The 266,722-nt window shown below is 39.5% G+C and overlaps 4 protein-coding genes across 8 annotated transcripts; 3 read left to right on the top strand and 1 right to left on the bottom strand.

Moving 5' to 3' along the window:
• LOC110396816 (sulfotransferase 6B1-like) lies at positions 29,936-37,021 on the top strand. Its single transcript, XM_021392685.1, has 7 exons — positions 29,936-30,137; positions 31,478-31,617; positions 32,290-32,379; positions 32,981-33,107; positions 34,251-34,345; positions 35,928-36,084; positions 36,874-37,021. Exons 1-7 carry the CDS (start codon positions 29,936-29,938, stop codon positions 37,002-37,004), a joined length of 942 nt encoding a protein of 313 aa, XP_021248360.1. The 3' UTR covers positions 37,005-37,021.
• LOC110397135 (sulfotransferase 6B1-like) lies at positions 41,746-49,477 on the top strand. Its single transcript, XM_021393119.1, has 7 exons — positions 41,746-42,638; positions 44,221-44,366; positions 44,809-44,898; positions 45,597-45,723; positions 46,132-46,226; positions 46,610-46,766; positions 48,447-49,477. Exons 1-7 carry the CDS (start codon positions 42,437-42,439, stop codon positions 48,575-48,577), a joined length of 948 nt encoding a protein of 315 aa, XP_021248794.1. The 5' UTR covers positions 41,746-42,436; the 3' UTR covers positions 48,578-49,477.
• LOC110396828 lies at positions 52,002-57,835 on the bottom strand. The gene is made up of 7 exons (XM_021392697.1): positions 57,702-57,835; positions 57,189-57,341; positions 56,763-57,068; positions 55,411-55,620; positions 54,686-54,909; positions 53,934-54,058; positions 52,002-53,640 (listed from the first exon to the last, which is right to left on the bottom strand). Exons 3-7 carry the CDS (start codon positions 56,916-56,918, stop codon positions 53,576-53,578), a joined length of 780 nt encoding a protein of 259 aa, XP_021248372.1. The 5' UTR covers positions 56,919-57,068; positions 57,189-57,341; positions 57,702-57,835; the 3' UTR covers positions 52,002-53,575.
• Positions 86,061-225,741, top strand: SMOC2 (SPARC related modular calcium binding 2). Of its 5 annotated transcripts, none has more exons than XM_021392109.1 (13): positions 86,061-86,577; positions 132,558-132,729; positions 146,013-146,119; positions 147,245-147,344; positions 153,684-153,731; positions 157,791-157,874; positions 158,658-158,732; positions 185,844-186,030; positions 190,834-190,916; positions 219,391-219,493; positions 220,401-220,675; positions 221,290-221,330; positions 224,141-225,741. In XM_021392109.1, the coding sequence occupies exons 1-13, from the start codon at positions 86,503-86,505 to the stop codon at positions 224,162-224,164; spliced, it is 1,374 nt and encodes a 457-aa protein (XP_021247784.1). In that variant the 5' UTR covers positions 86,061-86,502; the 3' UTR covers positions 224,165-225,741. The 5 variants fall into 5 exon arrangements, with proteins under 5 accessions (XP_021247784.1, XP_021247785.1, XP_021247783.1 ...); XM_021392110.1 differs by having other exon boundaries at positions 86,062-86,577; positions 220,401-220,648; positions 221,287-221,330; XM_021392108.1 differs by having other exon boundaries at positions 86,063-86,577; positions 221,287-221,330.

Genomic DNA, 266,722 nt, shown 5'->3' with positions numbered 1-266,722 from the left:
AGTGTACAGAAGATGCAGTGGTAATACAAAACAGCTTCAAGAGTGAAACTACAGATTGTTTTCCACATTTGCTTATGCTTTGTTGTGAAAAGTCATTCAGAATCTTTTTAGTATTACCACCTTGTGGAGAGGTAAGTCTCCCCTCTATAGACTACAGCCTGTGTATCTCTTAGCTGTGATTTTAGCCTGTACTGACATCAGCATGCGTAGCATTAACCGAGGGAGAAACTCCTCCCATGCTATTTAGGACTACGTGTTGACATGACAGGAACTCCTTGAGTTCACCATCATCCTCATTTCACCATCCTGCCTCCTTATCCCCTGAACTTTCCTGTTGCTCCTGGGAGCTCCACGAGCCTCTTGCCATTGATTCTGCTGAAGGTCTCGTGCTGAGGTACTGCCTAAAGGAATCTTCTGAGCCGTTAGCGTCTGGCAGATGTGTACGAGGTTATTTGGAGGATGCTGAACAGTCAGATGTGGATTGAGTTAAGCATAACACAAACCATTATCCTACTTGTGATAATCCAAAGTGCAGTTCTTGTACCTTTCATTGTTGTTCATTTCATGTCCAAGAAGGCCTGTGCTGAACATATCATTTAATGGAGAAGGCTGAGGCACCACTTAGAGGTGTAGGGTTTGCCTAGGAAGTGGGATGGAGCCTTTTGTTATTTTCAGGAAATGTTAACTTCAGCAATTAAGAATATTCTGAAAGTTGATTAAACCCTTATGTTGCCCACACTGCGCAGTGCTAGTTCTGTGCTAGTGCTGTTTGCCAGAGAATGCACAGTATTGTGTGTCCCTCTGAGAGGTGACTGTAAGCATATTGCATTCATCCAGGCATTGTGCCTAATTAGCAGAGCAGCTGCTTTTGAAACATTCTTCTTAAGGAATGATGTCTCAAGGATTACTTTATTTAATTAGAAAGAAACAAATCACTGGTGAGATGGTCTCTTTCCAGAGGTCAGAGAATTCAATTTGAATTGAAACAAGTGACTTTTTGAACTATAGCTTACATGGTAATTGATAGAGGAAAAGAAGTGAGAATGCAGCTGACATACAGCTTCTGCTACAAAAACAGAGTTGATGGCAATCTTTAGAAAGAAGAATCTTCTAAAAACAGCTACAAGGGATTAGGAGATGTCCATCTGTTTTTGTGATTATTTCTGTTTATTTTTTTTGCAAGTCTGCAGATTGATTCTGTCTTGTCCCTCCCAGCAGAGTGGTGGGAGTTGTACGGATGGGAGGAGGGACAAGGTTTCCCTCAGGACTTTTACATGTTATCATGAAAGTGTTCATTCTCGCCTCTCTCCAGCTTGTGCCTTCCAACTGAAACCTGCCTGTCTGAAAGGCCTTGTTTTGAATCGTGTAAGGATGTGTACCTGTTCATAAATCTGTTGACAGATGCGCAAACTATAGAACAGGAACAACCGTTAACACAGATGGGGACTCAGAAAGTGCAAAATATGCAAGAGAAAAGAGAAAATGGTGGGCACTAGAAATCCAGGGAGGCAAAAAGAGTGGTACAGAATAACTAGGATGAGCCTGAGGACAGAGGCTTGAGAATTAAGCTGGAAAAGAAGGGACACAATTATGTGTGGCTATAATGGCTTCTTGGCAGGAATCTTGAAAGCACTGCCATCCTCATTTGGGCTGAGAAGAAGCTGAAGCACCAAGAAATCATTTGAACTGCAAAGGTCTAAGTTTATAACAGATTATAACCAGAGGTGCCCAAGGGGAACTTGTGGTGAGTACAGTCAGTCTGAGGCCACCGCTCAGACAGTCACTGTACCTCCACCTGCTCATGTGACTGAACACAAAACAGCTATTAAGAATCTTTGGAATAAGTGAAAGACTTAATTTGGCTTCTGTAAGGATGATAACTTCTTTTACACCAATTGCTCTCTCTCATTGGCATCTCAATGAGAATTCAGAACTGACTGCAAGTCAGTCCTGGCGTTATCATCAAAGACTTTGACACGGTCCCTTACCACGTCCTTCTCTCTAAATTGGAGAGATGTGGATTTGAAGGATGGACTGTTTGGTGGATTAAGAACTGGTTGGCTGGACGCAGCCAAAGGGTTGTGATCAATGGTTCTGTGTCAGGGTGGAGGCTAGTCATGAGTGGTGTCCTGCAGGGGTCGACCTTGGGACCGGTGCTCTTCAACATCTTAATCAGTGACATAGACGATGGCATCAAGTGCACCCTCAGCAAGTTTGCAGATGACACCAAGCCGAGCGGTGCAGTCAATACAGTAGGGGGAAGGGAAGCCATCTAGAGGGACCTGGACAGGCTGGAGAAGTGGACCCATGAGAACCTAATGAGGTTTGACAAGGCCAAATGCAAGGTGCTGCACTTGGGCCGGGGCAATCTCAGGTGTTTATACAGACTGGGGGAAGATCTACTTGAGAGTAGCCCTGTGGAGAAGACTTGGGGGTCCTGGTGGATGAGAAGATGGACATGGGCCAGCAGTGTGCGCCTGCAGCCTGGAAGGCCAACTATGTTCTGGGCTGCATTAAAAGAGGAGTGGCCAGCAGGGTGAGGGAGGTGATTGTCCCCCTCTGCTCGGCTCTTGTGAGGCCCCATCTGGAGTACTCTGTCAGGCCTGGGGCCCCCAGCACAAGAAAGACACAGAGCTCTTAGAGTGGGTCCGGAGGAGGGCCACTAAGATGATCAGAGGGCTGGAGCACCTCTCCTATGAAGAAAGGTTGAGGGAACTGGGCTTCTTTATCTTGAAGGAGACAATTCTCCCAGGAGACCTCATTGTGGCCTTCCAATATTTAAAGGGAGCATATAAACAAGAGGGGGTATAACTGTTTACGAGGGTAGATAGTGATAGGACAAGGGGGAATGGTTTTAAACTAAAAAACAGGGAAGGTTTAGGTTAGATATTAGGAGGAAGTTTTTAACACAGAGGGTGGTGACGCACTGGAACAGGTTGCCCGAGGAAGCTGTGGATGTCCCATCCATGGAGGCATTCAAGGCCAGGCTGGATGTGGCTCTGGGCAGTCTGGTCTAGTGGTTGGTGACCCTGCACATAGCAGGGGTGTTGAAACGATATGGTTGTTATGGTCCTTTTCAACCCAGGCCATTCTGTGATTCTATGATTATTACCTATTCTCGCTCCCAGTTTCCCTCTTTCCCGCATTTTCTCCCAACAGCTATAGTTTTCATTTTTTCCCCAACATAATCTCATTTTCTTCTCATCTTCCTGACTTTGGTAGGCCCTGCAGCACTATTTTTATGCCCGCATTAGCATTCATAATGCTTAGCATTTTCCTATCACCTGGAGATTTCGTTAAATTATTGTTTAAAATCTCTTCCTGATCATTAATGTTAAATGATAATTCCAGCTATTAGTTGTACAGTTCCAGGCACTTCTTTTAGTTCAGTCTTTGCTCTTAATTATTGCTTTTCCTTTACTTCATTACCCTTCAACAGCTTTTCAATATAAGTAATTATGTTTGCATATCCAAGCTACCATTTTTTCAGTTTGCATAAGAGATTACTGCAAGTGACTTGTGGTCCATCATTTGGTGGTCTGCTCTCATTCTTACATGCTTAATCTATTTTTACTTTTGGGCCTTTTTGCTAATATTTGAAGTACTTCTGGCTTGCAAACCTGTTTTCTAAAAATATTTGGAATCACAGTCTATGCTGTTATGTTGATTTAATCATTCATTATTCTCATTTCTTCTAAACCAAGGAATCCCAACTTTCTCCTTTCACTTGTTCAGCGTAAAGAGTAGATGGAACCATCATAACCTCTAAAGTTACACCAATTGGAGGATGGTGTCCCATTGCTTCGTATTTCACACTGGATACATCATGTCAGAGTCTTAACTAGCATTTGCATATGGATCTGTCTTTTCACTCTTCTGTGTGTGTGTGTGATCTATGATCTCGATATTTTCAAAATTCCGTACTTCTCTGAAAAACAAAGCAAAAGCAACTGTGTACAATATCTTAAGCCTACTTCTTTGAAAAAGGCATGTATTTCCAACAGGAAAAACTAAACATCAGCGTGTGATTCTTCAGTATAAAGTTTCCCTTCTACGCTACTTCAAGATTCCTCTAGTTAGTTCTGAAGTCCTATAAAGGAAAGGCACTACCACTTTTCAGGACAGATGAAATTTAAAGCTTAGTTATCGCAAAATAATCCCAAATAGCTTTTCCATGAAGAATAAAACTTAATACTGTGCTCTTTCATAGTGACATACTGACAAACTTAGTTAAAGATGGCAAAAAATTTCAAGACAAGTGGTTAGAAAGCTCCAAGGCACCTATTCAGCAGGATATTTAAATACTCGCTTGCTTCAGAATAGGTGACTGGTCCTGCTGAAGTCAATAGCGCTACTTCTGTGCTTAAAGTCAGGCACGCACTTTAATATCTTGCTGAACTGAAGCCTATGGCCCACTTATTTTAATCTTGCAAAATACTTCTGCACATTCTGGATAAGAGCACTCAGAATGAAATGTCTTTTGTTAAAAATAGATCCGTTACCTTAAAGATATCCAGGAGGAACATGTAAAGAAAGAGGAATTCCTCTTAGAGTCTTACAGAATGCTGATTCAGCTGACATTCCTGTTTATTTGCATTGGAGATCTGTGCAGGTAATGGGGGTTAGACTGCAATGCAGAGGATGGCATTTATTGACTAACAGGCATTAAATGCATTCAGATAATGCACTTTTAGCTTGCTGGATGCTAAGAGGACTGCTACTCTTGGATTCTTTCTCTAAAAATAACCCACCACCACTACCAACAAAAAATATCCAAGTCAACAACTTACTGACTTTTGAGGACTGCAGATATTATTGGGCTTGCTTTGAAATGCTTTCTCTTTTCCAGTAAAGATAAAATGGGACAGATACAATCTGCTTCACTGGCATGTATAGATAGTGGGAATATTTTTGTGAGTTTTGTGAGGTAATAAGATTTATATGATTGTGTGTAAAAAGTTATGCTGAGCGCTGTGGTTACTGGTTAATGTTTTCACTTGAATGACTCCCATTAGAAAATGCAGATCTATGTATGCCTGTAGAAGGGCATCAATGTCAGCAACATTTGAGAAGGGAGAAAAGACAAATTCCTTGTTTCATTCTAATAGTGTTAAAATCTAATTCCACTAGGATGGAACTGTATGGAAACACGCATACTCAGTCCTGTGTTCCAACCATTACTTTACCCCTGTGTATAAGCACACCCCTGTGCAAAACATGCCTTGGGGAGCGCGTTTTCCTGCAGAGTCTACACTGAAAGAGTTATTCACAGAGCCTCCACTGTTTCTTCACTTTCCAGTAGGTGGGTCAGTGGTAAAACCATAGCAGAAATTGCCTCAGCATTGTAGACTGGCAAAAGTTACTGGTGTCCACCACACCACTGCAGTATTGCTGAATGCATCAGTGGAACAATACTATAGCAAACTTTTCTCATCAACAAAGAAAGCCTTTGCTCCACTTTTCATCTCTAAAAAGAAGAGTGGCAAACTAAAATAATGGTATTTATTGCTCCTTCACTTTTTTTTATTTCCTCTGAAGGTTAACTAAACCTAACTACTGAATAAAATTGAATTACTTTACAGACAGTGGTTCTTTGCTCTCAGGCATACTGCAGCTCCTGTCATTTGAAGAATAGTTGTGCTGGCAGGAAGATGGTTCTTACTGTGCAAAACTATTTTTTCAGCATGCCCTGCAACATGAGCAGGTTTGTAAAACTGCTTTGACGCGTCAGTACCGGCAGCATCTTTTGTGCTTTGCTGTTCATATGTAGGGTCTGCTAAATTCATCATTTGCAGCAGGATGGTATGGGGGGGGGGTTGTAAGTCATTAGTGAACTGTGAAAAACAAATTGAAAACTTACATGCATGCTGAGATAGTGGCTGTGTGCTCAGCAATGGGATGGGCTAAAGCACATATTGCACATTCCAGGACAGAGATGAAGAATGGGAGACACATAGCTGATTTCTAATTCCTCTGCTACTGAGGCTATGGAGTTTGCACTTTGTTTAACATTGCTGTTCACAAATTTTTGTGTGAATAGGCAGTGAACAAACACACACGCATGCATACATTTATCTACGCCTTCTGACTTTGCTGTGTCATCCTTACTTCAACTTATTCCCCTTCAGCAAATTTACATTTATTGTCACTTATTGTGCCTGAGAAGATTCCTTGTTTATGTCGTAGAATCATGAAATTGCATTTTTGTTAGACTTGGTCGACTACAAAGTGCATTGCCATATGAATAACTGGGAAAGATAAGAGACAGGAAATTACAACTAGAGCATTTTATAAAATACTAGGTTCCTAAAATCACTTGTATTATGTGTGAATATCAGCAACTCATGTCCAAATGATCCTTAATCAAATGATTTGCTTGCAAAGAGACATATAATGCAGTACCAGTTAATTGTGCCTGAGATTATTTGGTATTATATGAAATATATACTACAGTACAGCATGTTCTCCCTTAACACAGGAGACTCATGTGACCTTACCACATGCCTTTCTGGAGTAAGAATGTGAGCATACATGGCATCTCGTATTTCTCTTACTGTCCTTTTGGCTGCAGTGATAACAGATACTCCTTCTTCCCACCTGTGCCAAGCTACAAAATAAGCATCTTCAGTTTTACCTGCTGCTAAATATTCTTATAGTCAGTTTAAGAGGTATTGTGCAGGACTTGTTTGAGAGGACAGGTATTGAAGAGCTTACAAAAACTGAAGGGGGCCTTTGTGAAGAAGGTGTCAGGTTAAACTTGCATGAAGATTGAGAAAGCAGAGAAATTTTCCCAAAAGATGCCACTCTCTAAATCCTGGAGAAGCACAAGTAATGCTAGAGTGCACTCCAGTCATAGCAATATTAGAAAATTTTGCATGGTAAATACTCAGTACTTCCTACATATGAACTGTCTGTTCAAGCTATTAATCCAGGTTGACTGTGAGCATAGCTGAATCTTTCTTGAAAAGTGTCCAGGTAATTAAGTAGCTCTGAACTTGCCTGTCAGTCTGTTTCCTCTGACTGATACCAGGTTTTTGGGACAACAGACTTGCTGCTACGGAGAGAGAGTAGCACAATTGCGGGAGTTCCTACGGCTCTTCTGTTGACCTAGGTAATTATGATTTGATGCAATGGGCACAGGTATCTTCTAAAATGCCAGTGCCAAAGACATGGCAAAGGAATTTCAGAGGGGCATCTACCCCTCACTCAGGGACTTGTATTATGTTAATATGATTTTTTTTGGCCTTGCACATCCACAATACTGAGTATTGGCATATGAACCAGAAAAAACCTGACTCTGTTGTAAGATAAACATGACTTTTAGGTGTGCAGGGGATGGGCGTTTCTGGATCTTGGTCAAAGCTTTACCTCAGTGCTTGCCCCACTACATTAATTAAACCTGGAACTTGAGGAAGGGTTTGAAGATGCAGTATCTGAAAGTGTTTCCACAGCTTGATATTTAAGAAGAATTATACCAAAAATTCAACACCACCATCAGAAACCTCGAGTGTCATAGAGAGAAGTAGAGAAAATCAGAAGTCACTTAAGGGTTTAACGGAACCTCAGAAATTATTCAGGTCTTGCCTGGATTTGATGGCTTGTCTTTCTATCCATACACATTTCCTCTTTGTCTTTCAGATCTGATACTTGTCACTCTGTGGAGAGCCTTCTGGCCTTACTGACCACAGAAGTACTGCTCCATTTTGGAGATTGGGTGTGAGGTGCCACATCAATGCCATTGAATGCAGGCACGCTTTCTCAGGTTCTGTCAGGACTGTATAAATGTCATTGTGATGGTTTTCAGAAGCTTTTTTGTGTCTCAGCACAGTTCTGGCCCAACCATGTTGTTTATAATTATGGTGCTAGCTCATGGCATCACACCATGGCTTGGGCATCCCCTGAATTCATTGTGCAAGCTTGCCTGGCAGAAACTATAGCTTTCTCACGTCTATGAATTCTGCTTCAGCTTTAGAGTAATGTAAGATCAGGAGGTACAGACTCTTTTTATCACTTTTGCTGAGCTGAAATTATCCATCTGTTGTTTCCATTCCTGTTTCTCATATTTCTCTTCCCTGCAGCGCTGACAAGTTTCCTCTCTTTTCTGTAAAGACAATTTTAAAAGCTCTTAGCAGAGCAGGAGAAAATGATCTCAATGCAGTAATCTTTATCCAGAATTTGCCTTGCAAAGTTGGAGAAATTAGTGCCAAGACCCACGTTAACAGCATGGTGGATTTCTCTTTTGCCCTATTCCTCTGACCTTAAGTGAGACATACTAGAGCTTTTAAAAAACAAACAAAAAAAACAACAACAAAACAAACAAAAACCTGACTAGAAAAGCTAGAAGCCTTAAGACCAACCCTCTGTCCACGAATCAGTGAGAAGCAAGTTTTTTCCACTGTCTTCCAAAACTGAGGCAGCTGCTGTCCTCATTGTTACAATGAAGAACATCTGTCATCTCTTATCAGGAGTCTGAAACCTTAGCTGGCAGCTACCCTGCTGGATGTTTTTAATACCTGTAAAATAACACTGATCTACCAGCTGCAGTACAGATTAAGGACAAACACAGAAACATTTGCAAAAAAACAAAGCATCTCCACATGTGTGGGCACCCAGAAATATATTTCATCTTCACAGAACGGGATGTTTTAAATTAGATGCTTAAATCGCCTTTCCTGCAAGCAAATTCTTGTGTAAATCCTGTAAAGCTGTACCCAGAGAAAATTTGGAACACTAGATTTGTTTTGTGTACATTTTCTGTTTGCTAATAAGCATATTCCATTGCAAATCCATCCTGGCTAGGAAATGGTAATCCACATCTCCCAGGACATCAAATTAAGGTAGCAACAGGCAGTTTTTGTCTTTATATTTGTCTGGAAGTAATGTTGAAATGAATGGCATTGTCTGTGCTCTCCACCACGTAAGCTGATACACAGATATGGTAGCCGTTGTTTTGCAGTGCTATGACAGAGACTGGGACCCAGTTCTGGTTGTTCTTTGGATAAATGTGGGAAACTGAGGAAAGAAGATGAGACTGATGAGGATATAATGGAGAAAGAGATACTTACCTTTCTAACATTGCTGAAGAGAGGGAAGGTAGGACAAAAAGACAACATTCTTTTTGCAGGCTGAGAAGAGAGATACTTCAGATAAACCCCCAGAGTCTTCAAGGATTCCAGCTGAATCATACAGCACTTTTTCTGGAGAGCAGTTGTGGTGTAACTTCAGCCATCCTTTTTCCAGAGTGTAGAGCAGCAACATTCCCCTTGTAATGGTGAAAGTAGTGGTAACAATCAGAAGCTGAAAGGTATTGGTATCCCACTGGAAAATAGGCCCCCTCAGTTAGAAATCCCACAGCTTTACTCCTTACTTCAGAGTACACTTCTCATGTGATGCTGGTTTCAGGTCAGTATATTCATGCCAGACTGGACTTGGCCACTCTTCAGTATTTTTCTCAGCTGTGCTGTATCCTTGGTGTTTGTGGTCATGTTTGCCACTTTCATCTTCCTCAGGTGTATTGGGAGCCTCCTAGAACAACCATGTGATGTGACACACAGGAGCTTGTGATCTGTGTATGGACCTCTGGAAGAGGGATAAGAAGAGTTGCTTCTCTGTGGTTTCTGAACTATGTTCTCCAATGAAGGCTGTCATTTCTAGTGTGTGAGCTCTCAGTTTGACAGTGCTGTGCTTCTCACTTACTTACACAGCTGTCAGCGCTCATACCCAAAACCTCTGTTCTTTGGGTTTGCCACCTGTGTGTGTAGTGTGGTTTCTTAGAGGTTATGATGCTTCTGCTACCAGAAAGAAGAGCCTCTTGATTTTTATAATTCTCTCTTCATTTTAAATTAATCTAGCCTGTCTTGCTTAGACATAATGGTGATCTGCCTAAAAAGATATAAATGTGTTTAGATTATGAAGTACTCAAAAGATGCCCCAATGCTTGTGAACTACCTAACATTAGTGGAAGTATGTGGCTTAGGGCAAAAGTCCTATCCCAAGCAGAACTTCTCCCTTTGGCTTAAATTCCAGGATGCGTCAGAAACACCACAGCTGTTGCGTGCAACACAGTCATGTCAGTAGGAATTCTGAGAACTGTTTGAATTTGTCCTGTTTTGATGTGGCAGCTGTGCATAAAATGCTGTGATGCCCTTAGACAAGAGAGCTGGGAATGTAACAAGTGCCACAAGGGCAGTAAGACTCTGATCCTTCTGGCAGAAGAAGTCAATGTGTGCATTCGTGGGTTTCTCTGGATTTCAGCTTCAGTAGAATCCACCCCACACAAATGGGAGTGCTTTACCTTGCCATCACTATCTCTCCTCTAAGATCAAAGTTACAACAACTCCCCACTTCCCCTGAGGGATTAGCAACAAACTGATGAACCACTTAGCTGGGAATAATTCAGTCAGGATAAAACAGCAAACAAACTAACCAAAAAGACTAAAGGAAGATGATCTCATAAGAAGCAATGTAAGAACAGCGCAGTTAATCAGTTGGCTTCAGATCCAACCTAGCAAACATCCCATTTACCAGACCATTTGCTCAGACACCATGCTTGGCATTGCCTCCCAGAGGCACCATGCAGCTGTGTTTTTTCATAATTTTCTACCTGTATGTAATTGACAACTGTGGCCCTTAGAAATTGTTCCTGTTTGAAATTAAAGGAGCACAGGGCCAAATTTGTGCTAGGTGAACCCTGACTGGCTTTTCAGTATGTGCTGTTTTCTCAGCACTGCCAGTATCCATAGAGGAACATGAAGATGGAGCTGAAGGTGTATGTACTGGAGAGAGTACACGGATAAGGTGCAGCCTTAGAAGATTTCTGAAACTGATGTTATTTTAGCTGGTGATGCTAGCTCGTGCGTTGGTCTTTTTTTGCGTGGTCCAGAGTGACATCTACTGGCACAGCAACAGATAGCACCACATCTGAGGAGAGGTAAGTGGGCAGAAAACAGTTGCCAATCATTTACCTAGTGACAAGGGCAAGGTAAATTTAGTGAGGGATGAAAAAAATAGTCTGCATTAAAATAAGCTATAATGTTCCATTTGAAGCCATACTTCAATATGCATTAACTTAATAAAGTTGGTAAGCTGTCTAAAGTTAGAAAGTGCCAGAATTAAGTTGCCTGTAAGAACGGATTTCAAATGTTAGCTTAATGAACTATCAGTAAGTTTAAACAACATGAAAGGAAGAAGTAAGGGCAGTACTCCAGAAATGAGTCAATCCCAAATATTCTGAGTAAATTTTTCATGCAGATCAGCTTTTATCAAAATCAGCAAAGTGCTACAAAACAGGTTTTTTTTTTTTTTTTTTTTTTTTTTTTTAAGGAAAACAGCATATTCTAATAAAAGAACCTCTATCAAATATTTTCAGCCAATCAATGCTGTGTTGTAGCTGTTTTGAACTATGAAAATTGTAGATCTGTCCAGTGTTCCCAACATAAAAATAAATTTACATATGCTGTATGAGTTCCCTTTTAGGTACCAATAAAGGCAATTTTGCATTATTAATTAATAGTGCAAGAAAAATACTTTATATGTTGCATTCAAATGAGGGATGCGTGAGTTTAAAATACACAATCCCAAATAAAGGATAACAATAGCAAGAGAAGCTTTGGAATTATTAGGGCTATCTTTTTAGGGAAATAGCACTTTCCCTGTTTACCTTCGATGGTAAACTGATCTTTATTTGCAGTACTGAGTATTGAATGATATTGCATTTAGAATGGTTTCAGAACTGAAGGATTAAAAGGAAAAATCGAACTGTATTATATCTATATGCATATAGACAGCACCACATTTTATCTATATGCATATGCTGGAGCACATCCAGAGGAGGGCCCCAGAAATGATCCAAGAGATGGAACACTTCTATGAAGACAGGCTGAAAGAGCTGAGGCTGTTCAGCCTGGAGAAGGCTGAGAAGGCTGTGAGGTGACCTGCTACTGGCCTTTCAGTATCTAAATGGGAGCTGTAGGAAAGAAGGGAACAGACTCTTTAGCAGGGTCTGTGGTGACAGAACAAGAGGAACTGGTTTCAGACTTAAAGAGAGGAGATTTAGGTTGGATATAAAGAAGTCTTTTACAGTGAGGGTGGTGAGGCACAGGAGCAGGTTGCCCAGAGAGGTGGATGCCCTGTCCCTGGAGATGTTCAAGGTCAGACTGAAGTGGGCTCTGAGCAACTTGATCTAACCTGTAGGTGTCCCTGTTCATTGCAGGGGAGTTGTTCTAGATGACCTTTACAGGTCCCTTCCAACTCTAAGGATTCTATGATATACAGATATATGCTTATATGTGTGTATATTGATATATAAAACAAAGTCGCTTGTGCATAGTACACTTAAAAAGTATCAATGCCTTAAAGGCATTAGAGCGCACACATTTTAAACTAAGTTTTCAACTCTGGCATGAATCCATAAAGCAAAGCCTCACCTACAAGTACTTAAGACATGTGCATAGCTATTCACTTTGGTTCCATCCTTGAAAAAGCTGAGCAGCATATAGGAGAAGGTGGCCTTAGAGTGTTTTCCATCTGTTTAATCATGACCTGCTGGTAATGTGTTCCTCCTGTATTCCTTCAGACTTGTGAATTCATCATAAAAGAATGAGTTTTTGCCTTTTGCCTTAGCACTAAAAAGCATTTATATTATTTTCAGACGATCATTTTCTTTATGAGTTTCTACATAAGGAAGCTGAGTTTCTAGCTACCTTTCTGCCTAGAAGACTTTAGAAGGGGATTGAAATACTATCATGCTCATCATAGTACATTGTTCTCTGACTGCATCATTTCATGCTTTTTCCCTTAGCATCCAGAATTAGTTATGATTGGGAATGCATTTTAGATAGTTGCAGTGTTGCTGTCTAACCATATGGCTGTTATAATGGCTTTTTTTCCTCCAAAAAGGTATTTTTTTTTTAGTTGAAATATCATGTATATTATTTCAAACTGGAATAGCACTTTTTTTTTTTTTTGTATCTTAAACTAAGTACAAATGGGCTCTAGTTTTAAAGTTAAGTGAGGTGCCAGTATGGGCACGCCACTTTAACCTCATATCGAATGTCTTAGATGATAATTAAAGAGGCAAATCTGGAAATGTAATGTTTTTGGTAGCCTTAGGCTTCCCTTTGCAGTGTATTCATTGTGCTCAGAATGGACTTTCAGCTGAACATCTCTAGCCTTCAGGCAAGGAGCCTTTCTATCACAAAGCATTTGGTATCCAGCAGCTGGAGGTCTATAGTTTTAGACACTGGTTCTTTCTTCAGCTCTGGGGAAGGTGTTTAATTATACATAATTTCATGTCCAGGAAGTAGCCTGGGAATGCTACTCTTCTCTCCTCCTACAAAGCACTCTTTGTAGGCTCTCTTTGTGGAAAGACAAAGTGTTATTTTTTTTCATTGTGTTTTCTTCCTGAAGACCTCTTTCCATCTCAGAGAAAAAACAGAATGCAATCTGGGGATACAAAACATTAGAAACAAGGCATAGTTTTTTGAAACCGGGACAATTAAGTATTGGAGCATTTTAAAACCAATGGGAGGTGACTTATTAAAGGGCAGAAGGTAATTCTGAGAAATTCTGAATAGTCTGTGACCTATTGGAGGTCAGTCTGACTGACAACAATCCCTTCTATCAGCTGAAAGGAAAAAAAAACAACAGCAAAATGGGTGAGTTGGGAATCTTAGCTGACTATTACCTTTCAGAAACAGAGCCATGCAATTATGATCATTTCTATAAAAACATCCGATCAGCAGCAAGCTGCTAAGATTTGTAGAAGACAGTAGATGGCGCAAAGGTGTAAGAAAACATCTTGGGTTTTCTTTCAGGTTAGGGATAAGACTAAATAATTTTAGGGTGAGCATGTCAAGAGCAAAAGATTCTAATAGGTGTGTCTCAAATTAATAAATCTCAAAATCCAACAAGGATTGTGCGTGGGAAGAAATGAAAGTAGTGCAATCTGTACTGGTGCTGCACATAGCAACTCAGAAGTGGGTTGTCTTCAAATGCAATCTGCTAAAATGCTTTGCTTACAGTCCACTTCCACCTAGATCTTTGTAGTTTTTTTCCAGTGTGATTTTTTAAAAATCTGTTGTGTTCTTCAAGTTTGGACTTTTGCTGCTCTACTTTGGCATGAAGCAAAGCCATCAGAGCCTTCCAGAAAAATCAATAAAACACCATGCAGTACTACCCCACACCTGGGCTATCGAAAAGGCTATTTTTAGCACCTTTGTTTCTAATTGCTCCTGTATCCTTATTCCAGGCTCTGTATCGTGGATGCTCTTGCTATTATCCTGTTCAAGGTAGACTGGTCTCTATTCATTCTGGAGCTGAGAAACTTTTCCTAATAAAAAGTATGTGTGAACATTTTACTGGAGCGAGTCCTTATGAAAACTGATGTCAATCCAGCATTTGCCTACAACATCTCTCCTGACAGGTTTCCGAGCAGTGTGGCATTGCCCTGCTTTTGTGGGATGTGGGAGTTGGCATTCCAGCTCACCTCCAGCCCCTGGCACTATCATCATGGAGCTGTGGGTAAAACAGCCCAAATGAAAAGTAATAGATTATTTTTTTGTTGGAGATCGAAACATTTTAGAATTTTTCTGCTGTAAGACAAAATACTGTCCCCAGATGGATCTGGTCACTTTATTTTTTGTGCTCTGTAATCTCTTAGAATCATAGAATGGTTTGGGTTGGAAAGGACCTCCAAGATCATCTAGTTGCAACCCCCTCTGCTACAGGCAGGGACACCTCCCTCTAGACTAGGTTGCTCACAGCCCCATCCAGCCTGGCCTTGAATGCTTCCAGGGAGGGGGCATCCACAACCTCACTGGGCAACCTGTTCCAGTGTCTCACCACTCTCACAGTAAAGAATTTTTTCCTAATATCTCATCTAAACGTATCCTCTTCCAGTTTAAAACCATTTTCCCTTGTCTTGTTGGTACGTGCCCTTCTAAAAAGTCTCTCCCCAGCTTTCCTGCAGGCTCCCTTCAGGTACTGGAAGGCTGCTATAAGGTCTCCCTGGAGCCTTCTCTAGGCTAAGAGCCCCAACTCGCTAGCATTCTCTACTCTGAGAGGTTGGCAGCAGCTCCTGCTCCAGAGCAAGAGGCTCTCAGCAAAGCCTAGGGAGGTATCTGTTGCACTCTGTGACGGGTGTTTCTGGGGTTCAGGAGAGGGTTAGAGAAAAGGATGGTGAGTGGTGGAAATCAGGGACAAAATTCTCCCTGTATGCATGGGACCAGGAGGAGAGAAAAGGTTTGCTTCTTTAGAGAGCCAAGAGCAGGTAGTGTCTCAGAGGTGGAGAGAAGTGCTTCCAGAAAATATACCTGCAGAGACTAGAGTGCTCAGCATTGGACAGGATAGAGAGCAGACAAAGATATAGCTTGAAAGAGCTGGAAAGACAGGTTTCCTACAGGGGAAGATCTTGGCAGGAGATAGTAGTTGTGGAAGAATGACTAGGTGTGCTTGGATGTTGTTTGCACACTGTAGATGCCTTTTAAGGTGAGTGGCAGCTTAAAAGGAGAGAGCTAGTGAGAGCCACTACAAGGGCAACTATGCATGAGGATCAAGCTGGGCATGAGACAACAAGCTTCAAGGATCTTGGATGGAACAGGCTCTGGACAGGCATGAAAAGGAGAAGGGTTTGAAGAAACAGGTGCCTGTCTGGTGCACTGAGAGAGGAGCTTGGTATCTGCTGGAAGCAATCAGATTGTTTGATGAAATAAATTTAATTTGAAAATAACTTTTTCAAAGGAAACATTTTCTAATAATGTGCTGGCTTCAAGAAACTTCTGATAAATGAAGGTGGCTTCTTTCTAGCCTACCTAGAGGCGAACTCGAACTTCTGGAAGTTGTGGCTGTCTGACAACTCTGCTATCCAGATTCTTCCAGGGTTTTTAGGCTCCTCCTTAGCATACTCACAATAACCCATTTCTCGATTCCTGCCTCATTTATATTGAGTAAAGGACTCTGTGGAAAGACACAATAACTAGCGCTAACCCAAGCAGGTACATCCGCCTGGTGCAGCGTGATCTGCAGAGACAGAAGACTGTCAAAATCATTAATCCAGGGTCATCTCTGAGGTGATAAATCCTCTCTTTGGTTCTCACGCTTATGCAGCTGGTCAGGGAATCACTGCACACCACTTCATTGTATGAGGTGGGTCTCTTGCTCAGCATTTGCTGACAGCTGATTGCACTGCTGCAGTAGAACCATACAACCAGTATAAGGTAGGAAGTTGTGTCATTGCCAGCACTCCTGCTTCAGAGGTCAAAATCAAATTAATTTGTTGCAAGCTGTCAGAATTATATGTAAATATGCAAAAAAAAAAAAAAAAAAAAAAAGAAGTTGTTGACATGCCCAACGCAGTCTTCAGCTGGCCTCCATACCTGCACGTTTGTTTATGGTACTCGGTGGCATTTTCCTGTTACAGTGCATTTATTATAGTCCACCTAGCTCTTCTACTGCAGTGGAGAGCTCAGGATTGGAGGAGGTGTGAAGTGCATGTCCGCTGCTGTTGGCTGTGAGCATAGGGAACTAAGCTGTTAACTTGAAACAGTTATTTTCTCATGGTTTGTGTCAGAGGTCCTCACAGGGATTTCATTATTTAGTGGTCAGAAGTGAATAAGTTAATTTGCCAAATGTAGACTCAGATAAGGAATATAGAAGCCTTTTCATGGCATTGCTTTTAACAGAGTATTTTACTCTGTTCTTTTTTTTTTTCCATTGGAAGCTTTTTTTTTTTTTTTTTTTTTTTTTGTAATAGAACTTGCCTTTAGTTCTTTGAAACAATTAGAAGGAAATGTGAATAATTTAGCTTTTTGCACCTGACAGTTTCATTAATGTTAAAACTGGGAGCTTAAAAACTGGAAAGCATACAGAAGTACAAGTACTTTTATTATAGGTATGTGCATAGTCAGAGAATCAGCTACTGCTCCCTCTCAAGTACTGGCACAGAACTGCCAAATAAGGAACAAGAGTAGCTAAAGTCCAGCAGAGTGAAGTCCAGCAGTGACTCGTGCAAACTGCACCTTGGTGAAAGAAAATTAGAGAAGTAGGTGACTGCTGCTGCAAGTCCAGTCCACAGCAAGCTGCTGATCTTCACACAGGGAACTGTGTAACAGTCTCCGGTCTCTGCTAGTGATCAGATGAGATCTTTAATTGTTCCTTTTGGATTTCAAAATAAATGCGTGGATTTTGTATACTATTGGGACTAGATTCATTGTGGAAAAAGCCTTCTGTAGAAGATGGGTGGAAAAGAGGGAATCTCCATAGAAATAAACAGACTCAAAAAGGACTAGGAGAAATAATATGTTTGTAAGGAAATTAAGGGCATGAGTACACTAAATACAGTCCGGATGATGGAATTTACTGAGCGGTTTATGTACCCATGCATATGGACATACCTTACAACTGAATTTTGAATTGTGGACCTAAAGGCTTAAACTCCATGGATGCAAGTTTGTCTGCCCTGTGATCTGCACTGAAGACTTATGCTTGAAGAATTTCCCAGCATTTTCCTACTCACTGACCCCTGCTAGTTTTCCTGTGGTAAGGCATAGTCTACTTACATATTTGAACAATTTTAGGTATGATTCAGCTGAGTTCTGTGCATCTTTGGATTGGAGTACAGTGGTGCCCTGGTTTCATCTGGGACAGAGCTGATTTTCTTCCTAGTGTCTGGTATGATGCTACGTTTTGGCTTTAGGAGAAAAACAATGTTGATAATGCACTGATGTTTTAGCTGTTGCTGAGCAGTGCTGTACAGAGCGAAGGACCTTTCAGTTCTTCACTTCTCATACTGTCCAGCCTGTGAGGAGCTGGAGGAGGGCACAAGGAGCTGGGAGGGGGCAGAACCAGGACAGATTGCCTAAATCAGCCAAAGGGATATTAATTACCATATGACATCATGTAAGAAAACACAAAACTGAGGGGAGTTAGCTAGGGGGGTGATGCTGCTCAGGCACTGACTGGGTGGTGAGCAATTGCTTTGTGTATCACTTGTTTTGTGTGTATGTATATGTGATTTTATCATTTAATGATAATATAACTTTGTCATGCAGGTATTCAGTTTGACATAAAACTGGAAAGACAACGTGTTTTAAAACAAAGCACTGAGAAAGCCATGTAGCCAATCAGATATACATTTTTATATATTTTTTTTCCTTCCCACCCTTACAAGAGAAAAAAAAAAAAAGCTTTGGTAGCATAATGCTGTGATTAAGAATTTGTGCACCTAAAGGGGTTGAGGAAGGAATGGGAGAGTCCTACAGTAAAAACAGTAAAATAACTCTCATTATATGATGTTTGCATAAGCGAAGAATGTTACGTAGTACAAAAAATGAGGTATCTATGTGTTTCACACATCTTTTACAGAGGTTTTCCACTCTACTTTGAGCTTTTCAAAAATCTTTTTTGCTGGGGTTCTGCATTTAGTAGTTTCAGTAGTTGAGGATCAGGTCCTCATTTTCAGGTCTAATGCCAAGCCTCTTGGCTTGATAACTGTCTTCCAAAATGAGCGATAAATGAGGTAACTAATAACAGTGGTTTTAGGGTTTTTCCCATTACCACATGGAGAGGAATGGGTGTGCTCATTATAAAAACGAACAAAAAAAAACAAAGACAAAAAAAAAAAACCCACAACAGTTTGCTTAAATCACAGTGCACATATGAACATCAAAATAACAGCCCACAGATATTTGGCTGGTGTCTGTATGTGAAGTTGGAAAAAAAAAAAAGGCTTTGTATTCCAGGCTTGAATGAGAGCTTTGAGATATTAAGGGCAGGAGTTGGGGGATAATGGAAGTGTAACAGTCAGTCTTAGATCTTTGAGACACTTAGTGATGGGCAACTTGTACTGTAAATAAGAGTATGGAACATACAAACATATCACTGGAAATCTATCTTACTATTTTGAGTGGTTGTTTTTAAAAATAATTTTTACATTTGAAGATCCTGCTCTTCATGAGTACCAGAGCACTGCATCTGAACCTGCTTTAGCAAGGCTTGTCTAAAGGGGGAAGGACAAGGTACAGTTCTCCACCAGTGGCAGCAGCAGATGCAGAAATGTGGTGTTAGCCAGGGCACTGTATCACAGTGTAGGCAGAAATTCAGAAGAATGAGATGGGAAATACTATTGTAGAATAATAATGAAAAAATTGGTAACTTTAATGTATGACATTGTGTTCTAAGACAGTATATATTTGAGAAAATATTTGGCATATTTTAAAATGTCTGCAGTCATGGTCTCTTCTATCATATAGAGACATCAATGTTTGAAATGAAAAATTCAGTTTCCCTGTGTGTTCAGTACATTGTGAAAAGTTCACTGATAGGAAGTTGATTAATACAGGAAAAAAAAAAAAACAGTGCTCTCATCATGTACTGACATGTAGCTGTGCTCCACAGCAGGAAGGAACTTTCTCTCAGCAGACACAAGTATCATAGATTAAATGACCAATCTATAAGCTTGACAGTGCAAGGGCTCAGAATCTATTCCAGGCTCCCTCTCCCTTTCCTCCCATTCCCTCCCCTCCACTCCTCTCCCCTCTTCCAATGATATGATCTGTAATAAGTTCTGAACAAAGGAAAGCTGAGAATATTATTTGAAACTATAATGCAATATTTAATGTTATTTAAATAACTTATTTACCTCCCCACAGCAGGGGAGAGGAAACTAGATGATCTTTGAGGTCCCTTCCAACCCATTCTATGATTTAAATTTCTCTTCCATTTTGCTTTACATGTCATCAAGTATTTTCAAAGGAGATCCTCTTCACAGTGCTTCCCTCACACAGACATCTACAAACGGAATTTTGGAAAAGCTATTCATGTTGAGATAGATGAGACCCCAGCAACTTTTCTGTGAATGACTCCTTCCATATTCATAGACTAAGAAGGGGGACAATATTGATTACTGCTAGACAACAAGATTATATTGATGTAAAGATGCATTTAGACTGAGACATAATTTTTATGTCAATGCATGGCCTGTCAGGTGGCGTTGACTGAGTTTCGGGGCAACAGAGGTTTGGAGTTGTAATGTATACTGACCTTCTTTCACTACTTAGACTAGATGTAAATGGTAAAATCACATTGGTTGCACAGTCCTTGGCTTGTGTGAATAACCAAGGCACAGGCCATCATGTGGCCTGCATCCCCTGAATGCAGTCATACTATGCTGGTATTGCTGCTCCCCACCTCTGCTATTTTAGCACCTTGTACTCATCTTCACGTTCCCACGTAGATTTAATCTGGGAGATAACGAAGATAAAACTGGTTCAGGTCTGATGGTCCTAACCTCTGGAATGGAAAGGTTGATTCCCCAGCCTTCAGTTAGCATCACTGAAGTATAAGCAGGTATTTCCATGTATAACCTACAACGTTACTTCTACTGCTATATCACTGAAAGTAATGTGATTTCTTTTTTCCTTTCTCCTCTTCAAGGCAGTTTGCTATAGAAAGATAGATTTGTGTTTTCAAGAAAACTTTTGGTTTCAGTGAATCGCCATTTTTTACTGAAAATTTTATCTTTGAAAAATTCAAAACCTATTTTAGCCTTGAAGATACTTCTAAAGAGTGGTTATTTTCAAACCTTATTTAGATTTCCTGTGTTGCCATCATCAGAAAGAAATTTTGGCTTGCATAACAACTTATTTGACCACTTTCCTCAAACTTTTTCACGTGCTGCTTAAAATAATTATGGGAAATTAAAGAACTATAGACTTATTAGCTATGCGAAACTAGGTTTTCTATTTATTTGGATGTTTGTTTATTGTTTGGAGGGATGGGAAGTATACGTTCCAAGTAGCAAAAACCAAGATCATTCTTTTTTTCCAAGAGTTTTGTATTTTTTCTTTTCTCTTTTGGCTTCAGGGCAAAAATGATGAAAAGTAACAAAGGAAAAACTAGAACCCCAGCAGCCTTTTACAGCTTTTTTTTTTTTTTAAGTTAATGATAGATCAGTTTTTAAAGACAAAGTGCCTGAAACTTTCTCTAACCTCATAGTCTTCTCTATGAAGGACAGAGGGCAAATAGATCTGCTCTTTCAGAACTCATATGTGGTCCATAGTCTTTTTTTTTCCCTTTTTTGTTTTTCTTTCCGGTGTCTGTAGTACAGCTGATGAGAATTTTTCCTGTAAGTCACGTTTTCTTAAAAGATATGTCCATTATTTAATAACCAGGTTCATGATAGGAGATCTTACTTCTGAGTGCATTGCAACTCTGCCCAGAATTACCAGTAGGCAGGGCTCAGCTCTTCTGCTCCTGTCTGCTTCCATGCTCTGTAGTGGTCTGTACTTTTATGATGGCAAAGAATGAGGTCAAGTTTCTACTCCTTGCCCCACTGGTGTACTTTATCTCAACTACATACATAGGTAAGGCAATAGCAGGCTGGAGGCTGCTACAGTTTCCATTCTGATAATTTTTTTTATATTTATACAACAAGTAAAAAAATAAGCAATGGTGCTATTTATTGTAGAGGAAAACTTTTTTATTATCTTATTCTTCTGAGTATCAAGAAGAAAATGCAACTGGACAAAACTCCTGTGGTTTATACCATACCTATTGAAGCTCTAACCAGGGCAAGTCTTGAGTCATGACTACAGTTCTGAATACCTAATCATAATGGCCATATTAAGGAGGGAAGAAACTATTTTCCTAACCATTTTTTCTCATACTCGAAAGTGGCAAGATTCATTTTCACATGAATTCCCATAAAAATATAGCCTTTGGCAACAAGTCAAATTCTTAGCCTGGAAGTCTTTGGGGTGATTGACAGTATTGACATGGTTTATTCTCTGTAAAATAATATGAAACCATACTCACAGACCCTACAAGTACATTCATTGATATGTATGGCTAAAATCCTCTATTTTTAAGTATATTTTTCAGCTAAGCAAACAGAACCATGAAATAAAAGCTGAAAACCAATCCTTTTACAAACTGCAACCTGAGAAGGCGCTTAACTACACACTTTAAACAAACATTACCTAATATAACTTATACTGAAGTTCTAGCCATGTTTTAGATCAGATGTTGTATTTGTCCATTACATGATAAATATTGACTCTGGCCAGAGTCCTGTGACAGGAATCCAAGTTAAAAATGAAGTCTTTAAAGAATATCGGATCCTAGTGTCTCATCCTGGAACAGACCAAAGGTACATTTAACTGTGTCCTATGTACAGAAGTGGACAAGAGAATATAATGAGGGAATATTCAATGTATAAAAATAATTCCTCAAAACAGTTTCCATGTCCCCAACAGTCTGTGACCTAAGGACATCTTGAATCTGGAAGTACTTGTATTTAACAGTCTCCTCATAATTTCTCTTCCATAAAGCTTGTTTTTGCCCTCTGAAAGCTCCTCAGCTTTCACTACCACAGCATCATGCAACAGGGATTTGCTTGAGCTGGTTAAATATTTTTAAGATGACACTAGAATTAAGCTACTCTTGCTTATAGCATGGAACATCTTCCTTTGTGTAACGTCTGGAACAGCAGAATTATTAGCTCTCTATTTTAAAAAGTTCTTTATGGACCATTGTTTACACAAAGTAAACATTTTCTTTTATCTTTGGGATCAAAGTACTGCTGAAGTACTTAGCCCATCCTTATATATCAAACCTGCCAGTATGTTTCCATGCCTTGCTGAGACCCTAAGCGGCAATAAAATGTTGACTAGTTGTTCTAGCTCATTTTATTTTTCATGGAAAAGAGGATGTCTGAAAAAGCACAGATGTACACTCTTCTTAGAGCCCATTGATCTGCTTCCTCCATCACACTGAGCCCATTGATCTGAACCTCAGTGACGCTGAAATGTACTCAGGCTATCTGCTATCAGATGAAGTTGCTCTCAGATTGGCTAAGCTAATCCCAATTCTGAGGACCTCTTGCAGTTCATCCAGCTCAGCTGGGTAGTGAAGGCATACTTTTGGGAAAACTCTGGATTTTGTAAAAGAGCCTTCCCTACTCACCGTAGCTTTTAGCTGTTTAAGGGCATGTGCTCATTATTTTCAAATGTGAAAGTAATACTGACATTTAATAATACCATGTTTAAGGATAATCATAGAACAGAATCACAGAATATTCTGAGTTGGAAATGACCCGCAAGGATCACCTTTGTGCTGTTGTACAGAGGAGCAGCTTCGAATCTATGAAGAACTCTAAGGCAACCATGAGGCATTTGGTGGTGTTCTCTTACATAAAGGTGAATTTTCAGCCATTTTAAAGACACTATTCTCAGCATTCCTGTCAGAAACAAGAGAGGAGAAATTTAATTTTTGTTTCATAAATATTAGCTGAATATTCACAGTGTACAATGATGAAAAATCCAATAGACTTTCTAACTTGAAGAGTTAATTCATAACTGTCTTGCAACTGGCTTAGCACACAGCTTTCTGGATGCCTTTGCTCTTTTGAAACTTTGTGCATCAGATTCACCAAACTCAGCTCACCTGAGACAGAGTGAACCAGAGAGCTGGTGATAGGGCAGTGATTCCTTTCCTCCTCTGCAGCTAAGAGGAAACAGGATCTTGTCCTGGTGAAGCAACAGCAGATAGAATATCAGGCATGTCAAACCTGCGGCCTGCAGGCTGCATGCAGCCTGGCACAGCTGGTGGTGTGGCCCAGCTGCTGCCCCATGCCATCTGCCCCTGCTGCCACTGCAGCTCTGCCCCAGGAGCATACCCACCGCTCAGCAGCAGCCAAACAACAGCACACTGTTAATGCTGTCTGAGCTGCAACAAGGGCATGGGGAGAGCGCAGTGCAGTGCGGAGTCAAGTTATAGCAAATAATTGTATGCATTTTGATTTGTTGGCTAAACACTCCCTTGTGAGCAGAAAAAAATATGAAGCCATGCTTTTCATTTTGATAAAAGAATTTGAGAACAGGTTTCAAGATTGCCCAATTTTTTTTTATATATTTGCGACTCCATTTTCAGTTGACATAAATACGTGACCTGCACATTTTCAAATGGAGTGTATAGAGTTGCAATTGGACATTCAACTCAAAATTCTGATTGTACCTCTTTACATTTTATAAGCTGTATCGTAGCAGAGAGAAATATCCCTCACTTCACAGTCATGCCTCATTAATGACACTGCTTTTTGGCAGTACGTACATTTTTGAAGAAATATTTTCAAGGATGAAGAACAAGAGGAGTAAAATTTAATCAAAAATTTCGGATGGAACACATTGAGAACTCACTAAGAATTGCAGCCACTGCCATCAAACCAGAGTGATGCATTAGTTTCACGGAAATGGAGTCACGTATCCCAGTAGTTCTGTGTTTTTGTTGCTCTTTTTTAAAAATAAAAATATTAAATATTAAAATAAGTTTTATTACTTATACATATTAACAATATTATATATTTTATGAGGGCTGCTCTGAAAGTAATGCCTGCTATTTTATTATGTTGGCCCATGGTGTCATAGACGAATGTTAGTGGTATGGCAGTAGAGGCTGAACCTTCCCACCAATACCCCCTTACATTTTGTTGCTGTGTGACAGATGGCAGCAGAGGAACAGTCTTACAAAATAGTGTCTGGCACGGAAGTGCTGATGAAACGAAGGTGTGTCACTGAATTCCTCCATGCAGAAAAAATGACACCCACTGACATTCATTGACACTTGTGAACATTTATGGAAACTGAACAGTGGACATGAGCACAGTGAGGCGATCAGTGGTGCATTTCAGCAGTCGTGACAACAACAGTGGGTCACCTTCACTGGTGTGGGTTTTTATGAGCACAACATGAAGGCTCTTGTTCATCTCTGGTGAAAATGCACAGAGGCGTGCATGTGGCGACTATGTTGAAAATTGGTGTTTTGTAGCTGAGATTTTGCTCTATCAAATAATGTTATTTTGCTCTTTGTATCAGTTGTAGTTTCCATGGAAATAAATATGAGGCATTACTTTCGGAGCAACCTTGTGTATGAAGCCTATGACAATTCGTGTTCACTCAGGCAAGCCAAAAGGTTGGACACCCATGTACTAGATGACATCTGGAAGCCTTTTTCTCCGAAGTGTCACTGCTGTCTTATACTAAAGTAAATCTAGAGCTACAGACTTTATGGCAGGAATAAGTAGCAAGTTGGTAAAGAGCTCCTGAAGTACAACTACTGTCCAACTAAGTGTATTAAGGTGACCAAAAAGCAGGCTAGTCAACTTTATTTCATCCTTATCATAACCCAGGAGTTATCCATGCCCCAAGCCTGGCACCACCTGCTGGATAAGTGAAGCAGAAAGCTGATGAGACTCACCTCACTGAGGGGCCCCCTGCAGTCTGTTAGAATTGCAGGGGCTTGAAAAGAAATCACATCCACTAATAATTTAAAACAAGGAAAAACATCTGTCTTGTCAAAAAAAACCTCACCTCACTTGTCACGTAGAGAGATATAAATGATGTTTCCTATGAAAATATCGATATTGAATAGTAAAACTGGTATCGATACTGCTTCTTTTACACAGTGCTAGTGACTATGGGAATCTTTTAAAGGAGAAGCATATATTGTAAATTGACAAATGGTTAATGGACTATTTACAGCAACCACTTTTGGAGCAAGGTTAAAATATGATGTGTATTGCAAAGCCTGAAGACAAACAGAGCTGTTAAAGCAATCAATTCTTGAACTCTGATCAGGATTGCTGCTGCATGATACTTCAGAGAAAAGTCAGTGTTGCAGACAGCTGTAATAGTACTCAGACTACAATGTTTACTGTGTGTACCAGATTTTAATGCTAAACATAGTGCTTATCAGTGTGTTCATTTACTGGGAAGTATTTTGATTAATCACATACAGAGGAATCTAATGGCCATGCTTCACTATATTCCATGTTAAAGAAATATCTTGTTTCTTCTTTTATTGTCAGATTCTCTTGCATGTCTCTAGAAGGCTAAGGGGCATGTGACACCTGGAAACCCTCATAAAGACTGTAACAATTCAGACCACTTCTTAGCAGAATGTTGTCTGCCATAATTAAATTCTGACTGAAGTATGATTCAAATCGATGGATTTTTTTTTCACTGACTTCTGATCAGGAAAGAAAAAAGCCCTTAACATGTCAGTAGTTCTATTTGGCTAATGTATAATTATCTTTATATGGTCAGAATATTAGATTCTGTCTCTGTAGCTTTGGGTACTAGGAAATGCAGCACAAATATTTGGAGAAGCCCTGCTTGCAGACATCTCATGTTTTCTCAGGATTTGTTAGGTGTGACACTTCCAAAAAGAGTTATGCTGGTAAAATCACCCTTGAAGTGCCAAAAAAGTATTTATCACTAAATGATGTATTTGAGCTTTTAACTGTTACTCTTACACTATCTACCATTAATCTTAATAACCATTAGTCTGGCTAAAATGACATAGATAATTGTGAAGAGAGTATTTCTACAGAAGTGATACCCAAATTATTGTTTCCCTTGCTGTTCCCTTACGTCAACTTCTCACACCTGTACCCTCATCTCTATGAGGAAAGGAGTCTATGGATGCATATAGATACCAGTCCATTTCCCAACCTCTCTTCCCGCAGTATACCACAGCCCTCATCCTCCTCCAGAACACACAACATAGAGTGCAGTCAGCTCAGTCCTTAGAGGGCAAAGAAAGGATAAAGAAAATGGTAGAGCGTGGGCCAAGAGTAAATAGGATGAACTATCAGCAAAGCCCAAGTTGTCCTGGTAGCAAGATATTCAGCGTTTGGATTAGCTTACAGACTGGCACTTCCTCTTAAACTTTCTGAAGGATTAATTTACAGTGGCAAAACTGTCTGCAGGATTAATTTACAGTATCATGACTGGGACTCAGCAAAATCTATAGTGAAATATGTTCTGAAACAAATCAGAGAAAAATGCTCTGCAGTTCATTTTGCTTGACTTTTTGTTCTAATGCTGCTACAATATTTGAAGAAAACTAAATGTCTTTGATAAGTTAAGTAAAAAATAAAACAACACACCCAAACAGTTAAAATATGATATTTGGACAAAGAATTATCTCTGTGAAAACATAAAATTTTGACTTCATGTTTAAGACCCAAACTGCATACTTCCAGCTCCCATAGGGATATATACGCTTATATCTCATATGCTCCAATGAGCATATTATGTTTGCTTTAACATCCCAATTTGTGTATCAGAGTTCATATACTGGAAATTAAAACTGTGTTTTCTTTTCTTTTTTTTTTTCCAAAGAATGTGGCAGTTCTATTTTTTTGTGTGCATTTGAGTATCCTGTTTCAAGATAACATCCTTAATCGGCTTTACTTAACATCTATTAAATTTGCATTATACATTCAGCCTCATTTGTATTGACACATTGTATGACATAATTACTTCTATACTAAAGACCCTGGAAGTCTGACTATTTCAGAGGTGTAGACCATAGAGGGATTAATGAAAGTTTGCAGGAAACAGGACATTTAGTGCATTAGCAAAAATCAGAAAATCCTCCAAAACATCATGGAATGCTTTGTAAGGCTCTAACATTCTTCTTTGTCCCTTCTTTCCCATTTCTTCCCCTTCCTCTTTTACTTTTAAGGTCAGGTTGTACTGATACACAATGATGCAACAAGTTACTTTTTGACCAACACTGTGAACTGGGTCATTTACCTGTCTCCCATGTCTACACATTTATGTGGTAACAAAGTTCTAGTTAACGTTCTCCTATTTTTTTAAGTTCACTTCACCAATATTTGTGGAGAAGATCAGACAAAACAAACAAAATAAGTCTCTTTTGGTGATGATTTGAGAAGTCTGTTAACATACAGCTTACATGTTTAGTACAAGAAGACAATTTCCCCAGAACAGTGTGACATGCAATTCTCTGTATTTGCTGGTGTGTTCTTTCTTATTACTTAGTGGAGCATTAACAGGAGGGAGAAGGCAAGTTAAATTTTGCATCTGTCCTCTGGCAACTAGTTAGTGCATTAATAAGGATGATGGAAGTTGTGGAAAATTACTTATTTCCTACCTTGTTCCAGAGAGGGGATTAAGAGAGCGTAAATTCTTCAGACAAAGCTGAGGCTGAAAAAAAGCTGTGAAAGTTTAGATGGGACACATGGGAAAGACAGAGCTGGGTATTAATTTACAGACTAGGGATGGTCATCTAACCTGATGATGGGACCAGCTTTGTTCTGGTTAGGGGAGGCGACTGTCATAAAGGAGACTCTACAGTTCAGGAGTAAAGCAAAAGATGAAGGAGGATCATAGATAATTTTAGAGAGGATTACACCCCAGCTCAAACAGCTTTTAGAGCAGCGAAGAATATGAACCTGGAACCTGTACTGAGGATTTTTTTTTCATCTCTCTGTCAATATTACATATATATTTAGAGTTCCATAATTAATGGATCAAGATCCATTTTCCATCACTTTGGAAAGCTGGTTTATTGAAGCCTTTACCAGAGTCTTAATGAGATAAATGCAGATCACAGAGATAGTTATGGAAACCTATCCTTTCTCATATACCATCTGAGGGTAACTCAGTTCTGAGGGTATGTTTGGGATTGTTTTGTTGTTTCATTTAACTGGGAATGTCTCTTCATAAGTCAATCAGCTCATCAGGTAATTGACAGCTGGCAGTGTCCTGTAGCTGTCACAGCAAAGTCACCAGCCTCTTTCTGCAAAGTTCCACAACCAGGAAAGACCAGGTCTGACAAGTATGGGAAGTCAGAAACCTTTAGAGGCATACTGGTGGCTTGAACAACAAACACCATTAATCTGGAGATTACCAAATCCTTTAATCTGTTTTTAATCTCTATGTTTTTAAAGCTGCTTCTTTGAAACTTTAAACCAACTGATGTTTTCCATCAGTCTCCTGATTCAGCATTTGGCAGGATCAGAGGGTCTTTCTTATGCAACACATACAGTGCAAAGTTCACTCCTCCTGTCTCAGCTATAGTGTCACGGTTGGTGGCTATATCAAAAGCTCACATTACTAAATCTTAATCCTGATTTATTTTTTATGCCAAGAAATTAAATTCTCCTCAAAATCCCTCCACATGACTTATTTCTTCTAATTAGTTTTTCTTCAGTACCACTGTTTTTCTGGTTTCTAAGGATAATGCATATCTCCAGGGAAAAATTGGCCTAACTGCTTTCTCTGGCAAAAATACATTGGAGATCCAATGGATTTTCTCTCTCAAAATTTCTCCAGACAATTCTTTGGGGAGTGACTGGTCTGTGTTTCTATCATGGAAACCCTAGTCCAACAATGCTATTGGCTTGAGTGGATGAATCATTTGTATACCCTTTTTTTCCTTACTTAGGAAATACCTACTCGCCCAACCCTTCTCTAGCCAGCAAGTAAATATCTCAATTAAACACATTTCCTTAGCATTAGTTCATGATAATTTCATAACATTGGAAAGTAAAGAAAAAAAATAAGACCAGCTGCTGATGCATTCACTAATATAATGAACATTTTCTCCCCAATCCTAATACATTTAATCCCATTTCTGTGGAAAAAAAGGAAAAAAAAAGTGTTATGTAAGAAAATATCCCAGAGTGAATAATGAAAAGAGCAGAACATATATAAATAATATGCTTGTGCCATTGAAACTGCAGTCTGTAATTTATGTCCTTCTTGAATTTTGATGTACTTTGTTTATAAACTCTGTGCTGTAATTACTTGCATATTTTTGGCATATGATGTTTTCAAGTTAGATAAACACTTTAACCTAGGCTGCATCTACGTTTTCCTGTTATTCAATTACGTCCAATTTTTGTTGATATTGAGAAGTTCAGATGACTTAAGGTCTTCGTCTGGAGTTATGTATTTTTTTTTACAATTTCAGAGAGAGTAGTAAATTATTGCTTACAGTGTCCCACCCCTTTCCGCCCTCTCCACAGAGAAAATAAAAAGAAAAGAAAAACCGTGTAACGTGGTGACCGGTGTCTCTCTGTCTGTGTAGCATTTCACATTGTGACAGAGATTGTGTGAGAGAGAGAAGAATGGAAAAGTCTAGGAAGAAATTTATTGATGTGATAGATAAGGCAATAGTTGCTGGTAATACAATGGATCGTGAAGAACTGCTTTTTTCTTACAAGGGGATTCTCTACCCTGTTGCTCTTTGTAGTCTTGAAGTGTTCAGAGCCATGGAGTCCTTTGAAGCCAGAAGTGATGATGTCATTTTGGCAGGATACCCTAAATCTGGTGAATACTGTTTGCTTTCTTCATAGATTAATTCATGTAATGACAAATAAGTAGATTGTATTTACAATTTTCAGAAAATTTTCTAGAACTAATTTTTTCCTCAAACATATACAACAAAGCTAATTATGAGAACATTATATAGGAAGTTTTGCAAGTGACTGAGAAAGTTATCTGATTTTCTTAGCTATAGAGTGATAAATCTTTGTTATCTTTAACTTTTATAGTTATGAATGTAAATGCACAAATTGGAAAGAATCAAAATGCAATTCTCAAGCCTGAGATAACTAGGTATCTTGATACTGCAGGGTTTGCTCTTGCAGTTATGTAAAATCTTTGGTAATAGCTTTGTGTTTCTTTATATAATGGACTTATTGGTGCCTTCACATGCAATGATGCATATATTTTACTTTTTCATATACATGTCAAGAATTTCTGAAATCCACTGTTATAAAAAAGATATTTTTGTAAACACTTGAATTGGTCACGCTGATCTTCATTGGGAGATCAAGAGATCTTTGCTGGGGTTGCTGCTTCTGCCTGTAAGTACCCTACATAGGCTCTTGGATGTGCCACACATCCATTTTAATATAGTTATTTTTATCCTTCAGCAGTAAGATTCACAATATCTTACAGAAGATAGTCACAGTTTACAGGTTTGTAAAGATTTTGTGCTTTTTTAAACATATTTTCTTTTTGAAGAAATGATATCAAAATGCACTTATTAGGACTGTAATGACAAAGACGTAGGAACCAGTGTCCACAGGTCAGGAAATGGTTAACTAATGTTACAAGTTCTCTGCAGGATCTACTTTATGCTATGAATAAGAATAAATATATATATATATGAAATAATTTAGAGGTTTTTTGGATAAAACATTGTGTATTGGTAAAGAAAATGAACATACATGGCACAATTTCAGATCTGGTACTGCACATGTGCTGAAGTTCTGTGACCATCCTTCCACCCAAGATAAAACTGCAGCACATCAGAAAACATATATAATGCACTGGCTTTTGAGTTACAGGTTTACATCTCTACCCATCTTATATTTATTACTTAGATCAATAGTTCTTCTCCTTTCTTAGTTAATTTACAATACATAAGCTAGTTCATTATGTACTTAGCCATTTAAGTTGGAGAAATAAATGTATTGTTACATAACAACAAAGGTATGGCCCTGAAGGTTGATTCTCCAGATAGTCAGCTGACACGGTAAAGAAGACCAGACAACTCATGAGATAGTACCAATTACCTCTTGGCTGTCCTGGCATATTCATTTCTGTTTTTTTTTTTTTTTCTCAAGGCTTTACATGAAATTCTGTATTTTCTCCCCTTTCAGGTACAAACTGGGTAGGTCAGATCTTAAGTGATCTGGTGGCTACATTTGAAAAGAAAAGTCTTGATGAAGGAAAAAGTGGTAATGATGAAGATCTAGAAGAATTTCCGTATCTTGAAATTGGAGATACTGAGAAATATGAGGTGGGTGCAGAAAAATTATTAAAGATGTGAGAATGTGGTTCTTCAAACATTGAATATATGGTTTGTGAAATACTCCACTCTCTGATGGGAGCTATCCCATTTCTATGCAGGATGCATCTGGCCAGATTGAATCTCATCTGCATCACCAAATGGTGAAGGATAAATAGTTACTCTAGAGGGCCTGAGCGGAGCACATAGTCATTAGAAATACAATCACTGCAGAAATTCAGTGCAGCATTTTTCTGTGCTTAAGAAGAGTTTCATGAAAAGTTAAATATTGAAATAATAAGTTTTGTCTCTTCTACTAGCATTTCTTTATTACCTCTTCTCTCTTCTTAGGATCCTTTAGCTTTATCACATCTCCAGCTAGATTTTGCATATTACCTTTAGGTTTTATACCTTGTCTAACAGAACATATTACATTCCTTAATACTAAAGAGAATGAGCAGTGGATAATCTTCTTTCGAAATATTCATCCTCATGGTCTTTTGAAGGTTATCGCTGAGAGAAGTCCACTAAAATCCTAGGATAACAGTCAAAAAGCGTAAGTGCTTCTGATCTGCCAAAAACTGTCGACAAATTTAGCCAAATAGTATTTTATCACAGGCCAATGGAGAAGAATACTTGTAATAATTGCACTGTCTACTTTCCTCCTTTCAATTCTTAATGTAGCGAATGAAGAAGTTACGTTCTCGAAGAGTTATATTTACTCATCTTGCTCCTGGCAATCTTCCAAAGTCTATCTTCAAAAATAAAGCCAAGGTGAGTGCTGATTTGAATGTCATGTAAGGAAGCACACAAATAGATGTTTTTGAAAGTCACATTAGTACATTTCTGCCAAATTTAAAAATGATTTTTATACTTAGGTAGTATGCTGTCTATTTGTACATAACTAATAACTGCCATTCACCTCAATAAACCTCAATTCATCCTTATTGATATCTTTGTGTCAGTCTCAGCAAGGCAAATGTGGAGGAAAACAAACTTTCCAGCAGTAAAACATTATGTTTACAAAATTTCTATGAGTGGCTTTCTACAATGTTGTTGCAAGTGTTAAGTTTTAGAAAGAATTTGTATTTGTGTGTGTTCCTCTAAATGATTAATGCTATTTGTACTCTGCATGATTACTTTGATTAATCTGGAAAATATATTTTAATAACTATATGAAATCAACTTCACAAGATACTGAAGCGAAGTGAAATACTTCTCTTTCTGGATTTAGAAAAAAAATGTTACTTCTGCAAGTAGTGGATGACATACTAGAAATTGCCCAACTTGAAAATCTGAAGATTATTGAGTTTTTTGTCATGCTATGGTTTGAAATTTTTTCCCTGTAGAAATAAAATATTTGATTTTTTTTTAGATATTGCTGCTGATTCGCAATCCGAAAGATGTAGCTACATCATTTTTCCATTTTTCCAATGCCTTATCTGCTATACCCTCCTATGAGACCTGGGACGACTTCTTCGTAGCTTTCATGACAGAGAAAAGTACAGTATATTCTTCTATGTTACTTATTCCATTCTTTGACTGTCTAAAATCTTTGCATTTTATAAATCAGATTCACTAGGATTTTTTGGTTTACAGCAAAAAAAAAAAAAAAAGCAGAGATTAAAGAGAGAAGGTTAGAAAGGTGAAGTAAATTTCACAGTATTTGTCTTACTGACTGAAGTTAGACATTCATCAGAACTGTTCTTTCATAAACTGCTTTAATTTGCACAAAGTGATATTTTCACTGGAAGAAGCAGTTCCTCCTGATCTTCCTCTTGGGTCCCCTTCACCCCTCCTCTCCATTGTCCATCATCTTGTGTCCACATAGACGTTTGAATATCTACATACCAAATTGGACTGGAGAAATGTTTTGGGCTATGTCTAAGTGCATTACAAAAGGCAACAAAACAACAGAAAACTAATCTCATTATCTTAAAATTGCATAAATTCTCCAGGTTGCCATATCACATGGCCAGCAGAAGGGAGGGTTAAACAAGGCTTTAGGATTAAGGTTTTAGGATTAAGGGAGTTTCCATGCTGGTTTGAGTATTGATAGCACTTCAGCAGACTCACATCTGACTTGAAATACTGACTAGTTTCACCTTGTCAACATACAAATTGCATCATATCTCTGAGATGTGTTCATGTAGAGCCAGCTACGCTGGGCTTCTGTGGACTTTTCCTTGGCTTCTTTGTTTTTATTGCTGTGGATACTGGCCATAGCCAGCCTTTGATCCCAGTAATGTACTCCTGCCCCGCTGTTGCCCTCAGCTTGTTCCAGCATGACTATTTGTGAGGGTGTGCAGTGGGCCAGCTAGGGAGCTGATATGGCCTAAAAAAAGGTCCCATAATACAGGTGAAAAAGGGATTGGACGTCATAGTTTTTGCAGCACAACTGGAGGTAGCAGGCAGATCCTTCAGAGCCACATTGAGCTGGGGAGAGAACTTACCCTGCTGGCTCTAGACTGTGTGTGTTGCAAAGCCCCATAAATCCTCCAGAATGGGTTAAACTCTGGCAGAGCCATGATGACTAATGGCCATGGCTTGGGGATCAACTTACGGAGTAAAAATTGATTAATATAATAAGGAGCTTTTCCTATGTTCATTTATTCTCCATCTTAGGATTATTTTGTTTTATTTAGTGCCCTGGGGATCCTACTTCCATTACCTTTCTGAATGGAACAAGTATGCTGATGATGAAAATGTTATGACAATAACTTATGAAGAACTAAAAGAGGTAAGGTTACCAATGGTAAGAAATGTAGAATCATACAATCATTATGGTTGGAAAAGATCTCCAAGACTGTCAAGTCCATCCATCCACCTACCACTAATATTTTCCCACTAAATCATGTCCCTTACTACAATCTCTAAATGCTTCTTGAACACCTCCAGGGAGAGTGACTCCACCACCCCCCTGGGCAGCCTGTTCCAACATCTGACCGCTTCTTCTGAAAAGAAATTTTTCCTAACGTCCAACCTGAACCTCCCTAGACACAACTTGAGGCCATTCCCTCTAGCCCTACCATTAGTTATGTGGGAGAAGAGGCCAACCCCCACCTTACCACAACCTCCTTTCAGGGAGTTGTAGAGAGTAATAAGGTCTCCCCTGAGCCTTCTCTTCTCCAGTCTGAACAATCCCAGTTCCCTCAGCCACTCCTCATAAGACTTGTTCTCCAGACCCCTCACAGCTTTGTTGCCCTTCTCTGGACATGCTCAAGGGCCTCAAAGTCTTTCTTGTAGTGAGGGATCCAAAACTGAACACAGTACTAGAGGTACGGCCTCACCAGTGCTGAGTACAGGGGGACGATTACCTCCCTGCTCCTGCTGGCTACACTATTTCTGATATAAGCCAGGATGCCATTGGCCTTCTTGGCAACCTGGGCACACTGCTGGCTCACGTTTAGCTGAGCATCAGCCAACACTCCCAAATCCTTTTCCTTCATGCAGCTTTCCAGCCACTCTACTCCAAGCCTGTAACATTGCCTGGGGTTGTTGTGGTTAAAATGTGGGACCTGGCACTTGGTCTTGTTGAACTTCATGCCGTTGGTCTCATCCCATCGATCCAGCCTGTCCAGATCCCTCTGTAGGGCCTTCCTACCTGCAGGCAGATGGACACTTCCTCCCAGCTTGATGTCATCTGCAAACTTACTGAGGGTGCACTCAATTCCCTTATCCACATCATCAATAAAGATATTAAACAGGGTGGGCCCTAATACTGATCCTGGGAGGAACAGCACTTGTGACTGGTCACCAGCTAGATTTAACTCCATTCACCATATTTTACGCTTCCATATTTTACACTTCAAAAAGCAATTGTTTCTAAACCAATAAACCATTACACGCACGTAGTGTATTAAAACTGCATGATAAATGTATGAGTCAGATTGTTGTTTTAGAGGACAGCAAGATGAAATTCCAGCTTAAAAGCCTTTGTGTGTGTGTGTGTGTGTGTGTGTGCATGTGTGCGTGTGTATGTGTAAAAATGATTCTTGTTTTCTCTCCAGCTGCAGTATAAGCTCAAGTCATTTTAAATCAAAATCCCCAGTAATTCTTTTTTGGAGCTTTTGTATATTCAGCAGCGTAAATTTGGCTCAACTGTAAATCATATGCAATTTTCTGTGATATACAGGAAGACAGATGATGTCTTCTTTGGAACAATAACAAAGAGAAACAATACATGCCGCTCCAGTCCTGCTGAACTCTGAAAACTCTAAATATGCAGCCAACTGAGAAATGCTGGGCCTTGAAAGAACCTTGGTAAGAAAGCAGTGTAATTTGTTTGAATGTCATGTGGTATGTTACATTCCTCTTCTCAGAATCGAGCTCTGGGAGTGAAAAACATTGCTTCTTTCTTTGGGATTTCCCTGACTGGGGAAGAGCTTCAGGGTGTGGTGGAGAGGAGCAGTTTCCAGTCCATGAAGGAGAACTCACTGAAGACCCATGGGGCTCTGGGCAGCATGCTCTTTCGCAAAGGTAGGGAGCTTCCAGAGGTCCAGAGGCAGAAACATGATGCTCTCAAGAACCTAAGACATTCATCACTGGCTTATTTTTTGCACATATATTATAAAGTGTTACACATTAGTATCAAGCGTTTATCATTGCTCTGCTTGAGAAGACTAGTAAAGGAGCACTGGGGAGGAATCATAGAATCATTAAGGTTGGAAAAGTCTTCCAAGATCATCAAGTCCAACCATCTACCTACCACCAATATTTTCCCACTAAATCATGTCCCTTACTACAATCTCTAAATGTTTCTTGAACACCTCCAGGGAGAGTGACTCCACCACCCCCCTGGGCAGCCTGTTCCAACATCTGACCACTCTTTCTGAGAAGAAATTTTTCCTAATGTCCAACCTGAACCTCCCTAGACACAACTTGAGGCCATTCCCTCTAGCCCTACCACTAGTTACGCATTTTACATGAAAGAAGTCACTGTATAAAAACACAAGTTGACAAGCAAGCAGAAACCCAGTTCTGGCTCCAGACAGATGATTCTTAATACAACCTCCATGAAATTCCATCTTGTCAATCATAATTGACACTGGAGTAAAGAGCTGCAGGGAAATAAGACTTTGTGTTCTTTTCTATTTTAGCAGTTTCACAGCTGTAACTCCAGTGACTTCACAAAATTACAGTGAAGAAAGGAATTAAGTTTTATCTTGAAAATATGAATCAACTCCACTTAATGAATAAGAGAATATATATATGTATATAACTGAAAAATACAATTTCTTGTTTTAAGAGTTTATTTGCTTCTTGAAGGTGGTGTAAGTGACTGGAAGAATCTTTTCACTGAAGAGCAGAATGAGAAAATGGACAAAGAATTTGAAGAACGTATAGCAAGAACAAAACTAGGAACAAAGTTAAAGTATGAAGTGTACTGCAAAGCCTGAAGAGTAATAAAATGTGGTTAGACCAATAGCTTTCCACTATGCTCTTTGATCATCTGAATGATATACAATATAAAACTAGATGTGAAACAATCAAAGCAGGTTGGAATCATTGTAAAACTCACATTGCAGGAACCTTTACAGTGACAACGATGAATAGTTTGCTTTTGTTTTAAATGTGAGATCTTGCTTTGGCTGCATTCATTTGCTGAATATGATGGTAACTAACCACATTCAGATAAACTTGACAGGCTTGTTTCAGTAGCTACCACCTGGAAGGAGATGGCCTTTTTCTCTTTCCTGGCAAACTCAAGTCATTCTAGGCAATTTACACAGGGTTATTTAGCATGTGGAGATCTTTTTTTTTCCAAAAATGCCTCACATCAGGTGACATCTCCATAATTAAGATCACTATGAAAATATGGATCTGACACAACCTTAATTAATGACAAAGAATATTTTCTCTGTGACTTCAGCACAAACTGGATAAGCTAGCACCACAAGCTAGAGGGAGGAGAATGCCAGGGAATGGAAATCATCATTTTTAAGGACTTTAATCTCTCCGAATATGGAATTTCAAGCTGAAATTCAGATTACAGATTGATATTAACAGCCAAGATCCATTGAGAAGCACCATTTTTATGTATAATAATTCTCTTTGTGGATCACAACAAAAATCCCAAATTAATTTTCTTTCTAATATCATGTAATTTTTCTCTTGCTCCACTGAAAACAATGTTTCTACCTGCATAAAAGTTAGTAAAAAGTAAAACCATGGAGCCAATATTTTTTTCTTGCATTTAAAGATACTCTTTAATTTATACACCTATGTACTTCTAAGAACTGCTGTTGTTTTCCCTGCTACAGACAACAATACAGTAAAAAGGTAGAGAATATAGACCCAAAGATTATGTTTCTTGCCATTAATGCCAGTGGAGTGCTCTTACCACAGAACTATACTTAGCATTCCCTTTGTTCATTCCTGATTTAGCAACGGGTCTACATTTAAGCTTTAATTTAAATTAATATCTATGCATTGAAGTAGACTAATTTTCATAACTGAAAATTCTCTGAAAATGCCAAAATACTTTGCAAGTGGCTCTAATAAGCATATGGGATTGTTCCTGGTGATGGTGGAAGACATTAGAATATTCAGTTATTTTGTGTCATCACTGATATTTGACACTGTGAACACAGTATTTCAGACCTGCTGAAGGTCCAACTACACTTCAGCGACCAGTTCTGTGAAAAGAAAAAAAAAAGGCAAAAGAAGGTTCTTTAAGAATAGTTGAAATTAAAAAAAAAAAAAGAGGAGACCCTAACAATTTATAGATTCATCACCTAAGAAGAAGTAAAAATTAGAGCTGCAAAAGGAAGGAATAACACGTTCAATGACATTTTGCTTTATTCTTCTAAAGACAGTCAAGTCTGCCCACACAAGTAGTAATGCAGAGTTTTGCAAAGGCACAGGAATTATAGCAATAATACTTTAAAATACTTTGTTCAGGAGACTAGTAGGGAGGGTCCCGTGGGATTCAGTCTTGGAGGGTAAAGGGGTCCAGGAAGGCTGCTTGCTCCTCAAAAAGGATTTCTTAAAGTTGCAGGAGCAGGCTATCCCCCTGAGCTGCAAGATGAGCCGGCGGGGAAGGAGACCGGCGGGGATGAACAGGGAGCTCTTCCTGAGGCTCCAGGAGAAAAAGAGAATCTACCTCCTGTGGAAGAAGGGACGGGCAACTCGGAGAGAGTACAAAGAGGTTGTTAGGATGTGCAGGGAGAAAATTAGAAAGGCAAATGACCAGTTTGAACGCAACTTGGCTGCTGGGGTAAAAGGGAACAAGAAACTCTTTTACAAATATATTAACAGTAAGAGGAGGTCCAAGGAGAATCCATTCTTTACTGGACCCGGCTGGGAATGTGGCCACTGAAGACAATGAAAAGGCTGAGGTTCTCAATGCCTTTTTTACATCTGTCTTTAAAAGTCAGACCAGTTATCCTCAGAGTACTTTACTCTCTGACCTGGAAGTCTTGGATGGGGAGAGGAATAGACCCCCCAATGATTTGGGAGGAAACTGTCAGAGACCTAGTATTCCACCTGGACTGCCACAAGTCCATGGGGCTGGATGAGATCCATCTGAGAGTTCTGAGGGAGCTGGCGGAAGAGATAGCCAAGCCTCTTTCCATCATCTATCAGCGTTCCTGGTCAACTGGAGAGGTCCCAGAAGACTGGAGACTTGCCAATGTGACTCCCATCTACAAGAAGGGTCGTAAGGAGGATCCGGGGAACTGCAGGCCTGCCAGCCTGACCTCAGTGCCAGGGAAGGTTATGGAGCAGATTGTCCTGAGGGAGATTGCACAGTATGTGCGGGACAACCCGGGGATCAGGCCTAGCCAGCATGGGTTCATGAAGGGCAGGTCCTGCTTGACCAACCTGATCTCCCTCTATGACTGAGTGACCCACCTGGTGGATGAGGGAAAGGCTGTTGATGTGGTCTACCTAGACTTCAGCAAAGCCTTTGACACTGTCTCCCACAGTATTCTCCTGGGGAAGCTGGCAGCCCATGGCTTAGACAGGTAAACTCTTTCTGGGTAAGGAGCCGGCCGGAGTGCCGGGCCCAGAGAGTGGTGGTGAATGGAGTTAAATCCAGCTGGCGACCAGTCACGAGTGGTGTTCCCCAGGGGTCGGTGCTGGGGTCTGTCCTTTTCAATATCTTTATTGATGACCTGGATGAGGGCATTGAGAGCACCCTCAGTAAGTTTGCAGACGACACCAAGCTGGCAGGAAGTGTCAATCTGCCTGCGGGTAGGAAGGCCCTACAGAGGGATCTGGACAGGCTGGATCACTGGGCTGAATCCAGCGGGATGAAGTTCAACAAGACTAAGTGCCAGGTCCTGCACTTTAACCACAACAACCCCAGGCAATGTTACAGGCTTGGAGTAGAGTGGCTGGAAGGTTGTGTACGGGAAACGGACCTAGGGGTATTGGTCAATGTTCAGCTGAACATGAGCCAGCAGTGTGCCCAGGTGGCCAAGGCCAATGGCATCCTGGCTTGTATCAGTAATAGCACAGCCAGCAGGAGCAGGGAGGTGATTGTCCCCTGTACTCAGCACTGGTGAGGCCACATCTTGAGTACTGTGTTCAGTTTTGGACCCCTCACTGCAGGAAAGACATTGAGGCCCTGGAGCATGTCCAGAGAAGAGCAATGAACCTGGTGAGGAGTCTGGAGCACAGGCCTTATGAGGAGTGGCTGAGGGAGCTGGGATTGTTCAGTCTGGAGAAGAGGAAGCTCAGGGGAGACCTTATCACTCTATAACTACCTGAAGGGAGGTTGTAGTGAGCTGGGGGTCAGCCTCTTCTCTCATGTAACTAGTGATATGACTAGCGGGAATGGCCTCAAGTTGCGCCAGGGGAGATTCAGGCTGGACGTTAGGAAATACTGCTTTTCTGAAAGAGTGGTCAGGTGCTGGAATGGGCTGCCCGGGGGGGTGGTGGAGTCACTCTCCCTGGAGGTGTTCAAGGAACATTTAGACATTGTGTTGAGGGACATGGTTTAGTGAGAACTATTGGTGATAGGTGGACGGTTGGCCTGGATGATCTTGTAGGTCTTTTCCAACGTTGGTGATTCTATGATTCTATGAAAAATATTCAGATAAACTGCATGCATTCAAAAGCAAAGCATCTGAAAGGCCTGACACAAACCATCTCTGAACAACTAGACGTTGTCTGTAAGAACCATAAAATGTTCCAGATACCTGAAGGAAGACATACATGATATCTGTGTTTAAAAGGGGAGAAAGAAGAATCAAATTAGATAAAAATTAAAGTTTAACTCACTGACAAGTAGTCAGTAAATATCTCTTGATCTAAAAGAATGCATTTGAAAGGCGACCCTGCCTAAAGTGAAATCACTGTCATGCAGCCTGCTGCTTCAACAATGTGGGCTCAAATTAGGATTTCTCTAACTGCTATAAAGTGATTAATTTGCAACCAAAGCTAGAATTATTATTATATTGCTCTTGACCTCTAATGTAGTTTGTTATCTCCCCTGAGGGATTTCAGTGGTCACCTGTTCTAGTGCTGTGCCTCCTTTTGTTTGCAGTCATGGCTGTGCACCCACCTGGTGCTTTATTATTAAGGAGTTGTCCCGTTCAAGGAATGACCACATCAAGGCCTACTGTGTTCATAAGCCTGAGCAAGACTTATGTCAAGTGCAGAAGTTGAGTACATCCATCACAGATAGTAATTTACAAATGGGGTTATAGTATTAAAGTACTGAGAGTAAATTTGGGAACCTAGAAACAGTGATAAGCCTCCAGAACCAGGGCATCAGCAGCAATATTTGCAGGTACATCCACTTGTTTACATGGCTGTTATGAAGTTAGTTGCAACAGTGTGTTCAAGGTCCAGTTGTGTGTTCTGGATCAGGGCAAAGTTGGGATGAGAATTAAAGCAATATCATGTATTGGAAATTCCTGGTTATATTCAACATTATTTTTAACATTCTAGCGGACAAACTAGTATGTGTATAATATATGATTTTAACTTATTTAACTTCTAAATCTGGAGACCAGGGCAGAGAACTGAAAGTACCAGGAAAACAATTAATAAGAACTTGTGGAGGTATATATTTCTCCATCTTATTACTCCTTATATTCTGAAAAGGCATCAGCCAGAATTCAAATAACTTCCCCCCATGTAAGAACAATTTCACCCAAACATTAAATTATGGACAGGTGTAGAAAGAAATAGAATTGATGTCATACAGGTGAATTTGATTAATGTAAACGTAGAACCTAAGTATTTGAGTTTCACATGAAAGCAATCCTCCTGTAGGAAATGGTGAAGTGAAAGGTCTCAAATGTGATTATTTAATCATGAGAAGTGTGACTTAGGTGGTACTTGTCCTTAGCTCTGAATATATCACGTAAAGTGATGATGTCAGAATGATTGACGGAAGATAGAGCCAGCACCTGGAAGAAAGTTGCACTCATCAGTGGAGTAAATAGCAAATCAGATTGAGATCTACTATCTTCATAACCACTATATGCTGGTCATCCTGTTCACAAATCACATTGTGTGGCTCAGCTGTTAAAAATATTTTAAGCAGTATTTTACAGCCTTTGTAGGTCTTTCCTTTCATTCAATGTTTTGAATGCTACTAGTGTTGCTTGTTGCTTCCCTAGTAGCAATGCTTTGTAGAGAATGGACTACTCTTGCTATTTTTAGTCATGGCAGAGACTCCATGTCACTGCTATTTGTCTCCTATCCCGTAATTCTGAAAGGAGATAACAGTTCAAATTGAGTTAATCAGTGATGTGTATCTTCATTTCTGAGTGAATGCCCTTTCTGATTTCCTAACACGCTGTATAAAGTTCTCCTGCACTGTGAAAAGACAGCTTGCATCTCTGCTTGAGAAAAGTATCACAGGGTTATAAGCATGAGCAGAAATAGGGAAAGAGTCATTGAAGTCGTAGAAAATTGTTTTTCAGAGAATGAAAAGACTTCCCCAGAAGATCTGCTGTTTTCCTATGACAGTATTCTGTATCCTGCTGTATTTAGCAGCCCAGAAACTTTGGAAGCTCTGAAATCCTTTGAAACCAGGAGCGATGATGTGATTCTAGCAGGCTACCCTAAAACAGGTGAGTGTTGTTTGCTTGATAAATAGTCAAATGTACAACGCTGTCATCCTGGAGTGTGTGCCATCATTTAACAATAGCAATAATACCTAAGAAAAGCTTATGGTGGCATCACTTTCCATATGATCATGAGATTAAGTTGTAAAGCATCTTTGGAGGTCATCTAATCTAATCTCCTGTGCAAAGCCAGGGAAAGACCTAGAATCCAAATTTAGGTGTGGGTACTCCAGATTTTATCCAGAAGTTTTAAAACACTGAGGGTGGAGATCTACCTCCTCTTTGGAAAACTATTGTGGAGTTCTCCCACTATAGTGTTTTGTTTTGTTTTATGTAACTTTTGAGCAGTCAGACATCCCCTTGTGATTTTGAAATTTACCAGTTGTCTTAGCCTATTCTCACAAGAGTTAGCTCCGAATTCACTATTACCTCTGCTAGAGGAAGACTGTAGTAAGATGCGTTTCATTCACTTCAGGTCCCAATGATTTCAGCGGCTTTAAGCAGGCTCCACCCCAGATCCTTAAAATCTCTCATACTTCAATGCATGACTGCACATTGTATACAAGTGGTGAAATTACCAGTGTTGGATTAAAGCAGAATAATCACGTTTCTTCATTTTCTAACTTGCTAATACAGTCTTGCTAATACAGGACAGTATCTTGTTACCCTGCTTGCTACAAAGCCAATGCAGGGACTGTTTTCTAGAAATGAAGGTAGAACAACTGTTGTTTCCATAGACCTACTGCATTACAGAATGCAAGTGATTCCCATGTATCTAACTGCATGGAAAGGCATAAATGCTACTAGGATTCTTTAATTTTTTCTTCTCCCCTTCGCATAGGCATTTTGGATTTCTTTCTGTTTGTTCTTAATCACTTCACAGAGATATCTTAACAAGTCAAATGCAGAAAGAAGAGTTGGTGATGTTTATAACATTCTCTTTGTGTGCAGCTTGTAGAGCTGAAAAACGAAATATAAATGAAAACTGAGACTTGGATCTTCAAGCCTAGTGCATGCTTCATATACCACCTGTGCCAGATTGCAGAAGTCAAGACAGCTGAGCCTAGTGCAAAGACAATGACAGACCTTGGTGGTCTTTTGATTTGGTTGATGAATCCTTCTCCTACCTTCCCCTCCTATTTGGAGACTGGGAATGAGGCCAAAATTTGTTGGCCATGAAGAAACTGAAAACTGAAGCTAGTCAGGAGGAAGGAACAGGGTGCTCTCAAAGGCAGTGCTGTGGAAGGAGTACAGCCCTATGCTGGGAACAACACTGCTGTTATTTTCCTTAGGAATATTCTGAGATGACAAGACTGTCAGAGCTGGAAATAGCTATAGAGGTCTGCTTCTGTTACCTCTGAGGGATGAGATGTGTTTCTGAAGTGAGCAGGGCAGCACTCCACATTTGGCTGAAAGTTCTGTTCCTCTTGGATCTTGGCATGTCCTGATTATTACTGCCCATATATTGAAAGGACAAGTTGCACAAATGTGAACCAGTTTGACAGGATATCCTGCCACCCAATTGACAGGAAAAAGTGCAGATGTGCAGCCCAGAATGCATTTACTATTGGAGTCTTTATTGTTTCAGGAACCAACTGGCTTGAACAAATGGTGAGAGAGATGGAATCAACAGATGCTAAATATACAGAAGAAGAAATGAAAGAGAGAATAAATGCTGAAAAGGAGCTACAGATGTTTCCACGTCTAGAGTTTGGAGATCCTGGAGTATTTGAGGTGAGCAGCTGCTGAAAAAATATTGGCAATATTCTTTCTACAGGTAGTAATAGTTGAAAAACAATGGCCTTATCTCAGAAGCAATAGACAGCTTTAGAGCAGTAACAAGTGTTAAGGTCAGCACAGCCAGCATGTCCTATTGCCCCTAGTGTCCCAGTGCAAATGCTTCAGAGGACCGGCAAGCTTGAGGATACACAAGGGGATCCAGCTCTGGAACCACTAGGTTTAATCAGTAAGATCTTTCTCATGGATGTCGTACCGTCAGGCCTGTCTCATGTGAAATGGTGCTCTGTGGCAGAGGCTAGCAGAAGCTGACACCATCAGTGTATCCCTGGGATTTCCCAAGGACAAAGACACTTCTCTGGTCTCCCCTTTACTTACTACCCATGATTCCTGAGTAAGTTACTTCTATTCTGTCCCATTTCTCCCACTTGCTTTAAAGAGGATGAAGAAACTGCCTTCCCGAAGAATCATACTAACCCATCTGCCACCTCATCTCCTGCCCCCATCTCTTCTCCAAGGGAAGGCTAAGGTGAGTCTTTTCTTTGCATCACACTGCAAAAGTATTTCCACCTCAAGTTAGTTTTCCTCTGCCTAGATGAGATGTGTTTTTTTGCACTTTCACCTAGGCTGGTTCGTGCATAGGTGCATTTCCAGCAATGAAGAGGGAGAGTGCATGTGTTGAGGCCGTGAATAAAAATGCTCTCCCAAAACTAGTAGCTCTGCTGACTCAAGTAGTTTCTGCCAGTGGGTTTGCAGCTCAATGTTACTGCCCCTAAGATCTCAGAAAGAAGCTTCCAAATTTCTATCAGGAAACTGACCATGGCAAGTACTTATCCCATCCACTTTAACTTGCCTGTAAGATATGGGTACCTGTGGAAAGCCCAGCAGGGGCTCAGGCTAAGATGATCTTTGATGACAACTGCTGCAGAGAAAAGCATGGGTGCACCCACAACTTGCTTGTGTGTCTCCTGGTGTGGAGACCTTGAGCTCATTTCTTTGGATCCGAGCTAGTTCAAAGCTGAGTCCCAAGGGCATCACTAAAAAGCTATTTCTTTTCATCTTTAAGCTCCCAACTTGTCTGCAAAGGCTCTGATTTCTTATTAAACAAGAGGAAATAGACTGGCCTGTCATTGCCTGGTGCATGGTTGTGAACATGTGATGTGCTGAGTTGAGTGTGTCTTGGCCAGTCACCAAATCACAGCCAAATCATGTGTTTTTCTCCTGCAGATCCTTCTGCTGGTTCGGAATCCCAAAGACACGGCTGTCTCCTATTACCACTTTTACAACAACATGCCAGTGCTGCCCTCCTTTGCCACCTGGGATGAATACTTTGCAGCTTTCATGAATGGGAAATGTACTTCGCCTTGCACCCTCTGGAATTCCTCTCCCTCAGGGGCATACATAAACCCGTGGGCTTGGGAATCCTATTCCAACAGACTTTCCCAAGACACTCTTAGGAAAAGAGGATAGGTTCATGTTATGGCTGAAAAGGGGTATACCAGATAATTTGAATTTCTTTTGTGACTGATTCAGAATGGAAAGATTGTGACAAAGACTGAGTCTGATCTTTCCATTCTTGCAATAAAGCTGGAGGTTCAGTGCTATCTAGTGGCCATAGCTGGAGGATCCCGCATTGACCTCAACAGATGTTACCCAGTCCCCATTTCACCATCCTGGTGCCACGCTTAGATAGCTGTCTAGATAGCTGTCACCTGTTTTGGTGACTATCCTGCACAGATATGCCTCTTTTCTTTATCTGCAGTGGCTTGGGGGTCCTACTTTGACCACTTAATGGAATGGAACCGATACATCGATCATGAGAGGATGATGATGATTAGCTATGAGGAACTGAAAGAGGTGCGGCATCTAAGCCAGCTCTCCTTCATGGGCACGCTGTGTGACTTTCCTGAAATGTGTAGGGACTATGGGGAAGAAGAAACTATTGAATCAATCCTGTCTGAGCCTGTAGAAGAGCATAGTTTTCTGAGCTACTCACACTCCTGAGGAGGCCCATGAAAGGTTTGCTTACATGTGGAAGGAATCACATCTGAATCAGTTGCTTTTGGGAGAGAAGAAAAGGCCTTGAACCTGAGGCCACCATGAGTGGGTTCTCCCTCTGTGAGAGCTTTCAGAATCCCATGGTGACACTGTGGGAGCAAGTCTTCCTCTGATGGCTTTATAACCCAGCCACAGAGACAAAGCCTTTTGACTTCACCTCTTTGCAATGTTCCTTTATCTAGAACCCGGTACTGGGAATGAAGAAGATCGCTGCTTTCTTTGGATTCTCCCTGAGTGAGGAAGAGTTTTCCAGAATTGCCAAGAAGACCAGTTTCCAAGCTATGAAAGAGAAATCCAAGGAAACCCATGGTAAATTTGGGGACATCCTCTTCCGTAAAGGTAAGTGAGTCTTTGCAAAAGGAGGATCTCTCTTCTAGAGTTACCTTCTGAGTGGTCACTTAGCCATGAGTTTGCTGGGCTGGCTGGGAAGGGCAGATGTGGATGAGGTCTCTCCTGTGGCATCTTGTACAACAAGCTTCTGCCATCATGGGGTCATTTGTGAGTAGCGTACTGAAGTGCCTCAGCTATCCACACTTAAGGCTCTCAACCATTGCTTCCATGTTGCTCTCTTTCTCTGTGGCAACAATACCAGTTAGTTAGGCAAGCAAGATGTGCAGGTGGAGGCTAACAGTGGAGTAGGTTATGTCAGCAATTATGCACCAAATCTGCTTGGGTCCAATGGTTCCTCTACGGATAGATGCTGGTGTGGCCTTTGCCTATGACTTGTGCGATAAGGCTGATTGTTGATCTGAAGAGGAAGAAGAGTGGATTGATGTGATGTGTGGAGAAAGGATCCCTGACCATTTCTATCTTCAGAGTAGGGCTGCAAGCAGACTTCCAGACTTTTCTGACTGTACATGTCACTTCATGAAAATCCTTTTTTGGAGAAGGTGTGCTAGTGCAGCAAGGATCTCTTGAACTTCATGTTCACTGCTCTGTTGGCCTCCTGGGCATCATATTGTAACATTCTCAGTGAGAGCTGAGAAATAGTCTCAGTATGGCTTCTCTCAGTGGATGGACCAGTGGTGATTGCAGGGATGTTTACTTAGACGTGAGGCCAGGGCTGGAGCTCTGGCAGCCCAGCTGCTCCCCACTGCTCAAGAGTCTCTGATTTCTGACTGCTGTGGGCATGGGCTCGCTTTAGCCCCTTTCCTTCACTCTCCCTCTTTACTGTTGTCAACGGTTTACGGGCGTTCAGCCCAGTTCCGTGACAAATGGGACGGGGGACTCATGGGCCCACGCCCCAGGAAAAGGGAAAAGGGGAAAAGGGTAAGGAGATAGCCCTGAGAGCAAAGAACAGCGGCAACAATCTGAGGAGAAACAAACTAATTTACTAAATAAGATATCGGAATGTAAAACAACACACTATAATACAATATGATTACAACTTAAGCTGATAAATCCAATAGAGAGAGAGAGAATGTCCCAAAATCAAGGTAGGCCTTAATCTACTACTGAAGATAAGATGGCTGGAGAGCGAGGTGCTGCCAGGACGAGAGACGGGCAGGAAAAAAAGGGACAAGGTCTCGTGATCTGCAAGCTTTTATCTTTTCCCTCTGGACAAAAATGGTAACAGAGGAGCAAAGTACTTTGGGGAATGCAGTAGTCCTTCTCTTCCAAGAACCAGGTACATTCACTACATGATGTTATGATGTGGAATACCAATAACTGAAAATCATAAAACCATGACAACCGTCTACCTTACTGCCCCAAATAACTTGCCCCTTCAGAGGGAAGCATTTGCAAATGAGCTCTCACTTAATGACAAAAAACAGGCTCCTCTTTCTTCAGTGTGAACACTGCATGAAACCACCTTGGAAAACCCCTCTGGCAGTCTGGCACCAATGCTCTCTATGGCCTGGCTGCATCCTTTACTTCTTATCTTTGCTACTTTGCTCTCCAAGGCAATCAGACTCATCCAACTCCACGTGTGCTGAAAGTCTGCCCTGCTGCTGCCTATATACTGTTTTCTCTCAAGAGCAGTCACCTTCAGTCCTTGTTATTTCTTGTTGCACACAGGGGTTGTTGGAAGCTGGAGAGGCCTCTTCTCTGAAGTTCAGAATGAAGAAATGGACCAAAAATTTGAAGAATGCATAGGGGGAACAATTGTGGCAATGAAGATTAAATACAATGTATACTGCAAGACCTGAAAATGAGCAGAGGATCAGTACTGCAGCAAGTTGTTCCCCAAAGATAATTCACCAATAAGCACCTCTAAGTGTTTGGGCTACGATTCTTAGACGTGTGCTGGGCCTGGGGCCTTGCTTGATGTAACCAAATAAAATGTTTGCATTCATTCACCAAGCACATGACATCCTTCCAGAACAGAGATGGAGCACAGGCTTCGTAAGACCTAAGATGGTGTCCTTGTGGCTGCATCATGTCCTGAAACAGAAAGCACATGTTGCCTCTGGAAGTATGCCTGTGTTTTGGGCTGCAGGCAGAAAGATTGTCTAACACCATAAGGCTATGGCCACAGGCAAGGGCCCAAGAGGTGATTCCGCATGGTACAGGCTCTCTGTCATCTTGACTTTCAAAACCCATACGCTCTCTCTTGCATCTCAGCTGAGTTCATACTGAAATACCTGGTAGGCCTGAAATCCTTTGCTGATCAGCAGCATCTCTGCCCTTACTGCTCACCATGTCAAAAGGAGTTACCTGCCTTTTCTCACTCAGACTTCTCTTACATACAAGGGCCAATCCTGAAAATCTGTCCCTTGCTTATCTCTTAACATCCCTTCTTCACATGACTCTGCCTGATACACTGCCCTAGGGAATGTAAATCATGTGATGTGAAGGTTCTACAGAACTGTAACGCCCCTTTTTAGTTCATTGAGACAGCCTCTGCATAAGGATATGAGTGCTGGAATGAATTATATTGTTAGATGAGGCGTGAGGAAGGTGGCAGGTATCAAAGGGAAGCTTTGAAAAGAAGGGAGAATTATAACCCTGAATTGAAATTCTATATTTGCAGTTGTAGTGCAGCAAAGTAATTACCTTGAACAAACATTTGCAATTGTTGTTGGAGGGACAACAGAGCCTCCTGGATAAGAGATTCAAGAGGTTCCTGGAATACACTGATTTTCTCCTGCAAGTGATACAGGAGCGCTGCAGATGGAATCTACACACTTTACTTTCTGTGAACACTGCTGGTTCATGTCCAGCTTGCCATCTGGCAGTACCCCCAAGTCCTTTTTGGCAGAGCTATGCCCTGTCCTTCCACCCCCCCATCTTGTATTGATAGCGGGGGATTCTGCAACCCAGATGCAAGACCTTGCACCTGGCTTTGCTGGACCCCATGAGGTTCTCCTTGGCCCACTGCTCAAGTGTGTCTCGGTCTCTCTGGATGGCATCCTATCCCTCAGATGAGTCAGAAGCACCACGCAGCTTGGTGTCATCTGCAAGCTTGCTGAAGGTACACTCAATCCTACTGTCAATGACATTAATGAAGATATTGAAAAGCATCAGTCCCAGTACAGACTTGTTGAGGGACACCACTGATCTCCATCTGGACATTGAGCCACTGACCACTACTCTGGGTATAATCTTGCAACCAGTTTCTCATCCATCAAACTCATCAAATCCATATCTTTCCAATTTGGAGAGAAGGATGTTGTGGGGAACCACGTCAAAGGCCTTACTGAAGTCCTGACAGCTGACATCAGTGGCTCTTCCCTTGTCCATTGAGGCAGTTATGCTATCATAGAAGACCACTAGGTTGGTCAGGCAGGACTTGCCCTTGGTGAAGCCATGCTGGCTGTCTCATTTCACTGCCCTGTCTTCCATGTGTGTTAGCACAGCTTCCAGGAAGATCTGTTCCATGATCTTCCCCAGTACAGAGGTGAGGCTGGCAGGTTGGTAGTTCCTTGGGTTGTCCTTTCTACATTTCTTAAAAATGGGTGCAACATTGCCGATTTTCAGGTCAACAGGGACTTCATCCCTCTGCCATCTCAAACATATTTGACAGTGGCTTGGTGACTACCCCAGTCAATTCTCTAAGGACTCTGGGATGCACAGACTTATTCAGGTTACTGAGGTGGTCGTGAACCTGATCTTTGCTTACAACTGGAGAGACACTGCTCACCTAACTCTCCACCTTCCAACCTATCTACTCGAGGAGTGTGTGAAGAGCAGTTGTTAGTGAAGACTGAGGCAAAAAAAAGTTGAGTACTTCAGCCTTCTCCTTGTCTGTTGTTACCAGCCTGCCTGTACTGCTCACTAGGGTTACGCGCTCTTGGACTTAGTTCTTCTGGTTGATGTACCCGCAGAAGCCTTCTTCTTCTTTGCACCCCTTGCCAAGTCCAGTTCCAGTTGGGCCTTGGCATTTCTGACCCTACACAGCCTAGCATAGCAAACACAAACGTCTTCACTGGAGCATTCCTCATCACCTCTTCCTGATATCTCGTCCTGTAGGCCATCCCCAGATCCTGATCCAAGAAGCTCAGGCTCAGCTTACTGATGAGCAGTTTAAAGTAGTAGTCCTTCACAAGGCTGTCCTCTTTAACCACATCCACAAAGTGGGCATCTGTCTTTTCTCTGATGTTTTTGAACCTCAAAGGGAGGAGATCCAGACTCAATCCCCATCATCTTCCCTTCTCTTGCAACATTTCATAAAGCGAGGTTTGACTGTTGCTCAGCTTTTCTTCCTATGGAGGACTCAAAAGTCCATTCTGAGTCTTTGGACTATGTCCTCCTGGAGCCTTCGTACCATTCATCCTGACAACCATTTTGGATAGCTCCTTTGTCTATGCTGACATCGCAGTGGGGAACAAGGATGGTACTACATGAAGGGCAAGGCTTTGGCTTTTCCATGTGTTTGAGAGCCTTTGTGGAGTCAGCAGTGTTCTCAGCTAAGGGTGCTGCCTGCATCCTGGCTCCATCCCCAGCCTCCAAGCTGGGAAACAAGGCTTGTGAACAGCTGCAGTGGGATTCCTTCCCCTTCTGACCAGATATCACATAGGTCTTCAAACCTGTTAACTGGTCAGCCACCATGCTCTGACCGACCTGCTCCATCACCTTGACATCCTCCATTTTGTAATGATCGTCCAAATATTTTGCAGTAGCTTCCGAAATATGGACTTTCCAGGCCACCCCTAGCTGCTCCATCAGATTGGCCAAGTTGACATAGTTGGACCACACGTCGAACTTGAACCTCCTCATTCCCAGGATGCCTCACAGCAACGTCCTGGTGTGGATGCTGACTCTCATGTTGACCATTTCTTTTTTCTCCTGGCAAAACTGCTCAACGGCTTTGATCATGCCCAAGCCCATCTCGAAGCAGCAGTAAGTGTGGTCCGCCCGTGGCTCCGGGTAGGCAGCCACGCAGTAGTAGCAGTCCTCCAGTGTGCTGATTTCTCGCATTTAGTGTCCTCGCACGGGCGGTCGAAGCGCCCAAAGAAATCGTTGAGGAGCCCCACCCGCACGTGGGCCACCCGCTGAGCGCGGCGGAGGAGCCGCGGGGACCCCGCCAGGAGGGCCGCGCTTCTCCACGTCGGCCGCCGTGCGGGCAGCGCTCGCCTCGCGGTAGGGCCGGCCCCCCGCCGCGCCGCTTCCGCCCGCCGCCCGGCCCGGCCGGCCGCTTCCCCCCCCGCCGCAGGGCCTCGGGCCCCGCAGCCACGCGTTCCTGGCGCGCGGGCGCATCATCCCTACGCTCTCCCAGGTTACCTGTCCCTGCTTTCATTGCCTGTGAATTTTCTTCTTGCTCTCCGGTTTGACCAGCAGGCCCCAGTTCAGGCATGTTGTTTTCTTGCTTTCCTTCCCTGACTTCCTCCAGCGCGGATGGCTCTTGTGCCATACGGACAGCTTCCTTAAAGATCTGCCAGCTCTGCCGCCCTCCCTTGTCCTTGAGAACAGATTCTCAGGGGGTTTTGTTGATTAACTCCCCGAAGAGCTGGAAGTTGGCTTTCTTAAAATTTAGCACCCTGATTTTACTCTTTGTCTGTCCCATATCCCTCAGGATCAAAACTGCACCGTTGCATGGTCACTACAGCGCAGAGAGATCAGAGCGTGCACATGCCTCCATTTGTTGCTTTCCTTTGAGTTCTTGCCTTCAGCCTGGCAGTGAGAGGATACAGGCTGCCTTGGATCTTGTGTTTTCTCTTGGGGTAAAACCTGTCTGTAGGAGGGCAGTGTGGGGTTCCTCTGCTCCTTCTCTTTTTTGCCCCCCATGACACTTTCAAACCCATTTATTTCATCATGTAACCTTGCAAGCAGGCTGAGCAGATCATCCACCTGCTCGCACCTCACACAGCTCTCCTTGCTGCTGCCACAGGATGCAAATGAAAGGCTCAGGCATTCTGTGCAGAGGCTCGAGCAGCCACGTGTCTGCCTTGGAATTCAGTCTGTGTTTCTGCATCCTTCCTGATGGGTTCAGATGCCCTAGCTCACCATGGGGTAGGTATTGTTAGTGGGGTCTCTGCTCTGGGAGGACGACAATCCTGGACTTAGAGGATGGTGACCCTGAACACAGTGGGCGATAATCACCTACTGAATTTACCTCTCTAGCTTGCAGGGTGCTCGCCTCCCTGATCCGGCTGCCGTGCCAACTGCCACACCATGCCCTGTGTACCAGTAATGGTTGCTTGTGCTATTTACAGGCTGCCTTTGAATGCGCAGGGAGATTACGCTGTCCCTTTTGGCTCTGCCCACGTTGCATCAGAGCCAACTCTAGTCAGGGACTGGCCAGTATGGTGGCCGCTATCTGTCTTAGTGAGGCCTTGAGTGTAACCAGTCCTGTGCTCATTATATGCCAGAAGGCAGCCTTGAGTGTAACAGCCAGGCAAGAAGAGGAAGGTGGGGGGGTGGAAACACACTGTCACAAGGAGCTACCAAGGAGAGGAGCTATGCTCCACCTCATTCCCGAGGAAACATCTTCATGGGAATGTGGCTGAGACTACAGTCGGAACAACCAGCAACCAAGAAGGTAACTACTAAAACTAAGGAATTATCAGTTATTCTAAAAATGAAGTTTTGGACCCTGAAATGGGACTGCATCTTTCAAATGAAACCTTGACCCCTCAGCATGGAGGGTTGTGGCTTAAAAATGAGAAAACCCCTTTCACAATCTGTCATATGTATTTATTTCAGTTTAAAAATTTTTGCTTAAGGCATTGTCATATGGCTGCGTGGCCTTGCATTCCGGAATTCATTCATTTTTGTTTCATTTTCATTTCTGAGGAGGTTGCAGCAGGCCTGGTTTCACGATCACCAGTGACTGTGAGAGAAAACGTGAGAACTGATTAGTTAGTTGTACAGCAGAGGGAGCACAAAGAACCAACGGAAAACTATAGGGTGTGATAGGAGGGTGCAAAGATCTGTAGAGATTTGAAGCCAGCAATGTGGAAACAAGGGAAGACAGGGACACAGACAAAGCAAGATCTTTCATGTTTGACTACCAGGCAGCTAGCTTTCTGAAGGTGGCAAAGGAAATTCCACAGCCTACACACGGGGAATAATCCCATCTCTGAAAGACCTGGCCACTGAAGAACAGAAGGTAAAGCTGCTTACATGCATGTAATGCAGGTCTGTTTTTTCTTGGTGTTGCTCCGAGTTGTTGGCCACGCAACAGAGAAGTTTCTTTGTGGGTCTTCCTGAGGCCTTTGTCCTTGCCCACTGGTAGCATCTCATTGGGTCTGGGAAAAAGGCAAAAGCATGCAAGAACTGCGGTTGCTCACACGGGTGTGCTGCGGTCACAGGGCTGTTCTCCAGGTCTTCGGCTACAGTAGCAGGCTAGTAGGGTCATAGATTTAGGGAAGTAGGCATCTTAGTTAGCCAGATGCTCTGCTTCTCATGCTTCCAAACTGTGTTGTTCTTATAGGACTTTTCTCACAAAGTAAGAACACAGGACTATTTCTCTCCTCCCAGTGAAAACTCAAACCGAAGAGGCACTGTCATGACAGAGGCTGAATGAATTATTTCTGTCTCATAGTAATAATTCTTCTTTTCTACTAGAGGTAGGGGAAGAGGAGATTACCGATAATTCTTGCATGAAAACTAATTTTTTTTCTGTAACTTCAAAGTCAGAAAGGGAAAAGAAAACTGTCCTCAGGAATAAGAGGGATCAAAGTGTGCTCTTGTGAGAAGTATTCTGTCTTGAATGGGCATCCACTGTGTGGACAGGAACCAAGACAAGGTTGTTGGATGGAACAGCCGTGACACAAAGAGGAATAGTGTATTATTTGAGAGAAAAACAAACAAACAAACAAACAAATGACAGCAACCTCCACCACCACCAAAGGGAACAAAATGCTTGCACTTACTTGTCTGATATCTTTGCAAGGCCTCTTCTAATGTTCTCATCCATTGGGAATGGTTTTTCTGACAGGTCTAGTTCTTCTCCACAGTCTGCTATTTGCCGCCTTGCCTGATGCGTGCTTTGGGTTCTGTCCATTTCTGATGTCAGAGCTGCAGTTCGCTGCTCCTGCTGCTTTCTAAGCATTGCTTCTTTGGCATTGGTCTCCTCTAGTCTGCTTTGAGAAGCTGCCTGCATCAGAGGAAGACAACGCAACTTGAAGAAACAGGAAGAGGCAGACAGTGCCACCTCCGTGCACCCACACAGCCAGTTCCCATACCCAGTGGAAACGGGACAGCCCTGCTCAGTGAAGGAACCATGCCTCCTCCGTACCAGCAACACTCATGAGAGAAGTCAGAAACGCCTAAATGTCTTTCCTTTACTTTTGCCTCAGAAAAAAGCATACCTGCTCTGTCTGCTGTTTTTACATGAAAGCTAGTAGTGAGCCACCTCTAACTCTGTGTGGAAGGGGATGAGGAAAAGGCTGCCTATTTCTTATGCGCAAAGATCACACGACACACACAGAGGCACTTTCGCACATCTCTCTTCAGCTCTCCAGCTTCCCTACGAGGAAGCCAGGGGCACTGCACTAACAATGAGAACTAAATGTCTAACAGAAAATACCTAAAAGCAATGACCACAGCAACAAATGAACGCGGTGTGGATACAGATAGAAATGGCACATCAATTTACTGGAAAAGGGAGGCCGGGCCCTTGCTTCTGTCCCATTTCTTTTTGGGCTCGCTCTTCGTGCCATCTTCCATTCTGTGAGAATGGGCTATAACCTGCTGCAGTGGTCTGTGGGCGACACTGGAGAAACAGCTCTCGCAGCTCCTGATTTGCCCCTTCTAGCCGCAGGGACTTTTGGCGTTCCACCTCCAGCTGTGCGGAAAGCTCAAGCACCTGTATGCAGTGGAAAAAAAAAACATCTCCCTTAATCAGAGCTCTCTAAAATCTCCACATTCTGGGGAACTCATTCAGATGTGTTGATGGAGGTTCGAAATGTAATCCACACAAGCTGTATTTGTGCCAGGAAAAGACACGTGTTTTTTCTAAAGTAAGCACGACTTTCAAATCCTTGCTGGGAAGACTGCTACTGGCAGTCTTCAGCCTTCCCTTCTTTCCAGAATGGCCCCATGGCAAAGGCACTCGACTCCTTCAACAGAATTATGCAACTCCTGTGCCCGTGAAATAATGCTCCCGCCACAGACCTCCCTGGAGACAGCTAGTAGGAAAGGCAGGTAACAGGTTGCGTCCCAGCAACAGTCATGCAAGTGGTTTGCATGTTACTCATCTCCTGAGCTGAACTTGTTTCCAGGGGAGGAAGACAGCAGGCGCTGGTATTTTCATCCTGAATTACGGTGGCCCCAGCGGGAGGTGGACAAGAGGAGTGCTCCTGTTCTCTGCCAGCGCTTTCATCGCAAACTTGGTTGGCCCCTTTCCTTCTCATCTGCACACACCTCTGCTAGCGTCCCCCCAGTGTGGACGCCACTAACAGGGAACAAAGATCTCATTTTTGTGCCGACATTGAGAGAAGTTGCAAATAGAGCAGCTGAGCTCTGAGACACTTTGTGGGGCGTGCCTTGCGTTGTCACAGAATGGCCACAACATCAGGAAGGGCATCAGAACAGCAGTGAGTCTCGAAGGAGGACAAGCTGCTGCGTTCTTACTTCCCTGGATGCTGCTCCCAACCCACTGCTTTGCCCCTCATCCTCAAAATGAGCTCCCTGAGAGCTGCTTGTGTTCTGTGAGGTGAAAGGGGAGGAGGCAAGGAGAGTAATGTACTCTAGGGCCTGAGTAAGAGCTTCCGCTGCTGCTCTGCAGCACGGGATTGCCTCTTACTTGTGACTGAAAGCAGCTGGCTTTGTTGATATTTCAGATCAGATCATGCTCAAGTCTGGAAAGCCATCATTAACGATGATGTAACTTTTACTGCCTTCAGACAAATGTGTCCTCCACTTGTTTTCAGATTATTTCTTCTCTTGCACTGTTTAGTGGAAAAGAACAGCTTAACCTATGCCAACATGCTCACAGGCATTGCATACCTTGGCATTAGGCTTGTCCGAGTCTTCATTCAGTATCAAGATGCCATTCTCCAGGTAACAGCAGTAATCTTCAGAGTGCTTCAGAGATGTTTCTGAATTCTGCTGCTTTCTGAAACTCTTGGCAAGTTCCTCTTGCGTTTTTCCTTGATGCTGCATTTCACTCTGCACCAATGCGTTATAATCTGCCACTGCAGCCTCCAAGCGATGCTGGAGAACAGCCACCTTCACTTTTAGCCCCTTATTTGCCCTTTCTTGCAGCAGCGACTTTGAGAGTTCCACCTCCAGCCGTGCAGAAAGGTCACGCACCTGTACGCAGTGGAAAAACAACACTGTCCTGTATTTGTTCTCAGATTACTTCTTCTCTAGCGCTAGTTGGAGGAAACAAGCAGGCTGACCCATATTAATGTGTTCACAGCTGTTGCATACCTTGGCATTAGCCTTGTCCAAGTCCTGTTGCAATTTGGAGTTTTCTTTCTTCAGTGTGTCGCAGAAGTCGGCGTAAGTTTTCAGGGATGCTTCTGCAAGCTGCTGCTTTCCGACAGCCTCAGCAAGTTCTCGTTGCAGCTGTCCGGCTGTTCTCTGGTGAAACAATGGTGCAGGAGTGTGAAGAAAAAGGTAAAAAACTAAAGCCAGCATTTTTATTTTTGCTTATCAGTTCCTATACTTAGATCATTTTTCTGAGTGAACTGCAAGGGGAAGAAACGTGATAGAGGAGAAGTGCCCCATCCTCACTGGGGTGTAGAGCTGGGATACGCCACTTGCCAAATGACAGCAGAAAGGGAACAAAACAGAGCCAACCCGAGGGATGGCCTCCCACGCGGGTAGCTCCTAGCCAGTAAATTCTAGAAGCACCAGATGACTTTGGGAGCTGCGCTACAACAGTGTCCACCTGACCTTTTCTTCTTCTTTGTCTGTCTCGCGTTTAAAGACATCACTCACCAGTCTTTCCTGAGTGGTCTTCTGCACGCCTTCCAGCTTCTGACGGAGTGAAAGGTTTTCACTTTGGAGCTGGGCCACTTGTTCCTGCAGAACCTCCTTCTCTGCATGAGAAATCTCAGGATTTCTTCTCTTGGTTCACTTCTTGCAAGGTGTGGAGCACAACGTTCCTTTGCCTGCCTTTGGGCCTGGGAAAGAGCTTTTTCGATGGTTTCTAAAGCCAATGTCTTCTCCTGGAGCATTTCTTTCAATTGCTGCAGTTCTCTCTCTTGCCTTTGAGCTTTTCTTTTGCCTTTCTCCTGCTTCTGAGACAACAGTTCTTGCTGCCTTCTTTGCAACTCAGAGAAGTCCCCAAAGAGCTTTTCTAGCAAAGAAAGCTGTCGCTCAAGTTGTCTCATGACCCTTTGCTCAGCACCGCTTGCTGATCTTTGGTGACTTTGAAAGGTCTCAGAGAGACCGAGCGGGGCAAAAGTGTCCACTGCTACTCCATCTGCACTGGAGAGACCGAGCGGGGCAGAAGTTTCCACTCCTACTCCATCTGCATTGGAGAGACCGAGCGGGGCAAAAGTGTCCGCTGCTACTCCATCTGTGTTGGAGAGACCGAGCGGGGCAGAAATGGCCGCTGCTACTCCATCTGTGTTGGAGAGACCGAGCGGCGCAGAAGTTGCCCCTGCTACTCCATCTGTGCTGTCCTCTGCCTGTTCAAAGTTAAAGAATACGAATTGTCAGCAGTTAAGCAAATCAGCTCAAAAGAGGATGCAATGGCAAGCATTTTATAAAACCAGAAGAAGACCATCACCTGCTTGACTTCAGATTCCAAAGGAGCTTCTTGATTTTCCTGCTCCGTGCACTCCACGAGATGCACTCGAGCCCTGCACCTAGACAGACAGAAGGCACGTTCAGTTGCGCACACTGCCTATTGCACTCCTAATGGCCCTTTCTTGGCCACCCATTCCAGACTGACAGCAAACTGGGAGAGAGCAGCACACACTTGCTAGTATATACTTCAATGTTGTTTTCCTGTACGCTACGGTTTACTAGCAAGCTCTTCCTCAAAGCAAGACTGCTACAAAAGATGCAGCACGCTTTACTCTCCGAGGTGCTGACAGCCCACAGTAACCCCAGGCAGCCTTTCTTCCTGCTTCCAGCTGATACTGGCCAGCGGAGGCAGGAGATGGTGGGGGTGACCGGAGGGGAAGAAATGATGTCCAGAACGGGTGTCCAGCTTTCCGAAGGTGGCACCCCACAGCCCTGTCCACCGAGCTGGGTCCACCTGCAGGAGCACATCCTGGTCCACCCTTGAATCCCCCTCCCACTTTGCCTCTTCGCGGATCACACCCAGACCGGGGTGGTACAAGTCTGGTACCTTCTTCGGACTCTCTGGTCCGGGGTCTAAAGGGTCACTGTCCTTGTAATACAGCCCAACAGATTCATCGCAGGCGTTTGCAGTGATCCCCACCACAGGAGGAGCGGTGGGCTCTATCGGTGCGGTGGATCCTGCATATTTCTTTATGGACTCTAAAACCCATCTCCAGGGCCCCAGAAGGTCTTTATCCACCGGGTCAGAGCATGCAGCTGCGTCCCACAGCCTCTCTCCCTCTTTGTCCCATATTTCTGCGTCACAGATTGTAGCCCCATCTACTCCCTCTACGCTACGAGAGACCCACACCAAAAGTCTCCTTAAATCAAAGCCTTCCACTTTAGTGTGGTGCTTGCAAAATTGCATCCATTATTTTGCAAACTGCCTCCTGTTCCTTTGTTACGTTTGATCCCATTGTTCTCCGTTGCTCACCTCCGTCCTGCAGAAATGAAAATGGCTGCCTGGTCCCGCTTTCTTCCAGCAGCCTCTCCTGGGTCCCACTTCCTTCCAGCGGCCCTGGGTTATGCTTGCTTCCGGCACCCCTGACTCCTGCTTCCTTCTAGCGGTTTCTGGGTCCTGTTTCCTTCCAGCGGCCCTTATTCCTTCCCACTGGCAGCTTGATAGCTGATTCTTTCCCAAGGCTGACACTGATACAGGATCCCTGTTCGGGTGCCATTTGTGGCAATCAAGGCACGGACTCAGTTGCTGGTGCAGAACGAAGACCTTTATTGTATGTGCTTACAACCTTTTATACCCGCGTAGCAACCCCTTGGTCACATGTCCCAAGGTCTTTTGTTAGTCAAAGTGAGGGATTAGTCTTTGTTTTCCCACAGTTTTGAGTTGCAGAAATTTGAAGGGGATTGTCATTCCAAAACCCAACAGAATTGGAGGAAATGGCATCCACATATTGCGGATAACATTACATTGAAATTGTGTTTCCATTCAGGAGGGATGGGCACAGCTTGGTGAGGTAAATGCCTGCAGTCCTGATGGGAAAAGACAGTGCCCTGACGAGTGACTTGCTCATCTCAAGCAAAACAAAACAAAGCAGAACAAAAACTTGATATGGGATCTCTGTGACTGTATGGTTTTGCATACAGGCTACAGTTCTCCAGTCTTACTTGTCTTTAGGATACCAGCTGTCTGTGAACACCAGGACGTGAATGTATCAAGCTGTCAGGAGCTCATGGTTTTGTTTGTGGCAGTGTTTGGAAGAAAAACAAAAACGTAGCCACTTTTTGCCCACTCTGAGCATATTCGTGGTGGAATTGCAAAGCATTGTGGGGTGACACCATGGGCCCTGCACAAGCAGGCAGAAGGGAAACTGCAGAAGCATGTGTTGCAATGTCAGCAGTGCTTGCCTGTTACAGAGATAGAAGATAGAGTAGACCAGCTGCTTAGCTGGTCCCCCCTACCCACAGGACTGCCAGAACAGAGACCTTCACACAAAGGTTAGCATTAAAGGAAGTCCAAAAACACTATAGATATTGTGGTGCGACTATATTAGCAATCTTGGCACCATGATTTGGTATTGTGTAATAATAAGAAAATACTGAAGATCCATCAAAGCCACAGGCTATTCTTGCTCTGAGGATATGAACACTAGGTGTCAGTGCAATCCAAGGGAAAGGCATTGCGAAGGCCCCAGGAATTGCCAGGAAAATGTCAATTTTTTTTTTTTCCATTGGAGAAAAAGTAGTTTTTGATGATGTCAGAGAACTTAAAGGAAAAGACAATCATGTTATAAACATAGGTGTATTTATAAATATAAACATAAATCTAGAAATTGTTTGTGGACAGCATATTTTATTGGAAAGGAAATGGATGATGCAAACTACAAACTGCATTATAGGATGATCTTTTTAGCATGTAGCAGCAGAGCCCCATCTTGTTTAAGCTGAAAACCCTCATCTTGAAAAGTGTTGCTGTACTGAAACTGTTCAGTGCTACTTCCCTACTTAGCAGCAATTTTAGGTATCTGATATGCACATTTCACACAATTCAAGATGAGAGGGGTATTAAGGAACACTGATATGTAAGTACAGAGCATACTAACATACAAACAAGCCCAGTAAGAAACCAACCATATCTCTTCAGCACCTCAAATTTCCTTGTTCATTTATCTTTCTTAAGCTTTTAAAATCTTCCCTCCTTACTCTTTTCCCTCTGTATCCTAAATATCCTTATTTCCTCTACTCCTTCCATCTTAATATCTCTGAAATAACTGAAAACACTGAGAAATTCAAGTAAGAAATAGGAATTTATGCTCAGAGCCAGTTAGTCCTTGTGTCTCTTCATGTCTGGATTTCATCATTTGCTGATTTGTAATGTAGAAGAGCAGTGTGAATGAGAAACCAAATTCTGGCAATGTGCTGTTTTTAATCTTTTTATCCTGTCTTTTGACAAATGACGACTTCTGTCAAAATAACCTCCCATAAAAACTTATATACCTCCCTTTTGAGTTCTTCCTATGCCGATTAAGTTCCAGTGAAATGTAGCAGCTTTTTATTTACTTTTTATTTATTAAATGTGTCCAGACAGCCTCTGGCTACCATTAGAAATTTGCAGATAAAACAGAGGTCTTGTTGATCCGTGTCAACTGAGTGCAGAGTCCCCTCCACCATAAACTAGACCTGTTCACCACCATGTCTTCAGGCAGGAGCCTGAGAAAACAGATGAGCCACACGTCCTGCCCAAAAAATCAGCAGTCTGGGATACTGGCAAACCAATCAAGGAAATGAAATGCACAGGTAGACAGAGTTCCTACCAATGAACTCCTGACAGTCATGATGAAACACTGCTGCTAAGAACGACAGGTAAAAGAATATCTCTGCTGTCTTCCTGCAAAGAGAGAGAGGTAGCTCTGGAGATAATTGGGTATGTGCCATATCTTCTGCCAGCAGTGGGCTCCAGGCTGAGTTCAATCACCCACTGACAGGACTACTTTTCACAGAAATGTGTGGATTATATACATCCACAAAGGTTACTGGCAGAGGTGAAGCTCAAAGGACTGGGCTGTAGATTTTGCAGTTTCAAGGAAAGGATACAGATTTAAAGACTTGAGAAAGCTGCTTTTGACTGTGCTTTGAGCAGGGGGGCTTGATTATAGATACCCAGAGGTCTCTTCCCATCACAACTATGCTATGATCCAGAAAGGCTTGTCCATTTCTAACTTCTAGGTTCGTAGGTTATGTTACAGAGAAAAGACAGAGTAGTTGTGATTCTGCTTTATTCTTTTGCAGAGGAGAGAAAACTGTGAGTTCAGAAACGCTGTAGTAGGATCAAAGCACTCTAAGGAAAGAACGTGACCTCATGGTGGTCTTCTAAATATGCTCTAGTTTTGTTTAGAAACATCACCTATTTTCACCCAGTTAGTTCAAGTGCAGTGTTATCCTATTAAGAATGAGTGTTAGCATGTTAAAGAGCTGCAGACTGAGAAATTTAGATCTCAGTCCAACCTGATGAGAGGCAGTTACATGTCACATGGGCTGCCAGCAGGACAGTCTACCAACTCTCTAAGTGTCCAGATCATAACTGAGGGAAGCTGGTAGATGACTGTATGGACACACTGCTTTCTTCTGACAAACCCACTGATGCAAGGTTTACTGTTTCTACTTAAATCTTCATGGCCTTGGTACATTTGCAATCATCCCATCATCTTTCTTTCTTCTTCTAGTTTCTGTCCTGTACTTCCTCTCATCTCAGCTTATTCTCTATCTTCTGGTCACATTCATGTATTATCCATGAATTTCACAGGCTTTTTTGATTTTTCAACTGTCCTAAGACACAAATTCTCTTTCACCAGGGCCAACTCTGTAAATGTCTGAGTCTTTCTGAATCTCTCATTGGCATCACTCAGACATCTCTCAAACAAAACTATTCCAAATTGTACAGTGGCACATCATGAGAGCCAAAGAAAGAGCTTAAAGAGAAACACAACCATCACTCAACATGCCCAGCAAAACACCAACATGTGATGTAATTCCATAACAGCAGTTATGGAACTACATATATATATATATATGTATATATATGTATAACTTGCTGTACATGTATAACTTGCTGTTATTTTGTCCTGATTTTTCCCAAACACTGATACTAGACTAGCAACTTCATGAGAAACATTCATTTAATAGCAGCTATACAAGCCTGAGAGTCTGAGCTAACAGCTTTAGAAAGGCAGAAGCTGTGGTTTGCTTTCCACCCAGCCAGCTTGCAAGCCAATGTCAGAAGAACTCTACTGTGTCAAAGGTCCAGGCAAACACAGGACATAGGAAAGTAATTTCACAAGAGGAACTGAGATTTTATGTTTAGTAACCAAAGGGTGAATAGCAAAGACTAAAGAGAGCATATGGAAAGACAATGCCTACATCTCTTCCAGGATAAGATGGAAAATATTTGCCTTCTTTCCCTGAGCTTGGAGTTCAACAGAATTTTCTCTTTTTTATTAGGTAGGGGAGTCACGTGGCAAATCAAAATTTGAAGCTTGGTTTTGGCCATAAGGTAGTAATCCAGATGTTATTTTTAAAAGAACATTCTCTTTCTAGCCCTCAGCTATAAGCTGAGGGCTAGAAAGAGCTGAGGACTTGAGCACTGTCATACACTGTATACCATAGGGTATTTTACCTAATGCCTTTTCAACAACATCTAGTGCAGCAGCTAAGAAAAGACATAGCTAAAGTGGAATGATATGGACAAGGTTTTCTGTTGGCTTCTCCTCTTAAAGAATAAATGAGCAGAGCCTGTCATGCAAATTTTCCCAAGAATAAAAGAGGCTGTCATCACTATTATCCACTTGAGCATTCAGGGGCACTGAAATGGCAAACTCTACACATTCTTCTCTATGGCTTTCTATAATGGAGAGGTACTTGAGAGCCCCCTGAGATCCAAAAAACATCAAACTCTTGCACACACATGTACCATCTCTCTAGTAACTGTATGACAGGTGACATCTTTCAGATGCATCCCTGCCTCTTTGTTCTCTACCCATCAAGTCACCAGACCTATATCTTTGTCTTGTTTTTTTGGATCAATTTTCAGCAACACATAGCCAATTTCTTCTGAGGAGCCTGGTCAATAGAGGAAGTCCAAGTAAGACCCATATAATAAAAATATGACAGGAAGTGTTTAGCTCCACCATCTTCAGCAAATCCTGATTCTTCCTGAGAGCCTCCAAGGCTTTATTTGTTGTACATGCCATTAGGCTTCCTCTGCTTTTGGTCATTCAAATTTTGTCTTCTGTCTTGCTTTGTGAGGACAGCTGCAGAGAGAGGTTAAGAATGTGCACCAACCCCATGCCTCTGACAGGGCTGAACTTGATATTCCCAGTGTTTATAATATATTGAAACTACAGTGACAGTAGGGTTTGCACATGTGCCTCAGGCATGCATGTGTATGCATGGTGGGAGGGCTCAGAAAAAAATTCTTTTGCTTCCTTTGCTACTTGTTTTGAAATCCTTGCTAACAATTCAAGACATAAAGTATCTATTGCTATGAACATCATCAAAAACTCCATTAAACCAAAAAAAAAAAAAAAAAATCGAAGTCTTCACAACGATACTTTCCCCTGAATATACTTCAAATTTTTTTATTCCATAAATTGCCTTCCTGCAGAATTTGAGCTTGTCTGAAACAGACTTGTGGTATCATATGCTATCATTTCTGCTGTCTGTGCTTGATAAACAGGAAAGCATTTCCTGCAAGAATTGTCACACGTGCATTTTTTGTAATAGGCTTGAGGGAGAATATTCAGCCAACTGTACTAATTCCTTCTCTCTGGGCATTCATGCCACTGAAATACGATCTCTTCAATATTTAAAGAAAGACTGAAACATTGAATGATAATAGACAATAGTATAAGCATATATATTTCCTTGAAGTTATAGAAGATTCTTGGATTATTTTTCCAGTTCTGATCTTCTAGAATTTTAAATAGATTCATGGATTTATATATGCCCACAAAGAACACAATTTCATTTTAATTGCTCACAGAAATGTAATTTATCCTCAGATATTTCATTTGAGATTCATACTTAGGTTGTCAGCGCTGGAATCTGTGCGGAAGAAACAGGAACATCATAACCTCTAAAATGACTGATTTTCTGTTAGTTCTCTAGACACACAGAGGAACAAACATCTCTGCATTTTGACCACAATTTTGCATTATATCTTAGAATCACAAGGTTGGAAAGGACCTACAAGATCATCTAGTCCAACTATCCTCCTGTCACCATTACTACCCACTGAGCTACTAAATCATATCTTCTAGCACCTCATCCAGACATCTCTTGAATACTGCCAGGGACAGTGACTCCAACACCTCCCTGGGCAGGCCATTCCAGGGCCTGACCACTCTTTGAGAGAAAAAGTTTTTCCATATATCTAATCTAAATCTCCCCTGGAGTAACTTCTGGCCATTTCCTCGGGCCCTATTTGTTGTCTGGGAGAAGAGGCCGACCCTCTCCTCATCCCAACCTCCCTTCAGGAAGTTGTAGAGTGTGATGAGGTCTCCCCTGAGCCTCCTCTTCTCCAGACTAAACAAACCCAGATCCCTCAGCTACTCCTTGTAAGACTTGTGCTCCCGATCCCTCACCAGTTTTGCTGCCCTTCTCTGGACATGTTCCAGGGCCTCAATGTGTTTCTTGTAGTGAGGGGCCCAAAAGTGATCACAGTACTCAAGGTGCGGCCTCACTAGTGCTGAATACAGGGGGATAATTACCTCCCTGCTCCTGCTGGCTACACTACTTCTAATGCAGGCCAGGAGGGCATTGGCCCTCTTGGACACTTGGGCACGCTGTCGGCTCACATTCAGCCAGGCATCAACCAACATCCCCAGGTCCTTTTCCTCTTCACAATCACCTAGCCACTCTGCCCCAAGCCTGTAGCTTTGCATGGGGTTATTGTGGCCATAGTGCAGGACCTGGCACTTGGCCTTGTTGAACCTCATCCCATTCGCCTCAGCCCAGCAATCCAGCCTGTCCAGATCCCTGTGAAGGGCCTCCCTCCCCTCAGGCAGATCAACACTACCTCCCAGCTTGGTGTCATCTGCAAACTTACTGAGGGTACACTCAGTCCCCTCATCTAGGTCATCAATAAAGATATTAAACAATATGGGCCCCAGTACCGACCCCTGGGGGACACCACTTGTAACAGGACGTCAGCTGGACTTATCTCCATTAACTACTACCCGCTGGGCACAGTCCTCTGGCCAGTTCTTTACCCAGCGAAGAGTATACCTGTCCAGGCCACTGGCAGCCAGTTTCCCCAGGAGAATACTGTGGGAGACAGTGTCGAAGGCTTTGCTGAAGTCTAGGTAGACTACATCAGCAGCCTTTCCATCATCTACCAGTCTGGTTACACAGTCATAGAATGAGATTAGGTTGGACAAGCACGACCTGCCTTTCATGAACCCATGCTGGCTGGGCCTGATCCCCTGGATGCCATGCATGTGTCATGTGATCTCACCCAAGATTATTTGCTCTGTAACCTTCCCTGGCACCAAGGTCAGGCTCACAGGCCTGTAGTTCCACGGATCCTACATATGGCCCTTCTTGTTGATGGGAGTCACATTGGCAAGCCTCTAATCCTCTGGGACCTCTCCAGATAACCGGGAATGCTGACAGATGGTGGAAAGCAGCTTGGCAATCACCTCCCCCAGCTCCCTCAGCACCCTAGGGTGGAGCCAGTCTGGTCCCATGGACCTGTGACAGTCCAGATGGAGGAGCAGCTCTCTAACTGTCTCTACCTGAATCACCAGGGGTGTATTCTGCGTTCCATCCCAGACTTCCAGGTTGGGGCATAAAGTGCCCTGAGAATAACTGATCCAACTATTAAAGGCAGGTATAAAGAAGGCATTGAGTACCTCAGCCTGTTCCTTATCCACAGTGATCACATTCTCTGCTGCATCAAGTAAAGGATGGAAATTCTCCTTGGTTCTTCTCTTACTGTTAATATATTTGTAAAAGGATTTCTTGTTCTTTCTTACTGCAGTGGCCAATCTGAGTTCAAGCTGGGCTTTTGCCTTTCCAACTTCCTCCCTGCATATCTTATCAACTTCTTTGTAGTCCCTCCAAGTAGCCTATCCCATCTTCCAGAGGACATAGACTCTCTTTTTCTCCCGGAGTCTCAGTAGAAGTTCCCCGGTTCATCCACACCGGTCTTCTTCCCCTCCGGCTCGCCTTAGGGCACTCAGTAACAGCCTACTCTTGTGCCTTTAAGATTTCCGTCTTGAGGAGCGTCCAGGCTTCCTGGACCCCTTAGCCCTTCAGGAGTGACTCTCAAGGGACCCCTGCAACAAGTGTCCTGAACAGGTCAAAGTCCGCCCTCTGGAAGTTCAAGACAGCAGTTTTGCTTGTCATCCTTATGACATCCCCAAGAATAGACAACTCTATAATTTCATGGTCACTCTGCCCAAGACAGTCCCCAGCCTTCACATGTTCCACCAGCCCTTCTCTGTTAGTGAAGAGCAGGTCTAGCAGGGCACCACCCCTGGTAGGCTCTCATACCAACTCTGTCAGGAACCTATCTTCCACACACTCTAGAAACCTCCTGGACTGCTTCCTCTGCGCTGTATTATATTTCCCTCTCCGCCCAACAGGTTCTGGGCAGGGGGTCCACCACCGATTGAAGGATATCTCCCCGGCACCTCTCCCTCTGGCACACCAGGGAGCTACTCTACCAGTCGATCTCCTGCTCACAGCCCCTGATGTGGAGGTCTTACAACCTCCTGTTTCAGCTCTGCCACCATGCTAAGCAGATCATCCACCTGCTCACACCTCACACAGGTGGAATTCTTGCCGCTTTTCCCTAGCAGCAGCAGGCTGAGGCACTCCCTGCAACCAGAAACCTGGACAGCAACATCTCTAGGCAGGCTCTCTGTCTGGGTCACCACAGTTTTCTTCAGGCAACCTCTCTGTCTGGTGTAGAATATGGTTAACCATCCTGGTGCCCAGCAACCAACAGCACCCTTTGTTTGCTCTGTGTTTGCCCTGGGCGCCCTGTGTGGAAGACAGCTTCCACCGTCCCCGAGCCCGCTTGTAACCTGGAGGCCTAATCAAGTTCAAGGACAAGCCCACATCTCTGTATTTTAACCACAATTTTGCATTATATCATTGCATCAATTCAATTTTTTACATCCTTTTCATTCTAGAGGCCAAATCAGCATTTTCTTTCCATTCAAGTAGCTTTTAAGAGAATCATACTTCTCATTGTAACTTTTTAAAAGACATCCATAGAAAGAATTACAATGATAATAAATATATATGTTAAAGGTTCACTGGAATTTGACAGACATTTTACATTCTAAACTCTTTTAGTGTTGTCAGTTCACAAGATTTAAGCTTTAAGATTTCTAAAGCAGGTGTTCTGCTTTGAAGCTTGAAGTTAGCCTGTCTGTAGTTTTTAGAGTAAAATATCACCATCATGTTGGGAAGTGTCCCCTATGTGCATGTGTGCAAATTAAACAATTTCTTCAGGGATACAAATCACCCACTCGAGAGTGAAAATGATACCAGATGACTCAGTTTTGAACCAAAGTAACCCAAAAGTGAGCATTTACAAATTCCTAAATAGAGAACATTTGGTATGTTAGCTTTGAAAGCAGAAGTGTTAAAATCTCTTGGTAGAGCAGTTGCCATAAGCATGGAAGGCTGTTGCATAAAAGAGTTAAAAAATCTCTCAGACATAATTTATTCAGAAAAATGTGTGTGAGATGTATCTCTTTTTCCTGCAAATCAAATTGAAGGAAAGAGGGAAGTTAGCAATTCTTTAGTATGAAGACAGCCATCTCTCCTGTAGATGGTCCATTACTAGAGCAAGACATCAGCTAATGCACCTATACATTGGACATTGTGTTATTAATGATCCTGCTAATAGCTGGTGACAGTGAGAGAGTGAATTTCCACAGTTCACAGCCCTTTGTAAGACTTCTTCTGGAACATTTCTCTCTACTATCATCACCCTGACTCCCCCTCTGACCTCTTTATCAGTCAGTGAGTGGTACCAGAGGCTTAAGACACATAATCACAGCAGTGTGTGCCATATGTGCTCTGCAGAGCAGCACAATGCAGAAGGAAAAAAAAGGGCATAAAAAAGGATTACTTTAAATAATACAAGTTCCTGTTAATATTTCATGCAACAATGATAACATAATTTAGTTTCGCCTTCTCCTTTTGCGTTTACTAACTTCACATGAATTTCTATGCTTAAACTTCAAGTGAATCTTCATTTTTATAGGTATGCAAGCTGATCTAAAATTCTCCATGGTGAAAGTGCTGCCATTGACTTCAGTGGACTTTGGATCAAGTCTGTATCTACCTTAGAGCTCTGTCTCCCTTGGCTCCTAGCCATGAAACCAGAGGCTGAACCTGGCTTACTACACACATAGTTAAGGAATTTTAAAGTAAACTAAAAAGAAACACTATTGTGTTTGCTTCCACTTCTGCCTCACTTTGAAGTGAAATAGCTGGTTATTTTGCTGCATCCACAATTAAAGGTAAAATCAACAACTGCAGGTTATTTTATTTCAAACATGCTTTGTCCTCAGCAAAACATAGAAATTGGAAAACCAATGGAAAACAGTCTTCTCACAGGCCAAGTGTCTGAGTGAATCCCAGTTGTTTGGTACAAATAATGTTGCACAGATGTTTTTGAAGCACAGTAATGGATCTTGGACTGCACTGGTGTCTTCAGGAGCACCTGGAATCTTCCAGGGCCTCCAAAATTTTGCACTTGGCCTTCCAGATAAATGTATGTGAACATTGTGATGCTACTGTTGGCTGTATCAAGAAGGGTGCTTCTAACACTCTGCTCCATGTGAGACAGCAGAGGCATAAAAACCTGTTGTGCTGTCTCTTGAAATTGCCAAAGCTTCTTCTTTGAGACACTTCAGTTACCATTTGCAGAATTTGTGGTTATTGTCCTGGCAGAACTATCCTTCTCCCAAAGAAGGAACGATGAAAGAACAGTATTAAGTACTAGACTGTCCATTTTTTTTCTTCCAGAAACAGCAGGGTTCTGTATTTCATATCAGTTTCCATAATTTAAAAGTCAGTGATGCTATTTTCAAGTGTACTCTACAGGAGAAGTAACTGCAATCTTCCTGTTATTCTTCTTTGTGTTTTTCACCTTGCTAGGAGAGCACTTGAACATATCTCTTTGGATACGTTCAACATTTTAAATAGGAACTTAAATAAACCTTTCAGTTGGTTTGTTTCCCTAAAACAAAATATGTATATTTCAAACTCAGAAAATCTGTTCAATTAGAACAATGCAAAGAACTACCCCAGTTTGCACAGTATTTCCATGGGCTGCTGGTAACATGAAAAGAACTTTACCCTTTATATTCTTTTGATTTTGCTTTGAAACCAGCAGTACTTTTTGAAAATCTCTGACTATAGGTTATTGGCTTGACTACTCACTTAACCATTCTACAGTCATGATTTTAGGCAGAATTACGCCTTTTGTAAGGAGGTGTATGGAGTGCTTGTTGGGATGTTCCTCTGGGTTCTTTTCCTATGCTTGTTGTGTAGTTCTACACAGCCTATATACAACACTTACAGGACACTGGAAAGGTATAACCTTACTAACCCCAAAGCACATCCCTCTCAGGCCATTATTCTCCCTGGTGTCTAGAATAGGGCTGTACCATTATTTGTCTTTTTACTCTGAGATGTTAAATGAACAAGCATGCATACTCTCAGCCTTAGGCTCAGACATACCGCTCCACACCTTTCATAGATCTTGGTCTTTTCTTGCTAACTTAGGATATTGAGAAGGTAACATTTTTTTTAGTTTTTTCCACAACTCCCAGTTCTTAGAATCAGATCCATATAGACACTGAAATTAAAGGCACACAGGACCTGGAAATCATTTTGGAAACACTACGGCTAATACTGCCTGGCTGCATGTCTCATGACTGAAGATGCTTCAGAGATTGCGGCAGCTGGAGGATCCTTTGGACCTTTCTCTTTCTCAGCATGTCCTTCTGGCCATCTACTTTAATGAAATTTGGAGGGCCTTAATTTTCTTGGAGATGGCTATTCCTCTATGAAATTTACCAGTGGATTCAGAACGGAGAGGCAGGAGAAGTGGTGAGACATAATCCAGATATATGCAGATCATGACAAATGTCTCATTTCTTTAGGAAATCACAGAGGAAATCAGCTATCATCATTTTATATTCTAAAATTTCTGCAAGTTTCTTACAGGTAGCATACAGCTCCCTGAGCTGGGCCAGACTGGCAGGCAGAGGCCGAAGTTGGACAGGGGTTTTCAAGCCCATGGAAGTGTCCTCAGCAGCTGCATGGGAAGACACAGAGAGCTGCTCTGTTCTGGACCCTCCTTTGCCCAGGACTAGACCTTTCCAGGTGCTGCACATGCTGGCCCCACTCCAGCAAAGCACTTAAGCACATGCTTAACTTTCAACACATCAATTACTCATGGATAAGTGAGAGAAGCTCACCAGCCTGGAGAAGCTGCTGCTGCAGAGATAGCAGTGAAAAGGAAGTGGGGAGGTGGTGACCTTATTGCCTCTCTTTCCCAATGGGCCTGTCTGCAGACATCATTCAGGGTCTGAGGTAAAATGATCGCAGAGGTTAATAGGTCAGTGACCCGCTACTCTGTCGTTGGCCTAGCCCCAACTTTTGCAAAAGAGGAGGAAGGGAGATGGGGAAGTCTGTACAGTTTGTCAGATGTTATCACACTTGATAAGACAAAAATTCACTTTCAGGAATTTTTCTTTCCTAGTTGCTCTGAACAAAGTTGTTGATCCAGAGGTCTGTGGTGGCAGAGAGGAAACTCATAACCTTTTGTTCTTGCTCTGCCGCTTACATCTGTGACAGGTTTCCTTTCTCCCTTAAGCTGTTCCAATTTTTAGCTCTGCGTGCATGAAAATAAGTTTCTAAAGCAAATCACAAATGCATGGAGTAGTTAGAGCTGTCATACTGATGTCAGGAGAAAACACTCCCCAAGAAGAGCTATGCCTTTTGCTCAACAGTGTTTTGTAATGATGATGAAGAATTTGAAATTCGTCTAATTTTTTTTTTCTTTTGGGGGATGAGATAAATGAAAAAGAGAAGAATTGCTTTATGCTGCTGCCATGCCTGTCCTTCTGTGTTTCCAAAAATTCTTGGAAAATGCTGCCAAGAGTTAGACAACTGTGCATAACCACAAAAACACACAGAAGTGACCCTAGGGTCACCTCTTCAGAAACGTGGGCATTTAGCTGAATTTAAAGAAAACTTTAAGTATATATTCAAAAAAAAAAAAATTATTCAGAAAGAAAAAAAAAGAAAGAAGCACAGGAAATTGAAAGATAAGATCCGTTCCTTTAGCTATACAGCAACTGAATAACTTTTTCTAAATGTTTGGAGGAATAGCTTAAAAAAGTACAGTGACAGCCAGACACGCAGCTCAGATCCCCACTCATCCAGAGAGACCCTCAGGGACACACATGAAGCTCCCTTCACAAGACTGCCGCAATAATGACATTCTCACCAGGAGTCTACTCTAAACAGTTTTCTCAGTTTGTTTTTAACAAGAGCATTTTATAGTAGTGGCAACATATACGGAGATAATTATTACAAAGGCTCCTTCTTTTCCTTGTGGGACTTTAAGTGCTTACAAAAATGAATTACTTTCCAAGCAAACTGCCCTAGTTTAGTTTCTGAACTCCTGTGCCATACACAACCCACTGATCTTTGTAGAATTACAGATTGCTGCCCTGTCCTCACTAGGATACCTCAGTAAAAGGAAATTTCAATCAGAACTGTGTCAAAGGTATGTTTTAGATGTAGAGGGAGTGAAAATAGTTGGACAGCTATCTCAAATGGATACTGCAGGATAGGAAGAAAAATGGGCTTTCTAATTGAGACAGAGGACACTTGTAATTAGATCTGCTCTCTAACTACTGTCTGATCCACTTTTGGTGTGTCATTTGCTCTCAGTGTCTCTGGGTCCCCAGATCTGCAGAGGGAATTACTATGATTCCTTTCTCCCATCTTTCAGACATTTTTTGCAATCTGGCATTTTCTTAGCATGCAGGGAGCTACTACTGAGAACCACTTAAAACAGAGAGGGGGCTCATTTGAGGTGCAGTTTAGTGATGTGGTTTGCTGGTAACATCAGTTTAAGGATTCCTGCCTATCCCATCTGCTTGTCCCTGTCTGTGTACTGCAATTCACTGCCCTGTCAGTTGTCCCATTACAAAATTTTTCTGGGAGATGCTGAAACCAGAGCAGGAAACTTATCTAACTAAAATGAAGACTCGCCTGACCAACATCATTTCTCATTTAGGTCAACATACTGATAAGTACAGTGTGGTCCCATCAACAGATCCTAGCACAGGCAGGCAGACTGTGAGACATAGCTCAGGGGTGGGAACAAAGACTTTGAGATTTCTCAAGCCAGTTTAACCAGCATTTAATTTCACTGCAGTCCGAGTAAAACATTTTGGGCTGGAGAAACATTGAGTATGGTTATATGAGTATCTGCTGTAACTCCATTATGAAACGCTGCCCCTCTGCAGGATTTCTATTAAAGTACCACAGCAGCTCTTTGCAAACATTAAGCGCTGTGTTCCTACAACACACCTGGCAGGCAGATACACTATCTTCTTATGTGATGGGCAAAATGAGCTGCACAGTGATGACTACTGGCTTACCCATGCAGCAGAAGCTAATGCGAGAGGCAGCAAGAACCAGAACATCCTAATTGTTGGACTGGTGCTTTAAGTCCCAGGCTTCTGCTGGAAACCAGTGGCCACTGACAGAAATTGCCAGAAGAAAGATGCTTCAAGCAGCAATAAGAACGCGGTGAGGAGTAACAATGATATGACTTGCAGATGGCTTTCATTAAATGGAGTTTTTATTGGATTAAAGACACAATCTGGAGTCTCCAGTAGAACTGCTTGAAATACTTTCATCTAATCTTAAGGAGGCTTTTTGACCAAATCAAACATTTTGCTGGGAATTTTTCAACTCCCCTGAAATTTCCTGGGGGATTCTTGGTTTGAAACAACAACAGCAACAACAAAAGCCATCTCAAAACATTTATATTTTTTAGTTTTATCACTAAATATGACATGTACTTTATAGAAAATATATGTTTTTACTGCTGAGAATAATTGTTATTTTTGCCAGCTCTTGCTAGGAGAAGCTTTGTTGTGGATTATCATAAGTGATGGACTAGGCCACAAATATGGTAAAAAGTGATACTCTTCTATGTGTTAAAGTAGTAACATGAAAGTACTTCATCCAAGGATGAATTCAGTGATGAAAGATGCTCAGAGAAAGCTTCCTTCTTGTTATACTCAGTGTTTATCTGCAACCTCTAGAAAATGTCCTTGCTTTCTTAATAAAAACTATTATCTTGTGACATTATTTTGGCTTAGGGGTTATGTGATCAGGGGCTTAGCAAAGGATAATTACATTTAGCCAAATGTTACCATTTTCATATACAATCATATCCTAACAAAACCCCACGAAGGTACAAATTATCTTGATTTGCAATGTACAGTTCAAATAGAATTATACAGATGCTCACAGCTCTATATCCTGCTACATTCTAGGCTGTTAACATAAAAACTTTCCTTAGCTTTTCTTTTCCTGGGCAAATCCACAGAGGTAACCTCATGGACAGACACTGAAGGTATGAGTGAACAAAACTAAGCAAAAGTTTGAGTGCTCTGAGCAGTCAAAGGAAGAAGCAGCTCTGCCATAGCAGGGTTTTGAGCCTATCTATGATTGCTTCAAAAATCAAACCAACTGAAACTTCAGCTGCACTTTCCTTCTAATTTTCAACTGTTCAAAATTAGCTGTGGACCTCAGGCTCCAGTACAAACAGAGCCCCAGACCCCACCTAGGTTGACTTGTCAAATGCCAGATAAATCCTTTCTGATTATGGTACATAAAAAGAAAAATGTTTATAAGCATGGAGAATAATATCCATATTTTCATAAATAATGAGAACAAGCAGTGAGGGAGGATAAGGGAAGGCATACGGCTTGCAATTCTAAACTAAAGGAACAAAACCCAAAGCAAGTAACCCCCTGAAAGATTCAGAAGTCCGGTCAGACCAAAACCAAATGTTTTCAGAATCTGCAAAAACCTTCTGGTGTGAAATAACGTTGAGTCTCAATGAGACTGTGGTTAGCAACAAACTGTAAATCACTGCAAGGAGAGGTTTCTAACTGGCAAGTGGCAAACACATGAAGCCTGTTTCTCCATACTAATGGCTTATGTGAAGACAATTTTTTTAGGCTGTTCATAAGGAAACAAGATTTATCTGCTACCACTGTATTCCTCAGTCCTTTCAAACTCTTCTGAGCCCCGCTGGCTAACTCCAGCCCAAACTGACTGAAAGCTAGAGGCTTGAAGTTATTGTTGTCGTTTTAGGACACCATGTCACCAGACAGGTACTCAAGAGAGGTTCAAAGGGAGGCACAAAACAGCTGTGGCAGGAGTTCAACTGCATCAGCAGACACTAGAGACAGTAAAGAGGTGAGACCTGTGGTGAATGTACTGACAGCAGGGACAGCTGTGGTTGGAGCTCACAGACATGGGGTATTTCAGCTGCAGAACTGGAGCCAGAAGCAAACAAGTTCTGCTGCTCATTTAACAGCTTCAGTGTCTTGCCAGTGGCAATATCTGCGGAAAGAACCTCCACTCTGACTCAGTTCTCTTTTACTGGTTTCATAACTTTGCTCTCTTTTAGCTGCATACTGAGAGAAAAGTTAAAGAACAACCACTGAACAAAGGCCCCTGAGTACACAGGGTTTTGGGCAGCCAGCTTGCTTTCTGTCACCTGATGTATCTCTTTCTCCTTCATCCTCCAGAAATTCTTTATGCCACAGTGTTTCCACCCACCAGGTATAAAATCAAATGTATTCCTAGTTTCTGTAGCACTCACTGCTCCAACAGTATCGTGTGAACCTCTGGTAAGGCTGAACTCCAGCACAAGAGTCAGGGGCTCCTCCTGAGGACCATAAGCGTCCTGAGAAAATGCTCTTCATAATTTTCTTCTCTCCTAGTCTTCTGTGATAACATTTCAGTTGCAGGGAGGAAAAGATTTGTCTTACAGCAGTGGATCCGTACTTGGCAGTGGGAGGAATGAAGATAGCTGGATGCATGAGGAACAGTAATTATCTGCAATATATGAGCCTCTAAGCAAAGAAGTCTTCCTTCAGAGCCTGTGAAAGACCAAGTTCTTCTGTAATACCTAGTGACACAACTTGCACATCTATGTCAGTGACACACCAGATTAAAGTTATTTTAGTTGCCACCTACTGCATGGCACGGACAAGACAGCATTCAGCATTGGCTAGCCACCTGAGTGTTGAACAGCTTGTCGGCAGGTTTTCCTAATTTTATGCCTTTTTTTTTTTTTTTTTCAAATTTACCAGCAATATATAGCCAGTCAGAACTATCAGGAGCCTGAAATCTCACTGCCACATGCTGTGGGTGACATGACTCTGCTGCTTGTGGGCAAGCATGGAAAAGCCCAAGAGACTGAACCTTGCCTGGTTCAGCCCACAGTGACCTTAGCAGGCTATTCAGAAATGGTCTTTATTTTTTTGGAAAGGGAATTAGCTGCACAGAGAAAAAAATCTGTGTGCATTGAAGGCAGAATTAAATGAGAGCAAAGAGACCAGCAAGAGAGAATGGATACTCCCCAAGAGCATTCAACTGGAGTTCTGTATTGGGGGACAGAAAAGAAATGAGCCAGTTGAACTTGATGTTTGAGAACGAATGTGATTTGTCTTTTATTAATAAAAGAGGTCTCCCCACAAAGGAAATTCCCATCTTAGCCTGGTGATGTAGCACTAAGTGGTAATTGATACATGAAACGCCAAAGCCCATAGATCTCTAGTTACACTGGAGTAGATCCTCTTTGGGGCTTGTAATTGCAGGGAGTTGGCAGACATACAAATTTCATCTTTAAGAGAGAAAAGGACAATCCTCATTCCTGCCAGCTGGGACGACTAAGTTCAGTTCCAAGCTGGGCATACCTTTCAGAGCATTTGTAAAGCAACGTTCAGCTGTACTTAAAATTCTTTCACTCTCTGGGTTTCTGAATATGAACTAATAAAATATTTTTAATGGCACCTGTAGCAGTGAGGCATCTTGGAGAGAAAAGCCAAGTCCTGCCTCCTCACTAGAGGAAGGCACAGTAGAGAAAAGGCAATAGCTCAGAGCTGTATAGGAGGGAAACAGGAACAGCTTCATAGTGGGGCACAATGATGGCTCAAGGACTGCTGATATTCCTACTGCCCTGGCTGCACGCAGAAACCTGCTCTCTGGTGCTGTCCTAATGTTGTGGATTAGGCACTGATGCATCAAACCATGGGACAAACATGGTTTTTCAGGCACTCCACTGGAGGCAAGCTGCCCAGGGGACATTTGCAGAGTCCAGACATATTGTAATGACCCCTGGAATGGCAGACCTGCTTTCTGTTGCTCGGCATATTTTTTCTCTGATTTGCAGTGCTGAGATAAATCACATCAAATCTGGCCTTGGGATCTATGCTGATTGCCATGGTAGCAGCTGATCAGCTATCTGATATTTAGTCGGACATCTCCATATGAAATATGTAAAACCTGTGAGCAAAAGAGCAGTGATAATATTTTTTGGCTAAATTCAGATCCACAAGAGGAATGCAACTGAAGTCAATGCAATTTACAGGAATTAGGGGCATAGGGGCAATACTTCTTTTTTTTTTCTTTTTTCTTTTTTTGCAGTTAATAGGGCTGGCCACCACCAAGTCTCAAAGAAAAGTAACACTGTTGTTTATTTGCTTTTCTTCTCTAATTCTAGTGTCAGCCCCACTCTAACAAAGCACCCTATAATATTTGCTTAGGCACAGAAGTTGTTAGCCAACTTATTTTTACTGTTTCTGTAAAAATGTGCAAAAAACAAAATTGTTAATGCCAAATGTTCTCAGATGCTTTTTTTTTCTTTTTTTTTTTTTTTTTTTAACAGGCGTAGTGTACGTGAGGAAGAGTTTGTAAATACGGCTGTGCTGGAATTTTTATATCAATAATCCCCAGAGGAGTGGTGCAACTCCCTCCCAGCAGTGCACTGCTTCCAAGGATGAAATAACACATCCTGGCAACACACGTGGGTTTTGCCAACACCGCTGCAAGGCTTTTGTTGTTGTTGTTGTTGTTGTTGAGATAGAATACCAGAAAAAAAGCTTTACCTGAGAAATTAAGCGGGGCCTCCACATTAGGCAGCTGCTTGGGACATTCACCTGGCATAAACATTTCCCCAGTCCTGGCACCACTGGCTGCCAAAAGCTCTCTCTGTCCCTCTATGCTCATCCATCAGAGCTGCTTCAGGACAGCTCAATAAACTGGTGGTTAGGACGGAAGGTGGAAGAGCTGGGTTTCAGTCAGGCAAAGCAGGAACTGGAAGCAGGCTCTCCTGTGTTCAGAAAGCAGCCTTTTTGCTAGCATCAGAGGCAGAACTTTACCTGCTTTTCAGCAGAAGCACATTTCAGCCCAAGTCTTTCCCAAGGAAAATGATGTTGCAGCTGATATGCCTCTATGAAGAACACAGCTTTTGCATACTGGCTGTTTTCTGACAGAAGCACTTGCAAAGTTGTATTTCACACAAGAATTTCTGATCAGCTGTTGTCATGAGCTCAGGGAAAGCCATATGACCTAAAGGTTACAAGGTGCCAGTTACAGATAGTGTTTCACATTCTTTCTTGGAAAAATAGTTATGAAACTGGATTTTTTTTTCCTGCTTTTTTCTGTATCTCTTCCAATGCAAAGTACTTTATTCTCCCAGTTGAAACCAATCATTTACTAAATATTTAGTGTAATTCATATCTCTGTCTCTCAAGTGGGCCAGTGTTTACACTTCAAAAGCAAGAATCTTTCTTCTCATTCCACAGTCACTCCACAGAAATAAATACAAACCACAGAACCCACACAGATCTTTGCTAAGGCACAAAATTTTAAACACCTTATAGATTAATGTTTATGGAGCCTGTCAGAGATTTAAAACCACAGCGAGAAAGAAAAGGTTTCTTCAGCTCTGAGAAATGAACTTTTTGCCTCATGTCAGCCCCACACTGAAAAACCCTGGGCAGGTTGTTTGTCTAAGCAGACAGCCCTTATTCAGTTGTTCATGATGTCTTTCTACTTAGTGCTTGCTGTAAATTTGTCTCTTTGCCACCTCCTTTATGCTTTACTTCCATGTGCCTCAGAGATACAGGCAGCCAGCAGCTTACCACTAACTCAGCCTAAGGGGAAATGCTAGCAACAAAGACCAGTCTGCCAAAACCCATAAAACGTTCTGCTTTTTGCCTTGCTTTAAAACAAAAAAATAATATTGTCCTTTCTCTAAAGTGGTAAAGCAACACATGCCCAACTGAGTTCTTGACATTACGCTACAGAATTTTTTAAGGATTTTGAAGCGACCTTGGCAGTTACCAACATGTTCTCCAAAATGTGTGATTGTTAATTAGCTTAGTAGTCAGCAAAAGTAACAAAAGTGGTGGTAGGAGGTGCAGCCAGTAGCTTTTCGTATGGCAAATGAGAAGCCCATGAAAACCACAGCCTCTACAGTACCGAGTAAATCCACAAGGAAAGAACTGGTTAAAAGCAGAAATGGAGCCACATTCACTGCTGACACTATATCTGTGGAAATTTACCTGTTTTTACCAGCTGGGAAAAAAACAACCAAAGAATATCATAAAAAAAGAGAAACAAGTATTTTTGACAAATTGGAGTATTTTTCTTGAAGGTTTAACTAAGCTTCTTTCAGTTTTTTCCTCTTTCTGAAGGTAAGGAAAAGAGATGACTCTCAGTGGACTAAAAGCCACTGCTATCTACTTCAAAGCAGAACCCGGTTAGGTGAAGGATGGCCACTCTTGCTGATAGTGCCACTTTCTCACCAGAAGTGCCTGCCCCTCTGCCTGCCCTCTGAAGGCAACCAAGGCCTGGCTGAGGCCTGCTGGGGTATGAAAGAGGAGGAGATGGGCAGAGGAGCAACTAGCCTCAGCCTCTTTGCTTCCTACTTCCTATCTTTTTAAAAAGCATTAGTCTTTGAGCAAGGTTCCACAGGAGTGGCCCTGGAGACTAAAGCCTGTGTTTATGTACAGATAGGCGGGTGCAGGAGAATCAAGGGAAGCTTCCTGGTGCTCTCTGGTGGCTTCGCCTCCCCCCTGTCCTGAGCTGCTCTCTGCTAGTGGCGATGGTGTGGCTCTGGCACCAGGCCCAGTTAGGCTTTGGCTCCTGGGCTGAGGCTGCTCGGTGCGGTGAATGCCGAGCCCAGGAGCCAAATACCTTCACAAACACCTTGTGCCCACAGGAGACCAGCCTGGCACCACAAGCTTACTGTACACTGGGCTGAGGGAGAAGCATGTGAACATAACGATTTATTCGTTACTATGGGTTTACAAATCTGAAATAGCAAGATGGTACACAATGCAACTGTCAATGCTGGGGTCTGGAAATAAGAAATATTTGTTCCCTTAACCTCGCTTTTTATTCCACATTTGGAACCATATGATATTTCCACTCAAATACCACACTTTTCCTGTGAAAGCATTTCCATCCAACCCCACCAAAATCTTCTTCCTGCTCTTTGGAGAAGTAGCACATTTGGGATGGTGAAGTAGCACGTCTCTGACAGCTGTCCAGGATCATCCTGATAAGAAGATCTCATTCAAACCGTTCACTCCCTTCATTTTCTATCTGCAGATGGAAAGATCTTTCTCTGCAAAGTGATGAGCCATACAACAAACAGGTAATGAGAGCAGAAGAAATCTGGTCAAGGAGGGGAAAAAATATGAGGCAAGCACATTTTACTTGTGTGCTGTGCCCAATGATTTCAAAGCTATTTTATGACTTAAACATTCTGCTGTTATTTTATATTCTGACTTTCTCCTGCATCCTGTGTTGCTTCAGCTACTCTGCTAAGCACTCAGGAAAACATGTTACCGTCAATATTTCATGTCATGTAATAGCCAATTTTATGTAAGATTTTCAGTGTTGGTGTAAATCTAGCAAATCTAGCACTGGGGATAAATACATCCTTCTCCAGACTGGGCTCCTCCCACTATCTGTCTCCAGATTATGGTTTGTTTCCATGGCTCTGAGAATCATACAGAGTCCTGTCTTTGTTTCCAGAGAGCAGACTAAGTTTGTCAGCAACATTTTCCAAAAGGCTATTTTTTTTTCTTTCTTCCCTCTATCAGTGCTCACACCCTTTTTGTCATCCCAGGCATTCATTTAACAGAGGAGTGGGCTGGTTTTTCAGGGTTTGCTTTTGATCCCAATTGCACTGTTCCAAGGTCTACATTTGGGTGGAAGGGGCCACAAAACTGTGAGGGATGTTTTAATGTGAGTAAGTCAGCAGCAATGCCTCTCCCTGCATTACAACAACCAACAGAACTGTGGCTCTAACAGATGGGGAATGTGCTAGCTCTCACCCTACGAGATGCGAAGCAGTGTGTGTGTGTGTGTGTGTGTGTGTGTGTGGTGGTGGTGTTGTCATTGGCCTGACGGATTAAGTCTTTTCCTTAGTCTAGGCTGACTGTTCATTAAAGTGTGATAAAACTCCAAATCGTAAGCTTTAATCATGATAAATGCAACATGCTAATACTGGAAGATCTCACCCAAGGATGACATTTTTCGAAGCTAACTGCGTTTCCCAAGGAAAACCAGCTACACATGGGTCTGTTCCTCCTAAGCAGTCTCAACTTTTGCTTTATTTCTACATTCTGCCCCCTTTCTAAAAGGCTGGCTTTATTACTTTATTTTTAATGATCAAATAATATGTGGGCCTTGGTGTTTTGGGAGTAAGATTTGGCTCACCTGTGTGGCTCTCAAAAACAGGATCTCAGCTCCTGGTTCCTGTAAACACTTTCAGAAATTCCACTCTACATTTCATGTGGCACAGAGCATGGCTCAGTCACCAGCTGTTTGCTCATGGCTGTGTTAAAACAAACTGCACATTTGAGAAGTTTACAAAGACCACTTTCTACTTAAAAAAAAAAAAAGAAAATTAAATGAATAAGTCATTTTTATTTTTTTATTTTTTGATTAAGAAGACTTGCAACCTCCTACTCATCTCTGGGATGCCATCTTCCATACTACACACAAATAACTAAGGAAGCAGAGAGTTTTATTGTTCCTTTAAATTAAACATACCCATCTTTTTTTTTTTTTTAAAAACAATCATATGTCACATACTGTGAATAGTACTGTGAATAGACTGTAATGATGCCACAGATACAGTAGGGCTAGATTCTCGAATTGCCATCTGGGCTTTTCACTCATATCCATATTAAAGCCATGGGAGACTTTCTACTGATGTCAGTTGGTTTTGATTTAGTACTTTCATCTATAAGAAGCTATACTGATAATGTTTTAACTTTTTTTAAAGTATTATTTGCTCCATTTTTTAATTTGTACTTCTGCTGATCCTGTCAGTCTCTGTCACTTTGTGATGCTCAACAATGTGGAAACCTAGAAGAGAAAGTTACGTCCTAGACATACGACATAGAAATAATTGTTCTGTGCTTGTTTGTACAACTATAGGTGCCTGTATATTCTCTAAGTATTACAAGAACAACTTCTTTGAATTTTGATATTATTTTCCATTAATACTCCAAGATTTTGCCTAGCAATTCTTTCAAAGCGGGTGTCAGGAAACCATAGGAGAAAAAGAATCTTTTCCTAAGAATTGTATTATCTTCTGCCAACCAAGTGATCCAGCAATGAGAAGCAGACTCCTGAATCCTTACATACCTCAGCCAAATAACACAGCTCCTTTTGGACTTAGCGGTCCATCCCTATGCATACAGCGCTGCAGTGAAACTTAAAGAGGATTTACTTTCTGTAGTCTTGATACTTAGGAGCCAGACAATTCTTCCCTTCTCAGTTAGAATTTCCAACATTCTTACTGGAACAATCCTGATGAATTTAATACAGAATGGTCAGCTGTCTGCGGGATTTTAAAGTTGCCTGAACAACTCTACAGACAAGATATAATTTCCTCTTCCATTTTCTGACCTAATTAAAGATAGGAAAGGGAGGTTGTCATGCTCCAGTAAATTGCACCGAGTATTTCCTGTATATTTGGATCCATTGCTGTTAAACTGTGCAGGATTGCTCTGTAAGGCTCATTCATTTAAGCAACTTGAATTGCTTTCTACAACCTCCTGAGCACACAGTTCTGGAAAGTCTGGGGGAAAGGGAGATAACGTGGGTCTCATTGTGCAAGAACCCACATAGGACCTCAGAAACCTTACATACAATTCCTAATGCAGCACAGATCGAGTCTGGCCATGGTCCTGGCATGGATGAGGAGGTGGCTGGGTCAAAATTTACCGTGACATGACTCAGAACACATCAGGCTGTGGGGGAGTGCTCTCTCTGGATAAAACCAGCACTCAAACTAAAGCAAGAAAGAGAAAACTAAGTTTTCCTTCAGTGGCATCTATGCAAAGTGACCTCTTGGAAATTTCCCCATTTCTTAAATGAGAGATCAACACCTGTGAAGAATCGTGACATGACTCTCTCATAGTTCTTCCCCCACCTATAACAAGGAATAACATTTACTTCCCTTATTATAGCCTCATCTAATCAGACTGTAAGTTCTCAGAAGAAGTAGTTTTCTTACCACCACGATGGTGACTGGTAGCTCTGCCTGTTACAATCCCTTTGCCTTTTACATTACAAAACACTATTTTCATTTGCTTAGTCCTTGCCAGTATTTTTATCACTTGGTCTCACATTTTCATTAAAAAATATTTTCTTTAGGCTGAGTTATCTTCTGGGATGGGAGGCAAAGAAAGGGAAGAAAAATTTTAGGTAGAATAGTCAAATCTCTTTGGAGAAAGAAGCTGGGAAAATGACAGTAGACAAAATAATAATGTATATTTTGGCAGTGGGTTTTTATTTTGAAACCACAATGCCACCAGTTTCTGGACTCCAGAGTTCCCTCTTTGGCCTTTTGGCTATTGCCAACTCTGGAAATTCACTGAAATTTGATGAAGTTATAAACCCTCAAAAACCTGCGGCTTATTTTTATTAGATAAATTTCTCATCTATTCTGAGCTTGCATTTTTCCTGCAATGTCAAACCCAAACTGCCATGCCGTTTAGTAGAGGGACTGTCTGCTGCGCATTGCATTTGCCCAGCTGAATGGCACCAGTGCTCAGAACACTGAGCCAATGGTGAAAGGGCCATGGGGTGAGCAAGCTACAAAGGGTGTGGCAGATGGGAAAGCAGCCACAGGGCTGCAGGGCTGTGTGGTGATGAGGAGGCCTGGAATGAGACAGGGAGACAGACTGAGATGGACTGGCAGAGAAAGAAGAGAACTGTGATGATGATGACTGTGTTGGCAAGGCAACGGGAATGAGAAGCTTGATGTGGGACTAGGTCCACATGAAGGGTAACTGATGTATGAAAGAGGTAACACAAGGAAGAACTTCTTTACTGTGGGAGTGATGGAGCACTGGAACAGGCGGCTCAGAGAGGTTGTGGAGTTTCCTTCTCTGGAGATATTCCAAATCCACCTGGATGTTTTCCTGTGCTACTGCAGGGAACCTGCTTTAGCAGGTGGTTGGACTGTGTGATCTCCAGAGGTCCCTTCCAGCTCCTATGGTTCTGTGATTCTGTGTGATTCTGTGAACACTTGGACGGGGCCTAGTTGGAAGGGACATGAGCATGGATGGCTGGAAGCAAGGTCACAAGAATAAACACTCCTTCTGGCTCTGACAGAAACAATATCACAAGGTTTTGCCACCTCCCAGCTGTGAGGAAACAGCTGGAAAAAAAGTCCTGCTCTGCTTAGTGCAGCAAATGGCAATCTGCTATCCCTGCTATCCCCACTAGCATCTGCTAGGTGCTGCTAGAGGGAGACTGATGGGGGTCTGCATGGTGGAGGGAAGGGTCCTAAGCCAGCTCTGACCTGGGCAATGCCATATGATGATTTCGTTATCTTTCCTTTTTCTCATTTAAAAAGTCCAGGAGGTATTATGAACATACATAGGCATATGTATAGACATAGTTCGTGTTATCATGTTGTTTAAAATCAAACTTATGAAAAGGAAAACTCCATTTTTTTGCTGCTCTAGGTGCCCAGCTGAGATCTGGCAAAATGGTGACCGCATTGCTGGCTGCATGCTCTGAACATCACAGGATCTGGAAGAGCCAGCAGCGGCTGTCCCAGGCAGGGCACCCAAATCTGTCTTCAATTAATTTCCACTTCTCTCTGCCTCGGTTCACTGTGCGTGAGGCTACTGCTCCATCCCCGGGAGGCATGACAAGCCAGCGAGGTCAGGTCTGGACGCCTGGGGGAAACGTCGCTCGTGTGCTGCGTGTGCGCCACTTTGCAGCCTCCCCAAGATGAGCGCACCCGAAGAAGAAAGAATCGCTGAACCACGGGGATCGCTGCGGGCTGGCGGAGAGCCGCGGGTCTCGGGAGGAGCGGGAGACTCCTTCATTGACAAAAATGCAGTAAAAACGGTTTGTTTCAGGAAGCCAGGGAGAGGAGATCCTCTGACTGTTCAAAGTAAGGAAATAAGAAAATCTCTCAATGATGTGCTTCCCAAAAGACAAGAGAGAAAAGCGCAAAACTGCCAGGAGGGAGCTTTCACCTGGCGTGCGGAGCAACCTGCAGCTCCTCGGGGTGCTCCGCTCCGTGCGAGCAGCGCCCACTGCCCTCCGTGCGTGCATGTGTGTGTGCGTGCGCGTGTGCGTGTGTCACCCCCGGGGGCCCCGCGCACTCTCACGGGCCCCGCTGCCGGGTGTCCCGGGCAGGGGCTGGGGCTCAGCCCCCCGTCCCGCGCTGCCCGGATTTGTGCGTGGTGCTGCAGGAGGACGCGGTGGAGAACGAGCCCCGCTGAGGGAGGAGGGGGGTAAGCCGGCGGCCCCCGGAGCATCGGGGAGGGTTAACCCGCGAGGTCTGGGAGGAGAAAGCGGAGGCCGGGCTGGGCAGGGGGAGGATAAGAGGAAAAGGGAGCGAGCGTTTCGGCGAGGTCGCACACCGCCAGCCCCGGCGCAGCGGCACTGCCTTCCCCTCGCAGGCGGCGGACAGCGGTGGGGAGGTGTGGAGGGTCCAGCCTTCCCCACCCCCCGCTTTACCTCCTCTTTCCCCGCCGCGGGGTGGATGCGCCCAGAGGGGAGAAAGGGCGACCTCAGGGCTATAGGCAGCGGCCGGGCCGAGGCGGGGGAGGCGCGGAGCCCCGGGGGGTGGAGGAGGCGGGGGAGCATCTCCGAGCCGCCGCTCCCTGCCCGGCAGACGCGGAGAGAGGGGGAAAGTGTCGGCTGCGCGCCCGGCCCCGAGCTTCAAGGGGTGGGGGTTAAACACTAAAAGAGGACCTGAGCGGGGACCCCCCAGCAGGAGAGCGGGCGTCGGGGGGAGCGACATCCCGGGGAGAGTCCCCCTCCTCCGCTTCCCGGAGCCGCTGCCCGCCGCCGCTCCAGGATGTGGGTGCCGCTGCTGCTGCTGCTGCCCGAGCTGCTCCCCGCCGTGCCGGCCCAGAAGCTCTCCGCCCTCACGGTAAGGCCGCCCGCCACTCCGGCCCCGGGGCGCACCTGAGCCGGCGGCCGCCGCTGCCCCGGCCCGGAGGGACCCATCCGCCCCGCCCGGCCCCGCTCTCTGCAGTGGGCACCGCGCTTCTGCCGGGGGAGCGCGGCCGTGGGAGCCGAGTGGAAGTTTCCTGTGGGTCTCCGCAGAGCTTCGGGCCAAAGTTAATGCCCTTGGTGCCGCTTCTCTTTCTCCAGAGGGGAAGAGCGCTGCAGCGAGGTCTGCTTGCGGACTGCCTTTGGTTGACCGATTTCATTTTATTTTTACTTATAAAGCGGCTCGAAACAGCCCTCGTTGGCTATTCCAGACTCCATGATGCTAAACATGGAACTCTGCGTGGAGATGGGTGAGCCAATTCATTAGGCTTGCTAAATAAGCCATAACCACTTCTCCAGCCAAGACCTGAGGTTTGCAGCTAATAGCTCAGTGCAGCCTTCTTGTAGGGCTCACAGTGTTTGCAAAGCTATAATTAATGCAATCTGTAGAAATAAAAACATTTTCCTTAAATGTTTTTAAACAAGTGCTTGAGTAAACATAACGGGCAAGGAGTATCCCTTGGAAGCTGTTTTCTAAGTGTTTTGGTGAGGGCTGTGCCCCTTGGAGTTTATTATGCTGAAGTCACAGGCAGTTGCAAAGTGAAATAGACCCTATTTCTGTCTCAGTCTTTCAGAAAAAAAACCTCTGTAAAATACTGAGAGCTGTTTTCTTTTTATCTTTCTTTTCATTGGGGAGGGGGGCGGACAGGGAAAGCTCAAGGAGAAGCTGGAATTGGGGAGGGGGAAGCTGAGCTGTTCATACCTGAAATTCTTCAGAGGAAGTTTTGCCTTCTCATCTTGGTGGATTGCTTTTTTTTTTTTTTTTTTCTTTTTTGACATGATTTGGAGATTAGAATCTGGCAGTGGAAAACCTTAAAGGAATGAGTTTGCTACATGGATTTTATAGTGTGTGACATTTCCGAGTGCGGGACAGAGAAAATGCAGTGATTTTTTTTCTCTTTTCAAGAACCTCATTTGAAGCACCCATGGGCCATCAGGTCCATACAGGTGGTACTATATTCCAGTTAACAGGGTAACACTGTAATCTTAATTCCAAGTTCACTTTCACAAATATCTGAAAGGAGTTTACAAGAGACTACATGTTATATTATTTATAAAATACGTTACAAAAGTTCTAAATGTTAGCACAGAAGTAAACTAGAAATGCCGAATTCGTCCAAATGTAAAATAGGAGTGATGGTGGCTGTTACATCATTTTAAAATGATCCCTTAATCAAATGACACCAAAGCCTCTCCATGTGTGTCTGTAAGGCACACTGGGTAGCTGCCTGTCTCCCTAAAGCTAAAGGAATAAAAATTTGGCAGAGGGCACTTAGGAAAACCCTGTAAAAATTAAATGGCATAAACTCGTGTGGATGCATCTGACTTCAGCTGATGCAGAGATGTCTGCATCCTCTCCGTTCCCCCTCTCACCTGGCCAGAGTGTGCACTGTTCATTTCTGCACCTCACAGTAGTGTGCATCATTATGAACCGTGATCAGAGAAGTCAGTACTGGTGGAATCCCCACCCTCTGCTACCGAAGAGGCATTGACGCTGGAGGCTTTAAGCTTTCAGTCTGAGCAAAACCCAAACATTTTGGTAGGGGTAGCTGGACGTGTTGCTGTTGGGCTATAGTGAGCCTCTGCTGATCTTCCTGCTGCCTATGCTCTTCTTACAGAGATGGCCAGCATATACGAGTAGCAGTGTATGTTATTAATCCTACTGTAAAACAGGTAATGAGCCGTCAGACACCCGTGGTAAGAAAACAATATACACACTTATGCACACATTACTCCACTCTTCTTCTTGCAAGACTAAACTTTGACTTCTGGTGGCATGAGGCAGGTTTACTTTCTGCTTTGTGTGTACTTCCCTATTTAAACAAAACCAAACCAACAACACTGTAACAGCAACAAATACCATCACACTAAATCATTCTTTGCTCCCACAGTCGTTTTGCTTATAGCTCACAGACTGCATAACCCCTTCCCACACATTTCTCAGGTATTCATGAGTGATATCTGCACAATTATAATGAAAACCAAACCCAGGCTGTGTAGGAACAACAGGAAAGTGTGTGACTTCCTTTTCACCTGCTGTGCTCTTACATAGTGACAGAGAACTACTGTTCTTTTCTATGCATCAGATGAAGTTTTCCCCTTTATTTGTGGTTGGAAGAATAAGAAAGAAAAATAACCAGATGCCATGGGGACAGAACATTTCCCCATGTCTTGTCCATTCTCTCTGAATGAGAGTTTCGTGAAAACTGCAGGATGATCATAGGGAGTGTTGTACCCATCCCCAGTGATAGTATGCTGTCGGGTATATACAGCTTCCTAGGTGGTAACAATAACAGCAGAGGCACAGTCTCCTTAACCACAGGGTAAATATGCCATAAGATGAACCGTAGCAACCTTGTGATAGTACAGTTCATGTTTCCTCTAGCAAGAGTTACTTTAATGAGGCTCCTGGCATCAGTGTCATTCTTTCAGAAGTTGGCTGTATGAATCAGATTTTTTTTTTTATTGCCTACAATTTGAACAGCTCTAGGTTCTGAGAGACAAATTGGGTGGTGGCTGGGCAGGGAGGGGGCACCAGCACCTGTCTTTATGTTTTTAATCTGGCAAAACAAATTTCCGAGCTGTTTTAGCTTGATGTCCTTGCTAGCCCCAGAAGTGGAGCAAGTATGACTTTCAGACAGTACTTTCAGCAGTTTATATACCTTTACCTTTGTTTAATTAGGAATAATGTTTTTGTATTAGATTTCCCTCAAGCAGAAAAAGAGGTCACATGAGAATGCAGGTCTGCAGAAAATGAGCATATGCCTTCCTACAACCTTGATAATAGCCATCAGGTCAGCATTTGGCAGACAGATGTAGCCAAGTAGCCAGCAGGTAGCTGAGATGCATCAGTCTGTCTAGAATATGGTCCTCAGGTCCTCATGGCTACATCTAAAATGACTGAATGAGTGTTCTAACTTGTTCCTCTCTGTCCAAACTGTGAACTCAAACAGAACATGCTTGGGTCCTCATCTCTGTGCCAGAGCAGAGGAGAAGCATGAAGGAAGAGCTGGATCGTTTTTGGGAAGCCAAGATGTGCACCAGGGTCCAAGAGTTTTTAAGTTTTTGTGGATTCACTGGCTAAGACATAGCCCAAAGCTACTTTAAATTTGTAGCAATCTTGGCTTCTTGTGGTCAAAAATTACTCTTTGCTAAAGTTGCTCCTGGACTTGTCTCCTGTGTAGAAGCATATTGCAGAAATAGGCACAGTGGGGGGAAACATGATATTCCAATTTTGAATTACTAACTGAGCCACAGGGATGGATGGCAGAGGAGAGCATTATTTAGTATTCTACTTATTGTTATTTCAAATAAACAAACATTGGCAACAGAACAATGGCTTTCATTTTGGGAAGGTAGACTGGGAGCTGTCTCGTAAGAAACTGTGAGATTTGGAGAGACTGTAGTCAGTTTGGCTGCTCCTGTTTTTTCCTCCCCTTGTGTCAAATAATAATGTAAAACATTCTTAATTTCCACAAAATATCTTCAGTGTTACTTTGTTTATGGAAAGTCAGGTAATAGTCTGGAATTCTTGTAGCACATTGTTGGAATGCTTTTTCAATGCTGTTGTTATTCTGCTCTGCGATATGCACCCGTTCTTTCAGGGTGTAGAAAACTGGTGATAGCTGAGCCTTATTGGCATATTGTACCAGGGGAATAGCTGTATCTTGAGGTTATAGGTACTTTTTTTGAAATGCAGTGTTTTGAAGAAAGCTCAGCCTGTTCCTATAGTAAGTAAGTTTTAAGATCACTATGCTTATCTCCACACTTAGTTTGGCATTGTTTTGCCGTATTTTTGGAAACATCGGCTTAGCTTTTATCTCAGTTGCAGTGTTGTGTGTGTGCATGTGCTAGTACAAACAATAGGACACAAGTGTTTCTTATTTTAAAATCTTGATGACTTGTAACGTACTGCAAACTACTAGATTTTATGCTTTCAAAGCCTTGCTGAACTACGTGTCTTTATATAATATTGATCTTAGATATTACAAAGGAAGAAAGTTTACTTGAAATCACTTCTCAAAATGACCACCTCTGCCTGTTAAAAGTTTCTTTCATCAGAGGCTGAATATTTCAGGGAACAATTGTTTCCTTTTTCTCCCTTGGCACATGCTTTGTGAGTATTCAATAGTATTTAATGCCCTGGATAGCTTCCACAACACTCACCAGTATAGGATGGACCACTAAGGTAGTTCGTAAAGGGAAGCTAAACACAATCAAAGCTTTCCAAGTTAAAGACCCATTTGGATGGTGCCTGCAAACCCAAACAGTTGGAAAAATTACTCTAATTTTGACTCAAAAACCAAGACCATAAATAACACCGTAAGTGGCTCCAGATCCTAATAGCATTGTTACTGCAAATGGGCATTGGAACAGTCAAGGGTACATCAGCTCTGAAAATAAAACACTTTCAACAATGCCTCCTTGATATAAATTCTCTCTCAAGACACTTCTCATTAAAGAAACAAAACCAAAACCTGTGAGGATTTATTACTGAAAGAGTCAGCAAAACCTTTGATCAGAAGTTAAAAGTAATATTTCTGCATGCAGCCAACATAAGCCGTTGCTAATTATATAAAATATACAATGGAGATGGCAAGTCAAGCTCACACCCGGAAGATTTTAAAGCTAGAAGCAAAAAGCGGAAGTGACTATCAGTGGGGAAGGAAGAGCAGGACAGAGGAAACAGAGAGTGGTAAATCACTCATGCTCTGGTCAGTTGTGATATTTTCATCCTTCTGCTGTTGCCCACTGAATACCTTGAAGAACAGCCATGATTATTCCTTGAAAGTTGGTAAAGCCCAGGGTTTGGTTCACTTTGAGAAGCCTCCGAAGGTTTAGCTGCTATCCAAAACTTATCTGAACTGTGTTGGTTTGGAAATCAGGCTACAAGACTTTTGAAGATCTGGCTTGGTCAGGAGTTTGCTAGTGTTTCCACTTCTTCAGCCAGACCAGACTTACCACAGGCACAGCCATTTTCACAGTATTTTGGTACTTCCATTTCCTGTCAGGCCTGAGACCAGGAAGTGCAGAGGCGCCTGAAAATTAAAAACTGAGTAAGAAAGGTTTGAGTTTGGTTCAAGAGTGGCATTTTTATCTGAACAAATTCCTACAATTTTTGGGGAGCTGTGTAGTGGAGTTAGATTTTGCTAAGGACCCAGAGATTTCCAAATGTTTTTTATTTACTTCAGGATCAAACTCCATGTGTTTCTAAATTTTCTGTGAAGGAAATACTTCAGGTTGATTCAGTGTTATGTTTGGAGGTAGAGTTTTAGAATGTTCAGATGCTAGATTGACAATGCTGGCCATGTCACGGTGCAAAGCTGGAAAGCTTTCTCCAGAATGAATACCAAAATTGTTTTTGACTGTACAAGTACTGCCCTCCCCTCCTCTTCCTCTCTGCTATGTTCTACAGTCAAATTCTGGTGACACTGGTTGTTTTGATCTCGATGGCCCCACATATTCTCATGGGGGTATGCTTGTGTTGATATTTCTCTGTCAAATTCTGGTTATTAATCAATATATGCTGCCTTCATTTTCATCTACTGTGGTAGATAAGACACTTTCCAGTGTAACTCTGTCTGGAAACCTGAAAAGAGGAATTGCATCAGGAAAAAGAATGCAGTTTACAGTGTGCTGATGTTACAGAAAATAATTGATACCAAAGGAAAATTAAGGGTAATTTAAGATGTAGGAAAAAAATTGGCCATAGGCAATGCTTGGTAATTGCCTTCAGGAAAAGAAAGTTGACCGAGCAGAGAAGAGCTGGTGTAGCATAAATAACTGTGCAGTTCTTCTTGCACTTTTTCAATTTTTGTCTAGTTGCCTTATCTACACAGGGAATTGTTCTGAATTACAATCATTGGTGTAGCACAGTGGTGTGCATAGAGAGCAAGAACTTTGGTTACGGGAAGGTGAAAGCTACCCAAGAGTGTATTGACTGGGATTTCAGCTGATGAGGTAACATTTGGTAGCAGATGGTTTCTTAATATTACTGTATTAAATTATGAATTGTCTTCAAAAAAGCAACATTAACACATTTTCATGCCCTAACACGAACCCAGGGAAATAAGTTTATGTGGAGTCAGTTTTGCAGACTGAAGTTTTAGCCAGTCTTGGCAGAAGAAATTGCCTTGATGAGTTAGTAACTGCCCTTCAGTGATTTTTTTTCCCCTTTCTAATTTATTAGCTTTCAGAAATGACCAGTAAGCATTTCATCAGCTGCTGAAAAATCCAGGCTAATAGAGAATACATCCTAGGCTTCTTGTCAGGACAGAGAGAGAAAACATTTCCTGAAGGCGATTCATTCCAGCGCTCTCCCTGGCTTTCTCAATATACTGCTAGAAAACTCGCTCAAGAATGTTTACCTCAAACCTATCCAAACCTCGCCTTTTTTTTTCTTCATTAACTTCAGACTGCTTACTCTGTCATCTTCTGAGACACCAAGTAAAGATCCTTTCTTCTTTTGTGTTACCTTAAATTTGTTCTGGGGATGTAATAATATACTTGCCTGTCTTTAGGTGTTCATTTTCAAACTGCATACAAATTAGCTGTCATACATATGCCATAAATCTTCAACTCTATCCTAGAGCACCTAAAGAGTACTTATGTGAAAACAAAGAAGAATTCCACTGCTCTGGAATGCTCTTTATTTATGTCAAGCCTGCCTCTGTATTTTACAGATTCTTAGGATACAATTACTGCTATAAAGTGCTCGGAGACTTTTGTTGAGGCTACATTTCTCATACATTTATCACTATTCTGACTTGTGTTCAGTATTAAAGCGAGATACTGTCAGTGAATAAGCACATAAATAGTCAGGAGAGGTTGGTACATTTTTCAAAATGAAAGTAATGGCAGATAAAGAATCATTTTAATGATAATCAGGATGGACTCACTGTGATCCACATTGCAAGCTGTGGTGCAGAGAAAACCTACAGATTGTGGGCATGTGTGGTTGTCAGGGAGGGAAGGCAATGACTCAGTTTCATTATCTTTCTCCTTCTCTTATCCAGAGTAAAGCAGAGGAGTGGTGGAGTTTAATCTGAGTAAAAGAGTCTGCCATTGAGTCTCATTAGTTCTTTGAAGCAGTGGGAGAAGGAAGGGTGACATTCTGGTGGATACACAAGCTATTTAACCATATTTTAACCATAATTTGACTATATGAACAGAAATGCTATTAAACCAGACCATGTGATCTACAGTATTGGAGAGCAGAAAGTGTGTGATCTGCCTGGGATCTAGATCATGTGATCTAGAGAATTAATTCCCAAACCTTTCTCTTTGCCAGGTGATGCTATTTACAATGGCAGGAGGTATTGCCATTGGCAGTGACATCTTTCAGTTGATGGAAGAGGTTAGACTCGGGGACTCCTTTTTGGAGAATACGGGGGGGAGAAGGAGGTGGCAGCACACCAGAAAGGTGGTGCTGTTAAAACGAGAGAATCTCATTTCACTGCAGCTACTGGACACATGAAGTGCTGCCTGCCATGCACTTGCCTTTCTCCCAACTTTGTACAGGCATACAAAACACACTGGATTCATATTTGGAACTGGGAGGTGGACTTGGTGCTCTTAAAATAGAGTAACCATTGGAGATGGGCATTGTAAGCACACGAGGAACCCAGCTTCCGCAGTGACTGGATCAGTTGGCCCAGTTAATGTATGTATCTTTGTGGCCATCTTCTTAGGTGAGGAATTACTCAATGCATGTAATCGCAATGTTTTAAACATTTCTCATTCCCTTTAGCATCCACAGGAATGCCACTTAGTTCAGCCAAAGTGAAGGCTCTGCAGGGTTGCATTTGTCAAGTTCTGCTGTCATTGTGGGCCGCTTTTTAACAGCAGTAGTGCTGTCTAGCACTGCTCAGGGGAAGCTATCACGTGGACTGATGTGTCTGTTAGAGTGAAAAATCACTGTGACATGCTGTCTTTTGAAGTCACAGTTGCTATCAAAGCAAATAAATGAAACTTGGTACCAAGTATACTACTTTGTAGCTGAGGATAGCACAAATTCTAAAGATGCCTTTATCCCCACATTAGGATAAAGGTAAGAAAAAGACTGCCAGCAAAGAAACTACAGAAGACTAATTTCACTTACATTGATTTGTTTAGTAAATTGACTCCGGTCTGCTGGATGGATGACATTCTGGAAGAAGCCATCAAAGATCTGAGAGGCTTTAGACAGAAAGGAGAGAGTGAATTTGTTCACACCTTTCTCCATTTCTTCTCCTGTCCATTCCATTGCAAATACAGCGCAGTGGCATTGTTTTTGCAGAGTTTGGCAGAGGCAGGGAGGTCACCTGTCTTCTTCTGTGGCACTTTTGGAATCCACCACCGGAGGGAGTGCAAGAGCAGCACGGTCTCCTCCGTCCCTACTGGGAAGGGATGAAGGAAGTAGAAACACTTATTTCAAGCCAGCTGCCTATGTCTGCAAGCAGCTTACAATCTGGTAATCTTTATTTTTGTCAACACTTGTCACTCAGGTAGCTGTCAGGCAGGACCTCAAATGAGACAAATCTCCACAAAAGATATTAAAAGGTAGAATTCAGATCTACGAAAAGAAAGTGTTTTTAGTGTCATGCCTTGTCTTGACATTAGTTACTCATTAGCTTTGGTGGGAGCTCAAAATAGGCAGGTGTGAACAAGAGGGGAAACATGGTCTAACATACGTGCTGCTCTCGACTCCAGGTAGGTTTCAGCCTATAGAAAGTGTATGCCTTGTTCATTTCGTTGCATGTACCTATATGATTTCTTCTTGCAGTGTTTACCTACAAGAGTTCTGATAAGCAAGATAAAATAAAGTGGAAAACTTTTTTCCATGTTGTATTTAATAGGGTTAAGTTTCAGAGTCCATCCTCCTGGGAAAGCAGTTTTCAAGCACGTCAGATTTTTGATGGATTTCAGCCTGAGTGGATTTAATTGCAAATCTGAACTTTGTACAGGAGGTTTTATCTTTCCATCTTGTTTCCTCCTTGAAAGGCTTCATAAATTACATTTTTGAGAGAAAGGGAAAGAATTTTTGAAAAGGGGTGTTCATTTGGCAAATTGCTCTTCTGTTTAAGCTTCCTCTTTCCAGGTGCTGAACAACTCCCAGTGCATAAGTTCTGTCAGTGCTTGGTAATGGAATTTCATTAGTTTGCAATAAAATTACACGGCAGGATTCATGCACTGATAATTGATCTATTTGTGAAGGGAAGAAGGCAAAAATCAAAGGAGTCAAATATTTATTTGTGTGCTTACTGCTGTAATTTTCTCCATTGCAAAATGGGTATACAGTGCTGCAGTTCTGAAATGTCAGCATTTTACCTTCACTAAATACAAAACTCGGAAAGATATAAGGCAGTGAGAGAGCCAAATTAGAGTATTTCCTACTAGATGCCCAAATCAGATATGACACTGAGATGAAGTGGCATTTATGATATTGATAGAGATTGCTTTATGCATCCAGGTGGCTGGTGAGAAGCCCGCAGAAGCACAGCAAACTGCAGTGCTGGTTTGTTAAAGTGGTCATGGCCAAAGGGGATCTGCAGTGTGCAAAGGGCCAAGTGTCATCTACATGGTATTTCCTGACTTGTGAGAACTTAGTGTTTCATCCTTATCATTGCCCTAAAGCTGGGGTTCTAAAGCTGTGATATGTATTTCCTTCCATGGTGCAATGCTCTTTCTCCCCTAAAGGAAAAAAAGACCCTAACCAATGCAGCCTGATCTTTCCTGCAAAGAATAAAGGGAGTGTTTGGGTGCCTCTTCCTATTTGCTTAATTAGCTCAGCGTGGAGTTGGGATTCATTGCCTCTTTCTACCTTCTCTTGAGAGAGGAAAGAAGATGGGGCTTGCACAAGATGCTTCCATCCTGTGGACCCAGACCAAAGAGCTGAGAGCTGTTCTTGCTGCCACTCCAGTTAGTGACTGTGTTCTCTTCTATAAGCAGTAGCATCAAGAATTCTTGATGGGAAACCTCAGAGAAGTGTCAAGTGTTATCAAGGAGCACAGATCTTCTGCAGGATACCTGCGGCTTCAAAATATTTTCCATCCACTGCAATAAATGCCCTAGGTTGCAGTCTCCTATCTTAAAGACTACCCATGTCAGTCGTATACATGAATGGAGGTGTGCTCTATATATACTCCTGTAAAATGCTTTTCTTCCTTTTGTTTTCCATGGGTGACTGGAAAGCCCCAGTAAGGATCTAAAGCTACAGTGGGATAAATAACCAGAAATTCCCTGAAGTTTATTAATTTGATCTGAACGATTTGATCTGATACTTTTTTGTTTGTTTGTTTTGGTCTAAGAAAGGGGAAGATGCTTAGAAGTTTAGTGTTAACTTTCATTGGACAAGACTTCTCAGTTGTTAGGTTTTGACTGTGTTGGAGATGCTGAAGTTCACTTGTGTTTGGTAGCTTATAAATATGTGGAGTTATTTGAAAACTGGAAAGAACACCATCTGCCTTCAAATTTCATATCAGGTCCACTTCAGGATTTGCCTCAGGCAATCTTTGGTTTTATTTTGGTAGCTCTCTTGTCTATCATCCTGAACTAGGTGAGAACAGAGAGAGCTTTTTTTTCTGCTTGAATTTCTAATTATTACAGGTGCAATAAAAAGTTGCTCTTTCTTCTTGACACCAAAGTAAATTATTTCTTTAAAAAAACTATCCTGAATCTTTCCTCACACCTGGGGCTGAAGAAACTCCAAAGTGAGATTCATTTTAGAACTGTATCAGGAAATCACAAGTAAGACAAGTAAGAAGCAACCAGAAGTGTTCACTGAAATTAGGTGGTTACAAATAAGACTATCTGCGTGTAAAAACTCATTATTTCCAGCTGACAGCAATTAAACCAGTGTCAGAGATGGAATGAAATTCCCTCAAGGGAGCTTTGTATAAATGAGACAGTTAAGCATTAGAAAGAGTGTGTATGACAGATGGAAAAGCTTGAGAGAAATGACAAGTCTATCAAAGCTGAAGGGGGTCACAGTTCATATTCTACAGCTATTTTGTGGTATGCAGGATGTCTCTCAAGAAGAGCCCTCCAGCTCTCCGCTGTCAGCAACAGCAAAGCAGGTGTGCATGTGTGTCTGAGAGAGGCAGAAATAGATGCTTTCTGTTTTGCATGCCTGATCTTTCTTTTTTTTGAATATACACCAACACCTTTTAAAACTTTGCCTTTTTTTGTTTGCCACTTCTTGTTTTGCTAGAATTCTGCAGTTTAGGGGAGTGCCATTTAGAAGTTGTTAACAAAGTAGAATTGCAACTGATTATTTAATTTCATATCGGTCCTTTGTGTAAAATAGCCTGGGGGCTGTGTGTGTCATATGCACACATTCTGAGTCCTGCCCTTTTACCAACCTTTGTTTAAAAAAAGTGATGGGATGCATGCCAGGTGTCTGCAAAACAGTTCAAGCAGTGGAGAAGTGCAGATGAAGGGAAATGAGACAGTTTGCCCCTGGTATGCCATTTTGAGCGAATTTGAGAAATGATTCTGCCTCATTGTGCTGCAGTCCTTCACAGTTAAGAGGGGGTCTCAGTTGCAGCTTCTGTCCTGACCCTCAGGAATCTCAGTTTGCTCTCGTACACCCTCGCATGACTTGAAAAGCAGCAGTATCTGAGACAGGCTCTTGATAGAAGTTAGGAGTTCTCTGATCATGTCATACATGTCATAGATAGAGGAGCTGCAGGTGCAGCTGTACGAGTGCCAGAGAGTTTGCACGATAACAATTCAAATATTCCAAAATCCTAATAGAGGACACAGCCAAACTTCTCCTCTAGATCCTCCTAAGTCCAATGGGAGTTTGAGCTGGGCAAAGTTGGACTTGTGCTTGTCCTCTTAACTCTGTAAGAAGGGAAACTCCTGAAAGAAATGGGGGAGAATAAACTTGACTATGGGTCTCCCATACAAGGACAGTGGAAAGTGGAGATGGTTGCAATACCTGAAACTGATGCTATCAATGAGCATGTTTGGATGTGAAACCTCAAAGCTGTGATAAAATCTGTTGGTACATATCTGGGTAGTGGGACTGTTCATACCCACATCCCTTGAAGAAAACAGGAACATGTTTTCAGCTTTCTGTATGTACAGGTAGAAGAGTGATCAGCAGAAGGATACAACTGGAAATAAACTGTACAGAGAGGTGGCACAAAATCACCTCTCCTGACTCTCTGTTGCTGGTATCCAACTACTGGTGTTTAGTCTGTCAAGTCAGTTTTGTTGTAATAACTTTAAACTTAAAGCACTGGAATGGGCTCCCCAGGGAGGTGTCTGAGTCACCATCCCTGAATGTGTGTAAAAACCATTTGGATGTGGTGCTCAGACACATGATTTAGCGGTGGGTTGTTAGAGTTAGGGTAGTATGGTTAGGTTGCGCTTGGACTTGATGATCTTGAAGGTCTTTTCCAACCTGAGCAATTCTGTGATTTTGTGATTCCATGAACTATGCTTCTTACATTTTTTACAACTGCACATGACCGTAGAACTTACTGCTGAAGCAGCAAAAAGGCACTAATTTTTGAGATGTAACTTCTTACAATATTGTCTGCTTTTCACTGTGTAGTGCAAATATAGCTCAATCTCTTGATAAGGAGTTGATAAAGTGGGGCTAAATCCCACATCCAACAAAACCATGATTAGAGTGCCTGTTGAATGTTTATGATGAAAATCACAGTTTTGATCTTGGCAGCAAGGGAGAATCTTTTTGGAGACACGATGATTCTTAAATTTTAGTACAACATGCTGTATCACTGCTCCAAAAACTGTTCTGGGGGTCAAAGATTGGAAATACCTGAAGTTGGTGCTGGCAGCAGTTCAAGTGAAGTAGAACAAGTGAGCAGAACCTGGAAGAGGCAGTAATTGGGGTCAGCAGAATGGGAAGCTGTACTCATTGCAAACGGTTGGGAAGAAAAAAGCTCAGACCTTGCTTGTTCCTAAATAAAGTGGATTTGTCTTTATAAAGCTTTTTCCTAACAAGCAAACTAGAAGATTATCTCTGATGGTTTCCTATTACCTCAGAGTCACTTGTATTACCTGCACATGGAACTCTGTTAAGCTAGAGCTGAGGCAACTTATGCGTATTGTTCATCAACACAATCATTAATAAAAGTTCAGGGAAAGTTTGCAGTGCTAAGGTACCTGCTGTTAATTCTGACTACATTATGCTGGCAAGCAGATTTGGGATGCAGTGGTTTCACAGTGCACTTTGTTTTCAAATCTCTCACCTCTATCAGCCCTAAGTCCTGCTCTCCCATGGCCTGAAATCCTACCTGAGCTTGATTAAGGTACAAAAATGAGGCTCCTCTTAAGCAGGGGTATTCACCTGATTCTACCTTAGCTGAGAATCTGCCTTATTATCCAGAAGTGTTTGTACATTGTGGTAGAACAACTACTGTAGATTGTATATGAAAGCGTGCAACATGGGAGTTTGTATTTTCAACAGCCAGCTTCTGTCTTATTAACTGTATGATGCATGAAACTGGTTAATGCTGTTATTTCAGTTAATGTGACCAATATTCTCTCATGTCCATTAACTTGAAGCTGCAAATGGTGCTCTAAAATGAAGGGATGGTCATTCAGTGTGTGAGTAACTTGCATTGTTGTTACAGTACATTGATCAAGATTTTAGGCTTTCTCAAGCTCAGAGATCTCTGCTGCTCACTGTTTCGCTTTCTCGAACAGCTGTTGACTGTGTGCTGTCTCCCAGATAGGCTTTTTTCTTCATCACACTTCTCATGTCAAAGGTGAACACCATTGCACTATTGGTATTTCATTTTCCAAATTACATTAGGACCTGGGCTGTGGGAATCCATTTAACTGTTATGGCATTGTTCATATACACTGTAACTTGAACAGTTGGCAGATTTAGCTTGATGGGCTGTGAATCCAGATGTTATCCTTCTCCTGCTCATCACCCAATAAAATACGTATCCAGGACTTTGTTACCCTGGGGATAATTTGTCAGCTTAATTATGGCGCCTTCCCTTACCCTGAGGTGAATTGTTGATCTTTCCAGTGGAGAAGTGAAGTTCCACAGTATATAGTAGGTCATTTGGGAATTTCTCTGGAGACCATTTGTCCTAGAAAGTGTATATTAGGGCTAAATATTAGCTCTGATAATAGACACATTGGTGACAGCATGCTTACAATGCACCTCAGAACTGAAGGAGACAGGTCTGGTTCTGAAAAATACAGCCAAATATTTCTGCTCTATTCCTTGGTGACTGGTAAGTCACTGGTGAGTTGTTGTTTGTTGTCTGAGTGTAAGAACAAGCTCACACATGAGTTGTCCACTTGCCTCTGTTCATTTATCATTATCTTGAGGAATTTACTTTCCATGGAAGAATGGCCTCAAGTTGTGCCAGGGGAGCTTCAGGTTGGGCGTTAGAAAATACTTCTCCGAGGGAGTGGTCAGGTGCTGGAATGGGCTGCCCAGGGAGGTAGGGCAGTCACTGTCCCTAGGGGAGTTCAAGAAATGTTTAGATGTGCTGAGAGATATGGTTTAGTGGGAAATATTGGTGATAGGTGGATGCTTGGACTGGATGGTCTTAGAGGTCTCTTCCAACCTTTGTGATTCTATGATTCTATGATCTCTGCAATGTATAATTCTTAAGAAGCCAATCAAAGGCCAAAAACACATCAGCTATAAGATGGGTTGAGAAAGTAGGGAGAGTCACATATATTCAAATATAGGTGTGTTTATATTCAAAGGATCAAAAAAGCAAAGCACAAGAGAAGAATGTTTTAATAAATACCACATACCAGATAGCTGTCTAGTTCTAGGCAGTCTGGAGAAAATGCTCCCCTCTGGCCCAGGTCATATATATGCGTGCACAATCTGTCTCTTTTTAAAAAATAAAAAATAAAAAAACCGAAAAAAAAAACCAACAACCCACTCTATTCCTTCTTTTCTGAATAGATGAGATTTAAAAATAATTGTTATCAGTAATAAAACAAGTGAAACCTTCGCTAGCCAATCTGATAAGCTGAATGGCTGCTTTCTTTCATGATAAGAATTGTGTAAGCAAAGCTACAAGTGATTAAAAGCAATATTGGCATAAAAAAGGACTGAACAGATAAATTTGGGCAATTTTTTATGAGTTTTTTTAAAAGACAATTTGTCTGTGAAACTGCATTTTTAAAGAGAATGTTTCTTAACAAACAGCTCTTCTGTTTGAAAGTTTTCTATAAACTTTGTGGATGTTATTCACATAATGGGTTTATAGCATTCTTAAATAGCTGGAGAAGCAGTCATTGTAATGTAGTCTAGAAATGTATAGTAATGCAAAGAAGTCTTGAAGGAGCTTCCAGAAGATAAAAATGCAGGAAATCTAGTCATTTACAAGTAGAAGAGGTTTCAGGTCCTGTGTTCATCAGTCTGTAGCCTCCAATACAGAGTGACAGTAAACTCCAGGGATTTTTCAGATTTTGCAGAATATTTTTCAGCCTGGAAATAGCCTATAAATCTAGACTCCATGAAATGTGTACAGGTGTAATAAATATTGCTTAATTATGGTAGCTAATGTACAACAAAATTTTATCGGAAAGGCCCATGTGGGAAGATATCTCAAGTACATCTGAAGTTTGGGCAAAACTGACCTGTGAATATAACAATCATCAGAGACAATCCCTTATGGATTAAAATCATGCTCACAGTTTTTTTTTTGTTTTTTTTTTTTAATCTGTTCCATACTCACAGTCTTCTTTTCATAGCAGATAAGATCATGTATAAGAGTTCAAGGATGTGATTTTGGTGATGTCTCCAAATATCCATTCTTCAAACATGCCTTTGAAAAATCCCAAGCTATTTCATTTATGTATTTTTAAAGCTATCTTTAGTATTATAGATAAAATTACTTTTCAGATTATTTCATTGATTAAAAAATAGTTTATTTAGAATTTTTATCACTTGCACCATCTTAGTGTCACAGTGACCTTACTGATATAAAAATCTTTAATGTCAAAATAGTACGATTTTACAACTGTCTTCTCTAACTATCCTAAATAGTGTCAAAACATCCCAATAACCCAGTCAAAACACATTTGAGTCCAAAAAATTAACACATGCAAGGCTTTTTTCTCATATTATTCAATTAAAAATGAATTCCCCTTCCCCAGTCCAAAGCAAATCATTACACATCACTCTCAGAGGACCAATTCCTTTCTACTTGCACCAGTACAGCTGCCAGAAATCTCTTAATATGGTAAAAAATGTGATTTAAAAGGCAAGCAGTCTTCAAGCGTGAAGCACTGTGAGGACCAGGGAGCAGGAGCAATGAGGGCTCCCTATGGACAGCCAGGGCCTGTCCCACTGCACTGGCCAGAAGCAGAGAGCTGGGGGTACCAGGACACCCAAGCTGCAGGCACCAGTACCTCCCTGGGGATGGGCTGATGTCAAGCTGGGAAGTCACAGGAACCCAAGCAGACCAACCTTAATGAGGAGCATGCTCTTAGGGCCCTTTCACTGAGCCCTTCACCAGCTTTTCACCAGCTTTTCACCAACAAAGCCTTTCACCAGCTTGGGCACGTTGTCAGTGAAGAAGCGCTGGCGGAACATGATGCGCACGTTGGCGTGGCAGCCTTTGTGCAGCACGTCTGGAGACTCAGCCATGAGCAAGGAGAAGCCATACGTGCTGCCCTAAAAAATAACTGCCATCTCTGAAGTAGCTTTTCCAATGAAAAATCCCAGCAACCAAGGCTTCTGATCTGGAAAGGGTGACAGAAACCAACTTAGGGCAAGCAGATGCCAAGCTGTTGTTTGCAGTTTTGCACGACAGACGCTAAGCACTGACAGAAATTGGTCAGCGGCAGCATAAGAACCCCAATGTACCACTTCAGCATTCTAGTTGGTGTTGTATAGCATTGTACATTTCAGGTTTTGTAGCTTTAAATCACTATGAAATACACAAGCAGCTGAGACACTAAACCTCTGATCTGATCATATAAGTTATGCTGGAGTTGCTTTGTTACTCATGAGTGAAGAAGAAAGTTAGAGAAGGAGAATCACAAGCAAGAAGATAGCAGAATACAAACCTAAGGATCTCAGCATCTCATAGGTCATGAAAATAGAGTCTAGAATGATGGGAGAACCTGGGGAAATGAATCCCTACAATGTGAGTGTAGGAAGCTGTAAAAAAAGGCAATCATCTGCATGGAGGACTGTCTTGGAGAGACTGTGCATCCAGCGGTTTTACAGCTAATCCACCCGGATGTCTAGAGAGATCTAGTCTTTCTAGGTTCCCACATCACATTGACTGTTTTTCACAAGACAGCAATTACTAGACTATTGAGTGCTCACATTAATGTATGTGACATGATAGCATGCAGACACAGTTTCCCCATCCACGATTTCCTCTGGTGTGTGCTGGAGTAAGCTACAACAGGAAATGAATAAATTGCTTTCCACGTTGCTTTCTCTGCTTTCCACACCATATAAACTGTAAAGTGCAAGCCTGTGAAAGCATAGATGGGTGTGTGCGCATGCCTGAGTATGTGTATGAATATGAAGGAATAGGGTGGATGATTTGTGAGTGCTTCCACGCTGCAGAGCTGAGTATTGTGCCAATGCTCCTGGCTGGTAAATAACCATGTAACTCAGCATGAGTGTGCTATCATGGCACGGTGCCCAAGCTGTTATGGTTTTCAGAGCCATGCAACACTGAGTAAAGATACCTGCCTACATCATCACTAATGTGGGAATACAGTTCTTCACTGGGCAGCGCAGAGATGCCATAGGTTACTATGCTGATAATCATCACATAGAATTTCCAGTGTTTTCAAGACTAAATGGAATAAGCAATTTGTGGGTGTCTAACAGCCATATGACCTGCCTTCTAATGTTTATCCCAGAAATGCCTTTGTGAGATCACTTTCAATGAGGGCTGCTCCAAAAGTAATGCCTCCTATTTTATTATGTTGGCCCACAACGTCAAAGGCGAATGGTGGTGGTACGGCAGTAGATCAGGCATGTCCAATCTGTGGCCCACTGACCGCTTGAAGATGCCCCTTGCCCCCATGCCATCATGGAGGTGGCTCCTCTCTGCTGAGCAGCCCAGCCCAGCCCTATGCGTGCATCCATCACTCAGCAACGAGACATCAGTGTGTTAGATGCTGTCTGGGCTGAAGCCAGGGCACAGGGACAAAGCACTGCAGTGCTGAAGTTATGGCAAATTATTTTATGCATTTTGATACATTAGCTAAACACAGTCCTGTGAACAGTGAAAAATACACAGCTGTGCTTTCAATTTTGATAAAGGAATTTGAGAACAGGTTTCAAGATTGCTGAAAAAATCATTTTTTTGGTATGCTTGCGACTCCATTGTCAGCATAAATACATGACCTGCAATTTTTCATATAGAATCTACAGAATTGCAATTAGACATTCAACTCAAAGATTTGATAAGGTCTCTTTACCAGACTTCTATAAGCCCTGTCTTAGGAGAGAGAAATAGCCTGCACTTCATGGTTGTACCTCATTCATGTCACTGCTTTTTGGCAGTATGTACATTTGTGAGCAAATGTTTTCAAGGAAGAAGCACAGGAAAAATAAAATTTCATCAAAAATCTCTCATTAACACCTTGAGAACTCACTGAGAATTGCAGCCACTGCCATCAAACCAGGCTGATGTGTTCGTTTCACAAAAACAAGGTCTCATATCCCACTAGTTTTAGGGTTTTGTTGCTCTTTTTTCTATTTTTTTTGTGTTTCAATAAAAAATACGGAAAAATAAATTTTGTTGTGTATACACATTAACTAATGTTGAGGCTGCTCTGAAAGCAATGCCTGCTATTTTATTATGTTGGCCCACAACATCAGAGGCTGTTGGTGGTATGGCAGTAGAGCTTATATCTTCCCACCAGCAGAGGGGCAGTCTGACAAAATGGTGTCTGACACAGAAGTACATATGAAGCAAAGGGGCTCAGTTTCAGGATTTGATGAACATTTTCTATTCCTAGTTCATCTTTCACCTGACTTGAATGAACTTAAAACTGGTTTAAAACAGTGGGAAAAAAATCTCACAATTGTCATAGGAATTGTCATTTCTAGCTAGCAAATTTTTTTTGTGTATAAGATCTAATGGATTTCTTTTAGTGTATTTCTCTGGGATAGGCGTTAGCTCATGAAATGATTAAAACCTTCAAACAGGAGCTACTTGGTAGTAATCTACATGGAAAAGCACATCAGTAAGTCCTATCTGCCTTCACAATAAATGCATTAAACTTAAGTGATCCAACCAGTTCCTCGCTGAGATTCTCTTGGGTACAGAATTTGTCACCTCATTTCAACAGTCTTGCTTTTTAACATAGCCTACTTAAGATACTTCTTTTTATCAGCACACGCTTTCGGGTAACACATTGAGTAAAGTGATGATATGGATTTCCGGAAGGAAGGAAGGAATGAAACTTGTCCCCACTCGCAGCAGTTCCATTTGAAGGAGATCTGCTGCAGCTGTGCAACAGGCCAGCCCTCTCCTTGGTCTCCTTACAACAGGTGGTGCTGGGAATGAGTCTGATATGTAAGTCTGGGAGGGAGGTAGGAGAGCTAAGGGTAGAGATGATGTATGGGGAGGAGGCTAATTTTTCTGTGTCTGTTTAAATATGGTGTTGAATCTTGATTTTTGGTTGCTGCTTATTAGTGCTGCTGACAGAGACTGCTCAGGGTGCCAGCTCATGAGGTGAGAAGCATCTTGCTGTGTGGCTCCTTCTTGGTGTCCTGTTACCTTCTTTGATTTCTGGGGATCTATCAAAAGTCACCTGTGTTGCTGGTGGTAGCCTGTAATCTCAGTTCTATGCTCTGCAGAAGCTTTGGTGCTGCTAATGCTAAAACGTAGCTCTTCCTCCTAGCATGCGTTCCACAAGAATGTTATTGCTCTAGTTATTTGTTTGTTGTGAACCAGCTTGATGTGTGCTTTATTCTGCTTTCCTGGGAATGTGTGAAAGTATATCTCTTGAGGAAGCTGTGAGGTTGGCTTTACTGAGTGTTGATGGCTTTATTCCCTCCATGAAAGGAGCCTGTCTTCTTTCTGCTCTCCAGAGATGGAAGCAATCTGGGTACTGGAGTTCTGAATAGGAGTAGTCTCTTCTTACTGTATATTGTATGCCTTCTGTGGGTGCTGCGTTTACTCTGTTGTATGACACTAGCAAGCTATTATTCTAGAAACAGTTCTAGGTTATCTCACTACGGCAATAAGCAGGGAATTGTGAGGATCAAAGAAGTGTGAAATATGTATCTCACAGGAGCCTTGTAAATACAGGCTGATGTCCTGGCTGCCTAATTCAACTCTTCCTTCTTGTGATGCCATCCAGTGTCTTTCTGGTTATTTACTGAGCAGTGGTCTCCTTGAGGAGAGTGTCAGTTTTGGTGGCCTCTGTCCTTCTCAGCTGTAAATTTACAAGTATCTTTTAGCTACTGGAGCATGTGGCTATAGCCTTAACTATTTTGCCTTTTTGTTTTTACCTGAAGGCCTCCCTTGCAGTGAACCCTATTTTGAGGTAGGGGTACTAAACCAGCATCTCACCTGTGCTTTTGCAGAGATGTGAGGGGGGAGCTGCTGGGCAACCCTCTCAGGAGTCCTGTTGCCATTACTTTTCTGCCCTGCCTTGTTCACATCTAACATCTTCACCAAGGTCTTTGCTCTGTATGTGTGTGAGATAAGAACTTAGTTGTGAGGCAGTGAAACAAGCTCCTGGTAGTTGTTGTGAAGCTTCACACAGCAGGGAAGGTATCAGGGTGATGGTCAGTTCTGTTGCTTGATCTTGCATAACCAGTTAGAGGGAGATACTGAAATGCTGCTAAAAGGATGTGGAGAAGAGAGAAATTACTTAAAGAGAATAGTTGAGAAATGCATGTCTTCTAAGCAACTGCCTCTCTCAAGCTGTTTCTGCCTAGAGGAAGCAGAAACCTGTGGCTATCTGGCAGGAACAACTGTGCATTTCTCAATGTCTTCTAGAGAAAATTGAAATTCTTCAACCTCTTTCTGTTTAGATGATCAGAGGAAAAAGCTCTGTTGCCCATGGTAGTCTTCCACTGGGGGTAAGATGAAATGGAGAAGATAATTTACTCGGCAAAACAACTCTTAAATTATTACTGTGAGCAACCACTAGAAAATCTTGCCTCTGTGAGGTGAAAAAGGCTCTAGAGCAGGACTTTGGAATGAACTTGGTGCCATCTTGGATGCTGTAATATAAATTTGGCCCTCAAAGCTTTGCTGATGCACTCAGAAGGGAGAGTTTTCCCGTGCTAGTGTTGTGTAAGATTTGTACTACCACTTTGTGATTGAAGGACTAAATCTTGGCCTCCTTTCTGGGGATAATGGGGAGATGAGCATGTGGAGAATATTGAAAAGATGTTCCCTAAAGCCACAGAACAGAAACAATGAAAAAGGGGGGCTATATCTTGGGCTGTTATATCCCCTGTATATGTTTACTGTGAGTTCACTTGAAATTCCTAGCTGAAGCTACTGCTGTGTACTTAAGTCACATAGTCCTTGTTCAACACTGGAGTGTTCTGTATCAATGAACTTACAGCACGTTTTTCCAAAAAGAAACTGAGTAAATCTGCTGATTGTTTTTCCTCCAGCCTTGCTTTTTGTCTCTTGTGATTAAAAGCTGCTGTATATGTACATTAGGTAATACTGAGAAAATCATTCCATGTACAGCAGTGAATCTTTATTCAAATTGAAGGAGCTGCACTGCTGCAACCCAAAGTAATTTGACCTAAGATATTTATGGATGGGCTCACAGTGATGGCTTTGACTTCTGTTTACTTTGCTTTCTGTGAGATGCTACTTTTTTCAGGGATGATAGGCAGAATTTCCTCAGTGATTCTCTGCATCCACACCATACAACAGTAGGTGAACTGTTCAGCTGCAAGGATGAAAAAACAATTTAAACACCCTAGAAAATCCTGTATTGATTAGGCATCTTAACTGTAAGAAGAATGTATAATATTCTAAGGAGTCTGAGGATGAAACATGTGCATCTCTTGAAAGATAGAGGTCTTCAAGCAAGATAACACTTTCTGATTTGCTTATTTTAGGATTATGGGAGTAAATGCTTCTGAAGGTTTTATTAAAAGTGGATCCTTGGAAATGTTCATCAGCCTCTTGAGTTTTCTTGTCTGTTAGTAACAGATGATATCCACATCCAACTGGCCCCTGAATGTATGAAGCTCTTACCTGGTGGAGAACAAAGGCACTATTGTTAGCAGCACTTCACTGACTCTTGGACCGAGTTCACCAGTTCAGAAAAACACTAAGACTGTGTCCATGGAGCTTTTCTATTAATAGACTCTAAAGAGGGTAAAACACAGGATAAAGTAGTAAATTGTTTCTTAGTAGATAGAAAAATTCTTGAAGCTGAATGTTTTCAGTGCAATTTCTTCTTGTCCTGAACCATACTAACTGGAGTGCCGTAACATAAATAATTTGCAACTTCCCTGGGTAGGCTTACAGTTCAGAAAATAAATAAAAATTTGTAGTGATGCTGGCTTTTAGAAATAGAAAATTGCAACGTAAAAACAATGAGTTGCATGCAAGAAGTACGGGTAGAGGCATCCTCACCTACTTGATATTTCTGAGAGTTGAATTTACATTTCAGGGAAGGCTTCAGTCATGAAGTGAGGTGATGTGTAATTCATTGTACTCTACGATGGTTTTCAGTGGGTGCAGTGAGTGTTGCTAAGGCTTTTCCCTGTAAAGTGTAACCAGCAGCTATTGGTTGGGTCACAAAACCTGGGATGCTGATCTTGCCTGGACACTTACAGCTTCTGATTTTTGGAAGGAAATGTTCTTGAGTTATCAAGTCCTGAGAAAGGGATGTTTATTTATCTTTATAGTCATTAACGTGTCTTGTAAATACACTGATCAGTCTAGCTAACAGTTCATTGACTTGAGTGAGTCAAATGAATTTAAACCGCAAGCTGCAAATCTCGCTACCTGTATCTGTTAGGTAGTTATTTCCACTGAAATAATAGCACAGTTAAGGGAAGATTGTTAACTTACTGGGGTAAAATGCTCAGATCTACAGTGTTACTTCCAGCATTGCTGAATAAAAGTACTGCCGCTAATGAACTCCTTCTAGGAGTCTGTCCATATACTCTTAAGATACAGCTGAGGTGGCAAAGAGTTACATGGCCTTCTTGGAAACTGCTGACATTTTTCCACTTAGTTTTGTTGTGAAGCTTTTAATCCTGCTGAGTGTTAACTGCAGCTTTGAGTGAAATATAGATGAATTTTCCTACTCCTGTTTAATGGAAATAAAGTTGCCTCCAATACTCTCTCCATCAGGAGAAAGGTACTGATAGTCAAATCAGTAAACAGAATTATCCAGGTAAAACCATACCTAAAGTTCCTGCCTGCATAATATATCTGTTCTATACTGGAACTGAAGAACAGCAAACTTAAGCCACCAAAACAATCTTTTTATTTTTCTTGTAAATCTGATGGTGTACTTTTCTTGGCTTTGGTATAAGAATCAGAATATGAGTAGGTAGTAAAACAAATTTCCGGGGTACTTCCTTGCTAATTTGACCTTGAATCAGATACCCTGTAACTAAACTTACTCAGTTATCAAATCTTTCAGAGTTCTTTGGTAAACTGCTTAAAAAGGAGGTTGTAGAAGGGCGTAGAAGTTGTATAAAAATACCTTCTCAGTTCATGCTAATTCTGAAAAGGTAGAAACATACGCAGTATACACAAATTGATGCATCAAACTCCTTTTTTTTTTTTAAAAAAAAAGTCTTTCCAACTTGTGAAAGCATTGCATTCACTGCTGGAAGAACAAATGGCATCTGAATGTGACAAGTGTTGCAGTATAGATCAGCAAATCCCTCGTGTTTTCTAACAATTTTGAATGTTTGTAAACACATACAACTTTAGTGGGTTTCACAGAATATAGAATCACCCAGGTTGGAGAAGACTGTGAAGATCATCTAGTCCAACTGTCTACCTACCACCACCATTTTCCCACTACACCATGTCCTTCAGTACAACATCTAAATGTTTCTTGAACACCACGGGAGCTGGTGACTCAATCACCTTCCTGAGCAGCCTGTTCTGGTGCCTGACCACTCTTTTAGAGAATAAATTTTTCCTAGTATCAGTTCTTCTAATGAATGATGCCACTGCTGATGTGGGGACTCAAGAAGCCATATTTGCCTCATTTTATTTGTTTAATGCTCAGATGACAATGCAAAGTAGGGTACTATTTGCCCTTGATTAAAATACATTGCTTTGCACAGATTTTCCAACATGATCTGTTGAAATCTGTTCACATTTTAGTGCATGCTTCTGTTTTTCTGGCTGACATGAGGACAGAGACTGGAGGTCTGCTTGGGTGTGTAGCTGTACTCAATGCAGTGTTCTTTTTGCTACTCCAGGGAAGCCTATGGAAATAGTGTAAGAGGTTGAGTGGGAGCAGGTGGGCAGGATATTCTTAAATTGGGAAAAGAGGAATTACTGATTAGATGTGAAAATGTGTGGTAGAGACTGGCATCTTGTAACTGTAAGTGCTACCACTGAGTGTAGAGCTTGAATTTTGCATTTTTATGTCCATTTTTTTCAGTGTCCAGTTCTGGGCTTCCCAGTACAAGAGAGACATTGACATACGTGAAGGAGTCCAATGAAAGGCCAGGAAAATGATTGAGACAGAAGCATCTCTTCAGTGAGAAAAGGAAGAGAGAGCTGGAACTACTCAGCCTAGAGAAGAAGAGCCTTAGGGGTTGATCTCATCAATGTCTATAATAGCTGAAGGGAGAGTGCAGAGAGGATGGAGCTGGGCTCTTTCCAGTTGTTCTCTGTTCCACGATGAGAGACAGTGAGCACAGACTGCAGCACAAGAGATTGTCTAAATATCAGGAAGCACTTCTTGAATGTGCAGGTGACTGGTTTAGGCTGCCCGCAGAGGCTGTACAGCCTCCTCCTTGGAGATCTTCAAAAGCTGCCTGGATGTGGTTCTGGACACCCTACACTGGGTGTCTCTGCCTTGAGCAGGAAGGGTGGACCTCCAGAGGTCCCTTACAACCTCAGCCATTCTGAGATTCTTTTGAACTGTTTGCTGAAGAACAGAATCCTAAGTTGCATGACTACAGTGCTGTGAAGGGTCTTTGAATGACTGGATTATCACATCTCAGAGTGAAAGGGGAAATGAAGGCTTATCTTGCATGGTCCTGATACTTCTGAATTGTCAATTTGATTGGCAGCATATACCACCACTAAGAGAAAACATCTATGATTTTATGATCTGTGTCTAGAGTCAGTAAACCTTTAACTTAATTGGAAAGCACTTTCTCAAACATGGGGTTCCTACTCTAGACTGTAGGAAAGAAACCTCTTTCCCACAGCTAACTGCTGGAATATTTTGGTTTGGACAGCGATTCTCAAGAGTGAGAAGATAAGTTAATTTTATGGCTGGGTTAAGTCTTATAGAGCTAGTTTCAGTATATGCATGTAAAAATGCATACTTTCAATTTCAGGAATATTTTAGGATAATAGAGAAGAGTATTAAATATGTCCATATTCATAGATGAGTACCTCTTGATCTCATCAAGAGGTAAATCTCTGATTAACTCTGGTTTTTACAAGCTGAGTAATTTCTGGTTTGAGTTTTTCTAACTTCACCCTCAGGTTATTAGATGTTTACCTTTGCTGGATGTTAAGGCAACCATGTTGAATGGAAAAGGTATTTTTGCTTAATATTTTATGTGAAGTTTGTTTGCATTAAAAGTTTTTCCAGAATAGACAAGTTCTGTGTTCTACTGTTTAAGTGATCAGTGACTTATCCTATGGAAAGAAATGAGGTTGGTAATGTCATCAATGTTAGTAAAGTTCAGTGTCATTCAGCACCCCTCCCCTCCCCCAGATATTTGAGCAGGAAAACAGCTGAGGGATTGATGGATAATCTTCATACAAATAGAGCTCTAACTTCAAGCAGAAAATGTTTTTGGAGCCATAACATTTTTTTTCCATGCTGGAAATTGATCGGTTCTGTTGTAGCTGTTCTTACTGCTCTATTTTGGAGTAAGTTCTGATTATCACATATTTGCTGATATAGCAAGTTACTGTTCACATCTGAATCATGGACAATGGAAGTTATTATTTCAATGGAATATCACGTTGGGACTTGCCTGGTAATGTGTTTATTTTCCATGTTTCTCTTTTGTTCTAGACCAGTACTCATTACTGTTCATGTTCCACAACTTAATTTACCAGTTGCCATGATGTCTGTAAAATCCAAAGCAGGTGCTGATCTGTTTAGTATGATATATTAGTTTAAATCACACCAAATTATGAATTGCTACAATTTATATAGACAGGAGTCTGAATCAAAATTTTGGATCTAAAACACCCCAAGCATGAAGAGGATTTGGATTCAGATCTAAACTCTGTGGTTTGGGTTTTTCTTTAATCACATGCTGTTGCTAACCTCTATTTCATGTGTCTAAACTGTCCCAGCTGTGCAGAGTATTTCCACAAACATTTTGGACTTGTTTTTACACAGATGTAAATCAGGAGTAACTTAGCTGAAGTCAGTGCAACTGATGCCAGTAGATGTGTGAGAAAACATATAGGCTTTCTATACTATGTCTTTGTATGCTAGTAGTATAAAAGGGGCATATATTATTTGCATCATCTTTAGGGAATACTTGTCTGCAAGTCTTTGCATGTATGTAGGCATCTTGCAGATACGCTAGAAAGTGAAAAAATGTTATGGAGTAAGAATGGAAGCTCTCTACAATAGTCATTTGCAATCTTTTTTTTAAAGGTTGGTCTCACTGCCATTGTTGTATTCTCCTTGCTATCTTTTCCACACCTCACTGATCTCTTCCATGCTCTCATACCGTCTTCACGCTTCCTATAACCATGCCGTGGGGCACCTTACTGATTGACCTAGGTTTGTCACTTTGCTTTTTACTCCACTTTTAAGACTGCCACTTATCAGCAATTAGGAACCAGCATTCGAAGAGTGTTTCAGGTAGAGAGCTGAATCAAGTGTTTATTGTCAATCCGGCTTTTCCTATTGAATTACATAAAAGTTTCAACAGAACTTGAGCTGTGAAGAAACCCAAGCTCTCTCTAGGTTGGATAGAGCTTGCAAAAGTCTTGTGGTTTTTGTTATCCCCTTCCCTCCTTGTACCCCCCTTTCATTATTCTTGTATCCATATCCCTTTCTGGATTGAAATGTAACTGTCCCTGTGGTATTTCTTGTCCTGGCCAGAAGCAGGAACTCCTGGAAGCATTGTTTCAAAATTTGTCTTTTATCAAATGTTCCTGACTTGTTGAACTTAATCTTTGTGTGTTTTCAGATTCACACTGGATGAAAATGAATTACTGTTCCTTTACTTTTGTCTTTACTTCGATGCAATTGCTGTTTTCCTCCCTCATCAAAGGAGGGTGCTTGTCATACCTGTTCTAGTAGAAGTGGTCTGACTTGCAGTATATCATACTGGCAAGGAGAAACTGCCTCACAGATTTTCGTTTTTCCAAAGACGGTATGTGGTCTCTGCACAGCTGCAATTCCCCTGGAGGAACATGGTCAGACTTCTCATTAGGGGTTGTTCATTCTTGCCTCTTCTAGCCAAGAACAATATAAAACAGGGTGAATCAAGGGTAGGATCTGTGCAGTTACCAGACAGTGTTCAATAACACTTAGCATGAAAGTATAAGCTGCTAAGGGAGCAAGAGTGAAAACAATGAGGCCCGTGGAGCTTCATGTTGCATGCTGTATGGCATAGAAGAAACTGGTAATTCAGATAGCTCTAGGACAGTAATAAAATAGTGGAAAAAATATATTATTAGATCTACAAGCCCTTCTTTGGTATTGTGCCTTGGCTAATACACCTTGGGCATAAGGAGTTTATCAAGGTGTATGTCCTTATAAGTTGCCATTAGGTTTTTCATGGAGAAGCTGGCTGCCCATGGTTTGGGTGGTCATACGCTCTGCTGGGTGAAATTCTGGCTGGATGGTTGTGGTCAGTGGAGTTAAATCCAGCTGGTGGCCAGTCACGAGTGGCGTCCCCTAGGGTTCGGTACTGGGGACACTCCTATTCAACATCTTTATCACTGATCTTGATGAGGGGATTGAGTGCACCCTCAGTAAGTTTGCAGATAACACCAAGTTGGGAGGGAGTGCTGATCTGCCACAGGGTAGAAAGGCACTACAGAGGGATCTGGATAGACTGGATTGATGGGCCAAGGTCAACTTTATGAGTTCTAATAGGGCCAAGTGCTGGGCCCTGCTCTTTGGTCACAGCAACCCCAGGCAACCCTACAGGCTTGGGGAGGAGTGGCTAGAAAGCTGTCTGATGGAAAGGAACCTTGGTGTACTGATGGACAGTTGGCTGAGTATGAGCCAGCAGTGTGCCCAGGTGGCCAAGAAGGCCAGCGGCATCCTGGCTTGTATCAGGAATGATGTGGTGAGTAGGACTAGGGAAGTCATCCTGCCCCTGTACTCGGCACTGGTGAGGTCCCACCTCGAGTACTGTGTTCAGTCCGGAGCACCTCAATACAGAAGGGACATTGAGGTGCTGGAGCAGGTCCAAAGAAGGGCAACAAGGCTTGTGAAGGGCTTGGAGAATAGTCTCTTCGAGGAGAGACTGAAGGTACTGGGGCTGTTTAGTGTGGGGAAGAGGAGGCTGAGGGGAAACCTCATTGCTCTCTTCAAATACCTGAAAGGTGATTGCAGTGAGAACGGGGTTGGTATCTTCTCAGTGCTGACAGGTGACAGGACAATGGGAAATGGCCTCAAGTTGTGCCAGGGGAGGTTTAGGTTGGATATCAGGAAAAACTTCTTTACAGAAAGGGCTGTTAAGCACTAGAACAGGCTCCCCAGGGAGGTGGTTGAGTCACCATCCCTGAATGTATTTAAAAACTGTCTGGATGTGGTGCTCAGGGACATGATTTAGCAGTGGGTTGTTAGAGTTAGGGTAGCATGGTTAGGTTGCGGTTGGACTTGATGATCTTGAAGGTCTTTTCCATCCTGAGCAATTCTATGATTCTATGTAAATTTGAGACAGGCAGTGGTGAATAGTCATAGACTGTTTCCTCTTGAGACTGACAGTATTTCTACACTTTCAGAAGAGTGAATCCTGTGAGGAACATGTGGGCTCTTGTTGCTGTGTCCATAAAACACAAGACTGCTTAATGCCTTTTGAGAACATGGGGAAGCTTTCTAGCAGTTATCAGCTGTAGCTGCAATCTCATAAGAGAGGCTTAAAAAGATACAGAAAAAACAAGTCTGCTTTGGCTCTAGTGTTTTCATTATATGTCATATATGGTTCACCAGGGACTGGGCGTATTCAAATGATTATCAGTTTGGATTTTTGGAACACAAGTTCAAATGAAGTGTTCAGCTAACTTATTAAACAAAATGAGATCTGAACTGGGGAAAATTCAAAGGTGAAAGGAAACCTACTGGGGAGACTTATGGTGCCCTTAAAGCTTTAGGATAGGCACTTTTATAGTGGCTGGATAATGGTGTATTTTCCCCCACACTGATAACTGAGGCAATTTAAGTTAGGACTTGAAGGTTTAAAGTAAAAGACTGCTCATTGTTGAGAACCATGTTTCCCCAACTTTTATCGCTAACTTTCTCTACTGGAATTCTATGAATGCTTAAGCACAGATAACTCCCAAATCTATTCCCTTCATATTGGAGTCACCAGATCACCTGCTTCTTCATCTGTAGTTCAAAATTCATCTTAAAAGCTCTCATTTTCTTGTACTACTTCTGCAGGGACTATTAGATGTAGTCTTAGAATTCACTGATTACATATTTTATAGCATCTTTCTGTATTTTAAATAGTCCTCTGTCACTTCCAGGTGTTTAAGTTCTAATGCTTCCTGGTTGTGACTTCACTATGGCCAAAGACAGGATCTTCATTTGATTCTTGTACAGAGTTATGTGACAGAACTTAGAGTATCTCTTGACTGCCAAGATTTTGAGGCTGAGAGATGCATGGAAGTAAGGAGGTTTAGTAATGGGCAGTAACAGTTTATGAATCAGTTTATCTAATAAAGCTACCATGTGGAAAAGTAGTGCATTGGTCTCTTACTCCTTTGAGTGTTCTGTACCTGTGAGAACACATTTCCATCTGTACAAAACTATTCTGCATTTGACCTGGGAGGTAGAAAATTTCATGTATTGTACAATTCCTGTGAGTCTGTATTTGCTTTTTCTCAAAGATTAGGGCTGAAACACTATTGCAAGAACCAGAGTTTTGACTGAACTTACTTAAGCAGTAGGAATGAGCTGTTCTTTATCATATTAATTTCAGCTGACTCATGTCATTTCACCTCCCCAAACCAATGATGGTTGGCTAAATTATATCCAAACCAGTCATAAATTACCAATGAATCAGTAACAGAATATTTTGGACTGGTATACAAAAACAGTTCTTGCTCCATATTTAGTTAGTTTGGATCCTTGTGTGGTTCAACAGTATTTTACAGAAACAAAACATTTCCAACTTCAAGCAGAGTCTAGTTTCCTTAATAAAATTTTTAGAGTATGGATGGCAAAGAGTTTGGCCAGTTTATAGCTGCATCCCTACTAAAGCAGCTAACAAAGGCACATATTTTCAATATTCCATGTTCAGAACTTTCCGCTGTCATTTATTTAGTTTATCTGGTAGATGTCCTGATACTAAATGCATGGTATGCAGTGGATAAATCATGATCTCAACTATGTGCTGTGATAATCCTTGCTGCCTTTCCAACTGGGAGAAGAAAAGATTAAAATATTTGGATGTAGAAGCCATGTGAAGGAACATATTCTCCTTGGCTGGAGTTCTTGCTATTTTTCCTCAGGTAAACTTGTAATTTGGTAATTTGTAATTGTCAGTGGTTTACGGGCGTTTGGCCTGGTTCTGTGACGAATGGGGCGGGGGACCCACGCCCTGGGAAAGGGAAAAGGTAGAAAAAAAAGGGTAGGGAGACAGGCCGAGAGCAAAGCAGAGGCAACAATCTGAGGAGAAACAAACTAATTTACTAAATAAGATATAAGAATGCAAAATAACACAATATAATACAGTATAATTACAATTTAAGCTAATAAATCCGATAAAGTGAGAGAGTGTGTCCAGTGTTAAGGTAGGCCTTACTCTAGTAGTGATGGTCAGACGGCTGGGGAGTGAGATGCTGCCGGGACGAGAGACGGGTGAAAAGAGAGAAGGTCTCGTGATATGCGAGTTTTTATCTTTCCCTCTGACTGGAAAACAGTAACAGGGCAGCAAAGTCGCGTGGGGAATGTAGTAGTTCTTCTCTTCTGAGAACCAGGTACATACACTACATGAAGTTTTGATGTGGAATACCAGTAACCAAAAATCATAAAACCATGACAGTAATATTGCTGTTGAGAAGTTTTGTGATACAGATTTTAGGCAAATTAATGGCAAAGTGCAAGGACAGGAACATTGCTCAGAAAAATGGTATAAAATAGACCTCTGTATTGAGAGTAACAGTTTGCTATAGAAGCATTAATGTATCACGTCTATTTCATGCTTCGATGGATATGTTAAGATACTATGCTGTCGTAGTATCTATATCTGACAGCAACACCCAAGAAGTGTATGAAAACTGAAAATTGTTCCTGGAGCTGTAACACACATAAGCACTGTGCTATCATAGAAAGAAGTAGTAATCCATGCTCAGCAATAAATAAGTCCCAGAGAACTAAAGTTGAAGTCAAGTCTGTGGCCTCATTCAAATGCTGATCTTGTGGCTTTGGCACTTAGATAATGTTTTGCTCTTATATGGCATTTTTCATTCATGGTTTATGAAATGCTTTACAGAGACAGACAAGTATGGTAGTCTCATCTTTGGGATGGGAACTGAAAAAAATGCAAAGAGATAAAATGAATTATCTATGGTTAGTTCGTTGCAGACAGAAGTGACAGTCCTGTCTACAAATATTGTCTGATTTTTGGGTAGTCCTGCTTTGTTTGTATTATTATTATTTTTAAGGAAAGAACTTTGCAGATATATACATCTTAGAAATTAAATATTTTATTGCTGTCCTATATACTTCTAGACTCAGAAGTGGAAGATAATTGTGTGAGACCTTGAATTCAGGATGAACCTTGAAAGCTCAAAAAAATAAGTACCACACTGGTTTTCAAAACATAGAGACTCAATGACATGCAAGCCGAACAGCTCAGTCCATGCTTTTTGCTTGGAACATCATCCAAATCCCATTAAAAATGACCTTCAACAAAGATGTTTTCTTTTATTGGATACAAAGAGAATCATAATTTTGTTTACAGAGCATCCTCAAGTGTTTTTAACAAGTAAGTATACACACCAGTTCTGAAGGATTCATACAGTTTCTCTTGCTGCGCCCTTACTTTGTTAATGACATGGGCCTTTTTCAGCCATAACTAAATCTTTTTGTGGGAAGGAAAGTTCAGAAAGATGATGCATGCGATTAAAAAACAGGAATGGGTTTTTAGAGTCCTGAGTTTAATTCCCAGTGTTGCTGCAGAGTTCCTTGGTGACATTTGACAAGTCACCACATCTCTGTGGCTTAGTTCAGTCTGTAAGCTGACGCTGCTGAAATTTCTCTTCTTAGAGGAAGATTGTGAAGGGAGATTAATTAAACAAGATGCTCTTACGATGAAAATAGTATACATTTAGATATTGACTGGAGCTGCAGAGGACTTAGATTTTTTTTTTAACCTTGTGAAATGCATAAATCCTAAAGAAGTATTTAAGTGTGATCCTTTTCTATGGATTCTCTCAACAGTGGGAAAATGCAGCAAGGGTAATTTGAGTCATTTCTATAATCAGTCTGTGGTACTTTGGCACCTCCTTCTTTTCAGACAGCTTCACATCTGAACATACTACTTGGGAGACAAAATTCAAGCCACTGCCAAACCTATGGCAAATGTGTCAGAATCAACTAATGATGCTGCTCAAAATAAATTGTGGCTGGAGCTGTGGTGTAGAATGCATTTAAAAAAAAAAAAACCCAAAATACAGAAAAAACCTCAGTACGGAAAGGGACATTGAGGTGCTGGAGCAGGTCCAAAGAAGGGCAACAAGGCTTGTGAAGGGCTTGGAGAATAGTCTCTTCGAGGAGAGACTGAAGGTACTGGGGCTGTTTAGTGTGGGGAAGAGGAGGCTGAGGGGAAACCTCATTGCTCTCTTCAAATACCTGAAAGGTGATTGCAGTGAGAACGGGGTTGGTATCTTCTCAGTGCTGACAGGTGACAGGACAATGGGAAATGGCCTCAAGTTGTGCCAGGGGAGGTTTAGGTTGGATATCAGGAAAAACTTCTTTACAGAAAGGGCTGTTAAGCACTAGAACAGGCTCCCCAGGGAGGTGGTTGAGTCACCATCCCTGAATGTATTTAAAAACTGTCTGGATGTGGTGCTCAGGGACATGATTTAGCAGTGGGTTGTTAGAGTTAGGGTAGCATGGTTAGGTTGCGGTTGGACTTGATGGTCTTGAAGGTCTTTTTCCAACCTGAGCAATTCTATGATTCTGTGAAAACCAATATGGAGTTCACTCTTTCGTTTCCCCCTCTCATGCCCGAGAAATTTGATTGAAATTAGCCATGTTGCTTCTGGATTTCCAGGGCCACTACACACCATGGAGAAAGACCTCTGGCTATACTTCATCTCACCAGCAACAGAAGACGAAATATGGTTTGCAAGGGCCAGGTCCCTAACTCCAATACTGACAACATGTAGACAGAGGAGGAATAGAATGTGGCATTGGTGGGGCGGGTATGTAAGTTAGAGGGGTATAAGCTCTGTTAAGTATTATTCCAAATGCAGTAATCTGTATGAGACAGTATCAGGGAGCTGTTTTTCAGAGTGAAATAGTAAAATATTTCATAGGTGCCATCCCTGCATATTTTTTAAATCTGTTGGACATAGAAACAATATCTGTATCATGGAGTAATTATATGCTCCCAACAAAAATAATCTGAGAGCATAAGCTCCTGTGATTTTTTCCAGTACGACTGGAAGCTACAAATAAGAAATATTGCATCAAAGACTTTGGACTCCAGATATCTTTATCGTTGTGTTGTAGAAATATGGTGTTTAGATAAGTTCTTGGGAAGAGCTGGATCTTGCTAGGCATTGGTTCTTCCATTTTGGAGAGAGAGAAAATCTAATTAAAATGATACAGTTGTTCTTTAGAGTTCTATTTCTTTTCTCTCTTGTATTTTTGAAGCAGTTGGAAGATTTTTTTTTTAATACAAATACTATCTAAGCTTCCTTGAGTGTGTAATGAGTGCATGAGAATTGGTTCTCATTGCATCCTATTTCAAAAAGGAACTCAGTCAACAGGTACAAATTTCTTCTGTGTTCTCAGCTCCATGGTGTTCAGAAGCAGTACTGAATTTTTACTTCTGGAGTGCAGTAGCCTCTGCTGTTGTTGATTCTTCACCCACAGTCCAGTATGCGTGGATGCCATTTTCAGTTTTACAGATTTTTGCAGTGTCTAACATGGTGGGTCCTTGCTCACTGAGCTTAATTGGAGACAGTGCAAATCTCCTCAGTCAGATTTCTCATCCATAAAAATTCCTTTTGCTGTTGGGAAATCTCACGTGTATGGGTTCACACAAAAATAAACAAATGAACTGCCAGTATTACTTCAGTATGACTTGATTTTTTTTGAACTTTCTCTGATATTGCTGGGCAATCTTTTAGGAAAGATGTATAAGCTACTGGCCAGCTGATGTGGAAAGACAAAGAACAGCAAGGGGAATGCATTTTGCCAAGTAAGCAAAGGCCAGTTACAATGTGACAGAGAACTTGGGGAAAAAAAAAAAAAACCTTTTCTATTCTAATGAATTGCCTGTTTTGGATCATGGTTTGTTGACCCCTCCACTGTCTTCTAGATACACACAAAATTTTGTTTTTCATATCTGAGGGCTTTTTGTTTCCAAAAGTCTTTGCAACAATTAGAAATAAATGGCTTCCTAATGACTTCTTGCCTTGCAAAACAGTGTTTTGAATTAAAGGAAAAAATGTTTTTGCCTGATGCATAAATGAACATACAAGAGTTCCATTAACTCCCTGAAGTTGGGAGGAAGTAGAACTGCCAGTGGTTTGGGAAAACCACAGCCAGGTTCTTCTGTCTGTGAAGGAAGTGTTTTCTCTCATTAGGCTTGCTTGTTAAACTCTGGTATATTCCAAATGTGTACTATTTAACTACTTTCTTTTATCATTTCTCCTTTTGAAGATGATAGTATTTGAATCTAGTAACCTGTTATTTTAAGATCAACAGTTTGACAAGACTAGAATCTGCCTCTCAGGTTCAACTGCCTGCCTTCCTCCCAAAATAACTTAGTCTGAAGAAGCTGGTGGCAGTGATAAATGTAAGAGAAGTGGAGCTCTGCAGTTACTGTCAGCAAGTTAGCTTTGTAGGTCGAGGATTAGACCTTTGATGTCTTATCAAGTTTCTGCACTGCGTGAATCGGTTGCTTACTTGATTTAAATTATAAAAAGAAATGTTCTATTGTGATATTGTCTCATACTGTGTCTTCGTCATTTGAGATGCCTTCTGTGTTCTTTAGTTCCCCAGGAAGAGAAGGCAATGAGCCATATGGAGAATGGCCAGTTGCTTGCTGATCATGATAGACATTAAATAGAGTTCCATAGAAACACAGATATAGACAAGCCCTGTTTAGCAGAGCCTTTCTGTCCCCCCACAAAGGGAGATTGTTCCCTGCCAGTCTGTAGCACAACATCCAATACTGCTTCACTTTCCCTGTTGAAGGGATGCCCTTATTTCTTTAATAAATAATTTCTAAAGCTAATGGAGTTATTTATTGGGTGTGTAGGCTGCTTTCTTGCTGTCAGGGAGAAAAGTGTAAATCACTTGAAGTGAGGTAGAGGTATTATTTTTTTCTTGGGGGAAATTCTGTAAGTAGGAGGGGCTCCTGATCAGACATACTTTGCATGCATCTTCCACCAACCCTCCTGAACACTGATTATCTGAATTTGTATGAATTTTTCTTTCTGACACCCACCCCCTTGAAACTGCTGTTGAACTGGTATGAGCTGGTGTCTTCCTGGGCGTCCAGTGAGAAGATCGCAGAGGTGAGCTGGGAAGAAGGGACTCCCTCTCATGATTTCAGAGAAAAATCGCATGAGAATGGCAACCCCAGAGAATGCAGTTTGAGACCACTTGAAAGCTGATTTTTAGGGTTTTGTGTGTCCTGTGTACTCTACCAGTGGATGAGGACATTTCTGAATGTTAGGACTGAGGTTCAGATGGACACTTCTTTTCAATTGTGGATCATGGCTCATAGTTTTATTGTTTTAAGCTACCTCAGACACTGTAGGGATGTATGTGTGTATTCTTTAATCCTAAAATAAAATCCTCAAATATAGAAATATTGATCTGACTTAGATTTTATATGCATTTTAAAATAGCATTTCAATACTTCAGAAGCCAAAATATTTTTCACATGAGCAATCTTTGACCAAGATTAAAAAGTAAAATGTTCCAGTTTTTCCCCAAGTGCACCTGTGGTTATTAAAGACATGAACCAGGCAGATTAGCTATGTGTGAGTAAACTGGCTAACTGGATGATTGTGCTAGTCCACTTGTATTCTGAAAATCAGATCAGTACTTGTGAAAAGCTTAAGTAAACTAGAGGATCATAGAATCATAGACAATACATCCCACTGTTTCACTGTTTGTTTTCTCCCTGTGTGACTTCTGGCAACTGACAAGAGAGACTAAATGACAACAACCCGCCGAAGAAAAGATTACGAATAACAATACCACAAGAATGAAGGGCATAAACTTAGCAGTGACTTGAGAAAAATGCAGAACACTGGGCACATGACACATCAAAAAAAATAGTGGACTGCTATATATGCAGAATAGGATACCTTCAAAAAGCTCTTTCAGTTTGTGTTTAAGTATAAACTTAATGGTAGGTTGTTTTGTCTCTGGTAACTCAAGTTCTGTTTATCTGTAGGTGTTACACAACTCTGTTGAACCTCCATACTTTACTGAAAATACTTCAAAACCAAAGGCAGCAATGCCTCTTGAAACAAGAAACAGAATCTATATATTCACTGTAGAAATACAAAGACTGTAGTCTCTCCAGTTAATGGTTGAACATGTACAAAGAACACCACTTTTCTGATAAGAGTTGTCTGGTTTTTTTAATTATTTCTTTTTACTATATCTTAAACAGTGCTGCTCTCGGCACAATACTTAAAACAGTCATGTTTTCCACCCTAGTTTACAGTTCAATTTTCAGGCAGCACATACAGCAAGCTAATGTGTGGCTGGTCTACCAGAGTTTCAATATGATTTTCAATCATTTTGATGGTGCAGTATCAAAGAAACCAACTTGTTTACCTTAAACTGGAGCTAAAAATAATTATAAAAAAAAAGGGAAGATTTTTTATCCATGAAAGGCCAAGTAAACTATTTTTGGGAAAAAAAATTGCAGTCCATTTGTCTTTGAATCCATTTGTCTTTGCTGTGGTGCCCTTGTGTTACTACTAAGTATCTTCATGCATCTAAATGCATGGGCTATTTTAATCTATGCTGAATACACTGTGCTCAGCAAAAGTGAGTGTTTTAGTGGAATGCAGAAGACTCCTTATCTTGGTAGTATGAATGTAGTCAGATAATGGGTGTTTTAGTGTCACTGTCAATATTTATCATGCCTTGAAAATTAAGACCCTTAGTTCATTTTTAGTGCTGGTTCTGTTGCTTAGACTTTGCAGCTTCTGGCATGATTCATTTGAAGGGAGTGCTTTGTGTTTCCAAAGACAGTATTATAGGAGCATTCAATTGACACAGTGCAAGGTCCTTCTGAACGGATAGTTCATCAGGATTGAGTGCTACTCTTGAACCCAAGCCTGCTCCTATTGAAGTCTGTGCATTTACCTTAATAGCGATGGAATCAGATCCTAGAATTAAGCTATTCAGGTGAATAGTCCTTCAAGGGGTGTGATTGCACTATCTTAAAGTTTCTTTTCAAAATGAAACTAAATGGAAGGGAGGAGAAATAAAAAAAGAGATTTTGAGCCCTCTTTCTTGCAGTGTTTATCACATTTCCAGGTATACTATGCTCAGAATGGTTAAACAACACCAGAAAGCTCTATCTCAATACCTTCTCAATACCTTCCTCTAAGTATCTAGAGACCAAAGCAATTCAGTTAAATTTTGATCAAAAGTATAATAAATAGAAGAAAATAAACACAACTACCACTTTTGAACCCTTACGAAGTTCGCTCTCTCCACCTCTCACAATCATTCTTTGAATTGGTTGTAGCTCCCTGCTTCCCCACCTCTCAAAAATAATTCCTTCATAGTAGATAAGAAATAATATTAACCAAATGGCCACCAAGATCACCTGAAATTTCTTTAAGCTGTTTGGAGGAGCTTTTCTGATGATACAGTAAAGGTGAACTTTGGGATTATAATTGGACTGTGTTACTGGGGTTTGTCAGCTGCACTGCAAACGTTGATTGCTTAAATTAATGTCCATCTTTTCTTCAAAGCAGAAAAGAACCTGTCAGTCTGATTTAATCCCAGCTCAATCCTTTCTAGTTTACATGGATATAGAATTGAGATGTTGTGCCTCTTTTAATCATTTATGAAGCAACAACAGAAATAACTGATTGATGTACTGACATTCCAACCCACCATCCACTCATCAATACAGCACAGTAGAACTCACTTAACAAAATACTTGTTAAAGCAATAAACGTTCAAAAAATAATATGCTAAAGCCAAGCATGTCAATCAACTACAATCCTGTTTAACAACCAGTTTTCTGTGCTGTTTTTAACAAAATGATAGTGTAGTTTATCATGTTTTCATATTCAGCAGATGTTATCTTTGAAACCTAAAGCCTTCCTTCTCCAACCTTTACCATTAAGAAAAGACACAAATGTTTTGATGAGGTTCTTTGTTACATGTGCAAATAGCCTTGCCTAGTGTAATAGCAGAAATGTGCACATTCTAACTGAATATTATATTACCCGATTAGTCATATATGTGACACCTTCCTGCTTAAATTCTTCCATGCAAGCTTAACTTCAATGGTGATGTCCTGTATGTCTGGACAAAGAAGGAGGTCGCAGTTTGCAGTAGGCAGCTCTTGGCTTTGTCCTGAAACAGTCATGAAGGACTGTTTTGCTTCATTGGGTCTGTACAAGGTAAGCTAATCTATTAAAGATAAGTTGAGTACGGCAGTTAAACAGTTGTCATTTTGAATGTGTCATTTGGTATACTGTCTTAAGTCCTCAGTTAGAAGGAAAGTAAGTATTTAGACTTTCCAGAGAGTTCAGTACTAAGATGGAATGCTTTTGCATGATGTTAAGGTGAGAGTAAGGTTTGTTCTGTAAATGCACCTTCTGCTTCATTCTTAGCAAGAGTGATTAGATAATCTTGAAAAATAAGTGGTGTTTTGTTAAAGCAGATTGACTGAGACAATCTAGCTGGGTAGAATGCTCTCTAAGGCAGACTATAGCATGTTTATATTTAAATATTCACATGTGTATTTCAAATAAAAACAATTGTGTCACTTTACATATAGTCTGCATATGTGGATATATATACACAATGAAGTGTGTATATACACATACATGCATGTATATATACATATCTATTACTATTGTCTAACTCATTTTCCCATTGTAGATGAGCCCAGAGGGAACAAATTTTCCTAGCTTGGAGGTTTCCACATCTGCCCTTCAGACAACTATCAGACAAAACAAGCATGACTACATAAATCACTGCAGATCAGCACGTTTTTCAACAGCCCAAAGCTCTGAGCACAGAGCCACTTTAAAGCTCACTGCTCCAAAGTTTGTTCGCAGACCTCCAGTGCCAGCAGCAGGCAAGTCGGATCATTCTATTCAACACCTTACAGTAACCAGATGCAGGATAAAGAAATTGCCTTTCAATGCAATAGTCTAGCACTAGTCTATTCCAAATAAAACAGCAATGTCTAGCATCCATCTTTTCTCTTCTGCTTGTTTATCAGGACTTTTCCACCCCAGTCCCCCAACATGAAATACTCTGCTGTTTTACAGGCTGATTTGATCTTCATCTTGGGTTGTGATGCAGTAGTTTTCACTCAGTTAGACGGGAGGTTTTGTAAATCAGTTATAAGGAATCCACAAAAAGTAACAATAAAAACCTGTTGTCAGTATGGTTGAGTACCTACTGTTATTGGAGGGTGTAACTGTCCTCTGGCTATTGAAGGTCGTTCTAAGCTGAGGGAAGGTTAAACTGCTGAGCGACCATCTGAATCCATAAACTTCTAGGTCTTTCTTTCTCCTAATCTACAGACCCCAAGTTGATCTCATAGAAGAGAATGGAGTTTCTCTCCACAGACAGAAAAGAAGCAGTTTCTGGGTCATCCACTGTAGTAGGAAAATTTGCATTAAGGCAAAGTAAAAATAGGTTCAGCATAGATTGCTTTGAGCTAGGTAGATGCACACGTCCTGTTTTGTGCTAAGGACATCACTACACAACTGCGAATAAACTTTCCTAGAGTTACCATTCCAAATTAAAAAATAAATGGATTTAAAAAGAAAAAAAGAAGTTGGGGGGTACACTGCCTTGTCTTGCTCAGATTAAAATCAGACAATGCTCTCTGACCAAAGACAATTCACAGCTGTGCACTATATCATGAAATGTGGCGCAGTGTTTTACATTGCTATTTAAAAGGCTGCAAGCCAAGTTCAATAACTAATTTTTATATTTCAGCCTAAGTGCATCTCTTGCCACCTTTTCCTTGGGTGGACAGAGATGCCTGCACTCCTGTGCCGAAATGGTAACATTGGTCTTTATTCTTCTGCTTTCTTGCACCGGCCTTTTGGCTTGTAGAAGTATCCAGTAGTTGACTTTGCAGCCTTGTGCCTTTTTTCTTGTGGCATGATTTATCGTGCTTAGTGGAGAGAGTTGCTCTGCACTGTAGATGGTGGCATCCCAGTTCTGTGTACTGGAAATGTAGAAATCTGCATGTGGTTCATTTTCACATGAAGACCTTTTTTTTTTTTTCCATAAAAGTGGTGAGTAGTCAGAATGTATACCAGAGGGAATGAAACCAAATCCCTGCATAAAATTGGATTGTGTAAGACAAAGAGAAGATGCAGGTTATGCCGTGGTAGTGAACAACTTTACGGATGTGTTATCTTGATAAACTGTTTAATGGCACAGTAAAGAAACAATCTGATGCTTACTCTTGAAGTACTGGAATGTCAACGGTTTACGGGCGTTCGGCCCAGTTCTGTGACAAAGGGAACGGGGGATCCACGGGTCCACGCCCCGGGAAAAGGGAAAAGGGGAAAAGGGTAAGGAGATGGCCCTGAGAGCAAAGAACAGCGGCAACAATCTGAGGAGAAACAAACTAATTTACTAAATAAGATATCGGAATGCAAAACAACACACTATAATACAATATAATTACAATTTAAGCTGATAAATCCAATACAGAGAATGTCCCAAAATCAAGGTAGGCCTTACTCTACTACCGACGATAAGACGGCTGGAGAGTGAGGTGCTGTCAAGACGAGAGACGGGCGGAAAAAGGGACGAGGTCTTGTGATCTGCAAGTTTTTATACTGTGAGCTTTTATCTTTTCCCTCCAGCTGGAAAATGGTAACAAAGGAGCAAAGTGCCGTGGGGACTGTAGTCCTTCTCTTCTGAGAACCAGGTATATCCACTACATGATGTTATGATGTGGAATACCAATAACCAAAAATCACAAAACCATGACATGGAAAAACTATCTCATGGACTGTAGCATGTTGCTTGTGGTTAAGGAAAAAAATATCCTGATTGTCCACAGCCCAGCTGCGTGACCAGTGACAAGAACAAGGTGGAAAGGTAAAGCAAAGCAGAATACAAAGTGGTGTAAATAATTTTCCCCAACAAAAGCAAGGTTTCAGGTATCTACAACTTCATAATATGATGATTTTGGTTTGATAGCACTGAAGCATCTGAAGGATGAAATCTCACTGGGACTGCTGGTTCTACAGAGGGAACAGTATTTCTAACAGCATTAAGAACCTTCGGTGTATGTGACAGAGAAGGAAAACAGTGAAATTTCATGGTGCTTGAAACACATGACTGTAATAACAGATATGAGCACAGATAAAATATTAAGTAGATACATGTAGTTTATAGTGAATTTTAGTTTTGTCAACTGAGGTAAACTTAATAATCAAGAAGTCTTCTGAAATATTCCCATTATTATCCTTTCTTCTTGGAAATACTGTGTGTGAATTTAAAGCAGTGCCTATTGTAGAATAATAGCCCCCTTGGAAACTGGTTATTGTAAAATATGCATTGAAAAGGCTGAAATAAATTGGAGACTGCAAAAATATTTGATGATATTAAAATGTAAAGCAGAGGATAAGTAAGTGCCAACTCCAGTTAGGGAGTCGCATTTGATAGTCTGTAGCATAAGCTCAAATTTGTTGTTGAAAACAATTTTCTGAAACTTGGCTGCTTTCTGCACTATTAGGGGCAGGAATGCTTCTCTGTTGAAAATGGTTTGCATTCTAGTAGGGTTTAGTCATAACTGTCTTATTTTTTTCTGGGTGTTCAAAATAGTTCCACCTCAGGTCGTTCAACTGTTGTTGGCTTCAGCTTAGTTGCTACCAGCAAGTAAGAAAAATACCGCTTTAAGCTTGTCTTTCTGTGAATCTTGTCTTTTTACAATAACAAATTTGATTGGTAAATGAACTTACAGATAGAAATAGAAGAGCCACTGTTCAGGATGAACAACGTTCTCGTCCATTGACTCATGTTTCAAACCATCCTTCTCTCTTCCTGAACTCCCCTTCTTCAAAGAAAAGGAATGATGTAATAACTGTAAGATGTGCGTTAGTGTGATTCCAGTTTCTATGTCACTGACTGCTTGTTTCTATCTAAGCATATAGCAAATCTCCTATCCCTTGTGTATTTCGGTGTTTCTAATGGCTTTGACATATTTATCTATTCTTTTGGCTGCATATGCTGCTGTACAGATAAACAGTAAAGATAACAGTGGACTATTTTCCAATTTTCAATCACATTTTTAATCTTCTTTCCCTTAATTTTTTTTTAAAGTGCATTTCCTAGGCTCTCTCATATACTATATTTTCTAGCAATTGCTTGCCTTTTTGTCCTTCCTGCTCTTAAATCGGTCAGTTACGCTAGCTTGGTGGAAATTGTTTAGATGTACAACCCAAATTCTCTAGTGAGGTTTGGCTAACTAACAAGCTATTCAAGTGGTTTTGTCTCCTGGGTATGTCTTCATCCTCTGTTTTTCCAGGTTGCTTGAATATTCTTGAACCCATAATTTACCCTAATCTCCTCTAAGGCTTTGAAATAATAAAATACTTAAATAAAACTCTTTGGATAAGTGCCCTTTAAAATATAACTTTATCTGTGAACTATCACATTCTCAAGGGAGTGGATTTTGTTCCTCAGACAATTAAGGGGATTTTCTGTCCACTGTGTCACTGTGGTTTGTTCACATCAGGCATACCCATCTAAACTCCTGCATCAGCTCAGAAAAGAAAAGATGAGGAAAGTCTGGGAGGAAAATAGGACAGAAATGAGACTGTTTCTCTCTATGATTTCTTTTTTTCCTGAGGCCTGGGTTCAGTTCCCTGATCTACCACATGATATTTTGTGGGTCATGAAGTCTTCCTATGCTCTTGAAAAATAATTGTCTGCCCAACAGAGATGTTGCTGAGGATAAATTAACAGTGGGAAAGTTCCTAGCCATTACAGAGATGGAAGGAGTAGTCTTACAAGCAGAGAAGGGCTGTACGCTGATCTTTACTTCACAAAATAGGAAAAGGGAGATTGCTTGACTTGCCATCACAAAATCCCCTTGGGATGTCTGAGGCAGAGCAGTGAACTGGATCCAGTCCCTCTGTCAGAGACCCCATGCAGTCTATGATTTCCTTGAAAAGTGGTTTTCATAGTCCTGACTAGGCCTAATCCCAGAGTCCTGCAGATGCCTCCAAGGTTGTCCCTTCTGACAGCCTGACTTAGGCAAAAGAGGGAATCTTGGAGGACCTCACCGCTTCCCTGCAGCTCATCAGGGCACCTGTCCAGGCCCTGGAGAGCACCATCGTTTGGAGATTGGGCAGAGACACAGTCTTCACTGTTGTCTTTTATTCATTTTTTGAAACTTTCCTCCTAGTAACCTTCATTTGTAATCTGAATTCCAAAATTTCCAAATTTTCATACCTGAGGTTTATGATGGTGAAACAGCACTGATAAAACCAGTGTTTCCACTGAATGAAGACTTTTTCTCAGATCCACTGCTTTGTGCTTCATTATGCTTGGGGGAATGATTATCTCCTGGTAGCTATATACCTTGCATAACTTTGTGTTTATTCAGAAACAGCAAAATGATAGAGAAGTTCATCTGAGGAGTCAGTGGTTTCACCTCAGTCCTCATCTCAGCCTTTCAGAAGCTCAGAAGATAAAATACTATATTTGTTTCTGCATTGCATGCAGCAACATAAGAACTGATTTGTCTTTTGGCAGTATGTTCCAGGGTGAGCTGCTCCTCTTTCTCACAGTACCAAGAGGACACTGAGATCTGCTGGCTGTCTCTGTGGTTTCGAATCAGAATCGTGTAAGGTTGGGAAAGACCACTAAGATCATCTAGTCCAACCAAAGCATGCTTCACTGCCAGGACCAATCCAATGAGCATCCAGGAGATTTTAGGGTGGCTTTGTGACAGAACCATATGGGGGGGAGTGTTTGCTGAAATTCGGAATGTGGCCAACCTTAATTAATTCTATCAGCGTATACTCAATCACTGTCTTCTAAAGAAGATAAGGTTGAATTTCTGAGAAAGGGGAAACCTGTGTTGTAATGGGCAGAGATGACAGAATTTGAGTAGCAGAGGTCTTGCAGGGCTCTCCTGTGTGAGAGGATACTGAACTGCCCTATACCAGTCCTAAAAAGTTAATACTGTAGTCAGTGGGTTAACCAAACTAATGCAGGAACACTTCTGAGGAGTTACACCCCTTGGACAGGAAGACTCCTGGGAGACTGAAGATGTGGGTGATGCATGTCATAGGTGGGACAGAACTTAATGAAGTAATCAGAACTTTTTGTTGTTTGTCAAGAAATTGAATAAAATTACTTATGTAGAGACATAGCGTGCAATGCGTTGGCTGTTTCAGGTTTTATCTTCTGGCCCATTATGAGGCTCTTTGGAATAGCACGTGAGACACTATTGTGTCTATACTACCTACAGCATTTGCCTCTTCAGGCTTATGTTTTTATAAGCAAGCTTGCATACAAATACAAATATATTTATACAGTGTTTCTGAAATTTTTGTTTTGTTGAAGAGTCCTCACATTTTCAATGTGATCTGTTGCATTTCATATGGTTCTCATACCTTGCTCATATTCTCTTCAGGCCTCCTGAACTGAATAAATTGGATGTATCATGGAAATATTTTTAGATGGGAATTGGGTGAAGAAAATCTTATTTGGATCTTTAGAATAGACTCTTCAGCTTGTTATTATAGGTTAGTTAATCCATGGCAAATAAAATTGACAGTTATACATTGCTGTCTCATTTTTTACTGGGGAAAATTTTTCTTCCATCACCATTTTTTTGCTCTAAAGATTCCAAGACACTGTTTTCAGCTTCACAATGGTTAAAGGAGGATCCATAGATTTCCTGATTGTGACAGTGTTTTTATTGTATGTTACAGAAATATTGCAATCATTACCATTTCATAGCAGAAGCTGAACAACCCCACATACACTGAATAAACTATTATTTGAATAGGTGAAAAGGACAAAACTTTCTTTTCATTTTTGGGTAATATTTGCATGTATTCCTTGGGGGAGGAATCATGGAGCAGCTTTCACATGAGAATAGTATTGCTACAGCATTAATATGTTTTTTTCTAGTTTCTGAGGGTGGATCAAGACAAAGACAGAGAATGCAGCCTGGATTGTGCAGGTTCTCCTCAGAAATCGCTTTGTGCATCTGATGGAAGAACATTTTTGTCCCGGTGTGAATTTCAACGAGCAAAATGCAAAGATCCTCAGCTGGAAATTGCCTATCGGGGCAACTGCAAGGGTGAGCAAATTGAATCTTTCCAATATTTTCCTTTGATAACAATGCAATATAATAGACTTAAAATAGCTTTTGAAATTTAATGAATATACTGAGAACTAATAGTGCTGTACTTTAACATTGCCTGAAAGCAAGTAGATTTAAATTTGTCTTGTTGATTCTATAATAATGTGCTACAAAAACTTAAATTAATCTTCACCCTCAGCAAAAATATGGTTCCCTCACCTTCTTACACTGTAAGAAATCATTAGGGAAATTGAATGGTTAAGTCCTTGTCCTGAAGGACCATCTCACTGCCAAGCTCAGAGTAACTCTGAAGATTGTTACCTCCTGAAGTTGCTTGTCTATTGAAGTTTGCTGTACTGAGTTAGAGCTGAATTCAGCTGTATGTTTTCCAACGGTTATTTGCCCAGGAAAAAGTAAAATAAAGTCCAAATGGTTGCTGTTGTTTTAGTTAGCTTCAAAATACAATCCCTCCATTGAAAGTGAGTAGAAATTGCAGAATGTTTTCTACGTAACAGAAAATTGTGTGAATCCTCAAATGTTGTAACTATGAAAAATGAATTAAATGGTTTGTAGTGCTTAGAGGCCTCATAAGCTGTATCTAGCTACATCTACTCTTTTACTTCTGACTTCTCTTTGGAGAAACTGTGCAACACACGATCCTAGTGCTCCAGTTCCAATGCTTTTCACTTTTCACAGGTTAACCTTTTCACTTTCAGAGTACGCTGGTGCTAGAGACCTCAGTTGTCACGCTAAGAGATACATGACATAGTTCCCTACTGAAGTGCACACAATGATCTTCTTTTAAAATGTAAGAATAGCAGCACTCAAAGATTTACTTTCCCTTTCTCTCTGTCCACAAAGGAGAAAGAGGAGGGCAGAAGAAAACCCCAGGGACCACACAGATTCAACCTGTAGGAGGCAATTTTCCACGTCGTCTCTCTCCATTAGCTCCAGCAAGCCTCTGAAGCATCAAGCCTGTTTCAAAGAGACATTCAGTCTCATCTTCTGCCTAAATGAAACACCGTGCTCATTTTTCAGCCCTTCCATAATAAGCCATTGTATTAGCTGATGGATCTATTTACTTATGTGAACAAGGATAACATAATGAAGCTATCTGAGCCCAAGTTTTTGTTACAGTTATGAACAACAGAGAGAATTATTGTGAGCTTTGTTTTTGCTCATTGTATATAAATTTAGTGTATTATACACTTTAGCAGAAATGAGTTTTTCAAAGTGTTTTTGTTTATTGTTTTTTCTTACCAGGTTGATAATGTCATCTGCAAGATTTTTTTTTCTTTGGGGGTGCCTTTAATTGCCCTACCCAAAGTGTATCCTGCAATGCTGGCATGTTTTTTTCTGCCAGCATTTGGAGAAGTACTCATTCACTGTGTATGTATTAATGTGTAGCACGTCAGTACAATTGTAGACTTGGAATTGATTTTGATTGCCAAAATCATACAATCTAATAAATATATGATACAGCAATATACCAAATCAGCAAGGGACTAGTTCTCTTTTCATTTAATGTTTTCTTCATATTTCTAATTCAGTTAAAATAGTCCTAAATTTTCAAGTGGTCACCGTCTCTTTTCTTACCCATCACTGGGATCATCAGCAATATTTCAAGCTGTGAAAACAAGTTTTAGAGAAGGAAAAAATGATCCACTGGCCTAGCAGCTGCTTCAGTCTTAGTATTGATACTATTGGTAGTCCAATCAAACATTCTCCTGAGAGAGTGGAGGAAATCCTCAGATTAAGACCCCTTTTGGGCCAGTTGCTTTTGAGTAGTGAAATTAACCAACAGGTGAGTCTTGACAAGAGTGAGGAGTTCTTTTATTAAACTAAGCAAAGATGATGGTTCAGTTTCAGGGCAACTTTCAAGGTTTCAGCATTTGTTTTCATTCTCTGTTGGAATGAAAACAAATTCTTTTGAAAGTGTTCATGTCTCCCTAAAACCAACAAAAATAGCACATTAAAATATTGTTTTTGAATCAGATTTTGAAGTTGTTAACATTAGTGAAAGAAGCATCTATGTTTGCATGTGGAAGTTATGAGTCCTTCCCTACCTTCCCTTCCTTCCCTTCCTTCATTCCTTTCCTTTCCTACCTTCCCTTCCTTCTCTTCCTTTGTTTTATAACAAATATGTATATTTTTTCCAGTCCACTTGCACACAGTGCTGGATTTTTTTTTGCTAAACTTGGAAAAGTTATCATAAGTTATGATGATGTGAAATTTCCAGCCTGCTTTTGCAGTTTCAGAGGGCTCAAATGATTTGCATAAACTGTAGATGACCATCCGTGTCTTTCAATACTTTTCCAAACAAAATCTGAACTCTGAATTTCTGGACGTTTGCCATTTACTTGACAGAAGTTTACTGTGCAACAAGATTATGAATCTAGTAAATAAATGTATGTTAACAGTTGAGAAATATTATTTGTGTTAGGAGGACTGTTAAAGTATCACCTATGACTAGGATCTACTACACAAACACACAAATGCTTCACAGTAAATCTGGCCCTGCATATCCTGAGAAAGAAAACACAGAAGAAATGCGAGAGTAATGTGCTTGCTTTTAAACAGGTCAGAAAGACACAGAGGCTATTCCTAAATTACTAAATCAAACAGTGCCAGGACACTGTATGGCTGTCTGCTCTGGTAAGTTGGTAGACTGATCCCTGCTATACTTTGAGCGCAAGCCAGACAGTATTTTCCCTAAGACTTTATCTTTGTGGCCTGGGAGTTAGTGTGGGCCAGGGACAGTCCTCATTAGGCAGCATGCACAGAGCCACCCTCCTGTAGAGGCTTAAGGCTATTCAGCCTGAGAACTTGAGCCTAGCTGTTCTTATGTATCAGGGTAGATCTCTTCCTATGGCTAGCACGACCTTGGGTATGAGTTCTTAGTGCTTAGACTTGTTCTGTCTACTACAACTAGTGAGGATGGGACTGGAGCACTCTCGATGTCTTGCAGGAAGGCTTGGCCTATGATACTCTTTGTCAGTGCATGTGAAAAGTGCAAGAAGTTTCTTAATCTTGAAAACAGGGCCAAGCATGCAGAAGTACTATTTATATCCAGCCCTTCCTCCCTCCCCCCCACCAAAAAAAAAAAAAAAAATTGTTATAAAAGCCAAAAGAAAAAACCTCTTTAATTTATATTGAATTATGAGCAGGGAGTTTTGCCCAGCACTGCAATCTCCTGTAGGTCCAGTAGCTACTGTCTTACAGTTAATGGCGATTTTACATGATTTGGAACATGGCAAAGGTTACTTCAGAAGGCTGTGCTTGTGTGGAAACAGAAGCATACAATGTACCAGCTAAAAGCAGCTTCCCCAGCAGAGGTGGGAGAGGTATGCTCTGGAGACCCCTTGTAACCTCTGCAGATAATTTTTTCTGGGATCTTTGAGGAGGAAGGCAGTGAGGCCCCAGAGACACAATATTATTGTCTCTATCTCCTTTCACTGTCTGATGTGTAGGAGAGGTTGTCATGGCATGAAAACTTCCCCAGAGCAAGGATGTGATGGACGAAGGAGTCCAGATTACTTTGTCTCCATAAATGTCCAGACCGAGGTTTGCATTACTATGCCTGACCCAGCACTGCTTTTTCTGGGATTTATCATTTAAACTGGAAAAAATACACCACCAAATAAGCCAATGGGAAATAAATACTGTAAATGTGTTTTGTCTTGTGTTTTGCAGAATTATGTGTTCCTCCTAATTAAGTCACGATACTGAAGGATATCAAAAGTTTAAGTTATATCTTGTTTTCACGCTGCTTGGGGAGGATCCATCTTTCTCATCATCCTTTTCATTCAGTATTATTTTGAGGCTGGTTTTCTGGGGACTAGCAAATCCCCGAGACCCTGAGTAATGCCCTACTTGCAGTCTTCCAAGCTATGTGGCTTTTCAGCTGGTGCTCAGACACATACTGTGCTTCATCTAGAGTTTGGGGGTCCTTTTGAGTCCAGGCTTTGCTTAATTCTTGTTTACTTTTTGAAAGAAGTAGTATTACTCAGCTGAGGAAATGGGAGATGTAAGCATTCAGGCCTTCCTGAATTCAGCTCTGAGGAGGATAGCACAAACTCATCTTTGCAATTTCTCTTACCAGCCTGGAACAAAGTTATTATATGGCTCTGTGAAACTCCACAGCAACTTGGATGAAGATTCTTTTTGTCTTGTGAAAATTCTCAGGTTTCAGAGCGTGCTGGCTTTGACAAGTTTTGTGTAAGCACTCTCTGTGGTTCAGACCATCAACTACTCTAGTAGTTTTAATCGCATTAGGTGTTTAGGGACTGTCACAGGGAAATCAAGATCCTTGAGCCCCAGAGTGGCTAGTACAAACCTGGCTATAAGCCAGCGTGTAGTTCTGGTAACTACTGTGTATGCTCAAACCTAAGTGTGCACCTGTTTAGTGTACTCTGCTGAGTGAGGACCTCCTTCTTGATCTGATAAATTTATAAATATAACAGGTTTGTTTGCTTTGTTTGTTTGCTTTGTTTCATGGGGCACCTTGTATATTCCATGTAAAAGAGACTTTCTCTCTCTTCCTGTAAGTGATTAGAATTGCTCTGTAAAATATAGTCTCATCACATTGTAGAATATTAATACTTTCTATTAAGTAATGAAAATTTTGCATTGTTAATACAAAAAAAAGAGAGAATGCTTAAAATAATTTCTGCAGATTCCTGTCAGTTTCCCCTATGCTAAAATCAGTGAGTAATTTTTCTATCATGTTTTTTTTACCCTACTTATTCACACTACTGAAGTTTTTCCCCTGAACTTCGAAGACATGAACTCATATTTTCTGCAGCAGTTTTCAAATAAATTAAGGCTTTTCAAGTCATTTCTCATGACAATAAGTAATGTCATTACTTTTAAACCTGAAATGATGATGCTGGGTGGAGTTCAGTGGCATTGAAGGGTTTTCTAATGAAAGTACTTTTTAAAAAGACTTGATTGACTGATTGATTTGATCGATTGATATGACAACAAGCTTTAGTTCTGGCTAGGCTAATGGAAGATTTGGGATCAGTGTCATTATTATTCTACAGCTATAGAGACCTTCTTTCTCCATTAGAAACCCTAGATAGCTCATAGAATCATAGAATTGCTCAGGTTGGAAAAGACCTTAACTCATTTATGGTATTCTAAAGAGCCTAGCTGTTGAAAAAAATGCTGTTCTTTTATGGACTATCACAGACATAACAAAAGGTAGTATCTTCATTCTCGTGATTCACATAAAGTACTGGAATGCATCAAAGTATGAGTGGAATTTCCCATAGAATCATAGAATCCTTAGAGTTGGAAGGGACCTTTAAAGGTCATCTAGTCCAACTCCCCTGCAATGAACAGGGACATGCACAGCTAGATCAGGTTGCCCAGGGCCTGATCCAGCCTCACTGTAAAGAGGTATTTCATTATTTGCTATTTGCTTTCCTTAGGAGAGAGAAACACTTAGCATTTCTGTTTCATTAAAACTGAGCTTTCAGAAATAGTATGAAGTTTCTGTCATTTAAATTATTAGTACCGTGATTGAATGTGTGAATGAGGATATGTTTGAATTACGATATGAATTAAGGTATATTTCTGTCAGGCTTAAACTTATTTTCAGGCTAAAACTACAGGTATGATGGTTCCCATTTTGAAGAGAAAGAAGTATGTAACTGAGCTGCGGTGTTTTTTGGCTTGTAAATAGATCTTGGTCCCATAATTCATGAATTCAAGCATCCTTTGGGGAAATATTGCTGTTGCTTCATACCTAATGAACAGGGTTATGAATGCTGGACATGGTTCCTGAGTGCAGACCTAATCCTCTATTCCCTCAGAGGCTGACATCAAGCTCAGGTTTGCTTGAGAGCCAGGTGTGGGCCCAATGTTTGCTTGTAGTGCCTAAGCATATCCCTCACATCAGCGCATAGGCAGGGACATTGGCTTGGGCAGCCCTCCTGCTGCCTGGATGGCAGGCTTGTGGGCTACGCTTGGGAGGCAGAACATGCTCCTGAGATGTTTTGTTTGGAGAGAGAAAGCCATATTGAGTTGGTTTAGTTCTTTTCCAAACTGCAGTGAGTGAAAGGGGGATTGGACCAAGGTATCATTCTATACAAAGTAAACCTTAACACATACTGAAAGCTTGCCTGGTCTGTAGATTGAGAGTAAATCAGTTTTCACTTGACCTCCTTGCTCTTCTTTTCTTTTATTTTCTGTGCTCGCATTTTTCAGGAAAAAGTGGAAAAAATGGATGCAAAATTTTAAAAGTATTTTGGGAAAAAAATACTAAAATGAGGCAATTGAGAAGAGGTATCAGATTTTTTTTTTGATACATCTTTTCCTGGAAATATTATTATAGAGCAGATTTTTTTTTATCTCAAAATGCTTCTAGCTAGAAGCTACCTCCTCCTTTTCCAGACATTTTCTCACTGTGAGTACTGCATTTGATCTGTAGGATGACTGCAAGTTTCCAGACTGCAGTGCTGGCAGACCTGACACAAACCCTGTACATCTGCAGCCTCCTTATATTTTGTTTCTGAGCCTTCAGTTTTGCTGTGTATCAAGCTACTGTAGTAAAGTGTTAATTTAAGACAAAATATTCAGCAGCTTGATGAAGTTATAATTTATGTGGTTCCTGAAAACAGGAAGAGCTGGCTTCTGATTTTGCTTTCTGGTAGGTATTTAATGGGAGTGGATAAAGTGTTAAGTATGTGTGGAATATTTTTTGTGGAATATCCTTTGGTTTTTTGTGTGTGTCTACTGGCACATGGAAAACAACACAAACAACACTGAAATATTATCCATAATTTACTGGAGATGGAATTTATCTCTTTGAAAAATAGTCCATTTTTCTTGATCATATTTCTCAATGTGGAATGTGCCAAAGCCAGACTGCACAGAAACAAATCACAAAAGAGCATTCTTTTATGATTTTATACAAAAAGGATATCTTTTTAGAATTTAAAAAAAAAAAGCAGTCCTTTTAAAATTATTTTTGAAGGGTTTTTTTTTTCATTTCTGGTCATGTAATTTTAATTTAATTTTCAAGTTTAATATGATGTGAAAATCTTAGGTGAAGTAGAAACTAGTAGTGCTAAAGCAATAATACTGCACTGAAGACTTGAAACTACAAATAACTGCAAGCCTTCTCAGACTTTCAGAGCAAGAATTTTAAATTGGCCCATATTAGGCTTATCCAAACTATTTATCAAATCAGTGTTCTGTTCAGAAAGCCTAGTCTGGCCTTTGGTATGTAAAATATCAGAAAGCTGTAGCTTTAGTTTTTATTGCAAATATTTGATTCAGTTCTAGTCAGGCTATATCTCTCCAAATGTGAGTTTGCAAATTGGGAGAAATATTATTGTGCCAGGAAGGATTCCAGCACAGCATTCCTTATTTTATCTTAAAGCTTAGCTATCTACATTGCTGGGTGGTTGCAAAACTTGAAAAAAAGAAGACAACAAAAAGAACTCCACACTGCCTACCACTGTGGGATGCCAGTAGGGGAGAGTTTAGGCTAAGACTGCTGTGCTGTTTTGTTTGAATCCCGAATGCAGCAATAAAAATAGAGACTGAAAGAATCAGCCAGCCCTTGTCACAAAGCAAGTCTTTTTTTTAATGGCTGTGTCAGGCTAAATGTCTGTGCAGACGTCCTTTCTGACCGAAAAAACTAATAATCTCTGCATCTTTGAAACTGAAACGCTGAGCACATATAGCTTGTTAGGTGTTTCCTGCTGCTAAAGACTACTGCTATTTATGTATTTTGTTGATACAGACATGATCAGTTCTTGCATTGAATATGCATTATCTTTGGCCAAGTCTCCTAGAAAATGTTTGTGTTGTGAGTAGTTTGTCCCATGGAATCCAAATTGTGCTCTGAATAAAACCTTAAGATACTAAATGAACTACAAATGAAGAGCATTAGACTTTCATCCAATTGCTACCAGTTAGCAAAAGAGTGTAGAATTAGAAAAGAAGCACAGAGGTAGGAATGAACCAGGTTCATTGTTAGGACAATTCAGCAAAGTGTTCAGCTGGATAGCTAACTTTAAACAGCTTCATGCACTGTATATTTCTAAATTTAAGGGCAAGTAATTATATATAGGTATTCTAGCATACTGGAGCGACAGCAAGCGAAACCTGTAGTGAAACAGCAAGAGATATTTGGATTATCTGTGTCTATGCTAGGTCTGCTTTTTCAAATCTCTGTGGCTTTAGAAACGCTTTCTCTGTCCCATAGGAACTAAGTAGATGTGGAAAGTCCTCAGGAGAACATTTTCTTTAAATGATTAGCCACTTTATAAGTGGTTTTAACTGAGTTGTAAATGTTTCTGAAATGTTCAGTGGCATATTCTATCTATAATAAAATAATAAGCTATGAAGTACATTTTATGCATAAATGCATAACAAGCCCGTATCACATACAGTATCTCTTTGAAAGCACGTGAAGTCTGCTTCGGTGTATGGGGACTGGGAAAGGTAATTTTATTCTTACTGAAATATATAGGAAACCAAGAAACAGCAGATGAGCTAAATGAAAGTCTTTTCAAGGACATAGATCTATCCCTTTGACAAGCTACTTATTTTTCCATGAGAGAATCTAAGTTAGATCTTCCCGTGGAGCCTCCAAGCTGCTGTAGATTGTTGTACTAAACATCGCTTTCTAGATGGTGTTTACACCCTTGATGAGTTTGTGTCATTATTTTAAAGATAAACTTTGACTTTCCATTAATAGACTTCTCTCTCATATATATATTTCAAAGATTACCAAGATTTGAAGTTGGTGGATTTTTTTTTTTTTTTAAGCTTAGTGTTTTAGGTTCTTCAGTGTTGAAAATAAGACAAAAAATGAAACAAGTTCCAAGTTGTGCTGTTTGTAAGGCTAATTCTGTTTTCAGAATTTCCTTCGTACTACAATTTTGTATCACCCTTAGTGTTACTCCAGGAAGTCTTCTGCTCCTGCCCCCTCACATCTGAAAGAATCTTCCTGGATGCCACAGCTGCCTACTGGTGTTACCTCCTAGCTGAAAGCTTTTGATGTTGCATACTGAAGCTTAGCACACAATTAAGATGGCTTTAAATTTCACCTCTGCCTTCCAGACATTAGACTCCTCTGGATAATTCAGAAAGACCTGTCTAAACAGCTACAACACTGCAATTTCCATAGTTTTGTGTATTCTGTCCACTCTCATGCACTCTTCAGTTGTATACCTCAGGCTGTGTATGTCTTTGAGTAACCTCTGGTTGCCTTTCCAGTCTTGGTGCTAAGTCATGGTGGTGCCATGAACACATCGGCCAGTGTACTGTGCTAAAAACCATCAAGCCCTGCGTTAGCCCAGTTTGACATCTAGTACTGTCCAAATGAGGCAATTTAAGGTAAACTCATGCATCTTCATGCTCAGTTTCTATGCCAGAAGTATTTTTTTTTCCAGCAAGGTTCTGGGATGTAAAAGCCCATTTACCTAGAGATGAAAGAATACATTCTCTCTGAGTCATCTATTAACATAATTCAAAATTACAGTTGGGCATATATATCTGCAAAATTAGTTTTTCCCATTGTCTGAATATAAAGACAAATAATGTCTCATTTCAGCCAGGTTTTCAGACGTCTTGGTCTTTATTTCAAAACAGGTCTAACCTAAATTATTCCTGTTCTAGATAAAGAGGAAAGTTGAATCTGTATGTGAGAGACTGTACTGTGGTCCTCACAGATGTCAGTGTTCCTATAAACCTTCTGACAAGCCACTTCTGCCTAGACACATCCTACTAATTTGAGATGCTTATGAGTCATATTCATTATGCCTGTGCCAGGTGCACAGTGGGGCCCTTCAGTAAGAATTGGCTTGTTGCACTCACAGGATTTTATGCGGTGAGTCCCAGAATTGACTTTGCTTCATGAGCATGAGCAATGGCCATGTGGAAGTTTAGTTTTCCCTATGGATTAGGATCTCATACTTCACTGACTTTGGCCTGTTAGGAGCTACATCTATCGTGTCTGATATTTTGATGTGAGCTCATGCTTCATCCTTACTTCCAGCCACAGCAAATATGTATATATATACTCTTGATCTTTTTCAGCTGTTATAAAAGTCTAGCCCTTAAGTGTCTTGAATTCTTTCTTTCCTTTAGAAAATCTGGTTGAAACCAGGCAGTAGTTCAGAAGATGCTACAACCAGGCAGAAAATGAGATGATCAGATGTAATCTTACTAAGTTATCGTAACTAATACTATAATGACTTCTTTTGGTTTCAGTAATGTTTTATTTGGGAGGAAGTTAGCACCTCTGAATTAATAACCTAATGTTCATTAATATTCTGAGGAAGAATATTTTATATGCCTTCTTTTTATCTTGACAGCCCTATTACATTTCTTAGAAAAAGTTTGGATTACATCTCTGTGTCTCAAAGTTATTCCCCTATGGTAATACATCGATGAAATAAAAAAGCAGATTTGGGAATCATGTTTTGGCTATACACAGTTTCAGATGCTTAGCTTGATAAGAGAGCTTCCTCATGGGTTTTCTGAAGCATAGCAATGCCCAACATCTTTAAAATGTTTCCATGGTTATATAACACAAAACAAGGCTTCAGACTTGAATTTTATATTTCTCTAAATTTGGTCGTTGTTGATTTTAAAGCATATTAGATCATCCACAAATAGGAGGCTTTTAGAACATCAAGCTGTTTAGGAACAAGTGGTGGACAGTTTTGGAGAACTTCTCTTTTGCCTTGGCATGTTTTTAGGATAATTCATATACTGGAGATAATTTACAACCCTGATGGTACTATTGCAGAAGCCTTATGTGATGGAATTTATATCACTTTCCCTTTTAGACATTTAAACCACATGTCATTCTAGAAAAACGAGGACAGAGGTCCAACAAAGAAGTGATTTATTTTCAGTTAAAATACTAGCTACATTAAAACCACATGTTATTAAGTACTGTATAACCAAACCATGCTCAGAATAAGGCTTACGATACCAAAGCTTGCCTAAAGTATTTCATTTCTTTTTCTTTAACCCCATACTTTGGCAGTGCATACTTTAACAGACTTTACCTGAGCTGCACAGCACATTGACTATAATTTTCCCTCGAGAAAACAAGTTGTTAAAGTAACAAATTAATTCAGTTCCTTATTATTTTTCTCAAATTTCTAGATGGTTGAACTTTTCTGTCCATTTTAGATGATAATACATCCCTGTGAATCTCTGTCATGAAACAGCATAATAAAATTAATGTTGTTTAATACTGAAATATAATTTTTAAAAATGAAACAGCTTGTTCTTTGGGCACATTACCAACATGAACTGTCTGACTCTCATAACACTCCGGAGAGATAAATAAAATCTCATTTTACAGAAGAATAAACTAATGCACAGAAGTAACTCACGCAAGTCCAAGACTAGAAGGGAAATCAATACAAAGATTAGAATTAGGGGGCCCCAATTTTGTGTACACAGGGCACAGATTCTGAGGACTAGTTGATAGCGTCGTTATGCTACACTTTCCACACCAGATTTCTTAGGATCTGAAGGGAATTTTTTGGTTAAAGCTGCCAGGAGTTACCTGACACTTGGTGGAGATGACCAGTGAAGGATTCATCCTGTACAAGGGCATTTTGCAGTTGCACCAGGCTTCTGTGTTGGTTTTTTGCATGCATGGCTAGATGATGCTAGCCCAGGAAGGGTGCCAAGGGGAAAAGGAACTTAGCTGTCTTACCTGTGTGTGATAGAGTAACTCCTGTGCACTGGTAGATGACAAAACCACATTAAGATACCTGAGTAGGTATCTGTTGTGGTAAGGCAAGTGTTGCCTCGTTGTCCAGATTCTGTTCAATGTGCAACTTGCATGAATTAGAAAATCTGTCCTTGCATTTTCTAAGAACCATACAAACATTCACTAATTAACACAGTGCCCCTTTCTCATTGGTAATCTATGGACAGTGCCTGCCCTAGAAAGGATCTGGCCAGTTACTGTCAAATAATCCTTAAAGAAAGCACAGATCAGAAGCAGCAAATTTCTGTTTGTACGCTTGAGATCTTTCTAATTCAGACATTACAGTCACATCTTGAAATCATTAATAATTCCTTAAGCTTGCCTGGTATTCTCATTTGTCTTGAAATTGCCTAGCTTAAGCAGATCCTGAAGTATTGATTCTGCATGAACAACATGCTAAAATTTGCAGTGGCTTTAGAAAAAGGAAAAGATACAAAAGTTTATGCTATGTGTCTTTTCTCAGCTTTTGAATGCCTAATTGAAATATTGTATCTGTATTAGACAATAGAAATATTTCAGACAACGGAAGCTACTCAGTTAAAGCTTACTAATTTGCTACCTTGTCTTGGATGGAGACCAGTACCAAGTAATGCAGGAGGTGGTGCAATGAACTACAACAGTGGACAGAAGAAGCCCATGTGGTATACTTGACTAGTGACAAGTCTAAATCATAAATTGTTTCACTCAATTTTATCATGACATGAATTAAGTCCAGAATTGTTACTGAACCACCTGCCTGTCCTTGTGTTGTGTAGTGTATGTACATATAAACCAAAGAAAAAATACATGTATATTTTTCTTTTTTAATAGCCTGGTAGGCATGTCTCTAGTCACAGCTCACTGGCTGGCTGAAGTAAACGGTGTATAAACTCACAGAAGGAAGCTATACTGCTGCCTAGTTTGCCTTTCCCAAAGCACTAGAAAACTGATCTTGCTGCTGCTGCCACCAGCACTGGAAGAATATTGTGGAGCATGAAGTGGCAGCTATTGTTTAAATTGGTTGAAGAAGTATATTTTTTGGCCTTCTGCCCTTTGGGCAGCAGCAGGAATGGCAAAGTTGTCTTTCCAATCATCTCTTCATCTCATATTGGAGTTCTGTCCTTCTGCTTCATGCTTCACTTTGTGGCCTCTTGTCTTTGAGATGGCAAAATGTTAGTTTTGCATACTCTGTTTGGCAGTGTGAACATACTTGGGCAAACCAAAAGGACTCACAAGTTAGTCAAGTAGTCAAATGTTGGAGGAAGGTGATGGTTATATTAGTAATTGACATATGCACCTCAGTAAAAAATGTTACTGTCATGAAAGTGAATTTATGACAATATGGCCCCAAATTTATTGTCTTCCATTGGTTTTGTTTCCTAAGTATAATGCAAATTATCTTATATTTTCCCTGATTATAATTCTGATTCTCTTTATGTGGTCTTGAAGCCTTCTTTCCTGCCCCCCACCCCAACTTAAGGTTATTTTCTGTGTTTCTTTTACATTTCATCATCCAATTGATGTGTCTTCTCCCTTTCTCTAGATGTTTCCAGATGTGTAGCTGAGAGGAAGTACACCCAAGAACAAGCTCGAAAAGAATTTCAACAAGTGTTTATTCCAGAATGCAATGATGATGGCACATATAGTCAGGTTAAAAAATTTTTATTATCTTATCTTGCATGTCTGAAAAATAAGCATGTGTGTGTTTGCAAAGGGTGAATAAGACAGAAATGTAAAGAAATGAAATGTAATTTCAAAATGAAATGCAATTTGCCTTAATAGTGATGTTAAAAAACAGAAGGAAAACTCACATTTTGTGCCAGCTGAGTCTTGTTGTTTTTTTTCAGTATTGGCCAGCAAAAGAGCCAAACATTACTGTTATTCATATGATACACTCCCTATTCTCCTAGGCTGAGACAGCTGAGTCATCCTTGTAGCTCTATGAATACTTGTCAGATGGTCAAATATTTGGAGTTTCTGATCTATTCCTGATCTGTACCAGAAGTCATGTGATCAGAGTCTATATCAGTGCTACTAGCGCAAATCATACAGGATTCTTCTCTTTCCTCAGCTGCATTTTTGCACAAGCAAATGGCTGTGCACCAGCATATGGCTAATTTACTTAGGTTAGATCATATAATTCAGAAGCGTCATGTCTAGATGTTTACTCTGTGATATACACTCCAATCAAGGTTGCCTTCTGCTGCCTTTGTGATACATTTCAATTGCTGATTTGTGCAGAAGACAATCCTTTTTTGTTTTAAGCATGGTGAGGAAGTGATACTGGCCCTCAGGACATATAATGCAATTGATTTCTGAAAGGAATTCCAAGAGTTTCCTTCCTGACAGCTTGGGATATGAATAATGCTGGCAGAAGCACTCTGTCCTGCACTTTCAGTGGTGAACAATATGTTCTCTGTGTGGAAAAAAACTTGAGATTGCTTGCATCAGGAACAGTTTATGTGTCTCTTGAGGAGCTTTGTTGTGAGGTTTTCATAACACCTGCACTCCCCTGAAATAGGGCATAAACAACCACATATTTCAGTAGTTTCCTCTTCCACTGGATTCTGAGAGACTACCTCACTTTTCTTGAAAGAAGCTCTTCTTTATGCTGAAGAATCATTTGTACGATGGTGGTTATAGTGCATTATGGTTTACCATTCTACATTTTACCGATGTACATAGTTAGCTGGACACAATACTCATGTTGTGAATGCTTCAGGATAACAGACACATGTCTGACAGACTGCATGTGATTCCTGTCATTGCTAACAGGTTCAGTGCCACAGTTACACTGGATACTGCTGGTGTGTCACTCCCAATGGTCGTCCAATCAGCGGTACTGCTGTGGCCCACAAAACTCCCCGCTGCCCAGGTAAGGATTGTTCAGCTGACTGAGTCTTACAAATTATCTTAAAAATAATAGTTGTGCCATCTGATTAGACTGAATAAGAAAATTTGTCATCAGAGAAGTTGTTCAGCACAGAAACAGGTGCTTGTAGAACATTTGGACGCTCCATCCTTGAGGATTTTCAAAAGTTGACTGCACAAAAGTTGGTCTGTATTTTAAGCTAGCTCTGCTTGAGTTCTTCTGAGATCACTGCCAACTTAAATCTTTCTGTGATTCTGTAATGCATCTACTTTATTTGTTTTATAATCTAGCTACTGAGGGATTTTTCTGCAGTGGTCAATTGTATGATGTTTGTGTGTAACTATATGAAACCTGCAACTGACTTGCGGAAGTAGATCTTTCTTTACTTTGTAACTCTCATGCTTGTAAACTCATTGCAAAAAACAAAACAAAACAAAAAAACAACAAACCCTAGAGGTCTTCATTTTTTTCTTTATATTTTAAGCGTTTTGAGAAAAAAATCCACACTCTCAATGAAAAATATTGATTGTGAATGTCTTGATGTGTGATATAGCCCAGGGAAAGAACACCCACAGAATATCTAATGAATGGCCAAATCCAGAGGAGAAATAAAATTTTAAAAAGTGCTAGGAACATATTGAAATCATTGTCTGTAGAAATTAATTGGCAAATTGAACTCATTGCCATGTGTACTGACCTTTGTCGTTCATTGGAACAATTAACAGGTTCACTGTTTTTCAGGAATTTGCTTTTGAATTTATTTCATTGACATTGATAATAAATATGAAAAATCCCCAGTACAGGAACAGTTGCCAGAATTGCTATTCACCTAGTCTGAAGTTGACACAATTGCACCATTTCAACAAAAATAGCTCTAAAATGACTTGAACTGTATATATTTCGTTTCTGCTCATGCTGCAACACCATTCTCTGTCAGAATGGAAGAAATAACTTAAAATTTCAAAAAGCTAACCCCGTAATAGAAATGAATCTGTAAATAAGTTGATTAAAGCCCTTGAGGGAGTTCATGTGGCCTGATCTTCTTCAGTTGTTCAGGTATCGTATTGATGTTTTTAAAAAGTAGATGGAAAAAGTAGAGGGAAAATACCATTAAGTTTTAACAAGTATCATAAAGAGTTAATTCCTTTTCTAAGGTTTGTCGTATTTAAGTGATTTGCAGTCTTCCATGCATCTTACTTAAAAAGTGAACTTTAACCAGAAGGAATTATTTTCAGAATAATCCATTTGATCCAGTCTGAAAAGTCACTGTGGCATGACAGTGAATTGTGAAAAATAACAAATTTTAATGAAATTGTTGTTTATAACTTCAGCATGTTTTCAGAAGACACAGACAGTGAGGACAGTTTTTATGTGCTTCAATGTACTATTAAATAGTGTTGGTTTTGTATGTCCTTAAACAAGGTTTCTCTGAAAGTGCATCTGGTAGTGATAGAACAGGAGAGAATAGTTTTAAACTAAAATGCGTAGATTTAGCACTTAGGGATATTATTTACTTGGCATGGTGGTGATGGACTGACAGTTGGACTTGATCTTAGAGGTCTTTTCCAACCTTAATGATTCTATAATTCTCTTATTCTAAAAGAAGGGATATTTAGGTTAGATAATAGGAATAAACTCTTTACTCAGAGGGTGGTGAGGCACTGGCACAGGCTTCCCAGAGAAGCTGTGGATGTCCCATCCCTGAAGGCATTCAAGGTCAGGTTGGATGAGGCCCTGAGCAGTCTCATTTGATGGGTGGCAGCCATGCCCACAGCAGAGGGTTGGAACTAGATCTTTAAGGTCCCTTCCAACCCAAGCCATTCTTTGATGATCCTATGATGATTACTTTTGACTCAAAATTTTGGTGAGTTTGTTACTGTACATTTATTATTATTATTATTATCAAGGAGAAGCTGCTGGATAGATTCAATTTAGTTAATAGATTGATATGAGAACTATCCTATCTGGAGAAGAACCAAACCCCAGTTCGTCTCAAAGGTATTCATGTGCCTAGCAGATAAATTACCAGACTGCTTCAGCTCATTTTGGGAGGTGTGGGAAGGGAAATTAGTTTTGCAGAAATGCTAAGAAGAAGCATTCGATTTTAATTTAGTAGCTCCAGAGTAAATAGACTGCTCCAGTGTCCAGGTGAGTATGTAGAGTCTGTTTCTGCTCCATGGAAGATCTTGGGTAATTTTGCAGTTGTTATTAGATCCTTTGGGACTCTTTCCGCAGATTTTCTACCCTGCTTGTATCACTGCTCTTAAATTTCACTGCTCACCACTTCTCCTTTGTCTCTCAGGAAAGATGTCCAGCTACATCAGAGCTCAGATATAGATTTGATATACTAGGAGATTTTGCAGTAGTGGTGGATAAGAGTTCAGTCTTGAAGAGTCCGGAGAAACTGTCTCATTCAGCAGAGAAGGCAGCTACAGATTTTCCAAAAAGTTATGTGGTATAATAAAGCAAAACTTTGCTATTATGTTGTAGGCTGAAACCCTGAAGCACAACTGCACCCCTCTCCCATTTCCCAGTATATGTTCAAAATTGCCATCTGCTTAGAATAACAGAGGTTTTTTTTTTTCCCCCAGAAGTTGAAGCTTTCCAGGTCAACATTGATTCCTTTTTATACTTTCTTTTTAGTACCACCATGCACAGGAATTATGGACAATATATTAGTGGGTATACTGATGTTGGAGAAATATACTCCTGTCTTAACTAGTGTTCCAGGGATGCCATTATTTCCAACACTATTTAGACAATTTCTATCTTAGGATAAAAAAGTATCACATGCATATTTTTTATTTATCTACAATAGCTGTGTGAGTAATTCTGTGCTCATTCTTCTGTTCTGGTTGCTTTTATTGAAGCTGTGTTTTTTTTAGTTAGACATAAAAAATGCAGAAAGTTGCAGGTTATAAGGTACATTAAAAAGGCAGAACTGTTTGATGTAAAACCTTCACTTTATCTATTTGATCTTTACCTGAAAGAAGCTCCTCTTCCATCCTTCCTAGTTCTTCCCACCCGAACACTTGTTACTGCCAAAAAACACCCGATAAATCTCAGAATGCCATTCCACCCCATGGAAATAATCTCTGCTGCTGCGGGAGCAGTGGTGAGAAGGAGCGTAAATCAAACACATTCCCATGACAACACTGAAAAGAAAGCTCCTTAAAAATGATGAATGTACTCCCAATCCTTTCACTAAAGAACACCAGACATAAAAAAGACATTTTTATAACTCCTCATCTCTTATCAGTACTAAAGGGAGCTGCAGAAATTCCATAGGCAGAGTACTGGGAAATGGGACAGAAATAGAGAAGCAGGTGTTAAATTATCTTTGGAAAATACTGTGTTGTACTGTAGGGTTTTTATGCCACATTCACTCTTTCAGGGTTCTGCCAGTGGGATTACAGAGATATGGCCACAAGTTTTATTGTTCTGTGATGTAGTTTTGCTACCTCGTATTTAAAATGATGTTAGCATCTTTTAAGTCCAAAATCAAGTACCTTTAAATGTTTAAAACTCTTCCTGTCTGTATAATATTATCATCAGATAATATGTTGAATATGAATGCATTTTGTAAGGCAACAGACACTTTGGTTTATATTGTATTGGTTTTTTTTTTTTTCAGTTGGGAAAATTATCCATCCTTAATTTATCTAGTTCTTCTGTCCCTATATGTAGTATTTTCCCTATACAGACACTATCAGACACACATATATATAATATAGAGCAGAATGGGAAATTTACTTTCCTGTTTCTTGATATTTGCATTGATTACATATCAGGTATTCTTTAGCAGGAGATGAGGCTTTCACTTTATATTTTTCTCTTTTGAAGCCCACCCACATACGATCAGAACTGTAGAAAATGTATGTGCTAAAATCAGAAACCACAAAACACTCACTATATTCCCTGGAAAGTTAATTGTGCCTCAGAAATCATTTGACTGAAAATGGGCTGAATTGTGGGTTTTGCCATAAACTAATGAATGATTCTGTAATTTTTTTTTTTCTTAATTCACCACAATCATCAATGAACAAACAGAGGAGAAAAGCTGAAATGGTACTAAATTCTTCTTAATAAAATAATGCTGCTGAATCTAATAGGCCTCCTTGCCCTCTCCCCTTCCATAAATATACTTATGTTGTGATTTGGTTGCTTACAATGCAAGAAGCAGATTGTATTGCCTTTTACATAAGTTACGTGTTGCTATTTCTATTTCATGCCTGGCTGAAAATTTGAACATTTGTTGTGAGTATTGAAGACACAGCTTCCTAGAAATCTGGAAATCCATCTTCCCATTACCATTTTAAACTAGCAATACTCAAATATATTCAGAAAATGTTAGAAAAAAATGATATAAGCTCAGTTACCTCTCCACTTCCAATTTAGGAAAAAAAATACCTTTCTGATGCATAGTTGAAAATTCAGGATTAAAGAGTGTGAAGGGTACTTATTTCCCTTTTTAGGAAGTTCTAAGGCTATTTCTGTTCATTTCTTAAGACTACAAAAGCTAATGTTTGCCCACTAATTTTGAACCTAATTTTCCTAGTATTCATCTAACGTCATAGTGAGATCAGTTTCACTATGGCAAAGTTAGCCTTTGTGAATGATACTATCTTCCACATCTATCCATCAATTTTCCTTCAGAATTTAGGACTAATAAAAGCAAAGTGTAGAAGAATATCGAATGTGGTGCTGAATGTACATAGAAACAAACAGTATCATTCTCAAACTGAGGCTTTACTTATCACTCTGTAGTGCAAAGGAACCATCAATGGGGCTTCATCACACATATACCTATGCTGAAGACCGTTTGTACTCACAAACTGGTGTAAATCACTTTAGTGTGGATGAGAGTGAGACCTAAAATCTCTGTATTTATGAGAGAATTTATAGTTGTACTCCTGTACCTCAAAATTGTACTGAGAAACTATGGAGTTAATTGCACCTGGATGAAATTTGAGGAAAGATTGGATCACTGGTCTTTAGTGCAATTAGGAACACCTGTAATTTTGTGCATAGTACTTCCTAAAACTGAATCATCTGAGTTCAGGTTTGGCCTCTCAGCAAAGTCAGGCCAAGTACCTAAAAGCTCTTCAGTTAGCACAAAGGCAAGCATCTGCCTCCTCTTCAGGGTGAGCAATGGGGATTAGTATTGCAGTCTATTTATAGCAAGCCATCCCAAATACTTTTGGATCTACTTTCTATGAAGAGACTGGCATGTGTTTTTCTTGTCTGAATTAATATTAATGCATTACTAAGTATATTGAATTTCTAGAAATTCAAAAGCGATGAAGTGAAAACATACAAACAGGCAAAAATTAAACAAGTCCACATTAGACTGTTTTTGATAGGGATGCACAACAGGTGTGTTAGAAGCTGAATCCTCCAGAAGGTAATGCCAGCTTGGCTGCATTATCATGTGTTCTTTTGTGGAGGTTTTCCAGTCAACTTGCCAGGTCTGTGATGTTAGTTGCCTTTCCTCTGGCAGACTTCTGTGTCTATACTTCATGCCGAAGTAACCTTCCATTCAGTGTGGCGAACAAGGCCTTTCATTTAGTAGGCTTTCTCATTTAAATTGCTCTTCTATAACAGCTTTGTTGTGCTGAAAGGTTATTCTTTTTGTAATCCACAGTGAATTTTGGTCAATTATTTTATACACTTTTGAGCATCTGTCAAATATTTTTCACTTTAATCCTGGTGTATGTAAGGAGAATTGATGTGGTAAAAACTGATAGATATTATGCTTTATATTTGACCCTTCTGAGAGAAAAAAAAAACACAAATTTCATTTTAAACTTTTTTTTTATGCATCAGAGATGGATATAAAGACAAGTAGCTAGCATGAGGATCATACAAACCATTGTAGTAGTGAGACATATAACTGAGAAAAAAGGCATTTTTCCTTTTTGAACCCTGAGGCCAACTAGTTCTTGCAAAAACTGCTAAGAAAACCAGTGGATTCTCCATTTCTTGTTGACTTCAAACGAAGACTGGTGGGCTGGCATTCAGGCTGATAGAATAAGCTGTTAAAACACACCTCCTGCAGATTTCATCACTCCTTTCCCACCACCGCTGCCTCCCTTCCCAGGGCCCCAGCTCTGAGGATGCCTCTCTCCTGCAGCCAACCCAGGCTCAGGCTCTTAAGGCCTTGTCCGGCCTGGCCTTTCCAGCACACACAATACAAAGCTAAAATACTTGGTTTGCAAAGGAAGAATTTTGTGATATTATTGCTGTAATAAACAAAGATGAATTGTTGAAGCTGTGTTTCTTAGAAAAAAATATTAAATATGAAAATATTTTTTTCTGGTTAATTTCTTTCTCCAATTGCAGGCTCAGTGAGTGAGAAACTGCCACAAAGAGAAGGTGCAGGAAAAGCAGGTAAATATTTTAAAAGTCCTTTTAATAGGGATTAAAATAGCTGTGGGATATACCACCTTGATTTTCCATAGGTTTAAATTATCAAAGAATAATCCTCACCTATTATATTTGCATACATAATACATATACATGCATATGTGTATATGTGACATATTTTTCTAGTCTTAGCTCTATGGAATTTGCTATTCTGTGCTGTTTGGAAAAGAACTTTCCTTCCCATAGCCATAATCTGAATTATTTTCTTATGTTGTTCTCTTGCCTTGGAGGACAGATTATTCTGTTTGATAAAGCCAGCATTCTGAAGTCCCATGATCTAGGGAATAGAGTCCTTGCTTTATCTCCATATCAACCAGTACTCATGTCATCTTGGACCCAGCACTTTGTTCAACACTGTGATTAATTCAAGTGATTGCTTAAATTCATGGCCAGATGATCATTGTTCTTAGAGATAGATCACAGTGTGTATCGTGTTGGCTGGACAAAATCTGATGCAACTCCAACATAGCTGGTAGATTTAAATGAAGGAGATATCTTTTCTTTAAACAAGATTAAAGCTCACACTCTCCAAACACTTTAAATAACTTTCGATTCAGCTGAAAATAATATTCTAAATATTGCTGCCAGTTAGAAGGGGATAAATTAATTTTAAAGAAGTTTCTCATATTTTGTGTAAATGCTAATGACTATCCAGTTTGGTCCACCATAAATATAACTGAAATAAGTTTTACAGGATTTTTTGCAGCATTATAATATATCCATAATATATCCTAGATTTAAGTAATTTACTGTACTGTTAAGAAACTCAGTGCCTATTTTAAGGCTAATAATGATGAGGTACTTGAATTAGCAGTGGAAAATCAGTTCTTTGTGCATTTCCAGATAAATTTCTGGGAAAATTTGTTTTGGGTCAGTCCTTTTATTTTCACCTTTGAACTTTATGAACTATTCCATATATAAAATGTGGTTTTTTTGTTTGCTTGTTTATGACTGGGAGGGCAGAGTTGCTGAAGCCTGAATGAATGCCCACAGAACAAGGAAATTAAATGAAGACAGTTTATCATGCCTCTCTTTGCATCACATGTATTTGTGTCTAAAATGGCACAGTTGCATTTCACTCACACCTTGTTTTTATTCTCCAGCACAAGCCTGCAGCACAAAGGGCCGATGTCCTGGTTCTCAGGTGGTTCATGGCTTTTCGCAGATACAGCTAGCTCCTTCTCTTCTAACAAGTCACTGCCATATACTTTACATGAAATAGCATTGTCAGAGACATCGCAATCTCTTTAGGGCCATCACAGAGTAATGAACTGGATCTGTTATCTGAGTTAAAGATGTGTGCTTTTGCTTCATTGTCAGTGTAGTAAAAGTGTTTTACAGTTCAGCTTGACAGAGCACGAAAGTAGTTTTTGGAATAAATTCAGAATGCTCCCCTTCCTGCTCATTGTCCCTCAGCATGTTCCTGTGGACTAACTGGGAAGTGCCCAGGTAGAGGAACTGATATTCAAACCCAGCAAGACTAGGAAGGTCCACAACATTCCTGCTGATACAGAAGACGTGCCCCAAACTTGTTCGGTCTTGATGATTATACTCAAGAGTATACACTCAGCCTGAGACAGTCTTTTCTTCCAAGATGCCCCACACAAACTCAGAAAGCATTTTCTAGAGGGCCGTATCTGTTGCAGTTGTGCATCTTGCTTTCTTTGAGTACTCCAGTACTGAATAAAAAACTCCAGCTGCAAATTTTGGAGGTCAGGAACTCTGCTTGCATATTTACAGATTTGCATGTTAAATCAAACAGGAACAAAGCTTAAAGGATTAAAGTATATTTCCCCTGCACCATAGTTCTCTCCTTTAGCCAAAGAAAATATTCAGATTATTTGAAAAGCATACGTGTTAGAGATGGGAGCATGTATCTTTTCTCCTGAATCTTAGCTGACTGAAGAACTCTTTTCTTATTAATGGAACTCTGATAACAGAATGGTTTGTTTATATCTGTGCACGTATGTAGCGGAATGCAGGTGCCGCCCAGAAAATCCTATGCAGTTCACATTTGAAACATCTTATTAATATGAAGATGAATTGCTCTGTAATTGTGATGGTTTATTTAATTTTGTTTTGATCAAGGAAGTTGAACATCCTTCTTCATTCTTAGCACAAAAGATTTTTATGAAAAATGAAAACACTTTGACAGAGCACAAGCAGAAAATTAATGTGAACATCCTCCTTCACATTAAGGGTACTACAGGATCTGCTATAGCTCCTCCAGTTCTGGGATGCTGTTGCTTTTTAGGTTACACAGATGTCCCATACTAACTGTTTGATTTGATGGAGAACAAAAGAAAAGCTCTTTCATTTTTTTTAGGAGGACGTAAGGCCTGTTTTATGACTGTTAATGCTGCAGTCAAGCATCTGAGTGTTGGGATTTTTAACAAGTATTTATATTCATAAAGTGTGCCTTAAATGTTGGTTAATAAATACTGTTTAAATGAACAGAGTTATTTGCCAGGAGTATGATTTTGATTGGGCTGATAACTATTAAAGCTTTATATTGTATTATATTAGAAGAATTATATTTTAATTCAGGTAATAACTTAAGATCAAATGAATCACAAACTGAAACTGTATGTAGAAAGATGATCATAGAAAAATGTTACTTAAATGCCAAGCAGAGTTTGTGTTTGGGCTCCTGGTAATATTTACCCACCAAAACTGCTCTCTAAAATAATCTGGACATTTTTTGAATCACATGCTGATTGGTGATCTAAATGCATGTCTTTATTTTCAAGAAACTGGGATGTTTGATGGCCTCTCTGAAATTAATGATCTTATTCCACCACGCAGGAGACACCACAAAAATGCCAGCAAAACTAATGGGAAGTAATGGTCTGTGATATCATTGGAGCAAAGTATCTTGTCATTGAAATGGACAGGATGAACATTCTTTCTTTAATGAAGTCTCCTTATGCTTTAGTTAAAACATTTTGCAATTTAGATAAGTTTCTATTGCTGCTGCTTTGCTTTTGTGAAAATCATTGAGCTCAGTGTTCCATGTCTCTAAGTTCAGTTTTGCATGCATATCAGTATTTACTTGGCATCTGTATTTGTTATGAACTAGCCTCCAAATGAGAAGGTCAGAGACCTTCTAAACTCTCTCCATCAAAAGAAAGTTCCACAATTACCTTCATTTCTAGATTTTATGAAAATTCCAGGAAAACAACCTAGAAATTCTGCTGGTCTGAGATCCAGTTGCAAAACTGTACAAAATTCTCATAAAACCCTTGCACAAAAGTTGCTGTTTGCTGTGGGGCACCTTGGTCTTGGAATTAGCTCCATTTTATGGGAAACAGCAACAACTAGAAAATAGGTACTGTGAAGGCCTACTAATGTGCATTTACTCAATATCTGAAATAATTTTAAATAACAAAATGATAGTATGGTAAAGGTATGTCTTTCTCAGAAATAGCTAATTTAAAACTTTTTCATATTGAAATTTTATTTTCCAGCACTGCGTCCACTATATTTTACTGAGATGAAGATTATCCACACACTCCTCCTATTTCTGTAAATTTTCATCCCTCTTGTTTTGCAGTAATGGTTGATTGTGGACTAATGGAGATAGCTGACTAAAGGATAAGAATAATGCAAACAATGTTCTGTTTGTTTAATTCACAAATCTTGCTTATAATCTTGCTTCATTTTAAGGTGTCAGCATGTCTGCAACCACTCATTCATCTCAGGCTGCTTTTGCTTTCACAGGGCTTACCCCTTCGATACATTTACCCAATTACTTCCTCAGAAATACTCATTTGTTCAATGAAGAATTGTTGTCTGGGAACCTGATCACTTCATGCCTTATCAAAGACCCTGCAATCAGTTCATCAGCCATAACCTTAAAATCCATCCATTTATAATCTGTAGTCTGCAGATGTAAAGTATCTGTGCTGTGCGGTACATGTTAATTATGCTTAAATTTCTGTTTGTTTACCGGCCGGGGCTATGTGCAAATCATTAGCATCAGTCATGTATGTACACTTATTTAGCTTACTCTCATAATTGTAGTCTCCTTGCAAATCTTTTCCATTCTGAATTCAGATGATGCCTCAGCTCCTGCGCTGGAGACTCAGCCTCAAGGTGATGAAGAAGGTAAGCACTGACAGGAATTTTAACAGTGTGATATTATCCAATGCAATATGGACAGCATCGAATACTACCTTAGAACTAGAGTAACTGCAGAGGCTGATTAGACTTCCTGAAATTACAAGAAATTAAAAACCTGTCTTTTGGGGATAAAGTCAGAAACCACTGTCAAGTCTTTTACTACTGAATTTGGTGGGATAGATCTGAGGTGACACTTCAGCTATGGATTCCTGACAGTAGCAAATTTATTACCAATACTCAGGGCACAGATAGGTTTTAAACTTGAGCCACAGTGCAGATTAAAACTGAATGGCTGAACAAGGAAGTTAAAGGTGTGGATGCTACCCTCAGCATACTGTCTAGCAATGTGAGGTCAGAGATTGGTGTTTTGTCAGGCTTATTTGCATCTGGGGAAGTTCAGTGCTCTGTAAATGGAAAGCTCAAGGCCCATATGCAGTGGTAGTCGTGTATTGTGACTGTCTTAGCATTCAGTGTAAGTCTCACAGAATCTGATCTAAAGTGACTATGTATTTTGGGTCTGCATTGGGAGATTTTTATTCTGATTAAATATAATTTTATTCTACAAGTATTTATTTCAACCTTTTGTTTAAATGGAATAAGAAAAAAACTGTTCATGCCTTTGTGTGACTAAAGATTTTACCTATTCTAATACAGACCCTTTTCCTTCTTAGTATCCACATATCTTTAAAACAAAACATGTATTATTTAGCTGCTGGTAACTTCTAGAAAACTGTAACATTTACAAACTTTTCTCTGTTTTTTTCTTAGATATAGCTTCTCGTTATCCTACATTATGGACTGAGCAAGTAAAGAGTAGACAAAACAAAACCAATAAAAGCTCAGGTAAGAAGATGTAGTGTCTTTATTTTGCAGAGATCCTGTGAAGGCATGCATTGAACCTTGCCAAAACTGCAGCTATTTAAGTGAAAGTTTTTTTAATAATCATTCTGCTTCTGCCTTTATCGTATGATTGCGAATTAATGATTTGCATTGAGATGATTTTGTTGCCTTATGGCATGCATTGATTTGTATGGAAACAGTTTTGGCTGGGCTTTACTAAGTGTACAGTGCCAGTATTCCACTTAATTCTGTGGCTCACATCTATACACATTTGTGAGTGGATCTGACATTTATTTTTATCTTCCTCTTTAATTCTCTGTTTCTTTGTTACCTACTTCTATTTTTTTTTTTCTATTTTTTCTTTTTTGGCAATGCACAGCAAGAAGTTACTTGGAAAAGAACAGTGAAGTTTGCGTATATTTGGTACTAAAACTTAGGAGGCAAACCTGAAAACAAGAAAACTCCCATCAGAAACCAGTTATCAGTTAAAAGGAAATTGGAAAGACAGTGTTTTTTAATTACATCAGTTATCTGTTATTTGCAAACTGATTGCCAATTTGGTGTGGATTAATTATGTTGCCTTTTAAAATAATTGTTTAATTTTAGTTTGACTTTTTCCACCACTTTTTGGAATGTGGAAACCTGTACAAGGAATATCAAAGTGAATGTCTTAAGACTGAAACCTGTGAAATATTCAGACACGCTCTTCTCTGGTAGGCTTGGAGTATTGGTGCCGTCCTCATTGTTCCATCCTTCAGTAGGATAATCTTTAGAGAACCTTCCTGAGTTTCCTGGTTTCATTTTCTCTGGGAGAAAACTTTAGTTTGAAAGGGAACATTAATGATACAGACCATTACTCAGTAAATCACACAAAAGCACATTTTAGGTCCGGTGGAAATTGAGGCTGTGATTTACCTTAAGTACTGTGCTTAAGTATTTTACTGAATTGAGGCCCAAAGGCACTTAAAAAGACAAGCAATCATCATAGGAAAGGCATATTCTTACTAAGAGGTTTACAGACTCCTTTTTTTAAGCTGTTTTTAACATCAAGGCAAAAGTTATTAATGTTTTTTCCTCTCCTCAATGCACCAGTAGGCACCTGGGGAAAGGACCATAAGCAGTTTATAGAGAAGAGAAGCAAACACTTTCCATGCTGAAGATTTATTCTGTCATTTTCTTAGCCAATGTAAGCAAGAATTGAAATGCTTCAGGATTTCTCGGTGTTAAGTCTGTATAGAAATATGTCACTTACAGAAGTGTTTATTTCATTTTTACAGTGCTAGATTTACTAGTGAGATCTAAAGCAAAAGTTCTTGAGTTTGCAGTCCTGCTGCAGGAAGTGAAGGCTTAAACATATACACAGAAAGTTAGGGAGACATCAAAGAAAAGGTGGATTTGTTACTGGGAATTTGTCTCGTCCAGTCTTTCTAAGGATGTTATTTGCAAAAGAAGAAAGGCTGGTAGTGTAGTCTTGTCTGTATTGTGGTCACTGGCCGGTGGTGCATTAACATCTAAGGCACAACTGTACTGGATTTACTGACAAGACGACTTTCTTGCAGATGTGTTACGTACACAGGATCACAGGAGGGTTTGTGTATTTGTGTGACACACCAAGACTGGCAGAAATCAGCAGGCATGACATAGCCAGCATTGCTTTAGAACCTGATGTGCCAGGAGGGCACTACTGTCTCTGCTGTTACTTCTCTCATGTAATTAATATGACATTACCTACCCAAATGAACCTAGGTGCTAAAACAGTGTCTTCATCAGTTATGTTTGACAGTGTTTCTCCTCTGGATGCTGGAAATGCAGTGTGTCATGTGAATGTATTTTTATAAGTTGTTTTGGTGGCTGAGCTTCACTGATACTCAGTAACCAGGCCTTTCAAGGTCTTGAAAAAAACTAGGTGAGATTTTCTCCTTATTACCTCTCAGAGTGGTGCCAAAGCTTTTGGAGATGTCCAGTAGAAGAACTCTGGGCTGATTCATGTGTGGAATAGGAAGGGCCTCATGACTGATTCCAGTGGATTGTAAACTAACCATGTTTGGACACCTAGGCTTCAATGTCAGGGATAAATACAGATGTCTTTGCTCAGTTTACTTAGAAAACTCTGATTCAGACTTGGACATACAAATACAACTTGAAACACATCCATCTGAGTAAAATGAGGAGAATTTATTTCTACGTATGCATTGTGCTTATAAGACAAAAGATGAAGCCCAGTTTACTGATAATGGGCCATATTCTCCATTTTTCTTCTATAGTAATCCAACTGCTTTCCAAGAAATTCTGGTGCTAATAATGCAGTGACTCAGCCCTGCCTATATGAGATAAACAAAAATAGGCAAAGTAAAATCATAATGCTAAAAATTTCATGCAAACCCCAAATACCCTACTTAAAGCTGCCCACATTTGTCTTTATTGCTTTTATTTTTTTTTAACCTGAGTATATGTGCTAATATGTCATAATCAATAAGGCATGGACATGAAAAAACTTGTCTAGACCTGAGAAATAGATCTGCTTTGATAAGATCGATTGACTAGCCTATTTTTATGAGTTAAGAATTACAGGTGACTACATTACATTTATTATACTCATCTGGCGTAGTTTGCTTTTGCTACTCTGTGAATGACCTGCCAATTATAATTAGCCAATAAATCTAGTATAAGCTTTTAATTTTTGGAAGATAAAAAATAATGCCTGAGCGTATTCTAATTTATATTAGTTATCCATTGCTTCCATTTGATTTAAATCATCCTGAAATAATTTAGCACAGGGAAATGATATTTGGGAGACTTACAGATGCAGGGCATTAAATTACTGAATTATATATACATACTGTATAATGATTTCTGGTGCATATGCTATTTTCTGGTTCAGAGAAACAGGCCTTTTCTGCTCAGTGAAGACACTTGAAAAGTGGTATTTAACCTATCAGCCCTTGACAACAAAACATTACTCCAGGCAACAACAACAAAAAAATTGTTGGATCATATAACAATAGCTCTGTTTAGAGTGGTGGATTTGGCTAGAAACATCCGACTCTCTCCATATTAGCACGTTTTGCATTTTGAAGATACATGTATATTTCGTCTTTTCTTTCCAGAATCTGACTGCTAAAATAATACAGTGTTTGCTGTAGAATATGTTTTGTATGTATGCCTCTGTGCCTTGCTAGATATCTCAAGACTTTTTTTTCCTTGACTTCTTTCTACTCCTACACTCCTCATTTCTTTACCCATTTCACAGAAGATATTTGTGATTTGCTGTGTCACATTGACAAAAATAAGAATTGTAGCAACAGTTAGCAAAATAAGCTGGAGCTTATTTTCAACCTATAATGTTAGGATCTGTATTTAGATGAACTGAATCCCACTCTGATATCAGCTGAAAACTCAGGTAGCATTCTTTTAGAGCTTTTGTGTTGTATGAAGAACACAGGGACAGAAGATCTTTTGCTTTGAAGAAACCGGACATTTTGGACCATGTCCTTAGCAGTTTAGTTTAGCATCAGGGCTGGGAGCAGCCAGGATGTGGGTGGACACTACCCAGCAGTGCAAATACTTTCCCCATCACCTAACAAGGAAAATGCAGTTGCCTGACAAGAGCTCAGGTTGGTCTATATAGCTCTTAGTTTCTTGGTACATCTGTCCTACCAACAGTTTTTATCACTGTTTGATTTGTGGGAACCAAGATTGCCATTTTTGAGAAGGTGTATGCCATTTTTTGAGTATAGGCAAAGGCAGGGTAACTTCACTTTTGCCAAAACAGACAGTGAAGCTTAAGGTTCATTTTGTTAACTTGCATTTAAGAGAGAAGTTTTTCTAATAGTTTGTTGTGGTATCTCCGCAATGTTTAATAGGCAGTTACGTTAATGTGTAAAAATTCTTAAAGTACTGGGTAATTTCTAAGTACAAATCTGTCCACCACACAAATGAGAATAAATAATGACAGTGTAGAATTTCATTAATCTTGCAAATGCAGAATGCAAAAGCTCACCCATAATCTGGAATATACTTACGTATGTGCTAAAGAAGATTCTGGTGATAATATAATTCAAAATAAAAGAGCCAGGGTCAGTAATGTATCCTCCAGTACTACGAATATACTGAGATGCATTGCAGTCTTAGCTATTTACCATTTGGTCCTGGATTATTCTTATTAATATTTTATGTACTGCTTCCTCAAAGACGGAACAGAATGGCATTATTATAACTAATGATTTGCATGTTCTCTGATCAGATTAGTGCTTTACTTAATGAACATTGAAAATAGCGATTGAAAAACTTGGGTTTTGTTTTGTAGATAATGTGGTATGACCAGTAGAATAGAAGACAGGAAGAAATGGTCACATTTCTTTGTACTTCATCAAACTTGATTTTGATTCATGTACTGAATTTTAAACACAAGAAATCAGTGGATAGTAATTTAGGACCCCTGGCAGTCCCTGGCAGAACTCTCAGACTGTGGTTCCAGAACAGTTCATGCTCTACCTGCATACTGCTTGTTCACCCAGTTGTCCATGTGTAATCCGGATCAGGCACAGGCACGTGATCATATGATGTGATGCTTGTTCCAGCTTTATGCCTTCTGCCAGCTTTATTCTTATATGCTTGAAGCAGTTACTGGAGGACAAGCCATACATTCACCAGTGTCAAATAGAGTCAGCACAGAGGAAACACTGTTCTTGCATAAAGCCTACAGAGGGAGAGCCAGGCTGTTAATATTAACACTTCTGTACAAAAATTAGTGCATCATCTGATTATAAAATTTGTGATCCAGAACTAGGAATTCTAGATCAGAATTTATTGCCTCCTTGGACTGTGGCTTTATGGAATTCAGGAGTGTCAAAACTTCAGTTGCTGTACCTGGATGTTCTAGTAATGTAGAATCATCTTTATCTTCATTCTTGGCTTTGGCTGTGCACATGTGAAAGGAACAGGCAGCTTTTTATTTAATTTTCTGAAGCAATGGAGTAAGTAGTGTTTTATTACTCACATTTTGCAGCAGACCATCAGTTTCGAGGCTTAAAAAATCTGTTACAACTTTTAATCAATTAGCCCCAGCAGGCTCAATCCAACAGGAGTTTCATTTTCAAAATATCACCTGTGAAAACACTGGAGTGCACATATAGTAATGTAGCACAGACTGACTGCAAATATGAGTGACAACAGTTAGTATAATGTCTATGTGAGGACTGCAAAGTAGGAAATTGAAAAATCCTGGTCTCTTTTAATGTTACATCGCAAATTTTTATCGTTGTGTGCACCAAACTTTCTTGATTTCTCTGCCCATGCAGTCTGAATCTGTTGGCAAAGTCTGCCAGTGAAACTGACAAATGTGACAGAGGGACATTCTCACAGTTGAACGCAGTTTTTATTACTGCCTCATCAGACTGCTTTAAAGCACTTGTACATATGAGTTTTCTCACATGGAAACTATGTTGGTTGTCAGTGAGGTTTCTGTTTTGCTAGCTTGTTTTGCTTTGTTTCTCAGAGGCAATTGTTCCAGTGGGATCCCTGCGCACTGATCATTCTCTGAAAGTCATCTTCTCACAGGGGACCAAGACAAACTAGGTTCTACACTCAAGTGCTCACATTCATTCCAAACTGAACCTGGCTAATGTCTTTGGGCTGTGTCTATCCGACCAAAGTTCAGTCCTGAAGTTAAACAGTCTACATTAAAAAAAAAAAAAAAGTAGCAGTGGAAATTAATGTAAGAGTTTACGTGTGCATCCAATCATATCAACTCTCATAGCCATTTCTCTCTAAGCACAGGAGAATGAGTAGCTTACAGACAGGAAAATGAGTAACCATTCAGTGACTTCGTATTTATTCTCATTTATTGTTGCATTTTCCAGATGTTGCTCTTAGCATTGACTCAACTGAAATTATGTGCAGTTGAAGATGTGTGAGCTAGCAAGAAAAAAATAAGATCCGTTGTGCATTCCCAGTTAAAAATATATTACAAATTAATTGAAGTTCTCTAGAACTATCTTGAATTAGATTCATTTTGCAGTGTGAAGATTTGAGATATGAAGCCAGTTATAACAGAAGAAAATAAAAATGGATATCATAAAAAACTGAGAAAAGAGCGCAGGGAAGAGAGAGAAGAGCTAGTAGTTCCCTTTTTCCAGTTGGGATTCCTAGCAACTTGTGTGCTGGCCTGCAGAAGCCTGGCTAATGTTCCATTCTCAAATTTGCTTGCATTCAGCAGTAGAGAGGAGGAGGTGAGGACTTTAGATCAAAATACACAGGTATGACCAAAAAGTCATTACACTTGTCTGAACACTTAAAAACTGCATTAAATGAATATATAAAGTAGATTTGCCTAAGAAAATAGCCTGAGTATGACTGGCTCCTTCATGGCAGATTGCATTGTGAAAACAAAGTGGTTTTTTTTCCCTGTTATCATCTCATTTCAGACTTAAGCATTTCCCTGCAACAGTTGGCGAGGTATCAGCCACATCCAAAGATAGGATTTGCACTCCCAAACTGCATTGTACAAACGCACGTTAGCTGTAGCTAGATAAAGGAGGAGCAGGAAATAAGATGCTGAAATACGTGCATCTCATATCTTTTCATACGTCCTAGAGTATCTGAGATATGGGTGGTGAAGCAGCCTACCAGAAGTCTGTGCTTTTCTGGCACTTACATTTGGAATGGCATATTGAACCCTGTGTACCTGAATTCAAACCATGAGAGGTAAGCAGAAGGTGGAAGCATTGATTTAAAATAAGTTTTCAAACATATCATTTTGTTAGTAAGTCCATGAATTCTGACAGTGGAAGCTCAGTTCATTTTAGATGGGCTCAATCTCTGCAGGCAGTCTTTGGCAAGCTTTGTGCAAGTTCAAACCCAGATAATGTGAACTTTATAGCTTCGGCTCATCTGGAGGTTAATTTCCTACACAAGAAAAGACACTAGCATTTTTTACTGAAGTCGAAATGTTTTGTGATGGCTACTCATCTAGCTTTTGTGTTTTCTGAAAATTGTGGGTGTTGGAAGATGTCTGGTGGTAGAATATTTGTTGTTTGATCTGTTATCTCAGAAAGTTGTTCACGGAAGATAAAAACCAATTGAGGCAATTGAGTAAGAAAACATGATATAGATGAGGAGGACTGGAAGCTTGCAGGTCAACAGTATTATGGCCTCAGACTCTCTGGATTTTTTTTTGCTAACTCACTAAGTGTTCCCTTGAGAGTTTCTGAATGAACACGATTATTTGCAGTGAACTATTTTTTTTGTTATTCTTTTCTGCCAAGAATCAAACCGGTTTCAGAATAGTATTCTTTTAGAGATGGTCTCAGAATACTCCCCTGAAGATGAAAAAATCTTGTGGCTTTGGAACTAATGATTGTCTACACCATTAGTGCCAACCAGCAAATAGTTGACATAGTTCTTAATGGTGAATATTGACTTACTTTTCAGAAACAGTCTTTAATGAAATCCTCATTTAATTTAGCTATCACATGCAGAGAAAGCAGTATTCTTCATTGTCTTCACCCGTGATGAAAAATACTCTTCATCCTCTTTCAGGCCTCCTTTCCTTTGTTTTCTCTTTTTTCTTCTTTTTTTTTCTTCTTTTTTTTCCCCCAACTCCTAAATTGGTAAAAGAAAATGAGTATTTTGTTTCTACTCTTTCAGCCTGTTCCAAAAAGATAAACCTCTCCAGATCTCCCTGCACTGCTTATGTATAATGATACATTCTTAATTTGCAGGCTGCTGGATTATACTTGCAATAGTACTGTCTTATCTTTAATAATCCTTTTTACAAGCATTTTCATTTATCTTTATTTTAATTTTACATATTAGTTCAAAACCTTTATAAACGTCAAGTTCTGTCATTTTCAGTTTTTCCTCCCCCTTAGGATGGGAAGATACTCCCATCCTAAACCATTAAAAATAGAGCTCTGTTTTATTTCCAGTTGATGTTCATTATGCTCAGGATGTTCCAGGGTTTTATTGGACCCCCACTGTGGAAAAAAAAAAAAAAGATCTGCTTTATGTAAGATTGATAATTTTTATTTTACTGCTTGTGTTAAAATTTGATGCCAAAAGATACTAATCTTTCCTATTTTTAATTATATCATATTACTTTCTGCAGAAAATAGATTAAATTCTCCTTTACTTTTTAGACATGCACTCCCCCATCCAACCACAGCTTTCAACAGTTTACCAAACATCAGACTGCAGAATCATAAAAACATCAATAAACTTCATAAATCCAAAACTGGATGTTAAGCTAACAGTTGGTATTTTAACAACAAAGGTTAAAAAAAATCATGTAGATCCCATTAATGAGGAGAAACATATTGGATTAGATCATATCTAAAGACATAATCTTTCTGGGAAATGGATAAATCTTCCAGCCTAGAGAATCTGGATTAGTCTTTGGCTATGCTATGATTACTGGGCGATATATATAAGGTAATCCTTCAAGTGGCTTCCAAACTTTGCAGGCAACTAAAAGACCAGAATGGTCAACAGTAAAAGCTGCAGAGTTTCCATCGTTGTTCCAATAATCTGATAATTAAGAGAAAATGTCCATGCTGAATATAGAGCTGCCTTCCCTTCTTCCCTTCTCTGCCTTCCCATAGCCAAGAAGCAGTGGACACAGACAGTATTGCATACCTTTTTCACTACGTTGGAGGCAAAGATTTTTTTTTTATTTCCATGCACTTTCTTGGGCAAGAGGCCTGGGCCAAGTGTGAGCACACAGATTTAGGCATCTAAACCTACTTAATGGCATCCAAACAATTGTCCTGTTTCTCCTGAAATATGAAGAATCCAGTACTACTCTTGAAAGTAAATTAGTACTACCAAGTGAAGAGATACTTGCAGTGTCTGAGAGCCTTGAGACTAATCTTCTCAAAGCGTCAGCAAACTTGTGGTTATGCTCTTGAGCAAGAATAAAAAACCTGTTTCGAATAGAGGTAGTACAGAATGTTATTTCATCACTCCAAGTATATTCATGGAACTCTGCCACATTTTGCAAGGCTAAGAACTCCCCATGTCTTTGTCTGTGAGCTGATAAAAATTATGAAAAATGTAACCTCTTAGAAAAACAAAATTTTAAGTTTCACTCTTAAATTTAATCAGAGTGAGCCAGTGTTCTGGCAAGATTATTGTGGTTTTATAGGACAAATTAGACTGTTCTGAGGAAAGCAGTTTTCTCTTTCTTTCACAAGGATCAGTCAAATCACCAACTGCCCATCCTCCTATTGAGTAGAAAGTATTTTAAAAAGCCCCAAACAGTCATGACAAGACACACATTTTTTAATTAATTATGTGAATATACAATTCTACTGAGTGCTCTGTACAAAAGAACTCTTTACTGCTGTTAATGGGAGAACTGGTTGCCATGTAACATGAACCATCCCTGCTGGTGGGAATCCACGTTTCCTTACATCTACATTTCTGAAAAGGCTGAATTCATTTCTAGGTGTTCCCTTGTAGATCAAGTTATGAGTAGTTACAGTGGTTTAAATTTGGAGGAATTTTTAGTGAGATAGTGTTTCATATATAACTTCCAACTTTCTTTGCTGAGCCAAACAACTCTGAACAAAATTCCTGAAAAAACTGATTGCTCATGATACAGCTAATGAATTGCTTAATTATTTTCAAAATAAATTATAGGCTTTTTCCTTTTACAGTTCTTGGGAAAAAAAAAGAGTAATCATCAATAAAGCTAGCATTTTCCATTTGGTACAAAAGCAAGAGAAATTCAGGTCCTATGGGGACTTTGTTGGCAGGAGTGGAATTCATCCCAAAACCTGTGTGCTGGCCATGCAACTTCAGTGCAGCTATTGCATCAATCCAAGCCTCTACTGCAGCATCTGTTTTTATGGACTGTTAAGGTCTCTGGTTGATGTCATCATTCACTGATTCTTTCCCCTAGCCCGCTCTTAATGCAATGCACTGGCTTTTCTGTTTGTGACCAGTTTAGAGTCTCCTTTCCCTGAGAAGCCACACCAGGAGTCATATTTGGCATGCGGTAACTTGTTCCAGCCAAACTGCATTATTAAGTACACAAAATCACTTTGAGATCTTTTCATCTGTAAGATGCTATATATGCCCTAAGTATGTATTACTACTGGCCTGCTTCCCTCCTCATTCCATTCTGTCAATCATGCTCTGTCCTCTCTCGTAACAGCCTGTTCCAGATATATGCTGGACACCATGTTTTCCCTGCACTCTGCACTGCTGAGAAATAACATTATTGTTGCCATAATGCACTGGATTTCTGTGTTAGTGGAGGAGAAGCAGTGGTTCAAGGGACAGACCACTGTTTTTCATTAAAGCTATTTTTAATACCTGTTTTAGTTTAAGAACGGCAGGCCAAGTATCTGCATTCAACCACAAATAAAACTATGTTTAAATAAGATTAAGGCTGTAAATTAGATTTCAGATCTTAAATTCTCTTGGTGCATTACAAAACACGAGAGAAAAGAGAGGCTAAGCTAAATATCTCAAACTGGTTGAATACAGACAGAATGTGAATTCTTAGGGAGCTTTTTAAAAAAGGTGCATTTTGAGCTAAAAACATTCATTTTCAAGGTGAAAATTCAAACAAACAAACAACAAAAACACGCCTTCAAAGATCTGAATAATTTTGTCACAAAACTCAAAATTGTGACTTTGAAATGTTCATTGTAATGCCTTGTGGCAGCTGTAGTTTTGAAATTTCATGACTTCCTTCTTCCTGGTGGGGACTTGTGTCCCCGGGCTGGCTACAGATGTGGAATATAATGGTCTCCGTTTTTTAAAAATGCACTTACCTCAGAGAAGTTATAGGCATTTGGATCATGTGATTCCCTGGGAAGCTTAACACAAAGAAATAATGTTTTGTTATGGGTTTTTGTTTTTGTTCTTATTAAAAATCACTTTGTTTTGTTTTGTTTTGTTATGAAAAGCAAACGCTTTTAATGAAAAACATTTTTTCATTTAAAGACCTGATTTTCCACAAAGCAGTCACAATGAAATTGTTCAACCAACCCTATTACAGTCATAATAAGCTATGAAAAGATTATATTATCACTGATTAAACAGTGTGTTGTTCCATTGTTTTGCAGTGAGATCTTATTGTTACTTAAACTTACCATTTCTATTGTCCTTCATTGAGTAAAGACCTTCCATCAAAATGGAAGGACCTCTGTTTTGATCTTAAATGTAGTTTTTGTTTGATAAGAACACATTATAAATACATAAATACATCTAATATTTAAATTTTAAAATGTTATCACAGTCCATTTGGACATGGCCCTGTATTGCAACACTCATTTGGAAACAAAGCCAAGAGGTTTTCTTTCCCTGCTAGCAGGAGTTAGGGACTCTTGCCTTTTCTGGAAGAGCTGGTGTTATTGTGCAAGCAAATAAGGTGACTGAATAGATGACTTCCTTACTTTTTCCACTCACCTCATCAAGCTTCCAGTGGCATTCCCCCTCTGACTGCAGTGGTTTCATTATGTGTCTTACTCAGAGTGAAAAGAGGCTTTTGTGCCCACTGAAGCCAAACCAGCCTGTCCTATGGTTATTTGCTAGAACACTGAGCAGTTTAGTTCAAGGAATGAACTGTGATATGTGCGACTAGTTTAGAAATAACTGTTTGATCTCTCCTCATTTTTTTGCCTTGAGCCCCATTTGCACTGAGGCAGCCATGTAACTATACGTAGTTAGCTTCTCTTAGCACGTATCTTTTATAATATACCAGTCCACTGAAGTATGCATAAAGGATTTTGTTTTATTTGGTAACTTGTTTCAGTGTGTAGAAGACTGCTGGTGACCTGTAATGGCATTGAATTATTCCCCAGTGCATATACTTAGATGAAGGCAAAAGACTGGTTGGTATTTGGCTTGGGAGCAGAAGAGAATAAAGTTAAATTAAATCTTCTTGTGCCCCCAGAAGCTGAGATACAGTTTTAACAAGAAAGTAGAAAATAGTTCAGGGTTTCAAGATGTATTCAGTTTCAGTCATAGGTCGAGGGTCTGCAGTGCTCCCTCTCCATTACTAGGCCAAATCTTCAGGTCTGTGTTGAGCCAAGCTCCTACTGATATAGGAGGGGACAAGGGCTGATCCTATCTGATAATGTCTCCGTGTCATTTTGTAAATCCACCCACAGAATCTGTTAAAATGGAGATTTCTAACAGAGGCAACAGTGTGATTAGTTGTAAGGGTTCACCCTGCTTTCACAACAGCACTGTGCCTAGTAATTCTGGCTGAGAAGAAGCTGGAGGCCCTCTCTGCTTATTTACCTACATAATTAGTTTTCAAGAAGATATGCAAGTAGCTTCTGATCCTGGACATTTCCTCCCTTGGTTCCCCCAATCTCTTACCATGTGCATGAAGTCATGATCTTGATAGCCCTTACTGGTCTGAACAATGTAAAGAGAGAATCTTTGTTCTCATTGCTCTCCTATTTGGCAGGTCAAGCCCTTCCTAGATTAAGAACTTTATGATCTTAGCATTCATGCAGTTTCTAATCAAACAGGTTTAAAAAAGCAATTTAGTATAATTTTAATGATTTTTAGTGTTTTCAAGGTGATTCAACAGGGAAACAGCAAACCAAAAATATCATTATAAATGCCAGTGGTTTGAAAGGTCAGTTTTCTCCCTTTCCCTATCAACTTCCTAAGGATAAAATGCTGACTTCTAATGTAGTCATACATCCTGTAGTTCATCCCTTAAACTAAACAGTTCAGTATAATAATAGCAGATTACTGTAGGAGGAGACAGTTTAGTTTTAGTGGGCATGAAGCATACTTTTACTGAGAGAAGTATACATAGGAGTGAATCCACTGCAGTAGTATAGTGAGTAGAGAAAGGAATCAGCTCTGGAATTTTTTTTTAATTTATTCATTTAGTTTTCTTTTGTTTTTCCTCTAAATAGGGACCCTAATGGTAGGGGTGTGGTGATGCTGTTATTCCATGTCTTGGAAACACAGTGCCTACTCATTTCTTTAAGTAGCTAGTATATGGTATATCTGTCTGCTGGATCAGTGATGAAAGGATTGTCCACCCCAATCCTGTTGCTGTTGCATAGCTGGAATTCCTCTCGACTTTAATGGATGTGCTTTCAGCACAAGGGCTCAGATAGTCCCGTTCTATTGCTAGCTGAAAGAGTGAACATTGGTATTTTCTCTTCATTACCTTTCTGTACAAATTTATTCTCTCTAGATGATGTTTTTTTTTGGCACGTTCAAGTCAGGAATAGCTTTATGCATGCTTGAGAAAACTTTGTTAAAGGTATTTTGATTTTCTTTAAAAAAAAGTCTTAATCTGGTAAAGAACACTGATGAGTTGCTGTCAACACTAGTATGAGTGGAGGTAACTGGATCAGACTTGTGGTGGCCTGTCTAGTTCCATATTTCTAGAGAGACATAAGATTAACACCAGTCAGTAATTCTCATCATATTAGTACGCAGGAGCCAAACAAGAATGGAATTTTGTAGTGTTAGTTGTATGTAATTTACTCATCACATGGGATATGTAGAAAAACCTCACAAATCTGGCAGTGGTGTGATGAAGAGCCATATAGGTGCCTAGTTGTGCAGAGACTCGCTCTTGCTCTTGTGCCTCTGATCCTCAGAGGATGGTGCTTAACATTAGCTACGTAGATTTCATATAGTAACAAACATGTATGAAGGGTTCATGATATTTATGATTTGTTGCATTTGCTAACAGTGCTGCATATAGAATATCACATAACAAACAATAGTGCTAGCCTCAAAGATGTCATAGTGCAATTACTTTTTCAACATGGTTGTCAAAATGCGCCTATGTGCCTTTTATAAGGAATTTTCCCCCCTTGCTTAGAACACTTTTTTTCCCCATTAGAATTGAGTAGGAAAGCTTGTGAGTCAGAATGCTGTCCCTAAGCTTATCTATTTTCCTATCTGCCTTTATTGGAGCCTTGTGCAATTTTTCATGGTCTTTGTTATCTCTAGCATAATAAATTTTCCTCACTGTTGGTTGCACAAACAGAATTCACTGTTCTGTTTCCAGTCCCTTATTTTTAGTCTGTTTTTTTTTTTTTTTCTTCTGAGAAGCTGATCCTCATTGTGAGTTTCTCCATTTTTTTCCCAGGCATCACTCTTCAATCTCAAATGCTGCTGTTTTAGGGTTTTCCTGCAACACAGATTTATTATCTTTCCATTCTTCCACCTTCTCTTTTTGACTGCTAATGCCAAAGGCAAGATTGGACACCATGGAATAAAGGCTGTAGATCATACTATGAAATTGCAGTCTGTATGCTGAAAATGCAGTTACTCCAGAAACAATCTGGCAGTTCTTAGGAGCAAAAACCTGAACATTTCAACTGATAGAGGAGGTACTTTGACTCCTAGAAGGAATAAGCATAGGAAGGTGTCAATGCCTATCTATGCAGGATTTCAGAGACCCCATCAGGGATACCTTATTCAGTTATGGTATCCATACTGCAGGATATTGAATGATACCAAACAAGGGGAGAGACTAAAGCTAGTAGAGTATATGCTTAGCTTTAATGCAGTGCTTTTCTCAGTTTCCGCAGTTAAGGTTGTGAGGTTTTATTGTTATTGTTTTATTTGTTTGTTTTGTTTTTGTGGGAGGAATCATCAGTTTTTCAAATAAAGCACGCTGCAAGTGTCCTACCATCAACACTGTTGGTCTGAATGACCAGTGCATTCTTGGCCTATATTCTGTGCCAATTTTATTTCCTCAGGATGTCACTGTGGAGACTTGAGCAGTCTACAAAATATTGTATGTGAAAGCATCTGACGTCAGCTACTACAGAGAGACAGTGCGGTTTAATTGCTTACATTGATGGCAACTAGCCAGCAGCTCTGGGACTCTAACCCTGGCTCTGCATCTCAGGGGGCTGCAGCAGCCTGGACAGATCAGTGCAAGCAGAAGCAAAATTTTTAGCACAGAGATGGTTGAGTCTATGTCTAGTGCCAGTCAGTCAAATGCAGTCAGGAGCTTTACAGACTTCTATAGTATAGGAGGTGGAAATGAATAAAAATGCATTGCACTGACCAGTGGAAATAGTAGTATTTCTATTAAAAAAAAAACACAACCTACCCCTTCCTCTCAGTTTCAGTTTTGTATCTATACTTCTTGCCTTTTTTTTCTGTTTGTTGGTTTCTATGATACTGTCATTTAAATCATAGTTACTGGGTATTCACCTTTGTGCCTTGCAGCTGACTGGGAACTTTTAAAGTTCCTTCTCATCCTTCTGCAAACTTTACCTACCACTGCGTGGTTGGAATAAACATGTATAGAACTCAGACAAGCCAAAAGTGCACACCCATGACTTTGATGTAAAAGAGACCCCATGTGAAAGCTTACCTGTATTATCCTTGTGTAAATAAGCCTACATGTATACGGCAAAATTTCTAGTATATATCGATTACAATGGGACTGTACTGTAGTTATTCACAACAGTGACTCAAGGAAAACAAGTTTGTAAATACAAAGGCTTGTCCACCTCACATTTGCCTATGTTTGTTTCCAGTGATTGATGAAAATAGTACCACTAATGGCCATTTTGACTTCATTAATTATGTCAGTGGATGATTGGTTTGTCCCAGAATGCTTTATAACAATGGACAGATTTAATTAGCAACAGCTCCAGCTGCAGCAGCTTCACAGCCTCTTGTCAGCATCATGCACTGTGCTTCATTTACTGTTATTTTGAAGCCATCAAGTAACCTTTAACCTTCCCAAAGTAAAAAGAATACAAAGCGTACAATACATAATATGTAGAAAGAACAACAGAACCATCCTCCCATAAGCTATAATAAAAACGTTTCCTTATTAGGTGACTGAATGCCAACATTGCTGTTTCCTGTGATGCTGGTTATCTGAAAAGTTAAATATTTAGAATCTGTTTTATTTGAACAGTTCTGCCAAAAACAGTCCTTTGGATTTTCTCTGTTTGTCACAGAGAGCTCCAAAATAAACAAGACATGAGGTAGATGTGCATGTGTGTTTGGGGGGGAATAGCTCTGAAAGGGATGGCAATATTTGTGGGAAACAAGCTAAGAAAACATTTCAAAAAATAACTCTTTCTGAAATCTTTTTTTTTTTACTCTCACACACAGTGAATTGCTGAGAAGTATTTGTGCAAGGCTTTTTCCGTTGATACAGGTCACTGTTGCAGTAGGTTGAACATTTAAAACTAACCTTCTTAGCACTTAAAGTAACCATAAGACACTGCATTGTAAAGGATTAAGGATCATTAGTCACACTTTGAAAATTCTAATTTTAGCGGTTCAAAAAACCTTAGACTTTGCCACTGAGTGTCTTTAAAATTGCTCTGTGTATGGTAGGGGCTAGCTTTCCGTTGTTGATCCCATCTGTGTACAGTGGAATGGCTCCAGTTTTACAGGAGCAGAAATTTTGATGTGGGGTTTTCAATATGGTAAAGGGTTTTCTATCCTTCAAAAGCATAGGGGTGTTTCACAATCACACTATATTTAGCATTATATAGACTTCAGATGGCTATTTCTTTTTGAAAACAGAGATGAAAGTGGGGTGGAATTAGGATTTTTATTTTTAATTCACATTGCCCAATGTGAATGTTTTTCTCCAAAGTTTGAAGGGAGAGCCAAGCCAAAGATTTGGCTTTGCTCTTGAAGCCAAAGCACAAGCTGAGCCATTTAACCATGGCCATATGAGAAAAAAAAGAAAGGAAAAAAAAAAAAGAAAGAATAAAGCTACCTAAAACTATATTAAAAACTTTCTGGAGGTGGAAGAAATAGTATTAGAATATTCTTACTGGCTTTTATTCTTCTTTGGCACATCCTCTTTATTGCACACACAACTTGGCCAAAATCAGTAAACATTCTCTTCTATCAGAATCTTGTACCTCTTCTGCTACAAATACTAGCTTCCATCGTGCTATACAAATAGTGTGTTTTGGATGTAACTTGCTGAGAGTCAAAGCAAGACCTGTACAGCAGTTCATCTAACATGAGCCTTTGGATTTGTGTAGGGTTGAAGCAATGCAGTTACCTTTTGTGTAGGGTTTGTGTACACATTATTTGTCAGGTCTCAAACTGAGGATGAGATAATGCATTCCGGGAAAAGTGTGATTCAGTGGATGACAGCACTTTACAAAACTTGCTTCTGATTCTCTTCAGTGACTTTTCATTGCACAACACAGTTCCTTTAATTAGAAACATGAGCAGTAATACGCATTCTTATTTTCCACCTGTTTCCTGGCATCTCTTTGACAAAGTGAAGAAGAGCAAGGCAGAATAAAAGGGACCTTTTTTTGATTCATCTGTCATTATCTAGCTTTTAAGGGTGCAAATACATTTGCAACATCAGTACAATTTTAAAATGCTTGGATTTTTTTAATCAAATAGATTTGAAAGGTTTGTACCTGAGAGCCCCAGGGGTGAAAAAATTCTGCTTAACCACAGAAGAGACAGTGGAAGTGACAGTAGCATAAAAATTCACTTTATGGCTGTCAAAGTTGCACTCCCTGAAACACTGAGGAAGAAATGAGAATTTCCATTTCAATGTCTTGTTTAATTTCAGAGGGCCAAAACCTTACCGTTTGTACTGCTCATCTAGTCTGCTTTAAACTAGGCAGAGGTGCATTTTATATCTGTGATTTTGTAAGATATAATGAGATATGCAGAGGAGAACTACAAAATGAAAAATAATATTCTCGTATTTTTTAATGTAACTGTGTACTTTGTAAGTGTCCACCTTGGATCACATTGCCATAAATCAGCCAGAAGTCATCCCAAGTCCTACTGGCTTCAATGGCAGTAGCCAGAGTTCATGTCCCTGAGATCTGTTATTTTTACAGTGAAATGTGAGACAATATAATGGTCAGTAGTCCCACCACACTTTGCCACTGAACAGCCCACCACTGGTGCTGAAGTGAGACAGTTACGGAGGGAGACGCGTGGACAGGCTGCAGAGTACACAAGCAGGTTGCAGAGGGTTCATGCTTTTACTGAGTACCTGCACAGGGCAAGTCCCATGAGCGGGGACTCTAGGAAGATCTTGCTTAGCTCATGTTGTGGTCCTTCTGTGTAGAAACTTTAGCAGAGCATGGCAACACTGGCTTGCTCATGCTTTCCCAGGGTCACCTAAGCAATCAGGTGCAGGAGGAGGCAACTTCTGTACACAGGGAGTGGAGACTGTTTTGTGGACTGATGGTGCATCCCACTTTGCAAGCACCACGTCCACGGGAAATGGTGCAATGGAACAAATTCATGAATTACGGAACAGCTACGTGATTAAAAAAAAAAGTATTAAAAAGATTGCTTGTTTCTTACGTTAATCTTGTTTACATTTCGAGTAAGCCTATGTCCAGGGTAAGCCTCTGTGATGGGGTTGGAAATGAGCTGATACTTAGAAAATAGAGCATAGATGGAGTGTGGCCATCTCAGGCTGGAGTTAGGCAATAAGGCTGGAAAACACTGCTCAGTGCCAACAGAGTTAGCAGTGCAGACCAATGGCAGGAAAGTGGCATAAACTGCAGCCAGCCATGCCACTGAAAACCTCTGAAATTAAAATTGCTTAGGTGCCTAAGGTCTAGTAATCAAAGTAATATCCAGGCGCTAATGTAAGTGTCTCAGTTTCCCAAATGGTGAACAGAAACAACTCCTGTTTCACTGAGTGGAAGTGGTTGACTGATAAACATTCCTGTAAACTGAATTTAAGCACCCCAGTTTGCACATTTTGTGTTGTAATTTTTAATAGAGCTGTTCAAACAAGTGCTTACTCTCAGCTCACCTGGCAAAGACTTTTGTTTTCACAGCTCTATGGAAAAAGTGAACCAGCTTTGTTTTCACTTCAAGTATTTCTTAAAAATTGAGAGATTTTTCCACTGGCAGATGACTAACGCTTACTGGTCAATATACTCACAAAGCAAGAATGGTAGCTTTACGCAACTTTGTTTAATGAATGAGTCTTCAGATTGCTATAGCAAACTGGCCAGCTAGCCACTGTGTTTGGGAAATGTCAACAATTTTAATTTGCTATAATTTTCGGTGGTGTTTTTTTTGTTTGATTTTGCAATTTGAAAGCTTTGGTACTGCTCTTCTTTGGAAGCGTGACGCAGTCATGCTGAGCAGTAATAGGAAGTGATGTTTCTTTCCTAAACCTGAGCTTAGAGGAAAACTAGGTTTCAACCCATTTGGCAAATGCTGCATTCAGTTATATTCTTGCAGGATGGGGCACTTCTTTGTGCTGTGTCTTCTCTTATGCTGGGGAAGCCACATCATCAAAGTCAAGCCGGAGCACTTTGAGATGGTAGTCCATCTTCTGTACAGCTTTGTAATTCAGTGAATATCCTCAATTCGTTGAGCAAAATAGACTGAGGGAATTTAACCTCCTTAGAAAGCGCAAAGATTTTTCACTCTTCTTTTGAAACCTAATGTTACATGATTGATCACTGGCTTAAGAGGTTTCTTTGATTTGTATTAAGGTTGCACTCCAAAATACAGTGTGGAGTGTAGATTATAAACAATTCTTGGTTTAAATCTATCTAAAGAGATCCCCTTTGCAAATGTTTGCTATCATTTTCACAATCTGCTGTTAAGATTTAACCAAAATGTGCTACTCTTGGTTCCCTGCTCTCACATTTCATAGATGTTTGACTGAGGATGTTCAGGATGTACATTTTGGCTCCTATGCAAAATGCATCTCTGAAAGAACTCAGATTTATAATCTAGTATGTATTAACTTCATGTTTCTCTGTCATTTATCCACAGGGGGATTAAATGCTAACACTAACATTTAGAGCCAGATTCTGTTGTACTTGTAGATGAAGACTAACTTCTCTGTAAGTTTTCATCAAGTCAGTGGTTAGATCTCACACTACTAATTTACTTAAAGTAAACAAGAATGCCAAAATTTAGAGTTAAATTTTGTTTGAAAACAGGTAGCTGGTTTGTTCCCTTATAACTTATACAGTGCAGTGGGAGAACACAGTCAAGGAGAAAAATTAGTATAAATGAATAATTAAAATGAGTAATTTCAATGAAATGTAATACCTTTACAGGAAAAATTTGAATACTTACAAAATACTTCTCATCTCTTTAACCAAGAAGTTGGACTAAAATTTAAAACAAATAAATAGGCAAACCAAACACAAAACAGTCAGGTTTCTGTGGAAAAACTGTTGTTTTTCTCTTACAGTATTGTAGTTATGGCCTTTCTCACAGCGTTCCCAGCATTTCAAATTCTAAGCAAAATTAAGAATGATAGGCGTGTGTGAAATGGAGGTGTATGTTAAAAATTCCAGTAGACCTACATGTTTAGAACTTTGATTAAAGCACAAGTTACCATATTTTCATCACAGAGCTTTGTTTTATGGGCACTCAACTTTTGTGTATTGCTAGAACCAGAATTTGTGTAATCGTGATTTGACTTAGTGTCACTTGACTACTCAAACCTAGGGTAAAAGGGGAGATAATCCTGGTGCTTCCAAGTAGATTGGAGTCACTGTGACTTTTATTCTTTCTAGGTAAAGCTAAGTGGGAGCTGCTGCTTTCTGTGTTCTGGCTTTTTGTTTCTGTGAGCTTGGTGAATTTCCAGATGATCCTCCTTATGTATTGCAGTGTCTTTGTGTATGAAGCCACATAAATAAATGAGAGCATCTGTTGGTGATTTATCTTTATTCAGTGGAGTGAAGTACATAAATTAATATACAGGGCTTTGTTGAAGCCCTCAGCTTTTTGTTTGGCCACAATAATCCACTCAGACTCCAAAAGTGCAAAATAGTGATCAGCTGTAAATTGAGAATAGTCTTCAAATACACACAAGGGGCCTGAAATATTTGGTTCCCACAAGTTTTCACAAACAAGAATAAGCATGAGTAGGAATGTTGCCAGCTTTTATCAGGCCTTGAGAACCCTCATGCTGATGAGTATCTGAACCTAATATAAATCAAAACATGTGGTATCAGATAATTTAGTCTTACGATTTGGTTGCCATTTAGTGTTGGGACTAAGTCTGAGTGTATAGTATGTTACCTATTACTTCCAGTCAGTCCTTGATCTGTGAACAAATATTGGGCTTACCTGGAAACATACATACATGAGAACGTATTCAGCTGAGACCTGATGGATTGTCCACTGAATTTAAGGGGTCACAGAACTATTTCCCATTTGATTTAGGTTTATGAATAATCTCTATAAGAAGCCAGAAGCGTGAGCATGTTCCTGCTTTCATTTCTATCACTGAGTTACACTTAATTTCTGTTAGATATGAATTTACTTGAAAGCTAAGAGAGGATAAGCAGACAAATTCTCATAGCAAGAGTACTTTTAAAGAATGATTAGTGTGAAATGTTCACAATATGGCCATAAAGGATGAGAAAATAATATATACATAGAGAGTATGAAGCTGGCATCTTAAACCCCTTTATAACACTTCATATATAGTAAATTAGATAACTTACTTCCTTGGATGCTGTGTTCATAGTGGAACCAGATGTCAGGGATTATGAGTGACTAAATTGGTTGGCTACAGGTAAAGAACCTGTTAGTTTAAATTTAGGGTGCATATTTGCTGGAGGTAGGAATAACAAGGCCAGTGCTATTATAGACTGTTTTGTTTTCAGATCTGCATCCAGTCAGTGTAAATTCTTCTTCAGGGAGAAAGTAGCTTGAATAGAAATTATCCCACTTCCTACTGGCTTTCTAAAGTGAATGTTTTATTCAGATGTGGAAGTATAATTTGATGTAGTATAAGTGGAAATCCATTCAGTGAAACTTGAAGACCATAAAAACTATTTGAAAATATAAAAACACATTGTAATCGGTTTCCTCTGTGCCTGTTAACTTCAGTAGTTCAGGAAGGGTTCATCCTAAGCAAAAAAATCAAATTCTTATTCCCATGGAATGTGAATTGGTTGGAGGGGTTGCATGGTGTCAACTGGAGGAATATTCAGACATACTAATTATTATGATTTTGAAATAAACTAGCACAGAAGTTGTAAAAATCAATATTTGGAAGTGTTCTAAAAATGTACCTAAATTAAGTAGGACAGCCTGATGATTTTTATAACATTTTGATTAGTAGAAATTGTCATAGAAGGTAAATCTCTGTATGCTGGAATTTGAACATGAATGTGTTTTGTCTGGACATCCTCATATAATCATGGAAGAACTCTCATAGCAACTCTCTACTGTTACGTTGCGCTCCTCCAGAGAATGCATATCACTTTCCAGAGTATTTTTGTTCACAGGTTTCTTGTTACTTGCTTTCTGTAGAAGATATTGAGCTTTGAGGTATAATAAAAGACCCCTTAAACCTGGAAACCAGGCTGTCTAAATTGTCCTTTCATGGCCCATTATGTTAATGAGGAAAGGAGGGAGAAAGAATCAACTGAAAATAGAACTTTTTGGAATGGATTCTGTTTGTCACGTACACATTGTGGGGTTAAGGAAACTGAAAGGAAATGTTTATGGAGTGGCAGGAAATGTTAAAGTAGCAAGCAAACGCCTTTGTAATTTTCTGCAAATTTGGCAGCTTGTTTCCTCAGAACACGCTGCAGAGACACATTTAAGCAAAAAAAAATATATATATATATATTATTTATAATCATGAAAATTCCACATGTTGTGAGAAGCTGTAATATGACACAGCACAATAACTGCCAGAATTTCTGAAACAAGGAGCTAAAACATCTCCTGTTACCAGACTAACACAATTATTATAACTTACATAACATGGTGCTTGGTGTTTTATGTATGCTACAGACAAAAGCACAGGTACACATTTTTTTTTTCGAGATAACTCTCCCAGAAAAGCTCCTCTTTTTCCCCATGAGGACATCACTTAGTAAACAACAATAAACACTTAAGTAACACATCAGAGATTAGCAGGTGTATTCTATCGTAAATAACAATTCACAGCATTCTACCCTATGTCTGTAGAAGTATTTTCTGTTCATGAAATTAACAAGATTCTTTAAAACACAGATGTTTATTTTGAGGAAGAATTGGTCGCTAGCAACAAGAAATGACTCAAGATTTTATACAAAACATTAAACTCCTCTATATTGTTTGTCATTAGCTGAAGTATTTTTCCAGTTCACAGAAGATGAAGCATTTCTTCTGGTTATTTGTAGTGGACTATGATGGCATCTTGAACCAGAACAGGAAAAGTATATTTAGTAACAGACACTTAAAGGAAAAAAGGAAGAAATTTAATATCAGTATGACATACGCTGTATTTAAATCACATTTTAAAACTCATTCCTTGCAGAGAACAATAGTTTAGCCATGTCTTTCAAAAAATAATTTTATAAGGCTCTTGTTTTAAAACTAGGTAAAATATTCCTATTTTCTTCCATGACTGAAATTTGTGTGTTAAATGACTAATGCTTATGAGCCTGGAATAAAATATAGCTTTGGGTAGAAACAGTAGGAAAGTTTATCAACCTGCAAGAAAGAATCTCAGTACTTTCCTGCTTCTGGGAGGACGGTTTTTGTAGTAACATACTGCACAGAAAGTTGATATGTTTTAATGACTTGGGTATTTATTTATTTTTGTACTGAAGCATATATCTTTTTTCCATACTGTTTTATGAACTTCTGGCATCCATCTGTTACAGCTCGAGATCATAGTTGTTGTCAGATTGTTTGGACAAACTGTCAAGCATTTTCTAAGTTAATGACATTTATCACTGGTTCTCCTGGGAAATTAATGTTTGTTGACCATGACTCTTCTGACATCACTGAGACAATCATTTGAAACAGTATAGTAGCTCTGTGATAAGAGTTCTTAGATATCACAAGGCTACAACTGAATCTTTCCAGTGCTCCTATTGTAAATAATTTAAAGAAAAGTTTGAAAGGGAATGAATGGTTCCTTAGAGAGGAAATTACATGGAGGACTAAGGTTCTGTTTCTGGAAAAAGCAAGCAGGATTACAGGTAAATACGGTTTTACACATCCTTACATAGAAATATTGCTCTGGCAGTGAAGACAAACAGGGAAATAGTAATGATGGCACATATGGTCATGTAAAGAATGTACAGAACTAATGAATCTGAGGGAATTACTCTCTTGAGCAATAACAGGATTGCCTGATAGCTGACCTGAAGATCATTTGCTTTGTGTAAGGCAGAGGAAAAACAAACTATTATGCACTTTTGGTGAATGAAGTGAAAAAACCTATATTCAGCAGATTTGCCATTTGGCACATACAAAACTGACAGGTGTAATTTCCATCACACTAATTTATATTATTTCCAGTTTGTCTAAAATAATCTACATTTTATCTAGTTCACTTTATCTGACAAATAATTTAGGATTAATGACGAGTTCCTCTTCTTTGTATTATTTCCCACCTGTAGTGTAAGGATAAGGAACTAAAAGCTCTAAGGGGGAGTGCTTCCTGGAAATACCATAGCTTCTTTTATTTATGTCTTTTTGTGGTCTTGAATTGCCTGTGCTGGTGCTGTGGTTCATCACCAAAGTCCTCCTAGTTACAGGACTTTTCCCTTAGCATTTGGTATGAATCCTGACTTTTTGTCTATTTTTCAGAGGCTTCTGCCGTTAAGGACATTCCTTTTTAAATCTCAAACCTTTCCTTTTGGTTACTGTCACTGGCTGTCCTGTTACCCATCTCCCTTCCACCAGTCCTCCAACTGTCCCTCCTAAAGCTGTAAACCACTTTTACAACCCTCCTTTGAAATCTCTCCACTATTACTGTGTATCTTGAGACTTCAGAACCAGACATAAGTGAAAAAAAGAACCAGAAAAGGGACAAAGTTCTAGCTTGGGCAGTACCCTGCTGAAAACTTTGCTTTGGAAAGTCGTAACACTTGCTACTAAGCAAAACAGTTTGTCCCAATAGCCCATGACTCCAGAGGTTTTGAATCACCAGTGCAGTCCTTTGCTGGTTGTTTCAACCAGTAGAAACGAGAGCTGCTCATAAATGGTGGTACAGAGTAGGCTCACAGTCTGTATTTGCATCTACACTGGGAATTTTCCATCACACTTCTCTCTGATTTCTATTACATTTTGCCTATCTGGATGACCTGCCTGTGTAGTCTCTAAATTTTCTAAACAAATCTGAGTGCATGAAAATGTATTGCTCCTCTGGGCTAGCAAGAGATTATAATACCTGCACATCTGCCAGATTCTGTTGCTAGTTACAAGGACATAAAACAAGAGGTCACAGTAGACAATGGGATGAGTCCAAGGTTTATCAGTAGGAATGAGAAAAGAATTTACTGGAGTTTACAGAGGACGAATGATTTGCTTCCTCCCACTGCAGCTGTTTCACCCTGTTTGCTCTGTTTTGCTTGATTATATACGAAATGTAAAATTGAAGTACTAAGCTAAAAGTGATGAGCTTTCCAGGGTTGTCATGTTTTAAGTCAATAATCATTATAATCCAGACTCACTGAGGAAAAGGTTTATTTTGGCTGCTGTAAGAGGATGTTGGTGATGGTTTTCTAGTTTGAGAAACCGTAGTTATTTCTGTGAATGTTTTAACATGTAAATAATTAACTATTTGCCTTTTTAAATGAGCTTTTCTCTCCTCACTATACTGATTCCTTAATTAGTTTATTATGCAAACACTGGTGTTTTGAGAACTGTCAAATCTCTGATTATGTTCATGAATAGACCAAGAGAAAACTGTGCGAATGTTATCAATTTGTCCAGCTGTCCTACTCTATGAAACAAGTGAATAATTGAAAAATCAACTAAGTAATAAATAAATCAGTGCCTTGAAATGAAATTATCAAGTGGCATGCTTGATTTTTAAACTTTTTACTTATATTGAAATAAAATACAGTGTGGTGGAAATCACACTATTGTGTAGATGCTAGGTGACTGGCTTCCTGCTGCCTTTTCCACTGCACCAGAAATCTTACTGACTTTGTTCATGTACGAGAAGCTGGACATAGTTATTTTATGTCACTTTTTCTTACAATTTACTGAGCTTTTTGAACCCCATGGATAAGAGTAAATGAGATTAGACTGCAGCTGAAACTCAGTACAAATACACCACAAAATCCAGTCAATATTCAGCTTGTTCTTCTATGGGTTGAACAGTGAAAAAAACAAGAAGGAGAGCTTGATGGAGATTCAAAGAATCATTTGTTGCTAGTCTTTGAATGACTTGAGAGAAGAGCAAAAATTATCCACAGATACATTTCCTGGCAACATTAAAACAACTTCTCTTTAACTGAAGGGATTCTCTTATTTATTGAAATTCCAGCAACTTGAGATTTTCCTATTGTTAATGTGTGTGTTTGTAGAGTTGCTATTGTTATCAGCCTTCTGGGTTTTCAAATAATTGATTTTTGTTCACTGGAGTAATTCAGGAATTAAACAGAAGCTGTTTTGTTAGCCAAATAAATTTCATAGTAGGAGACTGATTTTAAAAATCCTGGAGAAAGAAATTGTGTGAGTAAATAGTCTATCATCTCATTTATTATCTCCTACGGAGCCGCACACACCAGCTTAGCAGTGACCAAAATTTATCAACACAGGTGTTTTACTGATTGGTGTGACATGACTGGCACTCTTAGCTTGTGGAGTTTCAGCTCTTTGCCCCCTAGTTCAGTTTCACGAAAAGGCCAGGAATATGTAGACATGTAAGATTTTCCCACATGCAGAAGGATCTAAAACATAGTGTTAGGACAGAGATAAAAATGTACTGCTTTTTCTTTTGGGTAATTTGGTCTCCAGAGCAAATTATTCATCACCAATAACAGCATCACCAGGAGAGGAGGTGAAAGAATTTTCACTGTATGAAGTTGTTCCAAAACTGGAAAGAAAAAGCAGAAAATAAACATCTAGACAAATATTTCTCTCTGAAAAGAATCAGTAGCTAGAGGACTGTGGAATGGGGGAGAATTTTTAAGGTGGTAGAGAAAGTATTTGGTTATTTGCAGATTATATCTAGTGTAGGAGTTGGGGTATGAAGATAGTGTTAGGACAATATCATGAAGCACCTGCATAAAAAGGAAGCTAAAATCTTAACAGCATAAAGCATAAACAAGTGTACCTGGTATTTATGCTGTAGCAAGCCTCTTCAATCCTTATATATGATCAAAGAAAGTTATAAAAGCTGTTGAAGAAATCTAGTAGGGCCTTAGTGTAAAGCTTCTTCAGTATCTTTTCTTTTCCTTCCAAAAGCATCATCATGTGATCAAGAACTGCAGTCAGCCCTGGAGGAAGCTAAACAACCCCAGAAAGATAATGTGTTCATTCCTGAATGTGCTCAAGGTGGTCTTTACAAACCAGTGCAGTGCCATCCTTCCACGGGCTACTGCTGGTGTGTTCTTGTTGATACAGGACGTCCTATCCCTGGAACATCAACAAGGTAAGGGGATGTTTAGTGCTTAAACCTGTAGTGAGAAGATGGAGAAGATGCCTTAATGTGCATGTTCTAGCTTGTAGATTTCTATTACTAATGGAGTTATATTGGGTAAATTTAATCCAGTAAGAAAATGAAGTGAAATAATTCTAAAATCCATCAAAAGTAAGGCCAGATGGCCAAAGACTGATACACTACAATGCTACAGGCAGTATGCTCCCTCAGTCCTATTTTTTTTCGCTTTCCATCCTTTCTATTTTATGGTGATTAAGCCAATGCTTGAAGCAGCCCAGAGAAAACCTCACACTCCTTAGCCTGAACATAGAAGAACCAACTCAGATGGTCTATGACAGAAACCATGTCCAACCTCAGAAATGTTCAGTTATTTTTCCAGCAACTTCCTCAACTATTTCATATGACTTGCTTTGATGGAACAATTGCCTGAGAACCCAAAGAACGGAAATAGCATTTTAGTGTGTTACTAATAGAAGCTTTAGGAGTTCAGTCATCTCAGCTGAGCCGGATGCATGGTAATGTTGCAAGCCACATAGAGCAGATGTAGGCAAGGCAAATATCAGATTCCAAAGGATGTTATTTAGGCTGGTTATTGAGGTTTGGCCCTCGTAGGAATGCTATAGAAGCCCATACAAAGCTGGCAGGAAGTATGGGTATCTTGATGCAATCATAAACCTTCTAAAGCTTAAGCAGAAGCCATTTTTGATCACTGGCCTAGTATTTATGAAAAATATTATAAGACCCTTGCTGCAATGTATATTCTTGTGACGCAGTTTTCGTGTAGTCTTCCAGTGCTAATTGACTGATAGCTGTTTATACCATAGTCTGTACCAATTAAAGTAGTAGATGGAAAGAATATGACTTTACCAGTGATCTGTTTCTGGCAAGCTGAAGTCCATACATTGTCAAAACTAAGTATTACAAATTTGGTCCTGAAATCTAGGACCAGAGACTTGAAAGGTTCTTTTTCTGCTCTTCCTTTGTTCTCCACCCCTAGGTTTATTTTCTCTTTCTTGTATTTAGTGATAATCCTTCATTGAATTATAATTTAAATCATTTTGTGGAGCCTTAGTTCTCATTCTCTAAATTAGGTCCAAATCATCTTGTTCTGGTGAAGCAATAGGACTTCTGCTGACTTTTTTGTAGTTCTCCATATGACTGTCATTTTATTACAGAATCACAGAATAGCTGGGATTGGAAGGGACGTCTGGAGATTGTCTTGTCCAAGACCACTGCTCAAAGCAAGGTCAGCTAGAGCAGGTTGCTTAAAACCATGTCCAACTGGGATTTTAGTATTTCCAACAGACTCCACAGCTCATCTGGGCAACTGTATCAGTGTTTCATCAGCCTCACAGACTTAAAAGAAGAAAAAAAAAGAATTAAAAAAAAGAATTATCAAATGGAATTTCCAGTTTGTGCCCATTGCCTATTGTCCTTTCACTGGACATCATTGAGAAGAGTCTGATTCAGGCTTCATTTTCTCACTATCAGATATTTATACACATTGACAGCATCTTCTCTGAGCCTTCTCTTCTCCTGACTGAACAGTCCCTGAACAGGCTCACACAGTCTCTCCTTATTATGTCAAATGCTCCATTCCTCTATCATTTTCATTACCCTTTTCTGGAACCACTCCAATGTGTGTACATCTCTCATGTTCTGGGTGCCCAGAGCTGGATCCATTGGTTAAGAGAGGGAAGGGTCACCTCCCTTGGCTTGCTGGTAATGTGTTTTCTAATGTAGCCCAGAAGGATGATGGACTTTTTTTGATGCGAGAGCACGTTGCTACCTTATACTTAGTTCAGTCTCCAAAAGAAATACCAGGTCCCTTCTTCAAAGCTGTAGTTCAAGTGGTTTGCACCTAGGCTTTACTATGTCATGGGATTTTTCCTTCCCAGGTAATGGAATTTTGCATTTCCCTTTGTTAAACTTCATGGTATACCTGTTAGCCAGTTTCTCTACCTTGTTGAGGTTTCCCTGAGAGGCAGAATGCATTTGGTGTACCAGCTACTTCTCCCAGTTTTGTATAATCTGCAAACTTGCTCAAGGTCTACTCTAGTCATTATTGAAGAGATAAAAAAAAACTGGTTCTGTTATTGAACCCCGGAGCACACCACTGGTGACTGGCTCCCAGCTGGAATTTCATTGGCTGGCCATAATACTTTGAGCCTGGCAGTTCATGCAGTTTTTCACCCACCTCACTGTTCATTAATCTAGCCCACATTTCATCATTTTGTCAATGAGAATGTTACAGAGATAGTGTCAAAAGCCTCACTAAAGTTAACAGTATCCACTGTTCTCCCCTCATCTGTTGTGCAAGTAATCTCCCTCTAGAAAGAGGGGTGCTGTGTTGGCCAAGCAGTAAAACTCACAATAAATAGATGAAAATGTAATGTAAAGGTGGCTTTTATGAAAGCCTGGAGAGGATATCCATTTGACTAAAAAGAAGCAATACATGTAAAGGGTACAAACAACAGGCCCCTTAAAAGTCTTATCAGAATGGCCTCTGCCAGCTTGCTCCTGTGCTTTCTGGACACACAGCATGACCGTCAGCCCTTTTACTCAGCAGGGCCATGAGTTTGTGTTTTCACCTGTGACTTTGAGCAGCTAGGATCATAGGCAAAATAATCTTCAATCCATTCACACAAGATTGTCTAGGATCAGCTGTTTTATGTGTTTGCCCACACTGTAGAGAATTCCTGTGAAACTGTCTGTCCTCCAGTACTACATATGCCTCTAAGCCTCCAAGCAGACTGCTCAGGGATATAAAGCAGCCTTTATGAAGCCATTGCTGACTCTTGAAACACACTCAGTGAAAGGTGTTTTTTTTTTTTTCTTTTCTCTTTTAAAGTTTGTGAGGAGTAAATTGGGGTCTTTTGACTACATTGTTTTTAACCTGACAGTGCTCCATTCCCATGCCATCTCTTTCCCCCTCTTTGCCAGTGAAAACTGAGGCAAGTGTGTTTTACTTACCAGTTCCTAGTGTGGCTGTGTCATCATGGCAAATTTCTCACAATCTTTCTTGAGTTGCTTTAAAGAGTTAAAAATGTACTTCTTATATTACAGCATTCTAACAGCTATTGGGATTTAAATAGATTTAGCTTGTATATGATGAGCTACATCTGTATTTAACAAAAATATAAGGTGAAGGGGTAGAAACAGGAAAGTGTAGGCAGTAACAATAACAGAAGTAGATGAGGGGAATGCGTAGTCAGGTGTCAGATTAATCAGGGGCCAGGCTGGTTGCCAGACACTGCATTAGTGACTATTGCTCAGAGATTTCCCTTTCACTCTTTTTGGCTGATTGAAGTGGGCATCCATCAGGTATCCAAATACCAACCATGTTATCAAAGCAGCTTCTATTCTTGCTGTTCTTTAGGGTGAAAAAAGTTCCTGTACCTCTCCTATGTCTGTGAAACAACACTGTACATTCTTGAAGCAGCCAAAATTAGATGGACCAGTGGGCAGTTTCATCAGATGATATGGAAATAAATTATGCACTCAAAGGAAGAGAAGAACATATTTTTTTCCATCCTGACTGGTGATTAAAGTCTGAACACTTGCATATTGTTCCTTGGAAAAGCCTAGCCTGAACTCAAGACACAGCCACCATTTAATGCTTTTAAAAAGAATATTTTGTACCAAAAATTTGAATTAGTATATTTAGATTAGACATTTTAGTATGTCTCTCAGTAAATCTGATTTTTTGGGAACCTAGAATAGAGCATTTCAAAGATTAGCAGTTAAATAGAATATGAAAGAACCTAGATTCAATTAGTATGTATGTGCACACATACGTATGTGTACACAAGTTATATTGCTGTGTTTAACTTAGAGTTGAAATTTCTCTGAAATCATATATATTAGATTCTGCAGCGTCAATCTACTATAGGTGAATGAGAAAATGATGTTTCTCAGAAAGAGACAGTGCCAAACTGAGTGAAAAGTCACTATGTGTTAATAATGGGATTGTAAGAAGCAGAAAAATTCAGCAGCAGATGTTCCCGTGTTTCCCAGTCGTGCATGAAAGATATTGGAGTGGTGTTGCAGTAGTCACTATATTTTGAAGGCGCAAAGAGCATAGAGATTCTTCTTACAGATTGGACTAACAATCTGTCTTTAAGTAAATTAATCACAAAGAAGAATCAGAATATTCATGTAGCAGGTGGAGATGAAATTTTTTCCACAACTCATTTCAAGATATTCCAGCCCAATTCCCGTCCTTCCAGAATCCCTAGCAGTTCTTCCCTCTTGTTTGAAATGCTAGCTGTTCATGGTTAGCTCTTCGTACGTAAACTAACATTTGCTTTGGAGAGGATACACTAGTAAATGCATTTAGTGCTGCAGTATTAACTAAATACAGTACCTGCCTTGCTGTGATTTTTGAAGTTGCTTTTGTGGTGTTTAACAACATGAGTACTGTGTCAGATGCCAGAATTTTTTACATTGTTTATTGCTTTTTGATCTGGTAGGCTTAAGGAGAACCTCACCTTTTACATTTTTTTTAGATAATATTTTTTATTATGGATTATTTTATGGCAGTCCTCCACAGTTTTCTCCTTCCTCAGTTTTCCTCCCTGTAGAACAATCTGTTTGGAATAGATAATAATTATTCATCTTCTTCTAAGTAATTGGAAAATAAGCAGATACATTTGCATTGGCTCTTCTGAATGAGAAACGATTTTCTTCCCTGAACAAAAGAAGGTACAAGTTTAATTTGGAATACACAACTGGAAATTATTTCTAAATTAAGTTAACCTTGACTGTTTTATTTTCTTCATGTTTCTTCTTTAGGTATGAACAACCTAAATGTGATAACAGTGCCAGAGCTCACCCAACCAAAACAAAGGATTTGTACAAAGGACGACAGCTTCAAGGTCAGTGAAAAAGATAAACTTGGTGTCATGCATTCCAGTGCTTTGTCACTGCAATAACTTAGAAAGCAATTCCTTACCTTGTATCTAAACAGTATATCTCTTAGATATTGCTGCATTGATTTGCAACTAAATGAAGCATTTCGCTTTGGAACAGCGTGTATAAATATGGATCTTAGGATGCTGTCAGAGCAAGGCTCATTTTTTTAGTGGTTACAACACAGTCATTGAAACTAGCATTATTTCTTACTTTTATCATACCAAGGAGTGAGCAAAATCTTTGGTAAATTGGTCTCTATCTTCAGGTCAGTGTAAAAAATGTATCCACTTATTGTTTTCCAAGAATAACCTTCAGTTTACCTTAGAAAAATATTGATTCTTCTAGGGAACAAACTTCAGTGCTTATCAGAGTTTTGATCTTTTCTGCAACTTTTTATGAGTGTGAGAGATCATATTTCTGAGTAGCTGAGCTACATAGAAGTCAGATTTGCTTCATTTTTGAATTGGTCTTTTAAGGCATGTAAATAACAAGGTACAGCCCATTTTAGTGATAATGCCCATGAGTCACTGTCATCTATTGTAAAGAATCGGAAACAAGCACGTGATTTGAGCAGATGTTCTGTGTCATGAGAACTATTTTGGTTTAACATCAAGAGAAATGTCTAGACAATAATTCTGAATTAAACATGTTCGTCAGTGTTGAAATTTGTCTTGAATGAAGCAGACATTAATGCTGTGATGAAACAAATGCATTTATGAGGGATAATATGAAAAGAAGTAAGAAATGTGAACTATATGTTATTATATGATATATAATTTTATCATGTTCCGTATCATGTAGAAAGAAGTCAATCATAGCATTAACAATAAGCTGTACAATTACTATAGATGTGGAAAAGGCAGGTGTGACCCAAAAACATACATGTCTGGGTATGATGGGACATAAAGACAGGAACAACACATTCAAGACAGACAAGGAAACATTCATGCAATTTTAGAGGGACCTATTTTTTTCTGGATTTTTCCAGAACCACGGGCATGATTCTGGTCATCCATGTTCAGAGAGCTACCTAGGCACAGCACTATATATCATGGAAAAGAGAAGGTAACTAGTATTTGCTTCACTTAGACAAACAAGATAAGACCCAGAGGAGACACTGTTCCTCTGAGACCATAAGGAAGAGAAGCAGAACTGTTTTCCTCAGTGACAGCTTTAGCACAAAAAAAAACTACCCTGAACGCATTTTGCTTGGAAACTATAAAGTGTTTTCCAACTGTTAGAGCAGTCAGACAACAGTCTTCTAAAGCACTAGTAATGGGGCAGAAACTCTGGTTAGGTTTCAGGTAGATTGTGTTCAGTTTATGAGAGAAGTAGTAGGAAAGAGGCTGGCATGACTGAAGTACTCTGCACTGTCTCTTAGCACATAAGATACCGAACATATACACTAAGAGATGAAAAACTGATTTACGCTAAACATTGATCTTGGAGCATGACTTTCACCTCTCTTTACAAGTTGTCTCCTTTTGGTTTCCTGCACAGAAAAGGAGCTGAATATGCCTGGCTTCAGTTGTGCTGTTTAGCTCTTAACAGAGTTCAGCAAGAACTGTGTGTGCCGCATAAATCCCCATATATGTAAAATTTAGTGGCAAATACACCTCTGTTGACAGTCAGATTTATTATGTTTATCCATCATTTCATCAGTCAGTACTTGCTTTCTGAAGTTATTTACTGCTGATTTAATTTAAAGGAAGTTAGCAGGTAGTTCAGGGATAATTTGAGATATATTTTACAGTCCATACTCCATGAAACCCAGTGGAAAGCTGGCCACTAATTTCTGTGGAAATTAGATCAGGCCTATGCTAACATGGCTCTGTTTGTCTCCAGCAATTTCTGTCAAAACAGAACTTGCATAGTAACAGGCTTATATAATTACTTGATTTCATTTGTGTATTTTTCTGAGTGAGAAGAACATACACCCAGAAGGGAGTATAACTCAAGAAGAGAGTGAAAACTCAAGAAACAAATTTGGCACTTAGTTCTGCTAAAGATATCACTTGTAGATCACTTCTGTCTGTTCACAAAAAAAATCTGAAAAAGCATTGACAGCTGGTTTCCAAGAGCCATGATGAGGAGGTGGGGAGGGTCCAGTTTTCACACTTATCTTTCTCATGCAAACTGGTAGTGCTTTCATACAGTGCAGTAATAAGGATTTATCCAAGTCAGGATACTTAAGAACTTTCCATGCCTTAAGCTTCTTCCTGATTATTTCACCTTTGTTAAGTTGGGCAATGGTATTTTGATTTTCTCTTACCACTTGTGGTATTTTGCACTGAGTTTTAGTCTAGCAAAGCTCTGCAGCAGTGTGAGCTCATCATATTATTACATTATATATGACACAGATTTGCTCTCCCAAGTTCATGTTCCTTACCCTGAAATAATCTTTGGCTTTCAAATGCTTTATGTGTTTTAAAATAAGACAAATACCAAAATTTCCTGAGATTTCATAAATAAGTTATGAGCTAGCTAGAAAAACCTCTTTCTTCTACTCTGCAACAGGATGAAGCGCATACCTTTAGAAGTAACGGATGGAGGAGTTTGCTTCACAGTTACAGCTGTGTTAGACGTGTTTATTGTTCCTTCTCTTTTAAGGTTTTCTCTTCTCTCTCTGTCGGCTAGTCTAACAAATACTTAAGAGATCATCACTCACGTGAAAAACTTCTCTCTTACCATCATAAAAATGCAAACACTACATCAAGTAAAAATGAATTGAGTTTATACTAGTGGAAAGAGGATCTTGCACAAACGTGACTCAGTCTTAACAAGTAGCAGGTAGTCATACATATGGTTAATGCAAGTCTTCTTTTCAGTAGAAATGAACCACTGTTACTTGAAGTTTCTCTAAGCAGCACTGTAAAAGCATGTTTGCATTTGAGATGTCTGAAGTAGAACACCTGATTGCTGAGTGGTGCCAAGACTGAACAAAAATATGTAGGTAGTCTGTGCCCTGACTTTCAAGAAATAATAACATTTCTGAAAGGATGAGTTTGCTTGATGCTTGATTTGCAGCTTATACCCACAAAAATGCAGTAGCCATAGGTGAAACCACTATGACTGTTTGCCATGTAAAACTAGGAAGATTTTGAAAGAATTACTTTATTACTGTAGATGATCTTAAACAGGATAAGATCCAGTGGTACATCCTCAGGTGGATTAAATTGGCATAGTTCTGCAGCTACACTGATTTATACCACCTGAAAACTCAAACCTACTACATGTTAAGCCAAATATTTTTAGCAATAATTTGCAATAAATCACAATGCAGTTTTTGGCAAACACTGATATCTTGTTAAAGCAAAATTGTAGAAAGTAAGGGCCCATTACAGTCCATGGCAAAATTCCCACTGATTTAAACTGAGCTAAGAGTATATCCTCACATCCCGAGGGTAACATAATATAAAGCATCTGACATTGAAGACTAATCTAATGTTTTTAAGAACGATCCAAGCCACCTGTATCTGTTAGATTGGACTGGAAGTTATATAATAATTCTTCCCATAAGATTTCTAGTCTTTTTTTTTTTAAGGCCAAAGCATTTTTCTGAGGTTGCTGGTGGTTTTGGTCCTGCTTAGAAACTAGTTATTCTGAGATAATGAAAATGAACCCAGAAAGGAGTCCAGTGAATGTCACAAACTAGGGAAACCAGATTTTTTCCTTTTCTCACAGGGAGTTTTCAAACATTCCTATTTTGACCTTTTGTTCTCCACTGTGTTATACAGTAAAATGGAAGCCCTATGATGAACTGACATAGTCTTCTGTAGTGCCTTAAATGCTTTATTTCAGACTTTTGGATAACTGGAATGTTAAAATGAAATTCAGTTTTCTGCACAAGCTGGTTGCAAGTATTTAAAAGGGTATAGCATGAAGGCTAGTTAAAGCTAACCCTGTAAGATCATTGAATGAGGTATAGGTGCCACTGTGTCTTTCACAAAGTTGTTAACCATAGGTCAGGAAAAATTAGTAATAAGTCAGGAAATATTAGATCCTGGAACTTTATCTTTTCAGTCTGGGTCTATGGGTGAAGGAATTGTACGTATTATGTACCTTTTAATAGGTGAGAATAATCTCAGAGAAACATCAGTTTAGTGACTGTGTGAAGCTGATGATATTTTCAGAGAAAAAAATTCAAAAGAATTTTTTTTAAATTTACTTTAGATCATCTGGTATTTAATTTCTCAATTTAGTAATATGCATTGTACTTGCTAGAGAGAAGACATCGGGTATGGCCAGAAAATAAGGAAAATCCTGATGCAAATTCAGTAAAACTGTCTGTGAGAAGACTTTCCCATGTGCATGGGGTGGTTGCTCCTAGGGAATAAAAGGGGATTCCATATGTTGGGAGTTATATTTCATGTTGCTATTTATTTCTAAATTCTTAATAATACATTTCCTAATCTGGTCATTCTATCAAACTTTGCAATTCCCTGGAATCCATCGGGCACATAACTTTGGTGTAGGCTGCTTACTCCAAAATAAAGTTTGCCTCAAATTAGCAAAGCACACAACAAAATTAAGCAGAAGTGTAATGCACCATATGTTGCATACGTAATATATTTCAGACTTTTCTTATCTAACTGCCAAGGACTGCATGTAAGCATACAGCTGTTTCTATACCCAGCAGGGAAATCTTGAGTCTTTGAGACCGTGCTCATGAGGAAAGTACGACTGCTGTATCTCACTCAGCATGGTGTAGGCTTCACAGCTGATCAGCATCACTCCTGACTATAACCAGTCTTTGCAGTAGCCAGTTCCAAAGAGAGATTTGTGAGGGCACTTAGGTTGTAAGAAGTGCAATTTTCAAATCTTCCAAGCTTTTGTAGACGGACCTTAAATCAGTAGTCTCCAAATTTTGTTGATCATATGCCCCTGTCAGTAAAAACATTTTTGAGTATACACTTTCAATATATGTATATTTATTTATATTTAAATTAATTGATTTTATTTGTTTATTAATTTATATTTACAGATTATACTCCTGTACTTGCATATTAAATATGTTATTAAAAATACACAAAAACAGGAATTAGAAAAGGATGAGATAAAGATGAAACAACAATTCAATTTTTTTAAAAGATTACTCATTAGTGGTACAAAAAAAATTTTTTTCCCTGCACTCCAGTGGATTGTTTTGCAAAGCCCCTGGGGCGTGTGTGTTCTCAGCAACCTGGAAGAAAGGGACTTGTATATGTAAGACAGCAAGACATGATAGCATACTGGGACAGTGCCAGACCACTCAGCTATTTTGCCTCAAGGGCAATTCTTTTTTTTATTGAAAAAGTATGCATCAAATGCAAGAAGGATCTGTTTTAAACTCCACTGTGTGTGAGGGCAGAGAAACTTTGGATAATCTTTTGAATAGTTCAAGAATTTTGTATCATTACTTGACCTGAGAATTTTTGTTTTTTATTTTTATTTTTCTCCTGTAATACAATTCTTATCATCAAGAATTTGAAGAGTATTATAGGGAATGTGATTTTGCCAGCACAACTTGCTTTAACTGTAAGTATCATTATCTTTTCGTGAGCCAAAAATAAAGAAATCCAAACGAGTGAAACACATGCTAGCTTGAGAGGGGGACACAGTGTCAAGCTGGTTTCTCAGACTTAACTGGGTTTCTATGGTTTTGTGGTTTTATGTCAGACCATTAATTTTGTTTATCTTTCATTTCAGTTTGTCTAAGTTTCTTTTTTTTTTTTTAGGAGAGCGTGTCCTTTAAAGTTCCTATGGTTGTGATACTTCCTCTCATACAAAAGGATAATTTGGGAGGGGAAACTGTAAAATTGAAATGTAATACAATCTACTGACTTGGGTGAATATACAAACTCAGTAAGTCCATATACTGAAAGTCCTGAAAGTGTCCCTTTTTAAAAAAGGGACACTTCTCAAAATAGTAATATTCTTCACCGCTAAACATTTCCTTTTCCTGAGAAGCAGTTCTCAATTAACTCAGACGGAAACCAGTCAAATGCAGAAGTTGCACTGAAGTTGGTGCAGATTTCTACTTGTGAAATAAGATCAGCATTTCACTTTTTCTTTCCCATCACTCCTGCAGCTCTCCAAGAGGTCTCACTTCAGATGATTCTCATTATAATTTTTGACTGTAGAGCATTTATCTAAAAAGATGAGTATTGGGGGGGTTTAAAATCACTGAGTTAAATGCCTGAAAGGTTTCCATTTTCAGTAGTTGGGGTTTATTCAGTGACACAAGAAGGAACCAAATTAGAAAAATGGCCATGTTTGCTTAGCCTCTATGGGACAAATTTTGAAGTCTCAGATTGGACAAAGAGTATGGATCTCTGCCCTTCCTCCTTGCAACACAAAACCAAAAAAACTGCTTTACATCCAGCACTGAGACTCTGTTGATGACTATTTGCACTGTGCTGGTCTATGGTTTAAGGCTTGGTATGAATCTCGATATTTTACTTATTTAGATTTCCTGATGCACATCTCTTGCACAATCAGTCAACGTATGAGAAAGAAAAATCCCTTAAAACTCTACATTTCAGTTGAATTTAGGGTGTTTTCTGGTTTTAGTGCCTTCTGGTGACTCAGTTCTCAGTTATTGTTCTTTCCTATGGATCTTCATTAGCTTAGTTTAACTTTGGCACTCAAGCAGCTTGTATTTTCTCCCAAAGTCATGCATGAGAGCTCCTGATGTGACTCCTATCATTTATTTTGCATTTGTGCTATTACTTAAGAGAAAGGCAATTATTCTAACTGCTTAGTTTTCTTCCTGTTGCAATGGCTTCATTTTCTGTTCAGATGGGATACTCAGAACTGACTTGAACAGTTTATACTTTGTGGAGCAAACCTCATGATTTAAGCTATGGGTGATTTGTGTGTGGATAAGTACAGTTTGCTTTTGGTTGTTGGCACCACATCTTCTTTTTTTCCAAAGTTAAAGAGAAATAATTGGAAATGTTCAAACCACGATGATGCAAGACCTGCAGCCAAATAGTCATCATATAAAGTGACTTGCTTCAATAGCATTCTTTAAATAAAGAAATAGAGGCTTAACTACTTTTACTTTACATGTATGTTCTACTATGCTGTTACAGTTGCTCTGCCTCTGATCACCAGAACCTCAGGCTGTTTCCCAGCACTGGCCTACCTATCTTGCTTACTGTAGTTTCAGACTGTTTGCTTCCTCTGTGGACATAGCACCAGCACCAACACCAAGGATAAAATAACTTACCATGCATTCTTGAATGTGTGAATGACTAAAACATTTGCTTGCTTTTAAAAGTATCAATTAAGTAATTGAGTTTTTCTGATCATAATACAGATTATATACGTACACCTGCCTTCCCGTGAGTTTCATATTGTTAAGTCAGTTGGCATGTAGCATTCTCCACTGAGCTGTGATTTAAAGGGATTACATTTTTATGATGTAACCAGCTTTTTGGCTGAATGAGCTAATACTGAAAGTATCCATTTTTGTTATTGAGTATTAGAGCTCTGAGTTGCCTCTTCTGAAGTCTATAAGTAAAATAAAAATATTTGAAGTTGCTGGCAGTTTTGGCTGAGCATGCTACTCTTGTCCTGAGCCCAGTATGGCTTTATTTACCAAGAGATACTTGCCAAAAAGGCTCTGTACTGAGAAGACCCATGCTGTTAAGTGCTGGAACCCTAACTAGTTAATGCAAAGCTGGTGCAAATGTCCACAGCAGCAATGGCAGAACCATGAAACCATGTTACATGGACAAAGGAGAAAGTCTGCGTGCAGCTTAGCTACTCCTGCAATGAGGATGGGAGAGGTGAGGCTTGACTTCGAGGTGCAGATGGGTGCTGTAGGGCCAGGCTTGCTCCTCCTCAGCTCCTTAATGCCAAGTGAGGAGAGCAATGACTGCTTCTCCTTCCAAAGCAGTAGCTCTCTTCTCTAAGATGTGGAGCTGCAGGAGGAAGCATCTGGATGTCTTTCCAACACCACTGGCTTCATACAAGTTAGCGAGAAGTGAAGGGCTCTTCCCACATATCCAAGTCCATTACATTATCCTGTGCCAGAAGCCTGAAGCAATGGCTGTGGGGGATGCTGACTGGGCAAAGAAGTGGATGTCAAAGAGGAAATCTGCATGTCTGTTCAGCAGTAAGTTTCATACAACACCAGGGCACCCGCTGGATGGGAAGAGAGGGGTACACAGAGCACAGACTGGTGTTGCAAGCAGTGGCTGAGTAAGGATGCCCACACTGTAACAGAGCTATTTAGTAATGAGCAGTGGTGGCCTGGGGAGGATGTTGGGCTAAGGCGGGGTTTTTTAACAACCACATGCATCTACTGGTCAAACCTCCTTGTGAAATCAGACGTCTGCAGCAGTAAGCCATGTATTTCCAGAGAACAGTACAATAGCTTCTGAGCAGCTGAACACAGAGGACTGTTTCTTTAACCTACAACAATTTGCTTGGGCTTTTTAATAGCTTCAGTATTATTACTCTTTTGTCAGACTACATGATTATAGTGTATAGTCTCCCAGTAGGCAGCTTTGCTCCAGTGGAAAGAAAGCCTGTAAGTTATTTTTCAAGGCTCTGCAAATCACATTTATTTCCTGCACACTCCCTTCTGTCCATCTCCTCCTCCTGTCTTTAATTACTAATGGTCTGGTCACAGTACTTTACATTTCTTTATTCTTGCCTAAATTTGTATTTCTTAACAAAAGAATATCTTCCCCCCAATCTGAAAAACATTAATAAATACTAGTATTGGGGAGAAAAAAAGAAATTTCAAACACATAACTCAAGAGCTGCTGTAGTTTCCAGTTATGTTCATGTTTGTCCAAAAACATTACAGTGAAAGCATTCGAACTTCTAGTACAGCAGTGAAAGACACAGCTGTGTCACAGCTAGCAAAAAAGAAAAGCTGGCTAATCGAAGGTGATGCTACTGGCTCAGCAATAGCATTTCATTCATTGCTGTATTTAACATTACCCTATAATTCAATGTTTATTTTAAGGGGCTATATTAGGACTAATAAACACTGACTTCATTTGCTTCTCAGCATTAAAAAAATGCTGGAGGCTATGCCAAGAAATACAAATTCTGTTTCTCACCTCACTTGTTGCTATCCTCCCTTTCCAGCCAAATCCCTTGTTAAGTGCAGTGGCCTTGCCTTCTGTGCTGCTCTGTGCCACTCTGTTCTGCCTTCGGTGGGAGCTGAGAAAGTCCCTGGTGCAGGACACTGCCAGGGAACATCTGTCCAGAGAGGGAGTGTTCTGTGTTTGCCTGTCCTCCTGGGAGGCTGTCACCCAGCTGTTGTACAGCCACTGCCTTTGCACCATCATTTTCCACGTGAATTTCTGATTGTCATTATTGTCTTATGGACTAAATAATGTTGAGAGAATGCTTTCCCCTAGAAATGTCTTCCCTAAATCCAGGTGCACATCTGAAAAGTTTCACTGATAGTCATGAAGCTGTGTTTGTTTATATCCATCAAGGATATAAACTTGTAGGTATGTAGTGTCTTCTGCACTTAATGGAGCTGTGAGAGGGGGAGCAATGACTAATGTCCTACTGAAACCAGTTTAGTTTAATGAAGTCTTGGATTTCATTCTCCTTAAATTAGGACTTCATGTAGACTCCTCAGTCCTGCTTCATTACAACAAATGCTAAGCTGCTATGCATGGATAAATACTCTGTACTCCAAGAGATGTTTGTTGGTCAGTGATCAGGAGCTTAAAAGCATGCAGCTTTGCAAAATGTTTTGAGGCAGCACTTAAAGTCTAATATCTGAGGTGCAAAACAGTGTATATTAAGCAGCTTTATTTCTTTTAGCAAGGGCTCTGCAGAAAAAAATATGGGTCAAGATAGTTCTTGTCTTTTAGAAGAAGTCTGTAATTTAGAATGAAAACACCTCAGACTCTTTTAAAACAGCTGCTTGTAAATACATGACCACAGATACAGAGGTATTGTCAGTGCCCTGTATAAAATCCTGACATAAGCAGAGTGAACCTTTGATCACACTGGAATCTAAAAGGGATTAAAATATTTGCCATGACTGAACAAACTTTGACACTGTCTTCCTAAAGCTACTAAGCTTTAAGAAATGCATTTAAAATAAATAAATATTTTCTGGTAGAGTGAAGACATGGGAGAGGGCTCTCATTAAAATTACAGGCAACTGGATTGCAGTTTTGGGGTGAGAAGTAGGAAAAAAACAACACAGGAAGAGGGAAAGATTGATGTAGTATAATCACAGTGTTTTCTGCCAGAATGCTTGTAATCCTTATCATCTTGCAATCTGAGAGATGGCAGGAAAAAATTGAACAGAAAAGGCAAAAACCTTTTAGTCTGCCAGGACTGTAATCATAATGAAAGATGACACCTGAGCCTTATCATCACAGTGAGTGGGAGTCACATAATAAGACATTATTTCCTTTAAGAAGCATGGTATGGGCTTTCTCCTTTTCCATCTGATAGAGTATATACTGAATAAAAACATGTCATTGATTTGTAAGGACATTCCCTGCAAAATGGATATCTTGCACTGTTTTGTTTTCATATTTGGATACAAGACCTCCTTGATTACCTGGCAGAAATAACCCTCATGCTTGATCTGTAGACAGGGAGAAATAAATATTTTCATTTCTGAATGGATGTATATCTGCAGCTATATTTTCAAGAAGGGCCAGCAAAGTTTAGGCATTTATTCCTCACATTTAGTCTCTTGGAAAAGTGTTCCACTTTTGAAACAAAATGAGCATTTAGTTCCCAGTGTGTTTGGTGGGATATTCAGTTCCCAGAAACTTTGCAAATACACTGTATTGATAATAAACCACCCTAGTAATTCTTTGTTTTGTATCAAACAATGACTTTTTGCAATCCAGGCAGAGTTATGAGGTTAGGGCTTGTGAAATATCAAGCCATTACAGGGCTTCCCAATTCCTAACATTCTGTGTAATTTAATGTACAATACAGAAATGACATCAGTTTTGGCTGCTGAGTAATGACTGAAAGTGTCAGGCAATGAGTTCAGCTCGCGTGACAAGGAAAATGCACAAGATGAAGTCAGAACTGTTCACACTGATCTCACATCAGTATGTGTGTTTTCTGGGGAAAATGTTTAGATTTTAGCCTGCTGCATGAATATTTCTGTTCACTTGCTTTTGTGGAGAAAGCTGATTCTGACAGAGTGTTTTCAGTGTTCATGTTTTCTAGATACTAGCATGATTTGCCTGGGAAGACCAGTGACAGATTATAGAATAAACCAGTACGTGAATATCTATCAATTCCAAAGTTCATTGACAGGATAACTCTGTAAGCTGCATGTGGTCTGATGGAAATTATCCATAGACCATAGTAGTAATGGAAGAAGATTACTTACTAACTCACTGGTCCAGAAATAGTCTGTTGTTGATATCCTTTCCCCTTGATAGATGTCCCTGAAACTACCTGAAGTATCACAATGGGCCACTGAGAAAAAGCACGCTTAGTTCCTGTGGCATAGACTAGACATGAATTTGTAAAAAGTAACTCACATCGTTAGCTCTCCTGAAAGTGGGACTGGTCACAAGCATAAAGGACAACATAAGTGTTGCATATTCTCACTGAGGATGACTATATTTTAGAAAGTAAAGAACCAGGCTACCAGGCGTAAGGTAGAGTTTCCAGCTAAGGTCCAAAAGTTATGTGCTCCAAGTCACTCAGGGACAAAGACATGACTGACTCTACATGTTGTTTCTTGGTAAGGAAGTGTTGCAAGTTATGACACAGACATAGCTAAAAGAAGGCATACCTGCCACTAATAATATCAAGAACCTGGGAACAGACAAGAGCTGGGGAAGTCTGAATGCTTAAAGTGGGTATTTATCTGTATCACAATATTTTATAGAGACTCCTTGTGTAGCCTGGGATCCCAGTGTTCTGGGCAATGTACAAATAAGGAGCAACAAGATGATCCTTGGAAATTTTATAGTGTAGCTGATAGCAAAGCCACTTGGACAGTGGGTAGACAGATGCCATCAATTGAAGAGAGGGAGTAAAAGTTCCTGCCAGAAAGTTCCTCAAAGTGCTTCGGTCTGCCAACATGTGTCACCTCTTTTTCACGCTGGCTGAGCTTAAGCCAGCTAGCTTTCCACCAGGTCCCTTTCTGCATCGGGTATTTAGCAGAAGATACATTTATTTGGACTCAGTGACGAGATGTGTAACAAATACTTTTGTTCGCAAAGAATAAAGTGTATACAAGACTCTCAGTGGTTTCAAATATATAATGTTATTCCTTGTGTTCAGTACAACTTGTAGGCTCCTGCAACTGAGAGCCCCCAAGGAGGAAATAAAATTACTCCATACAAGCATCTGGGAATTCTTTCAAAGGGTTCAGAATGCTTCACAAGATTCAGAAATTTGCTTCTCTGTAGCTCAGCAGGAGTGCTACTGTTCATAGATTCCTGATGTTGGCATTTGGCAGAAATCCATGAATAATTTGGGGAAATAAAGTATTCATGGATATTGCCCTTTATGCTTGTGAAGTTCTAGAATTTGCTTGCTATCTAGAAACGTCTTCTAGTAAAAACTCTTGCTCTGTAAGTCATCCACAAGCAATTTACTGTAAATATTCCTAAAATACAATTCATGACCTGCCGAACCATGATCCTGCAAACACTTACTCGCATTCTTGTTGTGATTAGTCCCGTTAAAATCAAAGGAACCTTCACATGTGGTTATAAAGTTAAGCCTAGGCATAAGAGTTTGTAGGATGAAGGTTTATGCTGGTTCCATAACCCTTGGTATTCTGCATTCTGTGTAGTCTCCAATTGCTAAATGAGATGCAGGCACTCAAAGCTGGTGGAAAGTTAGCATTTTTCAGTCCCTGGGTACCATTCCTATTCCCTAACTGAATATTTACAGAATCCACCCTTATGAATCTGAATTTTTTACATAATTCAAATTTGCAGGCTAGAGGTGCAACTTGAAATTAGCTTCAGAAAGTGGCAAAAGAAATGCAAAGCAAAAGTTATCAAATCAAATTGATTTAAAAATTGGAGTGAATATTCATCAGCTTTTTATTTATGATTTATTCATCACTGTGGAACCTTCTGTACTGTGAACTTTGAAACAGGGAAAAGTACCAATAAAAAAAGGGTTTGTAGGTTCTGTACTTATCCACAGTTAATAACAGAAAATGTTTACTAGAGTTAGGCAGAATTATTCACAGAAAATACAACCCAAAGTCTGAAAAAATTACCTAACTAAAGAAGAAAGCAACATCTAGGTATAGTTACTGACTGATACAATCAATTGTATATTCAACTGTATTATATATGTTATCTAAATTGTTGTGAAAAGAGTATGCTACATTTTGAATTTAAGTGACAAATTGCTTTTGATATTCACTTCTACAGTCTCACCTACCTTCTGCCATTATTCTTAGGTGTCTCTGAATTTTCAACATTTCAAGCAGGAAAGCGTCCTAGAAAGCCCCATTAGTTATGTATGTATGTGTATGTGTGTGCACTTAAAAAATCACCAGTGACTAAAAGGAGTTACTATTCCATGTATGGTGGAGATTTCCATCCCCACAATTTAAGTTCAGAGAGGTTACCTTTAAATAGTCATGAAATAAGATCTTTGAACCACTGCAAAGACAAGATTCCTGGTGCTCCATTAAGATATGCAGCACATGTTTCCACCCTTGGAAATTTTTCAGAATATCTGGTACTTGATCCATTTGAATAACGAAAGTCAATTTTAAGTTAGTTACAGAGTTATTTTATTAGTTGGATAGTTTTTTCTCCCACTGAGCTCTGCATAGGCAAATTCACAGTACCAGAGAAAGAGCTGGAAGGATACAAAAATATTCCTAATAAAATGTTATAAAGCTCTCTAAGAGATTTATGCAAGAGAGTTTTGGATTTTTTTTTTCCCTTTTTCCTCCCCAAACCCATGTGGCTTGTACACCGTTTGTGAAGGCGCACTGGGCTATAACATTCCCACTGGCATTTCTATGGGGTGATATGCGCTTGTAATTTCACCACGCAGCAGTAATGTGATTCAGGTTTATGCAGGTTAATACCCTTTATATGATAGTTTACACAGTGCTAAATTTAAATCTATATGTATACTAATATGTTCATGTGTATGCACACAGATTCTCCTGTACCTCTCAACTCACCCTCCTATGAAACAGCTCTACTTACACCTAGGTTAAAGTTGTCTCAGTGAAGAATCTTCTCATGTATTGAATTGAACGTTCTGTAAGCTGCATGCTATTTCTTCTGTTATTTACAGTTCTGACACACTTCAGATAAACAAATTAGAATTTTCTTTAGCATCATTCAGGTTGACTTTAAGAAATTAGTAGTTTTGCTATCAGGATTTTTTAGGATTTTTTCATTTTGTTAAGTGCTATTTCATTAAAAATTAGAAAAATTAGTAGATGAATATAGTGCTAAAAATCCTCCAGCATTAGTTGGTAACATCCAGATGATTATAAAGATAGCTGCTTGAAAATTGCTTATAATTGACTTAGTAAATAATAGTTTTTTTGTATGTTTGGCAGTTACTTGCTGTAAAGAAACTTTTTACTTTACTTAATCTATAATACAGACATGTAGTTCAGAACCTACTTCTGATTCCTTGCTTTGAATTGACAGTAATCTCACTGTAGCCAGTTTGATTAGTTGGGATTTAAAGCAGTGTAAATGACACCTGTTAACCATGACAGCATACTTGCGAGTCCACACAAAGGACTTGGTTATGAAGTGGAGAACTCTGATATTTTCATTAGGATTTTTATAGACTTCTGTTTTACATAAGGGAAGAAATAAATGAGGTTCATTGGCAAGGGCTGTCAGGAGGTTTCCAGAATTGTGTTACAATCCATGTATCTCGCATGAACACTAACTTTTCCTGGAGAGTATTGCTAGACTTGGAACATAAGTGTCATGCCTTCTGCTCTCCAGAAGTCCAAGTGGAGGGCATTCCTCCATTTCTGCTCCCCTGCTGCAGAGCAGAGTGGCTCAGACACCAGGCTTTGGAGAGGTTAGTGACACCTCAGCCTGTGCTGTGTTCAACTCCTTCTGAATGTGGTAGAGGCCAGCTTGCTCGGCCATGAATCTAGGCTAGGGGGAAGATCTGGTGAATGAAATCGTAGTATCTTTTCCTGTCATTGAGACCTATAATGGTTTTAAACTATTCCCTTACCAAAAGTGAACTGCTTGGACCAGCCTACCTTTCCTGTAGGCACATTATTTGCCTACATTGTTTCCCTGAATGTTGTGTAACTCATTCCTCTTGTGATGGGGACAGTCACACTATGCTGTGTCAATGAGCTTGACATCCTCGGGTGATGTCATGTTCACTGCATATGTGGTATACAGCTTGAGGATATCCACATTTATCAATGATTTCAACTCATCCCAGAGGTATTAAGTGCTGGTTTACCATGTACTGGTCAAAATGGCTGTTAGGGCCACAGTTTTCAGCCCTTTGTACCTGCTTTGCATACTTACCTTTCAGATTTCTCATGCAGACCTATTCAGAAGCTGGAGTTTATTCTAGCATGAGAGAAAAATTAACTTGCCAGCCCTCACAACAGTCTCAACATCTTTTCTCTTAGAAAAGCAGGAAGATTGCTTCTGAAAAAATACAGTTGGTGCATCTTATGTTGGATATATTTCAAAGGACAGCTGACTAAGAAGTTTGGGTAAACATCTCTCTTCCTCCTTAATCATTTAGTGGAATCCAGGTTTTTGGATATTCTTGTGCAGTGTAATTAGAAGACCAGCTGGGCTGTAGAGGCTGAGATTATCTAAACTACATAAACAGCATCTACAGAGAGTTCATGCTCTGGACGTCACTGATAATGCCGTATCGATTTGCACCAGAGTCATGGATAAAAATAATTGATATCAGATATACAATCCCAGTGTCAGATTTTGAAGGGAATTGTTTTTCTCTGATTGAACTTAGTCTGGTTTCTACTGAATCAAAGAAAGCTTGTCCCTCAGGTAAAGAGAATTTACTGTTGTTTCTGGAATTATTTTTTTTTACTCTATTTTTTCATGAAATTCCCATGTTCTCCTACTGCAAGCTGGACTAAGTTTATTTTCTTCACGAACACTAAAATGCCAACTTGTTATGAACTGTTTAAATTCACGTTCTCTGTTTCAACTGTCCACTTTCCTTGACAGAATGCTGACTTCATCCTTTGTCTGCTATGCTTCTTTTTCCCTCGTTCTTCCTTTATGATTAAAAAATCAAGGAAAACTGAGCCACATCTGTGTCTCATGTGTTTACAAGCCCAGTTCATTACTTCTATGAGCTGTGCAGGATTTATATGTAGGATTTTGTTCACTAAATGTGTTTTTCAGTAGGGATTACAAAAAAACCTACACATTTGAAGTTCCTATAAAAAATCAATTTCTTGAGATACATATTTTGACCTCAGTATTAAAAGAGTGCACAGTTCTCTTGGTGCCAAACTTGTGGCTCAAGGCATGCATCATCCAACCTTATTGAAAACTTGGCAAATGAATCAAGGGAAGAGATTAATGTGCAGTGCAGTGGCTGGACATGTAAGGTACAGAAATCAGGCTCTAATTTACAGCTCCCTCTATGGCTTGGTAAAAAAAAAACAAGTCACATTGCTGTAGTGCTGGCATTTCCGATGCTTGGATAAACAGGGCTCGCTGTTCATCTTGAGTTGGTTTTAGTTTCTAAGTTCATTAATTTCCCTGACACAGGCAGGTGGCTTGGAGAAGCTAGGATTATTTGGGAAAGCAGGAATCTTCTGGGAGAGTAAAAATGGTATGGTTTATTCTACAGTGAAACCTTGTTTTGTAAAATTCCTAAGCTGCTTGTGCTTTAAGCTTGGAGACCTAGTCAAGCATCTGGGTGAATGCTTTATTGTTGCTAGCCCTCATTCATCTCTGGCTGTGGGGTATCTTGTGGGCAGGCTTCACTTGATAGTTGCCTCGTGAGGAAGGCTGGAGAGGGAGGGAGGAATGTGAGCAGATACACACTGCTCTGATTCTTTGCAGTCGGCCCAAGGAAAGTCACCCTGTGAAGCAGGTCAGAAAACTCCAGTTTATATTAGAAGCACGCATTTCTTATCATAAAACTATTAAATGAATGAGTCTATTAAACCCGGGCTGTCCAAATGCACAGAATGAAAAGGGTACTTTGTATCCCTTGTATCTCAGATGGCGCTCATGAGTGGACCTGTTTTCAGTTATAATACGTTTATGGATGTGTTTATTAGCTGAAATGTTTTGTTTGCAAATGTATTTTTTATTTAACTAAGGATTCATGTTCCTGTACATAGGCTCAAGTTGTTTCCCATCATGGATTTATTTTCCCTCTCAGAAAGTGCTTCAGCACTTTCCCTTAGTAACATCTGTAATTTGGAGACAAGTAGGAATTAATTGCCTTTGCCTGTAACTTAACCAAAATTTGAACCCCTTTATTGAACAGCAAAATATTAATGCCCCAACCCTGCTACCACCAGTTGCCTTCTTTGTGGTTTATCTCTGCTTACAGATAAACCAGAACACTTTAAAACAGCAAAGATAAAATGAAGACATTCTATACTCATTATATTATCAGTAGAGCCTACAGATAAATGCCTGCCCTAAAATAAGAGCAATTTATTCTTAAAATCTTTTTTGAGAACTATACAGTTATATTCTTGTTCAGTGTTTCCTGATAACCACTTCAGAACACATCACCAGCATTAATGGGGTCTCTCAAGTATTTGAGAGAGGAAATATAATCTGTTTTTATGCAGAAAAACAGAAAACCAAAAGCTCACAAAAAAATTATTGTAAGTCTTGAATTTGGAGCTCCCAGCTTCTCCTCTATTCTTGGTAAATGTTTTTATTGAGTATAAAGTTTTGTGATGTTACTGAAGATACTCTCTGAGAACCCCAAGTTTCCCCTCCATTTAAAATTCAGTAAATTAAATGAAACCATTTTCATGACAAGAAAATGGAAAAGCAACTGAAATGAAGCCTATACTCTGAGTTTTGAATGGAAACATACCTATCAAATTGAGATATAACAAGTGAAGTACCCTGTACTATATTTTGGCTACATGATTGATATTTTTTTTTTAATTCTTTTCCATAATATCTGAATGTTTGATTCCCTCTAGCTGCCCTACTTTTTCCGCTCCACTCTGAATTCACCTTTATCCCACTGAAAGGTATATTTTCTCTCCCTGGTTTATGTCTCATAAGTGAAACATTTATCTTAAATAATGGACAAGTCAAACACTCAGTTTTAAATAGAATGGATTTATAGATAGAAAATAAAAATCCTACAGACTTAATGAATTCCTATATCAAAGAACAGGCTTCTCTTGTGTACGAGCATTGCTGGAAAAAACCCACATTTTAAGAGTGCCTCATAGCATGACAGAATGCTAAAGTGCTGCTTAAGTATCAGTTCCCACACCTCTGTTGATTGGTAAGGAAGAAAGTCTGAGTCCAGAACATGCAAGGCAAAAAAAAAAAAAAAAGTTTTCTGAGAATTCAGCTCTTCAACGTGCAAAGTGCAGTGGCCACGATCCAGCAAACTACTGAAACACATTCTTGTCTTTAAGCTTATGCATTCATTTGGTTTAGTGAGAGTGCTCTGTTAACCTGTTTGTGAGGTTTTTTTTGAATATGTTTTTGCATTTCTCTATTCCACGCAAGATGAAGCCATAACTTACAGAACATGCAGTCCAGTCTGAAGTTACTGTTATTTTTCTGAAGAAAATGTCTTTATGTAGTGGTAAGAGTTAGTCTCTGACAGTCTTTGTTTTGAGTTTTCTCACAACGAAAGGAAGCTTTCTGTAGACACGTAATAGCTTGATGATTAGAGCGCTCAGCTGAGGAGGAGAGGATCCAGGTTCAATTTGCTAATCCAAACCAGACAGAGCAGGGAACTGAACCTGTCTCTTTAGTGTCAGAGATCAACATACTCCTGTGGGATAACAGCAAGCCAGGTTCAACCCCCAGTTTTGTCTGGTTTGGATCAGTGAGCTGAACGTCAGTCTCTCCCATCTCAGCTGTGTGCCCTCTGGCCCCTATTTGGCCAAAATGGGATGGGTGTTTAGTACATAAAGAAAAAACAAGTTAATTCTGCACCAGAATAAAATCTAAATTACCCAATCTTTACACTTTCCACATGATGGAATTGTAGTTATCTGGCCAAGCCTTGAGAAAGATACTTCATGGTCACATAGTGAGAGAGTCAGAGGCAATAGAAAATAGAAAAACCCTCTGTCTCTACAAATGCAAATAAAGATACAGAGGTTCAGCCATGTTATCTGCATGGCTTTGGCAGGTGCAGGGAAATAAACCCTCCAGAAGCATTCTCATGGGAAACCAGGACTGTCTCAGTGACCTACAGTTTTGTTTGGAGGACAATGGTGGTGGAGTATTTTTCCTCTGTCAGTGAGTCTGTGTCAGTGTACAATCTGTTCCTGAGAGTTTGCCTGAAATTCTAAGCAGCTGTTTTCCCCACTGGTTTCTGTGCGCCTCTTCTCCCCTTGGTTTTCTAGTGGTTACCTCTAATTTCCATGCTCGTCTTTTCCTTTCACTGCCCTTTCATATCCTTCTGATTCCCTTAAATTTTGAACTTCTCACACAAAGAAGTCTTTCTGGCTTAAACTTCAGGTTTGGGAATGGCACAGATAGTAGAACCCTGGAACAAATCCCACTAAGAATATGGCCGTAGGAATTGGCAGAAATTGATTCCTTTTAGCTGTTTATTTTGTCCTTGTAATCCACACACACACTGAATTTCTTAATCTAACTCCAAGCATTTTTAAAGGTTTAAGCATCTTTACTGTCTCTGCCTTCTCTTCTGCCTTCTGTTTCTAGCCAAGCTGTAGAACAGCCTTCTAGTTTTGAGAATTTAGAATATTAACCCCTTTATAGCCATCTGTATAGGGTTCAGCTACTCTGGTTGTATAAAGTTCACAGAGTCACCATCTTTGTCAGCTGGAATTTGCAGTGCTGTATATCTCTAAGCATGGAGCACGGACCTCTAATTTTGAATGAGTGCTTTACATTCATTCACTTGAGATGATAAATTTTACTACAGTTTACTAAATTATTTACAGTTTACTAAATCAACGTGAGAGTACATATGTTTGGTACCAAGGATGTATTCTCAGGAGAGCCAGAATGGAAATGTGAGGTGTACGGATTATAATCAGAGTACTTATTTCAGTTCCATTCACCGATAAGTAAACCCTTACTGTTGCAAAACACATAGCTGCAATTTGGTTTGTCTCTTTCCCATTTCTTTGCGTTTATGCAACCGCCGTTAACAAGTTGCCAGAGAACCTCCTTTGTGTGTTGCTGTTGTTTTGTTGTCAACAAATGAGATTTCATGGCCTGCTCCAGAAATAAGATACATATGCTCCTACACTTGTGTGCCCATGCTCAGTGTTGAAGCCGTTCCAAGCTGTCTGTGTCATGTCATTCTGTATAAAACAAGGTCATCTTTTTTTGCAGATTAAGTCTGCCTGCTGGAAAAATATCTTACTATCCAATAGCCTCTGTCTTCAGCCTTCTCAGACATTACCTGTTAATACCAAATGTCTAGCTCTGGGCAACCTGATTAGTATTAAACTCCACTATGTCTGCTAAAGGCTGTAGGGTGGGCTTCTGCACAACATATAAGGAAATCTAGGCCTTGGCATGGCTGCAGAATATTCCTCTCTAGGTTGCCAAGCAAATGCAGGACGTGCAGCACACGAGGGAAACAGAACGCACTGTACATAACAAAACTAGTATGCAGTGTAGTGGTCCAGTGAGGAAATCGTCCTCATAATCCATAATGGAGTGCTATCGTGTAATTGGATCTTCATGGTGTAAGACAACTCAAGGCACTTTGTAATCAAACCACATGCTGTAAACTCTTTTACATGAAGTCAGCTGCATTGCATCCTTCCTGGCAGACACTTTAGAACCATAATTACATTCATCTCCATCTTTAATTTATTTTTAAGTCTATTGTGCTTCTGTCATTGAAGGATCTTTGCTTGCTACTAAGCACTACGTATTCATTTCCTCAATGCTTGCTGTAAATTGTAAATTATGGATGGCATTGGTTTTTACTCTGATTTGTCATGCTTTTTGTGGGATGAAGCAAGTTCATCATCATGTGGATATTTGTTTATTGTGGTTTAATGAGAGGCATAGTATTTTTTTGACTTGGGGGATCCATTCTAGACAGATGCCAGTTTGAAAAGAAATTTCATTTACAGTTCTGCTATAGCTACAGAGATCTCTCTGAGTCCTGGGGAAGTGAGCTGGGAATTGTTGAATTAGGAGCGCTTCTTTGCTGTTAAGGCCTGAGCCTGCAGTTTGTCAATGGCATCTCCACTTCCTTCAGCAGGAATTAAGGGTGTTTCATTCTTGCATAATATCGTAACTTGAAAAACTTTCATAATGGGCAATTGTAAGGATGCTTTTATGCTTTTGTATCAGTCATTTTGCAACTTTTTATTTGGTAAAAGATGAGCCGGTGAGAGTTGAAATGTTAATTGCAGAGGAAGTCTGTCATGTTTAATGGAAAGCATCCAGGAAGGTAACATAATTGCCAATCCCAAATTAAATACTACATAAACAGAGAGATAGACTTTTGTGATGCCAGGTTTCCAAGGACTAGTTCATTCCATTGTGCTCAAGTAATATTTTAGCCATTCTTGCTGTCTCTTTTTCACTTCAGTTACTTCCAGGATTTCCATTTTATAAACCTCTTTTAATCACTGCTGTAAAAACGCATTCTGCATTAAAATTTAGTGTATAATTAAAGTTCCAAGAAATAGCCATCTGGGCCTCCCCTTGCTCCTAGCTCTCCTCTGTGTTTGCAGTTTCTAAATCTTTTATTTGCAAGTTATGGAAGCGAGGGAGAAAATACAATCAAACAAAATTGATGACAAATGTATTACTAATTTAAATTCAGTACTTATAGGTATCTGTGTAAGAAAATCAAGCGTGTGGAAGATTCTGATACTTCACCTGACAGATTGCAATCTAGCTAAATCTTCTGCTTCCTTTCTGTTCCTTCCTTCCACATCTCCTTTTCCAGCTTATCCTACGCCATCCAACAATGTGCTTTGTGCCCTTTTAGCTGTGATAAGGGTGTTATAATTGGTGGTTCTGCCACTGCTTTCATTTCCATGGCAGAGACACACCACATCACTGCATTTGTGAGGTGGGGGTTGCTCTGTACCATCTGTCCACATTTGGTTTAAAAAATACCCATGCATTAGAACAGTGTTTCAGAGATGTACCTATCATGTATTTATCACCTTTTGTGGACTGAATGGTGTCCTTAAGAAGTGCTGTAAGTTTCCATCTGTCCCACGTTAGGACAGTATAAGGACCACAGACGGGCATGAAGGTTCTGAGCTTCTCTGAAAATCTGATACCACACTGTGGGCAGCGGCTCTTCAGAAATAGCTCTCAAATAAATTTGTGCTGCTGGGCTGACTCAGTTCCTCACTCAGCTCTGAATTTCCTTCATCTTTTTGCTTTAATGACCAGTGGTTCTTAGTATCTGAATGGAGAGGTTTCTTGTGGCTTTAGTTGAGGATGGATTTCGGGATTTTTTAGCTGGTGCCTCCTGTGAGAAAATTCTCAGTAGGAGATATCTAGAAAGGTTAAAAACTTCACTTTATAGGAAGGACTGATTTCATGCACATGTCCAAGGAGCAGCCTGCTTAGATTAATTAAGTAATGTAAAAATCATTCCCATTAAGCAAGTCCCTGTAGTTCAGGTTTTTTTTTTTCCAGTAGGAGACAAGAATTATGTGCCTTATTTCTGAGGTCACTTTAGTAATTGCAACAACATTTTTTTGTAATAGCTTTTCCTTTTTTGATAGATATTTAAAGTGAGGTAATTAAATATGGTTATTTATACCCATCTCCAGAGAGATAACAACAGCATGATGAAAAGTACAAGTGAATAAGAAGTAGTAAATTTATGTCACAAAGGACTGCATTTTAACTCCCTGATTGTTAATTGTTAAGACACTCAGTGTTAATGTGGAGATGCCTGTCATGCTATAGAAATCTGGATTCCAAAAACAGTTCAATTTAATAATGTAGAAAGTATTACTGCAGTCAGAAATACCATCATTATATCTTAGGGACAGCTAATCATGAAATATGATATATATAAGGCAGAAGTGTTACCTTTTGAAAATTGCAGGCAGTTCCTTTTTGCTTCTGGACTTTTTTGGGGCCCATTTCTAATCCTGAAGCTTTTCTCTCTGTGCCCTGATGTGGGTTCATTGGCTTGTTTCTCTGTACTGACACTTCAGCCAAATGCATTGTGTTTCTTTCACTGGGACTAGATCCACACAGCTATATTGCAGATCATGTTCTGGTGGCAAGGTGACAAGACTCTGAAGGTTTGGAGTTTACATTGGCACAGGCTGAACATAAATGTTCAGAATTTCAGATTCTCCTCAACATACTGAAATGTCTTTGGCCTCCCAAACTGGCATAGATTCTGTTTAGGCAGTGACTACCTAATAAAAACATCAGCTTCTTTGTGTCTAGATAGGCAGCAAAGGAAGCATGAACTTCTTATCACCTGAATTTTCACATCTTTTTCCTGGTCTCAATCAAAACTAGGAAGTAAGGGTCCACGAATGAATGTTTAAAAAGGCAAATAAAGTCCACAGACCTTCTCAAGTTCATTTTGTTTTGTTTTGTGTGGCATTAGGGAGAATTGCAGTGTATTAGCCAGTTCATATCTTCCTGTTTTCTCAAAACCCTTTCAAACGCTTACAAAGGAATAACCAAGCTAACAAGTGTAATCCAAAGTGAGTCATTTTACATTACCTGTGCTATGCTGTGATGTTCTGATTTTAACAATAATATTAAAAGCACTGAAATAAATGAAATAAACTGCTTTTCATATCAACAAATGACCTAGCCTAACTTTGTCATTCAATTGTCTGAGTAGTCAACTGTTTATAGGCTCATTCATGTTTCTGCTATGAACGTAATCTCTTCTTTCCACAACATTTACCTGAAGAATAAGAGCAGTTGGGGGTTAAATTAACGAAGAAAACAGACACGTATAGAATTAATCACAAGCAGCTTTGTACCACATGAGAGTAAACCTATGGTCTGGGCTTCCTCAGTAGGCAGTGGGAAGAAGAGAGACATTTTGAGGGAGATATTGTCCTATTATAAGAAGAAATCTAAGATAGTTGGGATGAATGCCTTCTGAATGTGTTCCTTTACATTGAGCTTTAACTGTTATGGATGAGACACCTCCTTTCAGCAAATCTCATTCAGTGCACTTCGGTATGATATGAATGTCTGGGATTGAAGGGTAGGGCTGTGAAAGAGCATTCTTTGCTGGCTCTTTTGTTTCCTTGCCCCTGAAATTAGAACAGAAAGATCATTTTAGACTAGTATTAAAAATAAAGTTAATAAATAAAAGTAGAGAACTGAAATCTGGTTCCTGCTCTTCTACAGATATAATACTTCCACCCTGAAAGACATAGGGCTCTGTGTTACAAATCTGTAGAGTCTGTAGCTCCCCTCTAGCTAACATCCATTCTGTCCTACTTTGTTATTTCTTTGTTGGTCTATTCAGGACACAGAAACCGTGGCCACAGTGCTACAGGGAAAGGCCTATTGGATTCTTCCCCAAGACTTGCCATGAGTAAGATCTCTGGTCAATCTTAAGGTTATAAGTATGGCCTTAGCTTGGTGCTCTGAACAATTTATTTAAGAAGAAAGTAGAAGAATGGTTAGGAGAAGCTAAATTCATTGGAACAGCTAATATCTCTTTATTAGCCCAAAGAATAAATTTGGAAGAAAATAACCATAGAAATTGCATAAGCATAGTCATAGGAGAATGTGGCTCTGAATTTAACTTAATTCTTTTAATTTGTAAGAGTATTTAAGAAAAAAAAAAGGCTAGTACCTGAGGGCTGTTAACAAAGAGAGATGAAAATGTCTTCAGCCCCTCTAGGATAGAGAAAGACAGAGATAATTACTGTTTGTGAGAGGCTACCTGGAGGTACAGTGAGGGAAAAACCGTAATGAGCCATGAAACCACTGACCCTGTTGAGGTCATGATTTTTAGTCTCCAACAGAGTTAGAAATTTCAGTTGCCAGAGTCATCTTTTGAAGGTTGTAAATTTTTTTTGTTTGGTTGTTTTTTATTTTTCCTTCTGGTATGGAGTTCAGGAGTAGCTCTGAAAGTTCTCCATAAAATGAGGATAGCCCTCTGCATATGTAAAGAAACACAAACTGGTTATGATTTATATATAAAGTCATGAGCTTTACATACACATTTGTATAGTAAAAAAGTCCAAGAAAAAATATTTTTTTCTGCATTTGCTGCTGTCCAAACATAACCAATAGAGCTTCAGATTTTGTAATTAGAAGTTGCCATGCTTCATTTAGTTACTCGAGTCACTGACTGAAGACAGTTTCCTCTTCTACAGGAAGATTAATATAAAGTCCCTTTTGAAATGAATAATTTTGTCTAATGTATGAACATTTTAGTAGAAATGAACAGAATAATTTTCTTGCTGTGACTTCAGATGTGCAGCAAAAGCTGTTTTTCCAAGATTGATAGCAGTAGACTATTATCAACCAAGCAGGGAGCTCCAAGGCACTTGGGTGCATATTTCAGACAGATACCTATCCAACAGATTAACTACAAAAAAATATATCCTTTGTACTAATGTTAGATATATTTATAAAGAAACATATGAGATTTATAGTAATATACTGAAGATTCTTTGATTGCCTTTATGCTGTAGCTGAAATGAGGTGTTCATATATTGCTATCATTTGTGGTGTGTATTTGTTGGTCTAAGGTTCGCTCTGGGTAAAACTATCCTTAAATGCTCAGTTCTAAGTTACATCTCTGAACCTGTAGAGTGACTCCATGTGGTTTCAACTTTAGCCCTTTGACAACAAATTATTATTTATGTAAGCTGTCAAATCCAGACAGGACAAGCAGCTGCAAGAGAAAAAAATGAAACACATAAACCGTAGTGAGAAGCTGAGGCTCCGATAACAAACTACACTTTCCTTTCTGTATTTAGTCCACTAAGAGTGAATTATTCATTACAATCAAGCTACAGCTCCCTTAGTCTTGCTGTTTCATCCACAAGTTTGTTGAAAATTAAAGCTCAGCATGAGCCCTCCAGAGAATCATTCTGAGTTAATAACACCTGCAAAGAACAGAGATTTACTGTGAGGTAAATTGCCATGTGATTGCCCACACATCAGCAAAAATTATAATTGGAAGAAATTTAATATTTTCTCTGTATTTAACTGGTGAGGATTTTGTAGGGTGTCATTTTACGTTAAGCAGTAGAGTTATAATTTAGAATGTTTCACAGCAATGGACTGTGTTTGTTTCAACAGCAAGACTTTTTTTAAGAGAAGACTTCTGTTGCTGTCAGTTGGTACTGCAACTTCATGCAATGTGTATTTAGAAACCTTTCTTAATCTTAGGAAATATTGTCAAAAACTGCCTTTAAACTATAGATTTCACCCCCTTCCCTGTAATTTCTTTTGAATTTAGAAGTTGATTCTTTACCCTACCTAGCTGCATCTCATAAATACCAATCTAAGCAATGATTTTGATCTCTACATCTGTAGCACATGTACACTCAGCAGCTCCCTTGACAGCAGTGGAAACTACCCAAAGCATACTTCTTTGTTTCTTCCAGATGTTTCAGGAATACACTAATAACTAACACGAAAAATTCAGATGGATCTCCTAAATCAAATTGAATATTAGCATTATCATGTATCCAAAAAAAGGACAGAGAAACAAAGAAGTCAAATTATCTTGTCTCCATATTGTGCTGCATTTTTATATCCTGAGGTATTGCTGTCTGCATTTTCCAAGAGCACAAACCATGTAGGATTCAGGCTTCTGTTTGATGACAGTAACAACCCTGGTAAGAAATTTATAAAGCTCAAGACAAGTCTCTGAGGACAGCCTTGGAGATAGCAATTTCTGCCTGTGCTTTCAGAGAACCAGGTCCACAGAGCAAATCAGTGCTGGCAGGATGCAGTGCTGAACTCAACAGATTGCTCAGTGACATCTGGTTTCAGATGTGTAGTGGAACTTGCCTCACCAAACTCACTATGCCTTTCACAGTTACTGGAATAAAATATCTCTGGTGCTGAAGACAAGCCCATAAGAGACAGAGAACTCATAAGTTCATGAATGTGTTGGGCAGTAATATGTAGTGGGTGCTGCTGCTATATGTAATAATTGAGCTATTCTTACTGCAACACAGCTCAAGGCTAATATAACAACTTCATTTCCTTGAATCAACATGGGATGTATTAAAAAATAATTTGACGGGCTAGATGAGGCTTTTCAGATGCAGATAACTGCCTGCTCTAGAGACAACTGAAAAGTGTAATGAAATAACAAATCCCTACCTATGGACTAATCTTCCTTTTCCATAACTCTTCAAAGCATTTTCCCCTTTCACTGAGGAAGGGAACTCTGGGTAAGCGGGTTTCCAGCGCAGAATTATCTGTGCTGGAAAATTATCTGTCTTCAAGCTTGTGATGTTTATGTCACTGCTTGTGGTTCATCATAGAATTTAATTCAGCTATTGCAGGGCTGGGCGAAGACCTGGTGTTTGGCTCTGGGCTCTAGGAAAGAAGAGAGGAAGCAGGTGTGTTGTATAAGCAAACCTTCGTGTGTCAACAACCATGTGCTTATCAGATGAATTTATCTGCTCCAGCTGCACTGCTCTAAGAGTGGATCTTTCATTATACGCTTATCTAACGTATTATGTGTATGAAATGTGCTGTCAGTTTCTTTCAGAAAAGTTTTGTGGCATAAGGAATGTAATTATGAGGATGATCTAGCATCACCATAGAATCTCACAGTATGAACAAAAGTACCATCTAACAGCATCCTATTGTGCTAAGTACTGTATTGTGGGAGTTAATCCCCAGAGAAAAGTGAAAGAAGAAAGCAGTTGACTGCCATTTTACATATCAGGAGAATGATACACTAGGAGAGTACGCATTTAGAGAACCAGTGGCAGTTCAGAGAAACAGAGGTGGAAATCTGAAAGAAGTGTAGGGCTTTGGGCTTCTAGTTCATGTTTCAAATGGTCTTTGTGATGTTCAAAATTCTGTGGATTCAAAGGTGCTCTTTTCAAAATGTGACACTTGTGGAAAACAGAACAACAAACACAACATCTTAAAGAAAGATGATTGAAAGACAAGTCTCCAAGGTATACAGACCAGATTCCCACTTGCTCGAGTTCAAAAAGATGTTTTCTGTTCCTGCTCTATGATATACATGTCTGAACATAGATGCTTGTCTTCGAATTAGGTTCTAAGTTTGTCCACTGTTTATGGGAGTCAGTGTACAGGAGTCACATCTATCTCTAACCTCGAAGTATTGTTGGAAGTTAAATGTCATAAAAATATGAGACAAGAAAAAAGTCCACTGTTTTTTTAGGTTGTCCTGGGGCCAAGAAGAATGAGTTCCTGACAAGTGTTTTGGATGCATTGTCCACAGATATGGTGCATGCGGTCTCTGATCCATCGTTGTCTTCCAGCCGGTGGGTTTCAGATCTTTTTCATGTGTCTTTAAAAGGGTTCTGGCAATGGTGAATGAATTGTTGAGATCTTTGAGAAGTAATTCTTCTGCCTTCAGAAGAAGTAAATTTACAAGAACCTATCTAGGATAGTTTACTTCAAAGTTACCACTGTGGACTGTGCCCACTCAGTAGAGATGCACTCGTTGGCTGGATTCTCATCAGCCACACAGCTTTGAATTTATCTGTACCTGCTGGTACAACTGCATCTCAGTCTTCCTTTTCTTTCTTGTCAGACTTGATAAATGAATCAGACTTTTTGATTTATGTTTTGCCTAGTTGATTCTAAAACAAACCAATGCTATCAATACATACAGACAGAATTAAAACTACATAAGTGCTGACAAATTCTGAACATCAGCAGGTCAGATGCTTACTACGTGAAGAGGAGGGGCCAATATTATTATAATTTACCCTGTAATTCAAGGGGTTTTTTTTGTTTTATATCTGAGAGCATTCATCATGGGTTGTAATTCGACTCTAGGTGTTTGGCCAACTGTATCCTAAATTTTACACAAAGGGCTATCATCTTAATTAATTGTATTGGGGTGCGCACAGTACTGAGAACATATTGCCTTCCCCTTTCATTTCCTGAAACAGAGAAAACTGAAGAGAGAAATAAATGAGATAAAGACGGACATGACAGAAACATGAAAACACATAATATACATAACTGAAGCATGTCATAAGTCAGCATCACCAAAGTGAAAAGAGAAGGATTCATTACAAAGAAGCTAGTAGCCAAAACCAGAGAGGTTCATGGACCAAAGCATCTAACAGTGTTTTATCTATTCAGAAGTAAAGATATAAACTGCAGTGTGTGTAACAGAATAAAGAGTTGTGTTTTTTTTCTTCTTTTTTTCTGTTGCAGGGTTTCAGAACCTGATCCAAATCACACTCTAGAAGAGAGAGTAGTCCACTGGTATTTCAAACAACTAGATAAAAATTCCAGTGGTGACATTGGAAAGAAAGAAATCAAGCCATTTAAACGGTTCCTAAGAAAGAAGTCAAAGCCCAAAAAATGTGTGAAGAAATTTGTGGAATACTGTGATGTGAACAATGATAAGTCCTTGTCAGTTCAAGAATTAATGGGATGCCTGGGAGTTACAAAAGAAGAAGGTAAAGCAGAAACAAAGAAACGCCATAGTAAGAACCTTTCCTATCTTTTTGTCTAGATTCTTCAAAGATGGCAAAGTCTGATATTTGTACATACCAGAAGCATACAGTATAAAGGAATACACTTGCCTGTAGCTAACAGAGCTTTTGCTTAAGGCAGATGACAAGGAAGTTGCTTCTGTGTATGCAAATTACTACTTTGCTCCGAGAGAATCAAGAACTTCCTTTGACTCAAACCATTAAATGTTTGCTTTTTGGAGATATGTTTCTGCATTACAGCAGGAAACCTGAGATGATCCAATGTATCTTCTCTTCCATGCTTCTTTCCCACCAGACATAATAGGCTAGATTTACCACTAAGGATTTAGTAACTTCAAAATGCTCAATGCTGACAAAATGCAATCTGTCCTGAGCAAGTGCCACATAATAACTGGCAAGAAATGTTGTCATTCAGCTTTCATACAATTCCATGAAAGAAAAGGATGTTTCAATGAAAGATACGAAATATTTTATCTACTTTTTTTGAAAGCTGTGCAGTTACCCTGCTATAAAAATTGCTACTTCAGAACGTGAGTTTCACTTCTTGGGATGGTATATATAACTTGCAAACCATGTTCAAAATTTTTTTTTTCCCCCTTTAGCAGCCCCTAAAACCAATACTGAGAGCACTTCATCCAGCAGGCAGGTGAGTACTCAGGAGAGCACAATCTCTGTTCTTGTCTTACCCACATGAATTTCTTGGGGTTTTACGGGTTATCACTGCAGCTTCAAAATGCATTAGTCTGCGATTCTACAGACTTGCGAAGAAAACAGAGCAGCATACTGATTAACAAATCTTGACTTCATTTCTATCTAAGGAAAGGTGAATCGGTCAACTACAGGTGGAGTAAATGTGCAAAAAATACAAAGTGGATTAGGCATGCCTGCAGATGTTCCTAGTAAAGTATAAAGTGACATCTAGTTTAGAACAGGCTGTAAGTGACCCCCATGTAAGTCTTCTGCATTCCTGAAGGCACTGCCATACGTTTTTAAATGTGCATTGGTATATATTCATTTCTCTTTTGTTTTAAGTGAATTAAAACCATTAACTTTCCTGTGAGTTGTGCAATAGACACAAAGTTACACTGATTGAAATTACTCTCTTCCAGAGTGTGATTGTGCAAAAAGCCATGAATTTCCCATGCCATGTGAAAATCCATATATTTTGTGTACACCACGGAATTACTATATGGCGGTTTTAGATACCTTTTAAAATCTTAGTGGAGAGAAAAGAGCTGTCACTTTGAAGTGCCTTTGCTGGCTGAACAAAATGATGCTGGAGAATGTAGGATTTGCAGCAGTCTGATGATCTCATTAATTCTTGAACTGACTTGGTTTGGTCTGTAGAACGATTTTAACAATTAAAATGTCAAGTGCCCTGACAACATAATCTATGATTTGTCTTTGCATCAGTTTTCTGCAAAGACTTTATGTTGACTTTCTGAATAATGCTGGTGTATCTCACTCATAGACTTTTGGCTACACGAGGCATTCAGATCTAAGAAGGCACAAAAGTAGAATTTTTGAATAAAGGTAAAGTAGATGTTGAAAAGGAGGGATTCAAATGGAAGCTCAGGAAGAAGGTTAATAAAAAGGCTTCTTATGCCTGTGTTTCTGTTTTTATAATGTTTAATCCTAAGTATTCACTTTTATGGATTATGTGGGCACAACTTCCTGATACTTTTGGAAGTGTTTGAAGAAGGACTGTGAAGAAAATGAATATGGTGGTTATTTAATGATCTAATAAGAGAATCAGCTTCTTACTGGTCTTGCCTCACTTTTGTATTAGTTAGAGGAATCAAATGGTTACTACCCACAAAAACATCAGTAACTGGTGATTTGTTTTAAAAGATACTCACATATTATAACATCAACTCAGGTAACCATACATCTAGAAAAATGGGAATTTGACTAAAAATACTCCACTACTGTCGTTGAGTGGTCAGTCTCTTCCCATCTAACAGAAAGCTATATTAATTTGTTAAGAATTGAACCCAGAGTGAACCTCCCCACAACCCAAAAGAAATCTTCCTCTCATTGTTGCTGGCCAGTTTGTTACTTGCTTTATCTCTGATTTGTTTGATGTTAGATTCACACATCCTAAGGCAAGCTCAACATTGGTTGTTGGTTTTACCAGAGACCTCCTACATACCTTTGATGGAATATAAAATCTTCTAACAGCAAGAGGGATGTGATAAGTTTCTGTTTATTTAAACAAATGTTTGTGGTCTTAACTTTTCAAGACCCCTCCTACAAATCACTAATGCTTTAAACAAAGAAGCCTGAAAACAATTATCCTGTCGGAACTCAAGAACATTCAAAGGGGTTATTTTAATTATATAATGGCAATTACTGGCACACGTGCGTTACACTTGAAGCATGACAAGCCCTCTGTCCTTTCTCGTAATCTGATCTTGACTTGCAGAATCTGTAATAAAACTGTCCTAGAGTTTCTATTTTTTTAAATTTTGTCCAATAATTTTGCTGAATCAGCACCAATTATTTTAAAAGCTGTTGCTGACAAATGATAGCCTTGAATTAAGGCTGGCTCAGCAAACCATCTGTTGGCAGTTTCATACTTGAACAATACAAGGCTGCAAATGCAGAAGGCGGCTTTCATCACAAAAGTTTTCCCTTGAAAGGAAGTTATTAAAAAGGAGCTGGGTCAAGTAGCTGCTTATAGGAAACCACCCAACTAAGAAGGAGTGATCAGATTGTTACTACTCAGGAGATGGGCACTCAAAAGCTCATTTTCAACTAGCGCATTGTAGTAGTTAAGTTATATATATGGTTATGTGTGCTTATGCATACATATATTGCTGAATATACTTTTAAAATATATGCATCTTTGCAGTTTTGCACATACAGAAGCTTACTGAAAGAAAGCACGATATGGATACATGCATTAACATACCAACTGAGTATCAGCAACAGCTGTTCCAAAAAAGGTCAAGTAAATGATGAATCTGACCCAACTAGGGCAGTGGCCAAGTATATTTACCTTTCTCAGCTCCATCTTATCCAACACACATATACATGCTTACATGCTGTCAATGAGACCCAAAGGGTCTTTTGCAGCCTAACATAAAGTTTACAAGGAAACTATGGAATGATCATAAGACTTTGGCCAGCAGCCCATTCCATATGCATCACATGCCATAGGAAGGTATACTGCACCAGGGATTTGCCAAGGCAGTTGCAAAAACTGTGTGTTTGATAAGCATACATTTAAAGAGGCCACGGGTAACAAATGGTAAAGATATTGCTCATACCCTTGTTTTTAGATTCCTGAAGTAGTACAGGCCAGGGATTATTTTATTCCCTATATATTTATGTGTTCAGAACTTTTGTCCTGAAGTGGCATGTGGACACTGCTGAAATATAAAGAGATAAATGTTTATACTTGATTATTTGAAAACATCATTAATAACGCAGATATTTCCAACTGTCTTTCAGCAAGTTTCCAAGAAGCAAGGGTGAGCAAGTTACTGATCCAAGGCAGAACTCTTTGACATGTGGGAGATTTCCTCACCAAAAGGCAATAAAAACAACTGTAGTATTTGCACTTTGTACTTAAAAATGTAAATTCACTTTGTAGAAATGAAATATTTAAGCAGACTTTTTATAATCTGTGAAAATGTAATAGCTAGTTTTGAAAAATTATCACATACAATGTATGTGCATTCTTTTGTTGTCTGAAGTATGTAAAACGTGTTGGAGATGTAAAAGTTTGCATTTAAGCTTTTTTTTTTTTTTAAATGGCTCTTTGGCAAATATTAGCAAAGAAACCTCTTTCTATGTATTTTGGTTTCAATAGTATGCCTTGTTTTTCTTACCAGTACTGTCATTTAAGTAGAGTTATGCTGAAAAGTCTACTGTATTCTCAATTACGTCCAAGAAATGCTGGATGTTCAGGTTTCTAAGACTGAGGGAAGTGTGTAAATTGCTGTTGACTTGTTCTTGCAGTTTTTAACTGAACAGATTTGTCACCAGTGGCAATATTTTTTCATTTTGTTTTTATTGTTATGCTTTCCAAAGATCATGCAATGAGAACACAACCACTAACGGATTCAAAAGTTATTCTACAGTTAGGATTCTTTTAGAAAAAAAGTGTATCCTTCTATCTGTTTTTGAGGTGCATTCCATTATAAGTTGTGGTAGGAGTTTTCCCCATAGGAGTAAGGTGGATAGTAACGTGACTCCAGTCCGGTTTAACCTGAGCCTAAAAGCATGATCCTGCACTCAGCACAAAGCAGGAGAGGAGTCTGTATGGGTCAGAATTGTCAATCTAAGTATGAAGATGCAGGGAAGGCTAAACAGATTTGTCAGCCTTTTCTTCTCCTACACCTGGCTGTCACTGTCAACTCTTTGATTTGCCTTGGGGATCTACTGAACAAATTATGAACAGTTCCCATAAGGAGGGGCTATTCACATCACCCCTGCCTGAAGTTTCACCTTGCTGTCTGAAAGAAGTTCTTACAAGTTTTCATACCTCCTCTGTCATTTCCCCCCACACAACATTTATTATATGTGTGTTTGAGTGAAGTAAGAACTTGTGATGTGAATTCAGAGCAGGAGACTCATGTAAATAAAGATTCAGCTCTTGAACAGATGCAAGTTACAAGCAGCTGTGTTGATCGATGTGGTGGTAGATGGACTGCTGGCATCTAGGAACTGACATTAAAAGTCAGGAATGTTGCAACAAGCAGTGATTTCATTCTGGCTTGTTTAAATAATGTGTGAGATTTGACATGAGACTAGCTAATCATAATAGCACCCTGGCTTGAGCTTGTACCAGAAAAAGCTTTGTTGCAAATAAAAATGTTTCATTTTAATTCAACACATGGATGGATATATGCTGAAGTGATGGGAAACACTGTATGCAGTGGAACCATAGCCCAGAAAACGTGTACCCCAAGCTTTGGCAACAGGAGGAACCAAGATGCAACTGTGTGTTATCTTGTATTTTTTGTTTTAAAAAGTATTTGTTATTCTTTTATAATGTTAAACTTTGAATTTAATCTTCTTTATAGATTAAAGCCGAATATGCTATCAAACTATTCTAGTAGTTTTTCTTCTGCGACACAGCCAACTTTGAAAGCAGGTACATACATGTACAATTATTTCACCATTGCAATAAGTTTATGAGAAACCTCATGACCTCACATTGTATCTGTCTTTCTCTCCTCCCTTGATCCTTCATGCTTAGATTCATACCCCATTTACTTCTAAAATTCATACCTTATTTTCACCACTAATTTCTCATAATACTGATTTTTGAGGCCTGATCTTTTGTTACTGCCCTCTCTATTTAGCTTCAGCTGGTTCTTTTTGTGAAGAATACATATCATACCTTTTCCCCTCAGTGTGATTGTAAGGTGCTGAGCAATCTTTCACCTGACTGGAAATAATGAGGAGAAAGAGGCAAAACATGGGGAATATTCAGCAACTCATGGGACCCAGGATGGTTAATAGAAGATTTATGTAAGAATAATCTACTTCCATCAGTGTGGCCTTCCTATATAAATGCATGCAATCAAATATTTTGCTGTGTCCATAAATGGAAGATGAATGCTATGCCCACAAATTTGAAGCAACTGCCTATTTAAACGGGGAACGTGTGTTGAGAAGCAAATTTGGACTAACGACCTGGTTATTTAAACAGTAGCCTTAAGAGTTTATGAAACCACAAATAGAATGCATTCTCTTGGGTATCCAAAGACTTCTACAACATTGAGTCATTTAGTAACTCAACAGTGACAGAAACTCAAGGTATTTCAACTTTGTAGATGTGTATTGTCACATGCGTGGTCCATTTCAATTTTCATTACACCATTTTGCTATAAGAAATACCCTATTCTCATAGATCTAATTAGAGTTCAGATCCCTAACTGGAACACACTTGAAAGCCTGGTAAATTCCCTTTTGTTTCCTGTATTTACTTTAAATACACAGAATAGTGAAACTTGGAGAAATCTTGGCCCTTCTAGTTGTAACCAAGTGCAGCCTTGATGACAAAAAGGAATCCATTTTTTGGATTTGCCCTCAGGCTCACACCAGAGTACCAGTGTTTATTTAGTTCCACAATTATGAATTAGTTCTAGTATTTACCCTACTCAATGAGTTGCAACAATTGAGATGCAATTTTAATTCTACTCGTAATGAAAGCACAATGTATATTCTGGTTCTCATTGACCAGAATTTGTTCTAGTTCCAGTTCTTAAACAGATTTATTTAGAGCTTTTATATAGTTGTATGTAGAAGACTAATAACTTTGTGAAATATCTGTGTGCTCAATGATTTGTCCTGACTGTCGCAATGTCCATTAGTCAACAAGCCACGCAGTGAGAAATGTTCCATATTTTGTCAACACTTGTGATAACTTTCTCATCCCGTTCCCGGCCCTAGAATTAGGCCAACTTCATAGTTTAAATTTTACCAAAATACATCATTCTCATTCTTCTCCCAGTCTAACAATATGCCTAGCTTTTAAACCCTCATTTTTCAGAACTGGGCCCTATACGATTGCTTGGAATGACAATGTTTCTTGATAATGCCTCTTGAGATAATAAAAGAGTGCAACAAACATCAATTCATATGAGCATTAAGGAGAAGACAAACTAAATATTCATATAAGACCAGCATTACACCTTGCACTTTTCTCATTGGGAACAGGTTTTTGCCCTCAATAAATACATTAAGCCAATGAAGAAAGCAAGCATTCCTAGAAAGCTGGAAGGAGGAATTTATATAGAGACCACATTAAAGACATTTAAGCGCGTGCAAAGTTTGATAGATTTAGTTAATGTTTTTCTTTTACAGTGGTAATAAAAGATGGATTAATAGGGGTTAAGAAATCTTCCCTGGCAAAGATATTTTAACTGTCCCTTTCAAATATTTACACTAGTGTATTATGTAACTACATTTTACATTAGCAAATGGTGTGAAAGAGACTTTAATGTAAAAAGTGAAAGGTTTATTACTTTTGTTTTCTTTAATATGGCAAATTGATGTCATTTTAGAGTAATTACTTTGACATTAAATAGCAACCAACTGAATTTATTAATGTTTGAAACATCAGAATGATTATAGTAAATTACTGATACAAACAGTTCTCTTTGTCCCGTTTAATTATTTCAGTTCAAGTTTTATAAGTGAAAATACTCCCTTTGTTTAAAAAGCATAAATATTGCTTTTTTTTTTTTTCTTTAAACAAAAGTGTATGTGGAAAGCATTCAGAACAACACATTTCCCTAGAATGTCAAATGTGAGGGGTGGCATGGGGAGAAGCCTGTTTTTCATCTGGGTTAGCAACAGAAATATTTGCAATAATCTGCCTTTTGTATGATCACCTTTCCTATTTTGTTATATACTTTGTCCTTTGACTAATGTAACTGCTGGAACACAAAGCCTGTTGGAAGGGAAGACAACAAAATGAGAATCAGTTCTGTGAATGTGAACAATCTATTCCATAAAATACAGTTAGCAGAGGCATCATTTTCCTAAAGACTCTCTTACTCTTGACTTCAATTCAATGCGCAGTATTGCTTACTTCTTATCAAATATGTTACTTAGAAAAGAATCCATTCCAAACTAAATGGGTACTTTATGAAAAAAAAAATCACTCATAAAACACTTGGCACAGGCCAAGAGATTGTAGGCAGAGGGCTGAGATTCTGTATTACACCAGAAATAACAATTTGTAAGCATTTATAAAGCTCAGTACCTGGAGAACATCCATAAAGATTCCTTTATCTGTTCTAAGCAGTCAGTCAGGGGAAAAAAAAAAAAAAAAATGGTGAATGATGTTTCCATTGAGAAAATTTATTTTAATTAAATCATGACTGATCAAGTTCATGTGAAAAAGGAATTGCATGAAGTTTTGCTTTAAGAAGTATTATTTTATGTTAAAAATTCATTTTATCTAAAAATCATGAAACGTGGACTTCAAAAGGGGCCTTTTGACAGGAATTTTATCTCAAAATTACCTATTGTATAGAATAGAAACATTCTTGCTCTTTCCTCAATTTGAGATTTTAAAAAAAATCATTTTTGTTTGAAAGAATCATAGAGCCAAGCTGGAAAAGACCACTAAAATCATTTAATGCAACCATCAGCCATCCTCAGCATGCCCACTAACCATGTCACTCAGTGCCACATCTACACGTTACTTGAAAACCTCCAGGGACGGTGACTCCACCACCTCCCTGGGAAGCCTGTGCCAGTGCCTCACCACTCTTTCTGAGAATTTTTTCCTAACATCCAGCCTGAATCTTCCCTGACACAAGTTGAGCCCATTCCCTCTTCTCCCATCACTAGTTACCCAGGATAAGAGGCTGACCTCCAGATCACTACAACCTCCTTTCAGGCAGTTCTATAGAGCGATAAGGTTTCCCCTGAGCTTTCTCTTCTCTAGAGAGGACAATCCCAGTTCCTTCAGCCACTCCTCATAAGCCTTGTGCTCTGGACCTCTACAGATTTGTTGCCCTTCTCTGGACATGCTTCAGGGCCTTGATATCTTTTTTGTAGTGAGGGGCCCAAAACAGAACACTGTATTCAAGATGCAGACTTACCAGTGCTGAGTACAGGGGTCGATCACCTCCCTGCTCCTGCTGGCTACACTATTTCTGATAAAAGCCAGGATGCCATTGGACTTCTTGGCCACCTAGGCATATTGATGGTGCATGTTCTGAGTGTAGACCAACACCCTCAGATCCTTTTCCACCATGTGCCTTTCCAGCCACTCTGCTCCAGGTCTTTAGCATTGCATGCAGTTGTTCTGATTGAAGTTCAGGACCTGGAACTTGGTCTTGTTGAACCTTACACAACTAGCCTCAGCACACTGATCCAGCCTATCTAGATCCCTTTGTAGAGCTTTCCTATGCCCAGGCAGATCAATACTTCCTCCCAAGCTTGTTGTCATCTGCAAACTTAATGCAGGTGCACTCAATCTCTCTGTCCAGATCAAGAGAGATACTAAATGGGGCCAGCTGCTTGTAGAATGCTCCATCTGTCTATTCATCCTGATTGGGCAGTTTATGACAGACCCCCACCAGGGTATCAGCCTCACTGGCTTTCCCTCAATCCTTACCCATACGAACTCAACCTTATAATTAACAGAATTGAGCTCTATAGAATCAAAACACATCCTCACAGAGTTACTCCACCACCCCTCCTTCCTTGCCTATCCCTCCTAGAGAGCTTAAAGCCCTCCATTACAGCACGCCAGTAATGAGAATGATCCCACTATGTTTTGGTGATAGCAACTGCATCATAGGTTGCTTTCTACACCACATCATCCAACTCCTCCTGTTTGTTATCCATGCAGTGTGCATCAGTGTAGATGCACTGCAGCTGGGTTATCAGTCTCATCTCTAACCCTGGAGTTCTTCCCCTAAGCTTATCTCTAGCAAGCCTTGTTTTATCCCCTTCCACCTTCAAACCTTTCAATAAGCCGCACTAATTCCTGGTCAAGAATCTTCCCGGCAGGTGAATTCCATCTGTTGTATCAATAGCCCACTAAATAAATAATAAATATAAATAGTAATCTACAAATGGCAGCAGCCTTTTAGCTATGTGTTGATCAGGTGGGTGTTCCTTTCTGTATTCTTCCCTGCTATTGAAGGGATTGAGGAAAACACTGCCTAAGCTTCTGCTCCTCCTTCTTATCACCCCAGTGCCCTAACGCTCCTTCTGACAACCCTCAGGCTCTCTCCACAACTTCACTGTTGTTAACCTGAACCAACAAAACCAGGCAATAATTGGAGGACTGTATTAATCAAGGGAGCTTCCTAAAGAAGTCAGATTTCTGATCAATTATTCATTATGCTTCATCTGATCTCATTGTGCAGTTTCTGAGTATCTTTCTATGCCCATGTGTGTCAAAGAAATGCTACATTTTTATTTAACTGGGTTAGAACCTTATGAACTGATAAATTTAGTACTGTATGCACACAGAACATGAAGAAAACTGCAATATGTGTAAGTCTATTTAAACAAGTTTAATCTACACAACACAGCTGAAGCAGTGAAGCCAGTTAGTGAAGCGGTGCCAAAAAGTGAACTGCAGAAATATATAGGGCACTACTCTACTTTGCAAAATAAGTCTGCTGTGGGACTGAATGAAAACAACCTTACACCTAAATTTGTATGCTAGTACATCTTGATCTTTTACCAGACATTTAACCTAAAGGTTGGTGCATGCCAAACCTAACTGACTGCTACCTGAGGAGCAACTCTAGCTCTGTCAGCATGCAGCTCCCTATAGTCTGGGTTCAGTTTTCAGAGACCTCAGGAACATCAATGGAACCAAGAACCAGAACATCTGCTCTGCAGATGAGGTGTGCTTCTCTCAGTCTGTAGTGTATTTCTTTGTGTTAAACACAAAGGGACCTAGGTAGATACAAAGAACAGAAGGGACACAGGTGAAAATGACACAGCTTTCTTCTTTCTGGACAAAGAATCTTGTTCAGACACTGCACATCCACTTTCTGACTAATAAAAGAGGTCCAGCCTGTCCTTGGATTGCTTCTCTGTCCATGCATAAGGTCTGAATTTGGTCTTCTGTATTCCAGTGACTCGAGTGCTTTGTTCCAAGAGACGTTTGTTTTCATGGCCAATCCCATGGCTTTCTTTCGATCCAGGAAGTCTAAACAGCATTTAACAAAAATGTGAAAGCAGAAACCAGCATCTTTCTAAATTAAGAGCAGATTTGAGCAGGATGAGGAAATCTAAACCACAACAAAGATAATTTCCCTTTTGTATTACTTATTCACTAAAGATGCAAGCAAAGTGTAATTGGATTTTTTTTGCTTTTATGATTTTGTTCATTGTACCAATAGATCCTCTACAGGCTGATACCCTACAGTTCAACATTTTCTTTAATCAACACATTGATGGCAAGGGATTACAAGGGAGTACTGGCTTCTCATTGTCTTTTTTTGTGGTTGCCTTTATGTTCACTCAGGGGGTGGCTGAAAACTAATTATATAAATACTTCTGAAAATCTTTAATCTGAAAGTTTGTATCCGTGTGTGAGAAAGAAAAAGACAGAGAAACAGAGTGCAAGAAATATGTTCAAGAGAACTTTGGAGTCTATGTAAAGTACCAGAGGTTCAAACTGGAATTATTTTTAAGGTACCAAATGTTGTGATGACCTGATGACAAGCAGCTTGACCTCATTAGACTTGAATGTTCATGCAGAAAATGACTTGGAAAATAGCTAATGACTGGAAATGCCTCACACTTCAGACCTTCAGAGGTGCCTTAGAGAAGGTAAAGGAGCAAGTGCATATTATGCTATCGTAATGCAAATAGAAAACAGGCATTGGATGGGCAGCTGGGAGAGATGAGAGGACCAGCTACATGCCAACACACAGCTCAGAGGTAGATGGGGAAAAGGGGCCTGGTGAAGTGGAAGAGGCTGACCATGAGAATGCCCAGCCAATCTGTCTTAGAGCCAGTGTCTGCTTCATTGCTTAATGCAATGACTGTCCATTGCAATGACATGACTATCCAGAATGTATGTCCTTGCAGCAAAAAGCACAGCCAGTTCAAACTGATGTTTGCAGGACAAATTCTGCCTGGAAGTTTTTCACATGAAGTCAGGCTGTATGACTATAAAATGCAAGAAAATGTCAGCTGGCACAGATTTACTGTTTGCTTGCTGTGCATGCAGAGGTGTGTGTGTGTGTGTGAAAGGAAGACTGTTTAAATTCCAGTGCCTCTGCTGCATGTCACATTTTTTAAATAGAAAGAAAGGATCATTTATTTCCTGAAATCAATGGCATTCAGCTTCCCAGGGCTCAGTGTCCTATTCACAATGAGAAACAGGGATCAAGGCAACAGTGTGAGCCAGCTTCTCTGACAAGATGGTCCAAATGCCATAGCTGTTTAGTCAGAAGCACTGAGAAAACACCTCTCGGCATTTCCCAGCCAGTCAATATACTAACATTTATGGTACATCAGAAGTTTCATATCTGTCTTATGTTTTTTTAAAAAAGTGAAAGAATTGCTATAGCTGAGAGCCAAATGGTCTGCTTTTCTCCCACAGAAGAATTAAGATTGCAAAGGGTGTCTCCTGACAATATAAATCACTTTTCAAAAATGCCATTGCTTTTAACTAGTAGCGAAACACATAAATGAATGCTGGAGCAGAGAAACTCAGTCATCACATTCTCCTCTTCAACTTCTATTTTTAATTCTAATTCTCTAATTCTTCTAATTCTTCTGATTTTCTTCTAATCACAGTTGTTTGATTTTGCTTAAAAAATTGATCTTTATGACCTAAGCCATAGAAATGAAGCAGTTACAGAGACTACTCAGTTTGAAAATATTTTCAGGTATAATTCTTGCTTTAGTTTGTGTTAATTTACAAATGGGAAATATAGGCCTTGTCACAGAGAAGAAGTCATTAATGGGCACATTTGAGGCCTTGCATGATTGCAACTGTTATTTTATTTTAATGTTACATTTTATTTTTTTTTCTTGTGAGATTTGAAGAGTTTTCCACTCTACTAAATACAGCACTTGAACCGATTGCTTTCTTTATTGAACAGTATTGTTAAACTTCTGGATAGAAGAACACACAGATGAGAAAGACCTAAGAGGTCATCTCATCTAGCATAAATATATTGGTGACTGTTTTCACGTACTTAGATAATATTTAGTTCCGAACTTAAATCTATTAGCTGATGTTTTTAAAAAAAATGAGAAACAATGAAACACACAAAAAATCATCTATTTTAGGAAAAGGAAAATGACATTGTGCCAGTGAAGCCATTGTATTGCAAGGTTTGTTAATGTTCATCATCATTTTTACACAGTTCCAGGAGCAAAATTCAGCTTGTACTGATCTACTGCATTGTTCTGCCATGCTACGGGATTTCACAGAGATTCCTGTCTCTTGAGTGTCTGCCATAAGTATAAGGGAATTGACTACATTCTAACCCCGATGTGGTTATAGTTTGTCACAAAACTATGAGATAATTGGATGCAGCTAACAGCCTTTGTTAGGAGATAGCAAGGAATCGAATACAAAGAATGCAGGTGGAAGTGCGAAGGCAAAGCTATAGCTGGAAACCAGCAAAATGCCTTCTTGTGCTATTTTTAAGCTTGCCTTCTGGTGAACTTTCAACTCCGTTTTTTTTTAAGAGCAACATTTAATAGAAGTATGCTGCTTTTGCTACAGGAAGATGTGTACAGATGTTTCTTCATATAAAGATAATGCCCTCTGTCTAATATCCTTTGTGAATTGCCTCCTATAAACACTCAGTGCAGTGGTTAATAGCAAAACCTATGTGCAGACAGCATAACTCGCAGGAGGATTTCTGTTCCCACATAAAGAACTCTAACTTTCCTTTAAACCTTGTACAGACCAGCTATGCGCTGGTTCCCTGGCAACACTGAGATGATGTTCAATATCAGACTCCAGTGAGACTCCAGTTAGTGAATTTAAAGAGCAAGAAAGATTTGAGGGGAAGTGTGGAAGCACTGCTTTATCATGCAGTGTTCCTATGACAGTATTCAGATGGTTGCACAGGTAGTAAGTTAAAGTACTCTGAAATACAAATATGTCTAGTTCCCTGAAAGCAGGGATTGACAGTATGATGGGTCCCATCTTTGATCTAATGTATTTGCAAATTGCTGCTACCACTTCCCCTTGCACTTCATCCTACAGTACAAGCAGTGTGTTACTGTCGTATTTCACACACCGTGAAGTACTAATGCTCTTTGCCTTGAAAACGTGTCAGGAGGGTGCTGCTAGATGGGCTAAATGCACATCTGGCTAGACACCAAGTTTAATGTGGTGCTTGGGTCCATTTCAAAGCAGAGCTCCAGAGCCATCGTGTTAGATCATGGCCTTGTGGTCTCAGCTGCTGAGCAAGTCTCCAGACAAGCTCCAGCATGAGCCATCCCCACAAACAGTGCCAGACTCACAGCAGCCGTTCCTTAAGGCTTAATAAGATCAGGCATGAACAAACAGATGAAGCAGATGATATCTACTCTATATTGCAGAAGTGTGGAAGGACTGGCTTCCAGGAGGAGCGAGGAGAAATGGTTGTTTGCCAGCACTAAGTTAGAACAACCATATCTTCAACTTTAATTCACAATAACACCTTAGACGAGGGTATAGTTGACCTCAGATACAAAACATTGTATCTGCTGTGCTTATTGGCTGGCTGGCTGAGTAATGAGGAATATGCGAATCCAAGATAGGGATTTTGAGAACAAGGCAATGCTAGTTTTATGAACCAGATACGTTTTTATAAGTTTGATTTTTTTTCTTATGGTTGAAGCTAGGATCAAAGCATCTAATGTGTAATCCACACATCTGTACTGATGTAATGCTTAAGCCATCATCAGAAGGAAAAAATGTTGATCCATATATCGTGAAAAGTCAACAAATTGTACGTTTCGGATTGAGAGGTATTAAGAAAGTTGAATCAGAAAAAAATGCATAACCTAAAATGTAAGGGTCAATCAGCAGATTACTTGTTTCTAATAGTGTATAAAATCTGTCATGGTAAATAGAGTCATAGAAGTTATAATCACTGCTTATATCTCAGCTGAGTTTCACCATTCTTGTACAATTCTTTTGAGAACCTGTTTCCAGTAACAGAACAAGGTTGGCAGTCCAGGCTATACATACATCTGTTTCCACAAGCATGGCAAATCTACAGATTGCATCACAAAGCCGTGTTACGTATGTGGTAGAAAGCCTTGGGCACTGATTCTGAAGAAAGAAAATATTAATATGTGTTGTTTTGTAATGTTTTTCAGCTTTAATTTTGTTTTTCACTCTGAAAGCAGATTCCATACTGAAATTCTCAGAAAGTATAGAGAGACTGAAGGCTTGCCAAAAAGCTTTTTGTCTAGACTACAGCTGGGGTGAAGTTTCTGATAAACAGCTAAGTCACCCTGTCAACGGTTTACGGGCGTTAGGCCAGATTCCGTGACAAAGGGGACGGGGGACCCAAGGGCCCACGTCCCGGGAAAAGGGGAAAGGGGAAAAGGGTAGGGAGATGGCCCTGAGAGCAAAGAACAGCGGCAACAATCTGAGGAGAAACAAACTAATTTACTAAATAAAATATCGGAATGCAAAACAACACACTATAATACAATATAATTACAATTTAAGCTGATAAATTCAATACAGAGAGAGAGAATGTCCCAAAGTCAAGGTAGGCCTTACTCTACTACCGACGATAAGGCGGCTGGAGAGCGAGGTGCTGCCAAGACGAGAGACGACGGAAAAAGGGACGAGGTCTCGTGATCTGCAAGTTTTTATACTGCGAGCTTTTATCTTTTCCCTCCGGCTGGAAAATGGTAACAGAGGAGCAAAGTGCCGTGGGGACTGTAGTAGTCCTTCTCTTCTGAGAACCAGGTACATTCACTACATGATGTTATGATGTGGAATACCAATAACCGAAAATCATAAAACCATGACACACCCCCAAAAAGCTATGCATAAGTTCTGGTCAGGTTTGATAAAGAGTGTTTGCCATCAAAACACAAAAAAATTGTTTCCAGAAAATTGAAATGAAGGACCATCAACTTATTTATCAGTTGACTCAAAGCAAGTGTTATTTGTTTGTCTGCTTGACAATCAGATAAATGGTAAGTGAGATTCATATTTGTTTATATTTTCTTCTTGTGGTCTGAGAGCAACTAAAATGCAATATGCATAGCAGCAAGTTATAGGTAACTTCCCAGGTCATGAAGTAGGCAGAAATCTTAAATGTTTGAACTTGGTCCCTTCCAACCCAAATCATTCTATGGTTCCATATTGTGAAAAAAAAGGAGTTTTTTTCCAAACAGGATTATGAATGTAAACAACACATGAAAAAGATAGATGAAGAGGAGACATTGCAGTGAAAATGCATTTTCTTCACAGTGTTACATTTGCCAATTGCTTTGGACAACAGACTGCCATCTTTAGTCCTAATCTAATTTCATTCACTTAGTGCAATAATCTATATTTCCAAACATAAAGCCTACCTACTATAGTCAGTAGAGTTGCTAAGCATGAGACATAGAATAGTTAAATCCAGCACCTACAACCCTACACATGGTTTTTTGCTGGCTGAAGTCTAGCATCCTTGTGCCAGCAGGTGTGAAGGCATGCTGAGCTTTTGTGACTTTACAGTAAGCAATTCCAAACAGCTCACCAGCTTGTTACTGCAGATTCAAGTAGTACCATTCTTCACAGGAAAAGAATGGACCATGAGCAGATGCAGTTCAGTTTGAAAATACCATTGTAAACTGGGAACACTGGCAGTATGGATAATACTACTAATGAATCCACCACAGCTCATTTTCATCTATTAATACATATTTTCAAACTTCAGAAAATAATTGTTTCCACCACAAGGTCCATTGGAAAACTTGATTTCTCACAGTTTGCAAATAATCTGATGCTGCAGCTTGCTATTTTGTGCTTTGGTACTTTTGGTACTAGTGCTGCCAGTTCCCTAGTTTACATGTCATTTTGAATCAGTCTCTGAAGAGTTACTCAGACCTATAGTGAGCAACTACTTCATCAAATAACATCACTGCAGATCCGTGACATGGAGTTGTGTGAAACAAATATCACTAGTTTCCTCTGTATTTCTTCATATTTGCTGAAAGCTTCTCGCAGACAAATGTTTAGATGGCAATTACAAAGGCAAGATGTGGAAAGACTTTCCATATGCTGCTGTGGGGGCAGAATTTCACTTCTTAAATCAAGACTGGTGTTTCCCTGAAGATATTCACTAAGCCAGATTGCTGGGCCTGGAGCAGTAGTAATGGGGCAAGGGTCTATGTATATTCACATGGCAGGAGAGCAGACTGTGGATTTTGTGGCTCTTGTTGGCTTTCATGCTTGTGAATTTCAAAATAAGCATATATATGCGATGCACTGGAAGAGGGGGAAGTGCCTTTAATGCCAGTTGTTTAAAATGAACTTTTAACATAACTTTTAGTTAGAGGTGAGAATTACTTGCAGGCACTTTTTTCCTTGTCAGCTAATGGCCAGAAGTGGGGAAAAAAAATACTACTCATTCTTTTTTCAACAGGTTGGGTTGCTTTTTCTCATTTTATCTGCTCATGGACTAAGAGATGTAAAAATGTGTAGGGATGAAAGCTTTGAGAGACTGACCTGGGACCTATGGACAGAGATGGAGTTGAACAAAGAAGCTTCGTTTACTGCCTGGAAACAGTCAAAGCTTCTCTGGACGCTTCGGGAGCTAACTATGGCTGCAACTTAGCAAATCAAACAGAAATTTACTGAAGCACTTGCTAAGTGAAAGACTTAGAGCAAGGCCCAGAGACTTAAACAGCTGAGGTCCTACAGATGGACTCGTGTGTGTGACCAGCTAGGAATCTTGCCCAGCTTCTCACATTAAATGTTTATGCATTTCCCAGGAATGCAAAAAGTCCTGACATTTATGGGGAAGTTTAAAAAGTTTCATGAAGCTAATTATATAAAAAAGACAAGACATAGATCCCAAAGTACTGAAAGGAGACTTGTAAAGTAAAAAATGAATATATAATGGAGAGTGGATAGGGCCTGATTTCTGATGGCTTAACATCTGTGACTGAATTTCCTGGTATTTAATAAGACATAGCTTTTAAGAGACTTGTGGAAACATCTTGAAGATCTTCACTCATTTGTCCTGAAATTGTCCATAGAGTTTAAAGTTTATAGGAATACATGACATATCACTCTTGTTTAGGTGTCCTGGCTAACAATCCATAAGAAGAAACAAAGATTTTCAAACTTAGATATTTTAAAACTATGTAAAGATATGCTCTGATGCCCAGGTTTTCTAACCACTTCTCCCAAATACATGATTTAATATTCTTTAAAAAATCAGGTCTCTTCCTGCGGTGCCAAGTTACACAAAAATGAATCCCTTGTCCCAGAGCATAACTCACATTCACTGATTGATTTTAAAGCAAAATATCAAAGCTCAGCCAGAGAGTGCTGATAATAGCATCTTTCAAAGCTTTCCTCCAGATGAAGCATCTGTCCTCCTGCTGCTGTCCCAGTGTCTATAAAATGCACTACCACTAGCTCATAAAGGACTTTTATTGCCTAAAATGAAACCAGAAGTCTGTTGTGTTTTAGATTATGGTTTCGTTTATTAATATTAAGTATAATTTCTCAAACAGGACTATTAAACGAGAGCTGGCCTGGGCACTATATCCTAACTTCCAGGTTTTAGTGCTGTAGAGAGATACTAACATAACAGTTGTTTAGAATTCAATCACTCTTCAAACTGTCTAAGATATTATTTTAAAACATCAGAATTGCAAAGGTGTTTATAATTATTTAGAAACTCTGGAAGAAATAGATTGTTCTAAATAAAAAGAAAAGCCACTTTCTTACTGAACTTTGATTAGGAGCAGCCACACACTGTTGAAGTGGTTGCATATTTTCCTAACAAATATTAGCATGCAGTGTCTTACCTTTCCACTAAAAAAAGAAAAATTGAATAGTTTTCTTTCTCTTCTCTTTTTCTTCCCCATCACCTGACACACAATGTTTTTTTTAGGTTATTTTAGTTAACTTTGTTTAACCAACATCTGCAAAATCATTGCAATTATTCTGGAGCCTTCATGTTTCTTTTTTTCCCCTTGAAATAAAGTGGCACTATTATGTGTGTCTTCAGTGCGAAAACTCCAAGGAAGGTGTATAGTAGATGTGTACTCCCTACATACATCACTTGAAGGACCATCCAACGGTTTGACAGAGTATCCCATTTCCATCCCATGGCAGTAATAGGGCCATTACACAGTGCTCTTCCTTGGAGTAGCTTTAGCCACCTTAGCAGCACTATTTTGTCACTGTCATACTATGAAGAAATCTAAAAGGAGCATGTGATACTTAACTTTCCTAACCTCCATGGAGCCAAGTCTTTTATTCACATATATAAGGTTATGCTGTGTTACACCCAGGAGAGTAAGACTGATTATCTGAAACAAGAATTTCAGGATGGATGGGCATCATATAAACAACTTAGATCTCATGAGAATCCATAAGGATTTAATGAAGATTTACAAATAGGTCTTCTTCCTGGCCCTGTAGAAAACTGAACTTGTGCTTGTGAACTGAATGCCTTCATCTTGTATTAAGTGCATTGCTCAGTAGAAAAAATGATTTATGACCAGTTTCAGTGGGAGTGAGACCCAGCCTCTCATTCTGCTTGTGTTAATTATGAAATTAACTCAACAGAGAGTTGGCTGAGTATGGCATTTTTGTGCTTCAGCTACAGCACCTCAAAGGCAATTTCCATGTGTATTTCTGGCATGTTAATCTGTAAACACGTCTGGATAACAGTCTCTTTTCACGTCTTAGGCTAGTGGAAATTACTCTTTTCCTACCATCTCACAGGCCTGAAAAATCAGTGGGCACATAAACAACAATAGCATTTTCAGAGCATTGCTACCACAGTTACTTTTTCCAGTAGGATGACAAGATGTTGGTCAAACTAGAGTGAAGAGAATTTACTCTTCACTCTAAGAAGTTCTAAGAGCTAAGTTCTAAGAAACATTCAGCCAATGCTAATATAGTTTTAATTTAATACACTGAGCTAGTGACAAGAGGAACTTTTTCACCTGAGACGATCTGTGGTCTTTTACCCACTGAAATGCAGCAGCTAAGATTTGATTTACTTTTAATCCTCTGTATCTAATTCAATTTGTGAAGGAGAAATATCAGCTCTCTCTGAATTCTGAGCATACATCCTAGGGCTGGGATCCATTCTAGCAACATTTAATTTCCAGTGTCTTAAATGACAGAGTCTACACCTCACTCTGAAGTCTGGCTCAATCTTAAGTCAGTTGAGTGTATGTAGGCTGAATTTATGTGCACTTCCAAAGCAAGTTTAATACACGCCATTCTGCAATACCATCAGAGAACTGGAAGGCAAATTAAGCCCTGCGGCACCTCAGTAGAATTTAGTGAAAAGAATACCTATGTTCTGTACAGCATTAAAGGACAAATAGGCATGGAATTTATACAAAAATGTGGCACCACAAAATGGAAACCTGGCTTTCTCTTGTCTGCTTTAACTTCCTCCCCACCTGCCTATGGTTATTACATTTAAATATTTAATCAGAGCTAGGACAAATTCTGATTAACAGATGTTGTATGAAGTTTGCTTATTTCCTGTAAATAGATTTTCTTATGGAGTACAAACATGGAAATTAATTTAAAAGCAAAATCAGCCTATGGAGTACACAGTAAAATTATGCTTTCCCGGCTAAAGTAAGCTTCATACTAGCATTTTTTTTTTCTATTGGGACAGAAGGAAAATGAACAAAATATTTCTTTTACAGACTTCCATACTTTCTTTCCATACACCGTATTAAACAGTTGCTCTAATTCTTGTATTCCTGTTCTGCTTGGATTTTGCTAAGAAAATGTTTTTGGAAATACAAGCCGTTAACTCGTGATGAGTTTGTTTGCATTTGTGCTGTGAAGAGTGTAGCATTTTCTCAAAAAAGAAATGCCAGCTGTGCTGGTATTACACTGATGGTAATCTATTCCCATTGTGTGTTTTCTTTTAACTTCCAGGTCTTTCTCCCAGGACACATTTAGGAATGGATTAATGCACAGTGGGTTTTTTTATTAATAATCTGCCAAGAATTGTTAGGTTGTTATGGAGATACAATATACTTACATGAGGAACAGTGATCCAGCTTAATTTGAAGGCCTATTATTCACATATAGCACGGAACCTGACATTTTTCGTTGCAGTCAGATTCATGTTTGATACAACAATCACAGAAACTAAATCCACAGGGATTAGAATCCAGACTTTGAGTGCAAGGGAAATACTGTTCCATGTTTGCTCTCAAAAGAGCCAGCAACTTACAAAGACTGTTCAGAAGTTATGGCAGTTTTAGTTTGACTGGGACTGTTGTCCCACTGAACTCCCATTTCAGAAACTTGTGTCTGAACAAATAGTTTCACACCTAAGTAGGAATAAAGCTCCATTGCAGTATCAAAGTTCTTAATTCTTTTCTTGTGCAGCAATCAACATATTTTATAATAATCATCAGGATGAGAGAAATGTGCTCTAACCAAAAGAAGGACAATCAGGTGGTATTGTTATTATTACTATCTGATTATATGATCTGTGAAAAACTCCAAACCAACAGGTACTTGGATGTCTTTGATGAAAATATGCAAAGGGCATATTGAAGGCATAAAGTTAGTATCTAAATTAAAGGCCTAAAGCCAGTGTCATGTCAACAAACTAATAATCTACTACCACAAGAGCTGTTTCAGATACATTTATGTTCCCTCAGTTTGAACCTTTACTCTTTGAAGATAGTAAGCTTTGCACTATGGGCGGCAGGAATGTGAGAGAAGGTAAAGCTTGCAGTCACTTTCTTAGTCCCTCCAAGGCCATGGTACAACAGCATCAAGAACCTGTGTGGGCTCTTCATATTAGGAAGACAACCTGGCTCCTCTTGTTCTATTCAGAATAGTGTCTTCTCAGGAAGATGTTTTTCTCTGCTTGAAAAGTTACAAATACTAAAATGGAGCATTATTTTCTAATCTGAAGTTTTTTAGGAGTGGGGGTAGTGTAAAAAGCCTTTCCGACTGTCATTTGAAGTACTCTCCTTTTGGCTGTTTTAACTATTAGAACAAAAGAAAGGAAGAATTGCGTTTGGGAAAAAAATAAAGCTAAAGGTGGGGCAAAAATGCCTCAAAAATGCCTAACTTTACTGAGCAATAAAAATGATAAAAAAGAAAAAAATTTTACTTCAGGAGTTTTTGAAACTGAATTTAGTCTTTCTGATGGAAACCTCTAATAATAACCTCAAATAACCTAAAACAAAATAACCAGACAATTTTTTATGATAACTATTGGACAAAATCCCTGTTGCGAGCAGGAAGATGACACTCAAACTTTCTGAGTAGTTCTACTTCACATTTTGAGGGTATAGCCAAGCCCTCCTGCATGTATTTAGTATTGTCAGGAACAGAGGCACTCAAGGGAGAGATATTCTTGAGTATACTCTTTCCCTGGCAGTCATTCAAAACTGGTAGGAGGAAAACAGGCATCCTGTAGTGAGCCAGCATTGTCCTCTCTCTGCTTTCCACATCTGGCAGAAATCCCTGCTGCCACTCCCACCCCATCCTATTCTACCTCCCACTGGAACCTATGCAGAGGGTTGATTTTTTTATCATTACTGTAAGTGTGTACTGTATATCTGTACTTCTTCCTATTTCTGCCCTCACTTTTCCTCTGAGTACCTGCCTAGTAGTCTGAAGGTGCCTTCTGTGCCTATTCTTGTATGCCATGGGGATAACTGCATGCGTACCGCCTCATGGAGAGTCAAAAACAGAATGAAATCATGACTGTAAATTGTGTTGAGACATTTTATAAGCATGTTTGCCACCATTCATAGCAATCCTGAAGAGCAAAATGACCTGAATAATCAAGAAATACTGTACTAAATTCATATGAGTGGTGGGATTCCAGATATGCTCACATTCAAAGGCATTTATTCCTTGCACAGCTATTCCAAAGTGTTTAGAGGTATGTTTTAGTTAATTCAAATGTTAATTCAAGAAAAGTTTATTAAATTTTTCAGAGAAGATCTTTTATTAGAAAACTTCACCAAAACAAAAGTTCATTTTCAATGTGGAAACAGAGGTCAACTGAGAAATACTGGCTTTCCTCAAAAAAATTACTTTTTTTTTTGGTGTGTGTGTGTGTGTTCCCAAAGTTTTAAAAGCAGAAAATTTGGTTCTTTTCAAAAGTAATACAATTCTATTTATATCAGGACATGAGTCCTTTTTTTATATATAAAAAGCCAAACTGTTTTTGATGTATTATAAATCTTTCATCTTCCTCCACAAGTCTGTCCTTTGCTACCAGGAAATCACAGGATCACATCCATCGAGGCAATCTCTTGCATATTCCAAGTCTGCAAGTCTAAGTCAGGCATGTTCTAGATCCAGTTCCCAGGATTTATGTCCTCATCTGCACTTCCTCCTATACATCCAAACTTCCTTAAGAAATAAACTTCCTTAAGAGATATTATGGCTGCAGATCTTTATTATTAAAGGGCAAACTACCTGTAACATGAACTTCTCTGCCTACTTGCTTTGTCTGATCATTTTTGCTTTATGAGTCCTATTTCTTAGGAGGAAACCAGAAAGAAGTAAGGAATAGGAACAATAAAATTCCTTGTCCTGGTCTCAGCTGGGAAAGACTTGATATTTTTTTCATGGTGTCTGATAAGATGCTGTCTCTTGGGTTTAGGAGAAAAACATGTTGATAACACACTGATGTTTTAGTTATTGCTGAGGAGTGCTGTACAGACCAAGGACATTTCAGTTTCTCAGCTTCTTCTACTGTCCTGCAAGTGAGGGAGACCAAGGGGGCACAAAGAGTTGGGATGGGATAGAAGCAGGACACCTGACCTAAACTGGCTAAAGGGATATTCCATATCACATGACATCATGCAAAAACCTTGAAAAATGGTAGGGAGTTGGCCAGGGGAGATGCTGCTGCTCAGTGACAGGCTGGGCATCAATTGGCGAGTGGTGAGCAATTGCTTTGTGCATCACTTGTTTTGTATATGTATATATATATATATACATACACACATATATATACAATTACTATTATCTTTTTTTTCTCTTTTTTTTTTTCTGACTTAGTTTTTTATGTCAACCCACGAGTTCTACTTTTTTTTTTCTTTTTTTTCTATTACTATTATCTTTTTTTTCTCTTTTTTTTTTTCTGACTTAGTTTTTTATGTCAACCCACGAGTTCTACTTTTTTTTTTCTTTTTTTTCTGATTCTCTCCCCTATCCCACTGGGAGGGGGAAGTGAGTGAATGACTGCGTGGTACTGAGCCACCTGCCAAAATTCCTTTAACTCAGATCATGTATATTTGCTATTCTAGAAAAGAATGACACATAAGTGATATGCAGGAGCAGAGTTATATTTAACAGAATTTATGTTTCCACTAAAGAGTTGTGTTGCAAACGTTTCAGAATTATGCCTAGTGTTTCACATATAACTAGTAAAGTCAAATAGAAATGGTCAATCATATTTGAGTGGTAAAAAGTATTATTATTTTGTAGACATGTTTAGATATTAGGGAAGGTTGTATTAAGATGAATATAGTTTTAATGTTACTCTGTGTGGCATCAGATTAGAAAATATTAAATAATGTTTCAGAGTTTCTTAGCCATTAATACACTTCACTTTCAATCAGGATAAGGCTTCAAACTGGTACCCATGATGCACTAATGCAAGTGCTCCCATTCTCATTTGTGTTTCATGAATTCACAGAGATCCTGGTGAGAGGAGTTCTCTCAACATATCCTGGCAAGGTTATGAGGCTGGCAAATGAATGCACCGTTTTGTATTACATTTGGCTTAAAAAAAAAAAAAAATGGACATTACCTCTCACTGCACTCTTTAGTTTCATGTAAGTGTTTTTTGTTTGGGGCTACTATGAGAACACTACTCCTTCTCAATCTTTCCAAACGAGAACCACATGTTGGTAAATTGGGATATCTTGGAGAACAGCAATGCAGTTTCTTGCTACATGATTTTGGCTGTTTGATTAACAGCTATCTCAAGGGAAGTAATGAATAGCTCAGAATTACAACTATTCTATTACAAATATTATCACCTTGGGAAAGAGATTGCAGGAGGACAGAATGAACAAGAGCAGAATTACTGAGGCTTATTTAAAAAGACTCCTTTCATCACAAGCAACCAAAGCACATTGAGCCAACATAAACTGTGACAGTAATTAATATTCTCAAGTAGACAGAGCATCCAGCTAGAGGTGAGACTTAGATTTGTTTCATAAACAGAAAAGGGATAAAATGACTAAGATAAATCTCTTTTATTCCCAACTGAGCTGCAGTGGGACATGGGACTTCTCATTTCTACCTTCCTGAATTTGAGTTTGCACATGTATTGGCAAAACTCCATCTCTCAATATCTTCTTCTCCTCTCCCCTTGCCTCCCTCCCCCTCCAAGTAATGAAAATATGTCAAGCATTAGTACTACGTACAGACTTCAAGAACCATTAAATACTGTGGTCGGGGTTGGTATGCAACTTGCTACTCTGACATTCTCAAATGCTGGCATTATAATAAATTGCTGAACAGGAGATTTGTGGGAGTTCCAGAAAGAGAACCCCATTCCTTTGAGTCCATGATCAATGCTTTAAAATTTAGATTAATAATAAGATAAATATTATGATTATAATATACATTTTTCCCCAGTATGTTCTCCTCTGTCCTGGTGTCTGTGCAGTGGGTAAAAACAGATTTCTGAAAAGTAATATGTGTGTTCTCATGGGAAAACATATCATGTGCGTGTATGCTCAGGACATGGTTTGGTCCCATGGTCAAGACACAAGCTAATAAGTTAATTCTGAGAGTACTGAAATTGCAACTTGCAATGCTCTTTGAGTATATTTTTTTCACATGGGTCTCCTATTCTTCTTTTTATCCAGTAAAAGAAAACTGGAAACAGCATTTCCACCTAGATAAAAATATGCTGAATCCAGCTTGAATAAACCTCAATCAGATGAACTACCAAGCAGTTGGTAGCAGTGGTATGTTAACAACTACAGTCTAGTATCCAGAGCCTTGAACAACATATCTTTGAGGTTATGTTGAGCAACAGAAGGAGAAAAATGTAATAATGGTGCCTATTCCAGCCTATTAAAGGAAGGTCTTTCTAGCTCATTCTGTCTTGTTTTACTTTAGCAGCTTTACCTTATGCAAGTGGGATTCATTTTTTTTTTTTAAATGAATTAAAACAAATTTTACTACTAATAATTTAATTACCCAAGCTTTATGACCTCTTGTGAGGAACCCATTGTGAGGAACCCATTGAAGCCATCTTAAAGGTAGGAAGGCAGAATAAAAATTAGAAGAAATAGCACACAAATGTTAACAGGAAAAAAAGAAAAGAAATGAAATATTCACCCAAAGTTTAGACTAGAAAGGAATAAATATAAGCATAAGTGTAAGGCTTTTTCGTAGTGTGGAGACTAGCTGAAAAGTGATCTGGAGCACATGAAAGAAAATCTTTTGCTTTCCACAGAAAATTGAAATTCCTAGTAAAAGAAAATAATCCAGCATGATCTGATTTGGAGTTGTTACATAGATGTTGCAGTTCTAGAACCTTGATCTTCTCTGGCCAATATGAGCACAGATCATGGATTCTGTCTGAATTCTTGCTTTATGCAGTGGAAAGCTTCATCAGGCCTGTAATGGTGGAAACAAATGAAACAACAAAATTATACAGAAAGATGACATTTCTCAATAAAAAAATACAGCTTTACTATGTTTCTGGCCCAAAGTGAGCATCAAATCTTTGAGTAACGCTTTCCTTTTTTTTTGACTCCTAACCCTTTGATTACGTACACTGTAATGCCTTTGTATCTGAGAGATCCCAGCATAGATTTGAAGGACTCTTTGGATGCTTTCTCAGCAAAGGCAGAGACAGTACTTTCAAATCTCCATGGGAAACTGAAGAGTATGAATGGCATACTTAGGAATCCTCATACCAAAAAAGAGCATGTTTGGGAGCAACTCCACTCTCCTTTACATGATGTGAAGGTCATGACCAAGACAAATTGACTCTGAGCCTTTCTTTAAACAGTATCTACTACAGTCAGGATTGTCTGTCTGTTTCTTGGCTTCTTTAAACCGTTCTAGAAGTAAACTTCCATCAACCCTGTTTGCAAATAGAGCTGCAAGGTAAATGCTTTGTTTTAATTGGCAGTGTTGTCCTCGAGACAGAAAAGACAATGTGAATGGGATTGGAAGAAGCAACAGACCCACCACAGAGGACCTTAAAGTCCTCTTGGCAATCACTGCTCTGGCTGCTGCTTTTGCTGGCATTTTAGATTCCCCCCATTTTTTATTTTTTTGGAAAGGATCCTTTGCAAATACAAAATAGTTTCTGAATAGAGACACCCACAGATATTTACTGAGGATGATAAACAATGGAAAACTCAGTGAACAATCCCAGTTCATTTTTATGCAGATGAAAAGTTGTTCCTGTTTGCCAGGTCTAGAGAGCCTCCGGCCATCACCATTAAAGTTAACAAAGGCATCATCAGAATAAAAGAGACTTGAAAACAGAACTCCAGACCTTGTCACCACAGCAAAATGCACCTTTTAAAGTAACAATATGGCTTTTACACCATGCTACTTAAGCATATGTGACATCAGGGTGGTCATTTATTAGACTGGTCTAACAGTCAAGTATGGACCCTTTGGTGAAGCTATTTCCAAAAAGACCTTCAGCCTCTTAACCTGTGAAGAACAGAGAGGTAGTATTGCCTCTGTTTCTGATATGCATACAGTTTGCATGAAAGCAGGAGTTCTGTTTGAATATTTACATCTTTGAAAAGACTTTTCAGAACTGGAGCGGGCATAGAAAGGAGTTTCAATGGAATGCTTATAAAATTACCTTGCAAGGAGACATGTAAACACTGCAATGTGCTTACATAATCAAACAGAAGACAGAGAAGAAATTTAATTAGGATGGAGTGTCTTTCTGGGAAAAATTCCCAGTAATACATCACTCATGAATCTGTCAGAGTACTAAGACCTTGAGGGGGCACCGGGGGCTCCCTGTGGGTCTGTCAGGACAGGGCCTGCAGCCAGGTCCCATCCACCTACACCACCACGAGCAGAGCTGCCTGAGGCACAGGGGCACCCCAGCCCAAGGCACCTCCCTGGGGATGAGGACTGGCCATGGCAGGGCCCTGGATGTGTATGTGGACCAGCGTGTGGGCTCAGGTGGGTGGGGCCCATGTCTGGGTAGGGCTGCAGGGAGCTGGAGTATTAGTGTACTAATGAATCTTGCATGACTCTTCCAGAAAGTAAGAATTTGCTGTTGAAAACATTCTAGCGCAGTCAAACAGTGTGGCCTTTTGGTATTTTATGGTCTCATCATCTGTACATCTCCTGTCCTGCTTCACTTTACACTTGGTTTCCATTCAGGTTGAATTAAGGCCTTCCTTTCATTGGAAACAAATAAAAAAATATGAAATATTATGAAATATGCTATCTTGATACTAAGTCTAAGTTGTCAGTTACCTCCATTCAATTACATTTCAGTAAATTTTTGTGCATCTTGTGGCTCATGTTTGTTGTTAGACTGAACTTAGGATGTGTTCAGATATGGTCTTGACCAACATATCAAGTCATAATACCTTAAAAACCTTAAAAAACCAAGCAGATCAGCTTTTAAGAAAGGTCTTGAAGAGTCTAACCAAGAAAATCAAGGAGCAGCAATTACCAGCTGCCCACAGGATATGTGTTGGAAGCTCAGACAGTAACAGAGGCTGGGAAGATTAATGGAGGAACTTCCTTTGACTGCTGTATAGCAAGATGACCTCACCCAGAACACAACAGCTGAAAACACTTTCTACAAACAAAGCACACTCCTGTATGATATAGGGCGCTGACCTGCCATGTGAGATGACAGAGTTTGTATGCCAAGATGCATTTCCCCCCAAAGGTAAGTTATAGGCACATAGGGAAGCAGTTTATAAAGCCAAGCATTTCTGGGAGCTGGTAAACAGCTTACAGTACTGTAGCAAAGGCACTGGCACTTGCCAGAGGCTATTCAACTGACTACTGCGTTAACAGACTGCCAATTGGGTTAATGGAACCAGGAGCTGGAGGATTTGAAAGCTATTTGGCCAGTCATTCTGCAGCAATCAGTAAAGTTGTAATTGTCACAGCCTTTTGCACACTAGATGACAGTCATGTTAATACAACTTTTCCACTGCCTGTTAACATCTATTTTAAAAAGCCACAGAGGCTGCAGAATTTTGGGGAATATGGGGTATTAAGATTTGTTTTGTCATTTGACAGACTGCAGTATGGGAGATAAATCCTGGTAAATGGTAAAGGTACAAATCAGAGATTTTGTCTATGACAGGGAAACAGAATATTCATGGCAAATGCAGACTGTAAAAACCTGAGAATGAGAATGCTTAAAATGCAATCACAAAATAGTATAAAAAGCCACACATATTTGTTTGCTGTGCTGGTACATATGGACCTTAAGGGAGAAAGCAGGTTTTGAAAACTAGACATTTAGTCTAGTTTTAGTAATTCATATGGTGCCAGGGCAGTGTATGAGACCCAGACAGTTTAAATACCGCAGTGGCAACATGGCTTTCCCATGACCCAGGGACTCTTCCGCTACAGAGTTCAGAATTTCATGCTGCTTCCCTGGGCATTCCTAGCTTGAACTGAAAAAGGGGCATGGAGGGATACTACCTGGCAGAAAGCAGGCTACACATTACACTCAGGTGATCTTGGAGGCAACAGGGCTACAGCTCTCCAGGCTTGTGCTTGAGAGGCCTGTGAAGTCAGTGTTTTGAAGCCCACTTGAAATAATTAAGTGATGTAAAAGGCTTCTAGAGAATTTTCTCACAATTTCAACAATATTTAGTGAGTCAGCTTAACTGTTATGAATAAACAGATAGTCATTTCTTACTTACAGCTCATTTCAGTGAAAGTAGCTTGATTGCAACTTGCCTTCCAGGTTGAAAGAATTAGGTGCATTTACTGTCTATGAAACAAAAAACTGAAGGGAGACACTGTAATGATCTTCATGTATATTTAAAAAAAAAAAAAAAAAAAGCATGTCTTGCCTTCCACCAAGGAGCAGAAATGAGAAGTTTCATCTGTAGCAGGAAAGATTCAGGCTTGACCTCACAAAAACTTCTCCAATAGAAGGCTACAGGAAAGGCAAGTGGCTGGGGTCTTAAAGAGCAGACTGTATATGTTGTAGACAAGAATCAGAGTTGATTCTCACCTGAGCAAGGAGATGGAACAGACCTCGTGGTCTCTTGTAGCCTCTTCCACTCTATGTTGTTGGGTTTTTTTGTTTGTTTGCTTGTTTGTTTTTGTTGTTGTTTTAAATCTTTCAGACTGTTAGAGTTTAACTTCTGGAAGCTACTGACAATTTTTTTTGTGAACAAGCTCATCTAACTTATCTCCAGCCCCACTCCCTGTCTCCATCTTCTTAAATTTACTGCTCATTTGTGAACGGTCCAGTACCAGACCAGGCATTAATGACCATCCCTAGAACGAAATTTAAATGTCATCATGACAGAACTTTTGAAGGATTTATATAAGTTAAGGGATTATTTTTATGTCAATAATTCTTTCCTATCACCATGCTGCCATTAGACTGCTAATGTAGATACAGCACCAACTGGGCTGGAGCTTCAATATCTTTGTTATTGTCATTTCCTCTTAGACATTGAGGTAATGTCAAACATAGAGTAACCTAACATTCATTTATCATGAGACAATGAATAGGCCATAAGATATACCTCTTCCTCTTAGATTTTCCTTTCCTGGCTTCTTCTGGTAGTTTTCCAATACAGTATATTCCAATCTTTTACTACAATTTGATTCTCATGTTGCATTTCCCTAAGCAGTTCTGATGCCAATGCAAAAGATGGCAGTGGTCTTTTTAACTGTTATTTTTTATGACTTAGAATGCAAGAGAAGTCTTGGGACAACAAGGCTGACTGAGTATACCTTTGTTCCAAAACCTAACCTCACTTTGTTTCTCCCTCATATATAGCCTGGAGCGATAGTTTTAAATGCAGTCTCTGCATTACACAGCAGAACTGTGTGGTGAATTCTACATATTTTTGTCAAAGAAAATCTGTTCCTTGTCACCTATACATGAAAAATAAATTAACAGAAGGACAGGACCTCCATAAAATGTCAGTGAAAATATCATCAGAAGGGGAAGTACAGGTCTTGTCCTTTTTCTTCTTTCCTCTCTCATTTCTACTGTAGTTTGTATCATCCCCTGCAAAGACATTGTTAACAGGAAACTGTAGATAGAGATTATATGAACGTGGATCCCAGTGTTTCATTCTGTAGAGACAAACATATACAGCCTACTGTTAGACTGTGAGGTCTGTTAGACTGCACTAAATGTTCTTCCTTCTCTCCTGCATTTATAGCTATCAGCTATAGGTCTTTGACATTAAGCGATCTATAGCCCATGGTCTGTGTTTAACTTCATTTATCCTTGGGCTCAGAGCCACCTTTGTTCTGTTTCAACGTAGCATTGAACAGAAATGCTGAAGTAAGCAGGGCTAAGAAAGACTTTTCTCCCTCCCCATACCTATCTGTAACAGTAAGAAAAAATGATAGTACTCTCAGGATATTTGGCTAGGCTGTTACTAAGAGATTTTATAGTATGGGCTACCTGGTCCTAATGAAAAACTTTCCCTGTTGCAATTTAAAACCATTTCATAAGGTTAAGTACATTTTTATTAAATTGGAAGACTAAGAAGTGAAGAAGTCCAAGGTTGAAGAACAAGACAATGAAAGTAGCACAAGTGAGTCAGGAGCAATGAGGTGAAAAGAACCATGCATTTACTAGCACAGCAGCAACCATCCTTATGTACAGCTTAGAACCGGTTTGATTATGTTGGTGCAGACATCAGTCTAAGCTGTTCCCTGTTAGGGATATGCATCTCTGAGATGATTTTATGTAAGTTAGAAATGAAACTGTTCAGGCTCAGTATTAAGCACTGAGAAATGCAAGTTTTCATCTCAGTAACAATTCCATGAAGCCACAGCTATTCAAAAATAGCACATTTTTTCATTATTTTGATACTTTTATAGACAATTAACTGCTAACAAGCAAATAAAGGATGATGCTTGCCATATGTCTGTGAGCCTTCAGCAATAAACTATTTGTCCGCATTTACATCTCTTGCACATTACAAAGTGAGGTTTTTAAGAGCTTATTGGCCCTGAGGAATGTGAACAGAACCCACCACTTCAACAGCATACTAATGATGGTGGAATAAAGATGCTTTTATTTCAGAATAGCATTTCTAATGGAAATGATTCCAGAATATGTTATTACACAACATTTATTTGAATGACTTTCCTCATGCAGACAAACTCTGGACTTATTTTGTTAAATAAGTTAATTCAAACCTTATCTAGGCCTCATAGGTTATATATTTATATTTACTTATACTTATAATATTTATAAACTCATGGGCTTCTTTTCTCAAAATATTATGTTATCTCCAAAGGACAGGACTGAAGAAATTAGACAGTGAGGCCTGAAGATTTCACTTTTCTTATTTTTATCTTTAATTTATTTTAACAAGTTATATTTTTGGAGTTGAGTCATCGCTTAGCCACTTCTGAAAATACTTTTCAACTTAAGTATAACTAAAAAAATTCTTTAGCAGAAATACATCCACTCTTTAGTGTGCTTGGTAATCAATTCTGCTTTTGACTGGCTGATTCGGGAATCCTGTGGGATGATTCTCTTTTCAAAACGTGGTTTTTGTCTTCCCTTCCTTAGTGACTATATTAGCTCCAGAGGTGTGCTCAGGGGAAAAAACAATTCAGCTTTTCCAAACCTCCAAATTGCTCTGTGTTTTGGGCAAGTGGCCATGGAGACTTTTTTTTATTAGACCCTGTTTATCTATTATTAACTGTTAGCTATAGACAAGCACAGGACTGTGGTTTGGGTCTGTTGCTTTGTTGTTGTTTTTTTAATACAAACAGCCTTTTGAACATCATGCTGCGCCTTCAGTGAGCTGGGGGTACAGACCAAAATTATACAAAACAAAAAATCAAAACAAAGAAACCACACCAAGGAGCAAATAAATAATGAAACACATGACATTTTCTGTATGGAACTAGCTGCAGACAAGTTCATTAATTAAATCATCCAACATGAAATGTAATGGACGGTAAAAATTAGGCTAGTGGTAGTTTCTCACATTATTCGTCTTCTTTTATTTAAAGTATTTAATCATTCTCAGGCTTTCATTCTCTGAGACTAGTGATTTTGAGAATAATATATTCCAAATGACTTGTAGTTAACTTTGGAAAACAAGCCTAGAACAGCCTATAAGCCAGACTTCCCTCCTAAATTTGACTCCAAGAAAAACACAGAATTCTGCAGGACCTCGATCTACCAGGGCACAAACACAGACATTTTACAGGGGCCAGAATGTCAAGCAGCTTTATGGAGCAAAGTTTTATGTCAAATTAAGTGTTTACTCTTCCTTGGGCATTGCTATAGTTCTTGTCACTAGCAGTTGAATACCAGCGGCAGTGACAGCCTGTACTGGAGAACTGCTTAGAATGGGCAAGGCATGCAAGATTTCCACAGCACTCCCCAGCCAAAACATGAAGGAAAGAGTCTGCTTGTATAGTTAAAAGAAGGGGAAAATCTAAACCAACCTGAATTAAAACCAAACAAAAAATAACAATAATCTGAGTGAAGTGAGCATTGTCTCAGGCAAGCTGTGCTTACCAAATGTCACATGAAGGCTGTGGGAAGTTGGGATTTGGTAGGGAGATAATTCAGGTTGAAAACTGGAGGTCTTCCATCCCTCATCTCTAATAAGTTTGCCCCAAACTGATTATAACTGTTGTGGTTTGGAGGCATTTAGTACATGCAAGGGCACAGTTTTAAGAGGAAACAGTGTTATTTGCAGATCTGAGAGAAGAAAGAATCTCTAACAGTTTCATGAAAAAAAAAAAAAACCCAAACAGATGAGATTTCCAGTTTAGTTGTAATAAGAACTAGTTTAGGGAGAAAAGAGTTATACCCTTCAGAAAAGCTTCAGATAAGGATACAATTCTTCAGGCTAAGTTTGAATACCAAACTTTGCATTGTTCCCTTTAGGGAAGTTTCAACCACTGTCTTTCTCTTCATTTTTCTGTGTTTGCATGGAGGAAGCCAGAAATTCTGAAGCTGTTTCTGGAGGTCAGGGGTCCCTGGTAGCAGATGCTCGCTGCTGGCCTTCACCAGCTCTGGGTGGTGACTGAGGAATATATTTTTCTCTTAAGCTTTTCTACCCTTAGACAAGATTCCCTCAATATTTTTAATCATAGAATCATAATATTTTTGCACCTCTTTTCACCCTCTGTTTGACCCATAAAGTGAGGCTTCACATCACAAAGGAAGAAATGAATACAGTGGGGACAAGTCAGCAATGCCTTGCCCAGACCCATAGTCTGTGCAGGGAGAGGCTTAAATACACCCTCCAGAGCATACAGGATCTTGCAGGCCTAAGCACGCTGTTCAAGTTAGCATGCCAATAAGGATGCTTGGCAAACTGCAACCTGAGCTCATCATAAGAGGTCCTCATAATTTTTTGCCTTTTTTCCTTACTTCCAGACCAGTTCCTCAGAGTCCGCTGAGACTGATGCCCAAATGCCTGTGGCCAGACTTCTATGGTGCCTGGCTGGATATGAGCCTAGAGGGCTCATAAGAATTTCACCCTTTTGTGATGGATCCAACTTCTGAGCAGGCATGGGCTTTGAGCATGGTCAACCCTCTTTTCAAAGCTCGCTGCAAGGTGACTGTATTGACATTTCCCGCACACAAACTACCTCCAGCCTAACGAGAAGATGCTGAACCTGACCACAGCTTTATTCTGTATCTGTATTTTCCCAAGATACTCCCTGCAGCTGAAGAAACTCATGTTCTTTAGGGAGTCATTTCAGTTCTATAGCAGTGTGTGGAAGGAGAGGTTAATGAATGGATGCTAAACCATCTCCAAATTTTAGCAATTATACCTTCAAATTTTCATCCAAATAATTTACAGAACAGCAGTTCGTCAGTTCTTGTATTTGTACTCTTATTCCTTCTAAGCCTCTAGAGCCTTTCTTTTACCCTGTTTCTGTTTTCTTACTGGTTTTTGCATGTTGCTGTCATTGTTACATTGGCTCAAAGGTAATTCTTCCTGGCAACATATCCTTTTATTTGGGGACTTCCACTTGTATTGTCTTATGAAAAGATTTTCCATCCAGACTGGCAATTTTGAACTCTTTAAAGTCTTCTTTTCCCTTTCATCAAGCAAAGGCAATTCTGTCGTGACTAATTTTCCTGATTAGTGTTCTGGCAAAACAGTAATACACATATTTTAAATGTATATATGAGTTTGTATATACCTATGAAACACACACATATGTGTATGTAAATTATATAAGTATATATTGTTGCTTCCGGTCCATCACTCCTCAGTGTGCTAACAGCAGTGTAAATGCCCTGGGCCTTGTTTCAGTCAACAAATAGGAAAGAACAGTTTTTTACACTTCCTAAAACAGACCTGATCATTTTTCTTGTCCTTTTTCAAGCAACTCTGGGGACAGTTTGATTGTAGCAGTTATCTCCAACTGGTTGTATGAGGTATGGGAAGGACTGGAGGAGAATTGGTGTGAGTGGTGTGACTGACTGCTTTGAGTAGGATGAGTTGACCCATGGACCCAGATGCAGCCAGACGTGGAAAAATGTCCATCATCAAAAAAATTGTACCTGAAATACTGAGCAGAGAAGAGATGTGGGATGGCACTTCAAAAATACAAAACTGATTCTAGTTTCATTGGAAGGGGGTCAGAGCTAATGCTTCCAAGTCCTACAAGAGATTATAATTTAAGCACTTTAACAAGAGTTTAGATTTTCCCTAGAGTCTGAGCCATTAATCTTCCACTGAAAATCTTAACCAAGACTGAGTGGATATTTTGAGCCAGACTGATCATTCAGACATTGTAATGTCAACTGGAAGAAATCCTCATAGCATTGGTGTGGGGTGGGAGAGGGGAACATGGTTTTCAGAAGTCACTATTTAGTAACTTTGACAAAACAAGCCATTTCCTCCCTACACACTTGAAACAACATAATTCCAATAAATGATTCATGCTCTTCATCTTTGTACGCAGTCATGAGTGGCTTTTTTACATACAAATAACAGAAAAGTATTAATAGGCACAGCTTCTAAATTCCTGTAGATCTTGTCCTCCTAACTTTCTGAGTCACTTCAGAAACAGTTGAATACTATTGTAAGCAGAGATGTAAGTGCTTGTGACCCCTTGTGTAAGAGCTTTTGCACATATGGACAGAATCAGGAACTGAGAATAACAGAAGGCATAACTCAGGTATCTCCACTTTCAGTGTCTCTTTTAACTACAAATGTTTTCTTCCACAGGCAGATTTTCAAAAACAGGTAAAATACATTCACAACTGGTAACTGAAAAGCTACTCCTGAAGATAGAAGTGAGCCTGTATAAGATATGAGGAATGAAAGTAATTCAGGTATGGTGGATTTTTGGTGGATTTGAAGGCAGAAGCTATGGCTCCACTCCTACATCTATCTTCAAATCTCCCTTATTTCACTGAAGAAGAGCACATCAGACTCAAATTGCCTGGGATTTATTCCTGTCTGGACTGCTGGCTTTCCAGTTTGTACTGTTTCAACTCCATGTGCATTGGTTTCTCAACTTGTAAAAGAGGGTAAATGTACATGTCTCCCCTTGTAAAACTACTCAGGATGCACTAATGGAAAGTATCCTTTCAGAATGAGACATTATTACTGAATTCCAAACATGTGAGTGCAATTGCAGAACTGGCACTGCAGATTTTTTGTTGGGTATTTAAATAACCATAAAAACCTGAACTCATTCTGATCGCTCCTGCCCTTATCTGCAAATAGATTCTGACTCTACTTGCAAGGATAGTATTGCCTGTGTGGGATTGGACTCACTTTCAGTAAGGCCATATACAGCCCACAAAATAACAGATTATCAGGCATCTCTGTGCTGACTGGCTTTCTCGTGATATGTTATTAGAGGTTGGTGCTTAAGGGAGGGGTGCAGTGTGCAAATATGCACATATGTGTCACATATTTTGATTACAGTAAAGTTATGGCTGTCAACCTTCAAAAGTTCAATGAGTTCCTTGCTCTTATTGCTTGCAAATAAAAACTTATAAATATGAATGCTAAAGGATCAGAAGCTGAGAACAGTGAGCATATCTCACTGCATAAACATCTCAGTCTGGATTTAGGAAAGCTGGGAACTGCTCCACCAACAACCACCTCTGACGTCGTGGACCAACATTAATAAAATAGGAGGAATTACTTTCGAAGCAGCCCTTGTATGATTCCATGATTCCCTTTAGCCTGGGCCTTTCCAGCCATAGTAAACCTGAATTTGTTCTGTAATTATTCCAGTAGCTTCAGGGAAGTCGTGTGAGCAGGCAAGTGAGCTGAAACTACCACTGAGATAGCTAGCAAGAGGCCCTTTACTGAAGGTTCTGTCTTCAGATGAAATGTATTCAATCCAGAAAAGTAATTTCATACAAAAGTAAACTTTTTGCATTTGAGGATTATGAATCATCTATTTTTAAAGGATTTACAGTTATAAAAATAACCATTTTGGAATTTCAGATATTCCCGGGAACAGGGACTCCAAATTGGGACTTCTTAACGGCAGAGAACATCCTAACATCCAGAACACAGTTGCCCATAGTCACTCTGACCTAAGCAGAACATCTTAGTGTTGTTTACAAATGGAACAGTTTCAGCAGCATGGGAGACAGGCACTCTGTTAGTGCAGACAGGCCTTGGTTCAAAAATATCCCTGTTCTTGATCATAAAGCAAAGAAAGATGAAACCACATCTTCGTATCTGGGGTTATGTAAGGGAGAGAAGATATTTTGTGAGCAGTGCTTCACTGTTATTGCAGCTCGTATCTTTGGCTTTCACTAGGTGTGCTCAGAAGTAATTTTTTTTTTTTTTCCCAGAGGGGAGATTATTTTGCCTCTGATTTCCACAGATACCTTAAAAAAAAAAACAAACCCCAGCAGAAACAAAAAAAAACCCACAAAATTCTGTGAATCACATCTGTCTTGCAGTTACCATCATTCTGTCATTTAGGGTTGATGGCATTTTACTTCCCATCAAGTGTAATCAGTTTCTACTCTTAAGAAGGAACACACTGGGTAGATCAAACAGGCGTAGTTAAGGATGTGTGCAAGCTCTGAACGTTGGTCATTTGTGCTGTGAAACTTAGAACTATTCCTTGAGAACAGCTAGGCACAGACAGGAGCTAGCATGGCTAGAAACAAACAGCAATAAGCAGATTGGATGTGGTCAGCCTGTTTTTGGAATTACAGGAGTGGCTAGTCTATCATTCTTGGTTTCAGGGCCAGACAATGGGCCACAGCTGCTTTTTAGCTTAACAGTATGCATGTGGGCACAAAGGTTTTGTGTGCAAAGAGGAAGATCTTTGTCCATCTAGATGTGTCAAAACATATCAAGCCAGGCTGTGCCAAATCAGACTATGCTTTGGTCAAAAAGACACTACACTGCAGCTTTATTGTTCCATCTAGTTCTGTAAGGATAAAGCCAGTCAAGGAGTTGGGGCCAGAAGATGAAAAGAAGCGTATGAAAACTAGAACCACAGCTGTGGGTTTCAACACATCTTAGGAAGGGCTGGGCTCAGGAAAACCTTCTCCGCTTCTGTCCTAGCAATTCATTTTGTTTTATATGGTTCTTGATAGCTTTCAACAATTAAGTGCTGCATGGTACAAGCATGATCCAGGAATTAAAATAACCAACTGGGACAAATAAGTATTGCTCTGGAGAAAGTCCCAAACCTCCTAGTCTCCTAGGAGGTCCCAAAACTAGACTAGTCTCCTAGTCTTGAGGAAGCAAATTTTCCAGCATAAATACAGTCACATTCCCCTAGCATGTGAGAACCTATAAGTTTGCATTGTTGTTATGCAAAATGCCACTGCTTTTGCTTGCAATATGAAATAACCTTTCAGTAGTCGTGTTGTATATCTTCAGGCTGAAAAGGATATATCTCCTTGGAACTAAAAAATTAAGCTGGAAGTCTCGAGAGACAAAAGCTGTTTTGTAAGGTTGTTAATCTTTCCTGTTTCCACTCTGTCCAAAAATACCACAATTTCAGTTTTGGTCACGGCATTTCAGCACTTCTTTCCCAGCCAAAATTTGAAAGTACTCAAATGCAAGGAAAGGATAATAATCAGGGATGATCTCAAACTTCAAAATGAGATCATAGAAGACATCAGTATTCTGTTAGTTTTGAATATGCAGGGTAGAAGTTCATAAAAGTAATCAAATCTGGGGATTTTCTTGGGCATCTGTTTGATATTGCCAACTCTGAAAACCTATAAAGTTTGGTTCCGGTTTTGTGAAAAGTCTGAAGGAGTTCTGTTCTGTTTCAGAAGAGATGCATATCCTCTCTTCCCCTCTACCCCTCTTCAGATATTCATACTGACCCTCTCATCCCCTTTTGATTTCACTATGTCAGTATTTGCTATTGGCAAATTTGCTCCAGTAGAAACACACATCCCATGTAGTTCTAGAATGATTTTTTTTTTGCTTTTAAGGAAATAAAGTATTGAAAAGTGTAATTATTTGTTAAAAAAAAATCTTTTTGCCTTTCATAGAAAAGCTGGATTTTTATCTGGAAGATAAAAAGGAAACAGTTTGATAGCTAATATTTACGTTTATTGTAGAAAATGTTGGGTTGGATGATTCATTTTCTCTTCAGTTGCTGGGAGCGTGTAGTGGTTTAAAACCTTTCAACTTTAAACTGTCTAATTCAGGTTTCTTCTTAGACCTGCAGTTAGCTACTTTTAATTGTGGGATTAGGGGCCTAACAGCTTTCAGGAATGCACTTTACAATACCATGCTGACAAATTTGTTCTAGCCATCTAACCCTCTGGGTAAGTACAAAAGGTCTTTTTGTAAAGTCTGTTCATTTTTTGCTTTAGTTTCAAGAAACCTTTCAGAAATAAAGAGAATGGCATACAGCTATAGGCTAATGTTTTATTTGTTCGTAAGACAAACATTTCTCTTTTTGTAGTTTAGTAGAGAGGATAGTAGAAACAAAAATACTTTAAGACAAGGGAAGAGAAAAAGAGGAAAGGAATAGTGATGTACAATCTAAAGTGAACAAGCAGTGCAATTTAAGCTAAGCAAACTGCAGAAATTCAAATGTCCTGTTGCTGGGATGGCAGTAGCAGTAGGAGGCATCTGCCACCTGTCTTCTCTATTTCTTTGTTACATCTCCTGCCCAGGAGGCAGGTCGGCAGAGTAGGAAAGAGCTGTTTGATCCTCCTCTGTTTCCTCAGAATAAACTAACAGTTCTTTTAAATGTGTATATATATACTTGAAACATGTATGATCTTGAAAGGGTGAGTATGTGTTATAAACCCATTGTACTGGTGGATGAGCTGCTGTCTGACACATTTGTATGTTTTGGAGTCTGATGGACTCCAGACTTGTTGGGAGACCTTCTGACCAGGTTAGTGTAGTGAGTTAGCTCTGGGACAGAGGTTCCTGGAGCATCAGAGCACTCTTGTTTCCGTCTTACCACTTAGATTTATTAGTTAGCTAGTCTGAGCTTAAACTCCCATTGATACTTTTTTTAACACTGATCACTGCTGGAGAGCAAAACGCAGTAATAGAATTGTGTTTTACAAAGCTTTAAGGCAGCAGCAGTAATATAAAAAACAGAATGGAAATCTCAAAATGCTAAAATGAATGAAGAATACTAAAGGGTGCCCCAAGCAACAACTGCAACTAATATATCCACAAGGCATGATATGGAGGTATGACTCCAGACTCCAAAAGCTGCTTGGTCAAGTTAACATCATTACTGTGGACATACTCATTACACACTGAATTTAGTTACTAGGCCACACGTTCATGTGCCTCACACGTGCAAGTGAAGGTAATTCCATAGATACGTGCTAATCTACTTTTTCCTAGTTTTCTAGCATTTAGTTCTCAAACGTAAGTCATAACCTACTAGCAATGTATATATTTTTAAATCTAATACACTGTATATCATATGTCCTATGATAGACATGTATTAAAGATACATTATTTCCCCAGCAGCAAATGTTTAATGTGTGACCTCTCATCTGCTAAAACATTCAGGCACCTTTTGGGAATAACCAAACAGAATACCAGAAAGTAAAACCGTATTTAAGTGAATGGAGCAGCAGTGAAATGTATTCATTCATTTTCATTCAAAATATTCAGAACAGCTCAGATGTGCCAAAGCTTAGGCCACAAGATTCTTTAGTGTTTTCTATCATCTTGTGGTGAATATTAACTCCTAGATAGGGTGAAAATGATTTGACAAATCATGGGAGTTCTGAGAGCTTACCAAAAACACTTTGTTGTTGTTTTCTTTTCAGAACTGCAGAATTGTCATAGCTCCATTAATTAAAATCAATTCCTCTTTAAATGAATAAAAGCTTTTGTGCTAGTTTTGTGTTCTTATTTCTTATTTCTTTACATTTTTGTTCATTGTTGTAGCATATGAAAGAATAGAACCTGGAAAACTAGGATTTTCTAAATAGCTTTTGGCAAGACTAGGTAGAAAATAGTTGAGTCACAACAAAGAATTTTGTTTAGATTTGTCCTTTGGTAACTTCAGAGCTACTCATTTCTGTGGGAAATGAGGACTTTGTATAGAAAGTATCTAGAATTAGAGAACAAAAACTCCTCCACTGGATAACTCCTGATTAGTGAAAGATTTCCCACAAAATCTCTTTGTCTTTTCTAGGGCTTCTGTGATGATGGTTTTCAGTTTTTAAATAGATGAACTGTTAAGTATCTAGCTTCAGTAGGCTTTGCCTGACTTAAGGTATGTATTTGGCACTGTTATGTTCTCTTCTATGAGCATATTACTAGAGGCATCTCCCAAGATAAACACTACAGCTATGCGATGCTGTTCAAACAGCATAGAAAATACTGTCATCTTGTCAGTCAACTCAGCGCTGTATTTTCCTTTCATCTCCTTTGCAGCTGTCTTTGAAAATAAAACATAATACCTGTTTCACGATTTCCAGGAATGGATTATCTCTTCTGTGAAAATCCATCATTGACTTTTTGGATTAATCAGACAATGATATCTCCTGTTCCCAGAGATATACATAGCCAACTCCTTTGGGAATTCTAAAAGAACCAGTTTTTCATGTATTGGTTTTAAAGCTCTCTGTAGATGAGAGAAGTATCTTTTGGGTGTACCAAGTCTCATCTGAAAGCTGATGAGATGGAAACTGTAAAAATTGACAACTGATGCAATTCTAAATTATCAAAAGGGAAAAGTCTCAATGAAAAAAAAAAGTCCCATGGAAGATGTAAGGTTTCATAAATCCTCTCTCATAAAGAGAGCCTTGAAGTAGAATTCAAAAGAGAAACACAGTATATGAATGTGGTTTTGTTTCAATACTGATAGGTTAAAAAAGTCCTCTGTGCGTACTAGTTTACGCTCTGAATTATGAAAATATATGGTGAACATATAATTAGGATAGATACTGAAAAAGCTCAGAAATTGACAAATGCTTATGTATGCAAAAGGCTAGAAAAATCTGCAAATTCATTTTTATTTCTGAAGAATGCACTTCTCTGTGTAACTTCTTGTGGTGCATTGAAACAAATGGGCGGCACTATGTGTTTTCAGCTGAGATACTGTTATCCATTCATTTCTGGAAGAACTAAGACTGAGCACAAGTGCCATTACTATTCATCTCTATACTATTTTTTTTTTCCCCACAAATTGGCTTGGAATTAATTTCTGAGCAGCCTCATAAATAAACTTCACATTGATTGCTCACACTGTGGGATTGTGCAAGAAGTGTATTAGTGACATTTCAGGTTCGTGATGTCCAAATTTTGCATTGAGTCAACTTGTATCTTGGCTAGTTTTCTCTCCTCTTTACAGGCACATCTGAGAAACACAGAAAAAAAAAAAAAAAGAAAATCACAGTTTATGTAAAAAGCAGATATCAAAAAGTGGTTAAGAATCTTTAAAAGAGATCATTGAAAGAATGGAGACGCAGTGTGGAGAAAAGTGTTTAAAAAGTTATTTCCAGTGTGAAGAGAGACATTTTGTTTATACATTATTTACTAAAAGACAAAAATGTAGGGAATATACATGTAAAGATTTTCATTTTCTCCTCTTCCTTTAATTTTTATAAATTTTTGATAAGCTTAGACAGTTAGTACACAGACACACTATTTACATATTTACACACTATTTACATACTATTTACATATTTGCACATTTACATTTTATACATGCACAATTTTTCTTTTTTCGTTTTTCATTTTGCTATTTGTAACACCTGAAACATGAAAAAGTTTTTCAAAGAATAAGATTTTTACAGAGCAATCACTGTATGAAAGTTTTTGTTTATTTGCTTGTTTTGTTTTTTCAAGATTTTGCTCAATTTGAGTGTTTTTGTGATTATCTCTCTGCAATAATAGACAGAGATTCTCAATACTCTTGATACCAGCTGTGTTCATCTATACTTTATTCAACTTCATAATGACCAGAACCAGTCTGTTTTGGGGGCTGCACCAAAGAAGGAATTCATTTAAAAGATGTAGAAACGTCCTTACTTCTGGATCCGCACTGGACATTAGTATTGCCAGTAATTTACAGAATTTCAGTGGTATTGTATGAATTATTGCATTTTTATGAGTCAAAATGTTACTATAATTAAAATACAAAATATTTTGTGAAAATATAATTTCCCACAAAGCCATATTAATTGGCATCTATGATATCGCCTTCTCTTAGTGTGTATTAAAGAAATACTGCATTAACTGAACAGTTGTCGGTGCCAGAACTGAGGTTTGTGAAGACCAGGATAATAAATGGTTCATCCTATTTATCTTTTATGAACACTGGCATGAATATTGGCATTTTTCTATTTTTTTGAAACTTCCCTCCTGTTTCCAAACTTTTTTGGAAAACAATATTAGCAGTTTAAACAGAGACTTACTGAAGTCTGGCATGCAAGTTAACCTTTATTCATCAGTTGAAATGTCAAGTTTTAGTAGTTTTTGCTTAGTGGAAATTATTTCATCAGACTGAAAGCTAATGGATTGGCCAAAATCAAAACAGTCATGCCTGATTTTTTTTCTGTACAGTAACAGAGCAGAGAACGCACAGAAGTTGTTCTATATCTTCAATGTGTGAAGTTTTTGACCATTGTAAGAGGATCTTAGGGATATCTTGTGTTGAATTTAAGCTGAGTGCAAAACAAGATGGATAACAGTTTCAGACAGTTAGAAATGGTCCACAGTAAGTGGCAGGATATATTCAGTCTCACTCTGCTCTGGATCTTGGTGTGCTTAGTATTTTCATGACTTACTGACCTCTAGGAGAGAAGAAAGAACATTCTGTATATATTTACAGCTGAGGGGAAGGTAGGAAGAGAAATCAAAATGATGTTAACAAATGGAAGAAATGGTCTGAAAAAATAAGATTGGATTAAAAAAAAAAAAAGGGAGGATAAAATCTGGTAGTAACAAGTGTAAGAAAAAAAATCAGCCACACAGATAAAGGATGGAAAAAAAACAAAAGCAAAACCAACCAAACAAAAAACTCACAAAAACGACAAGAAAAACCCAGCAGGGTGGTAGCCAATTTTTAGAAGCTCATCTGGAGGTTTGGGTGAATCATACATTGAACATAAGTCAGCAATGTTCTGACGTTGTGGAAAAGGCTAACTTCACAGTGGGACGTATAAACAAGACAAGGCATATGAAATAATCCTTCTGTTCCACTTAACACTAGTAAAGCCTCAGATGGAGTTCAGTCTTGAGGAGTCCACTTAAAGAAAGACGTGAAGATATTGGAGCTAATCCAAAGAAGAGTGACGAAAATGATCAGAGGTCTAGAAAACATGACCTATGATGACAGAGTGAAATAACTGGATTTGTCTTTCCTAAAGAAAAGACTGGTGTAGGCATAAGAACAGCATTCATATGCAAAAAAAGGTTTTGCAAGCATGAAAGGAATAAACTGTTCCCAGTGGTGATGAATTGGACAATAAGCAGTGGGCTTATTCTGAAGCAAGAAATACAAAATATTGGAAAAGGTTAGATGGGAAACAACTTTATAGGGACAAGAACTGTAGAATACTAGAACAGACTGGCAAAGAAGATTGTAGAATTTTCAGAGCTAGATGTCTGTAAAAATGGATTAGACAAACAGCTGTCATGAAAGACAAATATACTTAGGAAATGGACTAGATAACCTCTTAAAATAACGTCAGGATGTTTTTCTATTACTCTACTACTTTATTACTTCTATTACTTACTTTCCTATGATATCCATAAAGTATGAATAAAGTCTCTGTTTCTCCCCTATGTACAGACAATGAAAAAAATGCTGAAATTCACATTTTAGTTTTCTATTCAGGCTTTATCTGATAGCGTATTTCCTGAACACATCTATCCTTTTCATACTACAATTAACAATTCTACCACTGACAAATGGAAAAGGTTAAGACTCTATCTGTTAATTACAATTTTTAGTTTTCCTAATCAATTTTAAGTCTTAATTTCTGTTTTATATTCATTTCTGCCAATGTACCTAATTTTCCATTTTTTATGAATGTCTTAAATAGCTGCTTTAATTTTTCACTATCAGTCAGGTTGTTTTCTAATCAATATGACTTTCCTTCTGGATTATGAGACTTTCGCTTCTTGACAAACAAGTGAAAATATTCTCAAAAAGTCGTAGTTAAGGTTCATAACTTTCTGCTTAAAATTATTTGTAGAAATGTATTCAAAATTTCTTTGATTTTTTTTTTGAATTTGATAGTATTTAAGCCCCATGTAACTCCATTTTGGATTCTCTTCTCCTTGTGTCTATGTGGTACTCAGTGCTTGGACTGCACACTATTTTAGTGTGCTGTAAGAATAATGATAGCATTGTAGAATGGCTTGGGATGGAAGGAACTTTAAAGCCCACCCAGTCCCACACTCCTGCCATGGGCAGGGCTGCCACCCACCAGCTCAGGCTGCCCATGGTCTCATCCAGCCTGGCCTTGAATGCCTCCAGGGATGGGGCATCCACAGCTTCTCTGGGCAGGCTGTGCCAGTGCCTCACCATCCTCTGAGTGAAAAATTTCCTCCTAATATGTAATGTAAATCTCCACTCTTTTAGTTTACAATTCTTGTCCTATCACTATCTGTCTATGTAAAAAGTCAGTCCTCCTTCTGTTTATATACTCCCTTTAAGTACTTGAACCAAAGACATTCCTCCCCTTTATAATATAACCCTTTCTTCCTACACAGTACATAGAGCTTTGGTATCACTGGAAAAGACTATCTCTTTGGGCAACATTAGCCACAAATTATGGAAGGAAACAAAATTCACTGAAA

Source organism: Numida meleagris, chromosome 3 (assembly GCF_002078875.1).
Source record: "Numida meleagris isolate 19003 breed g44 Domestic line chromosome 3, NumMel1.0, whole genome shotgun sequence".
Taxonomy (NCBI): Eukaryota; Metazoa; Chordata; class Aves; order Galliformes; family Numididae; genus Numida; species Numida meleagris.
Note: the sequence above shows the minus strand (reverse complement) of the source record. Positions and strands in the feature narration are given on the sequence as shown.

Excerpts from the sequence above, each read along its gene's own strand:
- LOC110396816 (XM_021392685.1), top strand. The coding sequence starts at position 29,936 with ATGGAAAAGTCTAGGAAGAAATTTATTGATGTGATAGATAAGGCAATA. Across the intron at positions 33,108-34,250 it reads AGCTTTCATGACAGAGAAAA|TGCCCTGGGGATCCTACTTC; the intron begins GTACAGTATATT and ends TGTTTTATTTAG. Across the intron at positions 36,085-36,873 it reads CAGCATGCTCTTTCGCAAAG|GTGGTGTAAGTGACTGGAAG; the intron begins GTAGGGAGCTTC and ends TGCTTCTTGAAG.
- LOC110397135 (XM_021393119.1), top strand. The coding sequence starts at position 42,437 with ATGAGCAGAAATAGGGAAAGAGTCATTGAAGTCGTAGAAAATTGTTTT. Across the intron at positions 44,367-44,808 it reads GAGATCCTGGAGTATTTGAG|AGGATGAAGAAACTGCCTTC; the intron begins GTGAGCAGCTGC and ends CTTGCTTTAAAG. Across the intron at positions 44,899-45,596 it reads TTCTCCAAGGGAAGGCTAAG|ATCCTTCTGCTGGTTCGGAA; the intron begins GTGAGTCTTTTC and ends TTTCTCCTGCAG.
- LOC110396828 (XM_021392697.1), bottom strand. The coding sequence starts at position 56,918 with ATGCAGCATCAAGGAAAAACGCAAGAGGAACTTGCCAAGAGTTTCAGA. Across the intron at positions 54,910-55,410 it reads GGCCCGGCCTCCCTTTTCCA|GCAGCTTCTCAAAGCAGACT; the intron begins GTAAATTGATGT and ends CCTCTGATGCAG. Across the intron at positions 54,059-54,685 it reads CTTGCAAAGATATCAGACAA|ACCCAATGAGATGCTACCAG; the intron begins GTAAGTGCAAGC and ends CCTTTTTCCCAG.
- SMOC2 (XM_021392108.1), top strand. The coding sequence starts at position 86,503 with ATGTGGGTGCCGCTGCTGCTGCTGCTGCCCGAGCTGCTCCCCGCCGTG. Across the intron at positions 153,732-157,790 it reads AGAAGGTGCAGGAAAAGCAG|TCTCCTTGCAAATCTTTTCC; the intron begins GTAAATATTTTA and ends TCATAATTGTAG. Across the intron at positions 158,733-185,843 it reads CAAAACCAATAAAAGCTCAG|CATCATCATGTGATCAAGAA; the intron begins GTAAGAAGATGT and ends TCCTTCCAAAAG.